At 42.6% G+C, this 274438-nt stretch overlaps 6 protein-coding genes and 3 long non-coding RNA genes across 16 annotated transcripts; 4 read left to right on the forward strand and 5 right to left on the reverse strand.

Annotated features, from left to right (window-relative positions):
* Positions 1-5828: 5828 nt before the first annotated feature.
* On the reverse strand, positions 5829-25790 carry LOC144586494 (uncharacterized). Its single transcript, XR_013541350.1, has 2 exons — positions 17841-25790; positions 5829-17780 (listed from the first exon to the last, which is right to left on the reverse strand). It is a non-coding gene; the product is annotated as an uncharacterized LOC144586494 (long non-coding RNA).
* A 10734-nt stretch (positions 25791-36524) lies between these two features.
* Positions 36525-49771, forward strand: XPA (XPA, DNA damage recognition and repair factor). Of its 4 annotated transcripts, none has more exons than XM_020791372.3 (7): positions 36525-36665; positions 38503-38657; positions 40478-40588; positions 42975-43080; positions 44256-44421; positions 47823-47940; positions 49541-49771. In XM_020791372.3, the coding sequence occupies exons 2-7, from the start codon at positions 38519-38521 to the stop codon at positions 49687-49689; spliced, it is 789 nt and encodes a 262-aa protein (XP_020647031.1). In that variant the 5' UTR covers positions 36525-36665; positions 38503-38518; the 3' UTR covers positions 49690-49771. The 4 variants fall into 4 exon arrangements, with proteins under 4 accessions (XP_020647031.1, XP_020647030.1, XP_020647028.1 ...); XM_020791371.3 differs by lacking the exon at positions 36525-36665 and adding an exon at positions 36736-36756; XM_020791369.3 differs by lacking the exon at positions 36525-36665 and adding an exon at positions 36804-36823.
* A 5021-nt stretch (positions 49772-54792) lies between these two features.
* NCBP1 (nuclear cap binding protein subunit 1) lies at positions 54793-100576 on the reverse strand. The gene is made up of 23 exons (XM_020791326.3): positions 100330-100576; positions 96854-96942; positions 94600-94700; positions 93740-93896; positions 92847-92954; positions 89654-89775; positions 87989-88058; positions 86297-86512; positions 85626-85723; positions 84035-84098; positions 71359-71469; positions 70978-71042; positions 70290-70352; positions 69371-69445; positions 68097-68200; positions 65750-65872; positions 64788-64890; positions 62949-63042; positions 62403-62506; positions 59212-59326; positions 57461-57604; positions 56871-56984; positions 54793-55229 (listed from the first exon to the last, which is right to left on the reverse strand). The coding sequence occupies exons 1-23, from the start codon at positions 100361-100363 to the stop codon at positions 55116-55118; spliced, it is 2388 nt and encodes a 795-aa protein (XP_020646985.3). The 5' UTR covers positions 100364-100576; the 3' UTR covers positions 54793-55115.
* Positions 100577-102039: 1463 nt separating this feature from the next.
* On the forward strand, positions 102040-120942 carry TSTD2 (thiosulfate sulfurtransferase like domain containing 2). Of its 2 annotated transcripts, XM_020791391.3 has the most exons (11): positions 102040-102488; positions 102985-103042; positions 104209-104417; positions 106708-107036; positions 107276-107384; positions 108370-108495; positions 109771-109876; positions 111937-112055; positions 113040-113198; positions 114859-114997; positions 116827-120942. In XM_020791391.3, the coding sequence occupies exons 3-11, from the start codon at positions 104226-104228 to the stop codon at positions 117054-117056; spliced, it is 1509 nt and encodes a 502-aa protein (XP_020647050.3). In that variant the 5' UTR covers positions 102040-102488; positions 102985-103042; positions 104209-104225; the 3' UTR covers positions 117057-120942. The 2 variants fall into 2 exon arrangements, with proteins under 2 accessions (XP_020647050.3, XP_020647054.3); XM_020791395.3 differs by lacking the exon at positions 102985-103042 and having other exon boundaries at positions 102357-102488.
* TMOD1 (tropomodulin 1) lies at positions 119519-174832 on the reverse strand. 3 transcript variants are annotated; one of them, XM_078384809.1, is made up of 11 exons: positions 174695-174832; positions 158057-158239; positions 155234-155390; positions 147444-147563; positions 140386-140475; positions 136087-136214; positions 135041-135148; positions 133813-133956; positions 132022-132166; positions 129606-129664; positions 119519-121565 (listed from the first exon to the last, which is right to left on the reverse strand). In XM_078384809.1, exons 2-10 carry the CDS (start codon positions 158174-158176, stop codon positions 129636-129638), a joined length of 1041 nt encoding a protein of 346 aa, XP_078240935.1. In that variant the 5' UTR covers positions 158177-158239; positions 174695-174832; the 3' UTR covers positions 119519-121565; positions 129606-129635. The 3 variants fall into 3 exon arrangements, with proteins under 3 accessions (XP_078240935.1, XP_020647055.1, XP_072848007.1); XM_020791396.3 differs by lacking the exon at positions 129606-129664; XM_072991906.2 differs by lacking the exons at positions 129606-129664; positions 174695-174832 and adding an exon at positions 159151-159172.
* On the forward strand, positions 146574-151091 carry LOC144586495 (uncharacterized). The gene is made up of 2 exons (XR_013541351.1): positions 146574-146659; positions 151018-151091. It is a non-coding gene; the product is annotated as an uncharacterized LOC144586495 (long non-coding RNA).
* A 6910-nt stretch (positions 174833-181742) lies between the features above and the next one.
* TDRD7 (tudor domain containing 7) lies at positions 181743-217158 on the reverse strand. Of its 2 annotated transcripts, none has more exons than XM_020791332.3 (17): positions 217016-217158; positions 211150-211362; positions 209968-210109; positions 207875-208079; positions 203734-203819; positions 201827-202059; positions 200086-200660; positions 194323-194509; positions 193474-193582; positions 191621-191823; positions 191369-191503; positions 190074-190157; positions 188944-189078; positions 188696-188806; positions 185935-186407; positions 184822-184982; positions 181743-182249 (listed from the first exon to the last, which is right to left on the reverse strand). In XM_020791332.3, the coding sequence occupies exons 2-17, from the start codon at positions 211354-211356 to the stop codon at positions 182029-182031; spliced, it is 3267 nt and encodes a 1088-aa protein (XP_020646991.3). In that variant the 5' UTR covers positions 211357-211362; positions 217016-217158; the 3' UTR covers positions 181743-182028. The 2 variants fall into 2 exon arrangements, with proteins under 2 accessions (XP_020646991.3, XP_020646990.3); XM_020791331.3 differs by having other exon boundaries at positions 216990-217115.
* On the forward strand, positions 217114-234179 carry LOC140704786 (uncharacterized). The gene is made up of 2 exons (XR_012084213.2): positions 217114-217230; positions 234072-234179. It is a non-coding gene; the product is annotated as an uncharacterized LOC140704786 (long non-coding RNA).
* Positions 234180-255491: 21312 nt separating this feature from the next.
* On the reverse strand, positions 255492-265760 carry LOC110077839 (perilipin-3). Its single transcript, XM_072991908.2, has 7 exons — positions 265567-265760; positions 264584-264779; positions 264326-264408; positions 262942-263215; positions 259600-259805; positions 256982-257095; positions 255492-256317 (listed from the first exon to the last, which is right to left on the reverse strand). The coding sequence occupies exons 1-7, from the start codon at positions 265627-265629 to the stop codon at positions 255952-255954; spliced, it is 1302 nt and encodes a 433-aa protein (XP_072848009.2). The 5' UTR covers positions 265630-265760; the 3' UTR covers positions 255492-255951.
* Positions 265761-274438: the final 8678 nt, after the last annotated feature.

Below are 274438 nucleotides of genomic sequence, written 5' to 3' on the forward strand. Positions count from 1 at the left end.
GCTGATGGATGAGTTAATGAGATTTCAGGATTCTGAGGTGGTAGGGCTCTACCATGTGGTAGTCTGCGGGTGACACTACATGTGTGTTTGCAGACATCTGTACATGTGATTGAGCACAGGCTACTGTTTCAAATGCTTTCGTGGAAACAAATGTACATGGAAACAGTTTTTAACTTCAGTCTTAAGTGGTACTTTCTATTCTACCATGTTTGACTCCAACACAGCCTTTGCTCTTATACCAGTGTGCAAAGACTGCTAGGACCCACCATTTGAGAAGCAGTGTGCTAGAAATCCTGGCCAGCAGAGAAGGTTTCTGGAAGTTTTAGTCTAGTAATATCTGGAGACCTATGGTTGGGAACCATCGCCCTAAAAGTTTCCTCCTCCAGCAAGCTCTGTATGTTGCAGAGTTGTGCATTTTGCTTAGGCCTGGTGACGAGCAAAAGATCTACTGCCTCAACATTGTTTACTGTTCTCTGTTCTATGACATTCATGGAAGTTAGAGACAGCTAGAAAATTCTTATTTGCACACCCTCTTTATTTTACATACCATGTCATAACCCTTCCAATGCTTTCCTCCCTGCCTACCCTCATCTGGAAATGGACTTTCTCAGGTTTGAGCTTTCCATCTTTTGACTCTTCCTGTACGGTTGAATTTTGTTTCCCTTTAGGTCTGTCAGTGACTAGTGGTCTCTGCCGCTGTGATAAATCTGAATGTCTGCTTGTCTGCAAGTGCTTGCTGTGACCATCCCCCCCCACACACACACACACACACAGAGCTTGCATTGAAACAGAGATAGCTCAAGAGCTTGTGCTCTTCCCAAGGAAAATCCACTTCTGTGTCATTTACTGAGAGGTATGCAGGGCCTAGAAGAGACTGGTGTGGTGGTGGATTGTAATGCCATAGTCCCTGTTGCTCAGAAAATCATGGCACTCTGACCCTGTGAGCCCCAGCTTTGTTGCACCCTTGTTCGCAATGCTGAAGTGAATACTCTACAACTGGTTCTTTGAAAGATTTCAAACTTGTTTATGAGTCATCATATCCATTGAAACACACTTAGAGCAGCTTCAGGTTGCTCTTTCCCTTCTGCCCAGCCTTGAACAACACGTTTAAAATTTATCCCAGTTACTTCCTCCTCCCAAACCACCCAGTGCGGGGTGGGGGGGGTGGAAGTAGGAGAAAGCATTTTTTAGCTGTTAAGGCTTTTGCAAATATTTTTTTAGTACTCACGCAGAGGCAGCACTTGGTAAATTGTAAACGGATTGAAGGATTAGCCCACGATGGGTCAGAATATCACCAGCACTGCTGGAAGAAGTCTGCTGGCTATGTGTAAAAATGGATCACGCTCTGAGAATTATTTGCTATGAGCGAGTCACATGCCATTTCTTTGACATCAGTGAACAATGGAAGGAAATGCAGAAAAGAGGAGCCACCCACAGAGAAATGGCTTGTCTGGTTTGGTCATGTGTAAGTTCTCAAAGAGGTGTCAAGTAATTCAAATAAACATACTGTTCCATTTTGTCTCAGACATGTTTGAAGGTGAGGGACCACATTCTGGTCTCACCTATGTCCTAGATGTCAATAACATTCCGTGATGACAGCAGGGCTGGGGATGTTCTAGAGCCACTCAAGAATGGCTGGCAGATAGCTTGTGGACAATTTTATCTTAGGAGTTGTAGCGGGTAGCAGTGGTAAAACGTTTGTCTGCAGTTTTAATCATAAGGAAAATACAAATGTTTTAAAGTTGCCATTAGCAGGGCTGTTCTAGACTTCAGTGCTACATCTCCTTTTAAAAGTGTGTGCAATCTGTTTCTAAAATTTAGATATTTTCTTTTTCTTCATTTGAATGTAACAATTCAGAATGGCTAGGTCAGTAGCACCCCATTCTCTGAGATTTGAGGGCTAGATCCTGTAAGTTGTTGTGTCAGGGGGGTCAGAACCATCAGCAACAGTTACAGGACAATGTGTGTGAGACATGGACAATGTAAAGAAGCGGTGATGAATTTAAAGGCCAATGTCTGGATCCTAGCAGCAGCAGCAGCTCAAGAACATGGCAAGATAGTGGGGAAAAAAGGGTATTTCTGAGTGTGTCTAAATGGCATGTCTTGAATTTGTGAAAATAAAGTCCAAAATATAGGATTGCCAAGCTGGAAAAATTCCATTCTATGAGATATTAGGTGTAAATCCTGAAACCTGGAAAGTGAAGCACAAAATCAGAGTCTCGAGCCGAAGACTGAGACTTTGCCTCAATAAGGCTGAATACAGTTTTATATCTCTTCCATGAACATTTTAACCCCCTGGAAAAAATGTCCCCTTAATTTTTTTTGTCAGGTTAGCGACAGCTACAAACAACAGCAAAAATGTTTGGAGCATCACTTATTATTTGTTTATATATTCCCTTTATTTCTTATCTTTTTCCCAACAAAGGGACCCAGAGCAGCTTATAACATTTTTTCCCCAAAGTGTCCCTTCTAATTGAAGGCAATGCTTGTTGCCTCCGAATTGGCTTCGTGGTGCCATTATATTGCTAAATCAAATAGGTTATGTGGTTTCTTGGTGCTCTCATGTTTGAGATATGATCCCTGATTTATTGGAATAATGGCACTAACAAAAAAAAATGGTGTCAGTGGCACCAATGGCAACTGCCAAGAGGAATAGTAGGCTCTTATAAACAAAAGATGGCAAAAGTAACTATTTTAAGAAGTGTTCAAAGAATATTTTCCGGTATCAATGTTCCTCATTCCCTCTCACTCCCACAAGTTTGCTGTTAAACTTTTAGTACTAGATATAAAGCAATGCATCCAGATTTATTATGGGGTCTGATGATTTATGGGGTATATTATCATTTTGCGTGGCAAGATAAATGGAGGGGCCCCAAACTGATGTTAGAGAAGAACATCCCCAACCTCACTATAAGCCCCATTAATGTACAAGAAATATTATTTACAAGAAAAACCAAATTACATACCCACAAATATTACAAATCTGAATGATTCTCCAATTTCACTATTCAATGTTTGAACACAGAATTTAGAATTTAAATCTCTAATGCGAATTTTTACCTCAAGTTTGAATGTTTTAGACTTGTTAACATCTCTTGACTATTTGGTTGGTGTCTAAAGAACTGCATAACTGGTTCTACACATACATCCCCAAGGAATTTTGTTCCTTAAATTTTGGTAAAACAGCATCCATACTTTTGAGCAAAATGGTTTTGAAACACAAAGTGATTTTTAAAAACCAGTTTGTGGGATAGTATGGGGCCTTGCGGTTAAATGAATAACAAATTCTATTGTTAATCTATAGGGATGTCTAAAACAGCTCTTCCTAACATGGCCTTTGCTTTTAGCTTGTGTAGAATATGAAATCCTTTAAGATGCTAGCTACCAAATAATGCCAAATACTAATTTTCTTTGTGTGTGGATGTAATCGGCATATAGGACAGCGCAGTGGTAGGTTACAAGTCCCCTCCTGAATTTGTTGTTGTTTAGTTGTGTCTGACTCTTTGTGACCCCATGGACCAGAGCACGCCAGGCCCTCCTGTCTTCCCCTGCCTCCTAGAGTTTGGTCAGATTCATGTTGGTAGCTTCGGTGACTCTGTCCAACCATCTCATCCTCTGTCGTCCCCTTCTCCTCCTGTCCTCACACTTTCCCAAAATCAGGGTCTTTTCCAGGGAGTCTTCTCTTCTCATGAGGTGGACTGTCTGGTAAATGGTTCTGTGCTGACCTTCAACAAGACTAACCCAACACATTTTGTTGCCCAAGGCAAAGCATAAAGTAGAACCCCAACCATCTGTGTCCTGAAGCATCTTACCCTGGTGAAGGGACTAAATGGCCACTACCTCAGCAACATGTATAGCTGTGTCAGTCAGATCAGGTAGACTCTAAAGCAGGCTTGTCCAACCTGCGGCCCAAGGGCCGCATGCGGCCCAGGTCAGCTCGTAATGCGGCCCAGTGCAATTTTTTATTTTTAAAGAAATTCCAAAGTTTCAAGTTACACTGCCAGCGCACTGTGGCCAGGGCATGTCGCAACAGTAGAGGGGCAGAGAGGGAAGGAAGGAAGGAGTGGGAGGGGAGGGGACAGGGGGGCTGTGTGACTGCATTGTGCCATCCCCATCAATAGGTGGACCTCCCGGCCCCATAAAGCCGCTGGAGTCAAAGCTGGCAGCCTCTGCTGTCTGAGATTGCAGCTGCCGGTAAGCGCACTTGGAGCGGGGCTGCGGATGATGGCTAAGGCTGCCCCCCCATGTGGCCCAAACCAAATGTATGTGTGGCCCAAACCAAATTTTCATCTTCTAATGTGGCCCCGGGAAGGTGAAAGGTTGGACACCCCTGCTCTAAAGCAAAGACATGCAAAAAGTAAACTGAGATCTACTCATACAGTATAACCATTTACTGGTGCCCGCCAAATACTTCCATCAGGCGCTAATATCTTAGGCAATAGTGAAGGATGATGGGGACCATAATTCCAAAACATGAAAGGTACCAGTTTGGGAAAAGCTATATGAGCAAATCTTTATGTGATTTGTTTATCAATATCAATAACAAAATGTTTTTACTACCTAAACTAGGCTTCTGAAATGAAGAATGCATGGGATAAACCAGTGGTTCTTAACCTTTGTTACTCGGATGCTTTTGAACTGCGACTCCCAGAAACCCCAGTCAGGACAGCTGGTGGTGAAGGCTTCTGGGAGTTGCAGTCCAAAACTCCTAAGTAACCCAAGGTTAAGAACCAGTGGGATAAACAATGACCATGTGGGGACTACAACAGGAAAGAACAGTGTGCCAGCTCTAGTAATAAAACAATTCCTCAGCATAGGGACGTGGTGGCAGGGTCAGAAACCTGTGCTGCAGGGTCAGAAGACCAAGAAGTCATAAGATCGAATCCATGCGACGGAGTGAGCGCCCGTCGCTTGTCCCAGCTCCCGCCAACCTAGCGGTTCGAAAGCATGCAAATGCAAGAGATAAATAGGGACCACTTCGGTGGGAAGTGTCTAAGTCGCATAGGACATGTGACCACGGAAGATTGTCTTCGGACAAAACGCTGGCTCTATGGCTTGGAAACGGGGATGAGCACCGCCCCCTAGAGTCAGACACAACTGGACAAAAATCGTCAAGGGGAACCTTTACCTTTACCTTTTATAAGCAAAACTTGGAATGTTATGTTTTACAAGACCTTGTCATGTTACTCACTGCTTTGGAGGTTTCAGGCTGCTGTTATTGTTGCTGTATGCACAAGTATTTTACTCCCTTGTGCATGTGTCATTTATATGGCATTTAGTAAAAAGAAATGCGCTGTTCCTTGCCAGAAGAATACCAGGAGGTGCTCTAGGGTTCCTGCTAGTGTCCAATTCTGATATTACACTTTGATAATAAGTAACAAAAAATGTGCCCCCCCAAAAGGCTAAACAACTCATTGCTTGCCACATAGAAAAATGGCATTTAGATTGAAAAAAATCTTAATGTTCTCAAAATGCTTTAAAATGTTCTTTTAACTTCAAACTACTCTTTGTTATACTTCCAAATAACTTTATAACAATTCATTGCATTACTTTTGAAATCCATCTTATTTAAGTTATATATCATATCTTCATTGCAAGACGTGCCTATTGACAACAAATGGTTACCTATAACTAGTTACATCCAAGCTGTGCTTATAAGGAAGTGTGTGTCTCTTTTATGTGGCTGTACTTGGTGGATCTGAAAGTCCCAGCTAAAAGCAGAGTGGGATCAATGCCATCGTGCTGTCTGATTGCCCCCACTCTACAAAGAACATGGAGAAGTGATGCGAGAGACCATTTCAATTCTCCAGCTCCCTCACTTGTCTCTGTTTTTATTTCTGTGCATTTGTACCTCTCCTTCAGAGTCCTTTCCTGTAACAAAACAGCTATGGTCTGCCACACTCAGGTGCGTTAAGTAAGCCTTGGAAGCACTCGTATGAGTGCAGCTGGCCAGCCACGGTTTCACTTCAGTCATCTCTGCATGGATGGGCCGAGTCAGTGTGTAACCTTTAAAGCATCTATGTGTCTTTTGTGTGCCTCTTTGGGACACTTGAGGGACACTTGAGGATAAAGTGAACGCCATGATTCTGAAGTGGTGATGAAGCCCTTTGAGTTCCAGCTTTGTCAGCTGAGAGTTTAGCATAGTGGATGATGGTGCACTCAAGTCTGGCCTTCCCTTTTACCTGCTTGTTCCTGGTTTATCTTGTCTACCCTCTTTGCTTTGCTGAGGCATGGAGAACAAACCCATTCTATGTGCTGGAGATTTAGAAACAACTGCTTACAGAGGCCTGTTGCCTTGCGGTGTTTTCAAGAGGTATTTTTTAACTTGGAAATGCTTTCATACTTTCATTTTACAATTCCAGGACAATGTACAAAAATGTGATTTTAAAATCCAGCTCATGTCTACCAGCTAAACAAATCAATTTAAAATTCCTGGGCAAACAAATAGGTTTACATTTATGCCAAATAAAACTGCCTAGTCTAACAGCTGCCACCACATTCTTGCTTTTTTAATGCTCCATCTGCTAGGCTGTTTTTCTAGAATTTGCACTCTGGGGAGCTGGTAGCAAAGAGGATCAGGGATCCTATGCTTTTAACTGTCATGTGGAAGATGGAGGCTCGGTAGAAGATGAAATGTAAGAAAGTATTGCTTTTATACTACAGGTAAAAGTGAAGAAGCCCCGGCTTTGTTTTACTCATATATCTCTTGACTATTCAGCTGAAACACAGCTAATGCCACATGGCAGCCACTGAAGAACTGATCCTGCACTCATTGCCAGCTGAGTTGGACAGCCATATCAGGCAAAAGAGAGAAAATATTTATTTTATTAATTTATACCTGTTACCTATGACTGTGCAGGTTGGGTATATTAATGACTAAATTTAGACATAACATCTTTTTGCGTGGCTACTCCTAGAATCCTCACCCAGCATGATTGACAGGGGGATCTGGGAACTGTAGTCCAAAATATAATGTTCCTAAGATTTGTTTAGGGGTTTGGAGTAGAAGCTCTACGTATTTCTGGGATTCCTCTGTGAATTGAGAAGTGGTATTGGAAAATGATGCACCTCTGATTTTTAACTCCAGAAATCTCTGATTTCTGTTTCTCTGTCTCAGCCTGGAGCTGCCAGCCTCAAAACTGAGCATTTGACTGATATTTGATTGTGAGTGCGGGTTTGATTACTACAGCATGGGAAGGAGAAATCTTTCAGTGATGCTAACGTTCATGTCTAAAATTCTTTGGCCCTCCACATACATTAGACTTCAACCCTTATGATCTATCACTACTTTTGTCCATGTTGGGCAAGGCTGATGGGAGTCAAATTCCAAAAGGCCTTGAACATGACAACCCAACTAAAAGCTGTCAGGGGCTCAAGGGATTTTTCTCCTACAATTGGCTTCTGCTACCCCCCTCTCTGTACTTTTCAACAGCTATCTTCGAGATTTTACTGCTAGTAAAGTCCTGTTTCAAGTCTCAACGGCCCTGGATACCTGAAGGACTGCCTCCTTCCATATGAGCCTACCCGGCAGTTAAGATCTACCCAGGGGGCCCTCTTGAAAGAGCCATCCCTCAAGGAGGTAAGAGGGATGGCTTGTAGACAAAGGGCCTTTTCGGCAGCTGCCCCCAGACTATGGAACATCCTCTTGAGGGAGATTTGTCTGGCGCTGACACTGATGACATTTCGGCGCCAGGTCCAAACCTTCCTGTTCCAGAAGGCTTTTAACTGAAATAATATTAGCTGTGGGTCCAATGGCAATTTTATATATATTTTAATTGTATTTTAATTGTTACATATCTTTATTGTATTTTAAATGCTGTAAGCCGCCCAGAGACCTTTGGGTAGTGTGGCCGGCATATAAATTAAATAAATAAATAAATAAATAAATAAATAAATAAATAAATAAATAAATTTCTGAGAGTGGAAATGCCCTTGATTCTATGGCCAGTATTTTGTTTGAGGTCATTCTGTGTGTGATTTCTGTTGAGCAAAGAGGAATCTAGAGACTTCTCAAGCGAGTGTAAAGCAACAGGGGTTTGCAACAGGGCATTCTCTGGTTTATGTAACTGAAATCCAGAGTACAACAGGGCAAACGTGGAGTGCTGCAAGCATGAAGCCCTTATGATCCATGAATATAAATTCTGTGCGTTCCCTTTCCACATATATGTTTTATTTGTAAGAATTAAATAATTTAACAAAAAGCTTGGACCTGTGGATCTATGGGCCTATGGAATGAAGATCAAACCACATATGAAGTTAAATGCATTTTTGTAGGATATTGTTTTAAAATGCAGCTAATATCGCCAGCTGGGAGTCAATTATCAGTATCAAATACATTAAGCATTGAAGGGGAAACTGAATGCTTCCGTTCTGTGCTTTAGTCCAGAAGAAAACTCTTCCCCTCCCATGAGATGAAATCCCCACTTGGTGCCTAACTCACTAGGCAAGGGAACTCTTGAAAGGCAAAACAACTTTCCGATGCTGCCCATACATGTCTCTGTTGGTGACTCTCCCCCCCCCCCTTTCCCTTCATTCTCTTTTAGTTATTTTCACTTGGATTTGTCTAAACAAGTATGGAGGGAAATGCATGTTGCTTATTTCCTGGGGGAAACAATGGCTTTCTCACATACCACCCTTGGGTGATGAGCCATGCTTGTTGCTGCAGGATTCTTCAACAGCCATGTTGATTGTTTGGACCTCAGGAAGTTGCATTTTGCTCAGGTGCTAATTCAAACCATTGACTTGGTTCCTTATTTCTCACAGCTGGGTTCCCATCTGAGCACTTTGAAACATAGAAAGCAATCTATGAGCAGAAGATGGAGAGCATAACGGTAGGGTTACCATTAAAGCTAAGTGTTGTTGTTGTTTAGTCATTTAGTTGTGTCCGACTCTTTGTGACCCCATGGTCTGAGTGTACCTGAAGCCAAATTGTTGAGGTTCAAAACCAGATATGGGCTATATTCCATCATGGCATCTTTTGTTGGTGTAATGTTAAGGCAGCCAAGGGCGAAAAAAGATGGGAGTCCGCAATCTTTAAGGAGTGGGCAACATCTAGACCTCCAGATATCACTGGACCACAGCTTCCATCACCCTGGCCAATATAGTCCATGGTAAGGGATGATAAGAGTTGTAGTCGGACAAGATCTGGATGAGCACAGATCACACACACCTCCTTTAAGAGTTGGGTAGAAAAAGAATTTCAGCAGAGATGGGCATGTTTCTTTTCTACACGACTACTAAAAGTGACAGGAGTCTTGTCTTCTGTGTGACCATCATGTACAAATTATACAAGTTCTTAGTTATATGTCACACTGGATCAGATAAAATAAGGTGGAGTTATTAAAAGCCCTATGTATTCTACATCCTCTGTTGAACATTTCTTGAGCGGGAGTGTGGATTTTCTTATTTTCTGTCTTACTAAATGTTGTGGCAGCAAGATAGCAATAGGTGGGCAGAAACACGAAAACAACACCTGATATCTGGAACAAGCAAGGCCTGTTAAATAAACAACACTTCCTGGGATTTGCAAGCAGTATTTGCCTACTGCATTGGATGGCTGGCCCAGGACATTTTGATCATTGGGGATGGGGGTGGGGGAGCCAAATGGCATCTTTCCACACTATACAATATGCATGTAAGTAATGGACCGCTTACTCTCCTCCATAGGTGTCTAGAATCAACTGCCTACCCTGAAGTGATCTGCTTGGCATTGCCTAATTTTGGCTATGGCCATACTGCAAGAGGAGAAGGGGATGACCGAGGATGAGATGGTTGGACAGTGTCATCGAAGCAACCAACATGAATTTGACACAACTCCGGGAGGCGGTGGAAGATAGGAGGGCCTGGCGTGCTCTGGTCCATGGGGTCACGAAGAGTCGGACACGACTAAACGACTGAACACACACACACATACTGCCTTGTGAGGAAAAATATGTAAGATCTGGACTCTGTACAGTAAGTTCAGAGCCCATAAAGTCAATAGTGCTGTTCTAAATATTCACAATCAATTGGTATATACATGGGAGGTGAACATAATCCTGGTCCCACCCATTTCCTATTCTTCTTTTTCTCTTTATTTTCACAGCTTGATTTACATTTTCTTCAGTGCCTTAATTTTCTTCTTTAAATCAGCTTTGAGTTCCTTGCTATGTGATTCTAACCATGTCATCATATAGGCACTCAGATCTAGCTACAGATACGGCTTCATGACATTGCAAAGCCAATTCAGAATGATGCATGGATCTTTTAGTTTCCAGTTAGGTTTGACGCACCATCCCTTGGTCCGTGAGTTATGCAGAGTATATGAATTTTGATGAACAAAAGGCCCTATGCATGTGTTCTTTCTCTGTTTCATCATTGCAGATAGAAGGGTGCACTTTAGCTCCCCTTTGTTTTCATTGTCATCACTCTCCTACACATGATGCAGTCTGAAAAGGAAGATCTATTGGATCTCCGACATGAGTCAGGACTCTGAAAGACCAGAATCCATTCCTGACTCATGTGGAGAATCCTTGCACATAATGGAGGTTCTTCACTTCTCGTCTAGTCATTTAGTCGTGTCCGACTCTTCGTGACCCCATGGACCAGAGCACGCCAGGCCCTCCTATCTTCCACTGCCACCTGGAGTTGAATCAAATTCATCTTGGTAGCTTCGATGACACTATCCAACCATTTCATCCTCTGTCGTCCCCTTCTCCTCTTGCCTTCACACTTTCCCATCATCAAGATCTTTTCCAAGTAGTCTTCCCTTCTCATGAGATGGACAAAGTACTGGAGTCTCAGCTTCAGGATCTGTCCTTCCAGTGAGCACTCTTCACTTCTAACTCACCAGTTTTCACACACAGGAGGGCGATGACACGAGAAACAGAAGAGACAAGGCTAGGCTGCTCACCTCTATCTATAGTGATTTGGAATTGAGAAAAAATGGTAAGTAGGGTTTAGGTCTCAGAAGTGCACTTAAAATAAGAAGTGAGCCATCAATTGTCCAGCTTCCACTCAGCAGCCAATGATCAGGGCTTATGGGAGTTGTAATCCAACTATAACTGGGCCACCATTGGTTGCTTATGTGTGTCCTTACATGAACTGTTGAATTTCTTACAATGGCTGTCCTAAACTTCATACCATTTGGAAAAAGCTGCATATAAGAAAGTGTTGTTTCTCACCTCTCTCAGTAGTAGGCTTTGAAGGTAAAGTATTCACCTAAAAGATATAGTCAGCACTTTGCTAGAAGCAAGAACTCCTTAACTTCTGAAAGACATTTGATTAACATAGTCTTTCTCACTACTTGTAGCTTGCAAAGTTCTTTGCTTTGTTTGGTAAGACTTTTCTTTGCAAGTCTGAGTGCTTAGACTTGAAAGTTGGAGGAAACTGCCTTAATGGAATGTCAGTGTCGTTTTGTTTTAAAAGATGTGGCATCTATGGTTTCTGGTTTGCCTCTTAAAAGCGAAAGCATTGAAGGCTTCTGGTTCTTTGAACAGCAAGGTACACGGTTATATTATGCTTGCTGCTAGAAATGAGATAGAAGATACTTTAGATATTAGCTTGAAAGTATGTTGCTGACCTGGTGGATTTGTCCACTGGTGTATATCTTGCCCTTCATGGTCGCTCTGCCTGTCTTTCTGCTAATTGTATCACTGCAAAAAACAAAACAAAACACAACAAAAAAACCCTGCACATGATAGAGTGAGAGGCCAAGAGAAATGTCATTCACTGAAGTGGGGTTGCCACATCTAAGTTGATGGAAAGAACTAGAAATATCCACTTAACCACTAAAATGTTCAGGGTGTTTGGGAGCTAAAATGTTCCTACTCCCTGCACAAACATGGTGGCTCTTCAGTGAAGGAAGCTGTAAGTACCACCCAAGAGTCTTGCCAAGGCAATGCTTTCCTCAAAGTGTATTCATGAAAAACCCTCAAGTCAGATCCGAGCTTGCTGGTTCTGAACTTGCCCATGACATGCCTGATGTGTGATGCATGGCAAGGAAAACCACATGTTCCATTCATTCTTAAATCTCCCTTCCATAAGAAGAAAACGAATCTTGTCAGGCACGGAAACTCAGCAGTGAAATCTACCCCATTGTATCCCCCGAGAGTCAGAAAAGTTCATTTATTGTTGAGGAGATAAAAGGTATAGGGAGCATGCAGGAAATGTATTGACAATGCATAGCAAACACCAGCCCAGTTCATCAGAAAAGAAGAGCTGTAATGCCTTCTATTCTCCTCGGACAAAAAGAGCCATGGAGAACGGCTGGAACTCTCAGGTTTCTGCAGCCAAACTCTCTGTAGCCTGGGTGTTCCTTTCCACAAAGGGCTTCAGTGAGTAATCCTCCTATATGAGGCTGATGGTGGAGTCACAGCCAAAGAAGCACCCTCCATCATTCGGAATAAGCTGGATCAGTTTCAAGGCCTTTCCTAATCCCTTTCAAGACTACACAGTCTCTCGTCCCTGCCCGTAGCCAGGGGCATGAGAACAAGGCGGGGTTCTGCTAGCCGCCCACAGGCCCTCCTTGCTTTGGCTCATGGAGAAATCCTGGGGCCACTTGGAGGGCAAGCAAAGTTCAATCCACAGCAGTTAAGACTAGTTTTTTGGTATCAACAGTGACAGTTCCAAGAAGTGAGTCTACTGATAGTGGTGGCTTTAATCTAGCTGTGACGCCCTGCTGCCATCACTTAGGAGAGATCTTACAATGTAGTCTTATGCTGATTCGCATAAGTATTAGAGGCCTCCCATCAAAAATCTAAATGATTCTTTCCATTCAATTAATCACTACAGCCTTCCCCAGTTCCTGGACATGTTAAACTGTCCTTTGCTATATCCCTTTTCAGTTTTCCTTCAGACCCACTTGCAGTATTTTGTTTCTTTTTCCTTTATTCTCTTCTCTGAGGCCAACATTCCAGGCTTCTTGATCTTTTAGCTGCCTTTTTCCTCTCTAGGGTGACAGCAGCCAATGAGAGTTAGTAACATTTTGGGCTGGAACAATTCAATGAATGGCAATCAGTGATCTTTAGGATTAGTGAAATAAACCTGTGGGTGTCAATAAAAGGCCTTTCTGATTTGTGAGACCTTTGGTGACCCAAAGGCAATGGAGATCATTATTCTGTAGTGTGGACTTCCTCAATAACACAAAAACTCTTAGTAAGACGTTGTGTAGTATACTGGATTTTATAAGACGCTGTATCATATAAGAATTCTGTAAGGTGCATCCATCCTGGATGTTGTACCTACATTGCAGTCAGGACCTAGATGACATGATAGATAGAGGTAACTTTGAGCTGTGGAGTTACCATGCACAACTTGTACAGTTGAGACCAAATTATGCATTAGTTCAAATGTGTCTGAATCCCTGTAGCCCTTTTCACCAAAACTCAGAGAGCAAATTATTCCAGGGCAGGGCACTAAACCTTTCCTGAAGAATGAACAAAGTTCACAATGTGTTTGAATATTACAATATGACCAAATTGTACAGAACATCACACTCTGGCTAGTTGCTCCTTGCAAAGTCAAGTGTGCGACACTCAGACAAAATCTTGAGAGTGATATAAGATTTATAACACTCTTTAGTAGATTGAGTCTATGGGGGCTGGTCACAGTTGACATTTATCAGATAATCAGATCACCTTATCAATCATATAAAATTTCAGTTAGATATCAAAGTCTAAATGTTTTCATAGTTTAAATGCTCCATCTATCTTCAGAGGACGAGAATACAGTAATCAATTCATACTGAAGTTAGTAATTCTGAAAACATTTTTGTCTCATCCATTCTACTCTTCCCAGGGAGAAAAATGATTCCAGGAAACTTCACCTTGCCTAACTTTATAAAGTTTGTTTATCTAATTACTTCTATGTTCCATATGTATAAAAAGAAAATCAAAACTACTGAAATTGTATAGCCTAGAATTTATAGCCACTATTACTCCAGTTGCAGGGAAAATCAACCATGAAATATGGAGGTGAAATTTTTTTTAACGAAATTTCATTCTTGCAGCTAAAGAAAACCACAGTTACAGATTGGAATCAAGGCCTGCCACACTCCCCGTCTCTCATCTGTTTTTGTATCCTTAGGTTTATTGTTAAGCTTTACTCTTCTGTTCAGTTTAGGTTTTTGGATTAAGTGGGTTTATTTATAGTTTGTTCAATATTGTATTGCTTGATAAATTATTATCCATTTATCTATCAATAGAATGATTATACTGTCTTGAATTGCTGTACAGTCATGCCCCGCTTAACGATTACCCCGCATTATGATGAATCCGCTTCACAACGATGTTTTTGCGATCGCAATTGCAATCGCAAAACAATAGTCTAAATTGGGTTTTTTCGCTTTGCGAAGATTGGTTCCCTGCTTTGGAAACCGATTCTTCGCATTACGACGATCAAAACAGCTGATTGTCGGGTTTTCAAAATGGCCACCAGGTGCTCAAAATGGCTCCCTGCTGTGCTTACGGACAGATTCCTCACTATACAGGCACCGAAAATGGCCGCCGTATGGAGGATCTTCGCTGGACAGTGAGTTTTTAGCCCATTGGAACGCATTAACCGGGGTTTAATGCGTTTCAATGGGTTTTTTAATTTTGCTTTACAACGTTTTTGCTCTACAGCGATTTTGCTGGAACGAATTAATGTCGTTCCACTGTACTTACTGTTCTTTGATATGCTGTGATCTGTTTCAGGCATTGCTAGTGGAAAAGTGGAATCAGAATAAATAGAAAAATGGCAAAGAATGGCTAACTTTGCATTACAAGTCAGAATGGATTTTTTTAAACAATAGCAACAACAGAAACAGAGAAAAATTACTCCAAACTTTGAAAATGAAAAGCATATTGAAAATAGAAAAGAAGGATGAATACATACATCATGTAAACCGAAACAAAAGAAGAAACAACAATTTGAAGCTAAATTAAACAGCTGGAAAACAAACCATTGCATGGGCAACAGCTGAGAAATATTGATGGAAAGCATGATCATAATTCAACATGGGCATGGCTAAAAATTGAGACCATCAAGAAAGAACCCCAGGACTTGAACTTTGCTGCACAAGAATAAACACTCCAAACTAATGTCACGAAAGCTGAAATTCAAAGAATTAGTGCAAACAGTGAATGCCAAGAAAAATATGAGACTGAGTCACACCTCATCTGTGAATGTCCAAAGATTGTGCAGACAAAATACAAAGCTAGTCTCGACAGAGTAGCAAAATTAATACTCTGGTCATTACGTAAAAAAATATAATTTGGCAGCATCCAAGAATCTGTGGGAACATCAGGTAGAGAAGGTGTCAGAAAATGATCAAGTCAAGATCTTATTGACTTTTAGATTCAAACAGACATAACAGTAAGAGAATGGAGAAAGGTGTCTGGATAATTTACATTGCAACTCCAGGGGATGCCAGAGTTGAAGATAAAGAATTGGAAAAAATTAACAAAATACAGAGACTTGGCAACAGAAATAGCTTGCTTGTAGATGAAACACATTTCAGTGATCCCCATAGTCAACAGGCATTGGGAACAATAGCACAAAATTTTATAAAATATTATATTCAGCTGCAGATCTCTGAAATACCACCATTAGAGCTGCAAAAAACAACAATATTAGGAACAGCAGACAAAGTACACGGATATTTAACTGATACGCAGGTTTTTGGTAAAAATTATTATTATTTATTATTTATTTTGGTAAAAACATGTGACTGTTATATAATAGATACAGGCAATATTTTTGACTGTGTTTCATATTTTTGAATACTTTTATAATAATAATAATGTTCTTTTCCAGACTGGAAGTGTTCAACAAAACTGTGGTAGATGAGCTGCTGCTTTCTTTCTGTATTTATGAAAAAACCTCTGAGCCCTACAGGTCTAGACCTATCAAGACCTACATAACCTCAACAAAACGGATGGCTGTGTAGCTTGGTGAGTTGGATACCCAGCAATAGAGTCTGGGTTAGAAGTTCATTTCCTCACAGTACCTCCTTGGAGAAGAATCAGTCTGTGTGACCTTGGGCAAGCTGCACAGTCCCAGGGCACCCCCAAAAGAAGGGACTGGTAAATTGTTTCTAAGTACTCTCTACCTGGAAAACTGGAAGGGGTCACTATAAGTTGGGACTGACTTGATGGCCCATTATTATTTTTGTTGTTATTTGCTATATCACCTTACCTCTTGTTTGTGGACTAAACGTTCTTTTGTCTGACAGTGGCACGCAACTGTTGTGATTTCTGACTTTCAATACTCAGTAAGTTGTTGTGAACAACTTTAAATAGTCCTTACAAATGCAAGTTAAGAGAAATTACAAATACAATTGGAAGATAAAATAAAAAATTACAAGAAGAACATAAGAAATCAGGATCTAATAAAATATTGAAAGAAATGACAAAAGCTCAAGCAGAATTAGAAGCATTGGACATAAATAAAACTCAAATTGCAATGAACTATTTAAATAGGAATTACTACAAATATGGAAATAAAAACTCCAAATTATTATCTAATGCCATAAAAAGGAAAGCTATTTAAAAATTGTTAAAATAAGAACTAAAGACGATAAATAGTAACATCACAACAGTAAATTCTAACAGCTTTTAGGGAATATTATAGAGAGCTATATGAGACAGAAATAGGACCAGAAACAGATATTCATGAATTTGTGAATTCTCTACCAAGTAATCCAATTAGAGAAGAACATAAGAACCAACTTAACTCACCAATAACACTTAAAGAGATAAAAATCACTATAAAAAAACTTAAGAAGGGTCAGTCACCAGGTTGTGATGCTTTCACAGCAGACTTCTATAAAATATGGAAGGACAAACTGTCTGAACATTTATTAGAAGTATATAACTCAATAATGAATGGGAAAAAGTTCCAGACTCCTGGAAAGAAGTGAGAATAATAGCCATCCCAAAACAAGCTAAAGACACTACATTTCCATCTGAATATAGGCCAGTAACTTTACAGAATCAAGATCAAAAAAATATTTTCATCTGTTATGGCACAAAGAGTAAATAACTTCATTACAAATTATATTCATGGAGACGAATACAGATTTATGCCAGGGAGACAAATGTCAGCTGTGATTCATAAGATATTAAATATTATACACATTGCATCAGGAAAAAAAACACCCAGAAGGTAGCAATACTCTCATTAGATGCCCTCAAAGCTTTTGACCACGTGGAATGGCGGTATATGTTCAAATTATTAGAAAAAATGAATATGGGTGGAACATTTATCAGTGTTCTAAAAAAGCTATATGAAGGGGCAAGGACTTCAATATTAATAAATGGAATTGAATCTGAAAAATTTGAATTATATAGAGGAACAAGACAAGAAGACCCATTGTCTCCATTAATATTTGCACTGGCCATAGAATGACTCGCGGCACTTATTAGGAAAAAAGATTAATATTAGGGGAATAATGGTTGGAAATAAACAGCATAAAATTAATTTATATGCTGATGATATACTTTTATTCATAGGATTTTAATGGAAAGTATAGAAACATTGAAACAAATATTGGAAGAATTCAAATGTTTTACAGGATTAAAAATTCATTATGATAAATCAGAATTGCTATGCATAAATACTCCTATCCCAGAATAAAAAGAAATCAAGAAAAGAACAGGTTTAGACCTATGTTATTCAAGTTTCAAATATTTGGGGATTTGGATAACAAAAAATATAAGGCTACTAGTCTATAGCAGTGGATCTTAACCTTTTCGAAAGAAACGCCCCCTTGAGCCATTGAGTAAGTTATCATCACCCCCCTCCCTGAGGTGATATCTTACCTACCTACCTACCTACCTACCTACCTACCTACCTACCTACCTACCTACCTACCTACCTACCTACCTACCTACCTACCTTGTCTCCCTCCCCACCCGGGTGCGAGGCAGCGCTTCACGGAGTGAGGATGAGGACCCAAGAGACCCTTTCCTTCCACCCGATCCACACTCAGTGCTCCTATAAAGGAGAAAGGCGAGATGTGGCAGGTAGAAAGAGCTGGATCATCTGGCGGCAGCAGCAGCACCAGATCTAATGCCAGCACTGCAGCTGCAGTCGCCTTCACAGGTTTGGCTCGCTCCAGTGCCCCCCTACCGCCCCCTTCTGTTCTTTTGACCCCACACCGCCCCTTTTCGTTCTACCGCCCCCCTGAAAAATGAAATCGCCCCCTGGGGGGCATTATTGCCCACGTTAAGAACCACTGGTCTATAGGAACTATACAAAAAGTAGTTCTATAAAGGAAAAAAATAAAAAATTGGAAAAGATTAAATCTAAAACTATTGGGAAGAAGCAAACAGTAAAAGCTTATATCCTACCAAAACTTCTATTTCTATTTCAGAATATCCTTCTACAATTGGAAACAAAAAGATAAAATAATGGCAAAACATATTGGAAAAAATTATTGCAGGGAGATTTATAAATACAGTTAAGTATATGGGACAAGTAGAAATGGAGGGCTAGTAATACCATATTTACTAAAAGATTATGAAGCTTTACAAATGGCCCAAGTAATCAAACTTATACAAGATTGCGAGACTCCTGAATGGGCAAGAATGGAGAGAGAAGAACAAGGAAGGTTATTGGATGTATATTTATATAAAAAAGAACCTTGAGCAATGAGAAACAAATACGGGATCCTTTTACTAAAGAATTACTCTGGATGTGGAGGAAATATATAATAATCTTTGCTCTCCCATATCTCCATTGTGTCCTATATTAGAACATCCTAAATTTAAATTTCAAGATAAATACACACAATTTAAACGATGGAAAAAGAGGGGAATACAATGGTGCCTTGCAAGACGAATGCCTCACGGGACAAAAAACCCACAAGACAAATGGTTTTGGTGATTGGGTTGATGACTCGCAAGACGAATGTTCTTATGGCTGTTTTTAGCAAGATGAATGTTTTCAGGGTTTTTTTGTTTTGGTTCCGATCTCAACCGTTAATACCCAGGATGCATTGTGCATTGTGCCGGGAGGTTTAATGTGGTCTGTGTTGTGGGCGCATCCTGTGTTTGGAGAAATTGAAGGTTTTCAGAACTTTTGGCCAGCAAAAGGTAGAGTGTGCATTTGTTCTCCTGTGTTGGTGTGTGTGTGTGTGTGTTATGCCAATTTAAATTTTTTTTGTAAGTTGCACAGGAAAGGTAGGGGGCTTAGCTTGTGCTGGGGGGGATGAGAATACCAATCTATATGGGAATCCTAGAAAAGACAAGAGGGAGAAAATACCCTCAGGTTATTTATCTGCCCCCACTTCAGAATAATGGCTTGAAAGAACCTGCAAGTTCTTCTCTTCCAGACAGCTTTAAAACTCACAGTGCAGTCTGAACTGGGATTGGGGTGGACGTCTGAAGCAAGAGAATTCACTGCTTTCAAAACCTCACCAGTTTTATCCATCCAGGCTGACTTCCCTACATTATATTTCTTTTGTTTTGCTTTAAGCATGGCAATAGGATTCTTAAAACATAATGGGAGTTTTCCCATCCATACTCAAGACGGCTGCAGGCAAAGCGCTTGATATGTGGACATCCTTGGGAAGCAAGGGGCTTCAGATGCATGGTGGCAGTGCTCCCGGAAGACCACTGTCCACAGAAATAGCCCTGGCTGCTGGGCTACAGCTGCAGAGCTTTCTGGAGGACTAACAAAAATGTAAAGGGGAAAGGGACTACAATGGTGCCTCGCTTAACGGGCGTCCTGTTTAATGACGAAATTGCATACCGATGAACTTTTGAGATGTTTTAAATGCGGAAAATCGCTGTTTTGCTTACCGATCATCGCAAAGCGATGATTTTTTTAACAGCTGATCAGCGGTTCCAAAATGGCCGCCGGGTAAAAAAAATGGCCACCCGCTGTTTTCTGAGATGGATTTCTCATTTACTGTGCAGCGAAAATGGCTGCCGTATGGAGGATTTTCGCTTAAAGGTGAGTCTGAAGCCCATAGGAATGTATTGAAGGGGTTTCAATGTATTCCTATGAGCTTTTAAATATTGCATAGCGATGAAATCGCTTTGCAGCGATTTTTGCTGCACCGATTATCGTCACTATGCAAGGCACCACTGTATTTTATTAGCAGAATGTCTTCTCTCGAACTCCCCTTGACTTTTCAAGTCAATTTCATTTACATCCCAACCCACATTTCCTCCAGCCCCACTCAACCATTTGAAGTTCGCTGTAATGAAAAAACATAATCCATGGTAATTTTAGAAGTTCAATTCTATTCCCTAAAATTTTCCAAGCAAGCTGGCTGTAGAGCATACAAGGGCTGACTGCTTTTTGGCAGAGTCTTGTTGTTTTTGTAGCATTTCCACGATCCATCGTCTACCAGTACATTGTAAATGTACAAAGTGAGAGTACCTTCACATCTTTCAATTAATCAGCAGACCACAAAGCTTCAAAACTGGTCCAACGGAATCACTTTTAGGCCCTGTTTATTACCCAGTTGGCTGATGTATTCTTCAAACTGAAATCACATTCCAGGGATTAAAAAATAAAACCAGTTTGATCAAATACTTGTAACAAAAGGCAGCGTTCCGAACCACTGCACTTATTCGGAGTCAGTCAGACTTCACTAAGTACACAAAAATGTGTATCCTACATTTCAACAGCTGAAGCTAGCAGGCTGCAGAAAAATGTAGGTGCAGTCATTTCCCTCTAATTAAATCGTTTCGAGCTCTCCCTCAGAAAGTCTCTGAGACAAGCCTATTTCTAATCTCTCTTAAACCAGTCGGTACATGAATTTATCATGAACTATGGATTTGGTAAGTTGCCATTTTCACACTTTTCCCTGTAGGTGTGTAATAATTTAAACCTGCTTATGAATCCAGGAGCTATAGTTCATTATATGATCCCATCATTTAAAGGCCTTCCCTTGAAGATGGGTCTTACTTTAAAACACAAACACACACACGTGCACGTAAACAAACACCCACCCACACAAGACCCTTGCAGTTCAAGGTAACATATGAATTATTTTGTGTTATTCTTTAATCCTTTTCTTATATATATAATAATAATGAGTGTGTGTCTCTGTGTGTGTATATATATAAAATTATAATATTCTGGGCCAAACCTATCTGTTCCAGAGGTCTTTCCTGTCTTTAAATTATTTATAATATCCTTTATTTCTTTCTTGGTAATTAACTGTTCCATTTTATTTTTATCGTCATCTGACAATTTTTTATTAAAATTATTTTTATAGAATCTTCAATTTTCATTATAGAAGGATTTTTACTAATATATTAAGTTTTATAAAATATTTGAAATGCTTCCAATGCTTCCAACTTTTAATTACATCTTTTTCCATTCAGATCTTGAATTACTCCTATATTACCGTTATTCTTTTTTATAGAAGATGCTTTAGCTAGTAACTTGGAGTTCCTATTACTTAATTAAAAAAAATTCTTTTAAAATAAATTAAATTTCTTTGCACCTTTTCCAGATGAATAGCTTCCAATTCCTTTCTTTTTGCTTGTAATTCTATTAGGGCTTTCTTATCCCTAGTTCTTTTTTCTGATTCCCTTATATTATCTTCTAAATCATGTATTCTCTCCCCTTGCTGTTTTTTAAGTATATAAAATGCTTTACATGCATACCCTCTTTCCATAGACTTCATAGTGTCCCAGATTATCTTAGGTTGCCCTCCTCCCTTCTCATTTATTTCCCATGTCTCTTCTAAGTTTTTTTTGAAAAGTTTCAGTCAGGTATGGATACCGAAAAATATTCATATCAATTTTCCACCTTACAGCCTCCTTATAATCACATTTAACCATCAATTCTATATTCACTCTAGCATGATCCAATATTTGAATGATTTCAATAGCTGTGTCATTTTCCCTTGGCAATAAGTCTTTAGAGACAAATATATAATCTATTCTGTGAGTAGTAGGATAACTTTATTTCTTCACTCTTTAATTCTCTCCAAACATCTTTCAAATCTGTTTTATTAATTAATCTATTTAATATTGTACATTTAATTTCTCCCAATTTGCAATTTTGATTTATCCTTCTTCATATCCATTACCATATTAAAATCTCCTGCTACTATCACTTAACCTTTCCTCAGTTTATCCACCCTTCTTAATATATTTTCAAAAAATTCTTCCTGTCTCTCATTGGGTGCATAAACATTCACAAATGTAAAGTCTTCTCTTTTTATTTTATCTTGCAATATCAAATATCTCCCTTCAATATCCTTTTCCATTTTTTTCAATTTTCAATTCACTTTTTTATATTAATATTGCTACTCCCCGAGATTTTGAAGTCCCCAATGATTGTTCATAAATTTGAATCCATATGCCTTTCACTTCATTAAAACCCTACTTTTTTATGAGTTTCTTGCAAAAATACAATATCTGTATTACTTTTATTCAAAACATTTTGTATCTTACCTCTTCTTATATTAGAACCCAGGCCTTTCACGTTCCATGTTAACAACTTCAAGTGTTTAACCATTCTCAAGTTTTTTAAAAAATTAATACTAGTCCTATTTTATGATTACCAATAAAAAAAATACAAAAAACACCCTTGAACTCCTACTGAATTCACCTACCACCCCCTTCCCCACTATTATTTTTCTTTCCTCCATCTTCTTGCAGATTCTAGTCTCTCCACCCAACCATGGGAGGGGGGAATGTGTCTGTTCCTACCGGTTGCGACTCTCTCCCTGTCTCACTCTATTATATTATATGAACCCTTTTTTTACCATAAGCATATTCACGCTACTTTCATTCATATTTCTAATAAACAACACTATTATGCAAAATTTATTCTAAACTTTTAAATAGTTGAATATAATTTTCTTCGTACCAAATATATAGGTATGTATATTATATATTTCTCCCCAGAATTCTCCCTTTTTTAGTGATAATCTTATTTAATCCTCTACTACCGGTGTCCCCTCTTTATAATACTTTTATATCATTTTCTTCCCGAGTTTTCCCCATTTTTATATTTCTCCTATCAATTTATGATCAACCATCCCTGGTTACCCTCTTATATGTCATCTTCCAATATTACTATAGCATTGCCACCTTTTTCTGGATTCACCCCTTATTATTTTATCCCATTATATTTTACAAAGCAATTATCAGATCATCCCCTTTTAAAATCGAATAAAATTTTACAATAAGACTGTTAACTCTTATTCTCTTGCTTTTCCTCTTCCTTTGCATTTCCTCTGTTGTTTTGGTTTCACTCCTTGTTCTTCCTTGTTTTCGTCACCTTCAATCGAATCTCGCTCCATCTCTTCATCCTAATCCGACTCCTGGTTTTGCCCTACGCCAACCACAATCTTCACTTGCTCTTCCCACTTCTTTTGTTATAATTCCAGAGTCCTTTAGGAAATCCAGAGCCATTGGAACTGATGTAACTTTATGGAATTTTCCATTATAATGCACCTTTAAAAACATTGGATAGCCCCAACTATATTTGACACACTTTTTTTGAAGGATGAAAGTAATAGCCTTCATAATCTCATGGCAAAAATAATTAAACACCTGAATCGGAATCCCCTCAAATTTCAAATTCTCTGGGTTCTCTCTCAAATTTTTCATCAGTTCCTCTTTTTTTTTTCTGAGACAAAAATCTAATCAGAATATGATGGGGCTGTAGGAGGCGGAGCTTGACTGCAGTGAAGCCAGCAGCACCTGGTGAACAGCTCCGGGGAAAACTGGAACCGTCCGGCCTGCCCGTCCCTCCAAGAAGGGGGCGACGGAAGGGGATGTCAGGAGAGGCACCTCCAAGCAGATGAGCCCAGAAGGGTAGAAGATTTGGCAGCAACCGGGTCTTTCTTCCCTCTGAAAATTCATCTACGTGCAGACCGGAGATGGGAGGCCATATCTTATGGCAGAAAGCTGTGGGAAAACTCCACCCCCAACTTCCCGAGGAAGGAGAACAGAAACAACAGCAAAGTAAGCCTCTGATTTATGAATAACCTCAACAATATTTTGAAGAAAATAAAGTGAAAAATATTTGACCAAAAGGAGAGAGGGGAAGCGGCAAGTTAGCATACCAGCTTGTCTTTTTTTTTTCTTTCCTAAAATGAACTCTGATAAATAGCAAGCTGGCCAAGGTCACTCAGATACATTGCAAGAAAAACTTTGTGTTTCTGGAAAAAATCCCAGGAGAAATACTATTCAAGAGGGACTGAATTCTTGTCAGAGCTGTGCAATCTGGACTTCCCTTACTAACTGAGTGGACTTTGAAAATAAAACCACATCTTTGGAGCAGGAGGCACAGGCTTTCGGGAATAAAAAATAAGCAAGGAATTATCAGCGTGGCGACACAGATGAAAGAGGGGGAGAAGGCAACCGAACGGGACTTTGAAAACAGAAGTGTTTTTGGTTTTGGAAGAAAGAATAAAGCCATGGGAAACGACAGTAAACTATTAATTTAGCAGCGACAGGAGCTCAGCAGAACAGGCGGAGGACCGAAGAAAATTAGATCTAGAGTTATTACAGGACTACGATGGCTCTTTTTTCTTTTTAGAAGAGACTGATTTCCTGTTTGACGTTTACTGTGGACCCTCTCTTGGCTGGACTGTGTAGATTCTGAGTATATTGTGATAATTTCTGGGCAAGGAGGGGGAGGACATACTTAGTGGGAATGTTGTCAGACAAAGAATGGATGGTTACCATGCGAATGGCAATAATAGGATTTCAGCAGATATTTCAGAAACTTGGACAGATAGAAGATCTGATGAAGGGGAAACCACTAGAGGCTAAACAGCAATTGAATGAAATTGAAACTCCAGAACAGTTTTTATTGAGAGAGATGTCAGGTAACATGGTTGGTAACATAGAGGGGATTAGCAGTTGCCACGTGGGATACTCAGCTACAATAGTCAGAAAAGGCAATGTTAAAAATCAGACTATTGTTTTGGATTTAACTTTATCTCCCCAAGATTGGAAGAAAATAGAGGCACAGAAATGGGAAAAATGTACTGAGAAAATATGGGAAGTGCCAGAAATGGATAGCTTTCCAGATAGGCTGATAGGTCCATGGCAGAAAGAAAATCAAAGAGGGGATGTGTTCTATAATTGGCCTCGATTTTATGATAGAGTTGGAATAACTTAGACTTAAATTAAAACATGAATATAAGTGGATATATGGAGGATAATCAAATAGAATTTTTCTGTACTGGAAAATGAGTGGATCAGAGGCATACATACTTAATATGAATAGAATGGATGATTATATACTCTGTGTTCTCCTATCCTCAAACCTTCTTTTCCATCCCTTGTATTCCCTTTTACCTTCTGTATTCCCTATCCCATTCCTAGTAGTTTGAAAATAAAAATAATCAAAATGGAGAATATGATGGGGCTGTCCTCTACGTCTTGAACCAACATAGTCCAGTCTATTTTTGGTGCTGTCTTTTTCAAACAGGCTAAGGTTAATTCAGGTAGTTCCTTCTCTTTGGAGCCCAAATCTGGAATTCCTTTCAGTCTGATGTTATTGCGATGATTATAATCCTGTGACAAGATCATCTGCTGCTGTAAATCCATAATAGCTACTTCATTGTCCATTAGTCCGGCAGAATTTTGTTTAACTTGAGTTTGCAGACTTTCAAAATGTTTGTTCATCTTTTTGAAATGAGAGCCAATTTTTTGATGTAACTTTTTATAGTTCTCTAGATTAGTCTTAACATCCTTTCCAACATCTTGTAATTCTTTCCCCATTCCTTGTAAATCTTGACCCATGTTATCCACTCTTTGGCATATATTTTGACATTTTTTTTCATTTCCACAATATTATCATTCACCTTTGAGATCGCTTCCAACATTAACCATCTCAGATTTATCGCCCTTTTGAGCCATTTCTGCTTTCTCTTCTACTTCTACTTTTGATAATCTTGCAAGGTGGGAATCTGAGGGTTTAGATCTTGATTGTGCATAATAATCTCTTTTCCATACAAATTTACTCTTTTTCTGTTCAGATCTGCCCTGCCTCATCAATTTAAAATGTAATTTCCTCTGACTTTTTTGAGCAGTTATTTTAACTATTACCAGTAGATCAGGGGTCTCAAACATGCAGCCCGGGGGCCATTTGCAGCCTGCCAGATGATAATTTATGGCTCCCACCTTGCCTGCCCTCCCAAAGCACCCACGGGTCCTCTGCTGTCAAGAGTAAAAAAAGCCTCACCTCGCTCGCCGGCTCTCTCCCAAGACAGCGCCTCTTGCACCCTCCATCCGGAACTGCAGCCTGCCAGCCAGCCCACCTGTCTGCCGGCTGGTAGGCTGCAGTTCTGGATGGAGGGTGCGAGAGCCGCTGTCTTGGGGGAGATTCAGTGAGCAAGGCGTGCTGCCAGCCCTTTTCCCTGAGCGCCCGAGCCAAGCCGCCAACAGCAGCTGCCGCCACCTCTTTCAGGGAAGCGGCTCTCTGGCTCTCTTTCTCTCTTGGCAGCCCCAGCATCAGCTTGCCTAGAAGCTGCCTCAGCACCCAGAGGTGCTTCCTCCTCCTCATCCTCTTCATCCTGCTTCAGCCACCTCAGCTCTGGAGGCTGCCTGGGCTTGCCGCGCAAAGTTTGCTCGTCTGTCATGGTTGGGATAGCTGTTGCTGCTGAGTGTGCTTTTTGAGGGGGGCCCTCAGAGGAAGGTTGCCAGACCTCTCTCTCTCTCTCTCTCTCTCTCTCTCTCTCTGTGTGTGTGTGTGTGTGTGTGTGTGTGTGTGTGTGTGTGCGCGTGCGCGCGCGCGGTCACGTGCATGTGCAAGCACCTGTGGGGGGGCACTCCGTTCTGTTTAATTTCGCGGGTACCGATGGGGGCTTTTCTCCTTTGGCAAGGCAATTCTGTGAGGGTATTTTAAAAAAATTATGTTGTGCCCTCCCCCCGGCTAGGCGGTCGCTGGTGTTCTCTCCCTTCTTCGCTTCTTCGTCCTGCTGCTGCTGCTGGTGGTGGTAGAGAAGAAGGAGCCGGAGGAGCTTGTGGCTGGTGACGAGGGCTTGCGCACCCCTCCTCCTCCTCCTCGGATCCCCAGCCAGGCTAAGGAAACTCCTGGGTGGCTTCCTCAGGCTCTTGTTCTGCTTGGCAGAAAATCTGATGCAGCCCAGCCTCACCCAGACTCTGCCTCCAGCAGCCCCCAGGTAAATTGAGTTTGATACCCCTGCAGTAGATGGAGCCTGCTAACTATCATTTATGTTCAAAGGTTAATGAATGTTCAGTTTCTGTTCCCAGTATTTCACTGAGTAAGTTTGGCTTCTAGTGCTCCGTCTCTAAATCAAAATAAAAAATACCGAATGCTTTAATTGTTTTCAAAGATTGTTGGGCTCTTTCGTTTTTCTTGTTTTCTATCCTTCCAGCAGCTTTCTTTAAACATTAAACAATCTTCATCTCAACTAAGAGATAAGATAAAAGATTACGGCTCCTTGTTTTGCATCTATGCATATCTTCTGTTTAAAAACACAGTCAGTCTGTTAATGAACAGTTTTAAAAATTTATTTCTTGGCTAGCAGTGGTGAGATTTCCCCCCCCCCCTTCAGGGTTCCACTGAGGGTAGTTCTTCCTTTCTCACTCACTAGCTGCCATTCGCTTTTTGTGGTTGTTTAAAACAAAACTGCCTTTGTATTCCACTCCTGTTACCTTGGGGATATTATAAATATTTTAAAGTCACTTACATGTCCATGAGCCCCTTTTATCACTGCTTTGTGTAGATTTCAGAGTGAGAGCTCTAGGATTTTCAAGCCACAGCCATCAAGGTCTAGGACACACCCCCATACCATTTGCTCTGAGGAACACTACCAATGGGGGGGGGGGGAAAGGCAACAATTTTTTTTCTTAACCTCTGGCAAAGATTTGATCTTAAACATTTAGAATTGCTTTCAGTTATCACTGGTCACATGAATGGTTGGCTTTAGTATTCAGCAACTGATTCTATAGGTCTGTTCTGTAGCTGAGACGAGCAATGTGCTACTGAGCACAGAATTGACAGGTGCAACGAGGAGGAGTGAAAAACAATCCAGAAAACATCATGTACTCTAATCTGTTTTAAGTAAATCTCAAAGAATCTGTTGATCTATTTCTGCATTAAACTAAAACTCTAGGTAAGATAAATGGACAGGCAAGCTGTCTCACAAACCTGCTTGACCTTCCCCATTCATTGATTTATTTCTTCCAGTTACTTTAAGAGCAGTTTTCACTTTGGTTTCTAAAATTTCAGTTTATATATCACAGGATTCTTCTTTGAAGGAATTAATCTCTTCTGTATAGTTCTTCAGTGTATTGCTGCCATCCTCTCTTTATTTTATCCTGATGAGATATATTCCCCTGTTAGCCTTTCAGAATCTGTGGTCCCAAACCACAATTCTTCTGGTTCACGATCAATTGAGTTTACTAATGCACACCTGTTCTCTAGAACAGCAGTCCCCAACCTTTTCCCAACCGCAGACCAATTGGGGATATGTGGCGCGCCTGCAGGGGGCGGAGCTCTCTTGCGCACATGCACACGTCACACTCAGGGGGCACTCACGCACATGTCCACAGCACACTCACAGGGGTGGAACACGCTCATGCGCACAGTGGGCGGAATGTGACGGCGCTTGCGGGGGCGCTTGCAGGGGTGTAGGAGATCTGTGTCCGTTGTCCAGTCCTGGATAGGCCGCAGACCATTGCCGGGTCACGGACCAGGTGTTGGGGACCTCTGCTCTAGAATGTCTTTTGAAATTTTTCAGGAATATTTAAACCAAATTTCTGTACTATGATTATTTTAGTGTTCTTCAGGATATTGTAATTTTTCTTATTAAGAATTCTGAGCCTTTACTACACTCAACTCCTGGTTTTGTTTTTGAAGAAAGTATAGAGCTTCTCCGTCTTCTACTTCCAATTACAGAATCTAGTTGAGTGGTATACTGGTTAGCCAACAAACTCCACATTTATAATTGTCTGTTAGGTTATCTGAAGTATATATCTGAAATAAACAAGTTGTTTGCTTTACAGAATTCCGCTCAGAGTGGTATAGATGTATCAGATGGGCGGGATATAAATCAAAAAAAAAAAAAAAGATACTTTCCTGATTCATTTCTAGCTCCTAGGTCAAGTTCTACAACAATTGGCTGAATTCTTGTTGCTCAGCACAATAATTTGCAACTAGAGTAGGCCCATAAAATCAATGGAACTTATGGAGGAGCTGACTCACCAAATCCCAGCAGATTCACTGGGCCTACTCTTGTTATGACTTACAACATGATGTCACCCAATGGACAAAATTCTTTTGCTTACTATGAGGTAAATCATAATGTTTGGTCCATTCCTCTCTGGTAAATAAACTGTCTCTGCCGTGATTACCTACAATGAGGGGAACATGCACTCACTGGCTTAGTATATGTGTGTGCGTACTCTGAGAATTATGCTGGGGGTGCTTTGCTTATCAAGGGGGGAAAAATCAAAAGTTATATTTTGGCTTACGCTAAACAACAGGATTTTAATCAATATCTCTTTGTTTTCTCCTCCCCCCCCCTTCCCATGATTATAAGCACATCCTGTTTTGGTGTGTGGTCAGTTTCCTCATGGACATCTGCACAAAAGTTTTCCATTTATTTTACTTCTCCCTCCCTAGTGAGAGGATAGATTTGGATGATAGTTGCATTAATAGACCCTCCATGATTTCTGATTGAAAATATCCAGCCAGAGTGTTCATTGTAGCCCCTCACTACTTGTGCTTCATGTCTCCTCGCTATTAAAACTACACTATCTCTTACGAATTTGTTATTTCCAAAGTAAAATCTTCTGTTAACATCCTATTGACATTATCTGATTCCAGTCCACTTTAATTTGCTCACCCCAAGTATTACAATGTTTAAATATTCCATTTCTTATTTTATGGTTTTGAGCTTGCCTTGATTCATACTTCTCACATTCACTGTTTCAATTACAAGCATTGTGCAGAACTGCACTTTCCTTTTGCCTCTGTGCATGGCAACTGTTAGATACCCTTTCCATATCTTAATCCAGTCTCTTCATTACTGAAAGTGCTATTTCTAGTTACACTCTTGTTATTCCCCAGTAGAGTACTGTGTGTATCTCCATGTGGGTCCTATTATCCAACACTATCTCTGACTTCATTATGGATTATTTTATCAATGAGCTTTTGAGATGTAAAATATTCAGAAACAGTTTACAGTTGTTTAATAACAATAAAGCGTTATCTTGAACGTCACAGTCATTCTCTATGGAAGATCCTGGTTCAGTTTGGTCACCTTTCATTACTGTTGATCAGCGCCCATCCTTCAAGAATGTCTGTGCCTTGTCACCATTGACATTTTCAATTCTCTTCTGCTGATGCCACCTTTAATTCCTGAAATATGATGGTTAACATCTTCATCTGGTGTCTCTGCTTTGATTGTTCTGCCCTGAGTGGTATGATCCTGCTAGAAGTCTGTATTTCTAACAGAGTCTAGCCTTGTGACAATATTGCTTCCAGCTTCCCAGGCTCATTTAAACTCTCTCATCCAAGAGAGTGGTTATATAATACCATCTATTCAGTGGCATTTTAATGTCAAAAAAAAGAAGGAAAAAAAAGAAAGAAAGAAAAGAAAGAAAGAAAGAAAGAAAGAAAGAAAGAAAAAAGAAAAAAAAAGGAAAAAAAAGGAAAAACAACCCCAAGTCCTTGGCTCATGGAGCTTTCATGCTGCATTTCAGCAGTGGGGAATTTATAGGGGAAAATGAAAAAAAGGGAATTAGAAAGACAGCCCAAAGCAAAAATAGGGGAGGAATAGAAGAGGCATATATAATAAGGGATGAGCAAATGCAGGGATGAGTGGGAGCAAATAAATATAATCTATTTGGTTACTAGGTATTTCACTAATCATAGCTAACTGCTGGGATCATGTGAAATTGTTTTCCCACTGGCTGACTGATATGCTTATTTTTTTTAATAAAAGGAAGCACTCCAATCACATTTATGCAATATCCAAAGCAATCAAGTTGTCGATAACGAGGCCTTTAAAAGTCACGGAATAAATTTCTTCTGCCTTTGCCCACGCAGGCTGCGCCCTCCTTTCTGAGGAACTGGGCTGAAACGAAGGCAGCTTCCAAGGGGACCACCCAGAGTCAAAAGAAGGAATGCTTTCACCTAGCTGACAGTCTCTGCTCTTTCAATCTGTCATTCATAAAACAATAGATTCCCGTACTAGTGGCGAAGTTCAGTTTTCTGCTTATTCATGGTGCTGACAAAAAAACATACATCCAGATTAGAGGAGGAGCATTTTTCCAAGGAGTGCATGAATGGGACTAGATTAGCTAATTACTAATTTATTTTCTGAAGCTTGTCCACAGCTGTACGCGTTGGAACAGCAAACAAAGCCTACCCTTCAGTAAATGCACAAACTATTAGTGAGAGTCTGAAAGGCTGTCTTCTCCCAGACAAGCCTTCCATGGGCTTTGAGATCAGCAGGAGAGGCCCTTCTCTCAGTCCCACCACCTTCCAAGGCTCATTTGGTGAGAGGGCCTTTTCTGTGGCTGCTCCCAGACTTTGGAGCTCCTTGCTGAGGCTGGCGAGGCTGCTTCCCCTTGTTGTCCTTCCATCAGCAAGCAAAGACTTCTCCCCCCCCCCCCGGCAGGGCTTTGACAGCTGGACAGAGGGGCCTTTTTTAACTGACAGTGTTTTGATTTTAAATTCATTTTAACATTACAAATAAGCTAATTATATTTCAATGGAACCACTAGATCCTGGCCGTGAAAGCCTTCGTGAATACATCAATTCTATTTTATTATTTGTATCCCTTGTGTTTTAACTATGTCATAAATTGCTTTCAGTACCATAACTGGAAGAAAAATGGCATGTCAGTCAATCGGTCGGTCGAATTCTGCCTGTGGCACTATTTATTTGTTCAGAAAGTCCAGGCAATGAAAAAAAAAAGGTTATCCCATCACTTTCCTCAGCCTCTTGCGTGTCTATCAGTCACAATTCAAAACCTGCAATGTTACTGGTAAGAGTAATTAGGAACAGCTAATAATTCAAAGCCTTTTAAAAAGTAATTGGTGTTGTTGCTCCAGTTCAGAAAGCGAAGAAGACTTTTACTGCGCCAGCACCCACTCGCCTTGGGATCCATGGCGCTCGTTATTGCAGCGCTTCGTTCCTCCTGCCGGCGGTCTTCCCACTTCCCTGTGCCCAAGGAAGTCTGGGACCTATGAAGACTGGTTACTTTGGATCGGAGTCCGAACTTTACAGGAACTATCCAAGGTGCAGAACCCCACCCTCAAAAGCAGTTTAGCAATTAGGAAAGCTCCTGTAAAGTTCAGACTAAAACTCAGAGCGGTTGTACTGCCTCCACTCAATTATAGAGCCACCAACTTCTACTGTCTGGGACTAACTGTGCTGGAAAATAAAAGCAACCAACTTAGGTTACTTTGAAAACAGTTCCAGTCTGGTACGCCTCTGACTTATCACACATGTGGTGTTTTGTCACTGGGCTTGCAGGTTTTTGGTGGAGGGAAATGAGAGATGATCTTTGGCAGCAGCATGAAGATTTGACTAGTAAATCATAGCTTTTTACTTCCTGGATTACCAGCTGACAACAAAGTATGGTGAATACCTTGGTGGCAAATCTAACAGGAAGAATGATGCCCTTGTGTGACAGCAAGAGTGAGGGAGGGAGCTAAGCTCCAGCTTTTACCTGAATCAACCTTTTGCCACTCTCTTGTCCAGAGATGTTTAGGCACCTCCTGATATTGCAAAGTGATCACAGTGAGATGTAAAACTCGCTGAATAAGAGTAATAACATCAAGCTACACAAGGGCTCTTTTTTAAAAAGACAAATTCACATCCTGCCATATCCACCGGTCGTTTTCTCTGATAATAAGAAAAAATAACAACCTTCCATTAAGATTGCTTGTCCTGGAACAGGGCCAGCTTTTTCATATTTCCACTTCACTTGTACTCGCATACTTCTGCTTTCTGGGGTAGCTGCTTTCAACACCTCATGCGCTTTCTTAATTTTCAGTCTATCAACCAAGTTCATAGACAATAGCTTGGAGCTGATAAGTGAAAGCACTAAAGACAGCATGAACTATACCCTGCAAATGCTCCCAGCCCAGATGGCAAGCAAATCTTGAGAAGTCAAAATAATTTATTTGGGAGATTTTATTCAGCTGAGTTAAAAACAACAACACATAGGGATTTCTTGCTGATGCAAGACTCGCAACAAATCCAACTGCATTTCCTGATGCAGTTAAGGCACGCACCAAAAAGTGAGCCTTGGTCTTCTTATTTCTCCTCTCTTACTAGAGGCTGCATATCATTGTGGCCACTGATTTTGGATGAGGCACCTCTACACTGTGAGTTTGAGCTGCATCTAACCCAGTCTCCCAGGATCTTTAGCCAATTCAGTCTTCCCCTATCTGCACTTCTTTCCCCATTTACTTCACCTTGAGTGATCAGCTGGAACAATCTGCCTTTTCTGTTCTTTCTTGCAAGGCCAGTGCATTCTAGCTCTCTAGCTTTCATGTGTTTTATGATTTCTTGGTCTTTTTTTATTCTTGAGTGCTTCTTTGCTAGCCAGTCTGTTGAGCTGGAAAGTTCTCAGCATCCTACCTTAAATCTACTTTCCAAATATTTGTATCTTTTTGTAGTTGTCTGTGTGGAAAGTCACAGCCCCACGCCCAGCAGAAGAACCAAGGACATATAGTGCCATACAATGTGTACTTTGAAAGCCAGTGTTAAAAGTTTTTTGTCACATGTTACCTTGCTCATCTTGAGGAAGCTGTTTTGGGTCATCTATACTCTGACTTTAATTGCATGGCTTACTATCCCACTGTTCATTTAACCAAATTCCAACGTACATACGTTTGCCAATATACCCCACACTTTTATTTCAGATTTTATGTGCAATTTTTGACTGTACCTTTTATTGACTACCATCAACTTGGTTTTCGATATCCATATTTAGATAGTATGCATTGCTTATTTTACTTGACTTTTCCAGGTAACGTTTGCAGACCATCTAAATTGGCATCTAGCAATATTGTATTGTCTGCATATCAGGTGTTGACGATAATCTCTGTTGACAATAACATCATTTGAATCACCAAGTGCTTTGCTAAAGATGTCATCAGAGTACACTTTGAAAAGTAGTGATGAGACCACACATCTTTCTCATATTCCACTTCACATCTCTATGCCCTTCATCATCTCATCTTCATCTTTCACTACAGACTTTTGTTTCCAATACAGTTTGCCAATTACATGAATATCTCTAGAATCAAGATATTTATTTAACAACAGTTTCAGTAGCTTGCCATACTGGACATTGTCAAAGTCTTTCTCCTGGTAACAAAGCAAATATATGTATCCATGTGCATATAACAGCATATCTCAAGTGTATATGGGCAGAGTAATACATCTCTGCTTCCAGTCTGACTCTGAATCCAAATTGTGTGTCCCCTCCCCTTCTTTGCACTCCTTTTAAATTCTGTGCCATATTATGTATTTCTAAAAAGCATATAGCTTATTATACTTATGGTTCCAAAGCGACTATAAGCATTTTGTTCTTGAGATAATGTTATGCTAATCTCAACAAAATTTCAGGGGTAATTCTGGTTCTCTCGAGTCTAGATTTGATTGGAAAAAATCATTAAAACATCTGAGTTGGTTTTAGATGTTCTTTGTACTTCATCTTTATTTTTCTGTTTTTATTTGTCTTCCATTAGCTTAACATTTCTTCTGTCATACACTTCTTTTTTTAATTAACTTTTTTTTACTTTTGAGGTTGCTGTTTGTCATATTTACTGATATCTCTGTTAGTAAACATCTGCACCATCTGGGTATACAGTCTTATTCATACTTCCAAGAATCACCTTGGAGCAGCAAACTTGCTGAGGAAATGTATGCTGTGTATGCTTCGCAAAGCACAGTTACAAATATTTAATAAATGATTTTTTAAAATAAAAACCAAATGTTTACATATTTTCTCTTTCAAAGAGTGCCCAAATTTGGACAATGCTGTTTGAAATAATTTTTTCTGCACTCAGTGAGACCTACTTCAAGGAAATGTCCATACAGAAAAAGCAGTACTGTACTTCTGCATTTGTGGAGAACTGATCTGATTCTGCAACAAAAAGTAGATACAATTCTACAATGCTTTTAGCGCACTCTGCTGCTAGTTTTGAAATATAACACTCATTTTGGCTTGTTTGCCCTCTATGTCTTTTCACTAAATGGAGATTAACTATGTTTAGGCAAAAATGTTATTAAAATGGATAAATTGAAATAAAAATGTAATATGTGATAAAAGTTGTGTTTGTTTAGCCGTGCTTCTCAGGGTGAGCAGTAGTGGTGGTCTCTGAACTCATAGTCAAACCTGAAAAATCACCTCCAGTCCCATGGGACTTGTTCATCCTTCTTTGGCGCTTATATCATGATATTGTCATTAAAAGAAATAATGCTGTTGAACTGGATATGAAGATGAACCATGCCAATTGTTAAACTTTTGATGGATTTTATTGGACTGCAAGTTTTCCCCCAGCAAACAACAACAGCACCAGTGAAGACAGGTTTTGTAACAACGTTTTACTGTATGCCAAAAACTGAAGTTTAGTTTTTGAGCAATTGAATACAAATCAATAGATTATGAAGCGTCTGTGTACCAGTGAGCGAGTGGTACATAGATCAAAATAGGTCCTAGATCAAAGCAAGCCTGAACTATCTCTGGAGGAAAAGCCTCAGATGAAACTGAGGCTATCCTACTTTGGGCATCTCATGAAAAGGCAGGATTCTCTGGAAAAGGCAACAATGCTAGAAGCGATGGAAGGCAGCAGGAAAAGAGGAAGTCCAAATATGAGATGGACTGACTTCCTAAAAGAGCCCACAGGATTGAGGTTGCAAGAGCTGAGCAGGGTCACTGGGGGCAGGAAATGTTTAGAGATTGTTCATTCAAAGGGTTGCCATAAATTGGAAGCGACTTGGAAGGGCACATCGCAACGACGACGGCAACATACTGGATTTGACCTTTCCTGCAACTTAAGGGGTGTTTTGCATGGGAGATGTTCAGCTAGGAATCCAGAATCCAAAGCAGGCTCAGCTGCACATCTGTAATGTTGAAAGCGAACTACATGGCTGAGCGGTTGCAAGCCACTCTCCCAGCACAACTTTTCAGGCTCTCCGATAAGGGATATGGTAACCATGCGCCAGCTCGCTGGGGTGCTGTATCCCACTCCCTCAGCCCGATCTCCATCTGTAATGTCGGAGGGCGCTGGTTAACACCATGGAGGCGACACAGATTAACCTGGCTGTTCGATTGCTCTTCGATTCTATTGCACGCCTGCCGTCTGTAGCCTCGGTCTGATTCCCAACCTGAACTAGGCATGGTTATTACAGGCGACTTCTAGCCACGGTTCCTTCCAGCTGGAAACCAGGGCTAATAATGGATTGTTCCGAAACGGAAACTTGCATTGCAGGTCCACTTTTGAAACGAACAAAAAAAAAAGGGAAGGAATAAACCACGGAAGATCAACATTAGAAAAATCATGAACTCTTTTATTTCCACCTCGAAGAACATCAGCTCGCTTCTGCCTGGGAGGTCATTACAACATGGATTCTCCCAGAGACATCTTGCAAAAGTATCCTCTCTAGCCTTTTAAAACTCTATGGCCGGAAGCTTACGCAAGGACATCGACAGGGAGGGAGAGGGGGGGTCGCTGTTATCGGCGCGTGCGCACACCGCTGCAAGGAGTCCCGTCTGGGTAAGTTTTCGCTGTTGTCATCCAGAGAGGGTCTCGTTTCCCCCCCTCCTTTTGCGGAGGTGGAACTCGCCGGGTGGGGATGCTGAACAGGGTAAAGCGTAGGGGTGCGGGCGGGCTCACGTGGATAGGGGGGGAGTCCAGCCCATGGGGCGAATGAGGTGAGCCCAGTGAAATAAAAAGCCGTGCCTTTGTTTTCACTGTGCTTTGTCAGCGGTTCCTGCCGCAGCCTATACTTGTCATGCTGGATCAGAGCTAGATGTACCTGTTTGCGAAGCAACAGCCCAGCGTTGGCTGCTTTGAAGCCAGAGCTCCCCCTTGGTTGGGACGGAGGGGCGGGGAGAGGGATTAGCTTGTGGCAGCACCAAAAACCACAAAGAGTCTCATGGTACGTTTGAAGATTAATGGGTTTCTCGTAGCAGGAAACTTCTGTGTGGGAAAGAAGTGGTTGTCAATCAGTTGTAGTCCCAGGAGCCACAGCCAGCATGGCTAGTGGTCAGGGAGGCTAGGAGGCGAAGTTAAAAAAAATCTGCCAGACAAAAGATTAAGAATCATTAGAGTAGAGAAGCTCAGGTTGTTAGATGTGTGCAATGTTAGCTGGAGGAAAAAATGTTGAAACTGAGGCTGTCCTGCTTTGATTGCTTTATAAGAAGGCAGGATTCTCTGGAAAAAGTCAGTAACACTGGGAAAGGTGGAGGGCAGCAGGAAAAGAGGAAGACCAAATACAAGATAGATTAACTCCCTAAACGAAGCTATAGATTTGAGTCTGTAAGAGCTGAGCAGAGTTGTTAAAGACAGGACATTTTGGAGGTGCCTCATGCATAGGATCACCATAAGTCAGAGGTGACTTGATGGCACGTAACAACAACAGTGCTAGCCAACTGCAGCTACAGATTTTACAGAGGAGATCAATGTATGTAAATATCTTCCATCCAAAGTTGGATCTGTACATATAGTTGATGATGAAAAGTACTGTATACAGACCTAAGAAATTTTAGACTAGAGCAAGTGATGTTACCTTGCAAACGTGAAGCATCTACAGAAATTACGAGACAAGATACACAGCATAGTGGGCAAACTAGGAAAGCTGTACTAGTAAAATATGTAGAAAAACATCTTTTTGTATAAGCGTAAGTCCTATATATAAACAGCAATAGGTTACAGTTTCCAGACAGCAGCATATATTCTTAGATGAAAATAAATGTTTAGAGTTACACAATTTAAAAAAAACCCACTGTTTCTTCACTTGTCAGGTCAAACATGTTTAAAACTGTTTCGGGGAAATTATTTTTGGACTTCAACTCCCAGAATCCTCTAGCCAGCATGGGTGGTGGAGTGATTCACATTCTGGCAGCGGATTTACTGCTGTCCTAAAACAGGGGTCCCCAGTCCCCGGTCCGCAGCCTGGTGCCAGTCCATGGGCTTCCTGAAACTGGGCTGCGGAGACAGATCTCTGCCCCTCCCCACACGCACACATGGTGGGCAAGTTGTGCTTGTGGAGGGCTGTGTCGTGCTCACGGGTGGGCGTGTCGTGTGAGTGCGCGAGCGTGCGACACACCCATCTGCGAGCACGGCACACTCCTCCACAAGTGCAACATGCACCGCAAGCGTGACACCCCCACCGGTAAGTGCGGGGGTGCCCCAGCCCCCCCCGCGCACAGAGCGTGCACCCCCTCAACCAGTCCGCGGTCCCACAAAGGTTGGGGGCTGCAGTTCTAAAAGATGCTGCTCCATTCTGGTTCCACTTTCTGCTGCCTGTGGGCTCAATGGAGAGTTAGCTGCCCTTTTGGCTGTAGCTCTGATTGCTCCTCTGCTTCCTGCACCGCCTTTGTTTTTCCAGGTTTCAGGTTCTGGCCATGGAAGTCCCTGCTCCCGAGGGGGAGAAGCCCCCACTGTCTGCGGCGATGAGGGCGAAGATTGAGCGGAATCGACAGCGGGCCCTGATGCTGAGGCAGGCAAGGCTGGCGGCCAGGCCCTACCCGGCTACTGGGGAAGGTTGGCTTCGCTCTGCAGTCTAGCCCGCGGGGCTGCATGACACTCTCAAGGCCCAGGTCCTATGGGTGGGGTGTGTGTGTGTGCCTGCATGAGAGAGGAAGTAGTTGGGATAACTTTTAAGGTGTTCTGCTCTAGGTTTGGTTACAAAGATTCTGTAGTTGGAATCAGTTGTGCATGTGGCTGTTGGATGGAATTTGGGAAAGAAATGGATACATAATTATGGAAGAGTTGCAGCTTCTTTTTCAAATCATGTGACACTGGGTTTAATTGTTTATTTAATTTATTTATTAGATTTATACCCCGCACCATCTGTCAGCCAAGCCACTCTGGGCGGCTAACAACAACAAGACAACTCAATATTAAAACACAATGAGAATAAAATAATAGAAACATTCAACAGATACAGTAACTAGTAGGATAAATTGAAACAGATGGCTATAAAGATGGTAGGATGATGAAGGCATGGTGAAAAGGACGATAAAAGGGAAGCAGAGATATCAGCAACTTAATGCTCAGGGAAAGCCTGACAGAAGAGCCAAGTTTTTAATGTTCATTTAAACCCGTCCAACGTAGGCAGATTGTTCCATAGGCAGCGGCAGCGGGGGGGGGGGGGCGAATGACCGCCGAGAAGACCCAGGTTCTTGTTCTTTCCTTCTGGGCCCCCTTTGGGGTCAAGGTGCTCAACCTCCATGCCTGTGAAGAACGGGTATTACAGGCTGGGAGCAGGTATTCTGATAGGTACTGAGGTCCTAAACCGTTTAAGGCTTTGAATGCTATCATCATAACCGTGAAGTCAATGCAGAAACGAACCGGTAGCCAATGAAAGGTGGCCAGAATGGGGGAGATGTGCTGATGAATTGGGTTGCTCATGCCTTGAAGTCATCTGTGTTCCAAACTGTCATGGAATATTGCCTCCCTTTCACTATTCCCCACCCACTTGGTGGGAAATACAACAGAATCCCTGTCTCTCCGGGGAATCAGTTCCAACCCCACCCCCAATGGATGTTGAAAAATGGAGATTATAGCAAACACCATCCATAACATGGTCTCTGGCTCTCTCTAGAGGCCAATTCTGGTAACTTCATCATTAAAAATATATACTATATTTCCAGGATTTTTTAAATATTTTAAATATTTTCAGACCGTGGATAAGTGAATCAGCAGAAACTGATCCCATGGATATGTGGGTTCTACAGTTCATATCCATTTTAAAAGTACTATTCTTGTGTGATTAAGGGACAGAGGCCTCAGCTATCTTCCCAGGTACTTTTAGAAGCAGAAGGGTGAGGTGGGATGCGAAACTCATGGGATGATCTTAGACCTGTCCTTTCTTGGGCCAGCCTACCTCATAGGGTTGTTGCAAGGCTAAAGTACAAGGAGTCGAGGACAAGGCAAACCATGTGTGCCACGGCCTTCAGCTCATTGGAGGAAAAGCAAGTTAAATGAAGCTGGTTAATCAATATTTCTGAAGGAGACATTTTATTTTTGAAATGGGTCCTTCTTAAACTGTTGAATTCATTGAAATAAAAGGGAGCTGTGTGAGCATTACAAAATACAAATGCAAGAGTAGGCAGTACCTTTGTAGACCACAAAACTGGTCTATAAACATATACTGTAATTGTGTTTTTTTTAGTGGTCTATAAAGGTATCGCCTCCTCCTGCATTTGTATGTTGGATTCATGTTAACATTTTAGCAAGACGAGACATGAAATCTGATGTATTAAATATATTTTATTAAATAATTGCAGGTATTAAGAGCTACAGTATGTGTATCTGTGCACTTATATATGTAAACTCTTATTTGTCTCCCCTCCCCCCAGGCTGTTCTAAAATTAAAGCGCCTCCAAAAATAATAGATACAGGGGGAGGATTCTTTCTTGAAGAAGAGGAGGAAGAAGAACGCACGGCTGAGAAAATTGTGCACCCCCCTGGTAAATGGTGGTCATTTCTTAAGAAAATACGACTAATTACTTTCATTTAGTATACGGGTACAGAGTAAAAATGGTCTTTTAAAATAATACCCCCTCTAGTAGTGTAGAGAAATTATTGTGTAGCACTCTGTAATTTCAGTAGACACGATAGCCCTAACTTCCAAAGCTGGGTGTGTATGTTTAGGGTGTTGGTGGGGGCAGAGATTTAAAGATCCTACCTTAAAGCTGTGTTTGGCTCACCTTTTATGAGGGAGGTGTGCCTGTGAAGTCCAGAAAGCTGTGTGGTGCTCTTTGAGCTGACAGGTCTAGCCATCTGTGGAAATGATGCATGCGTGCGTTTATGTGCATGGACACCCACAGGCACAATTTCTAGGTGCCTCAGAAAAGCCATTTGTCATGCAGATCCCTGCTGGCACACATTGAACCTTTTTTTTGCTAAGTTGAGATGCCTGCCTTCTTCCCTGGAGGATGACCTTCCTCAGCTCTATATCCTTATTCAAGGGCCAATGAAAAACCTTTCGCATTTGAAATGCATGAGATTGATAGGTGCAAGATGGGTGTTAGGGCAGGAATTTTTTTTTAAAATCACCTACTTCATTGTGCAGTTAATAGCCCTCCTTATCACCCAGAGGTTAAAGATGCTGTCTCAAGAGTGATGGATTCAGGCATCTGGAAGTAGCAGAAGCAGTAGGGAGAAGCTAAGTCACCTGAGAGAAGGTAGTCCACCAAGAGGCAGGAAGAAATTAAACAAATTACAGGAGAAAAGCAAGACTTGTGCGTTACTTTCCTATGAAAACATTTCAAAGTGACTAGCGCTGGCTGGGGAAGTGTGGCGGTAAGGGGCTAAGGCTGGTGGCCTTTGTGGGTTTTGCTTCTTTTTCCTTCTCTCATTCTGCAGTTTTCACCATTTTTGAGGAAGGAGCCTTCCTGTATTTTACCACTATTTGTATATTCTTCCTAAATGCTTTTTTGAAGAAAAAAAATCCACTTTTAACAGTGTTTCTTTTGTTTGTCTTCTGATTTGCCCCAGGGTTGATAGAATCCTTCCCTGTCCCTGGTTTTTCTCACACTGCATTTTCACTTTCTGATTCTGTTGCCTGAAACCATCTGGCTAAATCTAACTGTTACTCCAACTGAAGGAGAGTCAGTGGGGTTTGTTAGAAGTCCCATTAAACGAAGTGGGCTGTGCTCTAGCTGGGATTTATCACCCTGGGTGACTGCATTTGAAAGCAGAGGGATGCGAGCAAACTCAGTTTTGACATCACAATCGCTTCCTTAGTAGCTTTGCTGTTATAACCCTGACCAAGTTGTATTAGGTTTCATCAGGAGATGGATAGAGACTTGAGTTGAGTATTTGAGTACGAGGACCCAGGAAAAGCAGAGGCAGGATCCAGAGGTCATTTTTTTCAGGGTATGCTTTGTTGGAATAAATGGAACCTGTTCAGGCATACTTTTTTGTAGTAGCTATTCACAGATGTTGGTAGACTGCAGTTCCCAACAGCTAAGCAAGGATGAGGGATCCTGCGAGCTGCTGGTCACCATCTGGAAGGCTACACATCTTTAACTGGAGCAGGACTGGAGTCAACAGGATAGCATCCTGTCGTTTGAGACCTAGTAGTTCAGTAGGTATTAATTTGAAAGTGAAAGCAGGGCGAATGTCTTTTTGCTGGGTTAAGTTGGGAGTCAAGTAAAGGATGAAATTAGCAGAGCGTACCCACAATTGTCTCCAAAAATTGTGGATGAGAAAATGATGCTGTCACATACAGCACTGATGGTACCTGTCTGTCATGGGTTTGGAGGGAAAGTTCCATCCTATGGGGAGTGGAAGGCGGGACATCAGGGGGAGGAGCTGTACTGTATATATATTTGGAGCTGGTGTGGAGAGTGAGGAGTTGGAGTCTGTGTGTCAGACTGGGTACAACTGTGTGTCAGTTAGTACATACCTGATAGGTTCAGGTGTCTATCTAGGTAGCCAGAACTGATAGGTTCAGGGTCTGTGCGTTACTTTAAAGTGTTCTGGGGGAACCAATCTGATGTATATATGAATTGGACTAAGCCACGTTACAGTATTCTATTTACCTGATCTTTTTATTTACCTTGTTTGTTATTTCAATAAACCTTGTTCTTTTGTTTATTAAAATCCATTCCTGTCTGTGTGACTCCTTATAGGGAATGGTTGGTGGCAGCATATTTATAGTGTGGCATACTCCAGTAGGTCTGGGGTTGTCACAGATGCAAATTGAACATTCTTGAACATTTTATAAAGCCAAGAATGCCATCTGTCTTGTTTGCATCTCTGTCTCAGTTCATTATTGACACTTTGTCATTTTGAATAGACCCAGCAGCTTAAATGGTTTCCTTGTGTTTTCACCTTGTGTCTTCACAGGGCCTGTATTAGAATTTGATTACCTTATTTGTGAAGAATGTGGTAAAGAGTTCATGGACTCCTACCTCATGACCCATTTTGATCTAGCAACCTGTGATAACTGCAGGTACTGTGTATAAATAAGAAAACACGTTCCCTCTTGGGCTGCTTTTAGGAAGCATATAAAGATACAGGTCTTTAATTCAGCCTTTTAAACTGTTTTCCTATTTCTTGGCTGTTTCATGATTCAAATTGTTTTCATGGCGTTTGCTCACCATCCTGAGCACCTTACGTGGAATTCATTGTGCTATTAGCAGCACAGTCTTATGCATGCTTGTTCCGAAAGTTGTCTGATCATGCCTACTGTTGCTTATGCGCTAGCAAGTGTGTTTAGGGTTGGAGTCCAGTTTGCTGGCCTCTGGCTGGATTGTGTCCAGTTATGTTTCTCCTTCAATGTGCTACCTGAAATGCAACAGTATGGAATTTTCTAACATAAATAATTCCAGTGTTCAAATAGTTTAGATTAGGAATCCTTCAGTCTCGAGAGACTATCGTCGCGTGCTCTAAACAGAGGACTTGAAACAGCGTCTAGTGTGGCTGAGAAGGCCAATTCGAGTGTGGCAATCCCTTCTACACTGAGGACAAATACAATCTGTCACCTGTCCAGCTCCCTGATTTTGCTGGTTTTGGGACTTCCTCTTTGCCTTGGCCTGCTGGACAAGGGTCTCTTCAAAATGGGAGAGGCCATGATGCACCGCCTGCCTCCAGGCTGAGCGCTCAGATGTCAAGTTTTCCCATCTGTTGAGGTCCATTCCTAAGGCCTTCTGATCTTGCTTGCAGATATCCTTGTATCGAAGCTGTGGTCTCCCTTGGGGCACTTTCCCTGCACTAATTCTCCATACAGGAGATCTTTTGGAATCCGACCATCAGCCATTCTCACAACATGCCCAAGCCAACGTAGATGTTGCTCTGTCAGTAATGTATACATGCTGAAAATTCCAGCTCGATCTAGGACTACTCTATTTGGAACTTTGTCCTGCCAGGTGATACCAAAAATGTGTCGGAGACAATGCATATGGAACATGTTCAGCCTCCTCTCCTGCTATGCACAAACGGTCCAAATAAGTGTTCAAACAAGATGGGGCTGATTTAGATCACTTAGTTTGCAACCTTATAGACACTTACCTGATAAGCTGCATAAGAGGCGGGATAGGGCTGGTGATGGAAGACATATACCAGAATATTAAATCAAATCACATATGCCAGGTTTATTTTTGTTTGGACTATATGATCTTGTTTTAGAGATGTTGAAGAGAAGCATAAACTCATAACAAGGACTGAAGCCAAGCAAGAGTATCTTCTGAAAGACTGTGATTTAGACAAGAGAGAACCAGTGCTCAGATTCATTTTGAAGAAAAACCCTCATAATCCACGCTGGGGTGACATGAAACTTTATTTAAAGCTACAGGTACAGAGTCTTCTTCAATCATTATCCTTCCTCTCATCTGTTTTTGACCAATCAACATCTTGCCTTTACTCTATTTAATATCCTTCAAAGAGCCAGGGTGTCATAGTGGATAGAGTGTCAGACTGCAATTCAGGAGATCCCAGTTCAAATCCCTATTTGGCCCTGAAAGTCACATGGCAATTTCAGCCAGTGGTACTGTCTCAGCCTGACCTGCCTCATAGGGTTGTTGTGAGGATAAAGTAGGGGAGGAGAGACATGGACTGGAGAAAAATTGGAACTAACAAACCAGCTGACAAAAGGGTGTTTGAATCATCTGAGTCTTCTGAGAATGGAATGCGGAGGAAATGATTATTTATTCTTCCCTTTTGCAGTGTCCAGAAGCCTCTGTATCTGCTCAAAAGAAAAAAAGCAGACCACTCAAAACAGTGTGAGAGATGATGTTAACAGAGGGACACCAGACACAACCACCTGCAATGTCTAATATCAGTCAGTCAAAGTTTATTGTATTAGCTAAAAGCTGTCACAATTGTTTAAAATACAGATATGGTCAAATAAAATCATGATATAATCAAAGACACATAAAATAATAAGAGACCCTTCATATCTGGGAATCTCCCCCACAATTGATTGGAATGGCTTTCAGAAAATTAGCTCGAATATTTCTGGCTGCTTTTGCGAATAGCGCTCGCTGTTCTATATGTAACATAAGGGTCACAGTCCAACAGTAACCTGACCACCTTTTATCTGAGGGCTTTCCTCCTGTAGAGCAGCCAAAATGTTACCCAGGAGCTTTTCTCAGGGGTTCTGATATAGCTGACATTAGAGTAAGTAATGAAGAACATCCTCTATTAGATGTTTAGGGACACTCATATACCTGCCATCTAAGACAATGGTTGGCATGGTTTGGAAGCGGAGTTTTGTGAATGCAATTCTCAAGGAGGCAAAAGTAAGTGTATGTACTAGTAGGTATTGCGCCATTGAGTGGTTTGTTTTCAGCAGATGGTATCACTGAGAGGAATTTGAAGAGTGAATTAAGGCCAGGTTCTGGTCATTATCCAGTTTATAGAGCCAGTCTCAACATTCTTTTAACCCCAGAAAAAATGAAAATATCTGTGGAGAGGGATTTAGATTTTAGTAGGCTTTGAACTAAAGTTGCCCAGCCACCACTCTTCCATTGCTCTATCATACAACGTTTGGGTAGGCAGTGGTCGGGCATGTCCATCACCCTCTTATAGTAAGAGAGTATAGCTAGAGTTGCCCTGGCTTTGATGGATACCATGCCTGTCTCTGTTCTAAGATAAGCTGCTGGAGTCCCCTGGGGTGCCACGAGGATGTGCCTCAGAAATTTATTCTGTCCTACTTCAAGATGGTGTAGGTTGTTCTGATTCATACTCCAGATCTTAATTCCATAAAGCATTTGGGAGACGACCCTCCCTGAAAATACTTTTAAAGCTGGGGTTACTAGTTTGCCACCTTTAGAATGAACAAATTTGACCAGAGCATGGCTAGATTTCTGAACTGATATTTTCATGCTCTGTATCTGGGATTTCCAGCAGTTTTTCTCATCGGAATGCACTCCCAGGTATTTGAAGGTCTGGACTTGATCTATTTTGTTTTCGCCTATAGTCCAGCTAAACTTGGGGGGATGCTTTCCAAAAATCACTTCAGATTTTGTGTAATTTATTTTTAGTTGCTCTAGGTGGCTAAACTCTTGGAGCTTATTTAAGCTTCGTTTCAGTCCCTTTTTGTTCATGGATAATAGAACAATGACATCAGCATATATGATACTTGCAATCTTATAGTTCCCAATTGAGGGGGGGAAATGGTCTGGATGATTTAAAGCGGTTACAATATTATTAATATAAAAGTTAAAAAGTAGGGGTGCGAGTAAGCATCCTTGTTTTACCCCTTTGTTAGTGTAATTTTTCTCTGTCAGCCTTCCATCTCTGCTAATCCTTACCCTCAACGTTGTATTGGAGTATAGTATTAGAGTTAGGAGTCTCTTATCGATGTTGGTCTCTGTGAGCTTATCCCACAGGCGGTTTCTAGTGAGTGTGTCAAATGCAGAGGAGGAGTCAACAAAAGCCATGAAGAGTCATTTGAATGGTCTGGTGGTATATTTGCACACAAGATGATGTAGCACGTAGATTTAATCTACTGTGCTATGTCCCTTCCTAAATCCTGCCTGTTCCTGGTGAAGGATATTATTTTCCCCCATCCATTTAGTCAGCTTCTGGGAAAGAAGGCGGGTATAAAGCTTGGAGCTGATATCCAGTAAGCTGATTGGGTGGTAATTCTGGGGGATGGATTTATCGCCTTTTTTGTAAATTGGGAAAATTATGCTCTGCCTCCACCTATCGGGAAAAATTCCTGTAGCATTAATGTGAGAGAAGAGCTGTGCTAGGACTGGGGCGCACCATTCCTGGTTGTTCTTATAGACCTCTGGAGGGATCATGTCCTCTCCAGGTGCTTTATCTGTTGCTAGGGCATCAATAAGTTTATACACTTCCTGTTCTGAAATGGGGGGCCATTCGGGTGTAGAGTTTAGTGGAGTCTGGGGGGTTCTCACTTTTTGTGGCCCAGTGTCTGCATCACTATTGGAAATAGTTTGAAAGTACAGTGGTGCCTCGCTTAATGATGTTAATTCGTTCCAGCGAAATCGCTGTAGAGTGAAAACATCGTAAAACGAAAATAAAAAACCCATTGAAATGCATTAAAACCCGGTTAATGTGTTCCAGTGGGCTAAAAACTCACCATCCAGCGAAGATCCTCCATACGGCGGCCATTTTCGGTGCTGGTCTAGCAAGGAATCCGTCCTAGAAAACAGCAGGGGGGAATTTTCTTCAGCCAGTGACCATTTTGGAACCCGACGATCAGCTGTTCGCTGATCATCGTAATGCGAAAAATCGGTTTCCGAAGCAGGGAACTGATCATCACACAGCGGATTTTGCCCATAGGAAGCATCGTTTTGCAATCACTTTTGCGATCGCAAAAAAGGCATCGTTAAGCGGATTCGTCATTATACGGGGCAATCGTAAAGCGAGGCACAACTGTAGTGGCACCAGGCATTTGCCATGATGCAGACAATGTTTAACGTGGTGTAATATGCACTCAAGCAGAACAATTTACTCTTGCACATATCTGAAAAAATTCAGTTTGAGATTTCTCCATTGCCTGTTTATCAAAATTGTTTATTTATCCTGAAAAGGAAAAAAAAAGGAACAAGCCAGTGAGCTCAAGTCAGTTCTGACAGGGGTTTCTTGTATACCAACTTCTTTCTGTCTTTGTAGTACAATAATATTGCAAACAGCACATGAATGAGTTTGCATAATGAACTGAGAGACCCTTTTTGTTTATATGTGTTTTGTGGGCAACTGAAATTTGTTTGTCATTTTCTACAGATAATCAAACGTTCTCTTGAAATTTGGGGTAGTGAAGAAGCATTAGAAGAAGCTAAGGAAAGCCGCCAGGACAACAGAGAGAAGCTGAAACAGAAAAAGTTTGATAGAAAAGTTAAAGGTGTGCACTAAGTCATTCTTTTTATAGTCCCCTCTTCACATCTAGCAGTGAAACGTTTGAACATACTGCCATAAAGCTGGTTTAGGTCTCTGGAGCCAGAGATTGCGATTTTGATTCCCCCCCCCCCCCCAATGCCTCCTTGACAGGAGCTGGATTTGATGATCCATAGGGTCCTTCCCTTCCAGTTCTGCAGTTCTAAGATGATGATGATGCACAGTCCCAGGATTCCCCCTAAAGAAGGGAATGGTAAACCACTTCTCTGTATTCTCTACCTAGAAAACCCAGGAAAGGGTCATCATGTCAAAATTGATGATGATGACGACGACAATGACAGTGTCTATAATCTAACACTGTCAGCTGATTAACAGTTTTCAGATCTGCAGGTTGTCCATGTTAATTTTTATTAGTGGGATTTATAGATTAATGTCTGGGTATCTGTACTCACATCTGTCTGTTTTAAGTGTATGTATACACATGAACTTCAGCTGACTTTTAGAACATGTTATATAAAATTTAAATATGAAACATAATGCATTAATTGGATCACTAATAAGCTATGGACAAGATGAGTTTTTGGGTTCCGAGAAAACTTTTAATCATGCAAAGGAATGTTAACTTGGAAATAAGAGAGGAATCAAATAGTTTAATACCTGGTCAAGAAGCTATGCCCATTATTCTCAAATGCATATTGCTAGGGAAGGAAAATGGAGGTTGCATTTTGTGACAGATGTGTTAAGGTGCCCTTCTACAAATGCAAGAGCGGGTTATATTTTTATTAGATGACTAAAAAAAAATCACAGTTTTCAATATTAGTCCATCTCCTTGCAGCTTGTGTTGGAACTCACCTTAAGAAGCAGATTTGGCACACACACACACACACACACACACACACACATATATATATATATATATATATATATATATATATATATATATATATATATATATATATATATATATATATATATATATATATATATATATATATATATATATATATATATATATGACCTGTTCTCAGGTAATGTAAGGATTATTTACGTGCTGAGCAGAATCCTGTTGTAATATAAATTTTCATTGTTGTACACATACTGGGCCATTCTGCCACTGCAACAAAGACTGCATAAGTCAATTGAGCACTCAGTTATGTCGCTCCTGTTTTGACCAAATATGCAATGCACTGGCAGAAATGCTATAGCACTTTTGCCTTGGACACTGTTGAAAGTCTCCTTGGAGATGTTCTTCCTCTTGCATGCTACCTAAGTTTGGTGTTCCCAGTGCAATGGTTTCGTAGTAGAGAACAGCAGGTACTTTGTAACATTGTTTAACAAAGTTATGCTGCTTCATTGCATCAGTTAAGGATTCAGAATTTGGTACCAAGGTATATTCCTGAAACAGTAGACCAGGAGTGGGTGAAGGGTAGCCCTTCAAATTTTGCTGGACTTCAGTTCCCAGTGTTCCTCATCATTGGCTGTATTGGCTAGAGCTGTTAGGAACTGCTTACCCTCCCTACAGTAGACCCACTTTTCATACACTTAAGGCCCTCTCCAGAGCAGTTCTTGGAGTTAATCTATATATTTTTACTTTCTACCTGTACTAGAACTTCGGCGAGCTGTAAGGAGCAGCACATGGAAAAAAGATACAAGCGTCCATCAGCATGAATATGGAGCTGAAGAAATTATAGATGATGACCTTTACAAAAAGACCTGTACCACATGTGGTCATGAACTAACATATGAAAAAATGTAATGTTTTTGCTTTTACATTCTTTGTGTCTTTTTGAATATTAATTTTTGTATTCTCTAAAATAAACTGTACTACTTGTGCTACACTGCTTTGCACTCACAGTATAATCATTGTCCACACATGAAATGCTGTTTCCATTTTACAGCAGAGAGGCTACATTGTAAAGACTATTGAATAATGAAATCCATGTATAGGTGCTTGTAGCCTTAACAGAAGTTACTCAGAACTGCCTAAGATAGTTCATAGGTAGCAGTTGTATTTTTTTTTAAAAAACCATGGAGTCATGGATGAATGTTGTGTGTATTTGGAAGGATGAAGACATCTGTGTTCAACTCTATAAACACTTTACATTGTTACAATTGAATCCAGCTTTCCGTCTTGCTCTACTAGTATAAACCTAGATGCATGTGAAGTTATACCCTGTATTCAAGTTAATAGAGCCTTTGTATTTGCATATATTTATGTATATGTGAGAGAGGCATAACAGCCAACCTGTGGGATTACACGATACTACAGTTATGTGTCATGAGGTTTTAATATGTATGCAGTAAAGGTTAAGTTTTAGATATAATCTGAAATATATTCCATAGCCATGGCTGCATGCATTTCTAGGCAATCCAGAGCCTTTATTTAAGAAGTCACTTACCTTTAGTTAAAGCACATAAGTTAACCAGGTGTACTAATGCTAAAACAAAGCCTTGTGGGGAATATAGTGATAATTGTGTTCTGGATAAGCATCCAGATATAGAGCAATTGCTTTAAACACCAGCAAGCAGAGAAAAATGTTTCTTACATATTGCATAGAGGAAAGTACTTGGACTACAAATTTTGATGCATCATTGCTTACAATAGGTGAAAAAAGTGTTATTGTAATTAGGAAAAAGAAACAAGGTAGCAGGAGCAATGCTTCAATAATTAAATCATCTAGCAGTCACAGCATACAATCAGATCATGTGAGATATATAAGAAATAGGACAGACTAGAGATGAAAGGTTACAGACCAGTTTATCCCTAATGCTAAACCAGGATTTAAGTATGTCTTCGAGTGGAACATCAGTTATGCTCTCTCACCTTTGTAGATTTCCTGGATAGTTTCTGATAAGGTGGAGTTGGTGGGTTGTTCAATACAAACACTAGCTAATTGACAATAAGCCAACAAACCTTGTACTGATTTACAAAGCCTGATTTGTATAAAATGGCAGGCCAGAAATCACCAAAGAGGTAGGCAACACTGGGCACTTAGGTTTCTTCGAGCATGGAATGAAAGAAATCCAACAATAAGTTAATTCCACCTCCCTGGTTTCCAAGGAAAAGGAGAGAGCATACTATATTTATGTGAGATTTTTGTGCCCTTGGTCTCTACCCATGGTCGGGGAGGGTAATGGCTTAGATTGTAATACAGTAAGTCTCAGCAAGCCCAGCAGATAGACTGGAGAGAATAGCTACCCTATATGCATCAATCAAGTTGGGTATGGATAAAGCTTGTTTTAGACAGTAGGTTCAACTTGTGTTCTTATGTGTCAACTGTCTCCGATTAGTGTGCAGTTTGGATGCTTCCATCACATCAAACACCGCAGAAAGACTGAATGGGAAATCCCTGTTGGTGCTTGCAAGTGTAGTGTAAGGAGGGCACTGGTATGATGGTGACCCTAATCTAACCTATATTATGTGATGTGTGTGCCCAAGTCTTTTCCACTCAAGTTATTAGGACTTATGGACATTCTCCCATTGGGAATTACATAATAATAGCAGCAATCAGGAAGGAACACTCAAGATCATAACTATTACACCAGATGTCACCACAATGCCTTGTGGTAAGATATACTCTGATTTTCAGTTGCTCAAATGTAATGCATTTAACCATTCCATTCCTTGAGATCCTTTTTGTTGGAGAGAATCTTCAGTCTTCTCTGTTCTTAAACTGAATTTGTGAAACATCATGGTTTAAGTGCTTTAAAGTAACCTAGCCCTGATCAAGAGAACAAATTAAACTACCAAGTATCTGTTTACAACCATAGCACAGATCTGTTGCCAGAAGAGGATGATTGTTTCTTCTTTAACAGCACCTTCACAAAAGTCTCAAACCATCAAAAGAAAATGTAGATCTATCACATTATATGGAACTGCTAAAGTATTTTTCTGACATGAATGGAAAATGTTTGCTCTCATACCAACTTTGCCTGCTCTTTAAATTTCTTTATGGCAGATCTGATGGAATCCAAGTATGATACTTTCACTGAATTATATGTTTAATACATATCACAAAGAATTACTCTTCAGAATAATTACAAAATCCAAATTCCTCTTTACTCAGTGCACCCTAGTCTGCGGGAAGGAAACTGGTATCTCAAAATGACTATAATTGACAAATAGGCCCTGTAGTGACTTTGGATGCAAAAACAAGATTTTGCCGAGATACTTGTAAAGCCAGTTCCAAATAAATACCTGATCCTGATCTGTGTGAATATTTAGGAAGATGTGCAATAGTTGATTTATCTTCTTTCTTGGACCATTTCTTCCTCTTGTTAAGGTATGCTAAAGATGGAAGAAGCTACTGCCTAGGCTAGTTCTTGATCAGTTTTTCATTTCTTGGTTACATTTTCTAAAGACTGAGCAGGGGACCCCTCACAGTGTGACCCCCTCCCCAACTCTAATGAGTACGTAATCCCCTACCCCATTTAACATTTACCTTGCCCATGAAGTTTTAAGTAACCTTAGAAAGGCTTATGCAAAAAAAACCCTCCCTCAAACCTTACTGAATACAGTGGGGTCTTGACTTGAGAACTTAATCCGTATTGGAAGGCGGTTCTCAAGTCAAAAAGTTCTCAGGTCAAATCTGCATTTCCCATAGGAATGCATTGAAAACCATTTGATCCGTATCTGCTCTTTTCCGTCCATAGAAACTAATGGGAAGCTGCTATTCTGCCTTCAACCACTAGAGGGGGATATTTTGTTTCTTTTTTTCTTAGGTCAAGAAAGGTTCAGGGAAGGCAGGGAAAATACAGTCCAGGCAGTACAGTACCAGGCAGTCTGAAGATTGTCTCCCAATCCACTCTCTAAACGCTGGGAGGAGTGAGGAAGCAGACAGGCACCCTTTTCACTGGCCAACAATTAACTGAAAGTTCAAATTTTGCATTTTCCCTGCCTCCCACGTGGTTTTTTTCCCCAGTTCTTAACTCAAATCTAAGTATGTAAGTCAAGTCAATATTTTCCTATGAGAGTGGTTCTTAAGTCAAAATGTTCTTAACTCAAGCCGTTCTTAAGTCAAGACCCCACTGTACGTATTAAGGACACAGCAGCTGTCAGATATGTATAGTGACTTCTTATCGAGTATTTTTGCATTGGAAATACTTTTACCTACTCTCAGAGAAGCACACAAGAAATTTTTTAAAAAACACCGAGAGTGATCAGATGAGCATATAGTATGTTATTTGGTTTCCTTTTGGTGTCATTCGGTTTGCCTTATTTTCTGATGAACACATATCAAATGAGAGTGATCCATCCTACCCTTTCTGCAATCTGTTCTGTTCCTTTTTGGCACAGCCCTAGGCTACAGGTTATTTGTTGTGATATGGAGCACTGTTGATTATCCTGTTCTGCAGTCTTTGTGGTTGCTTAATCCACTCCCAAATACAGCATCGTCTTTGTGTGCAGTGTGACAGCAAAAAGGGCAGTGGAGAAATCCACTTCTTTATTTTTCTCTTCTCATATTATTCTAAGCAATGCAGTGCTACTTCAGATATAATGGAGCATCCAGGCTATGCTGATGTATAGATTAGGTATCCTTCAGTCTTGAGAGACTATGATAATGTGCTCTGTCTGGAGGACTTGGAACAGCTTCTAGTGAGAAGGCCAATTTAAGAGTGACAATCCCTTCCACACTGAGGACAAATACAATCTGTCCCCTGTCCAGCTTTCTGATTTTGCTGGTTTTGGGACTGCCTCTTTGCCCTGGCCTGCTGGACAAGTATCTCTTCAAAATGGAAGATGCCATGATGCACCGTCTGCCTCCAGGCTAAACGCTCAGATGTCAAGGTTTCCCATCTGTTGAGGTCCATTCCTAAGGCTGTCAGATCCTGCTTGCAGATATCCTTGTATTGCAGCTGTAGTCTCCCTCTGGGGGACTTTCCCTGCACTAATTCTCCATACAGGAGACCTTTTGGAATCCGACCCTCAGCCATTCTCACGACATGCCCGAGCCAACGTAGACGTCACTGTTTCAGTAATGTATACATAGCTATGCCACTTCCTAAATTAAACAACTTTAAAAAGAGGAGAATGTCTGCAGAATGACAGCCATGACAAAAGGTGAGGAAAGGGCAGGGGCATAAATAATCAAAGGAGGGAGAAACTTGAGCAATCTGAAGTGCTAGCTGGATCCTTCTCATAGAAAAAGAAACATCTTCCATGTGAATGACAGGTATGCTGAAATGCGAAAGATCACACTAAAGATCTTTCAAACATGACCCAAATCACTCCAAATTCTCCCATCTAGTCTCACCCACAATTTGATTGTATTTTAAGCCTTATTTAAAATAACCATGAAAATTAATTTTGGTAACAAACATATACAGCGGGGTCTCGACTTACGAACTTAATCCGTATTGGAAGGCAGTTCTCAGGTCGAAAAGTTCTTAAGTCGAATCTGCATTTCCCATAGGAATGCATTGAAAACCATTTAATCCGTATCTGCTCTTTTCGTCCATAGAAACTAATGGGAAGCTGCTATTCCGCCTTCTGCCACTAGAGGGGGATACATTTTTTCTTTTTTTCTTTTAACCTAAGATGACTTAGCTTTTTAAAAAAGGAAAAAAAGAGTTCGTAACTCGAATCTAAGTTCGTAAGTCGAGTCCATATATTCCTATGAGAGCAGTTCGTAAGTCGAAACGTTCGTATGTCGAGCCGTTCGTAAGTCGAGACCCCACTGTACTCTAGGTTATTCCTTAGGCTTGACCTTTTATTTCATGTTTCACGTGTTGTCCTTTACGTGTCTGTTCCCTGAAGAATCTGATGTCACCCTATGGAAAGCTCTTGGTCTTAAGAACAGCTTCACATTGTTTTAATGAGGGAATCCATTCTTACAGAATAGCCAAGAAAGGTTACCAATTCTATTATTTCCTATTTATTTTTATACAAACGGGGTGGGTGGAGGACACAAAACAAATCCTATGACAAAGTCAACATTCAAACCATTTCAAAATTAGGAGTCCACACATTATTCCATCCCAATCACCTAGCAGTCATAACTATAGTAAGGCCTCTACTGCCAAGAAAAATTGCCCCATTTGAATATTGTGTAGCTTATCTAGGAAAGCACAGTAGGTTGATTTTCAAATTAAAAGCTTCTTTTTTCTCCTCCCTTGTCAAATTTCCCAATTTTTTTGTTTAAAAAAAGATGAAGTCATTTAAGTCCTATATAAAAGAGTCGCTCAGGCCTGCAGTGCACAGAACTGCTGAAACACAGCCAGTATGTGATGATCCAATTCTGCTGTGAACAGAAGATTCTCCAAGGTCCCCATGTACTGATGGATGATCTGATGATGCTGTAGAGAGAAGGAAGTGGATCGGTTACTGTTATCAATCATGACAGGAAAGAAAGCCCACATCTTGCTCTATACTGCTATCTCTGCTTTCCTTTGCATTCTGTAGCTTGGAAAGAACCAGAATTGTTTACTTGTACAGATAGATACAAATTTAGGGACTGTATAGCTTTATTTCTGAAGGGCAGTGACATGAAGCAATAAATAGATTTAAGATAAGCAAGTTTTGTTTTTGTACCATATGAATCAGTGGGGGTGCAACTATTTGCCACAGAATTGGACTTTGAAGCAGTTTTAATAGACACATTCCAAACATGGGCACCAGAACCATCTACATTACTCTCTCTGGTCACCTCCCATCTAACTTTAGACATCAAAGGCACCGGGAAGAATTCATCAAATGATAAATCAAATCAATGGTTTGTGCAGGCTCTGGCAGCAGAAAGCAGGCCTTGCAGAAAGCAGGTCCTAAGCTTTATCAGTACTCTGAACTGTGTCCACAAACAGACCAGCAGCAAATGAAACTATTTCAGCACTGACAAAATATATTCTCACAGAGTGGTTTAAATGAGCAATAATCCAGTCTAGAGGATAACTGTGGCCAGGCTATGTTTGCCTAGGAGGGTGCAGCTAGCATACCAGCCTTTAGTTAGTAAAAGGCACCATGGCGCATGGATGCTAAATCAGATAGACACTGAACTATGCTTTAAAGTACACTGAACAAGCTGCAGATGAAAGGGACCATGGTAGTCTGAGTGAGGCACTTGTGGGTTTCTCTCCAGTATCATGTATTAGACACATCAATATACTCTTCTTTTCAGTGAGCATCCACAAATTCTAGAATTCTGCTAGTTAGTCACACTGGTGTAAATGCACTGGTATAAATTAAAATGGCAAACTGCTGCTAGTTAACAAGTTGCTGCTTGAACACTTCATTGTCCACCACTTGTACAAGGTGATGTGTGACGAGGGATACAAGTGGCAACCTGTTAGTGGCAATACACTGCTGAGAGCCACTGCACTTATGTCAATATAACTTATCAATAGCACTCTAGCTCAAATTTCAAAGATCAGTATATTTCTTAAACAGTCTATCACTGCTGCAATTTGAGATTACAGCTCACATTATATGGACTGACAACTACAACATTTAACTCAAATTAATACAGTGGCACCTCGCTTAGCAATCGCTCCGCACAATGAAGAAATCACTTAGCGACGGGGTTTAAGTGATCGCAAAAGCGATCGCTTAGCGATGTTCCCTATGGGGAAAATTCGCTTTTCAATGATCGCGGGGAAGCGATTATCGCAAAGCCCCCATTTTCAGCCAGCTGATTGGCGGTTTCAAAATGGCCACTGGAAAAACAAAATGGCACCGAAAATGGCCGCCCCTACGGAGGATTTTCGCTTAAGGTTAGTTTTTAAGCCCATAGGAACACATTAATGGTGTTTTAATGCGTTTCTATGGGCTTTTAAAATCCGTTTAGCGATGAAATTGCTTAGCAACATTTTTTCTTGCACGGATTAACGTCGCTAAGCAAGGCACCAACTGTACTTTTTAATATTAATTGTGGGCAAGCAAAGAAAATGAGTAATTCTCCACTTTCTAGTGACCACATGAATTTTAATAAGTAGGAGGCACACCTGTAAGAAGATCTGCTGCAGCCTCTCTATACAGTTCTTGTACCAAGGTGTAATTACATCAATCCCTCCAGTTTCACATCGGACTAGATGCTCTGTTAGAATCATAATGAAACGCTGGAAAGATAGCACATGTTGAAATTACTAGTCTAGCAACATTTCTCAAGTATAAGAAAGTCAGGCAATACAACATCTGTATTAAAAAGAAATAAGCATTTAAGCACATCTAAGAAACAGCACTGAGGACAGTGTAATTTATTACAGGACAGGAGGTTGAATGAATATTGATCTTACTGTGATATTTAGACTTCTTGTTCCCACATGCACAGAACTTCTACTTTACATATAGTTATAGCTTATATGCATTAAATATTTATTTATTTATTAAATTTATACCCTGCCCCTCTAGACCATGTCTACTCGGGGCGGCTTACAACATAAAATAAATCAATATAAAATAAATATAAATATAACCTAAAAATTGAAAACCATACTCTAGTGATTTGCTATTAGAGATTTCAGCCTCCCTCACTATGTCACCAATCTTCTATTCCCTCTTTCTGCAACTGCTCACTGCATATTTTTGCTCTTACCTGGAATATTACAAGAAAGAGGTTTTTCTGTTCACTCTGAGCTGATTCAACTTTTTCCTGCAGGCGTTCTATCTGCTCTTCCAGAGGACCATCTTCCCTGTCAATACTACGGTCATCATCGCCGTCGTCATCATCACTGTCTCGCTGGAAAAAGTCATAATTTAGGGAATCCCAAGTGCCCAGAGACCAAAAAAGGCACTGCATATTTAATACCCTCAATATTTTATGCAAAGCCATTTCTAGCTCTTCCAGAATGTCTCTCTGCAGAATTCATCCAAGTTTTTTTGAGAGGATTCGTGAGGTGTTCTTAGTTTTACAAGAGACCTGATCTACCTCAACACTAAATGCTTGCATGTGGCACCCTGAAGCTAATTAGCATAACCCTTTCAGCACATATCCTTCTGTTTACTTTTAAAAGCCCACACAAAACAAAATCAAAACAAAAACAATAAACGGCACTGCTGCACATTTCTCCAAAGAATGCCCAATAGTACATAACACAGTTCTACAGTTGCAGTGACGTCAGCCTGACTAAGCAGCTGACCTGAGAACCATTTGTAAGGTGTCCTCAGCTTTTTCAATGAAAAGCTGGGGATATTTTATTTTATTTTATTTAACTTATATGCTGCCCACTCTACCCAAAGGTCTCTGGGCGGCTTACAACAATGAAAATTCAATTAAAATATAGTAAAATTTAAAATGATTAAAATACAATTAAGATAGATATGTGTAGTTCACCACAGAGTTCATTTAATGAGAGCCATTTTGGCTTCTACGTTTGTCTGATATATGCTCATAATGAGCATCTGAAATTCATGACCACAAAAGGTAATGACGGCGTGAAGGACAGATGGCTAGTGTGCCGTCCTCAGCAGATGACAGAAAGGAGGGGACATCTGAGTGTGTAGAGGGAGAAATCATAAAAACAGAGGGGGATGAAATTAAGGGGGAGAAAGCCATAGAGATATGCTTGACGGAGGAGAAGGAGGGAGCAAAAGGGGAGGAGCAAGATTTGATATTACGGGAGGAGGTTATAAAAGGAGGGGGAGAAGAGTGGGAATTTAGAACACAAGTGGGCAAGAAAGATAAGAGCAGGAGAGATAGCGCGGTACAGACAGACAAGATAGAAGAACAAGCTAATAAGGTCTGTGACTTGCTAAGGGATTTCCCAAATCTCAAGACGGGTGGAGGATTGCTCCCTGGCCCCTCTTCTCCCCAGAGTGGAGAGAGGGTTGACAAGCCCCTAGAATGGACGGTTGTGGTTTTTCCCCGAAACCAAGGCGGAGGGAGGAAAGTGATTTGTCCCGGTCCTATATGCAATATCCCATCCCCAGAGGGGGATTGGGTGAGGCCATCCGTGCTGTGGGATGGTGTGTGCAGTGAGGAGTACCCCGAGGCAGCAGATGACAGACCGAGCGCGCTTTGGTCCAGCCCCGATGTGAGAGGAGTCTTGGCATCAGAGCCGAAGTTGTTGAGTTATGGACTGATACCTGAGTTGAGTAGTTTTGATCCTTTTAGTAATGTTAATCAAGAAACAGAAGAGAATAAAACTAAGTTTGTTGAACAGTTGAAATTGCCTCCGTCTCTCATTCCTGCCAAAATGAAGGAGCCATCACCAATTTCTGAAGAACCCAATCACAGATGGCCACAAGATAATTTTTTTTTAAAAAAAGAAATGAACATTCTTATTGCTGGTGAAATGCAGCTTCAAGGAACATTTCTTTCAACAGTCATGGAAAAAATGTACCTACACGTTTGTGCTGTTTGGCTAATCTTGCTTTGGCCTCTTCTAGCTCCTTCTGGATCATCACCACATGCTTGTTCATCTTACGAATTGTTGAGTGCAAGATTTCCCAAATATAAAATCTGACAAAGAAACAACACATATACTCTTATTCATGCAAAGTCACTTTGCTTGTATAAGCTATGAGGCTAACAAACATTCAATGCACCCACACACTCTTGTGAAGCTGGTTATAAACTGTAAGAAACAGGATGCTCAGGGCAAGGTATAAGCACTTTGCACTATCACTGAATTTGTTTTACAGTTCTGTTTAATAATTGATTTTCTATCCATCCATCCGTCTAGTCTGTCTGTCTGTCTAAAGTTACCAATAAACCTGAATGTTTTTCAGCTGAGTTTCTAGGCACATGTACATTATTAGCTGTTTCTGAAATAAATTATTATTTTTAAGGAAAAGCAACAACAGACCTTTTTCAGTTCACTGAAAATATATTCCCAGTAAGATGCTATTAAAGATGGGAATAGATGACAGAAGACAGACACTCTTTCCAGAGCTTCTCATTGAGGTTGTTGTTAATACAGTGAAGTTCTACCACAGATAGCTACCAATTATAAGTAACTTAATGTCCAGATTTCAGTGGTGATCAGGAGTGTGTTTGCACAGTAAAAACTGGTACGCCAGCTGTGCCTGTTTCTTTGAGAGGTGGGATTTGGCTACTGTAATACATGCCTCAGTTGCATGATACATTGATTACTATAACATGGTCTACATATGGCTGCCTTTGAAGATAGTCTGGAAACTTCAACAGGCTGAAAATGCAGCTGCTAGACTGCTGACTGGGCCAGTTATAGGGAGCATATAATGCCCTTGTTACTACGCTGCACTGGCTACCAGTCTGATTCCGAGACCAATTCAAAGTGCTAGTTATTACAGTGGTGCCTCGCACAACGATTGCTTCATACAACGATGAATTCACACAGCGATGGGTTTCTTTGAGGAATTTCCCCCATCGTTTAACAATGTTCTCTATGGGGGAATTTCACTTAACGATGTCCCTTTTTCGCTCCTGTAAAAGTGTCCTAAACTGTTAGAAACCTGTTTTAAATGCTTGCAATCATTAGCCCACCTCCTGAACCCTATGCAAACTTAATTTGGTGTTGTTCTGAGTCGTTAATTTTTGGTGATTTTTTAAATTCTCCATTGAAAGCCTTTGAATGGTCCGTTCCAAGGCTTTCAATGGAGAATAAAAAAAAATCACCAAAAATTAACGATGACTCAGAACAACAACAAATTAAGGTTGCATAGGGTTCAGGAGGTGGGCTAACGATTGCAAGCTTTTAAAACAGGTTCCAAACATTGTAAGACACTTAAAAATTAGTGAAAATGGACATCGGAAAGGACTTCAAAAGCACTGAAGCCGGCTTCAGTGCTTTTGAAGCTCTTCCGTTTTCGCTCATTTTTAAGTGTCTTACAATGTTTGGAACATGGTTTAAATGCTTGCAATCGTTAGCCCACCTCCTGAACCCTATGCAAACTTAATTTGGTGTTGTTCTGAGTCGTTGTTAATTTTTGGTGATTTTTTGTTTTTCCCTCATTGAACTCTATTGAACTGTCCGTCCAATGCATTTCAATGAGAGAGAAAACAAAAAATCACCAAAAATTAACGAAGACTCAGAACAACACCAAATTAAGTTTGCATAGGTTTCAGGAGGTGGGCTAACGATTGCAAGCATTTAAAACAGGCTTCAAACAGTTTAAGACACTTTTACAGGAGCGAAAAGGGAGATCGGAAAGGGCTCTTTGATCTCCGTTTCCCTTTTAAAGCTCTTTCCGATCTCCCTTTTCGCTCCTGTAAAAGTGTCTTAAACTGTTTGAAGCCTGTTTTAAATGCTTGCAGTCGTTAGCCCACCTCCTGAAACCTATGCAAACTTAATTTGGTGTTGTTCTGAGTCTTCGTTAATTTTTGGTGATTTTTTTTCTCTCTCATTGAAAAATATTGGCCTGATACATGCACAGACAGGACCCTTTTTCCAGTATATGACCCACTTTTATTAATTATGGTAATTAAAAAAGGAATTATACTTTTTGGCCCCTCATTTTGGTGCAACATACTTGATGAATGAGTTGTCCAGAATGATTCATCATACGCATCCTTCAGTCTCGAGAGACTAACATGCTCTGAATCGAGGAGTGTCTTCTCCAGAGCATGAAGCCTGGGTAAAGTAATATGGAGGATAGGCTGTTACCCAAGCAGCGGCTCCCCCCTCTCCACATTGCTGAAATGGTCCAATGGAAAGGCAAGAGCCAATACAACTGGTTCCAGCAATGTCGCAGGAGTTGGCAGAATGACATGAACTGCCTTCGGGACTCCAGCTCCGGATTTTTCCTCGAGGTTAACTCCTGAAGCCTTTTCCATCAGTGGATATAGCCACAAGGCAGTGGAGGTTTGAAATCGGAGTTGTCCTTCTCCTAGATGGGCTGCCTTCCATGGCTGACGAGCCCCAATGATTAACCCTCTTTTTAAATCAGAGTGTTAATAATTGATTAAAAATCTCTTTTATATGTCTGAATTTGTTTACCAAGATCCAATTACTTTGTATGAATTTTATACTTTCCTTGTTGCTCTGTTTGTTGTTAAACATATTTTGCATTGTTTAATAAATTTTTGTTGCCAACAAATCTGTATGTACAACTATGCCTACCATACAGGTACATGTGACTGTTTGGGTTCATTGTCTCTTCATGTATGGCAGAGGAGGGCCACTTCATCCACTTCATGTATGGCAGAGGAGGGCCATGATGCTCAAGGGCCTCCTATGCTCTCCCATAAACATAGCCGCTGAATTAGAAACACATTCCTCACTGTGAAAAAAACCTCTATACAAGTTTCAAAAAGTGGCTTGAAAAATTGCTTCCCAGACATTACCACAACACACGAAGAGTTCTGTGGCACCTTAAAAAAATTAATTGTGCCATCAGTTTATGCAATAATAAATCTGTTAGCCTTCAAGATGACTTGTGACCCTGCCATTCTTTTCTCCAACAGACTAGCAGGGCTACCTCACCGGAAAATCTTAAAGGTAGCTACTTTGAAAAAGTAAAATGGGATATCCTTTCAAACGTCTTTTTAAAATGTTCAAATCATAATCCAAATACTTTAAAAAGTGGAATGCAAAAGGAGATTCTGATTTAATTACCTTGTGAAATCATGAGCCAGCTCTGAAGAGAAAATCCAGTTTGCTACAGCAGCACAATCCACAATCTGTGTGCGAATCATTTTATCCACCAGGACTGCAATCATCTGTGTTATGAAAAAAGTACAGACTACTTTGTCGATTTAATAGAAGGATATGCTTATTTGTTGCTGTAAGCAAGCATGCAATCCCTCTCTCACATCCCCTTCATTTCTCCTCCACTATCAACCTTCTTACAGGGGCTGAAATCCTGTTGCTTGCCATAGTGACCTGCAGCTAGAGTAAGCTAATTAAATCAATGGGACTTCTGGAGGAGCTGACTCAACAAATTCCTACTGATTCAGTGAGACTACTGTAATTGCAACTTACTGAGCTAAGCAATGGAATTTCAGCCAGAAGATGTTATGTTCAGAAAACAGACTCTAATACTGTATTTCCTAAATCCCTAATTATTACTGGCCTAGTTTCATTCTAAGTTTCATTCACTCTATTCTTTGTACACGAAAAGAAGACTGAAGAAAGAGGAGCTCTATAAATACTTATTCTCACCTGTGGATGATTCTTCCATACTTCATACATAACTCTGAGGACATGGAGCTTCCCTTCATCACTTTCTGCCAGCGTTTTGAAAACTTCACGAAATCTTTTTGGAACAGAAAACAGAAAAAAAAGGCTGTGCAAATGGAAAGTACAATGCCATTTCCTTCCTTGGCCCTACTATGAGATTCAACAGCTGATTGTTTAAGCAGTACTGCAAGTCATCTTGGATGCACAGTTCTGAGTGGCAAAAAGAGGTCTGGTTTCCCAAAATGATTCTGTCCTCTCCATTTCCAGTCACAGAGGAGAATCCCACTTGGAACCGGAAGTGGTTGCTTTGCCAATCTTCTACAGAGACTTCATTTGCACTTCCTTAGGGGTGATCTGGGGGCATCCTCCTCCTCCTCTTCTCAAGCATCAATTCTACCAACTCAACAGCTGATCACAGGTAAAATGAGACACTGCAGGAATGCCATCACATCAATGACCAGGAGTGCACCAAAGTTCAGCTGGTAGACAATAAGAAGGGAAAGAAATGTGTATCCCAACTTCCCCACATCAGTACAAAATGTCAGACATTTTTATCCCTAAATGCACTGTATTGTAGATTTTGGTCAGGAGCTGTTTTATCTCCAGAGGAGATGTACCTTTACAATAATGTACGAGCTGAAGGATAAGCAACTTTGGCTCTAGTTACTCCTGCAGAAACACATGAATGGAACTTCCTGGATAATATGAACAGCAACAAGCTTTTAGCTCAGCTCTTCCCTTATACATCTTACTTGTTTATTTGTGTTTGCCTGGTTCTTGGCGCACATACACAGAATAACATGGATCTAGAGAGAACTGTTATATTCTGCATGTTGGTGCATGGAGGGAAAGAAGAACTCTTTTCTGATTTCTTGCCATAGGAAGAAGTTGCTCAGCACAAAGGTTTGCAATAGGCATGGGGTGCCCAGCCTGATTACCTCCCACCCCAAGACCCTACATGACCACTAAGCACACGATACATGACATGCATGGCTGACGTAATTTTCTGCGTCCCAATCGCAGAAATAGATGCAACAGCCCTGCCTTCCTGCTTGTCCTGCCACACTGTGGCTGAACAGGGAGACTCGTCCTCCTGCTCCTTTGCCAGAGGGGCTGGGCAAGTAGGGAGGCGGGGCTGCAGTAGCCGAGCTACTGCCGCATTTGGGGCGCAGAAGATAATGTCAGCCACGCATGTCGCATATCGTGTGGTAAGTGGTCTGGTGGGGTATGGGGGTGGGAGGAAATCAGGCTGGCCACCTGTGTCACATATTTGTATACACCCCCCCATCTCTAGTTTTGCAATATACCAATATACCACTGACCATTCAAGAAGCCCAAACTGCTACCCTGTTTCCCCGAAAATAAGACTTAGCCTGAAAATAAGCCCTAGTATGATTTTTCAGGATGCTCGTAATATAAGCCCTAACCCAGAAATAAGCCCCAGTTAAGTGAAACCCCGCTCTCCAGCATTGTGCAGCATTGTGCAGCAACCGGAAGAAGATATGACTGTAAAATAAAACATCCCCTGAAAATAAGCCCTAATGTGTTTTTGGACCAAAAATTGATATAAGACCCTATCTTATTTTCGGAGAAACACGGTAGCTGCATACCCCTATTACAGATCACATAATGCAGAAAAACAGTAATATAATGAAAAGAAAAAACGAAATTGAAATTTTGTAACTCTGTTGAGTTTTTCCCTGCCAATTGCTTCCTATAGGAGCTGTCTCTTCAGCTCCTATAGGAAAATTAATATGAGCTCTATGAAACAGCAGCAACATATTAGATACAAAGAAAAGGAAACATCATGATAATACTTACTTTCCCAGAGCACTAAAGGAGTGACTGAATGACTTTGAAGCTAAATGCAGCACTGTTTGGACAAATACCTCTATTTTTAATGGATTGAAGGAGAAGCCCTCATCTAAAAAAATAAAAGAAAAAAGAAAGAAAGGTACATTGACATGGAAGTCAGTACTTCCACTACACTACAGACTAATTCAAGTCTATGAAGAATCAATATTTTTCTGCTTCTCCTTAGAAACTGTGTATGTTTACACTTACTTAACTACAGGAAAATATGATCAAATGAATCATCAAATCTCATAACAGATTCTTATTGATTTTAGTTTTAATACATGTTATTAAACAAATTTTTCCAAATATCAACATGTTTATCTTACAATTCATTGTTACTTGAGATTTGCTGATGGATGAACACAGCTTAAGCTGGTGTATTTAAACAGCTAAATATAAATTAATATACTAGAAATATTTACATTACATTGCAATTATATAATTAATATAATATAAATAGTTCATATACTGTAAATATTATTTAATATTAAATATTATTTAACTAATAGAAAATTAGTACCATCATGCAGGCCTAGGCTAATTTTGTTTTTCTTTCTTTTTTAAAAAAAAACTATTTTAGCAATAATGATTCATATGAACATGGGTCAAAGAATTTGAAGCTTCTGATACAATTCCCCAACTGTACCTGAATGTGCATATATTCTTCCCTTGCTTAGCACTATTCTGCTTCCTTTGTTTCCTTTATTGCATCCCCTGTCATCTTCGAAAAGCATTATGTACATTTGAAGTGAATATCTGAGGAACTATGGCCATATACAGGCTAGCTCAAGATGTTTATATAAACCTACGAACCTGAGCCATGTACTCAGGTAAAATGACACCACAATTTCTTATACAGAACAGTAAAGTCACCTTAAAGACAGACAAAATCAAGACTATATTGTGGCAACTATCAAATGCCTTACCATCATCATCATCCTGATTAGGATTAGGAACATCCTTCAGAATGGTGAAGATTTCATCATTGCTTGCTTTATTCTTAATGGCAATGTTTAAGCAAAGTGCAACATTGTATCCTGGGAGTGACTCTACATGTAAAAAAGAAGCAAAGACATCCTCTTGAGAAATCAGTCCATATTCTTTCATAAAGTTTGGCAGTAAAATACAAATAACTCCGTCCTTGGAAATCACACAATTTTGCAGCCTTTAGTGGGCCAGACCTTAGTAGAATTAATATTTTAGTCAAAATTCATCGTCCTTTCCCCCACTAATCTAGACTTTTGTTTTGAAATCAGTCAGATGGGACATGTGGCATCTTTGCACCCCTGAACTAATTAATTACTGTTCTGTACAATAGATCTGAACTCCAGTTTTTTTAAAAAAGAGCAGCAGGGATTCAACACCGAACCTATGAAGCAGGAAACTGACACATCCACAATATTGATGATGCCATCTGCTATAACACTGTTGGACTCAAGTAGATGTGGCCCTGGATAGCAGATCATTAAGAATTACTTGTATGCTGTCCTGCGCTTTTTAAAGATAGGTAAAGGTAAAGGTTCCCCTTGACATTTAATTCAATTGTTTCCGACTCTAGGGGGAGGTGCTCATCCTTGTTTCAAAGCCAGTGTTTGTCCAAACACAGTTCCCATGGTCACTTGGCCAGCGCGACTAGACACAGAACGCCATTACCTTCCGACCGAGGTGGTACCTATTTATCTACTCGCATTTTTACATGCTTTTGAACTGTTAGGTTGCCAGGAGCTTTTTAAAGACAACACAACTATAAATATAATAATAAAACATAACTGTGGTAAAATGCTTCTCTTGCTAAAATGGCCCCATCAAATGTGTCACTATAATTATCAGCACACAGCAAATGAGCTGAGAAAGTGGAGCTGGTTAAAGTCTCCACTTATGAAAATTCCGAGTTACGGAAAGCTCCGGCCACAAAATTTTGCTTCTAGTTGTGTCCGGAGCTTCCACTTATGAAAAGAAAAAGGCAGGGGGAAAGGGTGGGAAATTTAAATGTACAGTACTAACTGTTGGTGGTGAAGAGGCTGCTTCTTTGTAGCTCTTTCACCCCAATAGTTAGGGAAAGGGATGCGATGGGGGTATCCCAGAGCCAGGAGGCTTGAGCTGGGCGGGTTTCTTTGACCGCTTGCCTCCTGGCTCACCTCTCGCTCGCTCCGTACTGCCATCCACCATTTGAATTTCACACCATGGGCCCACGGAAGGTGGTGCAGAGCAAGCGGGAGGCGAGCCGGGGGGCAAGTGGCCAAAGAAACCTGGCCAGCTCAAGCCTCCCGGTGCTGGGTGACCGCGGCTGGGGGTGAGCGGCCCAAGCACCCTGGCCAGGCTCAAGCCTCCGGGTGGTGGCAGTTGTGGTGGAGCCAGGGCTGGGAAGAAGCAGTGCAGGTAAGGTGCTGCTTTTAACTTTTTACTGTTTTGGTGGGTTTTGCAGGGTGGAATTTGGTTGGTGGAGTTATGTTTTAGTTGTTGTTTTTTTTGCAGACTTGCAGTATTTTATTTTTATTTTTTGAGGGGTATTTTTTCCTTCAACCAGAACTGATTAAATGGTTTTCATTGCATTCCTATGGGAAATGGTGCTTCTACTTACGGAAATTTCAACTTATGGACACTGTTCCAATACGGATTAATTCTGTAAGCTGAGGCACCACTGTAATTAGTTTTTGGTAGAGGTGGCATTCAAATGAAATTCACTTCTCAGTTTCTCATCTGCTAGGCTCCACCTTGAACAGATGGAGTCAAAAGTGAGCCGTAGAAAAGATACTTGTTTTTTTGCCCTGGCAGTCAGAAACTGCTAACAACTGTAATACAGTGGTACCTTGCTTAACGATTGCCCTGCATTATGACGAATCTGCTTTATAACGATCGCAGAACGATGGTCTAAATGGGGGAATATCACTTAGCGATGATCGGTTCCCTGCTTTGGGAACCGATTTTCGCTTTATGACGATCAAAAACAGCTGATCGCCGGGTTTTCAAAATGGCCACCAGGTACTTAAAATGGCTCCCCGCTGTGCTTAGGGAAGGATTCCTCGCTATACAGGCAGCAAAAATGGCCGCCGTATGGAGGATCTTTGCTGGACGGTGAGTTTTTACCCCACTGGAACACACTGAATGGGTTTCAATGGGGTTTTAAATTTCACTTGACGATGTTTTCGCTTAACGGCGATTTTCCTGGAACAGATTATCGTCATTAAGTGAGGCACCACTGTATTTTTAACATCTAGACTAATTCTATTTTAAGGAAACAAAATACAGCAGAAGCACAAGCTATATACATACTGTTACTTTCATCTCCATATTTATAAATACATATCGGATTAGCAGGAGTTAAGACTGAAAAAGTAGCAGGGACAATATCTACAATTCGTTGATGGTACGAAAGCCTGGGAGGGAAAAAGAGAAAGATTTTACAGATGATGGAGAAATGAATACTATGGGCACAATCATATCAAGCATTTTATAAATTCAATGTCAAAATTCATGTGGGGACAGATTAGAAATGTAAATGCTGTGCAACTGAACTCTATACATCATGCTCAGCAACAGTTAAAAAATTCTTTAAGTAAACCAAATCCATATATGTTAGAATTCTACAGAAATGACGTGACACTCTGAAAGATGTAGCTTTCAGAGAATTTTATTTTTCAGAAACAGAATCCTATAGTTCCAAGATTTGCAACAATGTATTCAAAAGGTGTGGACATGAGTCCCACTGAATTGTCTGAAGTCAGCACTCTAGTGGTTAAAGAGGTGGACTTTCAGAGTTCAGTATGGCTTCTTGTCCTTTGCCATGACAAAGAGTAGAATAAACCAAATTATATTTGAGAAGGTGTAGCAAAGTAACTGAAAGAATGCACATTTCCATAATTTACATGGGCTACTGGATTTCAGGCTCTTTTCTATGGCTGCAGGACTTTATTAGCAGAGTATGCAAGATGTTGGTACTAATCTGACTTACTGTACTTCAAGCAAGTGCTTGAAATATATTCATTCATCTCAAATTCATGATGTCAGCTGGAAAGCATAATTCCCTTTCCAACGGCCTTAAAAGAAATTAACTCCTTGAGCCAAACTATAAATCTGTAAATGTTTTCAATAATTTTTCTTGCAATTGTAAGGCTCAGAAGTTATTCAGCAGTGACACACAGTAACAAAAAGTAAGAGTATATTGTCAATAATATAATTAAAGAACAAAAGAATGATAAAAACATTCTTTCTATGAAAACTTTCACTGATTTGAATACAGCTTATTCCAAAATCAATTACTTTTTTTTATTTTTCTGTTCAGTTTATTTTTATTGCTTAGACTTATAATCCTTCAAGAGAAAAAGAGAATTAAAACAAAGTTTTATTTTTTTACTCAAATGTATTTTTTATTCCATGAGGACAAACTCCCTGACACACATTTACAAAGATGTAAGAAAATACCACTGGAAACAAATTATTTTACATAGTACATTCCTCTATAATTTTAGCAAATGCTTTACGCTCAAACTGATTAGTTATCTCTTCTTGAATGCTACCCATTCTTTATAATTTTACACTTCACTCACCTCATGCATTTTTCCAATACTTCTCTTACAAATTTAGGTCTGGGTTTGTCAAGATCTTCAGAGAGACAATCTGACCTACCATTAAACAAGGAAAAACAACCCAACTGTTTTTATTCAGAAAAAAAGCATAAACTACTTTTCAAATACAAGAGGCTGATTAGGCACCCTGATTCTCTATTACAATGTGTGTGTTTTTGCTTCCTGCAGAGTGAGAGTAAATAATTTCAGAACCAGGTTTTATATATTGTGACATCAAAATCCCCAAATTCTGCTTGAAAAAAAATTATTTTTAATCACCGAATTGAGCAAGAGTATCATTCTGTAAGGAGACTAAAGATATATCAGCACTGGAAGAATGACATCAAAAAGAAGAGAATTACACTATTAAAAAGGAATAATCATAATTACATTGGTGCCCTGCTAGACGCTTACCCTGGTAGACAACGAAGTCGCTTCACAATGAGTATTTTGCGATGGCTATTGCGATCACAAAATGGTGTTTAGGTGGGGGAAATCTGCTTGATGACGATCGGTTCCCTGCTTCAGGAAATGATTTTTCGCTTTACGACGATCAAAACAGCTGATTGTTGGGTTTCAAAATGGCCACCCGCTATTTTAAAATGGCTCCCCACTGTGTTTCTTCGCTTTACAGGCACTGGAAAATGGCCACCCTATGGAGGATCTTGGCTTTATGATGAGGTATTTCGCCCATTGGAACACACTGAGCGATTTTCAATGCATTTCAAAGGGCTTTTTACTTTCGCTTGATGACAATTTCGTTCTACAGCGATTTTGCTGGAATGGATTATCGTCGTCAAGCGGGGCACCACTGTACAATATTTTTAGAATTAGCCACAAATGGAATTATATAAAAGAATGTAGAGAATTTACTGAGGAAGTACAAGAGAAATAGACTTACCAGTCTTCCCAGCTCCAACGGAACTGAAAATTACTTAGATGATGAGAAAACCAATCAATGAACCTTCAGAGGAAAAAAAAAGAAACAGCTTTTATTAAACACGAAGTCTCAAGAGCATAGTAATTCAAACTGGTATTATTCTTACTATAGCTCAATTATCACAGATAACACCTAAGTCTGTTGAAACAGATGAAAAGAAATACTGGTCGCAAAAGATAAAGGGAAAATAGAACTTGCAATAAGAAAATAATCAACATATCAGATAATTGGATCTTTTAAGGAAGTATCCAGTACCATTCGCTTATCTTATTCTAGATTCTAAACGATATAGATTTTGCTTTTGGTGAGTTACTTAATTCTATCTTTAAAGTTGGTATGAGAATACTAATAATATATTGCAAAAAGTAAGTTTAAGGCAGCAGTTTAAAAAATAACCTGTAACTAAACTACACCTTACATTTTTATCAACTTCTGCTCCTCTTTGAAAACAAGCCATTTCTGGCTTTTGATGCTGTTCCTGCTCACTACTAGTTAAGCAAGAGATGCCTTCTGATATGCAATATGGCTTTAAAACGAGCAGAGTCTGCGAGACCAGCAGGTTTGTGAATTATAGAAGTTTCGTTTTACAGTATTTGAGGTGAAGAAGCCTGCTTCACAGCCCTTCAGAAATCCAAGTATGATTCCTTACCTGTCTATACAAGTAGTATTCATTGTATCCAAGCGCATGTAGAGCATTTCTGTTGCTTGTGCAAGCTGCGGATTACCATTTAAGGTTTAAAACAGACTAAATGTTCATACATTTAATTTCCCATTTAGACAAAGCAATAGCCTGTCTGCACTGCTGCCGCATACAACTGAGTTTTTGACTTGGCTTTTTAATTTTTATCCAATGAAAAGACTAGTTAAAATGCAAAGGCTCTGCGACCACCATATTCACTTCAGAGACTGCTTGGAATACTTGCATTTGTCATCAATTTCCATTTATACAGCTGAAAATGGTAAACAGTTTAATAATTATTTCCCTAAGAAATTACACTGGCTAATACAAGTCTCACAGAACAAAGGATACAACTTGAGGTAAAGAGCCGGGCTGCAGCTTACAAAGTTCAATTAGAAGCGTTGTATACATTACTTCAGTGTGTGGTGGAATTGGAAGCTGAAACAACTCAGCAAATATTACCTAGGGAAAAGATATGAAGGGGATTAAGGAATATGTACAGATTTCCATGACAAATGAGTAATAAAACTTGTTAGTCTTAGAGATGCCTAAAAGTATTGTTTTTACAGCCCAGACTAACATGGCCACTTCTCTGGAAACTACTGATACTGTTACCATACACTGGGCAATTCCTTGAATGGTTACTATTGAAGTTTTACATAACACCCCAAACTGCACATCCTTCTTTGAAATTTATTTATTTATTTATTGATTGATTGATTGATTGATTGATTGATTGATTTATTTGATTTGAAATGATGAGATATTTAATGCTTTACCCACAAACATGCAAAAAAATGTATACATTTCGAAATGATGTTCCATCAGATCCAAACATGTTTGGTGTATCAGACTTGTGTGCCTATTAATATTATAAAATATAATTTTATATTACCAGACTTCAGCCACTTCAGTAGTGGATAAGAAACTTTTAATTATGAAAATACAGCTGCATCTAATAACAGACTTATGAAGTAACACTACTTTATTAGACTTCAGCTAATGTTTTCCACATTTGCACTTAATGTGTGGCAAATTACAAGATAAGGGAGAAGAGTAACCTATATTCATTTTGACCTCAGGATACATAATGTCAAATTAAAACAAAACAAAACAGAAGAGGAAAATCCCATTTCGGCTTTGATGTTATAAAAGATCAAAGAAAACCATACCTTTGCTTTGCTTGGGAGTTAATTCTATCTGGGTGAGAAGCTAAGCAGACAGGTTTCATTAACTTCTCTACATCCCTAACTTAATTAAAGTAAAGGAAGTTTTGCTAATTAGCACAGACAGGCAAACATACTGTATAAAGAAAAAAATCACTGAGATCCTTCCACTGGCAGCAGGAGCAAGGAGAAGCAGCTAACTATTTTTTTGGTAGAATGTTATGGATTCCATACAAAATATGGATTCTATAGAACACCAAGAAAGCACTGCCTTGAAATGTCATTAGGCACCAGCACATCATGAGCCTTCCAAAATGGCTTCAGAACCATTATGGTTAAGAATTAGCTTGTTTTACATAAAATTTCCTAACCAGAATTTTTAAACAGAAGCCTAGCCGTTCATGTTAAACTCATTCACATAGCCTATGTAGGCAGAAGCTTAGCATCACTTTTCTGATCCTAACACAAGGTGGGGAAGTTGTTGTTATGAGTATTATCTATAGTATGCATGTGTGTGATATGTGCCATAAAGTCAAAACCAATTTATATTAATCCTAATAGGGCTTTCAAGATAATGAGTGGTTTCATTAATTTTACCTACTCATGAGTTTCCACCGCTGAACATGGATTTGAACCCAGGTTTTTGGAGCCCTAACCCATCTATCTATCTATCTATCTATCTATCTATCTATCTATCTATCTATCTATCTATCTATCTATCTATCTATCTATCTATCTATCTATCTATCTATCTATCTGTCTGTCTGTCTGTCTGTCTGTCTGTCTGTCTGTTTCATAGCCCGCCCATCTAGTCATATAGACCAGTGGTCCCCAACCTTGGGCCTCCAGATGTTCCTGGACTCCAGCTCCCAGAAATCCTGGCCAGGAGAGGTGGTGGTGAAGGCTTCTGGGAGTTGTAGTGCAGGAACATCTGGAGGCCCAAGGTTGGGGACCACTGATATAGACTACTCTGGGTGGGTGTGAAGGTGTGGAGAATAAGAGTGTGCCGTCCGCAGAAGTAAAAAAGAGGATGGAAAAAAGAGTCAACGAGATAGTGGTGAAAGTAAAGAAGAAAAGGGAAAGGAGACAGAAGAGAAAGAGGGGGAGGTGAAGATAGAGGTGTGTTTGGCAGACGAAGAGTGGGAGGAGTCTGAAGTGACAGTTGGAGGGGGGTATAAGAACGAGGAGGGGGTGGTGTGGTTCAGTTCAGTAGTGGAAGATTATGAGAGGAAGAAGAAGGAGGAAAGACAGAGGGCTTTTGAAAGGGTTCGCTACCAGGGGTTGTTAAGAGATTTTCCCCATTTAAAAGAAGGTGGCCTGCTGCCCGATCCACCTAGTGTGACCGAGACTTTCCTGCGCAAATTGGTAAAGGAGTGGAATGTAATCGTGGCGCCCAGAGAGCTAGAGCTTCAGCGCGAACGCGCCTGGTTGACAGCTGAGGAGCACGAAGGTCCTGACGAGAGAGGATGGTACCGACACAAGTGTTGTGGGACCATTTGTGCCATGAGGAGTCTCCCACCTCCTCAGAGGGAGCCGCGGGGATCATGTGGGATCCGCCGCCTGTAACTCCCTGGGAGTTTGAACAAAGTTTAAATATTGTTGAAAGTGGCCTGTTGCCAAGTTTGAAACCGTTAAACCCATTTAAAGATGTGCAGGAGGATGTGGAGTTGAATAAAAGTTCCAATGTTAACGTTATGCAAACTCAGTCTGGCTTATTTTCCGCCGAGAATAAGGGGCTGCCTGAAGGGAAGGACCAACTTTCTTGCAGTGGCGCCCAACGTGGGGCAGCCCCTAAGGCGGAGAATGAAGAGGTGAGCGAGCTACGTCGGACTATACAGCATCAAGCAAAATTAATAGAAAATTTAGCCGAGCAACAAACTTTATTAACAAGGCAGTTATGGCAGTTGAATTCAGGAGAAGAAAGGGTTAAGAATGAGTGGAAAGAGGCGAGGAACCCCTGGGTAGCCAATCCAACTCCCATACGGATGCAGAAGATGAGTAATACAGACGACCCTGAGGCATATTTACATACTTTTGAAAGAGTAGCCACAGCGGCCGGGTGGCCTAAAGAACAGTGGACATTAATTTTAATTCCATGTTTGACAGGAGTGTTACAAGAAGTAATTGACACATTATCTGTTCAAGAAGCCGCACAGTATGAAATAGTAAAAGGCGCCATTTTACAGACTTTGAACTTAACTGAAGAAGCTTATAGAAAAAAGTTCCGTGAGTTGAGATTCAAATCAGGGATGCATCCGCGCCCAATAAGCCAGCGCATGAAAGCCAACATGATTAGATGGATCAAACCCGAAGATAAGACAAAGGACGAAATTATTGAGACAGTAGTGATGGAACATTTAATTTCAACATTATCTAACAACATGAAGAGCTGGGTTCAAAGAAATAGGCCGAAGAAGTTAGAAGAGGCGATTCACCTCATAGAGAATTATTGCGCGGCGGAAGAAGGGAGTAAAGAGTACACAGGCGGAACCTCCGACAAGGCACGCCCACCTGACAAGATGGCGACCGGAGGCAGCAACACACCGCGTGGTCCGATGTCTTTCTCCGCGATCGGCAGAGGCAGACCCGCTAACTTCGAGCCGATGCGTCTTAAGCCGACCCGCCCCATCACATACGACCAGAGGTTGTTCGAGCCAGGCACAGGATTGAAGGAGGGCAAAGATGGCAAGCCCGTGTGTTTCGACTGTGGCCGCCCGGGCCATGTTCGGCGGCAATGCCCTGGGCTGGATTTTTCGTGGGTAGGCCAAAATAACGAACCAGTTAAATTGATAGGGTCTGAAAGAGAAGGTTGGGAGGTGATGGTTTTGGTTAACGGCCACGAAAAGAGGGCATTAATAGATACTGGATGCAGTAAAACTTTGGTGCGTCATTTAGAAGGAACTGAAGTAGCAGATGAAGTGTCGGTGAGATGCATCCATGGGGATTCGAAAAAATATGCGACGGTCTGGGCTAACGTACAAATTGGGAATGATTGTCGGAGAATGAAAGTTGGGATAGCCCCGGGACTTTCAAGGGAAATGTTGTTAGGACGTGATTGGGAAGGGGCTAGTGAATTGTTAAATAAGAAAGAGGGTTTGGTTGGAGAATGCGAGATAAGCCAAATCGAAACTGATTTTGGAAAAGAAGTTTCTAGGGAACAAACGAGGATGTGGCAACAAGATGACCCTACATTACAAGAGGTATTAAAGGAAGCACAACCTACAGGGACTATTGTTCAGGGACAGGAGGGATTTGAACTGGAAGAGGGATTATTGTACCATGTGAATCGGGAAGGTGAAAAACAACTGGTGGTACCAATGAAATGGAGGAAAGATGTGTTAAAGGTAGCTCATGATGTTCCTACAGCAGGCCATTTGGCTACTGAAAAAATGATAGCTCGAATATCTCAGAGGTTTTGGTGGCCGGGGATGCAAAAAGAAATACAACAATTCTGCAGAACTTGTAAAGAGTGTCAGATGACCCAAACGAAACCTAGACCAGGAGCCCCTTTGGTGCCCATGCCTCTTGTAGATCATCCCTTTGATAGGATAGGAATTGACATAGTAGGACCTCTTACAAAGTCTGCAGGAGGGCACACTCATATTCTAGTGTTAATTGATTATGCAACAAGATATCCAGAAGCTATACCTTTGAGGTCAACTACAGCCAAAGTAATCGCGAGAGAGCTAATGCAGGTGTTTACTCGGTTAGGTTTCCCTAAAGAAATATTAACAGACCAAGGGAGTAATTTTATGAGTTTAACATTGAAAGAAATGTGGAAATTATTGGATGTAGATCCAGTACATACTTCCGTCTATCATCCTCAAACAAATGGATTGGTGGAGCGATTCAATAAGACTCTGAAAGGGATGTTACGGAAGTTAGTAATGGAAAAACCTCGCAGATGGCACCTATTAGTAGCTCCTCTTATGTTTGCAGTTAGAGAAGTACCACAAGCATCTACTGGCTTTTCGCCATTTGAGATGATATATGGTTGGAACCCCCGATGAATTTTAGATTTAATAAAGGAAAAATGGGAGAGTGGGTCAGACAACTCTCAACTCACAGTAAAACATGTCCTTGAAATGAGAGAACATTTAAGAAAGGTGTCTGAAATAGCGAAAGAACATTTAGGACAAGCACAAGCCGGGCAGAAAAGGAGATATGATTTAAGGGTTTCACCTAGATCATTCCAAACTGGTCAAAAAGTGTTGTTGTTATTACCCGCTGAAAATGCCAAGTTGTTTGCACGATGGCAAGGACCATACGAAGTAATTAGACAAGTAGGAAAGGTAGATTATGAAATTAAGACTCCAGATAAGAAAAAGAAAACAGGAATATATCATGTGAACCTTTTAAACGAATGGCATGAAAGAGAAGTGTTATGGGCCGAAGATATAGAAGAAGATTTAGGATCTGAATCATCAGTGTATAGAACAGACCAGTCAGAAATCCCTTTAGGGGATTGTTTGAATTCTCAACAAGTGAGACAAATAAGGCAAATTGAGCAAGAATTTAAAGATGTATTTTCTCCCAAACCAGGCATAACCCAAATAGTCGAGCATCGTATTAATACCAAGGAAGGAGTAGTTATACGTAGCGGAAGTAGGAGCTGGCCATATCACATGAAAGAAGTAATCAACAAAGAGGTAGAAGAAATGTTAAAGTTAGGAATAATTGAACCTTCACACAGCCCGTGGAGAAGCTACCCTGTGGTAGTGCCTAAACCCGATGGAAAAATCCGGTTATGTATTGACTTCAGAAAATTAAATGAAGTGTCGAAATTTGACGCTTACCCCATGCCCCGCATAGAAGATTTATTAGAGAGACTAGTGGGCGCTATTTATCTTACTTCATTAGATCTCACTAAAGGTTACTGGCAGATTCCGTTGAGGGCCGAGGATAAGGAGAAGACAGCTTTTGTGACCCCTAAGGGGTTGTTTCAATTCCAAAAAATGCCATTTGGATTACATGGTGCAGGAGCCACCTTTCAACGATTAATGGATAAAGTATTAGAACCAGTAGAAGGATTTGCAGGAGCATATATTGATGACATTCTTATTTTCAGCCCCACTTGGGATGAAAATGTAAGTCATATAAAGTTAGTATTAAAAGAATTAAGGAAAGCTGGACTAACTGTAAACCCTTCTAAATGTAAAATAGCTCAAGAGAAAGTAAAATTTCTGGGTCACGTAGTGAGTAAAGGAGAGATACAACCCTCTGAAGAGAAGATTGACAAATTATCGGATTGGCGTATACCCAAAACCAAGAAAGAAGTACAACAATTTTTAGGTCTGGCAGGGTATTATAGACAATTCGTGCCTAATTTTTCGGGGATTGCGGCTCCTTTAACTGATCTTACTAAGAAGAAAATAAAGAAATATATTAATTGGGGAAGGAAAGAACAAGAAGCGTTTGACAAGCTGCGGTCTGTTTTAAATGAATTACCTAAAAGGTATGCGCCTGATTTTTCTTTGCCGTTTATTGTACAAACAGATGCATCAGATAGGGGGATAGGAGCAGTTTTGGCACAAGAAAGACAAGGTATCGAATATCCTGTTATGTATTTAAGTAAAAAACTAACACCTAGAGAACAGAAATATGCAACAATTGAAAAAGAGGCCTTAGCAGCCAAATGGGCCATTACAACTTTAAAATATTATTTATTAGGAATGCCTTTTATATTAGTAACCGACCATGCCCCGTTACAATGGTTGAACAGAATGAAAGACGCCAACCCACGTTTGACCCGATGGTATTTGAGCTTACAACCTTTTGCGTTCCAAGTGAAATATAAAAAAGGAAGTAACCATGCTAATGCCGATTATTTTTCACGACAGGGTGAAGGGGATGCGCGCGATGACAACAAGCGGACGGCCCACTCCTCCGGGGGGGCGTGTGAAGGTGTGGAGAATAAGAGTGTGCCGTCCGCAGAAGTAAAAGTGGAAAAAGAGGATGGAAAAAAGAGTCAACGAGATAGTGGCGAAAGTAAAGAAGAAAAGGGAAAGGAGACAGAAGAGAAAGAGGGGGAGGTGAAGATAGAGGTGTGTTTGGCAGACGAAGAGTGGGAGGAGTCTGAAGTGACAGTTGGAGGGGGGTATAAGAACGAGGAGGGGGTGGTGTGGTTCAGTTCAGTAGTGGAAGATTATGAGAGGAAGAAGAAGGAGGAAAGACAGAGGGCTTTTGAAAGGGTTCGCTACCAGGGGTTGTTAAGAGATTTTCCCCATTTAAAAGAAGGTGGCCTGCTGCCCGATCCACCTAGTGTGACCGAGACTTTCCTGCGCAAATTGGTAAAGGAGTGGAATGTAATCGTGGCGCCCAGAGAGCTAGAGCTTCAGCGCGAACGCGCCTGGTTGACAGCTGAGGAGCACGAAGGTCCCGACGAGAGAGGATGGTACCGACACAAGTGTTGTGGGACCATTTGTGCCATGAGGAGTCTCCCACCTCCTCAGAGGGAGCCGCGGGGATCATGTGGGATCCGCCGCCTGTAACTCCCTGGGAGTTTGAACAAAGTTTAAATATTGTTGAAAGTGGCCTGTTGCCAAGTTTGAAACCGTTAAACCCATTTAAAGATGTGCAGGAGGATGTGGAGTTGAATAAAAGTTCCAATGTTAACGTTATGCAAACTCAGTCTGGCTTATTTTCCGCCGAGAATAAGGGGCTGCCTGAAGGGAAGGACCAACTTTCTTGCAGTGGGTAACAACATACAGTGGTGCCTCGCATAATGAGCGCACCGTTTAACGACGAATCCGGATAGCGGTGTGTTTTTTGCGATCGCTTTTGCGATCGCATTGCAATGCTTAAATAGGGTAAACATCGCATTGCGATGATCGGTAAGCGTTTTGCTTACTGATCTTCGCATTGCGATGTTTTGGGAACAGCTGATCAGCGGCTCCAAAATGGCCACCGGATCAAGAAAATGGCCGCCCGCAGCGTTTTCGCGCCGATTCCTTGCTTACCGAGGCGGCGAAAATAGCGGCCCTATGGAGGATTCCCGCTTAGCGGTGAGTTTATCCCCCACAGGAATGCATTAAATGGAGTTTAATGTGTTCCTATGGGTTTTTTGCCCCGTATAGCAACGTTTCCGTAAAGCGACGATTTATCCGGAACGGATTATCGTCGCTATGCGGGGCACCACTGTATCATGTAACAATTTAAAATTTTAACAATACAGTCGTGCCCCGCTGGACAATTACCCCACTCTATGACAAATCCGCTTTACGTTGTTTTTGCGATCGCTTGATGTTTTTGCGATCGCAAAATAATGTTTTAAATGTTTTTTTGTTTTTTTTTGCTGTGCACTGATCAGGTCTCTGCTTCGGGAACCGATTTTCACTTTATAATGATCAGCAAACAGCTGATTGTCGGATTTCAAAATGGCCGCCGGCTGAAGAAAATAGCCCCCTGCTGTTTTCTAGGTTGGATTCCTCACTTTACAGGCACCGAAAATGGCTGCCGTATGGAGGATCTGCGCTGGACGAGCAGGTATTCAGCCCTTTGGAACGCACTGAACGGTTTTCAATGCATTTCAATGGTTTTTTAAATTTTGTTTGACGTTTTCGCTCTACAACGATTTTGCTGGAACAAATTAACGTCATCAAGCGAGGCACCACTGTACAGTGGTGCCTCGCTTAACGAGCGCCGCGTTTAACGAAAAAATCGCATAGCGATGGCTCTTTTGCCATCACTTTTGCGATTGCACAACGATCTTGCCTATGGGGAAAAATCGCTTTGCGATTTTTCCCCATAGGCACCATTTTCCCCCAGCTGAGCGGCGGGAGCTTTGAAGCCCCGCCGCTCAGCTGGGGGAAAATGTCGGCAGTGGGCTGCGGCCTTGGAAGGACCCCGAAGCGACTGTCCCCTGCCGACAATTCCCTTCCGAGCTCTCAAAGGGCCCCCTCCGATATTGGAGAAAGCCCTTTGAGAGCTCGGAAGGCTCTCAGCGGCGGCGGGGGAAGGGTACCGGGGTGTCGAAGGCTTCCAGGCCTTTGCCTGGAAGCCTTGCAGACACCCCCCCACGCTGTCCCCGCCGCCGGCAGCCTCCCCACGCCACCTACCCCGGCCGTTCTCGGAGGCCTGGAAGTCCGAGAACGGCTGGGGAAAGTGGCACGGGGAGGCTTCAAGCATCAGGGACAGGGTGGGGGTGGATCGGGAAGCTTGAAGCCTCCCCGCGCCACTTAGCCAGGCCGTTCTCGGACTTCCAGAAGTCCGAGAACGGCCTGGGTAAGCGGCGCGGGTAGGCTTCAAGCCTTCCCGATCCACCCCCACCCTGTCCCCGATGCCGGTAGCCTCCCCGCGCCGCCTACCCCGGCCGTTCTCGGACCTCTGGAAGTCCGAGAATGGCCTGGGTAAGCAGCGCGGGGAGGCTTCAAGCTTCCCGATCCACCCTCCAGCCTGTCCCCGCCGCTTAAAGCCTCCATGCGCTGCCTAGCCCGGCCGTTCTCGGACACCTAGGTGTCCGAGAACGGCCTGGGTAGGCGGCGCGGGGAGGCTACCGGCATCGGAGACAGGCTGGGGGGTGGACCGGGGAGCTTGAGGCCTCTCCGCGCCGCCTATCCCGGCCGTTCTCGGACTTCCAGAAGTCCAAGAACGGCCTGGGTAAGCAGCGCGGGGAGGCTTCAAGCTTCCCGATCCACCCTCCAGGCTGCCTAGCCCGGCCGTTCTCAGACACCTAGGTGTCCGAGAACGGCCTGGGTAGGCGGCGCGGAGAGGCTTCAAGCTCCCCGGTCCACCCCCCAGCCTGCCTCCGATGCCGGTAACCTCCCCGCGCCGCCTACCCAGGCCGTTCTCGGACTCCTAGGTGTCCGAGAACGGCCGGGCTAGGCAGCGCAAGGAGGCTTTAAGCGGCGGGGACAGGCTGGAGGGTGGATCGGGAAGCTTGAAGCCTCCCCGCGCTGCTTACCCAGGCCGTTCTTGGACTTCTGGAAGTCCAAGAACGGCCGGGGTAGGCGGCGCGGAGAGGCTTCAAGCTCCCCGGTCCACCCCCCAGCCTGTCTCCGCCGCTTAAAGGGTAACCGGCAGTTGGTGGGATCCAAGCCCGGGATGCCTGAAAGGCATCCCAATCCCACCACCCTCCCCCCGCAGCTTGGATTCAAGCTGCAGCGGCTACCCCAGCCATGGCCGGACTCTAGGGAGTCCAGCCATGGCTGAGGTAGCCGCCATGGGTCAGATCCAAGCCGCGGGGGGAGGGAAAAAACCGGATAATCCGTTCCAATTGGAACGGATTAACCGGTTTTCAATGCATTCCTATGGGAAATGGTGCTTCACATAACGATGTTTTCACATAACGTTTTTTTTTCTGGAACCAATTAACATCGTTATGCGAGGCACCACTGTATATTACTAAATAAACAATGATCCAAGATTGGAGAAAACACAAGATAACAAAAATTTAGATTGTGGGTGGAGGGAAGGCTTGCTTAAGCAGCCAGCTTTTCAATTGGCATTTAAAGATGCCCAACGACGGGGCCATACGAATCTCAGGAGGGAGGCTGTTCCAAAGACGAGGAGCCACTGCTGAGAAGGCCCGGTTTCTTGTTTTTCCCTTCCGGGCCTCCCTCGGCATTAGGCTCCTCAACCTCACCTCCTAGCTAGATCGGGTGATACGGCTAGATCTAGGTGGGAGAAGGCATTTTGTCAGGTAATGAGGTCCTAAACCATTTAGGGCTTTATACATAAGCGACCCAACATCTAGATAGGGATGCAGCTAGGCTATCCGCCAGAGATGGAAACAAGCGGTGCAGACCACTGACGCTACCTGGGGTTTCATGACAAGCGCCTAGGCCAGACAGACCCCCAAGCTGAGCACTTCACTCTTCATGGTGAGAGTCAACCCCCCAAAAGAGAGGGAGTTTCCCAAACCGCTGATGCTAGGCCCACCCACCCTCAGGACCTCCGTCTTGTCTGGCTTCAGCCTCGGCCTGTTCTCCTGCATCCATTGCAATACAGACCCCAGGCAGCGCTGCAGGGACAGAACGGCATCCACTGTAGTTGGCAAAAAGGAGATGTAGAGCTGCGTATTATCGGCATATTGATGGCACGATGCTCCACACCCCGATAACCTCATCCAGCGGCCTCATATAGATGTTAAACAGCATTGGGGAGATGGTTGAACCCTGCGGAATCCCACAATTGAGGCTCCATGGGGCTGACTCATGCTCCCCAAGCTGAATTCTCTGAGGACAGTCCCCCAGGAAGGACCGGAGCCAGGCCAACGCCTGACCACCGATTCCCAACTTGGAGACCCTCTGGAGGATACCGTGGTTGACGGTATCAAAGGCAGCTGGGATATCAAGGAGGACCAGCAGAAATGTTTTTCCCATCGGCCTCCCTCAAAAGGTCATCTAACAGGGCAACCAATGCTGTTTCTGTACCATGGCGCAGCCTGAAGCTTGACTGGAACGGATCCAGGGCGTTTGTTTCATCCAAGTGCGCCTGACGCTGATCAGCCACCACCCTCTCAACCACTTTACTCATGAAAGAAACATTGGCAATGGGCCTATAATTGTCAATATCGTCCGCCGCCAAATTAAGTTTCTTTCGAATGGGCCTAATGAGCATCTCCTTGAGGGCAGGGGGAAATTTGTCCTCCTGGAGAGGCCCATTAATTATCGCTGTAGCCCATTCAGTTGTTATAGGCCTGGCTGCTTTTATTAGGTGGTGATCCGTCCATGACAAGGGAACTGACACAAGGTCGGTCACCATCAGATCACTCTCGCTCCAGTTGGTGGAAAAAACTAAGTCTAGCATATGGCCACCCATGTGGGTGGGGCTGTTAACATGTTGGGACATGTTCAAGGAAGCCATGGTTTCCAAGAACTCAAAAGCTGGACCAGATACCTCAGCCTCCGCATGGATGCTGAAATCCCCCAAGACTAAAAGCCTCGGGGATTCCAACAGAGCTGTGGAGATGAAGCTCACCAGCTCTGGTAGGGAGATGGCTGGGTCGCAGGGAGCACGGTAACCCAGCAAAATCCCAATACCATCCCTAGTCCCTATCGACATGTGGAGGGCTTCCAGACCCGGCTTCACCACCTCAGAGTGCCTAGTAACCTCCAGGGTGTTTTTATATATAATGGCTACTCCCTCCCCAGACACTACACCAGGTGTCCTTATTATTTAGGAAGTACAGTGGGGTCTCGACTTACAAACTTAATCCATATTGGAAGGCAGTGTGTAAGTCGAAAAGTTTGTAGGGCGAATCTGCATTTCCCATAGGAATGCACTGAAAACCATTTAATCCGTATCTGCTCTTTTCCGTCCATAGAAACTAATGGGAAGCTGCCATTCCGCCTTCTACCACTAGAGGGGGATATTTTTTCTTTTTTTTTCCCCTTAGGTCAAGAAAACGAAGCCAATTTTAAAGCATGTTTTAAAGCATGTTGTGCTGATTTTTTCAGCACAAAGACACATAAGCAGGAGTCTGGAACTCACACCTCAGCCTTTTGAGGTACTGAGCAAACCTCCGGAAGCCTCTTCAGAGCTAGCCGATCAGCTGTTAGGCGGGGAGAGGAGGGAGCAGGAGCGGAGAAGAGCATAAAATGGCTGCCAGGCTCCCTGCTGGGTGTTGGCTTTTAGCTGTTTGGTGCTCTTTTTCCTGCAGTTTGGGGGCTACCAAGGCCTGGTAAGTGGCTTTGTTTTATTTATTTTTAAGTTTCTGACCCTTTTTTCCCCTCCAGAAGCCTCTAAGGGGAGGGAGGGGGCACTTTTTTTTCCTGTTCGTAACTCGAGGAAAGTTCGTATGTTGAGTCCTTATTTCCCTATCGGGGGGGTTTGTAGGTTGAATTGTTCGCAAGTAGGGTCGTTCGTAAGTCGAGACCCCACTGTAGTTATTTTGTAAACATCAAAAGGAAAAGCCATACCTCAACAATGTGGTAGTTCAGAGGGATCTTGTTATTCCCTGGATAACTCAGTAACTGGGCTGCACTAGAAAAAAAAAGACTGATGCAAGTTAGGCAAATAAATTGAAAATGCATAAAAAGGTCAAATAAGAAGGATGGAATATGATGTAGGTCATACTTCTAGTTATGCATGTGGAAGTCAACTGCTCATATGCAAGAAGCACTGAATTGACATTTTGTGCCAAAATTAAATGGTGAAACACAGCAATAAAAATGAAAAACTATTCACAGTACACACATGTACTGTAGTTCCCAAAAGTTACCATGTGCTCTGAAGAGTAGGGTTGGTCACTTTTTATTATAAAGGGCACATAATCTTAGGAATAGAACATCAGGAGGTGGCAGTGAGTAGGTCAGGCTCCTCCTCTATTCACATCTCACTAGTATCACAGGCATCCATCCTCTGTCCTCATGATATTAACTTTTCCCCTAAGCTTAATAATGGCACAGTGAAGGCAACCATCAGGATTGCAAAAAGATTGACTAGGTTAAAGCTTCTCACTGCTATGATTCTACATATTTATCTATAAAGAAAAGCTGAATAGGACAAAAGAGGGGTGGTACTATAAGCAGTTGATTGGGAGCTCAGTCTCTTCTTTTGCACTTCAGTGGTTTCTTGACAGTCAGCCGAAGGTGAACAGCTTCTGAAAGCATGGGTCTGCAACACTCATATACCTTCTCTACTTGTATATGGTGCCATCCAAATAACACTCCTCCAAAACCCTACTTTCAGCTTAAACAAGTGAACAGGGATTCCCTCTTTTAGGTTATATCTGCCTCCAACCCAGGCAAACAATCAGTGTTTCCTTTTACACTGCCGCTTTAACTGTGCCACAGCTAAGACCTGGCTTTGCACTGCCTTTTTAAAAGTCACAATGTTTTTGGTGAAGCGCACCTTTGTTTACTTGGATGACACTACATAACCCATGTGTCATAGCACTCCCCAGCAGTATATATGGGTACAATATCTTAATACTGCTATCTATAAAATAATAAGCAGGATTTGTAAACAGCTGATCGGCGGTTCTCTATGGGCAATCTTCACTGGACGATGAGGTATTTCCCCATTGGAACACATTGACCGGTTTTCAATGCATTCCAATTATTTTTTTTCCTGCTTGACGACGATTTCGCTTAACACCGATTTTCCTGGAACGGATTATCATCGTCAAGCGGGGCACCACTGTACTATGAAATGTAATTTCCCCATCTGTGCTGAATATGAGGGGAAAAAATCCATTGTGTGCAGTCTAAAAAGTTAGCTGGACATGTCGGTTAAGAGTTCCTTTGATGTTTACACAGTTGCAGGTGACTGAAGGGACCAACTGTTTTCAAAACTGATCAGCAGTTTGGCTTTGGCTACTGAAGGTATTCTCAATATGGTTATATACTGAGAATACCTTCAGTAGCCAAAGCCAAACTGCTGATCAGTTTGCTGAACAGTATAGATTTTGGCCAAACTCCTCAGAAACTCATAAGCTTAGACAAGGTAAAGATAAAAGACTTCCTATAATACTAAGATTCTTCCTGTATGAAAGGAAAGGTTTCCTACCATGTCTTTCTCTCCTTCCAGTGTGATTTAATGATGATGTGAAGATTTTCTTCTATCACAAACCTCTCCACAGAATGACTGCCAGGCATAACAGGACCCTGACACAGGAATTAAGAGGCAGATGTTGTTAGCCTGAAAGTAAGCTTTGATCATCAAAATAACAAATGTCAGCTGCACTACCACCATCATGGTGGTTTAGCATTTATAAGTCTTTCTAGTACATATAAATCATTTGCTCCACAGTGAATTTTACTGTTAAAATAGAAATCAAATTCCAAAGAACCATAAAACTAGTTCACTGAGTCCAAATCTTACTTTGCTTTTCCCAAGAAAAGCTACTACTGCAATAAAATAAGAGTCTCAAAAAGCAATCTGTGAAAATTCATGGAAAGGGGAGGGATTCAAAAGCAAAAGACCACTGAGCATTCACAAGCACCGTTGTATGAGCTTAAGCAGCTATTTGGATCTCTGGCAGTTTTGGAAAAACACACACTAAACGGAAGTGTGTGCAACAGAGTAGTCAAAAATGGAAGTACAACAACTATTAAGACATTTCGAATATAGCTAGGACAGTTCATTGGAAGTGGGGAAGCCCGCAATGAATTAGGGGGTTATTTTTTATCCCTTGGGGTTTAAACTGAAATCACACTTTACTCTGACACATCACTTACCTCGGGATCATCAGTGTAGTCAAACATCCGAAAGATAACTCTTGGCATTGGGTAAACAGAGTCTTCTGTGTGAGGTGGTGGAGTAAAAGGAGGCAAGTTGTGATGAAGTGCTTCACAGAGCACATTATCAAAAGCAAGGTATGGCCTTGGGATATGCCTTTCTTGCCAGCGATCTTTTTTCAGCTTCTGAACCTGAGCCCAAAGGCAATCTAAATACTAAAAATATTAATATTTGTTAATCATTTCCAAACTTTTGTTTTGCTGCCCAAAAAAGATAACACAGTCTATAATAAGTCACCCACACAATTCATTTTCTGGTTCTCCCATGCCCTCGTGCCCCCTCGTGCCATTTCCCTACCCTTACACTCCCCCTAAGGGACAGGGCCCACAGCCTGGGGATGCTCCTGGACCCCAGTCTAACTCTGGAAGCCCAGGTGGACTCGGTGGCCAGGGGCGCCTTCCTTCAGCTGCGGAAATTTTACCAGTTATGGCCCTACCTGGAAGAGCGGACTCTCATGACAGTTACACACGCACTGGTAACATCTCGTATAGATTATTGCAATGCGCTCTACATGGGGCTGCCTTTGAAGACAGTCCGGCGAGCTGTGCGGCTGGTGAGTGGTGGGGCTGCTAGGGAACACATCAAGCCGATTCTGTTTAAGTTACATTGGCTACAAGTTGCTGCCCGGGCCCAATTCAAAGTGCTTATTTTGACATATGAAGCCCTAAATGGCTTGGGCCCTGGATACCTGAAGGACCGCCTCCTTCCATATGAGCCTACCCGGCAGTTAAGATCTAGCCAGGGGGCCCTTTTGAAAGAGCCGTCCCTCAAGGAGGTAAGAGGGACGGCTTGTAGACAAAGGGCCTTTTCGGCAGCTGCCCCCAGACTATGAAATGCCCTCCCGACTGAAATTTGTCTGGCGCCGACGCTGATGACATTTTGGTGACAGGTCAAAACCTTCCTGTTCCAGAAGGCTTTTTATTGAAATAACATCAACTGTGGGTCCTGATGGCAATTTTAATTGTATTTTAATCATTTTATCTTTTATTGTATTTTAATTGAATTTTAATTGTTGTAAGCTGCCCAGAGACTTTTGGGTAGAGTGGGCAGCATATAAGTTAAATAAATAAATAAATAAACACTTGACCAGGATCTAAAGGACTAAACAATTGATCTATATTTTAAGACAGTTGCTGCCAATACCACAAACCTGAAAGTCACTTCTGAAAAAGAGGCACCTTTCATCAGGAAACTGCAAAATTGCACAGTAGCTAGTGCAAAATTGCACTGAATCTGTCAAAGTTCTCAACAGATTCAAGACAACATTATGGATACTAGCCATTAATAATAGCATAATTAAAAATTGTTGAAAATCATTTTTTGGAAGCAACTCTGTCATCTTATCATGAAGACAGATGCCTGGAAACTATTCCAGGAGAGGGAAAGACAGAAAGATGAGAATTATAGTCCCCCGATGACTGAAGAATTTTTGTGAATTCTTATCTTTACATTCAGAAAGTGAGAGAGACCAGCATGACGTTTTCATTTGAAAAGCAATGGCAACTCCATGAAGCATAAAAGAATATTTTTTTCATCAGTATTTCTAATGGTAGCTCTAAGCAGTTTAAACATTAGTGCAAAATGGTCCTTCGGAAGTGAGACTAAGATTCAAAAAACTAAATTATAGTTACCTCTTCTTGTGGATGTGGTTTATCAGCAGACCAAACTTGTAGCATAGGTACATGTATCTTCTGACGCCGTCTAACATAAAAAACAAACAAATCCACAAACATCTTACCTACTACTGATATCTGAGAGGTAGTTGAGCTCTAAAACACCATGAAGGAAAATACCAAATTTATTCAAAGGAAGAAGCAATTTTCAAAAGGGTGGAGTATGCTTTCTTAAAAAGGCCGTTGCTTATTGCATTTTCAAGTTATCTAATTCTCTCCAATTTCCATGCAAGTGCTTTGTTCTGTTTTGGCTACATTGATGGGATTGCTTCCATGTGTTCTTTCTTACTCAGGAGACATTCTTCTTTATAGAAAAGCCCATGGAATCCATAACGTTCAGAACGTCATCTGCTTTTTAATAAGATGACATTCATGATGTCTTCAACAGAACTCAAAATCAAATGTAATGTAATAAAATAATCACTGCTGGGGACGCATCCTGCTGGGAATGCATCCTCCTCTTTAGTTTCCCCCTCTCCCTTAGCCAACATTGAGCATGGTGCACTGATGCAACTGAAAGCTCATGGCAAATCAGGATCCTTCATATCTATCACTAGGATAAAGCTCCTCTGGATCCAAATCTATGTCTCAAACTATGGTTTATGTAGTTTAGCATTTGTGCTGCCTCAGAAACAATGGCTGAAATCCAAGAACAATTTGCATGTAGGGTGACTCTACTCCTTGATAAGTTCCACTGATTCAACGGGCCAGAGTAGACATGTTCTAGATGGGCGGTATATACGTTTAATAAATTAAAATTAAATTAAATTACCGTATATTTCGCTCCATAAGACACACCTCTCCATAAGAAGCAGCTCATTTTTAGGGGAGGAAAACAGGAAAAAATATTCTGGCAATTTCGGCCCGCTGGGCCCGCGGGGAGCCTCCGAAGGGTACAAGAGTGCCTTCCAGGACCCTTTGGAGGCTCCCCCCGCGGGATCACCAGCTTCCAGGACCCTTCTGAGGCTTGGAAAGTAAAGATAAAATCAAAGAAGAGAAGAGGATGAAATACATGTTGCCAAGTTTGCCCCAAGTTGGGAAATCAGTGTTTCTGCTAGTAACAACAAGTGATACTAGACTCAACCTATACAGTGGTGCCTCGCTTAACGAGCACACCGTTTAACAACGAATCCGCACAGCAATGCGGATTTTGCGATTATTTTTACGATCGCACTGCAATGTTTTAATAGGCTAAACATCGCATTGCGATGTTAGGGAAACAGCTGATCGGCGGTTCCAAAATGGCCGCCGGATTAAGAAAATGGCCACCTGCAGCGTTTTCATGCCCTGTCCTCGCTTACTGAGGTGGCGAAAATGGCAGCCGGATGGGGAATCTTCGCTTACCGGTGAGTTTTTCCCCCCATAGGAACACATTAAACAGAGTTTAATGGGAACTATGGGGTTTTACGTTCTGTTTAGCGATGTTTCCGCATAGCGATGTTTTTCCTGGAACGGATTAACGTCGCTATGTGGGGCACCACTGTAGTTAAAACCTGAGTTATTTACATATTTCCTTTCTCCCTTTAACAATTGAAAAACAGCTTTAGAGTAACTGAAAGCAATCAATATATTTCTGTTCTATGGACATCTAATAAAGAAAAGAGGATTTTCTCTCATTCTTACTTCAGATAATTTTCAACACTGGTTAAAATGCGGTCCATCTCAGCATCCTTCTTTTCATATAATTCCTTTCCTACCCAAGGTAAGGATGACAGAAATGCATACACATACCAGTCACACCGCACCTGTGGTAAACAAAAGTGATAACACACAGTTGTGTGAAAGTACACATTTCTTGGTAGAAAAAAATACAGAGAAAGTTGGGTTAAAAGGTTTGAATGCAATGTGAAGATCTATATGCAATTTTAAGCTGTACTTGCAATTTTTGGACTGCTTAAGTGTACTTTAATGTAACACTTGAAATGTAAACCTCTGATACAACACTTCAAATGCAAATCTTCAAAAAGCACATATAACAAGATGCAATTCATAAAATGGCGGAACTTTTTATTGCTATAAAATGCTATTCAAATACAAATATAGTAAGATACAGTATATTCAGATTTCTACACAAAGAAATCAAGGGAAGACAGTGTGCCCAAGCCAGATAATTTTCTCCAGTTATATATATATCATATTATTTACAGAAACATGTATTTAAGTACTACTTACATTGATCACATTTTACTTCCAATTTTTCTCCAAGGTATAATCGTATTTTCTGGATCCTTGAAATCATCTATGACTTGATAAATACCCAATACTGCCAGGTATTAGCCCCAATCATCATATTCAGAGCATTTCCCACAAATCTGTTTTCCCAAATACTGTCTATGTAACTATACTCTGATGTGAATCTTTCAAGGAATTCAGCGTCATTTCATGAAAAGGACAAAAAGCTAAGTGCTTTTTGACAATTCCCTTTTCCTGCAGTGTGCCATTCCACCTCCTACAGGGTGAGGACTTCCTAGTACTCTCATGCAGTTTGTAAGGGGATAGAGAAAGAGCAAGAGCAAGTGTGCAGGCCAAATTGAAAACTGCCTCTATCTCTCATCTCTAGTGAGTGTTCCATGAGTTTAGAATCAATTGTTCAAACTCTGGATCTAAGCCAATAAAGGTAAAAAAGTTCAACTGTCCAGAAAAGGGAAAGGTGTAACTCTGTGGTACTAGTTATTTGAATTCAAGTGACAGATCTAACATTTCCAGATAGAACTGGAAAAGCTTTCTGTGTGAAACCACGGAGAACTGCTATCAGTTAATAGAGAGAATATGAACTAGATGGACTATTGGTCAATGTGTCATAAGACAGGTTCTCATGGTTTTTTATCAAGCTATTGAACAATTCCTTGTACATTACAATATACCATATGTATTTTTCTGTGAGACTAATGGCTCTCACAGTATTAAATCCTTCAGAACTTCTTAGTATCAAATTAATGTTCTCCACCTGTATGTGGTATAGAAGCACTGGTTCCTATTTATTCACAGAGAGGCTTCTGTAATTGATTGCCTTATTTCTAAGACAAGTAAAAAAAGAATGTGGGAAGGACTCCACTATAGATCCTGCTCTCATACAACAGAACAGGTTGACCAACTGTTCAATTTTCTTTAAAACACTACATGTGCAATGTGATCATTAATCAAATTCCTGTTTTGCTACACTCTGTAAATTCACTATAACAGAAAAAGAAAAACTCATTCTAGTCAGTTTCAACATAATTTTTCAAGTGCTTTTACACCTGACATTAATCACATACTCTTGTCACCATGGTACAGAGATGTCAGCGAGCATGAGCAAGACCATCTAGAGGTCAGTAATTGGCAGCCTGCAAGTAAAATCCAACACCCTAGTGTCATTTGGCCTTTTAATTACAATACAGTGATGCCTCGCTTAACAATGTTAATTGGTTCCAAAAAACCCATCGCTATGAGAAACATCGTTAAGTGAAACACCATTTCCCATAGGAATGCATTGAAAACCGGTTAATCCATTCCAATTGGAACGGATTAACATCCTTAAGTGAAAATCCCCATAGGAAACATCGCTAAGTGAAGCAATGTTTTCCCAACGGAAATCCATTGAAAAAGTTTGGCTTTCTTCTGAGTCTTCGTTAATTTTTGGTGATTTTTTGTTTTTTCCCTCATTGAGAAGCATTGGACTGTAACAAAGCCAAACTAACTGTGCATAGGTTTCACAAGGTGCACTACCGAGTCCAAGCATTTAAAACAGGTTTCAAACATTTTAAGACACTTAAAAATGAGTGAAAACGGACGTCGGAAAGGGCTTCAAAAGAACTGAAGCCGGCTTCAGTGCTTTTCAATGGCTTTTTGCGATGTCTGTTTTCGCTCATTTTTAAGTGTCTTACAATGTTTGAAACCTGTTTTAAATGCTTGGATTCGGTAGTCCACCTTGTGAAACCTATGCACACTTAGTTTGACTTTCCTCTGGGTCTTCCTTAATTTTTGGTGATTTTTTGTTTTTTCCCTCATTGAGAAGCATTGGACTGTCCGTCCAATGCTTCTCAATGACGGAAAAAACAAAAAAATCACCAAAAATTAACGAAGACCAAGAGGAAAGCCAAACTAAGTGTGCATAGGGTTCACAAGGTGGACTAACTATTCCAAGCATTTAAAACATGTTCCAAACATTGTAAGACACTTAAAAATGAGCAAACACGGACATCGTTAAGTGAAATTCCCCCATAGAGAAAATCGTTAAACGATGCTGAAAATTCCTCAAAGAAACCCATCGCAAAGCGAATACATCGTTAAACAAAGCAATCGCTAAGCGAGGCACCACTGTATTTAGAGGTAAAGATGGATATGTGAAACTTCTCTGCGAATGATATTAGCCTACAATTCTGACAAAAGGATATCTATTCTCGCTCTACTACCAAAGCCCATGTGTGCCCTCTTATTTTAGATCAAGGGTAGGGAATGTGTGACCTTCTCTATGTTGAACTGCAACTCCCATTAGACATCACAACTGGCTATGCAGGCTAGGAATGATGGGAATAGTAGTTTAGCAACAATGTAAGGACAGCATGTTCCCTTTCCTTGTCCCAAAGGATAAAATAAGAATATTCTGTGTCTGACATGACAGTCAAGCTCACATTTCAGACTCTTATTTTGTTCCAGTAGCTTCAGATCATATCCTAAGCAGCTCACTCCTAGACATGCATGAAATCTAGGTAATTCTTCTGTCTTGATACAGAAATAGTGATTAAGTTGGAACACTCCAGATATGTGCATGTGGGAAGGGAGAAGGGTAGGTTTCTTCATAGCAAATCATCCATGAAGCAAAAAGTTTGTTTACCTGAGGTACATCCTCTTCCTGAGTCACAGCCACAAAATTCTCAAACATGGCTACCATAGACGGTGCAGCTATTACATGACAATTCACAAGATCAGACAGAAAACGGACCTGAGGAAAAAAACAAAATAACAAAAATCTTGAGTTTGTTGACTTTGATTCTCCCTGTTGGGAGACTGGGGCATAGTTTGACTCATGTGCTCTCTTGTCCACAGCATGGCTAAACAGCAGCTCTCACATGTTCAGACATCTGCCACATTGAAGCAGAGGATCCCTCAATTCAGAAATCTGAAACTTTGGAGGTGAAGTAGGATAGAATATACACATGCAAGCACACTTCCCATCCAGAATATGGTGAGAATGCTAGAGTCTAAACCATAACTGAACAACTACGACAGAACAATAGTACTGGTTCAAACAGAACATGTACTGTCCAAGATGAAATCCATTTAAAAAGCTTGTTTAATTCACAGTACCTAAAATCCTGTTGCCAAAACTTGTACTTCCATCAGCAAGTGGCAATTTTGGGGCGGGGGGAATTAAGCACTTCCAACTTTTGTTCTGAGGCTCCCACATACTCCCTTTCATCAATGTGAAGCCAAACACTGATTCTGCTGGGATTCCAGCAAGTATCTTTCTATTACATTTCTATTACATTTGTCATCAAATTGCTTAGGATATTGTCTGTGGCAAACTGTCATACATATGACACACGACTGACAATGAAGGGTTACTGGTGTAAAATTACAGGAAACAGGCTTTGAGTTGGGTGTAAAAAGGATTGTAGAGATTCAGTTTTCCAAATTACACCTCACAAGATGAAGAGTGAACTCTTCATATGTGGTGGAAAGCAAAAACACATTTTAAAAAAGTGATAAGATGTGAAAACAACTTACTAAATACAGAGCTTCATTATACATGTTGACTTTCAGACATTCTTTGAGTTGACGTATCATGGCTTCCACAAACTCTCCACCAAAATTGTAGTTCCTTGCATTCAGCAAGCCAACCAGAGTTGTGTAAACAGTGAGCTTTAATGGTAGCAAACGTGCACTGATTTTTTTCATTAAACAAACACAAAGCAGAATAAGATGTTAACACATGATTGTAACCTGAATTATCACCTTTATGTATGCCACATTTAAGCCATTAAATGGGATGTGTGTACATTTTGAACTCAAGTGCTGCACCTAAAGCAAAGTGTGAATCAGTCCACCTGGAGTCAACTGCTACCTCCCAGTAAACATGGATTTGCAAATTATGTCTCAGTTCATCACTATAGCTAATAGTCCAAATATAGCATTCGTACTGTAATGTACGTAGCTCAATAATCATGCTAAAGAGCATGCACACAAAATGCAGTGACACAGACCAAGAAGTAATACTGTACTATCATACAACTGTTCTTTGCAACAATATTGCTAAGAAAGTATCTTAAAAGATTACATAAGGATGCACATGGTGGAATTTTAATAAACTACTGAAGTTCTCTTTCCCCATTTGGACAATAAGTCTGGCAAATCTACTATAAAAAACTGACAATAATTGCATCTCATTTCTGAAGAAAGGTGCTGCTTAAATGAAGTATTCATTTAACTTTCTTAATTTCCTCTCTGTAATTCTCATCCCCACAAATATTTAAGACAGAATACACAAAGATGCAATGTAGCCTTGTGAACAACTTACAAAACTTTAAAGGCATTTAGCATATGTAATACAATATCATCTGTATCCGTAAATCTTTAGCAATACATACACTGTACAAAGAATTCTCAATATCTTGCTTTTGTAGTTTGGCAGATCTGCCTCCAAGACCCCAGCCAAGCTTTCCAAGTTACACTCCAAAGATAAAGTACTCTAAGGGGGGCAACAAAAGTTGAAAAAATATAATCTTGTCATGAATCACTATCAACATGCTCCATATTTTTACAAAATCTTAAATATGGTCGTTGACTCATTAGCAAATGAGAAGAAAAATGCACTACAGATTCAAGGATAATGCCACATAGAGCCCTCCCTGCTTTACCAATCAAAAGATAGACATTCTATCTTCTTCTCCTTATAGTAGGAAAAGGGCAGAAGCAGCAGTAGGGGAAAATGTGAGTGTTACAAATGGAAAAAGAGGTTATCTGCCCGCAAGCACCAAGACAGCATGATCATATAATATAAACCATACAAGGAAGTACCCCTAAAACAGGCCTAAAATCTGTTTAAATTTTGTTTTAAAAAGATGCTTCAAGTAGAGATGGGTATCAATTAAATCATCTGCATCCTGGGCAAGTCACACTAGCACCTATACAGGTGTTGTGCAGGCACCGCACCCTCCTCCCCTGCATGCTCATCCATTCCTTGAGTAATGCATGCTTCCCTCCCCGCCCCCCAACAGACCACTCACCTTTTGCAGTCGGCTCTTCCATCTTCTCTGTCAGCCAGCCACTTAAAGGTAGTGGGGCAGAAATCTCTGCCCTGCCTCCTCATCTGAGTGGTTGGCTGGGAGAGAAGATGATGATGGAAGAGCAGGCTGCAAAGGCTGCACCGGGGGGGGGGGGGGGCAGGGAGAGAAGCACCTAAGAAATGGGCAAGTGTGCAGCGGAGGTGGGCAACATGCCGACACAACACCTGTGCAGGTATGATGACGATTCACCTACCATGGGGACAACTTAATTCATGCCCATCTCTAGCTTGACATTTCATGATTACTAAGAGCTGAGATAGTAGGTGAGTAATAAAGTCCAACTGAAAGCATTTAATAAGTTTCAAATTCAGGCCCATCAGAAGACACCTTATCTGCATTTTCTTCTTAGATCCACGGTAGATAGGACCATAGTTAAGAGATCACCATCAGACCACAAGCTTAGATACTCTGTCCCCCTTCTTGCACAAAGCCCCATCGCCCTTAAACATGTTTAAAAAGAACTGTACTACAGCAATATTAACCATCACTGATGGAAAACAAGATTTCTTCTTTAAAATGAAATAAAAATGTGAAGCTAGTTAGCAAATCCTGGTAAATCAAATTGACAGACAGGTAGTAGAAGAGCCAACTGAAGTAAAATACAGTTGTCAACTTGCTGAACAGGGGCATATCTATTAGAAGGAACTACTTAAGACAGTGGGACTGGAGGTGGTACCAAGTTTATTGAATTTATTTACTGAACTCAGTACAGTGAAACTAAGGAGGTGCCATCTAATTTAGTTACATTGTAAAGATAGTGTACATGTGATATTATATTGCTACCTTATGCTACCTTTCATTGTATTTTTGTGTTACAGTTACATCTAGATAAATCTCCCGGTCAGAGACCGTAATAAAGCTCATACATATATTAGGAGTTGAACAGAGTTAAACCGATACAGACATGTTCTTACATTACCATTAAGGCAGTGGTCCCCAACCTTTTTGACCCTGCGGATCCAGTTGGGGAAGGCAGGGCACCCCCCGCGCTCATGCGCATAGGAACAGGTGCAATCTCTCTCCCTCATGCGCACTTGTGCGCATGTGCGAACACTTGCTTGCATGGGCACTTGTGCACATGGACGAAGGAGCAGGAGGGCTCTCGTGCACACACACAAAGGGTGGCATGGCACTCGGGACACTTGTGTGCTTGCATGAAAGGGTGGGGGAGCACTCGCGCAGGCATGTGTGTGCATGTGCAAAGGGGCTGTGCAAGGAGGAGTGCGAGCGGGGGTGGGGTTGGGAGGTCTGTCTCCACGGCCTAGTCTGACTAAGGCCACAAACTGGCACCAAGTTGCGGATCGGGGGTTCAGGACCACTGCATTAAAGAATAGTGTTAAGACCATAGTACCATCAAAATGGAGAATATAAGGGAAAAACTGATCTTCTCACTCAATTTCAAAACAGTGGGGTTCTGTCAACATTATATTGATACCTGTACTGTGATTTTATCCCATGTAACAGACTCTGATTAAATGCACTTCAGTTAGCTTTAACACATGTGCACTCATAGTCACACAAGAACATTCAGTGCAAAGCTGTGAATCCTCTGTACCTTTTCTCCCACTTTGCATATTAAAGATTCCAGACGCTCTTCAATTTTAGACGACTCAGATGTTCTTCTCCTCTTATGTGGCTGCCCTCCTGTTTCAAAGAGACAAAGATTTTCTAATCTAGCACAAGCTGTTTTTGTACTCCGAAATAAAACTCCCAAAGTGCTGCATCTGTATTTATTTACATATCATCCCAGCACCTCATCCCAGCATAATTCTGTGGTTTACCACCCTGAACTGTGCCCTCAATTCTCATGACTATGTAATGAGAAGTACATTGTTCACAGTGTACAGTGGTGCCCCGCTTAACGAGCACACCGTTTAACGACAAATCCGCATAGCGATCTATTTTTTTAGGCGATGTTCTGAATGGGCAAAACATCACATTGTGATGATTGGTAAGCGTTTCACTTACCAATCTTCGCATTGCAATGTTTTTTTAAACAGCTGATCAGCGGTTCCAAAATGTCCGCCGGGTGCCCAAAATGGCCGCCGCAAGTGTTTTCGCGTCCTGCCCTCGCTTGCCGAGAGCGCGAAAATGGCAGCGCTATGGAGGAACTTCGCTGAACGGCGAGTTTGGGAGCCACAGATTTGGCTTTTTCTGTTCCGTTTAGTGATGTTTCTGCATAGGGACGATTAATCCGGAACGGATTAACATCGCTATGCGGGTCACCACTGTACTTCATTTTTGTACCACTTTAACACCATCATCCTCCCCACAAAAAAACTTTTGCAAGGGCACCGGAACACATCCCTTTAGTTATGGTGACCACAACCTCTTACAAAATTTCACTAAACGTTAATAAACACATTTTGCAACTACAGTAGATATTAACAAAAGTCCATGCTGTTTTTTATACTGAAGATACAGATAATAGAGGAATACTATCCTTATATCAGCCACTGTTTACAAGTTCTGAATTGAAAAAAAGAAACATTAATCATCACAAGGACTATCTACAGTCCTCTAGACCATTTGTCCTGTAAGTTTTTTGTCCTGCGAGGCGTTTGTCTTGCGAGGCACCACTGTATAGCAGTTAGCCTTAAGATGCCACAATGTTTTTCTTTATTTTTCCTTCGTTTTTGTATGAGATGGTTAAATCCTGTGTCTCTCACACTGGACAAGCATACGTAAGATAAACAGCATAAATATATTTTATTTTAATACAGTAACGTCAGACCTAGAATCTGAAACAAGGAATGAGTTTTTTTGGCTTTACCCTCCTTAGACTGCAACCCTTGTGACAGATAAAACTCTCCATCCTCCAGAGTCAACTAATAATGTAAAGCTATAGCTATTGGGAGATGGAGATTTAGAAGAAAGAGACTGAGAGGGAAAATAAAGAACTGTGTTAAGAAAGCAACTAGGTAAGGCTTGGTTGGGGAAGAGACCGTTTAGATCAGTGGTTCTTAACCTTTGTTACTCGGATGCTTTTGAACTGCAACTCCCAGAAACCCCAGTCAGGACAGCTGGTGGTGAAGGCTTCTGGGAGTTGCAGTCCAAAACTCCTGAGTAACCCAAGGTTAAGAACCAGTGGTTTAGATCAGTGGTTCTTTACCTTGGGTTACTCAGGTGTTTTTGGACTGCAACTCCCAGAAGCCTTCACCACCAGCTGTGCTGGCTGGGGTTTCTGGGAGTTGCAGTTCAAAAACACCTGAATAACCCAAGGTTAAGAACCACTGATTTAGATTTTAGCTGAGTCAGGTTTGAGCAGCCTTTGCAGTTTTGTCAAGCTAAGGAAAGCCCCCCAACGCCCCCCCAAAGCAGCTTTTGAAGGTGTTAATAAAAGCAAATAGTCCTTCCAGATAGATTAGCTTTTTAGTAAGCAGTTCAGTTCTACAGAGCATGGACAGAGTTCCTACTCCAGGCCTCTGAAGATGCCGGCCACAGAGACTGGCGAAATGTCAGGAAGAACAACCTTCAGAACCCGGTCAAAGAGCCCGAAAAACCCACAACAACCATTAGATCCCGGCTGTGAAAGCCTTCGCGAATACATATTTTAAAGTATCTACTTGCATAGGATTATTCTCCAGTTAGTGACACTGCACACCATACAGAGATAGTTACACCTATTAACACGTGCAAAGTTTAAGGTTTGATACCAGAAAAATCAGTCATCATCAAAGCAGAGCTGTTCTTACTCTCCAAATAAACTGTCACTAAATACTATCACCCCCATATCTGTTGCTGTTTTTCTACACTCATCCCTTAAAAAGAAAACAAGAAAAGCTAATACTCTTAAAGGACACTGACTTGACCCTGAGTTTCCCAGTCTTTGACACTTAGAGGATGAACAGAAAGGCTTGTAGCTTGGTCCACTCTATTTCCCATTGACAACATGTTTGTAGTAACAGGAATTTATATTTCCCTTAGCTATCCCACTCCTTTCTGGAACAGCACTGAGGCTACAGTTTATTTTGTGCGACTGGGAACGCTCCTAATTATTCTGCAGTCCATGTTGTTGGCTAATCCATTCCCCAATACCCGGTGGCGTTCTCTGTGATGTATGGGGTAAGCTGTAATGGGATAACAGAGTAAGCCCTTTCTCTATTTTCATCTTCTCTAACCTTTTTAAAACAAGTATTTCATCAACTGATGGAGTGCTGTTCTAGATACACTGGAGGTGCTCTTTGATACATCTATTGTATCTGATAGAGAGTTGACTCCTTGGGAGGGAAAGTAACAAAAAAAAAAAAGAGGAAGTCATCCTGGCCCAAGGTAGACAAAAGGTGCGGAATAGGGTGTTAATAATTGAAAGGGGGAGAAATTGGAGTGATTTAAAGTGCTCTCTGGATCCTTATGATAGGCTTCCCTGTGAATGGAAGAATCCTTCAAATGCCAGATAAAATAGATCATACGGAGGTCAAGAGCCTTTTAAATGTGAACCAGATCGCCCCAACTCCCCCTGTCTAGTCCTGCTCTTAGAAAATACGATACTGATTCAGATGGGCTGATAAGAGTCAAGGAGTATCAATCACTTGATCTGGCTGTTACTTAGGTGAGCACTAGTACAAATCTCTCTGTCCCCCCCCCCCCCGCCTGTGAGGGATTCACATGAGAAATAGTGTACAGAGAAAAGGTACAGCTAACTGGTTTACATACAGAAGGTTCTAGATTCAAAGAACAGTCGTATCTCATGTGAAAGACCAAAGAAAAACCTTTTCCCCAGACTTTACCAAACTGTTGCCAATCCGAGCTGGGAATACTGGTCTCGGCGGACCCAAAGCCTGACTTCGTCTAAGGCAGCTTCCTCTACACAGTACTGCATTTCCTTACTTAGCAAAACAGGCGGCGTGGCTGCCATTTAGGGTTCCTATGCCTCTGGACCCATATGCGTGTGGCGGTTATGAAGCAAAACGGGGGCGAGAACAGGTCTTTCCACGGTGTCTCACAAGCGACGACAACCCGCCTCTCCCGGACCCCGCCGGACCAGCACCACTACCACGCCGCCCACCCGTTGGCCGGTCTCCGGCTCACCGTCGTTCTCGTCGCTGTGCCGCCTGCGCGACATGATTCCCCGTCTCTGTTGGCGGACGCTCTCGGGAAGCAGCACCGGCGGGAGAGAAGCCGGGAAAAGCCCGTCGAGTCGAGTGGCGGCGCCGGCGGGACCTCCGGCGCCTCCGGCCCTCACTAAAGTCGCCTCCTGAGGCGAGCAACTGACGCTCTCGCGCGCTCGCCGGAGGAGGAGGCCTCCGAGGCTCCAACCGCCCACTGAGAGAGAGAGAGAGAGAGACAGCAAGGAACGCGCGCCCGCGCCCGCGCCCGCTTTCCTTCCGGTTCGCCCACACGCTCCTTCCGGCGGACGCCCGGCCACCCGCTATACAGGCAACCATGTGACCTCGGCGGGGGGGACACGGAAAGCGCTTCCGGAGCAAAAGAAGGTCGAGGGAGGATGTGCAAATTCACAACTCTCGTGAACAACGATCCGAGGGTGTTGTTGCGGGGATTTCATTTTTGCCACCGGAAGCTCAGCGGGGAAAGGGGAAACGTTTGGCTGGTGGTTTCTTTTTTTTTTCCAACGCGCAGGACTGTAGGCCACGGGAACGTAACGCCACGAGGTCTTAGTTTTCAAAATGGCACAAAACTCCCACCCCGAAATACACCAACATAGTTGATCCTCGGAAAATCACTATTTTCGCGTTTCTTTTCGTGCAATCTCCTTTGCAGTCTTCTCTTTTTAACTTTTTGTTGTTGCAGTAAATCACTCTCATATAGGTTGGCTTTTTTGTTGGAAAAAACAAAACTGAGGCAAAAAAAAAACTATAGAAGAGAATAGAATTCTAGCCAAGTTCCTACACATTACCCGTTGATTCCTCTTTTCTTCCTTTTTTTTTAGCTGGAGGGTGCCCATAGGCATCTGGTTGGCCATTGTCAGGACCTCATGAGAAAGCTAGCCAGGCCCTTGGCCTGATTCAGACTGGCTCTTACTCATTGTTTCTGCCTGCTGTTGCTTCTGTTCTGAGTTCGCCTTCATTCAGTAGGCCTCTGCAAAGGGGAAGTCTTTGTCTTTCCGTTGAAGAATTTGGGAACTGGCTGCTACTACATCTCTACAAACATCCAAGCCTGGAGGTTGGTGGCTGCCTGTTTCTCATTAGGCATCACTGCCAGAACAGTAATGCATACAGAGGTAGAGGAAATCGTCTCTTCCGGAAAGTCTTAACCCGTCATGAAAATTAATATCTTTGGTTGTTAGAGTAATAGTGTCACACAGAGAGGGTTTTGAGTCTCAAACCCCCAGGACCTTCTGTTTAGCAAAGTCTACATCGTTTATTTATTATTTATTATATCATATATACAATATATCATCCCCTTCACCATCCTTAAACTTAGCCTGCAATTTTCCTATTAGCTAGGAGTGAACTAGATTTCTTCAGAAACAGTCTATTTTTGCAAACTCTTGCTTTTGTAAAGTATTTGACGGTGATTGAAGCTTGGGTAGACAAGAACACTACATACTCCTGGATAGCTCAGTGGTTTAGGACAGAGGTTGGGAGTTCGATTCCCTCCTGTGCCTCTCTGGCAAGGGCTAGACTTGATGACCCTGAAGGACCCCTCCAGCTCTGCAGTTCTAATATAATTACTTTTTAAAAGACCGGCTCCAGGTGAAAATAAGTGCTAGAACTGATTTGTTTGATATGGACCTGTCAAGCTGCTTCTATGTTTTGGACTGTGAGGACCCTGGAGTTCACCACTTGCACTTCCAAACGTGCACCACTGATAAGAGAGGAGGACACCTCTGCTTTTAAATTCAGAAATAAAGGGCTGCTTCTGCTACCAGGCGTTTAAGCAATAATAACGCCTTCGTCAAATACAAACAGTTAAAAGAGAGGATCGGAGAAATCAGACTTTCCAAACCGTCCGACTGACTGCCCAGCAGCTTCTGGTTGCTGCAGCCATCCTCTTCATAAAAGAAACGAACAAAACAAAAACGGGAAAGTGGCTAATTGCAAGTAGTCCCTCGAGGGAACGGCTGCCGGGGAGGAGCCCGGGTGGAGGGTTACAGGGGGAGGGATCGAGAGAGAGAGAGAGACAGGCAAGACATGCTTTCGCTGAGCAGAGCGAGTCAGCAAATTCAGCTCCCTGCTGCGGAAGCCGGGAAAGTGCCGGGCGCCCCGGCGGAGAGAGAGTTGGCCCAGGTAAAAAGGGTGGCTTGGGCCGCCGCAGGAAGGGGGGGGGGGTCAGAGAAAAAGAGGGACGGTCGCCATCCCACTTTGCACATGACCAGGAGGCAGCCAAGCAACCGGCGTGAGGCTTCCCCCCTGAATTCTGTGGGGGCAAAGCCGACAGGGCTGGAGTCGGCCGAAGGGGCCAAAGCCTGGCTTGCCGCTCCCTCCAAAAGTGGGTTCAGTCGGCCCAGATTTCACCCAGGCTGGGCCCTCGGAAAAAGGCGCCTCCGCTGCTTCTCTTTCACACCGAGGGGTGGGGGAGTGAAGTGCTGCCGTGGGGAGCAGCACCACGTGCGGTGGGGCGAGAGCAACTAGGGATGTGTGGGCTCTGTGTGTGTGTGTGTGTGTGTGCGCGCGCGCCCCCCGAGCCCGCCTTGTAGAGTGTGTAAAAAATGTGCCCCCCTGGAGAGAGGTTTTCTTCGCAGTATTTGTATTTGTTGCATTGATAGCCCACTTTTCCTTCAAGGAGCTCAAGACGGTGTTCGTGGCCCTCCTGATTTTTCTCTTCACAACAACCCTGTGAGGTAAGGTTAGGCTGAGGAAGGAGGACTGGTCCAAGTGGGGCTTGGGGCACGGGTCTTCCCATTACTCAACCAACGCTCTAACCACTACACCATGCTGTCTGCTTTCCTGTCATATACCTATTGAGTATGGAAAGGATTAATGCACCCTGTTCTCAATAATCCCGACAACAACCCAGTAGCAGAGGGCCTTTGGAAGTTGCAGTCCAATACATGTCAAGGTGTGCCAGGCCTTTATAAGGCTGCTTTATAAGTACCTCGTGCAGAAATGTCCAGTGAGTATCCAAACCAGAGTTTCGGCTCTTGTGCTTTAACCAGTTCTCTAACTTGGGTCTCATTGCCTTCATATACAGTCTTGAGGTCAGAATAGCAGGTGACAACATGGCTCGGGAAAAACAGCAAATGCGTTCTTCCAATTTGCCACACCTGTCCAGATGTTCATGGACAGTGACTTCTTGTTTCTCTCAGCGTTAATAACATAACTATAGGATGCTTCTCATCGGTCCCCAAATTCCATCTGATCCAGTACAGTACTGTATATAGCATCACTGTTGTCTTAGCAATCCTCACGAAAACCTGTCAGGCTGGCTAGTTTTATTACTCTTTATTATAGAAAAGTGGCTGATTCTGAGAGGTTGTGGCTTGCCAGAGGCAAGGGACTCTAGTCCTCAAAGAAGTGCTTAAAAAAAGCAGTCCTGAAAATGTATTGGATTGCCAGAAATTCACAGACACACCTTCTATAGATGAATTCAGATATCAATATAAAAAAGAATTTAGAGGACATTGCTTAGAAAACACAAGGAGAGCCTTGTTTCCTGCACCACCTTCCATCTTTCAAATAGAGTTTCTGCTTTTTTTTTTTTTTTTTGCTTCTTTCCTCTTGTACTTTTTACTTTCAGTGACATCCTTCCCCTATACAGTACTGCTTATCTCCTCTACCAGTTGCTACTTCTGCTAGATCATATCATGGACTGGGGGCTGCTGTCCAAGGACCAGTGTTACTCAACATCAGAGCCACCTGATGATGTTGTCCACAGCAGCTATAGACTCAACAGTGGCAGGAAATAGCTGCAATCTGAATTAGTTGGGGAACTCCTTCCATTAACGAAATTGTGGATCTCCAAGGTTTGCATGTTGCTAAATTCCTGTTTTGGAAACATCTTTTTTAGGTCCCAGAGAAAAACTTATGCCCAGCTGCTGTGACATAGCAATGACCTCCATTTCACCACTGCCTGATGGAGATGATGGGGCAGAACTTTGCATTCTAACATTTGCGGACCTGGAGCTGAAAGACCATGTTCCGTTACCAGCCAGAAGCCACCTCAAAGCTGAATTAGATGCTCATGCCAGAAAGAAGTATGCATATGCAAAGAAGAAGGTATTTGATTCTTTATTAACATGGTAACTGTCTAGTAATATTACAAGAAGGTGATGCAGACAGGATGTTCTTATTCCAGTTCTATGCATGTGTTGTGTACACTATGTGATGTATTTGTGTTTTGTATAGTAATATGTTTTATTTTATCATACTGTGCTTTGAAATGCTCAAATCTAAGTAGTTACATAGGGACGTGGTGGCGCTGTGGGCTAAACTGCAGAAGCCTGTGCTGCAGGGTCAGAAGATCCGGCAGTCGTAAGATCGAATCCACGCAACGGAATGAGCACCCGTCGCTTGTCCCAGCTCCCGCCAACCTAGCGGTTCGAAAGCATGCAAATGCGAGTAGATAAATAGGGACCACCTCGGTGGGAAGGTAAACAGCGTTCCGTGTCTAAATCACACTGGCCATGTGACCACGGAAACATTGTCTTCGGACAAACGCTGGCTCTATGGCTTGAAGAGCGGGATGAGCGCCACCCCCTAGAGTCGGACACGACTGGACAAAAATTGTCAAGGGGAACCTTTACCTTTACCTAAGTAGTTACAAATATTTGTAATTAAATACAATTGCTTTGTATTGGGTGAGAAGTACAGTGGTACCTCACATAGCGATCACTCCGTTTTACGACGAAATCGCTTTGTGATGGACTTTTGGGCATTGCAAGAGCGATCGCTTTGTGATGGCCCCTATGGGGAAAATTCGCTTTGCGATGATCGCGGGGAAGCGATCATCGCAAAGCCCCCATTTTTGGGATGATCGCGGGGAAGCGCTTCCCCACGATCATCCCAAAGCCCCCGCCAATCAGCTGTGCGAAAATGCGGACTTTCGGATGATCGCAGGGAAACGATCATCGCAAAGCCCCGCCGATCAGCTGTGCGAAAATGGGGGCTTTGTGATGATCGCTTCCGCGCGATCATTGCAAAGCCCCCATTTTCGCACAACTGATCGGCAGTTCCAAAATGGCAGCTGATGTTTTGCCTCACTTTAGAGCAACCCAAAATGGCCGCCGCTATGGAGGAATTTCGCTTAAGGTTAGTTTCTAAGCCCATAGGAACGTATTAAACGCGTTTTAATATGTTCCTATGGGTTTTTTAAAATCACTTAGCGATTAAATCACTTAGCGACGTTTTTCCTGGAACGGATTAACGTCGCTACATGGGGCACCACTGTAGTTAACTGATGAAAAAAAGGAGTCATTATCTGGGATTTCCCCTTGCTTGGTGTCACTTTGTGAATGGTAGTGAACACAAGAGTGTGCCCTGTAGACCAACCATTTTTGGGGGGTGGCATGTCTCCCCCTGGGGGTGGCTGGCACATTTGAAAGGGGCCAGAAACTGGAAACAATTGTTCACGCACCACTTTATAAGATTTGTTATGTGACCTATACAGTCCTGATTCAGTCTACAGTATTTCTTTTATGTTGTGTTTATGGCCTTGGCAAAACCGAGCATGAGAATCACTGCTGTAGATCATCTTGACTGCTGTCATTGGTGTTCTCAATTTTCAGGCTGCCCTTTGCTATGTAAAGTTTGCCATCCTTTTTCCTGCTGGCAACACAGGAATGATATTATGCAGCAATATTGGGCCATTTCCTGGGTTTTTGAGTCATGGATACAGGCGCACAATATCCCACATTCATAAACCAGACTTTAAAAAAGAATTTAATTTTTGGGGGGTTAGGATTCTGATCTGAGCCTATTTCAAGGAAGATCAGATTTCTTCCTAGCAACTCATTGTGCCCACTTAGAAAGACCTGCCTCACAGGCATCAAACAAAGCTCCAGAATTATTACTGGGTGTTGCTGCAAATAAATCTTCAAAAATTTAAAAAGAAAAGGGTAGCAGTTTAACACCACTGTCCCACTTCTCTGCAAAGGGATATTTTCCCCACCTCTTCTACGGGAAAAACAAACAAACAGGTGGAAGTTTTCTGTATGGTTCAGTTTGAATGGAAACAAAGTATGTGCTGTTTTGAGATTGTGGACCAGGATCAGACAAATTTTGCTTCCAAATAAACGTTTAGGTTTTATTTAAATATACGGTGTCACAGAGTTGTATGTTGCATATTGTCTTCTATGTAGGCCACACTCGTGGGTCATGCTTGCATCTATTACCTGGTTTAAACCCCTTCAAAGTATATCTAATGACTCATATTGTCACAGCTTCAGAAGGTACTTATTGTTTAGAGAGCATGAAAACCCCAGTTCACCTTTTTTTTTTGTTACTCCTGTTCTTCTATCCTCCTTTTTCCAAGCTTCTTGCCACCTAGCCTTCTTTGTTATTTTTGCAGGCATTTGCGCTCTTTGTTAAAGCCAAGGAAGTTGCAGCTGACACATGCTGTCCAATGTCTGCTTTCCAAGGAGGCATTTCCTGGAAATGCTGCCAACAGACCTTCAGAGACCTGACTAGCATTCACCGGCACGTAGCTATCCAGCATTCAGGAGATATGGGGCAGCAGACATGTATGATCTTAAAGCAGATGGCAGGACATGACAGCATTACAACTTGTCCTGTTTCTGGCGATGAAACGCTGAGACCCAGCAAGCCCCTGCAGCACGATCAGGAGATGTTTCACAAACTCCCAGACACAAGCCACGTTGATGCTGGTGAAATGACCAGGTAAGAATGGGGGTTAAAAAAAAACCCTAAACATGAGCCAAGAGGTTAGTGCCAAGGAACTTGGGAAGATCAGTGTTTTGTTTTTTTTAAACTTCATCTCCCAATGTCTAAATCCCTTGCCGGCTGGGGGATTCAGGCTCTGCACTGCATGGAATGCTATGAACTGGTCAAGTCTTGTACGGCCAGTAACTTCCATTTCTTTTCTTATGAAAGCTTCTTTTCTGTGTTGTCGACAACAGTGAGGCTGGGCAAGTTCTGCTTTATTATTGTTACTGTGAGGTGGCAGATCCTGAGGGACTCTGTGCATGGCAGAAGGCCTTATGTCGACACCTGCATCTCACCGGCAAGGTAAGCCTCTTAACATTCTGCCCAAGGAACAGTTGTAGCCGCTGAGCTGTCTCAGAGGGACTGTGATACGGCTGGCCGGGAGTCCACCCACTTGTAACAGAGGTGGCAGGTTGGAATCATGGACAGTCCCATATCTATTCAAGCATCATGTGTAACTGGGGCTTGGAAAGCTTAGGACTGCAGCTCCCACAATCCACTAGCCAACAGGGCCATCATCCAAGCTTGGGAATTCGGGGAGTTGTAGCCCAAGGAAGTAACCTTCCTAGTTTCTTTGTGGAACACCAAAGGGAAGTGGGTTTCTCTCTAAGGAAGGCCAGAGGCAGAGTGCCTATCAGCCAGTGTGTGTAGTGGGCAGTGTTGGACAAGGAACTGGATTCAAATCCCATTCCCCCCCCCCAGAAGCTAATGGGGGATGGTGGCCATGGTAAACCAGTCCTTGAACATCTCACATATTATAGAAACCTTATTAGGATCAGCATATCCAGGAAATTGCCCCATGATAGGCAGTTGGAAGTGATTTGACAGTACATGACAACAGACAACCTAGAGAACTAAGATGCAGGAGTGCCAAAACTTTTCATAAGGTTCCTGGGAGGTTTAATTTTTTTTTTTTTTTAAAAAAGGTCATGAAAAGATTGTAATGTGGATTGTGAGTGGGCTTCTCTGGAGCTTTCCACAGCTGGAATACTACCACTGGAAAAGACCTAAATGATCAACTACCGTAGAAGTTGTATTAGTTTTTCCCAGGACCTGTCCTGGGGAAGAGTTAAGGAATATCTCCTTGTTTGCCTTTCCTGCTCCCAATTACAACCTCTTTAACAAGGGGACAGAAGTTATTCACAGTTGTGTGTGATTTTAGTTTAGCCATAATGCTGAGGAATACTTTCATAGGGGTGAGCCTCTATGAAATCACTAGTGGTTACTTCTTAGTAGATCCATTAGGTCTGGACTGCACACCTTATAGTGAACTTTTCTGCTTTTCCAGATTCGAATAGCTTCTGAAGGAATTAATGGAACTGTTGGTGGGAGCAAGATAGCAACTAGCCTTTATATGGATGCAATGCTGTCTCACCCCCTCTTTAAAGGGACTTTGATGAGGGATGATTTTAAGGTGAGAGACACCAGCGGCAAGCTGGATGCATTATGAATTCACTCCCATTCTTGATTCTGTAGTGAGAATTTTCTTAAGTACTTTCTCCCTTCCCCCAGTAGCAAGATTTGTCAATGGCACATGATTGTCTGATCACCATAACACTTGCTGCAGAGCCTTTCTCAACCCAGGAGCTGGATTCCAATTTAGAAAAGTTGTGGAGAGCTGTATTCTAGCAGTGAGTAAAGCCAAAACAAAGTGGATGGGGTGTTTTCCAATTCCTACCAATTTGTTCATTTTCCCAACAAACATAAAACACAGCTCACTTCTGTGCATGTATACTCATGCATATGCCCAGTGCCACAACTTCCTGAGTTGGAGAACACTGCTTAATTCCATGTAATAGTTTCCCAGTGAGACCAGTTGAGCTTGATTTCATGTAATTGTTTTCTAATCAGATCCATGCAACAAAACAAAACATAATTCCATGCAACAGCTTCCTGCCTTTAAGCACTCTCTTGTCTCTGATCAGTGATCAGACATAAAGCTGAAGAGGTCTGTGAATGGGATGGGAAATCCTTTTGGGCTTGGGAATGGGCCCTGGGACTGGAGCTTTCCTGACCTATTTGATATTGCAAGGACTTCATCGATGACATAGTGCCAAGGACAAAATGCCCTACTTGAATAATGTAAACACAATCTCTAAATTTTTCTATCTGTTCAAATTGAGTGGTTGGTGATCAGAAAGAGGGCCTTACTTGTTTTGTCTTATGTGTAGAATCTGCTCCCATGACAACTTCAAGTATGATGATCTCTCAATATTGGAAGGTGACTTACTCTTTGCTTGCCTAACTTTCCATTATCCTGTTTTTAAGCTTATGTGTTTAGTTTGATTTGGTGACTAGTGAACTTATGAGCCTTTAATTATTGCATTTTATTGTATTTGATATTTTCCACTTTAATTATGTGAGCCTTCTGTTTTTAAGGCAGAATCACACCAGATAAGTATCATAAGTAAACAGATACTGTGTGCCTCCTTATTACTAGTAGTCAAACAGGTTTCAGAAAACACAAAAATCTGCCAAATATTATTAGGGTGAGTTCCTTCCAAACTTATTTGATAGATGAGGCAAATGTAGGCTCGATATACACACCACAGTGAGTAACCCTTCTTTTAAACCACCATTAACAGTGCAGGGGGAAACTCATTCAGCCTGTCGTCTGTTCTCTAGCCTAATGTGTCAAGTACATATCTTTTGGTAGCTTTTTCTTGTTTGTTTCTTCCCCCTTCCTCAGACAAGTAAAGGAGGAGCTCATTGTTTCCCAGACCTTCGAACTGGCGTCTTTGAAGAAATAGTACCCATGGGAATTAACCCAAATGAAGTCTCTTACAAAGAAAGTGGTATGGAAACACCCTAGCTGCTGGCTTTACAAAATAGGTGCATAGAATGTCTCTCCCCTGTCCCCACCTTAACTCCCTTAGGGGTCATATGTTTGAGGAGAGCACACAGTGTTAGTGAATGATGTTCAGCTTGGCAGGGGCACTCCTTTTTTTCCTCTCTCCCCCACCCCATCCAGAGGGTTATGGGATTAGAAAGGACAGATCCCTTTCACTTGAAGTCTGAAATTAGACCAAGGAATAGGAACTAAATGGGAAGGCTCCCCTCACTAGGAGAAATGTGGCCTGTAAATGAATGAATGAATGAATGAATGAATGAATGAATGAATGAATGAATGAATGAATGAATGAATGAGGTAGTCGGAACTATTTTAAAAAGTGGCTGCTGCAAAGAAAATTCAAGATAATTCTCAGAGTCTTATATGGAAGTAACTCCTTTAAATAAAGTGGGACTTAGGAATGAGTGGTCAAGATTCAGCTGCAAGTCTGCTTGAATTGAAGACTGGCATGTAGGTTTCATTTGCTCTGGTGGTGCTGCCCGAAAAACCCTTTTCATTGAGGGTGATCTCTCTCCTGGCTCTAATAGCCTTTCTCCTGACAAATTCACAGTGTGTTGGACTGCAGTACCTGCAGTACCCATTATCCACAACCACTTACAGTAGGACTTTGCCATCATGTTCTGGATTTTTAAAATTCTCTCTGTACTCCTACCAACAGCTGCCAATAAACTTGGAACATAGGGCTTAAGCTGCAATCTTGTATGTACTAATTCTAAGAATAAGTGGTAATTACTTTTGAGTAGACAAGTAATAGGATTAGACTGGTAGAATGGAATCACAGTGGCTCAGTATGGACAACAATTCAAATGAGGACTGAGACCAAATGCTACTCCCTCGCCGTTCCCCCTTGTTTTGGTCCTCTGCTGGCTTTTGTATAAAGGTTTTAATTTGTTTAAAACTAGAGTTCCTTGTTGCTTATGAACTGAGAAACTATGGCTTAATGCCAGCCGATGAATAAGATGCTTAAGGATGTTTTCTTGGGTTCTTTTCCTAGCTTGTCAACCAGCATTAATCTAGAGTTCCCCAAACTCGGTGTAATAAGGTGCTTTTACGGAATATAAGCCAATATCTTTGTGCTCAAGCTGGCTGTAGGTGTGAGGGGAAGAGGAAGAGAGGCATGCTTGGTTTCAGTGCTCAATCATGGCTTTGTAAACTACCATAAAATTGGAATGATAGCCCAGACTGGGCCAGTGAAATAACAAAACCTCCAGCACCTCCATTCTAATGAATGTTTTAGCTTGCAATTGGTCCACAAGGAGTTTGATTTCAGTGGCCTCCTGTTAGTGAACACAGATTTTGTGCTTACTTGAAGATGGTCTTTAAGAGACTGGAATTGCCTAGCTTCAGAGGTGTGTAGGGGCACAGTGATCTTTGTGGGAACATCTGAGTTCTCATGTAGAATGCCCCGGGAGATAATAGAGATTTCAGTTCAGATCTAGTATCTTCCATGCATAGGAGAGTGACAGAAGTGGCAAGCCTTCTGTGCTCCAGCCCCTTGCGTTTTTATCTATATGTAGCAAGGAATAACTGACTACCCTTATTCACGTACTCCGTCCTTAGAACACTCTAGCTGTCAAAGCTGCTGCCTTCTTGTATCTCCCTAAGGGAGGCTGGAGGTCCTCATGACATTTCTGCAGAATTGCTACTCTTTGTGTGTGATATAACAGAAATTTGCAGCCATTCCCAGCTCATGTGCTCATGTTTTGACACAATACATTTGTCGCATGTACGTGATACATTTTTATCAACAGATGTGAATGAGTTTAATGTGCACGCATAAACATGTCCTACCTGGGCCAGTTTCCTGGTGTCATCCTCAGCTCCATAAACTTGTGAGGGGAAAAAGGGTGGTTGAAATCAGAATTCGAGCATTTGTATCCTTTTGAGCAAAGCTTGGAAAAGTTTCTGGCCATGGTGGCAAGGTCATTTGGGGAGTGGTAATCAGAAATGTAGTGGTTCTAAGCTCTGCTTTTAGGAAACTAAGCGATTTTTATTTCGTTGCAGGAATTCATTTGACTCCTAAGGAGTTTCATATAGAAGTTGAGAAATATCTCTCCCAGGGTAGCAAAGGACAAGCAGAGACCCTTCTGTTGGACTGCAGGAACTTCTATGAAAGTAAAATAGTAGGTGGCCCTTGATTTGGCATTTTGGAAGCCCGGAAAGTCTGAAGCAAAATGATTTCCTTCTAATAGGCATATATATGAGGCCAGTACATGTATATGCAGTTTTTGGGTGTCCGTTTGTTGGTGTTTCTGCATATAGGACCAGGGATTTTAAAATAATATGTCTGTTTACCACTCTAGTATTGCAAGATAAAGAATGGAAGATTTTTTTTTCATGCTATATTTTCCCCCCCCCCAAGTCTTCCATGGGCAAAAAAGAATCTTAAATGGTCTACTGTAGTAAATCCCCAGACGTAACACCCACAACAAGAACTTTTTTTTCTTAGTTATGGCCAGATAGCTTTCTCTGATGCCTGATATCCCACAGTCTGCTTTCTTTGATCTCTGCCTTGGTGAGTGGTTAGCTTCCCTCTCCCCGGCTCTACCCTGGTGGTTGGCCAGATTCCCAAATGTGCTGCCCAGGATTCTGCTGCCATGCAGCCTGAACGTCAGCCTCTAGTTGGCGGAGATGCAAAAACCGAGTATTGGTGCCTTCACTTCCTCCGCTGCACAGAGGTTAGAGGCTCTGAATGGATGTTCATCCGAGGTTGACTTTGGTGATGCCGAGCCCATGACATCTTGCAGCTGGTGGAAAACGGTGGCCTGCAGGGCTTCTTTGGTTGTCTCCTCCTGAGGTTACTATGGCACTTCAGTCCAGCCCTCGAGCCCTTCTTCCTCCCCCTAATCTGTAATGTCCTCCCACACTCCTTTAACTTCTCTTGCTGTATCGCCCCCCCCCCCCACCAGATACCTCTCCTTTTACATCTTCCTGAGCCTCCCTCCTCTTGCCAGAGTGGCATGCCTCTCATTATTTTGCTTTTTCCTGGTGGGCTAATTTCACGTGAAACAAATTAAGTTCTCTAACTGCATAACCAGCTATCTGCCAGTTTGAATCTATGGCAGTAAATGGGGGTTTAACCTGTTGTCTTCTTTCCTGTGCCCCAGGGACATTTCCAAGGCTGTTTGGCTCCAGACATCAGGAAATTCAGCTACTTCCCCACCTATGTAGATGAGAACTTGCACCTTTTCAGAGGCAAACGAGTGCTGATGTACTGCACAGGTGGGATCCGTTGCGAGCGGGCCTCAGCCTACCTCATGTCCAAGGTGAGCTTCCTGAGGGGAATTGACTTGGGAGAGTCTTTGTGCTGTGGAATAGGCAACATCCTTGTAAGACATTGGTAGCTTTGCTGGTTTGCTTTACAGCTTCAAAAGTCTTTTAAAAAAGAGAACAAGGACAAGCATAGATAGAAAATAGCTTACACTGCGTACTTTAAATAATAATGGCTTAGAAAGAATGGAAAAGGCATAATTGAAATACTATGGCTAGTATCCTGTGGAAGATTTACACTAGTGTACCTTTTAACATGCAAAAAGCAATGTTTTTGGGGGGGGATCTTAAAACGGTCGTATCTAAGACCCAGTTGCACAAACAATATTGCGTGCATGGAACGATGCACAACTGGCAATGATTTCTTCTGATCCCAAATTGTACATTAAAAAAAAGCTGGGTTCTTCCATCAGCATGATTGAAGAAATGTTGCTTTCGCTGCTTCAGTCGTTCAGCCGGTGGTATTTCTGTGGAGGGCCAAGCAGCTATAAAGGGCACCAGTACTTTTCACCCTCCTGAATTCCCTTGAGATGCTGGAAATTCTTCTAAACTGTCTCATATATGAGTATTATTAAATGGATACTTAAAACAAAATGATCATTAGCAAGAGGTGAAGCCTGCAGCAAAATAGACCAGGCTGTTATTTCCTGTGTTTGCCTGCAATTTGGCAAACCTCCCTCAGAGCTAAGGTTCTTTAAGGTTTAGGGATTAATTCTGTCCTCCCAAGATAGTTCATTAGGCTTAGAGGAAATGGCCTAGCATCTTCAGGGATATTCCTCCTTTGGATCTTCTGTTATAACCGCTGTCTGGTGATCTGCTCACGATCTGGCATAAAAACCAAACTCTCTCACATCAGCCTCCATTTGAAAAATACAACAGCCTGAATTATTTCTTTTCTACTTTTGAAAATAAGCAAAATGTCAATGTGATGCTCTGAACCAAGAAGATTCTAACTTTTTCATTAATTTTTGTACGCTAGCTGTGTTACACACTCCTCAGGCTGTCATAGGCACTGTTCAAGCACCCTTTGCACCTTTTTAGTACCTAAAATCCTGCTGGTGGTAAAATGTAACTTTGTGTGGCATGAGTTTATTTTCCTGCAGTAATAGTGTGGGTTCCCTATTTTTCCTGCCATATAAATCAAATAATGAGAAGAGATTGGTTCAAGGAAAAATTTGCTTGAAATTTTTATTTAAGGGCCAGAGGTAAAGAATATGAAGGGAAAGGTAGGTTCCTGGCTATGTGGTAAGAGTAAAAACTAAAATCTAAATGTATTTCTTCATAAACTCTACTGCAGACTACTAACTTCCTTCAACTCTGCTCTGTTTGACATTGCTCTCTAGACAGTCATATATTAACTTTTCGGCTGTCTCTAAACAATTCAAGGTTTTTCTGCTGTCTCTCCCTAGATGGTCAAGTCTCAACTTTTCTTTTCCTGCTGGCTGTCTCCAGCCAGTCTGATCTGCACTGTTTTGTGTTTCTCTTCACTCAGTCATATGTGTAGCCTACATAACTTTAAATGTACAGTCTCCAAATGGGCAGAATCTGCACAGTCAGTCAGTAATCATAGCCAAGGAGGCTGTAGGCTGTAGAACTCCTTACCAGGACGTCAGATATCCCTAGATGTATGGGTGATTTGTGGTTGTTTTAACACAGGGGGTGTGCAAAGGAGTGTACCATCTGAAGGGTGGCATCCACAAATACCTGGAAGAATTTCCAGATGGGTTCTACCGAGGGAAGCTCTTTGTCTTTGATGAACGTTATACCATCTCCTCCAATGGTGATGTGATTTCAGGTAGGTCATCCTCCCTTCCTGAGGGGCTGTGCAGAACATTTGCTATTGGGACTCTCCGGGCTAGTGGCTCATGAACTGTACTCTTGGTGACCACCAGTATTTCACCGTAATTTCCGGGTTGTCTTGACAATGCAGCCCATGGTTGTGGGCACATATATCAGGGATCTGAGCCATTCTGTTTTTAGATGTATACGTTCACTGCTTCATTGATGTTGTTAGGTTGCTGATGGCATATAGTCACCCTAATAAGGTTTGCAAGGCACATGAGATGTTCAGGGATGTTCACTCCCTGCAAACCCAGCCAGAGGTATGAGATCATTCACGGGGATATCACCAGGATTTTCTTTGATTAATATGCATTCTGCACCTGAATCTACAAGTGTCAATAGCAGTTTGTTCTCTGGTCTCCTGTTTTCTAAATATGCACCGTCTACCCAATATATGTACTGTAATGTGCTTGTAGCGGCATGAGCAAGGTCCATTTCCAGTCACAGGGGCTGCACTGGCCAGGGCACCCCTATTGTTCACGCTCTGGCTTTCCAGCACCTGTGTGTGAAAAGCACTTCAGTTCAGCCCTAAGGTCAGAATATGACCCCATTGCTGATTCCTGGGCAGCTGCTACCTGCCTTGGTGCTGAAGCGGTCTGTTCTGGGGGAGAAGAGAATGACACTGATTTTAGCTTTGGTTTGGGAGTCACTACAGGTGTAGTGGGACGTGCCTTCTGTGCTGTGCTTTCCACTGCTTTCACAGGGAGGGGTTTGCTGTTGCCACCCCCAACGAGTTTCCATGGTCGAGCAACGATTTTTATGTATGTCTCCTGAATCCCAGTCTGACACTTTATCCGCAACATCACACTTGCTCTTTGTGGTACACACCGGAGTCACTGCTACATTCTAACACAACAACTGTGTGATTGTGTGGTGTTCCTTCACTGTCTTGTGCATGTATAATGGAAGTGAAATCTTAACACATGTGGAATGTACTCCATTGGGAAGGCTGCTTAGAAGCAGTGAGAGATCTTTCCTCTGTGGAGCCCCTATAGTTCAATGTAACGTGAAAGATGGGCAGCCAGCTTATCATCTACGTCTGTGGGTCTATGTGCCACTAGGGCAAGAGCGATAGGAACCACAAATAAGACAGCTAGCGGGGTGTCAAGAGTCAGATCATTAGACCAGGACTCAGAAACTTACTGAGTGACCTCGGGCCAGTTCTCCCTCTCAATATGTCCTACTTTCCTACTGCTACAGGAGGATAAAATGGGGAAAAAGAAAACCACAAAAACTACAGTGGTGCCTCGCATTATGAGCGCTCCATTTTACGACGAAATCACTTTACGTTGAAGGTTTTGTGATCGCGAAAGTGATCGCAAAACGATGTTTCCTATGGGGGAATTTCACTTTGCGATGATCCGTACCCTGCTTCGGGAACCGATTCTCCAAAGCGATGATTTTCGGCCAGCTGATCGGCGGTTTCAAAATGGCTGCCGGGTAAAAAAACATGTCTCCCCACTCTTTTCTGGGACGGATTCCTCACTGCACAGGCAGCGAAAATGGCCGCGCTATGGAGGATCTTCGCTGGACGGTGATTTTCAAGCCCCTAGGAACGCATTAATTGGGTTTTAATGCGTTTCTATGGGCTTTTAAATTTCGCATTATGACGTTTTCATTCTACAGTGATTTCGCTGGAACGAATTAACGTCGTAATGCGAGGCACCACTGTACTTGGAGCTCACTGGAAGAAAGGTGATAAATGTATAAATGTAACGAATAAATTATAAATAAACAAACTGGTTGCCTGCAGGAGGTTTAGCCTTTTTCTTGTCTTCCCAGCTTGCCGTTACTGTGGGACGCTCTGGGACCAGTACCGACTGTGCTCCACTGAGCCTTGCCGCCAGCTCGTCTTGACATGCTCAAAGTGCCAGCTGAAAGGATTCACAGCCTGCTGCCCACTGTGCCAGGAGAAAGGCCTTGCCTTGGCTACAACTCCTTCCAGGCGAGCCTTCAAGGAAGAGTGTGAGTGCACAAGCACACGGCGGCGAGTACCAGTGGAACGTGTTTAACGGAGAGCCAGGGAGCAAGAGTCTCCGTTTGTGGACATTTGCTTGCGGGACGGAGGGCAGTTGCTAGATACACTGCAGTGGCATTTGGGGCAACTAGTTCCAGTAGACAGCTTAGCAGACCTCCAGTTCAGGCTGTAGTCAGGGCTTCACTGCAATGCTGACTTCCTCTTAAAAGTCAATGACTGCTGTGTGCAAAGCATATAGGACTTCCATGGTGCTACAGAAGAGTTCCTTGAGTGAGATGATCACTTCTCCACTTACACTGTGACCCAGAGTCCAAAGAGCAAGTATCACTACTCTACACATCAAAGCGGGGGCAAAAGTGCAGTGCAACAAAGCAATGCGTTACCATAAATGAGTTTCCAGAATGGAAAAAGTGCAAGAAGTGCAGGTAGACATATATGCAAACTGAGAAACCACAGGCCACTATAAAGGCAGACTGAATCTGTACAGTGTGCTTTCTGTAGTCAAAGGTACCATGTTAAGTGCTCAATGACCATAGTTTTATAAGGCAGCCAGGAAACAAGCTTAAAATACCTTAAATGAACATTTTCCAGATTTTAAAATGTTTTCAAAAGCAGAAATCTGGAATATACTCTGTATGCCTAGTCAACAGCTACATTTCCTGGAGAGCCATTTTAAGAAAGGTATCAAATGGTTGAAAGTGCCCTTGCATCTGGTAGGAGCTTTTAATAGCAGAGATGGCACTGCATTTCCTTCCCATCTTTTGCTCTGGGTTATCAGGCAAGGGAGAGGTAGCATCCTCAGGGGCCCCTTGTTACTCATCTTAACTGCAAATATATGCATACAAATAGCAATACTCTTGAGCAGTGAAAGGAATTTTGTGATCTATGGCAGGTAAGCTAAGTCACAGTTTCTTGTCTTGCAAAAAACAGTTATAAGGGTGAGGATCTGTGCCTTAAAATCAATGATAATTTCTTCCTCAGAGAGCAGAAGGGCTTTGCAAGAAGACCCCATTGTTTGTGGTATATAGTTTGGTTTGGCAGTTTTTTTATTCCGCTTCAAAACTCTGCTACTGTTGTTTGAGCAGCGGTGAAAGTGAAATAGAAGACACAATGGGGATGCAAATCCTCTCTCAAGCCCCTTTCTCTTTTTTTTTCCAGACTGGACAATGTGTTTTCTTGTTGAGATGAAAATAGTTTCAACTATTTATTAGCTAGCTCCCCTCTGCCCCTTCTGCTTTTTATTTTGTTTCCAACTGGCTGATAATGTGTAGAACTCGGTTTTTCCAGAGTTCATGATGTGAGAAGTTAACAAATCTCCTTCGCTCATCAAGAGCAAGTACATTTCTATATGCTGGGAGGACTCACCACCCTGCTACAGGCTCAGGACAACATGAGGTCACTCGCTACAGCAGGGCTGACCCTTCTCACCCACCCTCCTGCAATACACATGCACACAGCTAAAAATAAGAGTTTGTCCTCAGAGATGCTGGCCCTTAAAATGCATCCCATGTTTGGCATTGCATCACACACTAGGTTCACCCTTGCCCTTTGGAGAAGGGCAAAAGCCTAAAGTGGCTTCTGTTGCCAACCAAAAATGTGTAGATCCTTGGGGGTGTGGCATCAGTGCATTCAGACTGTTACCACTGCACATCTTTGAGCTACAAAATACCCATGCAGCCACTGTTAAGTCACCTCTCTCAATTTTTGTTTAATGACTAAATAATGGGTAAGCATGGCAATTAAATCTGACAGGCTATGCTCATGATGTATTTTTTCCTCTACAGTCCTGTACACTGTGTGCGTGTATATGTGTGTTGAAATTCAGAAGGTAATAATTCAAAGGCATGCCACCTCTTGCAAAGCAACACAGCTGTCCCTTGCTAACTGCAGTTGCATATGAGACTAAAGGCTGTACTTTCCCATTTCCAGTGGCAGACACAGATTGCTAAATAGGATCCCCAGTGGCTGCTGCTAGGGCTTCACAATCCTGCTTCATTCTTTGCCCCTTTGCTACACCTCTGTCTTAAGGCAGAAACAGAATGATCTAAGATAGTAAGAACTACGCAATAAATGACACAAAAGAAATAAGGCTTATTGTTGCCTGATTTATATATGTTGCAGAGTCCAACTGTCCTTGGTCCAGAATTTTTATTTGTGGTGGAACAAAGTTTGCACAACCCTGGATTAGATGAGAGGCTGTTCAGAAATTTAACAAAATTTCCCTGTTTTTTGATGGCCAGTGAATTTAGCCACAATATACCTCTGAGAACTCTTCAAAATGTAGGCAAAATAGGGGGAAATAATGCAGATATATAATCTACGCACATCAGTTTATATGTATAGATATAAAACTGACTGGTGACTCTGCAATTGCATGCAAAACTTTAGATTTCTAAATGTAAAAATGGGAAGAATGTTTTATCAGCAGCTACTTCAGCGGCACATTAGCTAGAGTGCCATGACTGAATGCAGAGGTCAGAAAACCACACGCTTCAGTCAAGTTCTTAAAAGTGGTACTTTATTAAGGCATCGTTTACAAACAACACAGTAGTAGGAGGCAGGGGTCAACCCACCAGGCATCAGTGCAGTCTCTATTCACTGAAACAAATTGCACAGGTTTTATACCATGTATAGATCTGTTGCCTAGCAATAAGCACTTAATGGCTGAAATCCTGTTGCTTAGCACTAGAAGTGGTCCATTGAATCATTGGGCATTTGGAGAGTCAATGCCTCTGTAATTTCCATGGATTCAAGTAGCCCTACTCTTGTTGCAACTTATGTAAGTCATAACTAAGGTAGGCCTGCTGAATCAGTAGAGCTTATGGAGAAGTTGACTCACCAAATCCCTACTGATTCAATGGGTTTTCTCTAGTGTGACTTACCACATGAAGCAATAAGATTTCAGCCAGTGGACTGCATCTACTGGCTATAAGCCAAGCTCTACGGGTCTAATAGTGCCATTAATGTGTATGCAGATTTCTTAACCTTGCCACATAATCCATATTCCACATTTATTGGCACTCTGTCCCCCACTATTTATGGGAAGGGCAGGCTATGGACGCTCTCAATGTGGGGAAAGGGATTTTTGCCTTCAGGCAGATGCTTCCTTCAAGCATGACTGTCAGGGTAGCAAATAATTCATATTGGCATCTAGGAAGAATGGAGCCTATAGTTTGCAATGCTGCCTCCAAATTTCCCAGCCAAGATCATGCCTCTGCACAACCCCCTGCAATGTGCAGAGGTCTTTGCAGAAAAGTATATGGGGGAAGGGTTGTGCACCTTGAGAGCATCTAGTCTCCAAACCATTAGTGGTGGTGGTGGGGTCCAGTGGTTGCTCCCAGCCAGACATTAATGCTGTGCCCCATTCACTTGGTGCAGGTAAAAAAATCATGTGTAGCATTCTGTAGTTGATCAAGGGGACTGTCCCAAGCAGCTTGCCCATTCAGAAATCTGAAACAGTGGTGAGGACAAGTCTTGAAACTTGGCTAAGTGTAACAAAGAAATAAAGCAGCCAGTCATCCAGAAGAATGGCTAGAAACTGCTGCATACTATCAGAAGGCTTAAGAGAACAGCATGTGCAAATTCACTTTTTATGGGTCTTAAACTCTGAGGGGGGGAGGGCGGTGGAACTGTTAACATCCCATTCAGCAGCTGTTTTTGTTTTCCTTCTTGTAACTATTGCTTAGGAAACAAGTGGCCTTAAAAATTCTTTCTGCTGGGTGAGTGTGCAGATGCTTTAAAAATAACAGATACTCTGCTCTTACAACTAGTTTACAAGGTGGAGCTGTGGATGTTGCTAGCTGATTGAAATTCACAAGTCCTTAAATTAATGATGTACATTAGGACAATGGAAGTGCTGTCAGACTAGGAGTTTCTAATTCTTGTGATCAAGACAAACAATAAATTATTTTTTTAACATTTCTGCTACATGTACAGAGTAGTACTTGCATCTTGTTGTTATTGTTAACTACTCATGCGTATCACACCACACACCATGCACACAAAAAATCCAGACTGAAATTAGGCTGCAGACTAATTATAAATTTAAGCCATTTTTTTGCTACAGTGTATCTTGCCAAAATCCAGCATATGTACCTTATTGTTAACAGGCTCAAATTCCAGATTATTCTAAAATAGGGATGGGAAACGTGAGCTCTTCTAAATGCTTGGGGACTGCAGCTACCGACATTCCTCACCATAAGCCAGGCTGGCTCAGACTGGTGGGAGTTGCAATCCAGCCACATCAGGGTGGGTGGGGGGGGGTGGAGGCTATGCGTTCCTCTCTCTTGCTCTTTTAAAAAAAGGGGATCATCCACACACTGATAATAAAGATCTCTGCCTACATCACTATTTAGTTTCGACATTTCAGTGCATAAGGATGTCATATGAAAAAACAGGCACCACAAATTCACTGCACAGTTGCTCTGCCACTTCACAGTCCAGTGCAAGCTCGCCGACACTATTTCCGCAACCAAGAACTACACCCCAGTCCGGCACTTGGGAAAGATGGGCCCATTCATGTCTGCAAGCCTCCTCTTCCTCACTGAAAAAGCAGGAAAAAAATCAGTTCAGGTAAAAGTACGTTACTATCTGTTCACTGAGAGTTACAAACATTTAACACCAAAGACAGAGTAGCCTGAAGTATTAAATCTGGGATAATAAACTTGCTAATTTCTTACGAAAACAAACTACTTATCTAAATCAGGTTGAAGTTTTTGAAAATAGGATTTCAAGCAAGACTCCATATTAGAGAGGGGGGTATTAGTATATGAATACCCCCGCACAGCTACATAACGACGGTCCAGCCCCATGGGGCCAGACGGCCCACTCACTGATCCGCTGCTGCTGCGGGCGCCAATGGCTCCGAAGATTGCGTTCGACTCGCCACTCCTGGCAGAAGGCGGGATGACAAGACTGATAGATCGAAGAGTGGCTTGCTGAAAATGATCTTCGGAGCCATTGGAAGGCTCCGTGGCGGCAGCGATGAAATGGTGAGTGGATCATCCAGCCCTATGCAGCTGGACCCTCGTTATGTCCACCTGTGTAGGGATATTCGTATATGAATACGAATACCCACGTATCTACTCCATATAAACAGATGGTTTATAGAAGTTCTATACACAGCATAAATTACCAGTGTGTTTCCTGCATCGTACCATCCAATGCTAAGAATTTTACTTGCTAAGCTTCCCTACTTAGCACCAAATTTCCATTCCCAGGAGTTCAGGGAAGATGGCAAATTTGTTTTCACACTATGGTCATGCTCATGTCTGCTCAGAAATAACCCCCCTTAAATTTAGGAATGGCTTTCTCCTGTGTAAGTATGTTCAGACATTCAGCCTACATCTGTAGTGGGACATGCCCAGTATGTCCACTGGAACCAGATGAACAAATAATAATAATAATAATAATAATACCTGGACTCCAACCTGCTTTAAGTGCTCTGTGTCCCCAGTCATCCCTCCCCTACAAAATAATTCATATCCTGATAACAATCTCACATTGTGGAACAACAGCCTTGGTTATATGGGAGAAAGCTGTTCTGGTTGAATGAAGCCTATTAAATGCAAACATTCAATCTTAAATTGTAAATAGATAGCTAGGATACTTCACTGAGCCCTAAACTATATTCATAAAATTATGACATGTATCGGGTGTAAAACTGCCAAAGACACAATTCACTACTTGGCTGGAAATTTCAGATACAGTAGTGCCTCGCATAACAAGCGCACAGTTTAACGACGAATTCGCATAGAGATCCGTTTTTTGGGATCGCTAATGCGATCGCATACCGATGGTTCCAATGGGCAAAATTCGCTTTGCGATGATCGGTAAGCGTTTCGCTTACTGATCTTCACATTGCGATGTCGAGGGAACAGCTGATCAGCGGTTCCAAAATGGCCACCGGAAGACCCAAAATGGCTTCTGTGAATCACACCCTGGGTGACTAAAAAGCTGTCTTACCCGGAGGCAGGGTGTCACGCCGAGGCAGAGGCTAGAACAGCATGTCCAAAGGCCGCATTAGACTTTTGCCGGAGATCAAGTCTATAATGCTGGATGAAGGTGGACAGCTGTGCCCAGGTGGCAGAGGAGCAGACGTCTGGAAGAGGTATGCCGCATAGGGATGCCATAGAGATCGCCACTGCTGTGGTGGAGTGAGGGCAAATCACCTTCAGGACTGGTTTGTGTGTCAGCTGATACGTGAGGTGAATGGTTGGAGTGGCCCATATAGATATAGTTTGAGACGTCACCTGGAGACCTTTAGTAGGTGGTTGGTGACTTATGAAAAGTCGAGGTGAACGCCTGAAAGGTTGGGTGCACTGGACGTAAAAGGCAAGGGCTCGCCTAACATCTAAAGTATGGAGGATTCTTTCTTGAGTTGTGGATGTTGACTGGAAGAAGGAAGGAAGGATAAACGGCTGAGAGAGATGGAATTGAGATACGACTTTGGGGAGGAAAGAAATATCCATGGATAGTTTGACTTTGTCTGGAAAATACTACTGTAAATAAGGATAGTTGTGACGTAAGGCCCCTAAATCACTAGCTCGTCGAGCTGAGGTGATGGCGACGAGGAAAACAGTTTTAAAGGTAAGTAGCCGTAAATCAGTTGAAGCTAAAGGCTCGAATTGAGCTTTAGTAAGTTGTTGCAGTACTAGTGTTAGTGACCACTGCAGGGAAGGCGGGTGGGTATCTGGGTAGATATGAGATAGACCTTTAAGAAAACGTTTCAGTGTTGGATGCTTGAAGAAATCAGCTGCCAGAGAGTCAGTGGGCTAATAAGAAACTATGGCGGAGAGATAAACTCTCAAGGAAGAGAGGGAAAGGCTGCTAGACTTGAGATGAAGCAAAAAACGTAGAACAGTAGCAAGTGATGGGTTGATAGAAGGCAATGAAGAAGCTTCAGTGAAAGATTTGAATCTGTTCCATTTATACAGGCAGGTCTTTCTAGTGGAGGGCTTCTTTGATTGATGGAGGACGTTCATTAACAAGGCGGAATCCAGGTAGGGCCGGGTGGAGGTAGGGTAGGCGAGGGAGGTGGTGAATGTCTGATGAGAGATTGTGAAGGTTTGGAAACTAGGGTTGTCTTGGCCACCAAGGGACAATAATGATGGCATCAGGTTTGTCTTGTTGTAGGTGAACCATGACCTTGTGGAGAAGCAGGAACGGCGGAAAAAGGTAAGTGAGGGTCTTGGGCCATCAGCTGACAAATGCATCTCGTTGGGAGTGTTTTCCAATGTCGGCTCGGGAGCAGTATTGTTTGCACTTGCAATTCATACGGGAGGTGAACAGGTCGAGAGTTGGTTTGCCCCATTGTTCGCATAGGCAAAGAAAAACTGGTCTAACTCCCTTCGTGAGCTTGAGAGTTAGTGTGGCTGAGTAGATTGGCCAAGTCATTGTTGTCGCCGGCAATGTGTAAAGCCGTGAGGCAGATATGATTTGCTAGGCACCACTCCCAGAGGTTGACTGCTAAATAGAGGAGATTCCTTGTTTCTGAATATAGTACATCGCCGTGGTGTTGTTGGTGCCAATTTGTACCATCTTGCCAGCGAGATTTCTGAAAGCTTTGCAAGATTTTGTAACCACCAACAGCTCTAATTCATTGGTGTGAAGCAATTTCTCTCTGCAAGACCACTCAGCATGGATTTTGAGAGATTTACAGTGAGCTCCCCAGCCTGTGAGGCTGGTGTTGGTGGTGACCTGTATTTGTGTTGTGGTTGTCGAAACGGCCGCCTGACTGATAGGTTGGGAGGAAAAATGCCACCACTGAAGTTGGGAGGCAAGTTCTGGGGTGACCCTTAAAAGACTGTGAGGAGGGTCTGTGAGGGGGTTGAAGAAGGCGAGAAACCACAACTGAAGAGATCTCATCTTGAGACGTACGTGCTGCGCTACTGAAACCATAGAGGCCATGGTGCCTAGTACACATTGCACAGTCAAGGCAGGCACCATAGCATGAGGGGTGAACACTTGGAAGTAATGTGATGAGATTTTCTCTCCTGTCTGGGGGAAGAAAGGAACGAGCTTGTGTGGAATCTATGCATGCGACTATATAATGAATAATCTTTGTGGGTTTCAAATTTGATTTTTGTTTGTTGACGGTGAGACCGAGATCACGAAGGAGGGTAAGGGTGAAGTGAGTGTCCCGTTGGGCCTTGCAACAGGAATGAGTTACAACGAGCCAATCATCGATATATGGAAATATGAGAATTTTTTGCAACCTGAGGTAAGTAGCTACTGGTGCCATGTACTTGGTGAATACCTTTGGAGCTGTAGCAAGGCTGAAAGGAAGCCTTTTGAATTGGTAGGCTTGTGATCCTAGCTGAAATTGAAGGAATTTTCTGTGTGAAAGATGTATGGAAATATGTAAGTACGTGTCTTTGAGATCTATGCCAGTGAACCAGTCATTTTCGCGGAGTAAAGGGAGACCTGATTCAAGGGTAACCATACGAAATTTTGTGGTAATGATGTATTTGTTTATCTCTCATAGGTACAAGATAGGCTGAAGACCTCCGTCCTTTTTGGTTACGGTGAAATAATGAGAAAAATCCCCTTTGTTATGTTGTGAGATGGGTTGTATGGAGTCTTTGAGGAGTAAATTTCTTATTTCCTCTTGTAGGGTTGGAGATGGTAGAGTGATGACGTGTGTTGCCAGAGGATGTTGGAAGAAATGGATGCGGTAGTTGTTGCAGATGATGGGCAGTACCTAGGCATCTGCAGTGATGGATTCCCAGACAGGTAGGTGTGTCCAGAGGACAGGATGGGTGGAGTGGCGTGGGAGTGTCAAACATGATGTTTGGGCTTGCGTGCATTGCACCTAGTAATGGGTTGTTGGTGGGGTTTATTTTTTTGGTTTCTGAAATAGGGTGTATAAGCTGTTTTGGAGGATCACGTTGGAATTTTTGATATGAGATGTATGGTCGTCTTCATTGATTTTGTTGGAGGCATTGTTGGTAAGATGGATAAACTCCCCAATGTCTAGCTGCTGATCTTTTCTTTATCATGTTTTCCAAAATATCATCTGTTTCAGCATTAAAGAAGCCTGACCTGTTGAATGGAAGGTCTTCGATATGTGCGCAGGCATCCTCAGCCAGGCCAGCTGTCCTTAGTCAAGAGAAAGGCCGTAAGGCTACAGAAGTGGCCATTGACTTTGCTGTGGCATCTACCATGTGCCTAGCAGAAAGCATCTGTTGTTTGGCAACGGAAAGACCTCCTTGTTGAAAGGTTTGGGCGAGTACTTTTTTATCTTCTGGTAAAGAATCAACAAAGGTTGACATATTGTCTCAAAGGAAACGCTGATATGCACCCATGGCTTCCTGGTAGTTATTGACACGCATGGTGAATGCTGCTGATGAATAAAGCCATCTTCCCATTGAGTCAATCCTTCTACTGTCTTTATTTATTGGTATGAGGGTTTGTCGATGTCAAGATCTGGATTGTGAGGCTTCGAGAAAAATAGAGTTTGGAGCTGGTTGTTTTCGAAGAAATAGAGCTCCAGGATCATGGACTCTGTAGAGGTTATCAATTCGTTTAGACATGGTATGGGAAGAGGCTGGTTTTGTCCAGGATCGTTGAGTGGTGGGTGCTGAGTAAAGATGGAAGCATTTAGATGTGTACTGGAGTAGTTGTATCTTTAGAGATTGGGTCGTATAGATGATCGGCCGGTTCTGTCAAAAGATGGTGGATTTGGAGGTTGAGAGACTTCGCCATATGGATCATAAGTTGGGCGTAAGTTTGGAAGTCTTCTGCTGGTTATGGTGGGTCAGCATCAACAAGGTTGGATTCCGGTGAGGTAAGTAATACTGACGGCGTCTGAGATCTGGATCCATGATCGGAATAATCGGGATTGCGTCGGGAGTCAATGGATTGTTGATTGACTTCAGTGTCAATAGGTTGAATGTCATAGTATTGACGTTTGTGGCTTGATGTCGATGGAGGTGGCATGTCCATGGGCATTTGTTGGAGTCGAGGATTTTTGATACAGAGAGATGTTATCCGAGTGTCCATGGACACTGTTTGATATGGTTGAACGTCAGTGTCGAACTCATGGTCATAGTGATGGCAAGTTCGATGACTTGGTTCTATTGGGCAATGGAAATAGTGAGTTGATAGAGGGACAGAACGAGTGTCCATGGACCAGGATGGATACCAGAGATCACCGATATCAGAGGCTGTGTCTCAGTGATGTCAAAACAGAGGTTGTTGACGAGCTGGTAAAGCAGTGGAGTATAGACACTGGAGATGCTGAGTGAGAGGGATGATTTTCCTCGTCTAGATTAGCGGGAAAATATCGGGAGGCTAGAGCTGAAAAAGCCTCATATGTAGAAGAAAATTGCTGGACCGTCCTGGGTCTTTTAGGTGCCAGGTAGGGAGCAGGTTGGAGTTGATGTGGGTCACAATGATATGGCCATTTCGACACTGATGGCTGTCGAGATCGAGGCCTGCCATGAGAAGGTATGGCCAAGCTGGATAGAGCAACTGGTTGATTGGTGGTTGCAGTTTATCCGGTCGAGCACTGGTCGGGGCAAATGGCAACCCGGTGAGAGTGCTGAATGCGGGTCTGAGCCATGTGTGATGAAACAGACAGCTCCAGGGACTGTTGGGGACGATGTCTCTGAGGAGGTCATGGTGGACGATCAGATGTTACTGAATAAGGTATGGTCTCTAGTTGTTGTTCGGAGTCGACCTTGTCAACTATGGAAAGGTTGCTTGAAAGAACAGAGTGTTGAGGACTGAGAGGAGATGATGTTAATCGATCAACTCTGTCATCCTATTCCAGTGATTGGGAGCAGGGTTGATGATAGGGGATTCCGTCACTGTCAGAAGCCGAACCAATAGAGATTGATTTGGCAGTTTGTTGAGGCTGCTGAGAAATAACTGCAGCTTTAGATTTATGCTGTTTAGGTCTTTTAGTCGGAGAAGGCTCCGGAACCGAAGAGGCTTCGGTGGACATTTGATGTTTAGTGGAGGGCTTCGATATTGAGGATTTCAGTATCGAGCACTTTGATTTATGGGTTTTTGAAGTTTTAGATGAAGTGGACAGAGTGGGATGGTGTGGTCGATGGGCATTGTTTCGAGGCTTCAGAAAGAGCCTTCTCCGTTGCTTTGGTTTGTGAGGTGGCCTTACAAGGAGGTTGGGCCATTTTGATTGGTTGAAGGGATTGTTACGAAAGATGGAGTTTTTATCTGGATAAGTGAGAATGAAGGACTCCGCGCTTGAAGTTCTTACAATGCTGGCAGGACGACGTTTGGTGTGCCTCTCCCAAGCAAAACAGACACTTGGCGTGGCCATCAGAGAGTGGTATTTTGTTATCACGGACCACGAAGTGTTTAAATGGGCCCGGGGGGGGGGCATTAACAGGAGAAAATAATTAGAGGTGGGGAAAAAACAATGATTGGGAGGGGGTGCTGCGGCCGGAGGCTGAGCAAAGTAGAAAAGAAAAAAATCTCTGATGATAATGAATTTGATCTAAAAGTTTAAAGGAAAAAAGATTGATAAAAGGAAGGAATTGAGAATAAACTTTCTCTTTTCTCACAGAAGCAGAACTATGAGGCTGTCAACGCGGCGGTTGAAAGAAACTGAAAGGGGAGCCTTGGCACCAAGGTACTTATATGAGGGGGGAGGGGCCTTATTCTAATGTGTTTTTTGCTACCACAGAAGCTCTAGAACTTTCTGATGAGGCTCCGCGCAGGCGCAGATCACCCAGGATGTGATTCATAGGGTGTGATTCACAGAGGCCATGAAGAAGAAGTGCTGTCCCCAAAATACAGACACCAGTTTTGGTGCTGAATTCTTTGATCAAAATGAGCAGCTGCATGTGTGTAGCAGAACAAGCTACTGGCATGTGGGTGAAAGGCAAAACGAAGACATCGGTAACAGCAGTTGCATGAGAAGAACATGGCAGAGTCTTCTTGTTGTTCAGCCTGGTGAGCAAGCTTGATGTTGAAGTTTCTGGGGGAAGGGCTTAGGGATTATCACATGACCAGCTCTGCCCTATCAGAATGTCACAGAGCTTCTTGACCAGGACAGGTCCACAATTCCAGAACTGAATATTATTTACATTTCAACATTTGTTTCTTCTTTACAAAAAAGGACACGAGTATCACTTACTTACTCGATTTGTATACCGCCCCCTTAGTCCAAGCACTACACTGGGGCAGTTCTTACATCTCTTGCGTCCCTCGAGTGAATCCCTCTACAATTACACCTTCTCCTTATCTGAAACCATGGACTATCTTTACCTGATATGCTTTTCCGTTCATCTTGCAAAAGAATTAGTTTTCAGTCAGTCAAATAAATAAGCGGACAGGAGGAAAAGAGCAAGAAAAAGATAAATGTGTAGTTGACAGTCAAGCTAAAATAAAGCCAAGAGATTTTTTTTCTTCCAACGTGGGAACCGAAATTATTTTTCTAAAGAATAGAAAACATCTGTGGTGAAGCCACGGACAGAAGCCGAGAGAGAGAGAGAGACAGTCAAAACCAAGTGGAACAGGAGAAAGGCAATAGCCTGTGGAAGCCCAGAAAGGTGGGGGGGGGAGGCGGGAGGGAGGATTGCCAAGTGGAAGAGGGGAAGCTATACTTATACACCTTCCAGTTCCAGGGCTGATGTGTTATATGTCAGAGGCCATCACATCGACGTAAACGAGCTGCAAATAAGAACCGAGTCAGATATCTTCCACACAGCTCTTGCAATCAAGGAGATAAAACTAGGCTTTCTCCTCCTCTAAGCTGGACTGTACACTTTTATACTTGCTGGCAGTTTCCTTTCTGTATAGGCAGAACGTCCCTGGCTAGCACCATGCCAGCTCAACTAAACAATGACAGAGACTTCAATTGCCTCAAGTGGAAAAAGATGCCGCTCTTGTAAGAGACACACCGCAGAGCATGGTTTTTTGTTTTTTTTTGCGTCCTAGATCATCCACAAACAACTGCTGAGGTTCCTTAAACTACAAGACTGCTCACCGTCCACACATGGGGGACAGCAAAGTCATGATATGCCTTGCATATGTAGTGCTTATGCTTTGGGGGCAGATGACCTCAAGCTCAATCCTCAGCTTCTTCCTCTAAAGCAGAGGTGAGCAACTTCAGCAGGTGGGGAGACAAAATTTCTCCCACTACAATCTTCCGAGTGACTCACAGACTGCAGAAATATCCTCCCCACCCCACAAGAACAACAACCCCGAAGTGGCTAGAAAGCAAGGTTTAGTTTTTTTGAAAAAATTGATAATGTGTTAACCAGGCAAGATGAGGCCAGAGTCCTATTTAAATGCTGAATTGCTGCTCCTGGAGGCTTTCAGGATCAGGAATTCGCTTTTTTTTTTTTTTTTTTTTTTTTGCTAGGAAAAGAGATGGGCAGAGAGGACTTGATGCTGCAAACACAGCATTGGAGTACACAAGAGATTTCATCTGGCAGAGAAAGATGCCTGCTTCAGAGCTCTGACTATGGAAAAGGTGGTATCCAAAGCATTTAATGTTTCCTTCTGTATATTTTGCCAACATGAAAAAACAGCCTTAACCCCCAGGCACTTATGCAGTCGCACATAGGGGAAAAGATGCCCAACAGGATGGTAAATGTTCAATATCTTTACACGTATAGTACATTTCAGGAACAATTTTTTCCAGAATTTCCTCTTGCAGAATAGAGTCCCTGAACATCTGCTGAGCTGGTTGAAGGCAACAAACTGAAACTTAATCCAGATAAGACAGGGGTGCTCCTAGTCAAACGGAAGGCAAATCGGAGAATAGGGATGCAATCAGTGCTTGACAGGGTTACACTCCCCCTGAAGACTCAGGTCCACAGCTTGGGTATATTTCTGCAACTCTGTTCTGAGCCTGGATGCTCAGGTTTTCATGAGGGCCAGGAATGCTTTTGCACAGTTAAAGCCGGCTACATCCATTTCTTGGGATGTCTGATATCTACAGTGACACATGCCTTAGTTGTATTCCACTTGGATTACTGCAACATTCTCTACATGGGACTGCTCTTCTGCCACAACAGATTGGTTACCAGTCCATTTCTGGGCCAATTCAAGATGGTGGTTAGGACCTCTACTGCACTATAGGGTTTGGGTTCAGGTTGTCTGAAGGACCATACCCCCGCCTATGAGCATTCCCAGCTCTTAAGATCTTCACAGGAGTCATCTCTTCGTCCCATTGCCATCACAGTTTGACAGGGACATGAGAGAGAGCCTTCTCTGTGGCTGCTCCCAGGTTGTGGAATGTTCTCCTATGAGAGATTAGGTTCGCCCTCTCCTTTTTATCCTTTTGGCAACAATTAAGGACCTGCTCTTTAGGCAGGCTTTTAATAACTAAACCGGGCCAGACTGAGTCCCTTGTGGATGGTGGGCATGTATTATTTTTAAATGTCTTTGGAAATGCTTAGACCACTTTTAAAATTATTTTTATATGTTTAATTGATTTTTAACTTGTAATTTATTGTGTTTTCACCCTAAGTTGATTTAATCATCGTGACCTGCCTTTGTTTCCCCTCACCAAGAGAAATGTAGTGTAGAAACAAAACAAGGAAACAGATATTTCCACAGTTGCCAGAACAGTTGATTTCTGCCATAAAAATCACATCAAGTGTATTTTTGGTATTTGCCTAGGAAGGGAAAATATGTCCTTTTTACAGTATTTCTCTCTTGTTCCCTCATGCCTCTTATTTATCTGCTCTGCTGCCTTTTTTCACATGTCTGTATCCCTTCTTTAACTTTTTGATCCTTTTGATAAACTCAGAGAATTCATATTCCCAAACAAACAAAAACAGAAAACCTCATTAAAAAACTTTGCAAAATAAAACCAAAAGAAAACTTAAAAAAAAAACAAAGGGGGGGGGGAGAAGTAACCAAACTAAGCAACAACTTCTGTCTGCCAGAAAGATAATATACAAAGAATCTCATTTGCTCTAGCAGGTTATGAATGCCCTCTTTGGGAATCCCTGCTTCTGTATACAAAAGAAAATAAAACATAAGAGTGGCACAATGAAATGGAAGAGATAACTCACCAAGGTCATTGTTGTTCATCATGGCATTTGATGCACGAAGCCTGGGGCCTTGCTGAGTGAAGTGATACCCAAATTTCAAGAGAGATGTATTTTTTTCTAACATATTTGCAATCTCCATTTCCACCTTGTTGCCAAGGGGTTGGCTCTTTTTTTTTCAGCGTGGGGGGGGGGAAGAGAAAAAGCACAGAGAGCCTTTCAGTCATTTCAGGTTTAGTTTCTCCATTCACTTGCTCCTGACTTTAAACACATCTGAGTTTTCCCACATATTTAACAACAAAAACTCAATTTACTGCTGAGTCACACTTGGCAAAGAGCCATGGCTAATCCCACTTCTTCATTCATATATAGTAGGACAAGTCCTGTAGGTCTTGTCATCCTCCAGTATCATAGAGACATAGATGTAGACATAGACATATACATAGATATATAATGTTCGGATTTTTAAATGGCAACCTAAAGAAGGTAACAGTGGCTCTGACAACTCAAGGATGTTGCTTCACACAATTACACTGCGATCATATGATGTGTTAACCAGGTGGGGGTAAATAACATTAGGAGTTACTGCAACCTCACGTACTGCCTCTAGTAGGTGTGGTTGGGAAAGATCATTCTAGGCTGGGGTGACTGCCTAGCAGTAAGCAATTGTTCCTTCCTGCCTCTGAGTTCAAAAGGAGCCACACCTCTCTGTTCTGTATCTCTTTTTCCTTCTCAGTCAGTCTTTGGAAGCAGGGAGTCTGTTGAGGTCTGTTGCTCAAAACAGTCAGCCATATTGTTAGCTTGTGTTATCTGTTCATTGTAAGCAAATGAAATGTTTTTATTCTCCTAACAATGACTCAGAGTTGAGACTGTAAGTGCCAGTTAATGTAAAAAAGGGGTGGACTACTCTGGGGAACTTGAAGCTAATTCTGCTCTGTGAGTTCATGCACTTTTACTTCACAGACAGAGGGATTTAATAAACATTCAAAAGCCTGCAACAAATAAAGAGGTAAGCAATTCAACCCTCAAAACCAGGGATGAGTAAGGTGAAGGCACACATTTATTTTTGCAGCAGTGAAAGTGGCATACACTGTTCAGTCTGGCCACATCTATTCCTTCCAAATGGGGGAAAATTCAAAGAATGTACAAGTTTGAAGCAGAAATCAGGCGTGCAAGACACTGACTTCTCCTTGTAATGTCATCAAGAAACTTCCCTATCCCAACTTTGCCAAGAATCCAAGAAATGAATGAATCAATGGTTAAGTGAATGAACAGTCATGCTTGCACTTCATAAGAATAATACTTTAAAAATAGCTTTCATGAAGCACTGAACTCAGAGGGAAAAAAGAAGTTGGGTTAGCCTTTGATTGGCTGACCCATGCCTGTAACATCATTTCAGTTGTCAAACTGGTAGAAAGCTGGGCTGCTTCTCTGTTATGTCAGAAGCAATCCAATGATGTTTCCAAAGTACTGTAGAAGGCTCAGCTGACAGGGTGCTACCATTGCCCACAGGATGCCTGAGTCTGTACACCATCCTCCTGTTCCTCAGGCAAGCTCCTTCCATGCCCCCTGTAGGGGGATTTATCCTGTGTCTCAGTTGCACGCTGCGAGTTCCCCTTTTCAATTGCCTCCACCTGAACAATCTGCGTCACCCTTAATGTAAGGAGCAGCATGCAACACACCACCTTTCAAGCATTATTCCTGTGCAAGATTTCTTGCTAAGCTCTTCTGAATATGAAGCAGGAACCAACATTTTATTTCATTTTCATTTTATGTATTTTGCATTGAGAGAAGTGAAACAGATTTTTCAGTTACCTGGTTGTCAATTCTCAACTCAATCAGCGATGTGTTATACTGTAGCGCATCCACCAGAGCTAGGATTCCTGATCCGGAAATGAAATTTGATTCTATATTTAAACTCTTCAGTACACCGTTGACTTTTAACATTTCTGCCAGTGCCTTCCATTATAAGAGAAAGATGAATGTAGAGAATAGTATTACGGATGTAGATTGTAACTACAGTACTGCTAATTATTATTAACAAAAGCAGTAATCATTGTATCATCAATAAGTGGATGTTTTCACGAAGGCCGTTTGCAAAATAAACAACTGGATGTTTATTTTGCTGCCATGACTATATAAGAATTGTGTCGCTCTCTGTATCATACCAATCTAATCCTGCATTTTCTTTCTACTTACAGATAGCTGGGAAACTCATGAGCTATGCTCTCCCAAGTGTTTGGTAAAAGGGATATACTGCCCATGACAGTTCAATTTAGCTTTAACAGGTAGTAGTCCTACACTACACTTTCAAACAGTGATCAGAAATCAGTTTAAAAGATGGCTACATCACATCCTCAGCCTTGGATAATGATTCAGACACCTACCTTAGGGGCCTGAAGCCAGTCTAACAGGTGTGACTACAGAAGAAGCCACACTGACCCTACAAGTATAAACTGCCCCAAATGGGACTTTTTCTAGGCAGCTCTTTGACTAATCTATATACAGAAGAACACCCAAATCTTCCAGCCTGATCAGTTCAAAGTATTTTGTGGATTGTTTTTTTAAAAAAAACAATTTGTGTGCAAGAGAGAGAGGGAGGGGACTGTCATCACAGTAAACCCACCAGTAGACCCATATCTAGCACACTAAGTATAGGAACACCAATTCTTCCAATATGGGCCATCAATATATTTTCATTTCAACCACAATCATTTTGTCCAGTAAACACTGCTGTGCTTCGTCCACCATCACCATCCATTCTCTTTCTCTCTTTTGATCGCCAACATGCCAAAGTTTATATAAAAAGCCCAGAAATGGTTACTAAGAAACAAGTCACACCTATTTCAAAAGGATTTAATGTCCAGGATTAAATATACTTAGAATAGGTGTCCAAACCATCTTCCCAGCCATGAAAGAAAATCCTTCATGTACGACTTGTGGCTGGACACTTCTTCATTATAGCAGGTCATCTTTAAAGAAAACACATCCATTAAAAGCTTCCCTGAGCAGATTACCCCGGGCAAGCCGTGTCAACACTTACATAAGCAACGGGGTCATTACTCCTTGTTCCTACTATGCTGAACTTTTTAACGTAGCTGTTGTTCTTCAGAGCTTCAGCATAGGCTTTTAACGTTGGTATGGGAATGTCCTTCAAAACAGAAACACGAAGACAACGGCTACACTTGCTGCTTTTGTTGGGACACAACTTTTACAGTCCAAAGCAAACAAGAGTTTTCACCTTGGTTATTTCTCCTGAAATTCTCTAACCCTTCCTCCAATTATTAATTCTTTGCTATTGAGGCTGTCCCACCCCACCACTCACCCCACAGTTAGCCTTTGAAAATAAAAGTTTAAATTCAGCTGGGCTGCACCAAAATAGAATGGGTGAAGCAGGGGAGGTAATACTTGTCCCACATTTCATTTTTGGAAGTGAAACAATCATGCATTTTTACACTAGATTCTCCCATTCCACATACCTTTTCTCTGAAATGTCTTGTTGATTTTGATGGAATTAGCTTTCAAGAAAATTTGCTTAGTAATCAATGTGTTCTCAAAGGCTTTAGTAATCCTTCACTAATTATTTTAAACACAACTTATTAGTGATAATCATAATTGACATACACAGCATCTGATAATAGAAGCAAGTCCCTGTCCCTTAAATATTCAAGTTTCGAAGGTGGGATATTTAATCAAATACATTTTTGGAAATTAAAGCAAAAAAGTAAGTCATTGGCATTCTTCTAAAAAATACATACTGTGATATCTCCAGGGAAAGTAAGAAAGCAGGGTGTTTGAGCCACATGCAATAGTGCTGGTGGGAGAATGGTCTTCACTGCTACAGTTTGGAGGTGATGGAAGACAGATAGAAATGCAGTTCCCTTTTATCTACAGGGAATTGCATTCACATCTGTGCTCCACCACCAGCAAGCTGTAGCAGAGAAGACCATTCACCCACCAGTACTATTGTATGTGTCGACTAGGCTCAAATCCCCAGTTGGGCTACATTAAAGGATAACCTGGAAGAATTTACCCCAAGTCTTTCCCTCTTGTTACTGAGTGAAAGGTTAGCTAGAAAGGAATCCATACCTTAATATTATTGAGATTGACTTCCTCAAGGTCCGGATCATTGTTTTTCACTCGTTCCAAGGTTTCTTCCACATCAGTCAAGTTTGGGTCATCAGGAACTGGTTTATACTGAGTGGGCTTAATTATACCTGTGCGAAGAAGGTAGTAGGGTTGTTTCACAGGGTCTCAAAAACATTAATTATGACAGTTCCTCTTCCTCTAACCAGTTGCCCTGGTAGTGCAATCAGTAAGTAGTCAGACCCTTTGGTTGCTTCTTGTGATCAGCTTACATGATGTTTTGCGAGAGTGACACATCCACCCGCGAGCGCAACATGCCCCTCCATAACTGCAACATGCCCATCGTGGGGGGGGGGGAGGTCCGTCTCCGTGGCCCAGTTCCAGCAAGCCCACGGACTGGTTGGGGACCCCTGTTATACGATTTCATGCTCTCTTCAAAACTTCATGAGGCTAAAGCCTTATAAAATGATACCTTTATTTTCTCCACTTATTGTTTAACAAACTGCTTAAAATGACCCTCATCCTTTTCTCCTTTTGCACTATTTTGTAAACACTTTTATTTTACAATATACTGTTATTCAAATTTGTTTAGCACTATACAAATACCTTTGCACAGGTGGCGACAACGAGGGTCCAGCCCCGTGGGGCTAGATGGTCCACTCACAATTCTGCCGCTGTTGCGACCTCCGGGATCTTTCCTGTCACTCCGGAGATCTCGATCGGCTCACCATTGCTGGGAGGAGGTGGGACGATGAGCCTTCCTGCCAGGTCAAAGAGTGCCTCACAGATTGCAGGATCCGGAGTGATAGGAACGATCCCAGAACTGGCGGCAGCGGTGGAATTGTGAGTGGAGGATGGACCCTCATCGCCACCTGTGCAGGGTATTCATATACAAATACCCCCATCTCTATTTAGCACAGGTTTCCATATCTATATTGTCGTATTTCTTTGTTAATTGAAATTATAGGTCAACACAACTCAAGCGGTCATTCAAACTGCATCTCCATTTTTCACATAATGTAAATCGTTCTATTGTTTACTTTTTTCATCATGAAAACTGGCACGAAACTGAATGAGCTACTATTGTTGTTATCTTATCAGTTACTTTGTGTACCAAAACGTTTTGTTGTGTTTTGGTTTTACAATATAAGCTATCTTCACAGAGCACTTTCCAATGGTGCTTTCACTTTTAATGGACCTCTCTGAGGCACCTTTTAAAAGAACTTTTCGGTTTCAGGGCAACACCTCTGCACCTCATAAAATCAATTTTTGAATATTAACACTTGTGAGGGCAGTGGATCCTAAAATGTCATTTTAAAAAATGAAGCGAATAAATAATGAAAAATAAAAATAAAACCAAAACTTTGTTGAAAGACATTATTTAAATATTTACTTGTTAAATCTGCTGTCTAGAATCCATCTCTGTCAGCAGGTCCAATGTTTCTCTGGTCACCTAGAGAGGAACTTACCGTACTTTACCATAACCATATCTAAATATGGAGCATTAACTACTGAGCTCTCTTGGCATTTCATGCCAAATATACCAGATTTTCAGCACCTCCTGCAAAGCAGGTGTGAACTCACTTCATGAGGGTACACCCAACTCAACAACCACCAGTGCTACTGCAACTATTGGTGTATGTTTTTCTTTTCGATTTTTCATTTTAAACTTTAATAACTACAACAACTAATAAAGATTAAAACACATAGTAAACAAAACTAAAAGGAAATAAAACCAAACTACGTTACACAGCATGCCTCACCACTGGAAATATTAGGGAGTAACTGCTTAAAACCACTTATTCTTCTGGGAGAGGCCTTGTCCTTCCAAAATCCTACAGACTCGTGTGTTAAGCTTTGTCACTTCCCCTCTATCAATACAAAATCAAAAAATTCTCCCCATATATCTTCAAACACTTCTTTAGTAGTTATCCCATTCTTAACTTCTATTTTACATGTAAGCTTGTCATTAAGTGCTATGTCCCAGACTTCTCTATACCAATCACTTAACAATATATTGTGAGTTGATTTCGAGTTCCTAACAATAATACTGTCACTGTTAACAGATTAGAAACCAGTTCTCTCATCATCCACCTATCTTTCTCCTTTTTGAGTACTAATAAAAGCACTATTTTAGGACATACAGTTACATTTAAATTGCTTACTTCATTTATTTCTTCAAAAGCCAATAGCCAAAATTTATACATATGCTGTACAGTAGTGCCTCGACTTATGACAATAATCTGTGCCACAAGATGGACGTAACTCGAAATGGTCGTAAGTCAAAGCATCATTTCCCATAAGAATGCACTGAAATGCAATTAATCCGTTCCGGGGGAAGGGGAAAAAATCACACACACCAAAAAAAAAAAAAAAAAAAAAATCACTGCAAGACTCTTTGGAAACGCGATTAATCCCTTCCGGCTGAAGGGGGGGAAGAAAAGCAATCAAGCGTGCAGGACCCATTGGAAATGCACAGAAAAAAAGGGGGGCAGGTCGGAAATGCACAGAGAACAAAAGGGGCAAGTTGAAAATGCAAAGAAAACAAAGGAAAAAACAAGGGAAGCATGCAGGACCCATCGGAAATGGGGGAAAAACCCCCAAAGCAACCAAACCCCCCAAGACCCATCGGAAATGGGTGGGGAAAAAGCCAAAAAACAAAAAACTCCCCAAGACCCATCGGAAATGGGGGAAAAACCCAAAAGCAACCAAAACCCCCAAGACCCATCAAAAATGGGGAAAAAACTCCAAAAAGCAACCAAACCCCCAAGACTCATTGGAAATGGGGGGGAGCCATAAAACAAACAAAAATTATTTTTATCCTCATTGGCATAGAACTCAATATTCTAATATTCCACATTTTTTCCAAGCACTACAGTTTATTTCTTCTCCCAGATTCCATTCCCATAACATTTTAAGTGAATCCTCCTGTTCTTCTGCTTCCACTAATAAGTTATAAATTTTGCTTACTGTCCACTTCCATACCTTCTCCTCTCCTAGACTTTCCTTCTTTAGAATAATTCCTTCATAATTCATAACTTCCTTTCATTTATCATTTCTTTTTATCTAGCTCTCTGTCCACTATTCTAGCTGAATAACATTATACCAAGATATTTTCTCTTTGCCTAACACTTATTTGTTCTGTATTCTCCATTTTTTCCAGCCAGTCCTTTAACCTAATAACTTGTCTCTTTATCAAAAGAACTTCTGCTGATATTTTTAAATTCTCTGGGGATTTTTTCCAGCTGTCACTGGACATAATGGAGATACTGGGGGAACAAACAGTGTTCTAAATTTATTCCATATTATTGACATATTATTAAGAAAAGGGTTTTCTATTTTTTTAAACTATATTTTTATTATCTTGTAAGAAGAGGATATTCGCCAAGCTCAAATCTCGTTCTTGCCTTTCTATATTTAACCAGATTAATTTATTGGGCTGAGATATAACATCTGATATACTGTATATCTTAACTGATTGCTAATACAATATAACCTTAAGTTCGGCAGTCCTAAACATCCATGGTTCCTTTTTGATTGATTGATACCCCACCTTTCTCCTTAAAAAGGAAACAAGGCAACCTTTGAGATATAATGGATTATGGGTGGCGGGAGAACTGATATCTGATATAATTTTTATTTTCCCACCTTATTTGTACTTTAGTACTGCTTCACTTCAGTGATGTATCCCCCTGAAATCTGCACTGCCAGTCGTTTTCTGTACTGGTGCTGTCAAACCCTCCGTGATTTGCCACTTAAAATCTATTTTTTTTAAAAGTAATAAAAAAAAGATGCAGTATGTAAAAAGAAATGCAAACAGTCCAAATGAAGACTAAAAACTGCTACACAGTTATCTTAATACAAGACAAAGACAACACAGTTGCAAGAATGGACAAGGCACCAGGATCTGTCTGCAACTCTAGGAACTGCATGATCTGGCGCCTCTGTGATGCCAAATTGAAATGCTTTAAAATTAGATGTGTAGTTTGCAAAAGCGATTTTAAGGCCCTATTTAAAACTGGAGTAAGAATTTTCAAAGTGAACATGCACAGCAATACAAAAAAAAACCACGTGACTCTAAATCCATTACAAAAACGCTGGAGCTGAAATTGATACAACTCACCAGAGTAACCGCACCCTAAAGCAAAGAGTCCAGGGGTGCAGAGGACACCCGTGCCTAGTCGCTCAGCCGAGAGAGGTCCGTTCTGTCCCATCGTTAACTAACACTGCTACAGTATTCTCTGAGTACAGTTATTATTGGTACAGTTTTGCAGAATCTGTGCAGCTATAAATCTTACTTACTGTCCAGTCCTTCTTTGTTGACTATAGTTGTGCTTCCAAGAGCTTCATAATATTGCTGGTTACTCATCAGGGTGTGCATGCCAAGAATAGCTACATGAGAGAGAAGAAAATAAAACAAGTAAAACAATTTAACTAATTCTCCTTTCTTGGGAAAGCAAGAATCTGGCCAAGACACACAGCAGCCTAGAAAAAAGCTCAAAGTAGCACTGATAAATTATTTTATTTTGTTCCTATTTCAAAAGGATAGAGGCTGAGGCAGAGAAGTGTGTCAGAAGGCCTAGTGCACTGACCAAAGCTGAACATAGTTGACATGACTGAAAGGATGTAACTCTGTGTTTCTTTATAGTTTCTTTTTGGGCTAGAACTCCAAAGTATAGTATATAAGGTACTGCCCAAAAGTGACATTTCCCACCTCTGCTTCATAATTACTTGGGTTGTGTAGCCATTTAAGAAGCAGCAACCGATCACAGTGATATCTGTATTGTTTTGGGGGCCATGTGGCCTTGTCCTGATTTTTTCTATTACGCATAGTTTATCCTTCTGGATTGTTTCTTTCCTTGGTCAGCCAAATGTCTGTGTATCAGCCAAAGCTTCACCAGAAGTTTACTGCAGTTGATCAGAAATTTGGAGGAAGCAACAGTGGAAACATTCAACTTCTCCTCACCATTTGGTAACATACTGCAAAGTATTGGCTCACCAAATGGTTTGTGTGCGTATCATATTGAATTATTGTTAAGCAAAAGTGGTACATTCATTTACTCTTAGGGATGTGAACCATCCACAGAATTTGCAAGGTACTGACTAGACATGGGCTATTCATATTCTTATTTCTGGGGATATGAATATGGCCCGCAGCACTACAGGTGCTGTGGGGACCCAATTTTCTCCTCCAGAACTGGCCGGCCCACTCCCTGGGCTCCGTGTGGCAATGGGGTCCTTTGTTGTCATGCCAATCACAGCAACAGCCCGGCCGGCTTTCCCCCGCTGTCTCACACAGCCAACCACTGATCAGCTGAGCAGGGAGATTTCCGGTCCTGCCTCTTCACCAAAGTGGTTGGCTGTGGGGACAAGCAGGGAAAGCAGGCCAGGCTCCCGCCGTGATTGGCATGACAACGGAGGACCCCAGTGCCGTACAGAACCTGGTGATTGGGCCAGCTAGTTTTGGGGGAGGTTGTATTCGTATCCCCAGAAGTATGAATAGCCCATGTCTAGTCCTGACAAAATTGGTTAAACAGTTGGACTTTCTTATTTGACCTCCGAGTTAATCCACACATTAGCACAATCATTCTGTGAAGTGCATACAGCAGCAGCACACAAGAATATTAAAGCCTAACAAAGCTACATCCATCCTTAGAAGCAAATGCTCTGACAAAATGCAACTTCCTGTGCAATTGTAAACCTGACAGCAGCTCAGAATGCATCTTTCCTAAGGCTGTAATCTGGTCTTTACCGAAATAACTGGTCATTTTAGAGCAATCACACAAATGTTGCAGTAGGCACTATCATAGAAGAGGCATTCCCTTACATGGACTAAGACTACAATCCAGTACATGCACACTAGTGGGTAAGCTTGTTGAGATTCAGTTTGAAGCAAGCATGCACAAGATTGTTCTGCAAACACTGTGAGCCTATAGTCTTCCCATATTAATAGCTATCTGTGAAAGCTCCTTACAGGCCATCCAGATCAGTGAAGTTCAAGTAAACTAATAATAGCAATCATTATTCATAGAAAATACAGGCGATCTACACAAATTAAAGACCAGCTTTGCCTGCGACCTTACTGTTTAATCCAAAATGTGTACTACTTAAGGGCAGAGATAAAAATATTTTGCCACCAACAATATTTGCCACCAATATGAACTCCTCCAAAATGGACCTGTTTGCAGGAATGTAAACTACAAAGAGTAGATAATCTATTAGGAGATAAGAGATTAGAAGACGGTCATTTAGGTTTGTTTTTTTTAATATTGTGTTGTTTGTTTCCAATGCCTGATTTGGGGCTGACTAAGACACGCTGCCCCTTCAGACTCACTTATCACCATCTCAAGAACTCAGAGGTATGAGAGGCCTATGACAAATCCCAAAACTAGAATCACAAGATCAGACTCACAGCCTCGGGCTCCCTGTCGCCTCAGTCCTCTTACGCAGGAAGAAATTGGCAACAACACCTACTTTACAGCAACATCTTGGTAAGACTCCAAGAAGGGTAAATCAGTGCCTGTTGACGCTGGTACAATAGTCCCACGAGGACAAGTCCTGCAACAGAGCCCTTGCTGCTGTTCATCTGCTCACTGTCCCTCTGGTATGCTTCAGCGACTATATACGTAGCCGACTGAGCTGGGCGAAGGATGGTAGAGCAGAGAACGGCAGAGGAGACTGTACTGTTCCTATATTAGGTGTTTCTGAATACTTCTCCCTGGAAAAATCCATTGGAAACAGTTAAAACCTCTCTTTATCATAGAATCATAAAACTGTAGAGCTGGCAGGTATCGCTAAACTCCCAGCAGCTGTTTTTAAGTGAACTGAGTTTCTGAGAGGGGTTGGAATCCTAATGGGTTTGCACAACATAAACCCCAAATCGCATAACTGGTGGGCGTTATTGTTCCGGCTGGTTGTCACATACACGGGCATAAGCAGGTCACAGAGACAGTTGTGCCCTAAGCTGCACCTGCCAGATACAGTAGCTAGAAGACTTGTACAACTTTCCTTATGCATGTGGTATTTCACAACAGAATGTTGCCCAGTGATTTCAACTATACTTTATGAAGCTGTTTTGTTTTGTTGCAAGAGAAAAATTAAGAGACAGACATGCACCCAGACACAACACAGACCTGTGTGTGTGTGTGTGTGTGTGCATGAGCGTGTGCTGTCTCATTTTATGAAAACAACTTCCAAGAACTTAAAGAGTACCATTTTGATCTCTAAAACTCATCAGAAGGAATATGACCTCTGTGTAAGGCATTCTGCTCAGAATACAAGTATGAATACTAGCTTCAATCGTGCTTCAGCAGTTTTTAGAAGTCATGAAAAGCTCACAATCAAATGTTCAGCCACAGAAGAACTAAGATTCCTTTTCTTTTAAAAAAAAAACTTTTTACCAGTAAATTGTTCTCACAATTAGTGTGATTTTATTGTGTAAGTCAGCAGCCATCGAACATAACTGCCTCCAACATGATTTCTTGTATGAATTTGATTCTTCAGACCTTAACATGTTCACCAGGAGAACTCTGTGCTGTGCAGAACATATTATAAGTCTGTATGGTAGGCCAGCCAGTCCTGTCAGAACTTGCCACTGGTCCTTATGAAGAACACATGGACCCTAGCATGCACCCAATGCTCTCCTGTGGCTAACAATTTCAAGGGAGGTTCAGTGATGGGAAACGTGTCTCTCAGGACCTGTCTACATTTCTCAAAAAACAAAAAAAACAAAACAAAACCCACGATACATAGTGTTTTCATTTGAGTCAACTCAAGTCATATGGTTTTGAGTCATTTCAACTTAGGAACTGAAATGTGTATCTTCTGTTGATGTATTGATTCCAGAGGTTCAGCTTGTGTTCTTAAATTGGGTATTCATGGAATCCCTTTTAAAACTGGCTGCAAGGTTCACAATGGGCTAAATTCGATTAAGAGAACAGAATGCTAAAAGAAATGGCCCTCTGGTGGCCATTTATTTTAACTCATTTCCTAAGAAAATAAAGCAAGTCAGAGGAAAATAAATACACTTTGGAATTCATTGTGTAAATGTGAAACTCAGCATGGTTTTTAACACAGGTCAAATCCCAGGTTTTTTGGCTGTGTTACCAGGCTCACAGATAATGGTATTTTTAATAAGGAGATCTGACAGAGCTATAAGCATTCTAGAAGATATATTTTGAAAATGAAGGCTGTGGGAAATGTGTATCATTAGACTGGAACACAGACATTGTATGAATAAGCAATTCACTAATTCAAAGTAGCCTGAACCCTTGGCTCCAATTTCAAAGAATGCCAAAAACCCTCTTCCAAACAACTTCCCTTAACCAACAGTTCTCACATTACACTATTGTTCCAACACAGAAAACAGAGCAGAACAGCCTACTCATCTGAAAGGATATGTACATTGTTCTTGTTATGGGCTCTAACACACACATACTTGTGACTGCTCACATCCTAAATGGTTTGTTTTCAGATTGCGTTAAATATGAACATTGTACAGGTGAAGGGGTGCACAGAAAATAGGTATCTGCAGATATCATTGTTCTTGGTGTCTTTGTATTGGAAGAAAGGAAGTTTAGAGTCCAGGCTCATAGATGGAAGCAAGTGGCCCCTTTTTGAGGACAGTTAATTTTTCTGTCTCTAAATTTAAGTCATTCACACCTAGAGTAGACCCAGTGAATCAATGGGACTTCATCTTTACTAACAAATCCAATTTATTTCAGTACATCTGCTTTAAGTACTATTTGGCCCCCTTTAACTTTGAACTTAACTCTCCGCACTGGGAATAAATGAAGGATCAAATCACATGCATCCCCAATAAACAGCAAAATTTCCCATCCCTGGTGGATTACTGTAGAAAGATAACAACAGAACAGTATATAAGGCAGACATAAAGCACAAGGCTCCATGGGGCTCTCTTAAAGCTATTAAACACTTCTGTTTTTGATTTCAACAAATAAAAGAATATCTAGAATAATCATCAACTAGCACTAGCACATATTTCCGAACAACTAGCACTAGCACACTTTCAGAACAACTGGGGTATAGTATATGCTTGGAGGTAAGGAATCTACCCATTTCCCTGCCCAAATGGTCTACTGCTATTTTTTACAGGTATGCAGATTTACTGATGAACAGGCATCCCAAGCTGATTATGTGAACCTTAGGTCTCTGTTCACATGTTCACTGGACACTGAAACCTTGCTTCCTTCGAGAGCAATGGGGGTTCCAAATTACCAGTCTGCAGCTGATGAAGAAAGTATATAAGCAAACAAACAAGCAATATCCTGGCTTATGATGGAAGCCACAACTCACAAGTTCCAGGGAGCTTTTGCAAACAGAGAATGAAAACACGCAGCAAAATTATTTGGGTCAGCAAGACCCAGCAGCAAGCCTAAAGCATTTCTGCATTCTTAAAAACAGGGCCACGAGGTCACCATCAGAATAGTTCTCTTACAGTCCCACTGTGACTTCTAATGAGATGGATGATGTCATGAGAGTATGGAAGGAAGAGACAGCAGGCTGGAAAAAACAGACATAGTAAAAGCAGCAGCAGGTTGGTTCAATAAATATGAGATGAACAGAGGAAAGATGGTTTTAGTCAAATGAGTGAAATGAGTATTAATGGAAATTATAGGGAAACAAGACAAATGATTTGCACAAGACCCTCCTTGCTTAGACTCCAACAAGGCACAAGAGTGAAAATGGAAGTCACACATCTTCTGTCTTTTTTTTTAACACTATGTAATGCCCACTGGCCAAAATCATGTTGCTTACATGGAGCAAGATTTAATGAGTCACCATTTAAATCAAAGTTCCATTGATTTAAATGGGCCTATTCTAATTGTGTAGAGATACCCAGCATGGTGCGCTTGACACTCAGCCACTCCTTAAGTATTTCCATACCTTGAAAGCCCTATTAGGGTCACCGTAAGTTTGTTTTGACTTGGCAGCCAAAAAAAAACAAAACAAAACAAAAAAACAAAAAAAAAACACCACTCTGTGACTTACTGTACTAAAGTATGTCACAGAGTAGCCCCATTTGAATCAATAGGACATACAGAGGAGGCCACTCACCAAATCTCCGTTGATTTAACGTGCTTACTCTAGTGCAATTTACTATGCTAAGCAACAGGATCTTGGCCACACTGTGCTAAGGCAACAGAGTGGTCCTGACTTACCTGTACTATATAATCTGTTGCTGACAGGGCAGCAGGAAATATATAATACTGTGATGTCATAATCTATACCAGTGGCATGCAGCATTACAGAGGGAGTAAGGGAAACCTAGAGGCTATAACACCTTGCCATATTCAACATGGGCTTTCTATACAGTACCACAAAGGAATCATACAGTGTGATAAACCTAATTAAAATGCACCAGTCAGTACCACACATATATAACATATTCTCCCTTGAGCAAACATTCACAAGGAGCAGTTCACATGTTATACCCTTAAACAGCTGCTTCTATGGGCTGGCCTCTTTTCCACCACCTGCTCCCAACTTCTCTATAGCTCCTTCTGGAAGGAAGAGTCAGGAGACCAAACTTTGACTGCAGCTGATTATAGATCAGGTATCTACTTCTAAATCCTGCAACATTCATATTGCATGAATGGTTTTGATATCGCTGTTCTAGGTGGAGGGTTTTAAAACAAAGAGATAACCTTTGTGGCATACGTCACTTTATGATTCAAAATGTTTTTATGAGTGTCTTTGTTTCTTTAAATGAAAGAGAGAGACTGTGCTATAAACCCTATACTATTCATTTAAGGAAGAAAAACACTTTTCTATTCACTGCCAAGAGTTTAAAAGCCATTTTCTTTACAAATAGCATTATTGTATTGCTATGTAGTTGTAGAAGAGGTAGATGTGCTTGTGCAAGTATTATATTTTTAAATATAGATATAAAAAACAAAAGAACAAATAAAGTCAAAAACATGGTGGCACCTTAAAGACTAACTGCTATAGTATAATGTGAGCTTTCAAGGACAAGTCCACTTCCTCAGACAGAATAAGAGAGAGAGCTAACATGGCAAATATTTATACATGGCCTCAAAATACAGAGATCATGGTTGGTTGGTTGGCTGGTTGGTAGGAAAGTCGATCAGTATTTAACAGTAGGGTGACAGCCTCTTTGATATACAAGTATATTCCTGTGCTGTAAAGGAGGTAAAAACATCTGTCATGAATAACAACTGTAAAAGGCCAGTCTCCTCCATAAAATTAACATTCATGTTACTCTACCAATGTTGTTTTGATTAGAATACTGTAGTATGCTTTGTAGAATAATGACTACTATCAAAAGAAAAAGCACATGTATAAACAAAACAAATCAAACTAAGAGTTTGGTATCTTACCAGCGATGTCACAGAGCTCTGCATCTGAGGCATTTGCCAGTGCCTCCTCCAGTTCTGGTTCCAGAGTTACGCTTTCCAAAACAGGATCAATGGCCTTCTGCTTGGGAACCCAGATTTTTCCTATAAACACAGCAACTTGTATCAATGGCAATTGTTTTAATGATGGATACTGGAAGTTCCTTGCTGCTGACAAACCTCCTCTTTCAGTGAATGAAATACATGGGTTCAGAAATTAAAAAACAGTATCTTCCAGTACTGCTTGTGTGGGATTGCCTGCATATTTTCAGCACAAGTCCAGGAAAAACATGGAACATAATCTGGGGTGTAAAAGTTAACATCTCATGGGTCAAACTAGATAATAAAAATAATGAACTGGGAGAGGGGAAGTTTTCATTGGGACTACTGCAATCCAGGAGACAGGGCTTAGCTTTTCCCTCCACAAATAATTAAAATCGCCCCCTTCCAAGCAACAGCGTCAAGAAAAAAAGGCCCCAGCAGTGGTTAGTGCAGAATTTTTAATGTGGATGAATTTTCCCAGCTAAAGGCTTGAAAACCTGGGAACTAGGTGACCCTTGAACTCATAAGGTCAATGGACAATTCTTATTTGCCTATTAAAACTGCAGTCCTCTAGAGCAGTGGTTCTTAACCTTTGTTACTCAGGTGTTTTTGAACTGCAACTCCCAGAAACCCCAGCCAGCAGAGCTGATGGTGAAGGCTTCTGGGAGTTGCAGTCCAAAACTCCTGAGTAACCCAAGGTTAAGAACCAATGCTCTAGAGCAGCTATTCTCAGTGGGAGGGGGGTGTATGGCCTCCTGGGGGACCCTGGCACATGTAAAGGTTGCCACAGACTGGAAACAATTCTTCACACACCACCTTATATAAGGTTCGCTACGTGACCTATACAATCCTTATTCAGCCTATCTTCCTTTCATGTTGTGTTTATGGCTGTGGCTGAAAAACAGTTGAGAATGGCTGCTCTCAGCAGTGGTTCCCGATCCTGAGTCTCCAGATGTTCTTGGACTGCAAATCCCAGAAGCCTTCATCACTAGCTGTGCTGGCCAGGATTTCTGGGAGACCCAAGGTTGGAACCACTACTATAGAGTGGTGGTTGCCACCACATGTACAGTGGTGCCTCGCTTGATGACGTTAATTCATTCCAGCGAAATTGCTGTAGAGCGAAAATGTCGTAAAGCAAAATAAAAAAGCCCATTGAAATGCACTGAAAACCGTGCAATGCGTTCCAATGGGCTGAATAAATCACCGTCCAGCGAAGATCCTCCATGGGGTGGCCATTTTCGGTGCCTGTAAAGTGAGGAATCCATCCAAAAACACAGCGTGGAGCCATTTTGAGCAGCTGGCGGCCATGTTGAAAACCCGACGATCAGCTGTTTTGATCGTCGTAATGCTAAGAATCGGTTCCCGAAGCAGGGAACCGATCGTCGCAAAGCGAAAAAACCCCATTAAAACATAATTTTGAGATCGCAAAAACATCGTCGTGAAGCGGATTTGTCGTTATACGGGGTAATCATTAAGCAGGGCACGACTGTAGTTAACCACAGCCCTAAAGGAGCCAGTTAAAGCTTTTTCTGCTGCCCTTGGAAACTCTCCATTGGCTTCTTAGGACTCAGGGAAGGCATTTTCTTAAACAGAAGAGCTCATCCAGGTCTGTTGGTTTCAAAGGAAAACAAAGAAAGCAAGAAAAATCCTTGGCTGTGGAGGAGCTCAATTTTCTAGGTTCTGAAAACTCATGGTCCTACTGCCTTGTGTCTGAGAGGGAAGATGAATAACTCCATAGAAAAAAATGTTCCTGCAAGTCTTTTGTTTTCACACCCTTTCTGGTTTCTGATGGCAGAGGTGGCGGCAGGAGATGGAATAGAATGTACCATTTCCAAGAAGCTAGTAGCCATGTTAGTCTTGTGAAACTTGAAAGACTAATACAGATTTTTTAAATCATAAACTTAAATAGAAGACACTGCAACTCATCAAACTCCTCACCAGACAATCTGCCTGTTTCTGAGGGTGGGAAATACATTTTGCACAGATAATAATATATGGAGGAACAACCACCTACAGTTGCACCAGAATGGGTTACCTTAGATTTCTATTTAATTTGCAAATTTAGGGGGACACTGATGGTGGAGAATGGGGAGACCTTCCACCTTTATTTTTCATTAAGCTTGAATCAGGGGAGGAATGGGCCTTCCCCTCTTTTCTTGCACCTCTCTTCAGAGAGATAAGCTTAGTATATTTGAGAATAAAAATTCCAAGTGCTGGGCCTTGTAATTGATGACGATGGATGGGATTCCAGTTCCCAACCCTCCAAACTCTCTGCTGGGTCAGCCTCTGCCGCAATATCATCCTTAGGCATGGTAGCTTCATGCCTGCCACAATGATCACCATGCTACACTAGGGCACTGTGCCATGTTGACATGCCCCCTGGGAATCATCCAGGTCTCCTGGTAATGTGGAGGCAGCTGCTCCACTATGGGTGGATTTTGTTTCTTGGGCACTGGGCCCCTGAGGAACGTGCCTCTGGCTGGTGAGAAGAGATTAACATCACAACACAGGATCCTTCCTTGGGACCCCCGGAGAGCCTAAGGAGAGGATTCTGTTAAGTTCTCTTAAGAAGCATGGCGAAATCTTTTGGGAGTAAGCCTAGCAGTTAGAAAAGCCTGAGTATCAGGGCTGTCTCCCCAATGATCCCCATTCTTGTTTGGGAAAAGAAATCCTGACTCCCAGCTCATTCCCAGCTTGGAACAGGAGACTGCCCGGCTCTCCTCCTTGAGGAGAATCTCTCTCTTCCTCTCATGCATACAAACACCCTTTATATCCTACTCCCTAAAACTATCTCCCCTAGTTCAGAGTAAAGGCACAAAAATGATTAACAATAAAACTGGACTCTTATTTTAATTGTTACAAAGCCCAATGTTGCCAAAATGATTCAATACATCTATTACCTTCAACCTTTTACATATCTATTATTTCAAACAGGAAGCATTTAAATTTCAATTAAGTCTCATTTCTTAAAAAAATGAAGCACATTTAATAATAATTTGGTTTTAGGATGAATGACTTTACTGTCTATGAGTCTACTGCTATCTATGGATGATACCTGCAATCTAAAACCATACTCAGTTTTAATTCCTGTAGGGTCTTATTTAACCATAGTAAGTACTTTGTTTTCAATTTAAAACCTCTCACTGCTATGAAGTACAGAATTCCTGAATGGTCACAAAGCAACAATTGTGTTGTTCATGTTTGATACATTAGGTGAGTTAACAAACGGTACTTAAGAGCATTTTGATATCGACATATGAAATTTTGTCCTTCCAAAGACTTTTTAGCACAATCTTCAATTTAAATACATACAGACACACGACACACACACGCACGCACACACAGACACACACACACACGTGTGTGCAAATGGAAGGGATATAAGGGGCTGAAGTATCATAGGAAATAAAATCACCCACTTTAGTGTGGGAGGAATGAATAGAATATGAAGTGATCATGATTGAGGAGTAAAAGCTTTACACATTTTTAACTGTAACTTCGACTATTTTATTTCCAGAGGAAAGCAAAAAATGGCTTTCAAGTTTAACAGAAGTTTGATTCTGAAGGACCAAAACTCAAAAGAGTGGAAAATATAAGCTGAACTACAAAGAAAAAGAAAAGAGGCACCTCTTTAGAAAACAATCCAGGAGACCTCTGCAAAAAAGATAGCACACTCTTTGCTCTGGGCATGGAATGTGACACTGGGACTATTTTTGTCTTTGCTGCCCATGCAATGCAAAATGGAAAAGGAGGACAAAGACCATGTCGTCCCGAAAGCACTGAAGGTTGAGCAGGGGCTAAATTTAGGCTTCAAAAAGCAGCAACTGCTCCCCAGGCTGTCTCTTGAGATGAAACAGAAAACTAAAAGCAGTCCTTCCTGGAACTGCCCCCTCCATTCCCTGTATATTTTAAATTATATTTGGAGAAGAAGAAGAAGAAGAAGAAAAAGGGGGGATTTTTAAGAGGTTCAGCTGTAAGAGATTACACAAGTGCTTGGTTTTTATGGGTATCAAGAATCTGTATTATAATCACTGCTCAATGACTTGGACTTGGTTTTATTTTAAAGAAACAAACAATAAACAGCAAAAAAAGAGGCACAAGTTTGAAATGAAGGTCAAAAATGGAGACCCATTCATTGCAACGGGACTTGACTAGATCTTTGTGTACAGAGGCAGCCCACTATTCTATCCCAAACAACAACGATTGCGTAAATTTTTGCTGGCAACAGCCTACTTTCAAAAACTACAACCAAACTAAATTAAACCATCCTAGACATTTTCATGCAAAAAAAGATCAAGACATCATTTATAATTTAAAATGTAAAATGCATTGCATTTTAAAATTAAGAGAAATGCCTGATTTAAGTTATAAGCTTAAATGATATTTTCTTCAAAATTCATAAAATTTTTGAAAAAGTAAGCCCGTTTCAGTACAACACATCATCTATATAATTTATGTAATTTATTTTCTTAGAGAATACCTTAGATCATATTTGACATACAGTACTTTCATTTTTTTTTCTTCTCGAGAAAGGAACTTTTTCAAAAGATTCCCTGACAAGATCCCTCTTACGCTCGAAAGAAGTTATGACATTCTATATCCTGGGGCAAAATGTGAGGGCTTTTCCTCTTAACTTTCCCGTACTGTCCCTGTGGCTTTAATGAACTACTGTGCCCTACTTGGCCCAACTCCACCCACCTGAGCATAGTCTTAGTCAGCTTGTGTCTCTGAATGCCAGGCAACTTTAGTTTGCTGAGAACAAGAAATGTACACATTAGGACCTGAAGTAAGAATGGATAATTAACTGTTCAGTGTGATAGGGCAGTGGTCCCCAACCTTGGGCCTCCAGATGTTCTTGGACTTCAACTCCCAGAAATCCTGGCCAGCAGAGGTGGTGGTGAAGGCTTCTGGGAGCTGTAGTCCAAGAACATCTGGAGGCCCAAGGTTGGGGACCACTGTGATAGGGGAAGATAATGATACTGTATTTTAACAGAGTTATTACTAGCAACTGTATCAATAAACTTGAGAATCTCTCTTATGTACTAACATCTCGTTCACAATGTAGCTGTAACAATATTGTATCTCCACTGTATCTATACCACAAATGCTACAGTACCAGTTATGGTTTCTACAGTACTAGTTATGGTTTTATACACTTTATCTCAATTGTATTTTAGAATCATTTTGTATTGTATCTTATATTTCCTTAATGCTGAATACATTTTATACATTCTCCAAATGGTATTCTGATCCTGCCCCTCAGACCTGGGAACAACAAAGACCATTCAGGCCTACAGAGATAGCTATCGTCATTTAGTCATTCAGTCGTGTCCGACTCTTTGTGACCCCATGGACCAGAGCATGCCAGGCCCTCCTATCTTCCACTGTCTCCTGGAGTTGTGTCAAATTCATATTGGTTGCTTCGATGACACTGTCCAACCATCTCATCCTCTGTCGTCCCCTTCTCCTCTTGCCTTCACACTTTCCTAACATCAAGGTCTTTTCCAAGGATTCTTCTCTTCTCATGAGATGGCCAAAGTATTGGAGCCTCAGCTTCAGGATCTGTCCTTCCAGTGAGTACTCAGGGTGGATTTCCTTTAGAATTGATAGGTTTGTTCTTATGGTCCAGCTCTCACTTCCATACATCACTACAGGAAAAACCATAGCTTTGACTATGCGGACTTTTGTTGGCAAGGTGATGTCTCTGCTTTTTAAGATGCTGTCAAGGTTTGTCATCGCTTTCCTCCCAAGAAGCAGGCGTCTTTTAATTTCGGGGCTGCTGTCTCCATTTGCAGTGATCATGGAGCCCAAGAAAGTAAAATCTGTCACTGCCTCCATATCTTCCCCTTCTATTTCCCAGGAGGTGATGGGACCAGTGGCCATGATCTTAGTTTTTTGGATGTTGAGTTTCAGACCTTTTTTTTTTTTTTTGCACTCTCTTCTTTCACCTTCATTACAAGGTTCCTTAATTCCTCCTCACTTTCTGCTATCAGAGTGGTATCATCTCCATATTGGAGGCTGTTGATATTTCTTCCGGGAATCTTAATTCCGGCTTGGGTTTCTTCCAGTCCAGCCTTCCGCATGATGTATTCTGCATATAAGTTAAATAAGCAGGGAGACAATATACAGCCTTGTCGTACTCCTTTCCCAATTTTGAACCAAACAGTTGTTCCATATCCAGTTCTAACTGTTGCTTCCTGTCCCATGTATAGGTTTCTCAGGAGACAGATAAGGTGGTGAGGCACTCCCATTTCTTTAAGGACTTGCCATAGTTTGCTGTGGTCCACACAGTCAAAGGCTTTTGCATAGTCAATGAAGCAGATGTAGATGTTTTTCTGGAACTCTCTGGCTTTCTCCATAATCCAGCACATGTTAGCAATTTGGTCTCTGGTTCCTCTGCCCCTTCGGAATCCCGCTTGTACTTCTGGGAGTTCTCGGTCCAGATACTGCTGAAGCCTATCTTGGAGGATTTTGAGCACAACCTTGCTAGCATGTGAAATGAGTGCAATTTCACAGTAGTTGGAGCATTTCCTGATAGCTATACTTGATAGCAATTTATGGTCCATCCATGGGCCATCTAAATAAACAAAGAAACCCCCATCCTACACCAGGAGCTGACATTGTGGTAAAGTATGGCCAGATGGCTACACTTAGAATAACAAAAGGGCCCTCTATATCCTGCCCAAAGTGGCACTGGAATGTCAGGGGAGGAAGGCAGCAGTAATGGATACTCTTGTTCCTAGACTTTCAGGCACATCTTGGGCACAGCTCAAAGAAACATCAGAGCATAAAATTGATATTTTATTCTGACCAATAGATTGGCTAAGTTATCATCTCAGATCCAATGAGCAAGATCCAAGGTTGGGGTACAGATGACCAATAGGTTAACTGCAGAAACACCTGAGGTCCAATTACGGCCGAGATCCAAAAGTTTGGATACAGATGATCAATAGCAATGTACTGTAGTACTTTTATGGCTCTTTGTCTGTAACCATTATAAAACATAGGCTCACTCTTTGTTCTGGGTCTCCCTCTGCATTTAAGATGGGAGGCCCAGCTGAACTTTTATACTTTAATAAAATTGGTTTGTTCAGCTGTCTTATGTCTTAGCCTGTCTGTCCTTGCCGGAGATTCGAACTTAAAAATATAAGGTAACAAGTGGACCAAGTGGAAACATCATCATATGATGGAAAACGGAAATGAATGCCCACATTTGAAATTAGATATATGTATGTGTATTTAAATAAAAATTCCAGAGCCTTGTGGTACCTTGACTTGATGGCATGCAATTATATTATCATTATTCCTGCACTGCAGCCCACTTTTTCAGACAGATTGAATGCTAGTGGGGAGAATCAAAGATGAAATGTAGTGGGGTCACTGATAAAGAACTAATTTATGGTTGTTAAGAAATTGTATGGATCATAAATTAAATGCATATCCAAGAGTTCACAACCACCATTTCAATCTTTGTCTGTCTTTCAGCCGATCATGAAAACAAGTTTTCCTTTTCCCAGAATTTTCTTCTCTTCCCCAAGAATTGATGACAGGGATATTTAACTTTCCAGCCTAAGGGCCACCATCCAGTGTTAGCCACTGTGGAACTTTGACTGAAAGTGACAGAAACCATCTGGTCTGGATGTATCTCTAAATTCCAGAACACACATTTCCCCCCCCCTCCCACCAATCACAAGAAAATGCCCAAGTACAGATACTTGTTGTCTGTATCTTACCTCTTTTCTCTCCTGTGAAAGGAACCAGATCTTCTCGATCTTTAATCTCTTTTGCCTGCTGCTCCAAGTGTGCCAGAAGGTCATCCCGTTTAAAGGGGCCAGTAGGTGTCTTTTTTGTTTGATCTTTCTGTCTCATCCCTGCAGGCAATAATGCATTCTAGATGTTGGAGAAGAAAGAAAATACAAACGTCATGATTGCTGCCCGTCGTCTTCACTTCCTGGGAGGGAACACAGCATACAGCAGGTCCCGGTTTTCAATCCCAGACATTTCCAGATATATTTATGATAGCAAGTTCACCCCAGTATCATTGCGAAATCACTGAATTCCAGAGGGTTGAGAGTTATTACTTTCTCGTTCTTGGTCAACTCTGAACTTGTGGCAATGCTTTACAATTCCTCTCACTAAGACAGAATTATAGCACCAGTCTTCAAGTGCAGGCAGGTAAAATTCACCTGGTGGAAGAAGTGGTCTTCGAGTCAACTGCTGACACATGACATTTCTTTCAGGATTAAAAATGGTTTAGTCAATTCATCCACACACGTTTGTTTGTATTACTATCCAGCTGTTGTATATTTTATAACAATTGTATGGACAATCTTCTCTATTTCTAAATTTTGCATTTCTGTTTTCTCTCTCTCCTTCCCCCTTGCTCTTCCCCTCTATTTGCATCAGAAGCAAAGACCATAATTTTCTGTTACACTAGATTTAAATGATGACTTTCCCCTATCCTGCATGTGTTAATCTGATAATCTATGCTTCAAATGCACTTCTGCAGAATGTGACCTCTGAATGACTCTTAACAACTGCCATGAAGATCTTTTTCTCTCTCTCATCCCGTGACCCTTACCAACCACTGATCAAGCATTCACACACTGGTCTTTCTGCCTTTCCATGACATTTCATACAGCCACCCTCCGAATTCCACATACAGTAATGGTTTGTCTGCTGAGGCTACATTCTGCGCATCTGAAGAAGGCGGCTATAGTCCACAAGCGCTTAGGCTGAAGAAAACCTGCTCATGCTTAAAGTGCCACCAAATCCCTTCTGGTTTAAGAAAGGTCAGATGGTGACACCAGTGCTTAATAAAATAAAATACGAAGAAACTACAGGCAGATTTACTGCTTAGCAGGCAAAGAAGAGAATGTAAGATATACATTTTTGTTGCCTCTCCATATGAAAATTAAGCATTGGCCGAATATCCATGAAAAAGCCTAGACCTCAGAGAACAGGATTTCTGGGTATCCTGAAAAATAATGTTTTACAAACAATTCATTTCAAGCATCATTTATAATTTTGCTTTCTACTTCCAGGGGTGCTAAGTAAATACCTCCTCATACCTCCACAAAGTTCCATCTTAAACTACCTGCTTGACAAATGGCCATTTTTGGCCAAATAAAAACCTCCCTCCATTTCCTTTGTCACATGACATCAGCTTCTGAACAAGAACGGTAGAGGTTGGAAAAGTTACTTTTTGAGATTATAAGCACATTGAATCCTCAAGGGTGCTTTCTGAAGCTTCCTAGATGGCCTTCCCAAGAGAATACCACAGTGGAGATGGGGGAAATTTTTTTTGTGTTCTCTTTCTACTGAAATATATTGACACTAAATCTATGGGAGCAGGTCAAGAAATAAATAGAGCTGATTCTGAAAGCAGCATTAGTCCCTGCACTCCATGTCTGCATAAACATTATAACCTTGGACGCTTTGCTGGCACACCTCCCACACGATGTTTGGGGCGACAACTCCCACCGACCTCACCTGCCAAGGCCAATGGTGGAGGAATGTTTGACTCACAGTCCAACACATTTGAAGGCCAGAGGTTCCCCACGGTTTTTATGGGCTAGCATCTACTAAATCAGCATGTAATTAGGACTCTTTTTCTCCTTGAGCTCTCAAGACATATAAAGCAACAGCGAGCTGCGGTGAACCCAGCTCTCTGGCACACATTCCTAATGTCTTTGGGGGTACTGAGGCCTCACCTTTCCCTTTTACACATTTATTGCAATAAGCACTGCTCAAACACAGTTGTTGGAGTGTCCCCATAGCAGATCAAGTGATTTTCAAGCTGCTTCTAGGATGACCATTCCTTGGATGCCAACTACAATGACATAATATTCCTGACACCTGAAAACCACAAAGAACCTTGATAATCTCTGCATGAATTGTTGCTAGTCTAAAATGGCATACTGAGGGGCTAGTAACATGCTATTTGGCATCACCCTCTTAAGAAACAAGAGGAAGAAATCCAACAGCACTTCCAGGAAACAGAGGCAACCCATCTCTGAACATGTGATACAGAGGAACGACAGGGGAACATGGTTGCCTTCATGCCCTGCCTGTCTAGGAACAGCTGCCTGGCTACCATACAACCAGTGTGTGGTGTGATTAGCCTGGTCTTGATGTGACACATGAAGCAGACAGGCAGGCGGATTAGACAGATAGCAGCACATTCTGCTCCTACTGAGATTCAGATTAGTAACCACGGCCAACGTGGTTACTTCCATATCGTTCAAGACATACCACATGACTTGATTTGACCTGTTGCTGTTGTTGAGTTAGCTGGCTTCGTTCAGCTAAAATGTGGGACGGGTGCACAAGGTGAATCCCTACTTCCACCCCTCAGGTCCCAGTGTCAGATTTTTATGGTGGCCTTGAACCCTGACATCCAGCCAGATTCCTGTGGGAGATCTCAAGCACAGCATGAACATAGTAGTGAAAGGCACACTCCCCCTGAACAGGCAGGCTCAATTAACTTATTACGACTACAAGTCACTAGATAGATCTAGTCTACCGTTCAAACGTTGTCCTTTAACTCTACTTACGTCTGGATCTAGTTCCACCAGTTCATCCTCCAGTATCTTTATCTCGTCTTCTGTCAGAGCTCCAAGAATCTGATCCTCATCCAAATCTCGATATTTCTCTAGTCCTTGTCTGTATGACATCCTGAAGAATTTTTAAATTTTCTTTCCCTCTCCAAAATTATATGACCTGGGTTTATTCTTTTTCTGTAAAAAGGGGGAAAAGGAAGAAGAAAAGAAGAAGAAAACTATTTATTGAATTTTACAGTTGGCTTGGTTGCTATAGTGCAAATCTGCTGAAAAAAGGCACCCATAAATAACAAGTGTGATTTAACACAGATGCATTTATCAGCTTTTTGTTGGTTTAATGATAATTCAGTACAATGCAAAATTCTATGCTACAAATAGGAAATGTGGGAGGGAAAGCTCTGCATCACTTAAAAACTTTTAAAATATAAATATTATTACATATTTCACATTTCTGGGTGTTAAGACATGGCAGAAACAATGTTCCAGGTGGATTTTTCCTTTCCCTGAGAAATTCTTGAGTGTTCTGAGCTATGTGATTGCCCTTCATCGCAGCCATATTCAACAGGATCCACCTGCATCCTGCCCTTGTATACTGCTTTATGTCTTACATCTTCACCTCCCACTAGTTCCTGCCAGGCAGAGATAAGTATGTTTTGTACCTTGGGTGCTCCAGATGGCACTAGTAAAATGTACCTTCTGTGCCCTGGCCAACAGCTGCTGTACCAGTTATGAGACTCCCCAATACAACTCTGGAACCACCTTGTGGCTGAGTTAATTCAGGATGGCAACTGGTAATGGGGTGCCAGTTCTGCCACAAACCAATGGGAGCCAGTGTTCTCCACCAGAAAGAATGGCTACTCATCCATTGATCTCTCCTAGGTAATGAGTAATCGTGGCATTTTGATGTTTGCAAAAGGCCATTTCCTGCATCCCTCCAACCTCCTTCAGGGTAGCCTGGAACTTATTCTTGGCCTCTTGCTCTCTGCCCACCTCCCTCTCTACATGCCTGGACTGATGGCTCCACCTCTGCTCCCTGATGACTTTTAACCCTTCACAATAAGGATGTCACTTGTCCCCACGGTACCCACTTCATTGGCCAGCAGTAGCACCCTGTGCTGAGTCTTCAGGTGGCTGAGCACGCTACTCTTGGAGAGGTGGATCCTTCCCATGCTTGAGCATCTTCTTGTGCTCAGCCAGAAAGGTAACAACAAAGAGTTAGGCTTTCTCAGTACTGTGTTTCCCCGAAAATAAGACAGGGTCTTATATTAATTTTTGCTCCCAAAAACACATTATTTTCAGGGGATGTTTTGTTTTTTTCATGTACAACAATCTACATTTATTCAAATTCAGTCGTGTCATCTTCTTCTGGTTGCTGCACAATGGGAGAGGGCGGGGTTTCACTTAACTAGGGCTTATTTTGGGGGTAGGGCTTATATTATGAGCATCCTGAAAAAACATACTAGGGCTTATTTTCATGTTAGGTCTTATTTTTGGGGGAACAGGGTGGTAGCCCCTACTTTGCGGAATCAACTACCTGGTGAGGCAAGCCAGGCTTTGTCCCTCCTCCTATTCAACAAACTACTCAGGACAGAGCTATATAAGGCCGCCTTTCAGGACGTTCTACCCTCAAATGATGCTGAACCTCGGATTTCTGTAATGACTCCACATTACTGACTTCTTTGGAGCTCCAGTTTCTGACTTAATTTTCCCATCAGGGATTCATAACTTGTCATCACTACTAATTCCGGCAACTGATGGGGCAAGTGCAGCTGGAAGGGCAGGGGCGATTTCAGTTCCACATGCCTGAATCCCCTCAGCCTCTTCCTCCCCCCCCCCCCATGTCAAATATGCATGTACTTGAAGCGGAGTTCCCACCAACCACACAACAGCTTTGCCCAGGAGAGATTTGCTGGGAATGGAGGTAAACCCTTTCTTGAATACGACGGAGCTGCATGGTATGGAGATGAGCGACCATGTCTGGGGCTCTTCATAAACCTCTTTCCCAACCACAAAAGCAGCAGCACTGGCACATCCAGTGGCACATCCTTCTCTGGCACATCCGCTCTGAGAAAGGTACCTTCTTCACCGTCTTTTCTTTGACCCGTTGCCCTGGCTGGAATGCACAAAGACATCCCTGGAACATGCCTGCATTTCACTCCTCTCCATCCCACCTTGATCCAGAGGCTTCGCTGCCACCTCCTTGACAGAGACACCCACCCTGTACGGCTGCCTGCTGCTCCTTCAGCATCAGTGCTGAACATGGCAGGTGGGTGGCAGATTTTGTTTGGGGAGCTCATAACAGCTGTTGTAAGATGCTTCTCCAGCCTTCCCTGAATTTCTACCATGCAAAATAGTAGCAGCACAATTACCAGAACCTTACTAAGTTTGTTTTCCTCTCTTTCAAGCACAAAAACAATATGAAAACTTCTTGAATGGTAATGAACACTTAAGAACAGCTTGACTCCAATCTTTCCGAATGTCCATTTAATTTAATATTCCATTTCTGACAGTGGTTAACCAGATGCCTACCAGGAAAAAAGGTCTGTCTTGTCCTTCCTTCCCAGCAATTGCTACTCAGGAAATATATTGCATCTTTTACTTTACTTTTTTACTTTTATTAGACTTTTACCCCACCTCACCCCACCCTAGACAAAGTCTACTCGGGGCGGCTTACATACATAATAAAACACAACAGTATAGGAAGCATAATAAAATATGGAGGCTTCATTTATTTATCATGGTGAATGGCTATAGACAAGCCAATCTTCTACACATTTGTCTATGTCAGACCTGGGCAAAGTGCGGCCCGAAGGCCACATACGGCCTGCGAGCAGCTCCTGTCCAGCCTACGGACAGTTTTGAACATCAAAACCATTTATAGCTTTTTGTCTAAAGTTGATCAGTTGCTTATCTTTAAAATACCACAAAAACCTCTTTAGTATTTGTGAAGATTAACAAGTTTAAAATAAAAACAATCATAACATCACTGTTCATTTTATTTTTAAGTTAAGTTGGTTCGGCCCCCGAGCACAGTTCAGATTTTTCATGTGTCCCCCCCCATAGAAATTAATTGCCCACCCCTGGTCTACGTCCTTGCACAGACAAACATCTACGCATGGTCGTCACTGTTTTAACCTAACATTCATTCCTTACTGAACAATGGCCTTTTCTAAAAGAAGAGATGCTTATTTGTCTTGCTTGCATCCCTTAATATTTTTAAAGCATTCCCTGGTTCTGAACCATGAGAAAAACGGCCTTGTTCTCTTGAGTGACTGATATGTCCTCTACTTCTGTTGAGTAACAGCTTTGAGACCTGAAATGGGATATTTCTGGGGGAACCTGCCAGGATTAGCCAGGAGGTGCTGGACTCTGTGATGTCATAATCCCCTACCTCCTTGCCTATCTCTCTGGATCAAGTGCCTAGGATACAGTTGCCATACCAGAGAGGAAGGACAGAGGGACTGGCCAGTGGTACAGTCCTGGCAAAATTCTGGGGCAGAAATCTAAGACTCACTTGACTGGATGTGCAGGGAAGACCCCAAACACAGCTGTGCTGGCTTGACAGATTTTGAAATGAGCGAAGTAATACACATCATCATGTGTACCACGTTTACTCCTGCAGTCTCCTTTGGCTTAGAGACCAACTATACCTGATTGCACAGGTGGTCCTGTGGGTCTTCTGGAAAACAGCACTTACTGACCAAATGCCAGGCAAGGACAGAGACTTTTCCAGAGTTCCTTAGTAAAGGATTGCTGTTTCTCATTGTTGCAGAGTTCTGAATTTCTGGCAATATTCATTTTTCTACACAGTAAAAGTACAGAGAGCCACAAAGGAGAATGGCTATAAATCCCCCAGATTCCACCCCATTCTCATTAACTGGCCCTTAGTGCCTCAGTAACTCACTCTGAGACATTTGTCCAAGAACCAAAACAAAAAAACCTCTTTACTTATAGATGCTTGTAGTTATAGACCTGTTTATGCTGCTTTCTTTATCCACACATATTTACCAACCAACTGAAGAGATAGATCAACAGCAGACAAAACAACTATTACCAGCTGAGGAAAGCTAGGGGAAAGGAAAGCTGAGAGGCAAGTTGCAGCCATTATCTTATACTGCATTTCCCTAAGGGTTGCAAAGAGGGTTTCTCTTGGCTTGGCACTATCCTTCTGGCTGACATTGATGCAGCCTGTCTACCTTTTGGTAAACTAGCCCTCTCTTATAGCTCCATTTGTTATGCCTTCCATTTCATTTTCTGCACCTTTGGGGTTACAAGCAGGGGTCTCAAACATGCAGCCCGGGGGACATTTGCGGCCCCCCAGATGATAGTTTGTGGCCCTCGCCTTGCCTGCCCCCCCAAAGTGCCCACACATCCCCTGCTGTCAAGACATTAAAAAAAAACCCTTGCCTCGCTCGCCGGCTCTCTCCCAAGACAGCACCTCTTGCACCCTCCATCCAGAACTGCAGCCTGCCAGCCAGCCCGCCTGTCTGTCGGCTAAGGAAACTCCTGGGCGGCTTCCTCGGGCTCTTGCTCCACTTGGCGGAAAATCTGATGCAGCCCAGCCTCACCCAGACTCTGCCTCTAGCGGCCCCCAGGTAAATTGAGTTTAAAACCTCTGGGTTACAGTGTTGCTCTCTGGAGCCTGAAGCTGTAGGTCTTCTCTTTGCTGGTCTGCTGATATCATGAAAGAGCGGGAGCCCTTTTTGTGTTACCTCTCTGATCTCCGAAACAAACTTCACCTCCCACGTTCTTCCTAAGCTTTGGAGCAGGCTGGCCACAGTGGATAGAGCTGGCTCATGTTGAGGGCTGCTAACTTTCAAGGATTGAGCATATTTTTCCTTAGCATAAAGCATGGGACTGTCTAGTGAGGTCTATCTGCTGCCTGTGACTGAGCTTTCTAAAATGCCTTGTGGCGATTTTCTCTTTCTGTCTTTTGCTGCAAATTTGATTTGAGGGAGTTACTTTTGTAAGTCTCCTCCTATGAACTGTTAATTGTATAGAGTTGATATTTATTTATACAGACACCATGAACTGATCTTTGGGTACATGGTGGTCTTATTTAAACTTCTGAATGTGTAAATGAATTGTGAGTTAATATTATAATATTACAAGTGTAATTAATGTTATTGTCACTTGTGAATTTACATGAACCCAATATACTGTGGAAAATATAATATACAAATAGACTGAGTATGATAATAAGTGAGCTACTAGAGTTAGTTACATGGTTCAGTCCACCACATCACACATTTCCATTACTGACAAATGGAAGAGATATTAAGTATACAGTGATGCCTCGACTTACGAACGTCCCTACTTACAACCATTTCAAGTTACGACCAGCTCCGGCTGCAAAATTGTGCTTTTTTTGGGGGGGGGGACTTATATACCGCCCCATACTGCTACAAGCACTCTCCGGGCGGTTTACAATTTAATTATACAGGCTACACATTGCCCCCCCCCCCCCAGCAAGCTGGGTACTCAGTTTACCGACCTCGGAAGGATGGAAGGCTGAGTCAACCTTGAGCCGGCTACCTGGGATTTGAACCCCAGGTCGTGAGCACAGTTTTAGCTGCAGTACAGCGTTTTAACCACTGCGCCACGAGTGCTTCTACTTGCGGCTGGAGCTTCCGCTTACAAACAGAAAAAGGCAGGGGAAAAAGGCAAGAAATTCAAATTTCTAACTGTAGGTGGCGAGGAGGCTGCTTCTTTGTAGCTGTTTCGCCCTAGCAGTTAGAGAGTGTGCATTGGAGGAGGCTTGGGACTGCCTCCTTCTGCTTCTGAGTGAGTGTGTGTGTGTGTGTTTGCAGGGAGGCTTCGGGCTGCCTGGTAAGGTAAGGTGCTGTTTTCTGCTTTTTAAAAACTGTTCTGGGTGTTTTTGAAGCTTGGTTTTGAGCTGGGGGGTTATGTTTCTGATGGGTCTTGGGGGGGTTGTTAGTCTTTTGGTTTTTTCCCTCCCATTTCAGATGGGTCTTGGGGGTGTTGTTGCTTTTAGAAGTGTTTTCTTTTCCCATTTCCAATGGGTCTTGGGGGGATTGTTTCTCTTTTTGGTTTTTCTCCCATTTCCGATGGGTCTTGAGGGGTTTGTTTGTTTGTTGGGGTTTTATCCCAATTCAAATGGGTCTTGGGGGGTTGGTTGCTTTTAGGTGTTTTTCCCCCATTTCCGATGGGTCCTATATGCTTCCCTTGATTTTTCCTTTGTTTTCTTTGCATTTCCGACCTGCCCCCCTTGTTCTCTGTGCATTTCCGATCTGCTCCTTTTGTTTTCTGTGCATTTCCAATGTGTCTTGCACGCTTGATTGGTTTTCTTCCCCCCTCCCCTTCGGTCGGAAGTGATTAATCGCATTTCCAATTCGTCTTGCAGTGATTTTTTGGGGGTGATTTTTTTTTCCTTCGGCCGGAACGGATTAATTGCATTTCAATGCAATGGGAAATGGTGCTTCGACTTATGACCATTTCGAGTTACGTCCATCTTCTGGAACTTATTATGGTCGTACGTTGAGGCACCATTGTATGCTTTTCAGTTCAATATGACAACAGAACCCTGACTTTGTCACTTTGTTGTAACTTCACACTATGTTGTGACTTTCGGAATAACCGCTTCCTCATTTGGTGATTTTTCTGCACTTGCAATTCTGTTCAACATTTCAATAAAACCAAGGTTGTTTTCAAACAACGTTGCCCAACATAAAGTATAGAAAGTAAATAAGCCCTTTCCAGTTTATTTATGAGTGGGTACTTCTTTTTCTTTTCCCTAATAAAGAATCTTCGACAAAGTACTTCTGTACTCAAGGGGCTGGGTCTTGACATGTCGGAGTCTTGCCCATATTCCAATTAATAGAAGGGGTGAGCAATGGAAGGGAAACGGGTTCTCCTCAGGCCTCAAGGGGGGGGCGAGTGAGTGGGGAAAATAACCCATGCATCTCAGAACCTGGCTGTGCTTTTAACACATTTTGAATTTGTTTATCCAGTCATAATTTTTAAAATCAAGAGTGAGTCATTGTGGCCTTCCAGACTGGGGAGTGATTTTTTTTGGCCTACAACTATATACAGCACAGCCAATAACAAAATATTATGGGAGTTACCCATCCCTGCACATGGGTGTGTGTCCCTGCTCCTAAATAGGTGGTATTCGATACCTGCAGAGGAGCAAGGAAAATCTCATTAATCATCATCATCATAGATTAAGAAATAAATAATCAAGTCCACTGTGGTATTTCTGGATCTGTGGAAGATCTCTAACTGCTAATGGATGAAAGCCCAGGCTATTCTTGGATCATTCTGCCTGTTGATTCCAGAAAGATGCTGGACCAGCTAGATCTCTGAGATGAAATCATCAGGCTACTCTTATTTGAAAAAACATAAGCAACCAAATTGGTTAAAAGCTTGGAGCTATATTTTGAGACTAGTTCAAGAGACCAGCCTAATGTTCTATTCTGGATTCTTAAAGAACTCGTGTTGCTCCCTATTGGATAATATTTCTGGATTTCTGCTCCTTTGTTTTAGCCAGTTTATTTTACTGTATTTTATCAGAGACATTTGAAATCCTTTGAGTGTGGTGTTTTTGAAGCAGCAAATGCACAATAATTCCCAGACAACTGAGAGCACAGAAACCATGCTCACAGACAAGCAAGAATGTTGTGTTTCCTCAGTAGGGATACACACATAAAAATAAACACCTCATGAATGCCAACAAATCAACAATCTGATACTGCCTGGAATTTGGGGAAGAAAAAAACACGGTGTTCTTTGAGTTGCTGCATTTAGATGATCAGACAGCTAAAATGCCTTATATATAAAATTATAATACTTTACAGATTGAGGAGAAGAAAAGCAAAGTATCCTACATTTCAAACTGAAATGTGAAGTTGTTTTCAAAGTAGGACAGTGCACCAAACCTAAAAGAGCCTCTTCGCTGGATTGCCAGAAGTACACTTTGAGATTGTAGCACTATGATTTACAGGGCAATGGGCTTGTGTGTAAGTTAGACAAAAACATGCAATAAGTCAGAGAACAATTATTTCTAAATGAAGTAAGTATCACATAAATAATTGTTAGCCACAGCTGCTTCAAATGCTTTTCTCCTCCTTTTGGCCAGAACAAAACTGTCAGGCATAAGGTGGGCTGGAAACAGGAGACAGGTGATAGTTTTAAGATGGCTTAAATGGTTATTAGCAGAAGCACTAATGCTTGTGGTGTACAAGTCTCTTTCTTTCTTTTTTCACATTGTTCTTTCTAAACAAAAGAGGTCTTGTGGGATTTTACAGCTCTCTAAACATTCCTGACTGCCAGAAGCAATAGTAGGACAATTATCTGCACCATTGGTATCAGTGCCTCCATGATTTCATCTTCAGCAGTGAATGGTATGTGTTTGTGTTTGTGTACGTGTGTGTGTGTGTACATGTGCACGCATGCTACATACGTGGGTATCATGCTTTCTCTTAAAATTTCCTGGATGGATGGGAAAAGAGAAGGACTATGCAAAATTAAGCAATTTTAATCCACGGTGGCCTGGATTGTCACTCTACAGCAGTAAGAAGGTTCAGCTCCAACCTGATGTTACCAATAAAAAAGAAACTCTCCAACTTTCTTTCAAGTTAGTGAACAGCTACAGTTCATTCCCAATGGAAAAAGTATAGCCTAATTTCTCCAGAAACATTGGAGTCTCCCCCACAACCCTTATGCCTTAGAAAATGTTTCAAGTGTAGGAGTGGGCAACTCATGACCTTCCAGATGTCCTTGAGTTGTAACTCCAAGGAATCCTAGCCAGTGCAGCCAATTGAGAGGGGCACTGAGAGCTGTGATTCATCATCTGGTGAGGTGTATTTTGCCAACCCTATCCTACTGAAAATGAGCAAAAAGCTTATGTGCTCTCAGAATCCTACTGCAAATTTCCCCCATCCCATCTTGTTACCCCAGGCTGCTTTAAGGCAAAAGAATTATCTCCAATATCTTCTTCCATTTTATTAAGGCAACAATAATATCTTACTACATTGCAATATTCTTATTTTTAGGCTTACTGTTGATTGTATGGTACTACCCAAGAACTATGGAAGAATACATTTTAGAATCCAGAATTGTATACTTTGTTCAATTTTCTTCTGATTTATGACACTTTCCAAGAATATACACAATCTCGGTCAATGACAAGTACACTGAGAGCACATTTCAGTCCCATTAGAGTTGAAGCTAAGGAAGAGTCGCATCTGAACCTTTCAGTTCAAGCAAAGTCAAGCTTACTAAGGGGTGAAATTAACCATTCATCTCAGGAAGCCAATCACAAATTTTAGCACCTATTTTATAAAACATGGAAATATATCAGTACCTAACCTGTGCCCACGTTGAAGGAGATGAGATAAAATGATGCCAGGTGGCTTCACAGACAAATTCTCTCTTGACAATAACCAAGAGACCAGTTCTAAGATGGCACCACTCTGGAAGAATTAAATACAGTACTCATGATCAGCTTTGTAGTGCTTTTCCTTGATAACCTGTTTAGTGACAATGAAAGGCCACAGATATGCACTCTTTCTAAGAGATAAAATGTTTAACTAGAAACTTAGCATTCATCACCTACTGCTAATAATAGTAGTAGTCAATTAATTCCATCTTGATATTAGTAGAAGCTTGGTAATAGTAGGAGACCCCCCTCCCTTCTAGAAGATATCTGGATTATTTCTGAAGTGGCACAAAATGGTTATTGTTATCAGTTAGCACCATCAGAACAATCCAGGATAATGGTTCCCAACCTCGGGTCCCCACGTGATCTTGGACTAAAACTCCCAGAGGTCTTCACCACTAGCTGTGTTGGCTAGGATTGCTGGGAGTTGTAGTCCAAGACTATCTGGGGACCCAAGGTTGGGAACCACTGCTCTAAGAAGTCTGCCTGCTAGTATCCTAAAATAGGTACAGAGAACCTGATCTACTCCAGATGTTGAACAGATTTTCCAAGACATCTGGCTATGATCTGAAGTTTAAAAAAACATATGGAGAGCCACAGGTTCTCCAGCTGTGTCCCAAAGAGGGGCTTTTGGTTTGGTTTTGGTCTCTTGCCCTGAATAACTGCAAGATGTTTGCTATAAATTAATCTGAACAGGAGACCAGAGGCTGATTTAGTCTTTGGTTTCAAGCATTTAAAATCTTACATTACCCATCCACCAGAACGTTTCCCTTCAATCAATTTTGCACTCCATATGCACACCAGCACTTCAGAAAGACGCTGGCAGAGCAGTCCGTTCCAAACACTTTGCCCAATTAATACAGCTCTCCCATCACTAGATTAGGGATGAGGAAACTTTGACCCTCCAGATATTCTGAATGCCAGCTCTCAGAAGTATTGACAATAGTGAGATGTTATAGAAGTTCTAGCCTAACACATCTGGTGAGCCAAAAGTCTTTCACTCTGCAGGAGACAACCATAAACGAACTAGAGTCTTTCAGTCTCATCCCCTTAATTTGCAGCACAGAATAAGTAATATCACTCTGCCTTAAGAGATTGTTGTGAGGATCACTGAAATAACATTGTCTAAAGTGCTTTAATAGCAAACAACAATTGAATGGTATTATGGGGAGAGAAAAAAAACATACTGCTTGCCTGCTTTGGCCAGATGCTTACCATTTATGCAAATCATATTCATTATGTTAAAAAAAGAGGAAAATCTGCAAGACAATTGCACATTGCCACTTCTTTCAGTTTTACAGATTTCTTGATCCAAAATCAAATTGTTTACCTTTCCACAGAGATCATAAATAAGGTTATTAACTTCAACTATTGAACCATAACAATGTCTGACAGATTTAACACGTAATGTATTCATTATTTATTCAATCTGTATCCCTCTCCTATTAGTGTCGAGGCACTACTCTGGGTGTCTTCCAGCACATGTAATAGCAAACAAAAATTTAAAAATAGAAATATTAAAAGCAACAATAACCCTAAAAAAAAAAACTGCACCAACTAATCATATAAACATATTGTAACAACAATCAAGCTTTAATTGCACTAAAATGACTTATCTTCCAAATTCACCAACTTGGACCCCTTTCTCATTGTTACCTTCCTTATATTTTCCATTGGGGTCAGTAAACAAAAAGCCCCGAGCCTGGGATCCATAGTACTTTCATGGCCAAAGTAGAGTCACAAGAAAATGCATGGAAAAGATGGTGCCTCTGGCAACAGAGATTGTCACAAATCTTTGTGTTATGGGCTGTCAAGTCAGAACCAACTTAAGAGTGATCCTAATAGGGCTTTTAAGGTGAGATATTTAAGGAGTGGTTTTACCTATTCCAACCCCGCCCCATGAGTTTCCATGGCCAAGCAGAAATCTGAACCCAGGTCTCCTGAGTTTTAGCCACTTACCCTATCCACAATGCAACAGTAGATATCCTGTCACAGATATGGATAGTCAAGTATAGAAAGGGGAAATAAGGCTGCATTTTGAAGCTGGCCCTCCAGAGATTCTAGCTACTGCTCAAGTTTTTTAAAACAAAAGCCAATATATTTAAGCATTATTTTATACACTACTCATAAACCCGAGAAGGGGAAAATACTGCAGACCAAAGTAATGTAATATATGCCAAATGAACGAACCACTACAAATATTTTTGCCAAACCTGCAGAGGATCCAAACAATAATGCTTAATGGTAAAACACATATAAACTCCTTAATTCAAGTTAGTAATATTTTAAAAGAAGTTACAGCACTTATGGTTACCTAATGCTGCAGATTAAGTGCCATCAAGTTAATCCCAATTTATGGTGACTCCTGTAGGGTTTTTCCAAGCTTTGTGAGATATTTAGGGACTAGTTTAACACTGGCAGATTGTCACACACACACCCAGTAAGTTTACATAGCCCAGTGGGGATTTGTCTGCTGACTCCTAGTCCAATATTCTATCCACTGTGTTACACTATTAAAAAGCAACCAAGGCAAGGCAATATACCATATATTTCGCTCCATAAGACGCACCAAATTTTTAAGAGAAGAAAACAGGAAAAAATAATCTGTTTTCTTCTCCTAAAAATTGGTGAGCCTTATGGAGAGGTCAGTCTTATGGAACACACCCTAGGACCCTTTGGAGGCTCACCCAGCCCCCCCCCCGGAGGCCAGAGGGGGCAAAATCGCCACCTTCTGGGACTCTTCTGAAGCTTCCCAAGCCTCAAAAGAGTCCCAGAGGTGGCGATTTCACCCCCTCTGACCCCGGGGGGGCAAAGTGAGTCTCTAAAGGGTCTTAGAGTGTGTTCCAGGACCCTTTAGAGACTCGTCCTGCCCCCCCCAGGGGTCAGAGGGGGTGAAATCACCACCTTCTGAGACTCTTTTGAGGCCTGGGAAGCTTCAGAAGGTGGCGATTTCGCCCCCTCTTACCCCCAGGTGTGTGTTCCAATCATGCAAATAGCTCAGTTAGTGCTATGAACCCCATGAAAAAGGCACAAGGCTTGAAATAGTGGCTCACTAAAAGACATCTAAACAAGATCTGAACCAGGTCTTTCTGACTCACACATTACACCCGTTGCACTTTCCACTGTAGTAGTCTTGTTCCTACCAGAAACTCCACGTTAGAGAATTAATGGTGAGAATCTTGTTGGTGGGTTATACCAGCATAAGTGTAATTGCAAATTGCGCTAATTGACATGTTGCTCCTTGCATTCCTGATTTTGCCCCAAGCTTTGTGACTGGCTCATGAGTAGGAATGCAAACCCCAACTCATTAATTAACGGTGATTTACCATTATGATTTACACCAGTGGTTCTTAACATGGGAAATAACACCCCCCAGGGGGTGCTTTCATTTTTCAGGGGGGCAGTAGAACAAAAAGGGGTGGTGTGGGGGCAAAGGAACAGAACGGGGGCAGTACAGGACGCTGGAGCGAGCCAAACGTGTGAAGGTGGCTGTAGTGTGGGTCGGGTGGAAGGAAAGGGTGTCTCGGGTCCACGTCCTCGCCCAGTGAAGCACTGCCTCACACCCGGGTTTCTTGAAAGTTTTAGTTCCTGCATTGCAGTTTGTTTTTATGCCCTTTTAATATTTCTTTTTGCATCTTAAAATTTACTTGTAATTAAATCATTAAATGTTATTGGTTTTGGGGGCATTTCATTTTCCTGCAATTGAATTTTATTTTCAGGGGTCATTGGATTTAAGCATATTGAATAAATAAATAAATATCACTGTGGGGAGGGGGGCAATGATAACTTCAATGGCTCAAGGGGACATTTCTTTCAAAGAGGTTAAGAACCACTGATTTACACAATTATGCTTACACCAGTGTAAATCTCTGACAGGGTTTGGTCTTCTTTTCTTTGCCGAGACAATATCCCCTTTTGAAAGTGGTAACTAAAGAGAAGAGTTGAGCAATAATAATATTGTTACATTTCATTGGAGAAATTGTGATATAAACTCTGTAAGAAACTGCAGTGTTGTATCACAGCTGGAGAAGGAATGACTTACCTAAGGTCCCTTCTAAAGCAGGGATTTATTCATATACTGTATTTCGTTCACAAATTTCATTCTAATATAGACTTGGCTGCCTCTTTTGGCAATGAGCATAGTGATTTCTCCCTGCTTTCACTATTACTACAACACAAAGTGTTCAGGAACAAAGGAGGGACACAATCCTGTCCCACTGTGTACAATGCTGTGGTTGCACTTTAAGTTGCTGAAAATCCCTCTTATGTCCCAGAAAGTAAACATTACCAAACAGTATTCAAGCCCACCACAAAAATACAACAAATGTTACTGTCAGCAAAGGACAGAAGGGACCCCCTCACCACTGCAGGAGTATACCAAATACCTTGCAGTTGTGGCCAGGTATATATTGGAACCACAAAACGAAGCATCCACACCAGAATCAAATAACATGAGAGACACTGCAAACTAAACCAACCAGAAAAATCTGCAGTAGCTGAACATGCTCTGAAACAAAGGTAAAGGTAAAGGTAAAGGTTCCCCTTGACAATTTTTGTCCAGTCGTGTTTGACTCTTGGGGGCGGTACTCATCCCCGTTTCCAAGCCATAGAGCCAGCGTTTTGTCCGAAGACAATCTTCCGTGGTCACATGACCAGTGCGACTTAGACACGGAACGCTGTTAGCCCGCAGCGCCACCACGTCCCCTGCTCTGAAACAAACTGGATATGAAATTCTATTTCAAAATACTGAAATACTGGACAACACCAGCAATCATTACGTCAGACTGCACAGGGAAGCCATTGAAATCCACAAGCATCAGCACAGTTTCAACAAAAAAAGAGGAAAGTATGAATCTCAACAAAACTTGGCTCCCAGCTCTTAAAAATACAATGTGCAAAAGGTCAACGAACTCTACCCATCCACAAGGACAGGGGATCACTACACACAAAAGACCAGCTAATGACACCCATCAAGCACAGGAACAGATAATCTCTTCTCCTTAGCACAACAATACACCCACAACAATACACACTAATCACCCATCTACAGAAAAAGACAAAAGCCTATCCCACAGCCATAAATACTGCACTCCCAAAGCCAACTACATCAGAGCACAGAGTGCTGTCCTCTGAAGATGCCGGCCAACAGAGACTGGTGAAACATTAGGAAGAACAACCTTCAGAACATGGCCAGAGAGCCCGAAAAACCCACAACAACCATTACCAGAACCATCTAAAGTTATCTGTCTGCCTGGACACTTGAGGTTTCCTGGATTCAAAGCACTGCAATAGTCCATTCTAACTCACAAAGACAGGATCCTTCTCATAACATGCCAAGAGAGGCATAATCTTAAGGCCACTCACAAGAACTTTTGAAATGTCTGTCTTGTTTTAATAGTAGAGTACCTCCTACAGCATTTGAGTTCCCACCTTTTTACTGATTTTCTGATGCATCCTCACGAATATTCTAGGAAAAAGCATCACTTGTTTAATTCCTATATAGGAATTGCTGTTTAGGCTGCCCCCTTTTCAAAATTTTAAATCTGGCTCTTGTGCCTTTAAGAGCAACTTGATCTTTAGCTCTTAGTGGGTGATAATGGTTATTATCTCCAAGCTGGGTTTTTGTTTTTGTTCTTTAAGCTGCCCTTCTTGTTTCTAGACATAAAAATGCTGTTGAAGGAATAGAAGCTAAACAGCCTGCTTTCATCTGGTCATTTGGCAAGGCTAACTATTTTTATATAGCGTCTTCCAGATGTTGGTTGATTCCAAACACCATCACATGGGGGAAGGTGTAGTCCAACAATATCTGCAGGGCCACATGTTCCCTGGCCTGCTTCAAATGAACAAGAATAGGGCTGCTCAAGTTGGCAGCCTTCGTTTTGTCTTTGTATAGCATCCCTTCTTGCAGCATGGCAACCCACCTACAGCAAATCATACTTTATGACTCACTCTCCCACATCCCCAGGGATTATGTAAAATAGAAAAGACAAAAACGAGAAACTAATTTTGATCCTGGCAGCTCTCTCTTTTATCTAGATAAACCGAGAATAAAAAGCAACAATCAACTCTTAACCCCTCCCCAATATGTGCCTGCACTATAATTTCTTTGTGCTGTGCTATAACTGGTGCAATACTTACCAGGACCATTTTAACAGCCCTGAGATCTAAGAGATGGGGCCTCAGATGCCTTGCCTATAACTCACAATTTCCTGCAGCTACCCAAGCAAACTTTGGGCCTGGAAAATTATCTAAGAGTAGCTCACACAGGGGTGGAAAATCCAGACTGCTGGAAATGTACCAATCAGACTTTTGGGTGGCACTCAAACTTCTCAAGATCCCCAATAGTTTCTCACTAAATTTATTTCCAAAACATGTGCATGTGTTCTTGCCCTAGGTGAAAAAAACATTCATAGACAGACTGCGTGGATGTGGATTAATTTGGAGGCACCCTTCTTGCGCATGGAGTGCAAAACAGATTCAACAAAGGGCCACAACGGATCGGCTCTTTTGCCAGCGGCCTGACGGTTTCTGTGCTTTTTAAACAGCACACCCGGCAGCCCGAGTTGTGAAGCGGGGAAATCTTTCCTTCGCTGCTTATCTCCCCAGGGGGAGAAGGCTGCCGGGCCGCTGGCTGTGGAGGAGGCCCTGCAGGCGCTAGGATGATGAAGTCCCACAGGCTTCATCATCATTGGAGCGGTGGGGGTAGTCTGTCTGGATCACCCACCTCCATCAGCCACAGTCGCCCGCTTTTCTCTCCCCGACCCCGCTCCCCGAGGCAAGGCAACGGGCACCACGAAGCGGGGTGCGGGTATGTGTGGGTGCAACAAGTTTCCCGCCGGTGTGTCTCCATAACAGGGGAAGCCAACAGACTCCCGCACCATGCAGGGGGGGGGGGACACGCCGCTCTCCCTCCATGGTGCCTTCCCTCTCAGTCTCCCCTCGCCTCCAATTCCGCCCCCCCCCCGCTGCCGCCGCCGCCGCCTCAGGAGGCGAAGAAGGAGCGGCTATTAATAGGCGCGCTCAGGCGGCGGCGCCCTCTCCGTCCCCTGCTGGTGGCCGCGAAGTGTTTTGGCCAGATATGGCTTGGGCGGCTGCCGGGTCTCTCGGGGACAGAGGGGGGCCGAGGGGCAAACACACACACACATACACAATAAAGAGGGGGTGTTCAAAGTTAGTTCAGGAGGTCGTCTCCCTCAGCCCCCCACCCACGCACCCAACCCACCGCTCCGTACCTGCTGGGACTGCCCTTGCCGGTGGAGCGCGAAGGCAGCGGCGCGCTGCTCGTTCTCACGCCGCCGAGACGCACGCCTGGAAGAGGAGACCGAAAGTTAGGCGGGGAGGAGAGGAGCGCAGGGGGTTCCCGCCCCCCAGCCACCGCCACTGTCAGTCATCATGAGGCCTGAGAGGGCGAGGGACCGGAAAGCACGCACAACACACCACACCACACACACACACACACGGGAGCCACGAGCGGCGAGGCGCGCCCTGACCCACACGCCCTTCTCTCTCCCCCTCCAAAGACGAGGAAAAGGACTCTGCTCCCCGGCGGCGCTGGAGGAAAGAGGCGCCTGGGTCTCGACTCAAAAAGCGAACCGCCTCGGGGCTTCCCTCGCAGGAACTCCGTCGTGGGGATAGTATAACCCTGTCGCGATTCTCTTGCCCCTCTGGCCGAGCTAAGCCTTCACTTCTTCGGGGTAGCGCGTCGCTAGGGCAGGCTTGAAGCTTGGAAATGGGGAAAAGGACAGCCGCCCTCAGGAAAGCCTCCCCCTCCACCCCTGATCCCGCCATAACTCCAGATATATTTTAACTTCTTTGTAAAAAAACATATAGGGCCGTTTACTCTTATTGGTAGAATTCAAGGGCGACCCCCCCCCCCCGCTCCCGCCTGGATACTGTGTTTTATAGGAAGATAAAGGCAAATTATGCTAAATTAATATATATTAGGTGCCAACATCAAAACTCTCTGCGTCTGTGATCCAAAGCTATCGATGCATCTCGTAAAAATAACATGATCCACAAAACGAATTTGAATACTGTAGTTGCTTACATTCCAGGTATTGACTGGAACAAGATTATCTCCACATACTGTATTTGCTAAATACCTTAACCAAGTAGGTAACAGACCTCTTGAAGCAGAGGTCCACAGCACCAGTGGTACCACCCCATATACTGTACATAGGACGTTCTCAAGGGTCTAAACTTAGATAAGACTGTCATTAAGGGTGGACTAACCATGTTCAAGCTTGGTGCAAGGATAAAGTTATCCTTCGCTCTGACCTTTCCTTCCTACCTAAAGATGCCTCTGTCTTCCACCTTTCCTAATATGTTTTCTCACCGGTCTTCTTCCCACATCTCTTGTGTCTGTTCTTTGGTCATCTGTGCATCTGGATGTACAGATCTGCACCTGCTGCAGAGCCATGGTGCAAAAACATCTGAACAGTGTTTTGGCCCAAATCCTCCTCCTTTCAGTGCATATGGAAGAGGGTGGTCCTTCCATCCCAAAATATGGATGGCACAGCCCTAGAACAACAGCCACAGGTGCTGAAGGGAGTAGGTGAGGGAAGCAGGTTGTATGAATGAGCAGATGACCACTTTAAGAAGAAGCTTTACAAGTCAGTAGCCTGTCTGTTTTCTGTCTCCTATAGAAATGTTTACAGTGGAACCCAACACCAAACATAGTCCATGAATGTTGGCACAGGAGATGTACCACACACCCAAGACTCTTGCAGCCAAGGAATATTTAGAAAGTTCTACCTGTGAAACTGATATTTCATCCATTATTTCATTTTGTTTCCATACCTCTGACGAAGTAGGCGTGTCTACAAAAGCTCACATTAAAATATAGTCTTTAAGGTGCCACATGTTTTCGTCTTGTTTTATTTCTTTGGATTTTGCCTGAGAAGGTCAATAGCCCATTTTTCTTTGTCATGGCCTCTGTGCATTGCATGCATGGGTAAAAATCAGTGAGCTTACCTTCAAAGATTAGATGAAGGCTGGCATGTAGGCACCTGTAATCGCTCTAGTACAGCAGAGAGGACTGCCCTACTGAAAGAAGTATCCTTCTAAAATCTCATGTCAAGAGGATAATGTCAGATAAAGGTTGATGGGTGTGGCTAAGTCGCTGCTTTGCAGAATCCAGGTAAAGATAAACCCCTTCAGAAAAGCAGTGGACCTAAACCTGACTCTTATGGAATGATTCTCTGGTGCAGCTGGCCATGGTGCCTCTGCAAGTTGATATGCCATTCTGATAAGTCTTCACCATCCACTTTTGCAAGGTGTTGGGAAGATCCCTTTCTAGGGCTGGAATGAGTCAGGAACAGCCAAGGAGACTTTCAAAGGGGGCTGTTCTATTGCACATTGTATGTAAGGTAATTGTCCAGTAAGGACTGGACAATTGTCCAGTCATGTCCGACTCTCGGGGGCGGTGCTCATCCCCGTTTCCAAGGCGTAGAGCCAGCGTTTGTCTGTAGACAGTTTCTGTGGTCACGTGGCCAGTGCGACTAGACACAGAATGCCATTACCTTCCCACCGTGGTGGTATGTAGTGATCAGCCTGGTAGGCTCAGGTAGATGATTATTGGCATGTACCAATGAGAGCTGTTGGGAGGCAGAGCCAGAGAAACTAGAAGGGAGAGGTGAGTCAGAGTCTTCAGTCAGAGAGACAGAGAAGGAAGAAGATAGTTTGGGTTTGAGGCAGAGAGAAAGTGCTTAAGGAGTGATTAGTCAGAGTGTGACCTGTATCAATTAAGATATAAGAGATTAAAGTAAAATGGTGAAGCTTTGTGTAACTTTAAGAATGTGATGACTTATAATCCATGAACCTGTTTCTGTTTAAAAGTTCAGTACTGACTGGACCTCAGTCTTTCATAGGAAATATAAATTGATAAAGAGATCAACTGGTAGTAGCATGTTAAATGGCCTGTTGGGATTATCTTTGTGAGCTCTGTGTTTGGTGAAACAAGCAGGGGCCATGGGATAAATGTCACAGGTACCTATTTATCTACTCGCATTTTTACATGCTTTCGAGCTGCTAGGTTAGCAGGAGCTGGGACGAGCAATGGAAGCTCACTCCGTAGCATGGGTTCGAACTGCTGATCTTTTGACCTTGCAGCACAGAGGCTCTGCGGTTTAACCCGCAGTGCCACCATGTCCCTTGTATGTAAGGTAAAGGTTCCCCTTGACATTTAGTCCAGTCGTGTCCGACTCTAGGGCGTGGTGCTCATCCCCGTTTCCAATCCAGAGCCAGCGTTTGTCCGAAGACAGTTTCTGTGGTCACGTGGCCAGTGTGACTAGACACAGAACGCCGTTACCTTCCCACCAAGGCGGTACCTATTTATCTACTCGCATTTACATGCTTTCGAACTGCTAGGTTGGCAGGAGCTGGGACAAGTGACAGGTGGATTTGATCACGTGGATTTGATCTTGCGACTCCTGGTCTTCTGACCTTGCAGCACAGAGGCTTCAGTGTATGTAAGAGCCCTATTTAAATCCAGCTTGAGAACAGCCCTTTTGAAAGCCAACATAGATGGTGAGAAGAAGACTGGCAGGACAATATCTTAGGAAAGGTGGGAGGCTAGGATATCTTTCGGTAGGAAGAAAAAGTCAGGGGGGAAGGATAATTTTGTCTTGGTGCCAGATTAAACATGATTGATCCACCTTTAAGGAACACAGTTCTCCTGTTTTGCATGTGATAGCTGTGAGGAAAAGCTACTTTGGCTGACAATTAAATCCAAAGAGGCTTAGCCAGTGGCTCAAAAGGAGGCTTCGTGAGTCGAGCAAGTACTCGCAGATACAGCCAGTGGGACTAGTGGTGGAATGTGTTGTGCTATTTTGTGAAGCAATTTCTTAAGCAGAGTTTTTAAAAAGTGCAAAATATGGAACAAAGTGAACTGATTACATGGCTAAATAAATATTAATTGATAAAGAAAATTTAACTTTTGTCCAAAAGGACAGAGCAAAAACTGTGAAACCGGATAAATTCAAACAGTTGTCAGGATCACAGGTATGGCTCTGGGGGGAAAAATACCAGAACACTTGCCATTAGTAGCCCTGGGAGTGATGTGCAGAGGGTTTTAAATTATTTGTTATCTTTCTGTTTAGTGCTGAATCCTGCACACTGTGAGATAACTGGAAGGAGGACTGATGCTCATTCTCTTGTACCAACTCGGGGCCAAAATGGAGCGAGATACTACTGATCCCTGCTCAACTGCAGTACTGGATGTTTCAGTTGGATGTTGACATGAGTGTCTTGATTCATGCCCCCCCCCCCCCATTTTTAGAACTGATTGAAAAGGCAAGGGTGAAGTTTGCACTAGCGTTCTTCTTGGTGGGATCTGTTTAGTAGCTTTGCTAAATCGTTCATCATGGCTGTCTTATGCACTGCTACAAGGCCTATGTTGTAGCAGAGGCACCAATGACGAAAGTTGAGGGTGAGATCCTGCAGTGTATTGGACCAGGTTCCTTGATGCACCAAACACTAATGGAGTTGTCAGCAGCGACCTGATTTATTTCCCAGCAAGTGCTTTTTAGATTTTGAAAAATGGCAACAGCTGTTGATGTAATTTCCATCCATCTCCTCTGAATAAGAGAACTGAGACACGCGTCTCCTCAACTCACACTTGATGTGTCTGCTGGGACTGTGAGAAGTTGTGGGGGAGCAAAAGGCATGCCCAGGAACAAGTGTTTGATATGGATCCACCACTGAAGGGAAAGGACAAGTGAGGACAAGTGTCAGCAGAAGTAATCTGGTATGTTTCTGCGGGTTGTATAGTGGCAACAAACTCAGGATTGTAGTGGGTGCGTGTGGAACCTGGTGAACCACAGGGCTGCAAGAATGGATGTTAGAATGCCTCAGACAGAGAGTACCAAGGGAAGGTCATTGAGCAGTTAGGTTGGGGAAAAATTAGAGTTAGAGTAGACACTGGTACATCTGGAGTGTCTTGACTCTCTTCTTTTGTTAAGAAAGATCTTAAGATTCCATCGTTTTCGACTTCTATGCTTGTCAACATTGATCTGCTGAGTCAGCATGAGGACCTTCAGAATCCTGGGAGATTTACAGATGGAAGGCATGTTAGGAGGAGAATCAACAGTAGAAATGGCCTTCTCCAAAGGATTTTAACCATGCAAGAGGGATTTCCTCCCCCAAGCCTTCAACATGTTTTAACACACCTTGTTTCATAATTATGTGGCTTTAAAAATGTTTGTAAGCAACCCTCGGATATGATTGGATAATGGTAAGGAAAAACCCCTTGCAGTAAATAGGGAATGCTCACTAGGGTATCATAGCTGTTACAAAGGGTAAAATTAACTGTCTGACCATGGGCCAAACACACTTTCTGTCTAACCTACATCAAAGTGTTATTTTGAAAGTAAAGTGGGCAGGAGTGTAATTTATCCTGCTATGAGCTCACTAATATATGCAACTAATAGTTAAGTAAACCATAGATGGCCTGTGTACAAGGTCTTACTCTCAAGTGGGTAGGCACAGAATTAAGCAGCCCTTTGTATGCTTTGTGGGGAAAATGTCCAAACTAGTAACAATGAAATTTGGCACTACTGTACTAACTTTTCTTTGGCCCCCTCCCATGCTCTCAAGTCCCAAGTGGAGCTGAAATGTGTCTCCCAAAGTTTCCCCATACTTGATATAAACAGTGATAATGATAAGACCATGTTTAATTTCTGCCACTGCTGTGCAACACCCCCTCCCCAATTTCTGTAGAAATACAGCTTACATTATTCTAGCTGTTAGCAGCAGCCAAGGCAAAGATTGAGCACTGAATGTGTAATCATATTGGATGTCTACATTACATTTATTCCTTCCCTATACACTAAATGTTATAGACCAGTTGTTATTAAACTTTGTATTAAAGAACACTCTTCTATATGACAAAAGTAAAAGTTTTTGTATAGAAAGAACCAGCCAGCAACCATATACTAAGAGCTGAAAAGTGTGTTACAGCAGTCTGGTCTGAAGCATTTGGTATTGAAAACACACACAGGTACACAATGGTTAAATGCCCATCTCTAAATCCCTGTTTTGACCAGACTTTGTATTACTTCTTGTATATGCAGAAACACAACTGAGATAAGGCACAGAGAACTAGAAACTTGAATACAGCCTACTGTGTGGGAAGTAGGTTCCTAGCTGTAGAGGAATGCAATAAAGAGGATGAGCATTTGTGAAGTTCGGCAGGTGTGAAAATCTCATACTTACAAACTGATATCAATCACGAGTCTTTGGAAATATAAAATATGCATACCGTTATACCTAAACACATTTATGGTGCCTGTTGTAAAATGTACAGCACAATATGTGAAACACATGCGTCACAAATACAACTCAGAACCTTGACTAGCTGTGGAGTCGATATGTTACAGGAAATCTGGATTTACTGCCACACAAACAGAGAGATGACAGCAGCCAGGTAATATATAGCTGGGTTTGTTTAGAAGGCATTTGGGAAAGATGCTATTGTTGTGTAGTTTTGGTATCTGGAAATAACTTCAGACTCAATTACTGCAGTTTGCTTTTCTTTTGTAATTATTAAGTGAACCATTTTCACTAATGGGAAGGAGGGAATGGGAGAGAGAGAGGGAGAGAGAGAACTAAAAAGCAGCAGCAGAGAGTAAATGGCTTACAATCACAGGCCTGAATCCACTGTGGCTCTCCAACAAGGGACATGATTTTGTTTTCTTTCTTCCCTGTAGCTTTCAGAGCTGCCTGTAATCAGACCCAGGGAGTTTTCCAATTCCTTGGAATTCTTTCCAGTTCCTTGAATCTGCTTTTTGGGAATGCACAGGGAGCTGCAGTGGGAAGATTATCCCTGTCTTACTTCTGTTGCATTCTACTCATTCATTAATTAAAAAAAATCAGAGTTGGGTCCTGCCTGCTGCAGATAAAAGTTGTTCATCCCAGTTAAAAGTTCTCAGTGCTGTTATTGTACACAAAAGGGCCAGAGTGATGCCATGTGGGTATGCGGTCTCCATGGTCTTGATCTCAGGTTTTGAGGCACAGTATTGATCTTGTGAACATACCTCATTTAATAAGAATTAAACCTGGGTTCATTTAATTTACTGTTGTATTTTCTGACAGACAGCAACTCTTTCGATCTTTCTTTCCATGTTGTTCTGTGATTATCTAAAGGCAGAGGTCTTAACATGGTAGGGCCAGGAGGATCAAAATAATGTTGTCTTGAGAGTTCCATCTAACCAGCAGGCCAACTGTTAAGTTTACCTTTAACTAATACTTAATCTGAAGTACAAGGCAAGGGTTTCAACAGAGTAAGTTAACAGAAATATTTATTCATATAGATAACATTCTAGCATTAAACCAGGGGTTTCCAGCCTTGAGTCCCCAGGTGCGCTTGGATTAAAATGCTCAGAAGCCTTCCTCACTGGCTGTGCTGACCAGGATTTCTGGGAGTTTTAGTCCAAAAACATCTGGGGACTAAAGGCTGGGAACCACTGCATTAAACAGTGCAAAAATCAGAAGTAAACCAGAAGTTTTAGTCACAGTTATATTACCATTCACATTCTTATTGCTCAAGTAACTGAAATGTAAAAACAGATTAATCTGATTTTGAAATCTGCATACAATATTGGGTCATAATATCATGGATCCATATATCCGTATCGGGTAGTGATGTGTCAACTAAGTAGACAACTGCTTTTTTGTCCCACGGATTAGCTCCATCCACAATTGCTTGCACCTGTGCAACCAAGGGCTTCTTCTCAACATGATTTCGGAAGACCACCGACGCCTCCTCTGACCACTGCTGACATTCTATTCCTAGAGGAAAGAGGCACAGAACCAAATTAAACACAGATGCATTATGGTGCAGGAAGGTTTGGGGACCTTTGGGATAGACCTCCCCTACACAGCACGCAATCTCTGACCCTGCAGATTTGGGCATATGTGATATCAATGATGGCTGTGCAGTCAGACACACCCACCCGAAGAGCTGTCCTTTTACATACAACCGCAGCCCATCACACATCACTTCACTTACCCTATGCTCCAGTGATAGAAATTTAAACCTTAATGTTCAAGGAAAACTGACGACTGTGATGTAGGAATGAATGCAACAGAGAAACCCAAGTTTGCAGAACCTAGTCCTTGAAAGATGGGCAGCAAACATGTTGAAAAGAACTTGTACAAGATCCATCTCTGAACAACTAAAAACATCATTTGCTGTGGAAACCAGGAGCACATTTAAAATGGACTAGTCTGTATTTTTCAAATGAAGAAGTGGGCTTGGATGCATGAAACTTTGAAAAAAAAAAAAACGAGTAAATCTTAAATATGCTAAAAGGCTTCTCCCCCCTCCCCCCGTTACAACAGACTAACATGGCTACTAGCCAGTATGGATTTGATTTAAATCATTGTAAAAAAAATTTTAACATCAGATATTTAAAATTTGAATTGTGATTAAATCAAGTTGATTAAAAAAAACTTAGATGTTTATCCACCCTGTTACCAAACTAGGTCATTTACTGTGCTATAAAACAGAATTTGAAAAAGTTACTTCTAAAGGTAACTCCCAGACTCCTCTACCATGGTCAACACAGCTGCAGGTCATGGCTGGGGGGATTCTGCAAATTGTACTCCAAATCCAGTAACACTTCCAAGCTCGGTTATTAAAAGTATTTGGGTGACTACGCTGCACTAGTAAAGAAACCCTGATCACTCCAGCAACCCATACAGTACCTAATTTTATCTTTAGCTTAAGCCTAACAGCAAATCATAGGGCAAAACTTACTGGATCATAACAATCCAAATGCCGAAGTGGGGTGCATCATGAGTTGAATGGCCCTTGAAAGAAATCTTTTCACACGTAAAAGTGCTCGATAGCTCGATGGTGTAGGTGTCTGGTGATTGAGCCAGATGTCGGGAGTTTGATCCCCCACTGCACCTCCTTGAGAGAGGCTGGACTTGATGATCCAAAGGTTCTGTTCTGCATTTCTAAGATTATGGTTATTAAAGCTGAATGCTAAAGCAAGAGGCCTGTTCTTTGACACAATGGGTAATGATGCCAAGCAAGGCTTCCATAGGCAAGTGTTTACCCGTATGCCTCCTATCCCCAGATATACACTAATAGCCCAAAGTGGTTCAGCGCAGGAAGACCTTCAGTATCTGGCATTTGGAGGCTACTCACTCCACCTGGAAAGCAACAGAGTAGTCACATGCAACATCCAGACGGGCTGAAGTAATTTAATCAGTGGAATGGCCAAATACGACAAAATAATGACATGTTAAAAGGATTTTAGAACACTTTCCTAATTTTGGAACAGGCCCCACTGGCACAGATGACAAGAACACTGAACAGAGTAAAATAATATTATCAGCAGTAGGTGCCCAAGGAGGCTCTGCTGGTGCAAAACTCAGTGAACAGAATCCTGTTTATCTGTACGTGCACAATTTAAATGGCGCAAAATGCACTGTGGCAAATTGCTACTAACAAGCTGCCAATCGCATTATGAGGCGTGTTCCCAACTGCACCTAGCACCCTGAATGGTGTCTTCTTTGTTAGCAACAACTTGCGAATGTGAGTTGCTTAATTTATGAAGGTGTAAATCACTAACAAGCAATGGGTAAAGATACTTTCAATTTACACTGAGTTGTAAAACACTGCTGATGTGCTTTCCCTGTTTCAGCTGCCAATATAATCTTTTGCTTAAAATGTACTTCAATTATATCAGTCCCTTTTCCCACCTTGGAAGTTTTGAAAAGGTTTAAAATGGATGAAGACAAGGGCTATAGCATATCACTCCATTCCATATGTAAAAATGGCCATTTAGCATTTTAAAATGTTTGTATGGACTCACATTGCAGGAAGGCAACACTGGCTCCTTGAAACACATACTAATCATTTTTCCCTCCAAACTTGTCATGCAAACCACTCCAGTGACAAATTCTTTGCGAATGATTTACTGGTGCAGCTCCAGAATAATGGAGTTTCACGCATATATCATACCAGCAGATTTTAGATACTGTACATAAAGATTTTGAAAATATATTCATGTGTGCATTTACAATGGTTTGCTAACCCAGCAACAAACACCATTCTTTTAATAAAAAAAGATTTGGTTGAACCAGCTACATGGCTCCGAAGATGATGAAATAACTATAAATTCTCATAAAGTTATACTCAGTGGCACATAACAGATGGACTTCCTAAATCTTCACAGCAGAGGAAAATGTGCTTTTAAGGGTTAAAACATTATTGATATTCTGCAACATTCCAGGTTGAACATAAAAGAGAGATGGTGAACTGAGTTGGCTCAAACGAACCTACACTAAATTTCTTTTTAAAATAACCTCCATTTTTGATCATTTCAATCATTTAGAATCCGGCACCCACCTGCAAGCTGGGCAGTTATGGCCTGAAATGGCAGTTTTCTGAACAAGTCCAGCAGGGGTCTTACATTCTGGATGCTAATAAGCTCATGTGTTCCATAGTCCAGTTCATACACTGACACCAGCCCCTTTGATAACATTCCTTTTATTAATACTCTATACCACCTAAGAAACAGATAAAACATAACAATAACTGTACAGCCGCAAGGCATAAATTAAGTACGTAGTAATGTAGATCACATTTTACTATTGCTGTTAGTTAAATACCTTTTAACAATAAATGAATTAACACCTGTTATTTGGTTGCCACTTTTCCAACCTCTTAAGAGTTGCTTATCCTCCTCAAAATATGCTCATCAAGTTCTCATTCATTCAAGAAATCCTATCTAGTTTTGGTCTTTTAACAGCTGCGTTAGATCAGTCAAATCCCCTTCTCTGTTCTTGTCCAGAAAGAAAGTCTTGGGGACATGTACAGTAACAGACCTGGCTCTTTTCCTCTTTCCCTGTCAGGGATGCCAGTTGAGCCCCTTTGCTTACCCCAAAGTAAATGGTGAAGGATATACAGCTATCTGTGCAAAACATACCCCTAAACAGTTAACATTTGAGATTCCCCAAAAGGAATGGCCTACAGAGTCACGAAACCAATGAGCAGCAGAAGGGCACGAAAGGAAGACCAGCGAGAATGAAAGAAAGCCCAAAGGCTTTCAAGGAAAGGGCACGGAAGGAAAGACAATAGAGATCTTTAGATCTGACAGTTCAATGGTACTTTCATGTTCCAGGCCATATCGCTCTGGACAGCAGGTGCATTGTGTGTTGGAGCTGCACCCTCTCTGTGCCCCACATAGGTTCAAAGGGGAAATCCAGTGACAGCTCACACACTTTTCCTTGGAATCTCATTTCCCCAAGATGAGCGGCACCCATAAACAAAGTTCCAGCTAGCCAGTGCTGGGACAGACAGAGGGGCACTTGGCCTGATCCAGCAGAAATGCCCTTAAGATTCTTGAACACACAGAGCTGCAGCCAGGCTAGGTTCGGCATGCCTCAGTCTCAGTGACTCCCAGGATGACTAAAGTGCCACTAACGGCGACGGAAGACCTCCTTTGGGAAGCTTACTTACTTGTTGTCCACTTTAGCAGCATAGATTCTGTTCTTTTCCACTGTAACTGCTTGCTCATCTGCTGTGCTATAGTAGAGAAGCATCTCTTCCACCAGGACTTCTAAATTGTGCATCTCTTGCCAAGACTGGAGGACAAAGTAACCAGGGTGGCAAGCCAGTGAAACAAAAACATCCATTTGCTCCTGGGGCTGGACGAGCTTCAGAGGAGGAGGCATATTCAAGGACGTTGCAGCACCGCTTAGCTCTGGAACATGGGCAGCGGAATCCTTCCTGACTCCCGCACTGGCCACCTCCCGCAAGTCTGCTTCCTTCCTTCCAGGGAAGTTACTCGGAGCCGCGCTCAGGAAGACATCTTTCTGATGTTTCCACAAGTCTACATTCGTGATCTGCCTATTTATACTTCGATCTGGATCTGGGGAGTTCTTTGGTGTAAATAAATAGATATGTGCAATCCTGTCATCCAGCTTAACCACCTTAAAGTGGGCAGGAAAAGAACACAGCAAGTATCAGATATAGAATAACTTAAAAGAAAACAATGGCAGGAAGAATTTCGATTCAGGGACTTTTACATCAGTGTGAAACTTATGAAGAGCAGGTCATGAACAGGCAAGAAAGTACAAAGCATGCATAATAACTGAGTTATACAAAAAGAGCAAAACCTAACAGTTCGTTCTCTGACAGGTACAAGCCATTACACAAGGGCAAATAAAAATAAAAGACCCACAGTACAGTACTGCTTTTCTATTTTGCCAGTACAACTTAGGGGGAAAACATATTTTGTTGTTGCTATTGTCAAACAACTGAGAACTTCTTACTGATAGACTACAAATTCTTCAGAGGACTACCGTTGGATCCACTGATCTAATTGCTGTCCAAAAGGTGGGCAAACTTGAAGGGAGTGTGATAGTGCAAAAACCAGCATCAAGACAGAACCTCTCAAGGACAGCTTATTACAGTGCTAATTAGGAACTGGTTTCAGCTAACAGGGACTGGAGTAGGGATGGGGGAGACTTCTGCCCTCCCTGGGATGAGACCTGACTGGTTGAAGGCATGTTAGGGTCTATAGAAACAGACTTTAACATTTGAAAAAGGGTTATTAGGAGTTCCACTTGTGGGGTTAGCTTAATTCTTAGGAGGATGTTATGCTTGGTTACTATTGTGCCTTGCTGTTATTCTGAGATACATTCTGTGTATGCTCTGAGGCCACAGAGTGCTCTGTGCTAGAATAACTACAACACAAGTATTAGACAGAAAGTTTGTTTTCTTGTTGTGGTCTCCTGCTTTTCCCTAAACTTGTCTCGCTTATGAGTTTTGCCTTTTATTTATTTATTTTTTATTTATTTATTTTATTTATATCCCGCCTATCTAGTCAATAGACCACTCTAGGCGGCTCACAACAGGGGTACAACAATGACTAAAAACGAATTTACAAAGAAGAAAACTTTCAACCATAAAATTATAAACTAAGAAAAAGAAAAAAGGAAAATCAGGATTAGCTAAGGGGTGGGTGGGGGGGAAGGCCTGCCAGTTTTTCAGTATTGAAATCTATTTTTGTCTTTTAATGCTCTTCTTTAATAAACTTAAAAATGTCTCTATATTGAGGCCTGGGTACCTAGATACTCAATTCACGTTTGGCTTTTCTACTACCTACCGAGAAGAGGTTTGGTGTGTGTGTCGTAGCAGTACTACCTTCAAGGCTAGTGTGCTTTGTGAAGTGGACTTTTGCTTCCTGGTTGGCACAGCTGTGTCACAGTTGAGACTGGTGCTCTGGAAGCTCAGTTTTGGTTGGCTTCTCCAGCCAATATCATTCATCACCCCTTCTGGGTCTCACACGTGCCCAAGGAGCAAGTGGGTGATACTGTAGTGAAGTTGCAGCCACACCTCTTTGGGTGAGGACAGCCAATTTAAAACAAAAATGTCAAATGCTACATTGCTACTCCAACTCAACTTTAACTAGGACTCTGCTTTCAAACAAGAAAAAGATATACAGTGGTGCCTTGCTTAACGAGCGCACCGTATAACGATGAAATCGCATAGCGATCCGTTTTTTCGGATCGCTAATGCGATCGCACAACGTTTTTCTTATGGTGCACAATTCGCTTTGCGAAGACCGGTAAGCGTTTCGCTTACCGATCTTCGCAAAACGACCCCCGCCGATCAGCTGTTCGGCGGCCAAAATGGCCGCCAGAAGCCGGGAAATGGCCTAAAATGGCCGCGCGCAGCGTTTTCGCGCCCTCGTTAAGCGAGGCAAGGGTGCGAAAATGGCTGCCGGCCATCCTGAAGCTTCGCTGAACGGTGAGTATTTGGCCTATTTGGAACGCATTAAACGATGTTTAATGCGTTCCAATGGAAATCGCTCCCCCGTTCAGCGATGCTTCAGCATAGCGAAGGTTAATCCGGAACGGATTAACCTCGCTATGCGAGGCACCACTGTACACAGGCAATGCACTAAGACACATACGTAGTTGGTAACTTGTTTTTAAAGCAGATGGAGCAGAGACAGGCTGAGCAAATCATTATGTGGTTGATTACAGAGGCTTATGCAAAGGAAAGACTTTACTGCACAGAGAGAAATCAGTTATGAAAAGCTGTCATATATCAGTGGAAATTCTTGGATATATGGCCATAACATTCACTCTTTCAGCAAAGCAAAGGTGAAAAAAATGAACTCAACTGATATATGCATGAGACATTTCAATGCCATTTTGCAACCTTGGATTTTAAGTAATTGACAGATACGGGTTTTGGGTTTTTTCCTTACCTTTATGCTGCAATCAGGACAGTTTAATACTGTGTCTCTCAGCCAAAGTACAGCATCAGGGGTCCACATGCCAATATTAAGAGGAAGGTCAGCCAAGCAGCATTTTATTGCCTAAAAATCAGCAATCATAAAGTTACTAGGGTATTATAAGAGTATACTGTGATGCAAACAGGAGTAGTAATTATGTCTACATGCCAAATGCCTCAGAGCAATCAGGAGAATTAATGAATGAGAATAAATCTTCCTACCTGAGGTGGTATGGCAATGATTTCACGCAGAAATGTTGGGGGAATTTCTCTCAGCTCCACTACTTTTACAGATGTTACTGTCCCAGTATCCATGAACTGTACATCAAGGGCCCGGCTACTATGAACACTTGTTATCTGCTCAGAAGGAATGATGCAAAGTATGAAGAAAATGCAGCAGCTTTCAAAAGTATATTCTAATCTTGAATCAGCATGAGACTGTCTTTCAAAATATGAGACGGTGAAATAAATCAATTCATTGTCTAAGATTTGTGCAAGATCAAAATTAGTTCATTTCCTGCAAATCATTTAAGATCAAAGACCACATTCAGGCCAGAACTTGAAAAAGTTACTTTTTTGATCTACAAATCCTAACATGAAAATAGTCATTTTCCCAGATTCTTTTTTCAGACTGACCTGGAACCTATTAAGGTGGAATAACCACCTCCCAGTGGGTCTCAGGGATACCACAGATGGATAAGGTTTTGAAGACTCAGACCAATGCTTGGGTTCCCAAACATGGGTCCCCAGATGTTCTTGGACTAAAACTCCCAGAAGCCTTCACCACTAGCTGTGCCAGCAAGATTTCCGGGAGTTGTATTCCAAAAACATCTAAGGATCCAATGTTTGAAACCATGCTCTATATTAAGCAAATTTGGTTCTATAAAAGCTTCTGATCAGTTAGACTTCAGAGAAGAAATAGCCTTGACATATGTGTTTGGCATAAAGTTTCTAAACCAAAATGGTGGAATAAGCTTTCCAGGGATTAAAAGTATGAAATCAACTGCTACATTCAAAATGAAGAATTGAAAAAGGCAACATATTTATTAAAGCTGAACACACATCATGATAATTAAACATTGAACAGGTATCGATCTATGCTTAGTCAAAATGATTTTACAGCAATACTAGATTGGTGGGGGGGCTTGTAATGTCAAGATTTTAATAGAAACTGGCTTGAGGAAAAATCCCAATTGATAGAACTGTAGGTTTAAAATTAGTTAGTGGCAGCTGAACAGATGTAACTTATAAAATAGCACAAACTAGAAGAAAACAGATTTCACTTTCTAGACTCTAATATGAACAAGGAAAAGACATGTGGCTCTTTGAATCTAATGTTATGTGTTGCCTACCTCTACACGTGCCCATTTTCCTTTACAGTTAAGCAAACAGATCATGCCGCAATAAGGTAGTGATACTGAATACTCTGTTGCTGGCTGCAATAAAGAAATGATGGCCAATTAACAGTCATACTCACCACCACTATCAGACACAGAACAAGGAGAGCAGGATGGCCTAAGGCAGCTCTTAGAAGATGGAACACACCTAGTCCTACATACAAAGAAATTCACTTTCTATATATCATACCAAAAATACTACCAAGCAAATGCACATATTAGTAAGTCCTTCTCATGCTTCCACTCCAGCTAAGAACTGGTGACAAAACTAGAAACGTGGATCAACACATTTTCAAAATATATATGACATGTACAGTGCTATATAAATGCTTGAGGTCATTTTATATGACAATTTGAACGTAAAAGCACCACTGGCAGTGGCCACAGTCTAACTTAATAATATCTTACCCAGAGCTTGGAAATAGCAAGTTAGAATCAATGCATTATCAGAGAAGGGCACTCAAAATATAATATTAAAAAAAAACACTTCAAAGGTAAGCAACAGTTTTGCTAGTTAAAAGCATTTGTTTTGGTATGTCCTCTGCATATCACATGTGTTACTCCAGATGTCTCTCCTCAAAGGTAAAGGCGTCTATATCTCTTCATTTCAAAACTAGATTTATACTAGGTAACTATATCTCTTAGACCTCTAAATATATTAAGACTTATAACACCCAGAAGCATTTGTTAGCACAGCTGAAAGTCTATCGTATTTCTCAAATCTTTTGTGAGCAACAGTCCAAGGCCACCAGGAGTCTCAAAGCTGGGACCCACTGTTCTATAAAAAGTCAGCTGATTACTTCCACATCCACTCCTTTTTAGCATTAACACTGTAAGAAGCTCTAACTATAAAAGTGCATTATTTGGTGGAACCCAATGTGGAACCTTTATATCTCATCCCTGACTGTAGTGATCAGTTCCTTGTGCCACCCAAATCAATTTAACAGGACCATCCTCCAGTCAAGAAAAAAAAAAAGACTGGCTTCAGTCTTCCATAGATAATGTTTGAGAAATAATATTATCTGGAGCAAAACTAAAAATCAGCAACCCCTGTGCAGGTTTACCGGGAAGGAGTCAAGGCTCAGAATTACCGTCCTTTACAGACCCAAATACTGTATCATAACCTGATGAGCAAGAATGATTGAGTAATTCTCTTGGATTTCTTTATTTGCACGCAAGCTGTCGTTCGGTTAACTGTGTGTAAATCTTGGGAATATACAGTGACCAATTAATATTAAAGGTATACTAACCTTGTGCTGGAAATAGTTTTCCAGTTTCTGCAAAACTTCAGAGAGTTTGGTCAGGCCCTTTGATGGCACCTGGCAGTATAAAGTTCCATCTGAACAAACATTGGTCACTCTGACGTTCGTATAAAGTGCATCTACCTATAAAGGAAATGAAGCATGCATTTTAGGCACTGGGGTCCTCTGCAAGTTACATGTCCTTATCCTGTCTTTCTAAGTGTATTGTATCAAGGAGGTACAGGAAGAGGAAGGCACTACCTGAACATGAAGCTCAAGCGATTTGTCACGAAGTGCCTTTAAGCAAGCAGCATTGATGTTGATATCATCGTCCCCTGAAGTATCATATAGGATGACAAGGGGAATGGCACTTTTGTCCAGTATTTCCACAGCAAATATCTTGCCGCAGGTTTGAGATTCTACCATCTTCACCAAGACAGGGTCCTCACAGAATGCTTCTAACCCTATATCAAAGAAATCAAGAAACAAGAGAACTTTAACATACATCATTAAAATAGAGCTTCTTGCGTCAAGTGTGTCTGCATGGTTTGCCTGCTTAACCTCACTTCGTGGCAAAGACTTGGAAGTTTTCCATGGGCTTGTTAGTCCCAGTATCTTATTTTGGCCTTCCAACATAAACTACTGCTATGTCATGTCTAACTCTCCCTAAAGCACTGCAAACAACAAGTCAGTCTGTGGCCTTTACTATAAAGATATACTTATGTGGGAATGAGCTAGAGCAGTGGTCTCCAACCTTGGGCCTCCAGATGTTCTTGGACTTCAACTCCCAGAAATCTTGGCCAGCAGAGGTGGTGGTGAAGGCTTCTGGGAGTTGCAGTCCAAGAACATCTGGAGGCCCAAGGTTGGGGACCACTGAGCTAGAGAACATCAGAAGCTGTTTTATATTGAGTCAAACACTGGTCCTCCCAGTTCAGTATTTGTGAACACAAGGTGTCAAGAATTATTCTCTTCTACCCCTCCCTCAAAATGTCAAGACACAACCTTCAACCTTCCCAGCTTAAAGCATGTAATTTACCACAGAGTTATGAGACCACCTGGTAAATCTCAGAAGCTACAGCTGATAAAGCTTTCCAATCATTTGAAGGCCAAACTAGATAAGATATGAGGAGATACAACAGGTGCTTGCAGAGTTCAACTTTTTGCCACAGAAAATCTTAGCACCAAGTATTCAACATCTTCTACACATATACTGAACAGTATTGATGGAGTTAAAAAGATGGTGAATTGAACTGAGAAAAGGAAAATCAAAAGTAATACAGTAGTATCAGCTGCTGGTGCCAAAGTCAAATACAGAGGACAGTCAACCCTCCCACTGACAGAACCCAAGCTTAGTTCACTAAATGTTACTGAAATATTATTACACTATTTCGACTTACAAGTGTATACTACTATAGAAGGCTGAATACTGTATGAACTCTGAACAGACAAGTCACACAATTAGGGTGTGTCACAGCCATTTGTGTTCCTCCCAATTTGTAGGGCTTAAAAAATACAATAGAAATTCAAAATGGACAGTTAATTGTCTTTAACTCAGGGACACAGCGGGTTAGAATGACTCCTAAAGAGCACAGGGCAGGTTGGCCGCAGCCTGTACCTCCTTTATTCCAGTACAGACCAGGTCAACAGTTTTCCACACACTCTTAACAAACAATCTCTTTGTTTTAGTAGCATAGATCAGTCTCTTCCCTCACCATATACACACCATTATCTCCCTCAAGCCATTAAGAAGAGATCCAAACTCAGTCAGCCTGCTAGTGGGCTGGGTTCCATTAATCTTCTGTGTCACGTGTGGAAAACGGATGCACTCATGTTGCCTCAAGTCACATCTACGTACAAAATGCCTTACATTTCCAAGTACAACCTCAAATTTGTCTTCTACTGGGAAAGTAGGTGGTGAAGGTGAATGAACCCAATTAATAGGCAAACTATCATTTATTGTGCTGCCACCCTCTTTTCTCTTTATTGTGGCATCGCCAGGCTGGGTCCATCACAATCTTCCCAATCTTGCAGGCTTCAGAACGAGACACAGCCCTTCTTTCTCCTCCTACTTCAATGCTATTTGCACCTATTGCAGAGAAAGGCGCATCTCTTACCTGCCAGTCTACATTTTGAAGCTTGGAATGGCAGGGAATAGAAATGCTTGGCCAGTTTGTACACTCTATTTTCAATGGTTTCACTAAACCCATAATCAACGTAGCATACCTAAGAGCGCAACAAAAACAAAATGAAAGGTAGACAGACATGTTACAATGAGCTCTCATTCCTTGCTCACATCCCTGCTGATATAAATTATGCTTCCATTTCACTTTATCTCATTTGACACCTTCCAGTTGTGTTGAACTATTAACTACCATCAGGCTTACCCAACAAAAAATTCTAGCTGGGGTTTTTGGGAGCAGCAGTCAAAATGTAAGAGCACAAGCTGTGGGACTGCTTCTTACAGCTGTAAGTTTGATGTAACCATAAGCCCCTGAGTTTTAGGTTGGAGGTCTGCTTCCTTCTCACAGCCTTTTAGCCATCTTTCATGGAGAGAAAAGCTCCCTAAACAGTTATCTATCTGCATAAGCATGGGTGGGGAGATCAAATTCAATCAAGGAAAACTGATGTAGTTCCTTGGGCTCTGGTAAAAGGTCTAACAAGATCTCTTCCATATAAAAATAAACACAGTTATGTTTCTACAATGGGTCAGTTTCCATTTTGATGTGATCCTGACAGACCATTTGCTAAAGCTCAAAAGCTACATTTCTATTTTCCTTGAACGAATTTGATTTCCTCACCTCACATGGACAGATCACCAGGCTTTGTTTTTGCTTATGCAATTTCAATTCCACTTTTTCACTTTCCGAAGGACCCAAGGAAATATACATGATCAAAAGAATAATCAGAATAAAAATCAGTGCCAAGAGGTGACGTTTTCTTCTACCAAAACCCATTTTACTTGCCTTTATGCTATTGCCTTCTGTTGAAACAACCTGAGCCCTCAGCCAAGCATTTTCTTCCGCAGGCACCGCAACAAACTGCCCAACTCTTGGTGACTGTATTTGAACAATGGAAGGGTTTTGACGGTACCATTCCTTCATCTCTTCCTCCATTAACTCCTGGGCAGTAGAATAGTCTTTGCCCACATACCTATGGGATTTCAAATGGAAAGAAAAGTCAGCATACATATACAACAAGAATAAAAAGGTGAGCAGTGTAAAATCATCAACGTTCTCAAATCATGTAATCCGCTGTTGTTGGTTTTTAGAAAAGCAATAAAGAGGGATTAATATCAATCTCAAATAAGTAAGTGTAGGTGCACAGGACAGAGCATAATAAGACCATGAAACATATTTATGGCTTGAACTGTGCTCTTAAAGGGTTTTTTTTGGTTGACTCTAGGATATTGAAAATTTTTCTGAATTACAGCAGCCTCCTAAATTTAGCATTTTCAAGACATTGACAGAACCTCACATAGATTTTTAGTGATTTTTATGCCAAACCTAACAGGCAAACCAATTTTTCTATTATCGTTGTCTTAATGCTATAGTTATCCCAATGTTCAAGAAGTGTACTGGGCATGCAAGGCATTTGTTACTGCTCTTTCTATATTGTCTTTTGACAACCATAGAATACAATCTGTTATTGCAGACTGCAAAACAAGGGACCATTAACAGAGTTTTCAAAACAAGTGCAAAGCTGAACACTGTAGAGGAAATAAGCCAAATCAAAATCAAGCTAATTCATTCATGGCAATCCTTCCCTCTCCCTGTCCCGCTTTTCGTTACACCCAGAGGATTTCCTATGCAAATATGCACGAATAGAGATCCAAGAGCTCTCTTTCTCCCATCCACCGTCTTGCACTGTTGTCACCTGCTTCTTCTGAGAGTCACCACTTCTCTTGGAGAAGCAGGCTCTGCCTGGGAAGCACTACACTGACAATCAGCATGTGGTACACAACCTTGCTTTGATTAAATGGCTAATTAAAATGGTACCTTTTGGAATGAATTCATAAGACATTGCACCACTCTTCCTGCCAATCGCTCTGGAACACCTGGTCACCTAGCCACTCATCAGCCTTGCAGGGAGACCAGTCTTCCCTCCTTCTCCCAGGAATGGTTAGCTGACCGGATGCTCCGGAGTGATTGGAAGGAAGAGCAGGGCCAGCACCCCCCTCCCCGATGCTGGACCCTTGTTAACTCCAGCTGTGCGAGGGTATTCGTATTCATATATGAATACCCCCATCTCTACTTTTCACTATCCTTGAATTTTTGACACAAGATAATACAGTCCCACCACCACCACTGAAATGTATGGCATATATTGGATGGAAAAAGGAACAGAGAATGCCAATACGTACTTTAAAACAACATTTTGATGAGTCTTCGGAATTTCCTGAAAATTTGGCTACAAGATACTTTCCTACAAATATTCTCTATATAACATCTCTCATTTCCAGGACAAATCACCTTGCTTTTATGAAAAGACTTTCCAGGGTGTATGGCTGAAGGCCAGTGAACGATGTTGCCTCCTTGCTTTAACCATGCAAACTGCAGTAGGTACACAAGCAACCATCTGAAGAATGGCATGCAGATAGCTAACAATGTTAATATGTGCAGCAATGGAGATGTGTTCAACCGTTGCACCAGCTGGGGGCATCTCTCATTGCTTTTGCCCACATAAGCACAATGTATTGAGTATGCATTTCCACAGACAGGACAACCAAAACAGGACATCACAATGTGTCACATGGGGGCAATGCACCCGAGTACCTCCTTCCCTGATGTGTTAACCCCGCTGTCCCGGTTTAAAAATCTTTCCTCTTCTAATTGTAAAATATGAACAAGAATTCTACTCAGAACCACTTCAATATGAGCAGAATGTTTTGTGCGACTGTGGGTTCCTTATGCACACATGGTGCCCTGTTAGTTTCAGAAGCGCAATGCATCCTAGTGATGTAGGATGTAAATAAACAGTGAGTTTTACTGATGGTTCCAGCAATCACAGGTAGAAAACCTGTTCAGAGTTGATTGCTCATTGTAGCAGGACTGAGAACTTGGGTGGGGCAGGGCTGTAGTGTAGCACACTGGGCCATAGCGAAGGCCCAGCACACGCAGCCTCTTGACTCACTCACAAACAGGCAAATGCAATTCAGGCTTAATGCTTTAACAAAGCTAGGAAGTAATGAACGTCTCGGATGCCAGTGGCTGATGTAATAGCTAACAGCCATGAATCTAGGGGTTCTTTATTCAACTCAACAATGAACTCACAGGAAAATAAAACACACTATCTATTCAGCCTCCCTCCATATAAACCGCAGTATGGGAAAAAAAAACATGGGACCTATAATCAAGGGCTGAAGCAAGGATTTATAAGCACTCTAACACTTTTGGACATTGGAAACAAGCACTGAACGGCTTCAATTCAAACCAGAAGCAAAGATTTAGGCCCTCTATGTAGAAAGGATGGAGGGAGTGAACACATGGCAAAGTGCTTGCTCAAGTCCTCTAAATCAGAGGTCCCCAACCCCCGGTCCGTGGCCCAGTGCCAGTCCGTGGGCCAAGCTGGACCGGGCCGCGGAGACAGACCCCCCACACACGATGAAAAGCCACTGGACCCAGACATCACCACCGCCTGACGGCTTCGCGCTCTGCCGGTGTTTTGTCTGCTCTGTCTCCCCGTCTCTTCCTGTGCTCCCCTGGCGGAGGCACAGAAGAGGTGAGCCCAACAGGGAGTGCGTGAAGGTCTTCCCGCCTTCCTTTGCCACTGAGGGGAAAAGGAGAAGCGTTTCAACAGTGCGCTGCTGGCAAAGGCAGAAAGTGCCCGCCGCTGGAGGGGAAAGAGACGTTAGCTCTTATCGCTCCCATACACCCTTTTGGCTTGCCTTGAGCTTGGATTTGGAGACTTTGCCACTTCCCATGGAAGGAAAAGCCGAAGGAAAGCCACGTGGCCATGGGAAGCCTGAAGGAAGAGCTGCTGAAACCTATCTGGCACGCCTTCACCGCCCTCGACCTGGACCGGAGCGGCAAAGTCTCCAAGTCAGCAGCTCTTCCTTCAGGCTTCCCATTTGGCTTTTCCTTCTGTGGGAAGTGGCAGTCTCCAAGTCCCAGCTCATGGCAAGCCAAAAGGGGCGCGTGTGTGTATGGGAGCAAGGAGAGTGAGTGTGGTGGGGTAACGTCTCTTCCCCCTTCAGCGGCGGGCACTTTCTGCCTTTGCCAACGACGCACCGTTGAAGCACTTCTCCTTTTCCCCTCAGTGGGAGGCCCTCAAGGGAAGGCAGGAGGACGGAGTTGTTGCCTAGCATGGTGGAGAGACTGTGCTCTGGTTGTATGCAGCAGGATTGTGCAGTCCCTCAAAGCTCGATTTCTGGCGCCTTCGAGAGCCAGCCAGAACCAGAGCCAGTAAGGACACGAGCTGCCGCTTTCTACATTCAAAGCAGGCATCAGGGCAGAAGAGGTTCCCCCTGGAAAAGGGCCCCCTTCCGTGCAGCTCTTCTTACATGGGGAGGTCCCTTGGATGGGTAGCTGGCAGCCCTTGCTGTTGGAAATCTTCTGAGCTGAGCTTCCACCGGAGCCCATGCTGGTGCTAGAGCAAGAGCGCCGCTGAAGGAAAGCTCTCCTCCACCCCGTCAGCCCCACTGAGGTCAGTGCTGTGAGCCCTCAGAAGCCCCTGGTGCCCACGCCCTGGGGAGCCCTTGGGCGCCCCGGCGTTTCCCCGGGCTGGCCTTCCCTCTTTCTTGCTTCGTCGGATGGCTCCATCCTGAGCTTCACCCGCCTTCCACGGCGTGCGGTAGAGCCGGCCCCACCCAGAGCCTTCGCCTCCCCACCTGGAGGAATCAGGACTGGTCCCCTTGTTGCCCTGAGTTGCAGCAGCAGCAAAGTCAGAGCTGCTGACTTGGAGCCTTTCCTTCCTTTCCATGGAAGGAAAAGCCGAATGAAAGCCACGTGGCCATGGGAAGCCTGAAGGAAGAGCTGCTGACTTGGAGACTTTGCCGCTCCAGTCGAGGGCGGTGAAGGCGTGCCAGATCGGTTTCTGCAGCTCTTCCTTCAGGCTTTTCCTTCCATGGGAGTGTTGTCATGGCGACTTGAGGTGCTTCTGGGAAACGTGGCGGGGGCCGGAGCCAGAGCTTCCCGATGGCCCAATCCCCAAGAGGAGCCTCCGCCTCTGCTCGAGGCAGATGATGATGATGGCGGCAGAGGGGGGGCCAGCCCAGCCCAGCCACCCCTCCCGCCTGCTCCTGGCAGGCCAGGGACGAGCCAGCCAGCTGGTCACCTGGGGAGCTGGAATCTGCCCCTCTGCCGCCACATCTCCTCCAGGAAAAGGCAGTGGCCTGCACGGCAGGCAAAGGCGCCCCCCACCTAGCCCTTCCCACCGTGGGCGCACAAAGGTCACCCGAGCATCCCGGGCAAGCAGTAACAGCAGGAGCAGGCGAGCAAGCAAGCAGGGGCTGGGGCAGGGGCCATGAGCGCCCTGGGGCATCCTGATGGGGCTGGATGGCCGCCCGGCTGCCTGTGTACATGGAGGAACGGTGGGCAGTTGCTCTCGAACGTCGCTGCCTCCCCCCTCCCGGCTGTGGAGGCTGACCGGAGCACAGACAAACCTCCCCCCGCATGCACTCCCCTCCCCACAGCTGCTTTGTGCACATGCCAGCCCGGCGTGAGCGCTCCCCCACTGATTTGCGCGCGCGCCCAAGAGCGCGCACACGTGCAGGGGGCCTCCCCGCCTTCCTCTGAGGCTTAGCCGGTCTGCGGTCCTCAAAACGATCTTCTGAATAGAGCCACTACCTTTCAAATATAACATCTCTTTCAGTGATTGCTCAAAGGAGCAATTCAGCCAAGTCTAATTCAAGATCAACTCTGCATCTTCCTGTATACTTGGCCTCAAGACTGCAATATCCGAACTTTTGGCAGCAGTTATTTTGAAGTGTGTGGGGGATGGGGGTGAGGAATGATACTGTGGCATATTTGTTGCATGTAAGAGACTTCATGAGTTTCTCACATGCAACTCTCTAGAACCTCCACGTCAGTTTATAAACACATTAAGTGTTGACCAATGCAGTTCAGGCAATGGAACTCCTCTTGTGGGAACTAACATCTGGATTTAGCCCACTCAACTTATTGACTTGTTACCTCCCATGTTGTAATCAGTGCATACAAAGAGGAGCACCTAGCCTCTCCCCCCCCCGACTGTCCCTCTCATCACATGGACAGTGAGGTCTCTGTGCAAGAGAAACTCCTGCTTTCATGCAGGCTCCTCACACAACCAAGAGCCCTGATTTTCCAAGAGCCTCGCTCATGTATTGAGCTTGACACACAAGCCTTTCCTCTCCAGACAGGTCACTCCTCCCTATGGAAACTGTGATGAGAGGGGAGGGGCTACACCTTCCTTTGAGCAGAGGGTTGGGCTCAATGGCCTTATAGGCTTCATTCCAACTTCATTTTTCTATGGTTGGTGATTACAACCATGGAGGCAACGACTCCATTTGTAGACCCTGATCAGGTTCACCCTCCAAGGCAGTTAAGTACTTGGAACAGTTGGGACTGTTGAAGTAATCAATGGCTTTGGGGTATGGACCGGATTAAGGTCAACCAAGCCAGCTCTCTTTGAAATAATCAGAGCAGGAACAAATTTAAATTTCCTCAGTAAACCAGAGTAGATCTTTCCAACTATGGTAAGAGCACACTATGCTTTACATAACCTTCAGAAGTTCACAACTTTAATTTCACCTGACAACAACTTCATTGGTGGAGCTCAGTTCCACCACCAACACAGATGGCGATGTTTCAGTTGGGATGATTAAAGGAGGTGCCGTTATATCTTCTGAACATGCCTCTTCTGACTCCTGTATCATCGCAGTAGACTGTTGCTGCTCAACGGGTTGCCGAAGATCTTCCTTTACACTGATTTTACTGGTAACATTCAGGTTCTCATCTATACACTGCTTTGATTTTGCATAGAGGATAGCTTTTCTCGGGTTGCCAGAAATGTAATCCACGGTGCATATATCTGAGAGTGAGTCAAGATTGTTCAGAAGACCCTGAGGCAAAGCTGTTCCGTGGGTCTCTTCGTATACCTTTGGGAGCGCATCAGCCCAAAGGCCACTGGAATATTTTAACAAAATGCCTGCAATTTTTTGCTTTATGTCTCGATGGAGCACAGCTGCTTTGGTCTCTGCAGTCTGCCTTACTAATGGGGGCGGAGGCTTTTCTTCTTGACTGGAAACGCTCTTTACGGATTGATCCGTTTTCCCAGCAGGGTATAGAAGTATATCCTTGTAGCCACCAGTACTTACTTTCTCTGCCTTTGAGAGAAGAGAAATTACAAAACCAGACAGCCCAATGAATGCATCAAAGAGATTCCCAGAAGCAACTGTAAACCCATCATTTAGTTTAAAATACAGCTACCATCATCCAAGTCTCCCACAACCATGTTTTTTTTTTACTTAGCACCTTGAGATCACAGACATTCACACACCCTTCATTAGTGAGCTGTGGGTTGCTGAGGTAGTTTTGAATTGCTCGGGTAGTGAGTCTCACAACTCTGATTGAAATCTTGTTGCTTAGCATAATAAATTGGACCAGAATAGGCCCACTGAATCAGTAAGGCTATAGTGAGTAAACTCCTCTGTAAGCTCAATTGATTCAAATGGGCCTACTCTAGTGGCAACACTTTAGCATAGTAAATTGCAATTAGAGTTGACTATTTGAATTAACAAAACCTATGGAGAAACTGACTCATCAAATCCCCACTGATTCAATGGGTCTACTCTAGTGCAGTTTACGGTGCTTAAAAACAGGATTCCAGCCACTGTCTTACACATTCTAGTCTGAAGTAGATGTTGCTGCATCATTCATGCAGCAGAAACTCAGGTTAGGGCAATAGATGACTCTAAATGCAGGAGACATGTGGGTAATTTGCAGCAGATCAGCAAGCATTTCTGCCTCCCAGTTGTCTAACAGCAGGAGCTACTAAAAATGCCCCCCAAATATGACTGCTCAGAAAGAATGCTTGGAGGAAACCCAGGAATTGGTTTTTGTGTGAAAGGACTGGTAAGGTTATTTTCAGTACTTCCCACAATTTCCTGGACTGAATACACATGAAAAGTCATCCGGTGACTTAATTCTTAGTATATTTCTGCCTGCCTGTGTCACTATGTGCACTGATCCAAAACACGAGATTCTGCATGCCTAGAGCCTACCCAACCCTGGTGTAGGATTCCGTGTAAGTCACAGCTAGTGTAGGCTGTAGGCACTGAGTGAATAGAGCTTACTCAGGAACTGACTCACAAAATCTCTGCTGATTCAATGGACCTAGTTGTGATTTACTACTGGATTTCAGCCACTGCATTTAAATTAAATCTCAAACTTCATGCAAACTATTTTTATACGAAACTTCCCGAAATTCTAAAAACAGATACAATTCTAGTCAGGCAGCTGGATTTTTAGAAAACATTTTAAGCACTCTTACCGAGTTGCTACCTACTGTACAAACATGAGGCCAGTGTTCCAGTTGTGGGAGCAATGCTGTGTTCAAGTCTTCATGATACTCTGCTCTGTACAACGCTGGTATTCTGGATAACCATATTCCATCGTGGAATCGTTTCACAATCTCTTTAATCCTTTTCTGAATCTCATTTATATCACTAGTTGAAGGATAAGAAGGTTTTGGTTGCACTGGCTGCCGGGTTTCTTTCACGTTTTCTGCAAAATTAAGCACACAATCTTGGAGAGAGCATTTGCACCTTTAAAAACTTTTTTTTTCAGCTTCAGGTTGCCATGATAGCAAACTGTTCATTCCTGTTTAAAAGGTTATCTGATAAAATGGATGCTACAAACCAGATCTGGGAGATGTGTTGCAATTAACCTGTCCTAGGAGGTTAGGAAAAGGCAGACCTTTCTGGAACGCTCAGAATCTTTAAAAAATTTTCTTAAAATTATTTTTTCCCTTTAAACTCAATAAGCAAACCCCTCACCTCCTAAATAAATTGGATTAGATGGTCACTTGTCAAGGTACTCAGTTTCCTTCTATGAATGTAGTGAGGATGCTGATGAAGGAGGTTGGGCAAACTTCCCCTTTACTACTTCTTTGAATATAAACTCATTTTCTCAAAAGTGGGGTGACACAGAAAGCTGAGCAAGCCCTTTAGTTAAGTAGAAAAGTGATCCATTAATTCATATGTTTGCTAATCAGAGCAAGCTGGGATTCCACAGATTAAACAAGGGGCGGGCGGTGGGAGAGTATGAAAAGGACTGGATGCATGACTGAACATTTTCAACTACAAATCCTTCCAGCCATAGTTCAGACTAAGCAAGTGCCTTTAGCCTAGATGTTTCCCGACTAAACTGGAAAAAAAAAAACCTAAATAAAAATAAAAATAACTAAGTTAATAAGCAAAGAAATCTTGCACTGTTGTGGTGGATTCTTCTCTCCATGTCTTTGACAGGGCTTAGAACTTCAGAGTAAGCCATCTGGAGCGCAAACACTTTTGTACAATCATGAGCTTGCTATTGGAAAAACTCAACGTATTTTATAGGCTGATCTTATTCATTTTACTCAAAAGTAAACCTTACTATTTGGAACTGGAGTTAGGAAGCTTATGAATTAAAATATACAATAGTTTTTCCTTCTTGTTGGACAAGGAGCCTGGCTCAGTACTTTTTTTTAATGAAACTGCTGGGAATGACAGAAGTATTCAATTGAGCTGACAATCCACATCAATAAAGCTTAAGTTATAAACTTTCCCATTAGATAGAGCAAAATTATAGCCAGTGGCATTATTTGTAGCAAAAAATGTAACCCACTGATACTGGCCAGTGGCTGCTTGAGCTTTTTCAGAAAGTTGAGCTTTTCAGAAAGTTATGCATTTTCATGGGGCGGGGGGGGGGGGGGAGAATCACAGAACTGGCAAAAAGCCATGGGTTAGGAACATAAGCAGCTGTGTCATGGCTGAACAGCTCATCTAGCCCAGAATTGTCTACTCTGTTATTGCCTCTGCAGGGTCTCAAGCACATTCTTTCATATCAGCTGATATGACTCATCTTTTCACCATAGATCCCCAGATGTTCTTGGATTAAAACTCCCAGAAGCCTTCACCACTCGCTGTGCTGGGAATTGCAATCCAAGAACATCTGGGGACCCAAGGTTTGGAGCCTTAGTTCTAAAGAAATGACAGATGAAAAGTAAAATACTGTTGAAGCTGTTAATTAATCTTGATAAAACTCAAGATAACAGAACTAAAACTTTAATATCCATATTGTGCAAGGTACATATTTTTGCTACACTCATGTGATGTGAATAGCTTCACAACAGATTTTCTAAAAAGGCTTGCCCTTAGCAATCAGCAAATTTAATATTAGACCAGATAACGTACATACCATTCAAGTTCAAAGGCAAGTTCTTTGAGAAATGAATTTGAATTTCTCTCTGAAAACGTGGCGGAAGCACCATTCTCCTCTCAGGCCTAAAAAAATAAAAACAAAAAGAGAGAAAGTACATACCAAAGCACACTCCCTTGATTCAATTTTTATGTCAAAGTACCACCAGCTAATATTCTGCTGAGTGAGCTTGTCTCTCGTTATCTACACAGTAAAGATTACAGGTTGTTGGCCTGTTACAGAAGAAAGAAGTATTTTACCCTCTGCAAAGCTGTTATGATGGACAAGCTGATTCCTCAGCCAGATTTGAGAGTAGGCTCCTTGCTTGGGGGGGTAGGAATCCAAAGACCTGGCAAAAATGTTTCACACGTACAGAACAAATCGCTTCATGCACAAACTAAAATTTAAAAAGGTACTGGAGATTCAAGTTGGCAATCTTGGACTCCAGTGGCTTTAAAAAGTTTTTAACTGCTTTCTGTTTTTAATGTTGAAAATCAGTTTATTTATGCTTTAACATTAGAATGTATTGTGTTTTAACTGTACATAGCAAGTAAGGGAGAATGTAAAACAAAGCTAGCAAGCAAGCAAGCAAGCAGTCCCACAACGTGAAACACTGTGTAACTGTGACACAGCTTCTCCCTCAATCAAAATATAACTCACCAATGGACCAGTTTCAGATAAACTCTACAATCTAGCTATTCTTCTACTAACGCCAACCAGAGTAAGTTACAAAACTGTGCCTGCTTGGAATTGACCAGTTACAAGCTTCTAATACTTTTTTCCAACAGAAATTTATTTATAATTCATTCCTTCTTCCAATAACAAAGGTACAATTAATTTACACTGGCTGAAATCTTCCTGTGTAAATTTATGCCACATAAGCTGGACGACATCATCATCCAGTGACGAGAATCTTTAACTGAAAGCTTCCTATCCCACGTCCTTCAGGCTCCAAAGCTCGCTACTGCCCTGGGGAAGACTTAGGGAGCATTGGGACCAGGCTCGGGGGGGGGGGCTTTAAGGGTGAAAATCACAACCATTAGGATCAGGATTGTTGGGTCACAATTTGGGGGAAGGTTTTGGTTATTAAAGGCCTCCCTCTCCATCCAGAGCTTCTCAAAGGCTTCCCCCAGGATAAAAAGGGAGCCTTGAAACGTGAAGTGTAAGGAAGAGACAGAAACTTTTAAAGTAAGTTAAAGATTCTCATCAACAAATGATGACATCATCTGGCTTATGGGGTGTAAATTTATGCAAAAGGATTTCAGCCATTATGTTTACAACTAAGGGAGAATATTTTGCAGCAGAACGGTAACTTTTACAGATTTGTGGTGTATTTAGCCATTTGGTTTTGTCCCCCACTTTTATATACAACGTTTAACAGTGGAATGTGCTGCTGAATGAGTATTTTACATTGTTCTCTCATTTCTGCACTCATGACCTTTGCCATTTGATGCACTTCTTTCCTGCGAATGTAGAGCCAGGAACTTGCGCAACCTCCATCATTTCTGCCACTAAAAGCAAAGGCATAGATTCTTCACAATCTCAAAATCTGTTTCCTCCTAAACCACTGAATCATTTTTCCTTTTGAGTAGATAATCTGGAGCTTTTCATTTTTGAACACCTAAACCATATTCCTTCTCCTGTGACAGTGTTTCCCAAACTGTGTGCCATGGTACCATGGGGCACCACCAAACCCACCCAGGAGTGCCATGGAATCCTCTCATGCTTCCCCCTCACTTCTCTCCTCACATCCAAAGTAACACACAGAACTTAGGGAAGAAGAAACAAATAGTCATGGTTGCAATTACTAGTTATTTTAAAAAAATACCAGTCCTTATGCTGCTGTAAACTGGAAAATGCAGTAGATTAAGGGGATGTTAGTTGTGTAAAATCAGTTAGCTTGGGTGATAGCTTAGGATACTATCTTTGAAAAGAATAACTGCAAACAGAAGGGAAGATTGCCAACCCTTTATCCTCAATGCACCAGCTTTCCATCTGCTTGAAACTTTCAAAAGAGTGAACTCGAAAATATATTCCACAGTTGCAGTTTAAAATGGCAAATTATCACTCATTTTTCGCATGAAGAGGAGCCAACAGTTAAGCTTACTCCTGGACAAACTGTAAAACGAGAACCTAAAAAACCACACTTTTATGTTTCAGATCACAAGAGAAGGCACTCCTTTCTCTTTTGGTGACTAATGCTCTTATCTACATTCATAATGAATCTGGAAGAGGCACTTCCCATTGAACAGATCTTTCCTCTTAATGATGGCATGTCACTCATAGAAAGCTTCTTGTAATTGAAAGGTCTACTCCAGGATAATCCTGAATATACGGTACTAACATTTATAAATGCTGCTTTCCCTTGTGGCTTCTTCAGGAAATAAGTTTTACGAACTACAACGGCACAATAGGGGATTATCAAGGCCATCTGAACTAGTCTGATAAGTTCAATCACAATGATAGACCAACAAAGATGATGTTGTCTGCATCATGATTTGATGAGCTAGAGCTGCAACAAACAATACATGCAGAATTGATGGCACAGCAGCTGAGTTTGCCAAGTTGGATTTTAGTCAAGGGATAACTGGAGACAGGATCAGCAAAATTTCAACATTAAACTCATCTGCTTTCATTTATGCTCACACATGCAGGAGCCAGAAAAAAATGATATGGCGATATAGTTTGGACAACATTTAAAAATAGAATATTGCATATATTTGAAGTCTTTTTATATCCACCTTCGTAAAGAGCTTTTACAAGCTCTTTCACCAATATATATTCTGAAGTCTTAAACATAGACCAGTGTGAGGTCTGCTACGGCTAGCTATTTTACAGATATGACTAAGAAGACAGAAGAAAAATAATAGTGAGCCAAAGGTTAGGTTTTTGGGGGCAGAAATAAGCATGATTTGTGATTTTTAATACAATATTTTTGAAATTTTCTGAAAAATTGCTAGTTTTGGGGCCATTCATGCTCTTTATCTAACCCTATAAAGCTTTAAAAAGAAAACTAAGAACCTGACTTAGACTATAATATACAGTAACATATGCATTAACTACTGGGTGAAATCCAACTGCCATAAATTACGCCACGTGAGGCTGATGCCATTAGCCATAATTTTCTGATTTTTCCACTGAACGTCTGGAGATTCCCCTGGAATTTCTTTCACAGTCATCACTGTCATCATCTTTGAACTGCACAGTTGGAAGAGATCCTCTAGATTACTGAGTCCAGCCCCTGTCAAGGAGGCACAGTGGGGAATCGAACTCTCAACCTCCGGCTTGGCAGTCAGATGCCTAAACCACTGCGCTGTCCAACACTCTGGAAGCTGTTGTGGGCCGCGGTAGAATTCTTTAATTACTCAAAATCACTGCCACAAGTGACTTTATCAGTATCATGATTTTCAAAAACTTCCTATCATCCCTGTTGCTCCCAGTGGCTTCCCAATGATTCCACGAGAGCTCCTGAATACCAAGAGTCTGGATCCAGTTCAATCAGGGTTCAGGCGAAACGATTTTGGTCATCCTGCCTGAAGACCTGCTAGTTGTACTGTACAGCCCAGTAGAATGTAGCAGTAGACATTTGCCTGTTAAATTTTGCTTAAGCAAACAGAGACACTGGTAGCACAGCATGATATTGTGATCCTTGCATGACTCTAGGAATTCTCCCACAAATAGTCAAAATAATTTTACAATACCGGTAAATATTACTCTAGAAAGTATTCTACCCATAACTGTCAGAGAAAACACTGTACAGATAGTCCATGCCGCCTCCTCCCTGACAAATTTCAGAAACGTTTGGAAGTTCTAGGACATATTCTTTCCTTCTTCAGATAGTATTTTTACTCCTACTCCAAGCTTTCATATCTCTAGTTAGGCTGTTAAAAACAAAACCACAGAGCCAAATTAAAAAAAACAATGACAAATCTAGGAGTAAGAAGAAAAGTATGAGAAAAAAATGCTCACATCTCTCAAACAATACTGTAGCATTTTTACTTGTTGCTCAAGTTTGTATTTCATAGAACTGCTTGTAAGACCAGAAAACTATCCCCCCCCCCCCCGGACATGCAGAATTCAAAAGCTTCAATACATTGGCCAAAATACGTCCAAGAAGTTTTATAATAAGACACAGCCTAACCTGCTCATCATGGCAGTGTGCCCTTGTATTAAGACTTCTTTCGGTGCAGCCACACCAAATTCTTGGGACAGAGGATACTGTGCAGGATTCATGCTAGGTCTAGCGGTGTAGCCTCCTTTATTTCTCACCAGTGGGAGGGAAGGCTTCCTGCTGTCTTCGGCAAAATTAACAAATCCTGGTTTCCTCAGGGTGCCCTTTGGCTTGCCTATGACACAGTAAAATGAGACACAAAACATTAAGTCTCATTTTCACTTTACCTACAGCATGGAAATATTTCAACAGAAGTTTTCATCTACCCCAGAGCTATATCTACAACTAGCTGGAACCCTGCAGATCACCATTTACTGTTTTTAATATATAGAATATATTTTTACAGAATATGCAGAATCTATGTTGTGTGTTTAGTCGTTTAGTCGTGTCCGACTCTTCGTGACCCCATGGACCAGAGCACGCCAGGCCCTCCTGTCTTCTACTGCCTCCCGGAGTTGTGTCAGGTTCATGTTGGTTGCTTCGCAGACACTGTCCAGCCATCTCATCCTCGGTCGTCCCCTTCTCCTCTTGCCATCACACCTTCCTAACATCAAGGTTTTTTCCAAGGACTCTTTTCTTCTCATGAGATGGCCAAAGTACTGGAGCCTCAGCTTCAGGATCTGTCCTTCAAGTGAGCATTCAGGGTTGATTTCCTTTAGAACTGATAGGTTTGTTCTCCTTGCAGTCCAGGGGATTCTCAAGAGCCTCCTCCAGCACCACAATTCAAAGGCATCAATTCTTCGGCGGTCTGCTTTCTTTATGGTCCAGCTCTCACTTCCATACATCACGACAGGAAAAACCATAGCTTTGACTATTCGGACTTTTGTTGGCAAGGTGATGTCTCTGCTTTTCGAGATGCTGTCAAGATTTGTCATCGCTTTCCTCCCAAGAAGAAGGTGCCTTTTAATTTCAGGGCTGCTGTCTCCATCTGCAGTGATCATGGAGCCCAGGAGGATAAAATTTGACACTGCCTCCATATCTTCCCCTTCTATTTCCCAGGAGGTGATGGGACCAGTGGCCATGATCTTAGTTTTTTTGATGTTGAGTTTCAGACCGTTTTTTGCACTCTCCTCTTTCACTCTCATTACAAGGTTCTTTAATTCCTCCTCACTTTCTGCCATCAGAGTGGTATCATCTGCATATCGGAGGTTGTTGATATTTCTTCCGGCAATCTTAATTCCGGCTTGGGTTTCTTCCAGTCCAGCCTTTCGCATGATGTATTCTGCATATAAGTTAAATAAGCTGGGGGACAATATACAGCCTTGCCGTACTCCTTTCCCAATTTTGAACCACTCAGTTGTTCCATGACCAGTTCTAACTGTTGCTTCCTGTCCCACATATAGGTTTCTCAGGAGACAGATAAAGTGGTCAGGCACTCCCATTTCTTTAAGAACTTGCCATAGTTTGCTGTGGTCCACACAGTCAAAGGCTTTCGCATAGTCAATGAAGCAGAAGTAGATATTTTTCTGGAACTCTCTGGCTTTCTCCATAATCCAGCGCAAGTTAGCAATTTGGTCTCGAGTTCCTCTGCCTCTTCGGAATCCAGCTTGTACTTCTGGGAGTTCTCGGTCCACATACTGCTGAAGCCTACCTTGGAGGATTTTGAGCATAACCTTGCTAGCGTGCGAAATGAGTGCAATTGTACGGTAGTTGGAGCATTCTTTGGCACTGCCTTTCTTTGGGATTGGGATGTAGACTGATCTTTTCCAATCCTCTGGCCACTGTTGAGTTTTCCAACTCAATCTATGTTATATTCTCTAAAACAAAACAGCTTTTTATACAATACCACCGCAAAGTAGTATGTATGTGGTTGTACATACTACTATCTTAGAATTCTTTCTTTAAAACTATGCTCCCTGACCTTGTTTTTCTTTCCAACACTACTGTCCTTAAGGGACTGACATGAATAGACATTCAGAAGGACTGTAATAGGAACAACTCCAAGAAGGTGCCCAGTTCATCACCATCAGCAGAATCAAGTATAATAGAGAAGCTCTTGTAGTGCTTAGTGTGAACTTAATTCAGCATGTACCCATGGTGTATTTTGCAGCTGACATGCTTACCTACTGAGGCAGGTGGAGAAGTTCTTTTCAGCCTCATCCTACAGTTCACTTGCTTGCCCAATTTCCGCTTGGAATTTCTCTGACAGGCTACAAGCTGAGCAATCATTGCCGTCTCTTGGCAAACAACAGCATGGCATATCACCTGCTCACGGACAAAAAAACCAAACCAAACCAAACAAAAAACAAATATAGGAAGTGAAATAGTCATTTACTAACCACTTTATAACACGTTTACTGACAGGGGAGACCAGTCTTCAACTTCTGATTCAAGCATTGTTACACATGGTGCTAAATGTGTAGCATGGAACTGAAAGTAACTTTCTGTACTTGCAAGTTTTACTGTTTGTATTCACTGGAAGCCGCCTAGAGTGGCCTTTTAGGCCAGATGGACGGGGCATGTATGTATGTATGTATGTATGTATGTATGTATGTATGTATGTATGTATGTATGTATGTATGTATGTATGTATGTATGTACGTACGTATAAATAAATAAATAAATAAATAAATAAATAGATAGATAGATAGATAGATAGATAGATAGATAGATAGATAGATAGATAGATAGATAGATAGGAAGTAGCAGTCCAGTAGAGATAAAACCCATTGCAGGCAGATAAAGAAAGCAAAAAAGTCCATCACACCTACTAACCTTTTTCAGGGCTCATGTGGGTGGTGGGTGGGTAAAGAATATAGGCAAAAGTGATTTATATCAGCTATAGCATGGGTGTTGTGGGCCTGTCATAATCAGACCCCTGGATGTTTAATTGTAAGTCAAAAAGAAAATAATCTTCAGCTACATGCACTTTAACCTCACACTCAGCCTAAACTAAGTTGCACCACTACCTTTAAAATACAGACTATAAAGAGGCAAGAAAAAGACCAGAGAGTTGAATGCATGCATTGTTTCTTTTTTAAAGGTACAATGCTATAGGTTTAAGACACCCATGGTCTAAAAAGACCGAAGATTATAAAACATCATACCCAGTCCATGAACAATTCATGCCAACAATAACAGGATGGCCTTCTGCAAATAACTAGCCACAACAGCCTTTGCACAAATATATCCTCAACATTTAAGGACCATAACCCTGTATTCAAGGCAATAGCAAAGCCTTGTGGGAGGTTTACAGTCACTTAATCACTCGGACACTGTAATTATTGAAGTCTTAATTTCCTTACCTCACCAGTTTTTCCAATTTCAATCCTCACAACTCCAGGGACGCTTTTTAGATATTCTTCTAGTGAAGAATATCCTAGCTGCTTAAAAGGAATCCAGACACCAGTCAAAGATTTATATTCTTCTTGCAGTCGCGAAAAAGGTACTCCGTGTTTATGAGACTGGAGAACAGATCGGAGCGTTTTCCCTATTAGATCCGCTTCCTGCATTTTCGTCTGAAACAGAAAAGTAATTTTTATGTGAATTTAAAAGATCATCATCAGCTCTCCTTTCCGGATCTATAAGCAAGACTCCTCATACTAGCATGTCTGGCATTTGAGACAAAATAATCTGCACAAAACTAGGAGGACACATTAGCAATGTCACAATGCCAAAGAGCCTAACTAAAGACAAAAAGCTGTTTTGGTAGCTAACTGAACAAATACTTTTCATTATATAAGCAAATGCCTTGCCAGCAATTCAAACAAGGGGCAACAGCACGAGCATGGAGCACTGGGCACTGCTGACTTAGCCATAGAAGCCAGGATCAAAACCTATTACACTCACAATTCCCAGACCTCCCCAAAAGTTGTAGAATCATTTTTGTACTTTTAAAAAGTAATCTTTTTTTCCTATTTAGGTACTTTTCAAATATGTCAAAATGCTAGAAACTGCTACCATATAACAACACAAGTGGGGGAGAGCTACATATCCCCTTTAATTATAAAAATAACTAAAACCAGTTAGTGTTACACCAGAAAATAAGAGATGGATTCCCTTGTTATGTTACATGTCAAAAGAGGTGACTCTATCTCTTGTTACTTTATAATAATAACAGTTTTAATGCTATTGGTGCTCACACAAGGTTTGAGTAACTTGTTGTTGCTAATTGATAGTGTCAGGGTGCATCAGACCTACACAATTTAACACATGACCAGGTATGTACAGTGGACCCTTGACTTACAGACGGCTTGACTTACAGACTTTTTGAGTTACAGACTTCTCTGGCTGCAAAATTTAGATTTGACTTGCAGACTGAGATTTGACTTACAAATTTAGATTTGACTTGCAGACTGAGATTTGACTTACAGACCAGAAAAAAACCAAAATGGAACAAAAACGGCCTGTTACGGGATTAATCGGTTTTCAATGCACTGTAGGTCAATGGAGACTTGACCTACAGACTTTTTGACCTGCAGCCACCGTTCCAATACGGATTAATTCTGTAAGTCAAGGGTCCACTGTACTGCCTGGACTGTATTTTCCCTGCCTTCCCTGAACCTTTCTTGACCCAAGGAAAAAAGAAACAAAATATTCCCCTCTAGTGGTTGAAGGAGGAATAGCAGCTTCCCATTAATTTCTATGGACGGAAAAGAGCAGATACAGATCAAATGGTTTTCAATGCATTCCTATGGGAAATGCAGATTTGACCTGAGAACTTTTTGACTTGAGAACTGCCTTCCAATACGGATTAAGTTCTCAAGTCAAGACCCCACTGTATCCAAAATGCACCTCAGTGCCTTCTCAATTAGACACAATCAGCTAATTTAAGCTGCTCCAACTCTAAAAGGATTCTGGCCAATGCAATGTAGTTATACTTCAGTTATTACAAAAAGGAATTAATTCTAAGTCACTTACTATTTGCAATTCAAAGCCCAGCTTGAAGAACAAATAGAATACAAATAAATAAAGGGATAAGAGTAGCTTTCTATGAGAAACCATTGTTTTCTACCTTAATTAACATAACCAAAAGCCCAATAGATTTTATTTATTTATTTATTAGATTTCTATCCCGCCCTTTTAGACAAAGTCTACTCCGGGCGGGTTCCATTAAACACTGTAAACTAAAACAATTCAAAACAATTCAAAAGAATAATGATTAGTAATGCTTAATAATGCTCAAGATGGGAAAAGAGAAAATTATAATAAAAATAAAGTAAAGTATTGACAGGAGGGAAGGCCTGCCTAAAGAGCCAAGTTTTTAATTGGCTCTTAAAAACACCCAGCGAGGGAGCCAGGCAGATCACCAATGGGAAATTATTCCAGAGCTGAGGGGCCACTGCGGAGAAGGGCCGGTTTCTTGTTATTTCTTTCCGGGCCTCTCTTGGCATTAGGCCCCTCAACCGTTCCTCCTGGCTATGGCGAGTGATATATTTTAAGATGATTTTTTGTATCCACAACTGAGGAGGACTGTGATCTATGAGACTCGTGCTAAAATGTCTAGTTTTAAAGATGCCATAACATTCTTTCTTATTGCTTCCTTGTTATGCTGAGACTGAATCTTTGAACTACAGTGGTGCCTCACACAACGATGTTAATTGGTTCCAAAAAAATCAACGTTGTGTGAAACATCGTTCTGTGAAACACCATTTCTCATAGGAATGCACTGAAAACCGGTTAATCCGTTCCAATTGGAACGGATTGCCATCGTTCAGTGAAAATCCCCATAGGAAACATCGTTGAGTGAAACAATGTTTCCTATATTGGAATGTACTGAAGCCGACTCAATACATTTCAATGCCTTTGCGAAGTCCTTTTTCGCTCCTGTAAAAGTGTCTTACAATGTTTGGACGCTGTTTTAAATGATTGCAATGGTTAGTCCACCTCCTGAAACCTATGCAAACTGATTTTGGTGTTGTTCTGACACTTCGTTAATTTATGATGATTTTTTGAATTTTCTCCATTGGAAACCATTAGACCATCCAATGGTTTCCAATGGAGAAAATTCAAAAAATCATCATAAATTAACGAAGTGTCAGAACAACACCAAAATCAGTTCGCATAGGTTTCAGGAGGTGGACTAACCATTGCAATCATTTAAAACAGCGTCCAAACATTGTAAGACACTTTTACAGGAGCGAAAAGGGAGATCGTTGTGTGAAAATCCCCCATAGGAAACATCGCTGTGTGAGGCAGCAAATTTAACAGAAAAAGGCATCGTTGTGTGAATTCATCGTTGTGTGAGGCACTCGTTGTGCGAGGCACCACTGTATATGTAACAACAGCAGCTGTGTAAAAACATACGGGCATTTGGGTGGCATTTGGCCTTGACAAACACATATTGTGAGACTCCTCTCCAGAACTCATTTTAATTATACACACTCAAAGAAATAAAACTATAAACCTTTTGAAGGATGGAACAATGAAGAGTACCTGAGCTATTTAGAAATTTAGAAAGGACTACTTCTGTTAAAGGAAAAATCCTAACAATCCAAGTGTGTGTGTGTGGGGGGGGGGAATCAGCCGCAAAGTGTTCATCACGCCCACACAGCCTGCCAGTTCGCCTCAGCTGCAGGGAGGTGAGAGTCTTTTTCCCTTCTGACCAATTCTAAGGGAAGGAAAAAAATATTTCAAAGAGCTGGCATAACATCCAGGACCATTTCATTGCCAGGTCACAAGAATAAAAGATCTGTGGATCCTGTGGCCACCTACCCTGATTCCCCCTCCCAGTGCCAGTGGGATAATCATGCCAATATAGCTTTGTACCATGAGGCACCTAAGGCTCTCTGGCAATAACTTGTCCTGCCTGTAGACATCCCTCTGTGCCAGCTAAGCAGTACTTCCAAATTCTCCACCATGCATGTATGGTATCAGATGAGATTACAAATACTCCCTTTTCCAAATGCTTCATACTTTTTAATTGTACTTTTGGGTGTTTTTAGATAGACAGCTCATAGCACTATCAACGAAAAGACATTGTGCAGCTTTCCTACATTTGTCTCTTTAACACATTTTTGTGTGGAAAGAAAAGAACATGGGAAAACATGGAACGGTTAAAAGTAGAAGGTAACATTGTCTAGATGTCCTGTAAATGGGAGAGCAACCACATTCAGAGTCAGAACAATGCAGCAAAAAGAACGATATATCTGGTTGGATTTCAAAGAATCAGCTCAATAAAGCCACTAACAGGATGTTGGAAGGCTTTTGTTTAAACACTATTCCAAGGGCAGAACATTTGTTGGAATTATAGCAACAGTTGTATGATGTCTTTAAGACAGAAGCTCCCAACCTTGGATCCCCAGATGTTCTTGGACTACAACTCCCAGAAATCCTGGCCAGCTCAGCTAGTGGTGAAGGTTTCTGGGAGTTTTAGTCCAAGAACATCTGGGGGGACACAAGGTTGGGAAACACTATTTTAAGAGATTTTGGCTGGGAGGGACCTTTCTAGGCTGGAGTTACTGCCAACTGATTTAGCAGTAAACCAATTGTTCTCTGTGTGCCTCAGGTTTTGAAGACAGCCATGTCTCTCTACTAAAATATCTTTTCTGCCTTTTCCCAATCAGACAGTTAGAATCATCATGTAGTCAGTTTCAGTCAGTCTTCTGTTACTTATGTAGTAGGTATGAAACCAGACAATCAGTTCAGTTCTGTTCAGGTAAGAAGTTGTATTTCTACAAAACATTGTTTGCCTTGATCTATTCAGAATTGTGAGTAAACAGATATTTTTATTCTTTCTCTTACCAATCTCTCTCTCTCTCTGTGTGTGTGCATGTGCACGCACACACGCACGCGCGCGCGCGCACACACACACACACACACTCCAGACTTTTTGGTAAAAAACACGCACATTCTCCAGATTTTTCTTTTTTTTGTTTACATCTCTTGTCAACACTAGCTGGGATAAGCAATAATAAGGAATTATGGGAGCTGTTATCCAAACCATTTGAAAGGCCACAGTTGTCCACACCTACTTTAAACAACAGTTAAAACAAAGCAAAGTTCAACCAAATTATGACACAGCCACAGACTGTTTAAAATAGCAGCAAAACCTTTTGGTCACCTCAAGACCACACTGAAAATAAAAAGGAGGAGTTCATCTGCCTTAGATCCTTCACATTATGCTAAATCACAGCTCAGCATCAAGCCAGAACAATACCCTGCTGCATCTTATAAAACAGTGAACATGCATGGTATGATGAAAGGTAACATGTTGGGTCATTCTATGCCATGAATACTGTACTGGGGATCCAAATGGTTACGTACAAAAAAAAAACTGATAAGAATTTTGGGACATATGTTGGATTTGGACAGAATCTATCCATGATTTTGATAGTATTCAATGTAGGGTCCAGGCAGTGCAGTCATTCATCTGATTTAAGATTGGGTCCTGCTTTTTAGAGGCCAACGCTGTAAAAAGAAAAAAGTTCTAAAATGTTATGATATAAACAAGCAGGATCTGGCATTGCTCATATTTACTATGCTGCAGGCATTCCTGCAGCCAACACGGATTTAGGATTTTTCAGTGGTGGTGATTTTGCACCCTCTGAGGCTTCAGCGATACCAAAGATTGCTGATCAAGAAACGAAACCTCGCCTGACTTCCTCTGGCTCCGGAATATTAAATCACAAAAATAATCTCAAAAGACATTTTTCACAGGATCAACACACACAGAAGTCAGGAAAATGGTGAACCAGAAGATAACTAGAGCTCCCCCCAAAAATGGGGGGTGGTGGAAAGAGACCAGGGCAAAGTTAGGAGCTACCCGGGCCAGTAATAAAGATTATCCTCCCTTCCCAACGTAAGCGGACATGACTGCCTACGGAATGAAAACATACCAGAGACCGCAAAGTGAGAGACCGTGAGGTAACAAGCATTTTACCCGAGGTTAATATATCTCAGAACAGATACAAGGGAGCACAAGTGACATTACATATTTGACACCCCACGGATTTCAAGTGGGGAAGGGGATCCCGTTTAAATAACGAATGGGGCGTGGTTTTTATTTTTAATTTTAAAAGAAAAATCAGCCTTCGAGCAGGAGTGTGCTCCATATAACGCACTCGCCACCCTGGAGCCACTGCAACGCCTCAGCCCCGAAAAGCGGCAGCAAGGGCAAGGAGGAGCAGACCGCCCCCCAACTCACCCACGCGAGCGGCGATCCCCACCCACCCTTGGGGTCCCAAGCCGGCGAGGGCGCGTCCTCTCTTCGCTGCTGCAGCCGCAGCCCCGGCCTCGTCCCACACCGCCTCGCTCTGTCTGGCCTGACCGCCGGCGCGCGCACTCTCGCGCGCGACCCCCGGCTTGGCAAACAGCTGCGCAGCGCACTCGCGCGACGACCCCGCCTTCCGCCGACACGCAGCCAATGACGCTCACGCCTCTCCCAGGTACGGAGGAACCTCTTGCCGAGCTACCTGGGGTTGGGGGGGTGGGTGCGAGGGGGCGGCATCGCATCGAACACAATGGCTGCGCATGCGCCGCCTCAGCAGCCCCGCCCCAGGCAACTGCAGCCCCGCCTTCTCCCTCTCCCTCCCTCTCTCTCAACACGTGCAGGCGTCCAATAGGATTGGCGTTTAAGGGTGGAGGGTGGTTTCGCTTTTAAAATGGGGCTAAGAGGATTTGGGCTCGTTATCCGAGACGGAAGTAGAGTGCTTGCTCTCTCTCTCTCTCTCTCTCTCTCTCTCTCTCTCTCTCTCTCTCTCTCTCTCTCTCTCTCTCTCTGTGTGTGTGTGTGTGTGTGTGTGTGTGTGTGTGTGTGTGTGTGTGTGTGTGTGTGTGTGTGTGTGTGTGTGTGTGTGTGTGTGTGTGTGTAAAAAAGCCCGAAAAACTGTAACTTTCCATCCCAATTTCCTGCCCAGCTCTGCCATTAGCTGGGCAGGAAAAATGAATGAATGAATGAAAGTACTCTGATATGCGTAGTTCGCTTGCTCATGCCAGGCTTTAGGACGTTTCCAGCTGGTTATGGATCCTAATTACTGCAAACATTCACCACTTTCTTCCCATAGTTTGAAAGCAACATATTGCAAATAATGTTGCCCATAATTAGTGCTTTTCTGAAGTTTTAATCTCCTTGAGCTAAACTAAATTATCTTGCGGGATAATCGTAATTGTCAGGGCAAATTAGTAGACCCTTTATATTAATTGTGCTTGCTAAATCATAATTTACACAAGCCCTATTGATTGTGACAGGCTACTTTAGTTAGTAACCAAAATTAGTTCTGTGATTACAATTTAATGAGAAATAATGTTACTTCTTTTAAAATTTAACTAACGGTGTAAGTTACTTTTACAGTTGTGGGAGACAGGTGCATGGTCTCACTGCTTAGGTGCATTTTTTTTAGCACAGGGTGGTGTCCTGCATAATTCTGATTTTTAAAAAAAGTACCTAAAAGTGATTATTTTGGCTGCTCTTGAATAATTAATAAACAGAGTTCATTTTCAAATTTGTAACTACAATTATAACTAACTAGGCCCTTAGATCATAACACTTTGGTCCAGAGGCAAGAAAGTTACTCCTCATCCAGATAGCAGATTTGTTCCCCTATGTCTACTCCAATGTGTGCTGATAAGATTGGTATTTTCTCCACCATCCAGACAACACAAGGCTTAAATTAGTCTCAATAGTGTCAAGAGAATGTGTACAGATATTAAAGAAAAATGGAAAGTCTCAAAAACCAGGATTTCCTAAAGGATATTCTAACTGCCTCCAGTTGGCATTTTTGTATGTTTTTTTCTACTTTGTTCTGGAAATGGATTTCAGGCAGCAAGTTTTTCAAGAACAGAGGCTTTCAGTTTCATGTGACTATGCTAAAACAAGAAGGGCAATAAAAAATTCCAATAGAGAATATAGTTCTGGGATACCTGAAGATAAGTTATTTTTAAAGACAGCAGGCTATTGAAATGTATTAGCAGGGGATGTCCTCTGCCAAGGGCTCCCATTTGAAACATAGTAAAGAGCTACTAAAATAACAAGAAATAAAAACCCAGCAGAGAATATTATTTTTTAAAGGATTCCTTAAGGTTTTTGAAATATTTTTGAAACATTTCTTGAAGAAGGACTGATTTCTTAAGGAGAAGAAGAGGTTTAAGAATACATGTGGAAGGAAACCACAGTCAATCTTGGCAGAGTGTGTGGAAATTTTTGTGACTAGAAACCCTCTAACTACACAGAGGATTAAAGTTCAGGGACGTATAGAGCAGAATTAGCTTCAAGTCTTTTCTTAATAGACCACCCCTTATTGCTTCATTTTCCTCAGCTGGCAATAACTGTTTTCAATACTTCACTCAATGACACTGGTATGAGAAAGAATAAAAGGTTTCCTTTTACTCACAGTTCTTCATAGATCAAAAACATCGTATTGTAGAAAATATTGTCTGGTTACATGAGCAGAGCTTAACAGAGTGGTAATTGCATGGCTTATTATATGCCAGACTATTACAACAGACTACATAGCTGACAGAACACTCCATTGCTAACTGTCCAGAGACTTATAGGTAAAAACAATTTTTTTAAAAAAAGCCCTAATAAAAAAAGACAAAAACATAGTAGCCCCTTAGAGACTGTTAGATTTTAATGTGAGCATTTGTGGATAATGCCTGACTTGAAAAAAGTGGCCTTTCTTCAAAATTCCCAGGCAGAGAGGGAACAATAAACTGCTGCTGGATAGACTGACATTAACCCCAATCCATGACGATCCCTCCCATCTAAAATCTCTTAAAGGCAGCATACGAAGGTTGCTGTAGTCCAACAGTAAGATCCATGCTTATTAGGCACTAAGTGATGCCAACCAGCACAAAGCAGAAAGAATAAATTCTCCACCTGCATGAGCCCTTAATTGTAAAAGGTTAATAGTATGGATGACTGTTAGTAAGTCTGTCTGCAACTATTGCTTCTCAAATTCTATTGCCTTCTACAAAGTCGACTGAGACCTCAACAGGGGGGACCTTATCACCATTAATACTGCTTCCTGAATCTTTCTGCAGTGTGATTAGATAACAAAAGTGAGGATAAATTTGAGTCCCAAATTAAACTTTTTAAGAAATAAGTTAAAATTCTGATGTTCTAGGAATTGATGCATAATTTATATTTAAAGAAAATTTAAATGGAGCCACTCTTCCATTATACCCCCAAAGCCCCAAACTCAGTTAATGAAACAACTTTCCTCCCTCCACCTTGGCTGCGGGGGTAAACCACAACTGTCCATTCTAATGGTTTCACCACCTTCCCCTCACTTCTGGGCAAGGCGGGCCTGGGGAGAAATCCCCCTCCTGTCTTAAGATTCGGGAATTCTCTTAACAAATCACAGACCTTACTAGCCGCTTTATCACTCCCATCTGTCTGCACTGCGCTGTCATTCGTGTTTGCCTCTTTGTCAGTTTCCACTCTAAATTCCCGCGCATCACTCCACTCTTTTATAACCTCCTCCGACACTATCAGATCTTGCTCCTCCCCTTTGTTTCCTTCCTTGTCTTCCGCTAAACATACAGGTACCTCTACCATCTTTCCCTCCTTTACCTCCTCCTCTTCTATTTTTATGAGTTCCCCCTCTACGCATCCGCACGTCTCTTCTTGTCTATCCTTTGCTGAGGATGGCACACTAGCCTCCTGTCCTTCACACGCCCCCCTGACGAGTGGGTCGTCCTCTCTTCTGCTTCTGCGCCCCTGTCTCCCTGTTGGGAAAAATAATCTGTGTTAGCGTGGGTACTGCCCTTCTTGTACTGCACCTTGAACGTGAATGCTTGGAGACTTAAGTACGAATGTGTCAGCCTAGGGTTAGTGTCCTTCATCCAATTTATCCATTGCAATGGGGCGTGGTCTGTGACCAACGTGAAAGCAGCCCCTAGTAGGTAGTATCTAAGTGCCTGTATTGCCCACTTAGCTGCTAGAGCCTCCTTTTCAATTGTAGCATACTTCTGTTCTCATGTACTCAACTTCTTACTAAGATATATTACTGGATACGCCACTTCCCCCTATATCTGTGACAACACTGCCCCTATTTCTCTGTCAGAAGCGTCTGTTTGTACTACAAAAGGTAAAATCGGGAGCATATCTACTTGGAAGTTCTGCCAATATTTCCTTCACGAAAGCTTGGTGCTCCTGTCTTCCCCAGATTACCTTATTCGATTTCCTCTTTACAGTTAGATCCGTAAGGGGAGCTGCTATTTCTGCAAAGTTAGGGACAAACTGGCAATAATATCCTGCCAATCCCAGAAACTGTTGTATCTCCTTCTTAGTTCAAGGTACTGCTCAGGCAACTTTATCAACTTTATCAGACACCAGTTGGATTTTTCCTTGCTCTACCTGCAACTCCAAAAACTTTACTCCCTTCTGAGCTATCTTACATTTTATGGGGTTCACTCTTAACCCTGCTCTTCCTAGTTTGGTCAGTACCCTGCGGAGGTGAGTTAGATGCCCCTCCCAACTGTTGCTGTAAATCTAGATGTCATCTAGGTAGGCCCCTGAGAATTCCCTCACTGGTTCCAACACCTTGTCCATCAATCTCTGGAAGGTGGCCACAACGCCATGCAACCCAAATGGCATTCGGGAGAAATGAAACAGCCCTTTGGGGGTGACAAAGCTGTCTTCTTGTCCTCCTTCCTCAGGGGCATCTGCCAATAGCCCTTTGTGAGATCCAGTAACTTGAAATACTCGGCCTTTCCTAGCCTCTCTAGCAAGTCCTCTATCTTAGGCATAGGATATGCGTCAAACTTAGATATCTCATTCAACTTTCTAAAGTCTATACACAATTGTACATTACCATCTGCCTTTGGCACTACTATGGGATAACTTAGCCAAGGGCTATGTGACGGTTCTATCACTCCTAACTCTAACATTTCATCAATTTCTTTGTTTATCATCTCCTTTAAATGATGAGGCCAATTCCTTCCCCCTGATCGCACCATTACATGGTGTAACGTGTTAATTGTATGCTCTATCAGGGTTGTGTACGCTGGTACTCCTGAAAACATATGTTGGAACTCCTGTTCAATCTCTTTCAACTGTTGTTGTTTCTCATCTAAGTCCTCATTAATAGTAATTCTTAGGTCCTTTTGCAGGCAACTGTTGGCTTCAGGGCCGAAACTTTCCTCTCCCACTTCTCCCTGTAAGGCTTCCCGTTCCTTCCATTCCTTTAAGAGGTTCACATGGAAAAACCCCTTTTTCTTTTTCTTGTCTGGCATCAATATTTCATAATCTACTGGACCTATTCTCTGAAGAACTTCATATGGGCCCTGCCATTTGGCAAACAACTTGGCATTTTCAGCTGGCATCAACAGTAACACCTTCTGCCCAGGTTCAAATTGTCTAGGTTTGACCTTTGTGTCATATCTTCTCTTCTATCCTTGTTGCACCTTCAGTAAATTTTCCGTCACTATTTCTGTTGCCTTTCGTAGGTGTTCACACATCTCTATTAACTGTTGCACCACTATCTGGGCTTCGTCCTTCCCACTTTCCCACTTGACTTTTACTAGGTCCAAGATTCCTCTGTGATTCCACCCATACATCATTTCAAACGGAGAGAAACCAGTGGAAGCTTGTGGTATCTCCCAAATTGCAAACACCAGAGGGGCTATCAATAGATGCCACCTTCGAGGTTTCTCCATCACTAACTTCCTTAGCATACCCTTTTAATGTCTTATTAAACCTTTATACTAGCTCATTTGTCTGAGGGTGATAAACAGCTGTATGAACCGGCTTCACTTCTAGCAAACACCACATCTTTTTAAAGGTCTGACTCACAAAATTTGTGCCTTGATTGGTTAGAACTTCTTTGGGAAAACCCAGCCAGGAAAACACCTGCATCAATTCCCTCGCTAACACTTTGGCCATGGTAGACCTCAATGGTATAGCTTCTGGATACCGGGTGGCATAATCTACTATAACTAAGATGTGAGTATGCCCCCCAGCTGACCGTAACAATGGTCCCATGATATCTATACCTACTCTCTGAAAAGGCTGATCCACCAGGGGCATGGGAATAAGATCCGCCCCAGACCTGGGTTTGGCTTGAGTTTTTTGACACTTGGGGCATGTCAGACAGTAATCTGTGATATCTTTATCCATCCCTGGCCACCAGAACCTTTGCTTTATTTGTGGTCCCATTTCCCCATCTGACAAGTGTCCAGGCATTGGTATATCATGTGTCAGCCTTAAAACCTTCTTCCTCCATTTCTGTGGCACTGCCAGCTGTCATCCCCCTTCTTCATTTACCCAGTACAGCAACCCCTCACATATTTCCAACCCCTTCTTCCCTCTTACTATAGTTCCCACCTCCTGAGTCCATTGAAGATATTCTTGCAGGGTGGGGTTGTCCTGCTGCCACATTTGTGTCTGTTTGCATGACGTCTCCTGTAAAAATCGCTCTCATCCTCAGTCTCTGTACAGTCCCCTTGCAAACCATCTTTAGAGGCGAGTACTGAGCGGGTCCCCACCCAGTCCCGACCTAATAACATCTCCCAAGACAACCCTGGAACCACCCCCACCTTCATCCATTGTGATTCTTCTACTTTCACTTCTGCCCACGTTGTTTGGTAAGTCTTAACGTCTCCATTTATGCATTTTACCACTAGTCCTTCCCCCATCTTTTCCTCTTTCAAGTCTCGTACCAAAGTCTTGCCACGCCCCGTGTCTATCAATGCCCTCTTCCTTTCTCCATTCACCCATGCTTCTACCAACCTCCCAACCTGCTTGCTCTGGCCCAGATTTCTCTACTGTCTTTTGTTGCTATCCTACCCAGGAACAATCAGCCCCTGGGCAGTCTTGTCTCACATGTCCAGGTAGGCTGCAATCAAAACACACAGGGCATCCATCCTTGCCCATTTTCAGACCAGTGCCCAGCTCGAACAAGCGGTGATCAAAGGTGATGGGTCGCACTGGCTTTGAGCCCATTGGTTTGAAGGAGCACCCACGATTCTTCGCTGCGCCATTCATCTCGGGTGTGCATCACAAACCAACTCCTGGGCTTGGCACTGCCGTCTTCTCGCGTGCTCTCCCACACTCACCCCATGGGGTGGAGTTTTCCTTACCGACGTCGTCTGCCATACAATAATCTTCCACTAGGCGGAGCACCTCTTCCAACGTCTTTGGGTTATTCTTCTGTACCCAACTTTCACATTCGTACTTAAAGTATTGACTAGCTGTTCCATAATGATTACCTCCAGTAATTGTTCTTTGGTCCTTTCTTCTGGTTTCAGCCACTGCACCAGGTTGGCTCTCATTCTCTGGGCGATCGTCCATGGATGTACTCCTGCCTTCATCTGCAGTTCTCTAAACCTTTTCCTATACGCCTCTTCCATCAAATTCAAAGTCCGCAAGTTCATAGATTCACGGGCTTATATTAGGAGCATCCTGAAAAATCATACTAGGGCTTATTTTCAGGTTATGTCTTATTTTTGGGGAAACGGTATAATTTCCACTAGTTCCAGTGCTCAAGCAGTAAGTGTTGCTGCTTATGTAGCTGAAACTGCGTAACAGGAAAATACTGGGTAGCTCAGTGGTTTAGGCATCTGCCTGCAGAGCCAGAGGTTGGGAGTTCAACTCCCCACCGTGCCTCCTTGACAAGGGCTGGACTTGATGATCCATAGGGTTCCTTCCAGCTCTGCAGTTCTAAGATTGTGATTATGATGATTAATACCAGCAGGTTTAAGGGAAACAACACAGTGCTGTTGTTATTTTTCATCAAGTCATGTTTGACTTATGTTTCTTTATGAATTAATGATGATCAAATAGATGCATCATTTAACAATCCTGCTCTGATTGTGCAAATTAAAGGCTATACTTTAACATTAAAATTAATCAGTCCATGTGTCCAATGTCTAGTAGTCTCAATTCAATCACTGGAGCATCCACAAAGGGTTTAGGCCTCATTTGATCTGTTGTTGTGAGCTATGGCAACCCATAGAATCATAAAATAATTGAGTTGGAAGGGGCCTATAAAGCCATGAAGTCCACATTAGGCATCCTTCAGTCTTGAGAGACTATGGTAACGTGCTCTGTATGGAGGACTTGGAACAGTGTCTAGTGTGGCTGAGAAGGCCAATTCGAGAGTGACAAGCCCTTCCACACTGAAGACAAATACAGTGTGTCCCCTGTCCAGCTTCCTGATTTTGCTGGTTTCAGGACTGCCTCTTTGCCTCGGCCTGCTGGACAGGGGTCTCTTCAAATTGGGAGAGGCCATGCTGCACCGCCTGCCTCCAGGATGAACACTCAGATGTCAAGTTTTCCCATCTGTTGAGGTCCATTCCTAAGGTCTTCAGATCCCGCTTGCAGATATCCTTGTATCACAGCTGTGGTCTCCCTCTGGGGTGATTTCCCTGCACTAATTCTCCATATAGGAGACTTTTTGGAATCCAACCGTCAGCCATTCTCACGACATACCCAAGCCAACGTAGACATCACTGTTTCAGTAATGTGTATATTGTAAAATCTCCAGCTCATTCTAGGACTACTGTATTTGGAACTTTGTCCTGTCAGGTGATACCAAAAATGTGTCGGAAACAACACATATGGAAGCTGTTCAGCTTCCTCTCCTGCCGTGCACAAAGGGTCCAGGACTCACTGCAGTACAGGAGTGTGCTCAGGACAAAAGCTCTATAGACCTGAATCTTGGTATATTCCGTCAGCTTCTTATTAAGCCATACTCGCTTTGTGAGTCTGGAGAACATGGTAGTTGCTTTGCTGATGCGTTTATCCAGCTTGACATCTAGGGAGAGCCAAGGTACACAATTCATGTGTGGAGATGGTAATAGAGGGACGTGAGCCACGCCTTAACCCATGATTTGTGTTTTCTTCATGCTGATTATTAATCCAAAGTCTTAGCAGGCCTTGCTAAAACGATTCATGAGTTGTTGGAGGTCTTCAGCAGAGTGGGCAACAATGGCTGCATCATTTGCGAAGAGGAGGTCCCGTATGCATTTCAGTTGGACTTTGGTCTTTGCTCTCAATCTAGAGAGATTAAAGAGCTTTCAGTCTGATCTAGTCCGGAGATAGACACCTTCTGTTGCAGTTCCAAAGGCATGGTTCAGCATGACAGCAAAAAAGATCCCAAAAAGTGTTGGTGCGAGGACACAGCCCTGTTTCACTCTGCTTTGGATGTCAAAGGGGTCTGATGTTGAGCCATCAAAAACTACAGTGCCCTTTATTTCCTCATGAAAGGACCTGATGATGTTAAAGAGTCAAGGTGGACATCCAATCTTAAAAAGGCTGTCTCTGCTAACCAAACCAAAAGCGTTTGTGAGATCTATGAAGGTCACAAAGAGTGGCTGTCGTTGTTCCCTACATTTCTCCTGCAACTGTCTGAGGGAGAATACCATGTCAGTGGTGGATCTATTAGCTCGAAATCCACACTGTGATTCTAGATAGACTCTGTCTGCAAGAACCTGGAGTCTCTTCAGCACAACACGGGCAAGCAGCTTCCCTACAACACTGAGAAGAGAGATGCCACGGTAGTTATTGTCGTCGCTTCTGTCTCCTTTCTTCTTATACAATGTGACGATGTTTGCATCCTTCATGTCCTGTGGTACTCCACCTTTCCTCCAGCAAAGAAAAAAGATTTCATACAGTTCGGTGGTGATGATCTCTTTACAGCACTTCAGCACTTGAACAGTGAGGGAATCCAAGGCTGCCTTTATTTCTGCTAAAGTTGGTTCGCTGTCCAACTCTTCCAAGACAGGCAGGCACTTGATGTTATTTAGTGCCTCTTTGGTTACTACATTCTCTCTGGAATATAATTCAGAGTAGTGCTTCATCCAGTGTTCCATCTGCTGTGCTCAGTCCTGGATGATCATGCTTGTAGCAGACTTCAGGGGAGCAATTTTCTTCTGTATTGGACCTAAAACCTGCTTGATATCGTCATACATTCCTTCAGTGTTACCTGTGTCCTCTGCTATCTGTATCTGAGAGCAGAGCTGAAGCCAATAATTTTTGGAATATCTCCTGGCAGCCTGCAAGAGCCTGCAAGTTGTACTCACTAGGACAGGCTTTGTATGCTGCCAGAGCTCTCTTCTTATCCTCAATGGCTGGCATCAACTCCTCTGAATTGGCTTCAGACCAGTCGGCCGTCTTTTTGGTCTTCTTGCCAAATGTGGACAAAGTAGTGTTATACACAGCATTCTTGAAATGTTCCCATTGTTCAGGTGCATTTGTAGCAGCCAAGCCTGGAAGGGTTTCCTCAAGTGCCTGGGCAAATTCCCCCACTTTTCTTTTATCATGATTCTTGCTGGTGTCAATATGTGGTCTTCCTCCTTTTTTGTGTGATACAATCTATTTGTTCGCAGTTTTACTCTGCTACACAACAGGGAGTGATCAGCATCTCAATCAGCACTCTGATAACTGTCTGTGATCGTAATACTGTACTAGGAAGGCTAGAATGTCTAGTGAGAATCAAATTGAGCTGATGCCAATGCTTCGATCTTCGATGTCTCCAGGAAACTGTGTTGAAGCTTCGTATTAAACAACGTGTTGCTGACACAAAGACCATAATAACAGCAAAACCCCAGCAAGTGTAGGCCATTTTCATTCATCTTCCTAGTGCCAAAATGGCCTAGACAAGTGGGCCAAGAATTGTGATCAGCACCAACTCTAGCATTAAAGTCTCTGAGAATGAACAGCGGCTCTATCTCAGGGACTTTTTTGATAGTAGCCGCCAAATCGTCATATAGAATTTGTCTTTGACTTCTGTTGTGGATGACAGTGTTGGTGCATATGCACTAATAAGGGTGACCGGTCCCCCTGATGAGTAGAGCTGCAGAGACAGGATTCTTTCACTCCCCACAGTAGGTGAAACAATGGATCTCAACAGAGTATTTCTGACCACAGAGACAACACTATGTTCCCTGATCTCATTCAGTGGTTTTCCCTGCCAGAAGAATAAGAATTTTTTTTTTTTGACAGATCCCATGTCGGCAATCTCGTCTCTTGCAGGGCAACAATGTCCATCTGCAGCCTACTCAGTTCCATGTCAATGATAGCTGTCTTGCACATGTCATCTATTTCCTGCAGGTCGTCAGAAAAGCCAGGGGTCATTGTCCAAACATTCCAGGTGCCCAACTTTAGGGCAGAAGATTTCTTATGATTGTTGCATGGTGCAGGGTTATCGATCTGCTTGTTGGCTTTCACCCTAAACCCCACGCACCCTTTAAGGTTAACAGACCAGGGCGAGGTAGCGCCTTATTGGCTGGGGACTGCCCAGCTTAAGACGGGCTGCTGTTACCTAGTGAGGTGCAATGACCTCTCCCACCATTGGAGGTAGCCCCTGGTGTCATGATCTACGCCAATTGAGCAAAGACTTATAACCGGTAACTGCTACTTCCGTGTTATTTCAACTCTATATGTGAAGCTGGAGTCTCCTCTCCAGAGCACAAAGCCTGGGTAAAATAATATGAAGGATAGGTTGTTACCCAAGCAGCAAATCCCCCCTCTACACATTGCTGAAATAGTCCAGTGGAAGGGCAAGAGCCAATACAACTGGTTCCAATCATGTCACAGGAGTTGCCAGAACGACACGCACTGCCTCTGGGATTCCGGCTCTGAATTTTGTCTCAAGGTTAACTCCTGAAACCTTTTCCATCAGCATTGGGTCCTAAGTTCTGCTAATGCAGGAATCCAAATCAATATATATATGACAGATGGTTGTCCAGTTTTCTTTTGAATGTTTCCACCATAGGAGGAAGGAGAGGAAACGGCACTACAACTTTAGCTTAATGCTCTCCTGGTAAATGTAAAAATGGCGAGAAAGACAGTAAGTACTAAACAACCCAAATAAAGAATATATACTTTATTAAATACATACACAAAATACTTTGGGCTGTAATAAGTAAATATTTTAGACTATTCAGTAATTCCTTTAAAGTCATATAGAAGCACTCATACACATAAACAAGCTCACATACAGAAACCCACAAATACTACCTAGAAATAGCCTAAAAGTAAGTTTTCTAATCACCTGAGACTCTCATTTTTTAAAAAAATAATATAACAAACTTTAGTAAATCTGTACAAAAAGCTACCAAGGGTTTACTCATCTATTTAATATAATTCATTAATACCTATCCTATATCCTATTTGAAAATACTTATTTCCATAACTCGAGTGATCAGCACAGCTGTATATGGTATTGTGTGTGTGTGTGTATGTGTGTGTGTGAGAGAGATTTTAAACACACACACACACACACACACACAGAGATATCTATGTCTAGATCTGTATCTACCAAGGATGTTGGTAAGTCTTGGGACATGAGTTCCATGTCCAAGTGTGAGTCTTGGGGTTCAAGTCCCAAGTCCCAAATCTAAGTGTGAGTCTTTGGTACCAAGTCCTGGTCCCCAAGCCTTGAGTCCGAGTCTTGAGTCACTTGAGTCACTCCAAGGCTTGGACATTTGGGATTGGGAACCAAAGACGTGAGCTGTCCAGCACCACCACAAGCCACGGTCACCCGCTGACACCACTAGCCTTACCAGCCACTGCTGCCACTGCCAGCTCCATCACCTTCAGAGACAGCGGGCCAACTTCTGTTCCCAGAGCCAGCCTGCTGCCTCTGCCCACACATGTGCTGGCCAGCTTATAGGCCGGTGCATGCCCAGGGACCGTGGACTGATTCCAGGAACAGAAGTATTCTGTAGCCAAAGCAGATCAAAATAAGTCCTCATATATGGTCTGCCAGGTGAAGACTTCGCTCAAACTGAGATTAGTTTGAAGGTTTAGTGCAGACACAAGCAGTGTCAAACAAATATGGGTCAGGTCTCCCCTTAGAACCTTCAGAGGCTTCTTAATCCCATTCCCTCTGCCGGAATGAAGTACAAGGACCTGCACAGAGCATCTAGACATTCCTGTAGGCAGGCCTGCCCTGAGATCTGTGCCTCTCTTTCTTGAACCCCTTTTCAGAGTTGTTGCTTTGTTTGGGAAAATTTCAGGTCCAGGCCTCTTGAGTGAAACCTCTGTCCCATGGAGGATCATGGAACAGGCCTTAGGCTTGGCGATCCTCAACACCATTGGCTTCCATAGGAAGTATGGTTCTAACCAAAGTTGCTGGATTGTTCCTTGTGGCTGTGGAGCTGTAAAATTCTTCCCCCCTCCTGACAATTTATCCCCTTTTATTCCCACATCCACTTCCATGTGTTTTACCTGATCTAACCTATCCAAAGACTTGATAGAGTTCTCAGCTATGCATCTGTAGCTTCACAGTTGGCTTCTCTGTAACCCTTGTAGAAAAATAAATAAGAGAGCTATTTGAACACCCAAATAGCACAGTGTCCTACCTGCCTTCGCGAATAAATTGATTGGGGAAGTATTTTTCCCAGAAAAGAGCACCTCCACCTTCCCAAACCGACGAAGCGTCTGTTAAGGAGTAGGCAATGGAATGGTGATGATGCAACAGTGTTAATGACTGTCCCTATGGCAACTTATAGGTTGGTGGGGCAAGGAACATAAATGCCATAGAATGTGATGATGTAAGATGATGTAATACACTGATGACACCCAGCTCTACATCTCCTTTTCACCAACTGCAGGTGATGCCGTCCTGTCCCTTCAGCGCTGCCTGGGGACCGTACTGCAATGGTGTGAGTGGGTTCTCTATTACCTTGAGGAGTAATTCTTCCCGGGGAGACAAAAGAGGAGTCAGAATTGAAAATTAAAGTATTTTTATTAACAATTGGGTTCACTATTGGGTTCACTTCTTCTTCTTGGTTACAAACAACAGAACTTTGAACTGATAACTGGGGAGGAGAACTCTCCCAAAACCATAACATGGATTTTTCTTCATTCAAATCTTTTAATAGTAAATTCTTGCTTTTTCCTCCTCCTCCGTTGGTTGCCTCATGAAGTTGTTTCGTACTGCACACAGGGTCCCGCAACAAGGGTGGCGGGCCCAATCTCCCTCTCTCTGGACTCTTTCCTCTAATTCTGGTGGGATATGATGTACCAGACGTGCTGGACCTTGTTTCATCGGGTACACCAGCACCTTCCATTCCTCCGGACTCAAACCAGGGATGATGGGTCTTATCTTACTGCTAGCTCGGTTTTCTTCCTCTTCACTCGTTAGATTCACTGAGGGTCTTTTAACTGGAACTGAAAAGACTTGGACATCTCTCTCTGTTTTCCCGGATTCGCTCTCTCTAAAGACAGACACTTTCTCCGTCTCTTTAGAAACGCTTCCTTCTTCAGTTGTTAAGAATACATCTATCTTCTCTCTCTCTTTTAACACCTCAGGTCTTTCTACTGGTTTCTTCTCCCTTTCACCATGAACCGGTCTCCTGTCTCCTCCCTCTGGTCTATCTAACGGTCTCAACTGCTTTTCTTTCGCGCGCGCTCCTTCCTCTCGAGCTCTTTCTACTTTCGTCTCGCGACTTTCCTCTACCTCTTCTGCTTGTCTTTTTGCCTCGGGTTTCTTTGGTTTTTCTGATTCTACCTCAATTACCTGAGGGGACGGCTCACTCTTAGTGGTCTCTCTATTCTCCTCCTCACAAATGGATTGCAGGAAAATGGGCTGAGGTTGAACCCGGACAAGATGGAGGTTCTGAGGGTGGGTGCCCCCGTGGGTGGCAGCTTGGGTGACTCTCGTTTGGGGGGGTGACCTTGGCCACTAAGAGTGGGGTTTGCAGCTTGGGGATCCATCTGGACCCGGCGCTCACCATGGAAACGCAGGTGGCATCGGTAGTCTGCACTGCCTTCTTCCACCTTTGGCGGATTGCCCAGCTGCAGCCCTACCTCGATACGGGGGTGCTCACTACCTTGGTGCATGCTCTCGTAATCTCAAGATTAGACCACTGTAACGCGCTCTACGTGGGGCTGTCTTTGAGGTTGATGCGGAAACTTCAGGTGGTGCAGAATGCGGCAGCCAGACTCCTTAATGGAGTGAGAAAATACCAGCATATTTCTCCTACTCTAGCCGCACTGCATTGGCTGCCCATTCGCTTCAACTTCAAAGTTTTAATGCTTACTTATAAGGCCCTAAACGGTTTAGGACCTCGATATTTGGCTGAACGCCTACTCCCACCAAGTTCTACCCGGATCACCTGTGCGGGTCAGGAGGTGAGGCTGAGGAGCCTGACGTCGAGAGAGGCCTGGAAGGAAAAAACACGAAATCAGGCCTTCTCAGTGGTGGCTCCTTGCCTCTGGAACAACCTCCCTCCGGAGATTCACGTGGCCTCTATGCTGGGTATCTTTAAAAGCCAATTAAAAACATGGATGTTTATTCAGGCCTTCCCTCCAGTCAATACAGTGGTGCCTCGCTTAACGATGTTAATTGGTTAAAAAAAAACATCGCTATGGGAAAACATCGTTAAGCGAAACACCATTTCCCATAGGAATGCATTGAAAACCGGTTAATCCGTTCCAATGGGAACGGATTATCGTCCTTAAGCAAAAATCCCCTGTAGCAACCCCCAGACCTACTGGAGTATCCCACCCTGTAGTTATGCTGCCACCAACCATTCGCTCTCCCAAGTCACCCAGACCAGGAATGGATTTTAATACACAAGAGAACAAGGTTTATTGAAAAAACAAACAGGGTAAATAAAAGGATCAGGTAAATAGGATACTGGAACTTGGGATAGTCCCAATCATACACATACAACAGATTGGTTCCCACGGAACACTTTAAGGTAACGCACAGACCCTGAACTTATCCGTTCTGGCTACCTAGATAGAAACCTGAACCTATCAGGTATGTACTATCTGACGAACAGTTGTACCCAGTCTGACCCACAGACTCCAACTCCACTTCTCCACGTCAGCTCTCTTACGAAGGACTTCCCCCAAATATATACAGTACAGCTCCTCCCCCCTGATGTCCCGCCTTCCACTCCCCATAGGATGGAACTTTCCCTCCAAACCCATGACAGACAGGTACCATCAGTGCGGTATGTGACATCCCCATAGGAAACATCGCTAAGTGAAACAATGTTTCCCCCATCGGAAAGCTATTGAAATACATTGAAGCCGACTCAATGCATTTCAGTGGCTTTCAGATGTCCGTTTTTGCTCATTTTTAAGTTTCTTAAAATGTTTGAAACCTGTTTTAAATGCTTGGAATCGGTAGTGCACCTTGTGAAACCTATGCACACTTAGTTTGGCTTTGTTCTGAGTCTTCGTTAATTTTTGGTGATTTTTTGTTTTCCCCATTTAAATCCATTGAATGGACAGTCCAATGCTTTTCAATTATTCCAAGCATTTAAAACAGGTTTCAAACATTTTAAGACACTTTTAAATGAGCAAAAACGGACATCGTTAAGTGAAATTCCCCCATAGAGAACATCGTTAAACGATGCAGAAAATTCCTCAAAGAAACCCATCGCAAAACGAAGCAATCGCTAAGCGAGGCACCACTGTACTTGATTCCTTCTTCTCACTTTTTCTTTATTTATTTTTACTCTATTTTCTTGGTTTTTTTTTATTCTTATTTGAAGATTTATGTAACTATGTGTTATTTTATTAATTGTTTTTGTTATATTGGAAGCCGCTCAGAGTGGTCGCATAGACCAGATGGGTGGGATACAAATCAATCAAACAAACAAACAAACAAATAAATAAATAGCCCAAGATAACCCAGAGCAACCATGAAGAGCTAAGGAAGGGAGGAAAGACATGGATCTGTTAATCTTTCTGACGGACAAGCCATCTTCAAAAGAACTCTATACCTTTTAGTCTATTTATTGAGCTGTCCTTCCATTCATCTACCCATTACCTTTGCCTTGACTTTTGGCATGAAAGACCTAGTCTGTTTTTCAAATATAGCTGGTTTGAATTCCTGATTGGCATTTCTTTTCAATGCGAGACCAACACAACATGCTTTCTACTTTCCTAAGGAATGTGAAAGTGAAAGTGAGAGAAAGCACCAATTTCTGCAACATCAAGTTTCTCTTAGTCTGATTTCCCCAAGTCTTTATATCTTTTGATCACTGGAATTGCTCTGCAGCCAGATAAGTTAACCAGTGGGCTTTTCAACCACTATCATCAGGAAAGGAACCTGGGTATGGTGAAAGAGAGACAAAGTTGTGTGGTGATGTGGATTTTAAGAAAGTTTAGAGAATGTACAACTTTCTCACCTGCCAGGATGAGAGGAAAAATCTTAAGTGGGGCCAGTGTTTGATCCCTTGCCTGACCTCCAGTACAGCCACCTGTATCTCGCTGTCCCTAAGCAAGAAACCTGCAGCCTCTGAAAAGGAGAGCTGCAGGGGCTAGAGAGTGACTGCTAATGAAAAAACATTTAATTGTCTTGTCTGTTTTTCTCAGTTTTCTGCAAAGTTGCAGAAAGAGCAATGGGAGAGTGGTGGAGAATGAAGGCAGAAATGAAGACAGAAAGTACAGGGGTTAAGGACAAAGGACCGCTGGCATTTTCCACACAAGACTTCCAGGACACCACAAAAACTCTTGTTAACTTCTCAGCAGTAAACCTCTGAGAGGTGGAGGGCAGGAGCATACCCACGGACCTGTTCCCTCTATGTCAACATCCCTGCTGGCCCTAGAGATGGCATATTCAACCTTAGTGAGAAAGGCAGTCTACATAAGTGTTGTCATCTGATGACAAGCCCCTTTCCTTCTCCTGAATGTAGCCTGCACAACCAGCCAAGAAGGATGTGGAATTACCATTTGAGGTACATCAGCTCCATCTCTCCCAATGTTCAAGAAATTACTCAAAGACGGAGTTATGTAAGGCAGCCTTTAAGGACATCTGACTCTCAGATTATGTAAATGTTAATGTTTGAACCTCAGGCTTTTGTAAACCACAACACTTGAGTTGGCTATATCTTCATTCTGATTGTCATTACTGTACGTTTTATGGGAACAAAGTGGGTGGGGTTTTGCTTGTTTGTACCCCAACCAGAGTGGTGTGAACTCACTAACTGGGCAGTTGAATGAATGAATGAATGAATGAATGAATGAATGAATGAATGAATGAATGAATGAATGAATGAATGAATGAATGAATGAATGAATGAATGAATGGAGATACAAACTGATATTTTATTTTTATGCACTAGCAGTGTACCTGCGTGGACTTTTTATATCTGTTGTAACCTAAGCAATTGCAGTAAATAAAGCAACTGTTTCTTCCTTGTTTTAAGAGGTCTCTGTGGCAACCCCAGACCTACTGGAGTATCCCACCCTGTAGTTATGCTGCCACCAACCATTCCCTATAAGGAGTCACACAGACCAGGAATGGATTTTAATAAACAAAAGAACAAGGTTTATTGAAACAACCAACAGGGTAAATAAAAGGATCAGGTAAATAGGATTCTGGGACTTGGTATAGTCCCAATCATACACATTCAACAGATTGGTTCCCACGGAACACTTTAAGGTAACGCACAGACCCTGAACCTATCAGTTCTGGCTACCTAGATAGAAACCTGAACCTATCAGGTATGTACTATCTGACGAACAGTTGTACCCAGTCTGACCCACAGTCTGACCCACAGACTCCAATTCCACTTCTCCACACCAGCTCTCCTACGACGGACTTCCCCCAAATATATATACAGTACAGCTCCTCCCCCCTGATGTCCCGCCTTCCACTCCCCATAGGATGGAACTTTCCCTCCAAACCCATGACAGACAGGTACCATCAGTGCTGTATGTGACACCTCCCCTCTTTATAAGTTGTTTTGCGGGGGAAAAGCTAAAGTGCTTTTCTCCAAAAAACAACCAGGATCAAAACACTTAAACAGTTATACATTATAATACAATTCCATAACCCATACTTACTCACTCTAGGTCAAACATATCACTTATGCATTTAAACATTAATATTTGCAATACATTAAGTTACCATTATTAATACAAACCAAGCCTGTTCACTAAACAGGTACATTTAACTTTTGGTCACCAAAATATACACAGTTCATGGTTTCTTCGCCGTCTTCACTCGTCGGGTCTTCTTGACAAGGCGTCAGCAACACAGTTCATTGACCCTCTGACCACCTTCACTTCAAAGTCAAAATCTTGCAGGTTTAAAGCCCACCTCATAAGTTTACTATTATGGGTTTTCATCGTCTTTAACCACTGCAGTGGTGAGTGGTCAGTGCACAGAACAAAATGTCTTCCCCAGATGTAAGGTTTGGCCTTCTGAATCGCGTATACTATGGCCAGGCACTCCTTTTCCACGGTTGCCAAATGTCTCTCACCTTTCTGGAGTTTCCTACTCAGGTAGGACACTGGATGCTGGTCACCATTTTCATCCTCCTGGCAAAGAACTGCTCCTACCCCGCTGTTAGACGCATCGGTGTAGATGATGAACTCCCGGTCGAAGTCGGGAGCACGCAGCACTGGATAATGGATGAGCGCCTCCTTCAACCTCTGGAACGCCTCCTCACAGTCGCTGGTCCACGGGATGCGGTCATCAGTCTTCTTCCGTGTCAGATCGGTTAGCGGAGTCGCCATCTTGTTAAACCTCGGGATGAACTTTCTGTAGTAGCCCACCAACCCAAGAAATGATTTGACTTTTTTCTTGGTATTGGGTCTGGGCCAATCACGAACGGCTTCTATCTTGGCCTCTAGGGGTTTGATCACTCCTCCCCCTACTATGTGACCCAAGTATTTTATTTCTGGGCTACCCAGCTGACACTTGCTTGCCTTTACTGTTAGCCCTGCTGCACTTAACCTCTGCAGCACTATCTCCAGGTGTTTCAGGTGATCTTCCCAGGTATTGCTGAAGATCCCTATATCGTCAATGTAGGCCACAGTAAAGTCATTGAGCCCTGCTAAGGTCTGGTCCATCAGCCTTTGGAATGTGGCTGGTGCATTTCTGAGACCAAAACTAAGGACTCTAAACTCATATAGACCGAAAGGGCTGCAAAATGCGGTCTTTTCCTGATCCCTGGGATCAATCCTTAATTGCCAGTAACCCTTTACTAGGTCCAACGATGAAATGAACCGACAACCCCCTATGGTTTCAATCAGATTGTCTAGCCTGGGCATTGGGTAGGCATCAGGAGTGGTTACGCGGTTTAATTTCCGGTAATCTACACAAAATCTAATGCTCCCATCAGGCTTGTCCACCAGGACTATCGGAGAGGACCAAGGACTAGAAGAGGGGACGATTATGTTCTCCCTAAGCATCTCGTCCAGCTCCTTCCGCACCTTGTCCCTATAGGGTCCCGTCACTCGGTATGGGGATACTGCTTGCGGGGGTGCATCCCCTGTGTGGATCTGATGCATCACTCCCTTCACTATCCCCGGCTTATTTGAAAAAACCTTATGGTATTTAGTGAGCAGCACTTTTAGTTCTTGCTGCTGGTCTTGGGTGAGAGCAGGACTGATCTTCACTTCATCTGGGTTGTATTTTACTTCCCCTCTACCCTCCCAGAAGGGCAATTCAGCTTCCTCACTCTCAGCTGCTTTTATGGCAAATAAAACCCTCTGTTCCCCTCTGTAGTACGGTTTCAGGGCATTCACATGTACCACCTTCCGTGCTTGGTGTTCCTCCTGTTCTATAAGGTAGTTCAGGTCCGACATCTTGGAAATGACCCTGTATGGTCCTGCCCATTTGAGCTGCAGTTTGTTCTCTTTGCAGGGCCTAAGCCAAAGCACTTCCTCCCCTGGGTTAAAGTGCCTCTCCCTGGCTTTCTGGTCATACCAGGTTTTCTGTCTGACCTTCTGAGCTTGCAGGTTTTCTGCTGCTAGCTCTAGGTTTCTCTTCAGGTCATTCATTAAAGTGTCTATATACGTCACAACATCTTGTGGGTCATCCTGGGTGATCTGCTCCCAATTCTGTTTGATTAAATCAAGTGGACCTTTTCTCCCAAACAAAAGTTCAAACGGACTGAACCCGGTACTGGCTTGGGGCACTGATCGGTAAGCAAACAAAAGGGATTGCAGCTTCTGGTCCCAATTGTTTGGATTCTCTGCCAAGTAAGCCCTAATCATGCGCATCAGAGTCCCATTGAACTTCTCTGTTAACCCATTACTTTCGGGGTGATAGGCAGTGGTTTCCTTGTGTTTAATTCCACAGATTTGCCATAACCGTTTCATGAGCTTTGATGTAAACGATGTGCCCAAATCTGTGATTATTTCTGAGGCAAATCCCATCCTGGACATATACCCCACCAAGGCATCTGCCACTGTGTTAGTTTCGATGTTAGTCAAGGGAATGGCTTCGGGGTACCTCGTGGCATGGTCCACAATGGTGAGAATGAACCTGTTCCCCCTCTTTGTGGCCTTGGGCAAAGGTCCCAAAATATACACTCCTATACATTTGAACGGGGTGTCAATCACAGGCAAAGGGCACAACTTCGCTTTGGTCCTGTCACGGTTATTCCCCTGCCTTTGACACACATCACATTGTTTACAGAACTCCTTGATCTGCTTCCCTATTTCAGGCCAGTAAAAATTTTGTGTGATTCTCTGCTGTGTTTTGTTCACCCCTAAGTGCGCAGCAAACATGTCAGAGTGCCCCCTTTGTAAGATCATGGGGCGATACTTTTCAGGTACCACTAGCTGACTTCTGATCCCATCTCCCCCTTTTGAGATATTCATCAGGGTCTCTCTATATAAAATTCCCTTTTTCTCTCGAAATCTCGCTGGGGTTTCAGGTGTTAGCTGGGTGTCCGTCACCTTTTCAAAACACTTTCGGAGAGTGCCGTCTGCCTTTTGCTCTTGGCCAAATTTGCTGTCCGTGGTTAAGGGTTCTGCCACAGCTTCGGGACTACCCTCATCTGCTTCAGCCTCGGGCTCTTCAGTACCCCCCTGAACTGTCCCCGTGGTAGCTTGTGAGCGTGTAATCACTAGCACCCGTTTCACATGTTCAGCCAGGTCATTTCCCACGAGCACGGCTGCTGGCAGAGTCGATGAAATCGCTAGCCGCCAAACTCCCCTCCAGCCTTGAAAGCTCACAGGTACCTCAGCTACTGGCAGTGAGATCACCTGCCCCTCAATCCCTGCCACCTTCAGGCTCTCATTTGGGATTATATGCTTCTTAGGAATAATGTCTGGATGGCACAGGGTCACCTGGGAACAAGTATCCCTTAGCCCCCTATACTGATGGTCAAGTATTCCTACGTCCACCCCAGCGGTCTCAAACAATTGCGAATCTGTCCTAACTAGTAAGCAGCGCCTGACCTCCACAAGAGGACCATTTTCCCCAGCCTGATCAGCAGATGTAACTGGTCCAGAGTGAGTCGCCATGGCCACAGGCTCCCTCAGTGGCAAGGAGCTTTGCTCTGTCTGGACACAGAACACAGCTTTTGGCTTGGTTCCACTCAAATCATGAGGCAAATTTCCCTTTAGCTGCTTTAATTTCTCACACTCTGAGATTAGATGGCCCTTGCCTTGACAGAAATAACATTTTCTGCTGTACTTGGAGTCTTTCTCATCTGTTTTTGGTTTTCCCTCCAAAATCTGAGGTCTTGGTGGTTTCATGTCCGAGGGCTTCCCTTCAACATGGGCCCCTCCCCCTTGCTGGTTTTTCCCTGGTCCCTGAGAGTACCTGCTGTAGGTTTCTTTGGGCTTACCCACAGATTTCCCCTCAGCACCTAAGGGCTTCCTTATTTGGGAAATAAAATCTGCGATCTCCGCCGCTTCTTTTAGACAGGCTGCCTTCCCCATTCCCTGGGTTCCCCTCATTATTATTGTTATTCCTATTTCTACTCATTATTTCCAGCTTCTTCAGCTCAAACGCCATTCTTTCTAACTCCAACTGTCTCTGTTTCTCTTCCCTTTCCCTTTCAAATTGTCTTTGTTTCTCCCTTTCCCTTTCCTCCATTTCCCTCACCCTCAGTTCATGCTGTTGGGCTAGGAGCATTTTTCTGAGTTCTGAGGTCAGTTCTCCCGTGCTCTCATCCTGCACTGAGCCAAATTCCTCCTCAGAACCTTGGTCTCCCTGTGGTTCTCTCACTTCCCCCATTTCTGCCATTTGGCTTCGAGTCAAGGGCATAATCCCCCCAGAATAGGCTGCCTTCAAAAGTCACGCCTCAAAATAAAACGACGACTTTTTTCCTTTTGCCTCAGAAACAGCCTTCTATAGACTGCTGCTGTTCCTCCAGCACCAACTTGCAACTGTTGCCAGGTAGAATCCACCCCCTCTGCTAGGCCTCAAAGCAGACAGGCTAGATCACTGTTACTTCACGCAGCTTTGCCTCAGCCCTTTCCCGCCACACGGGTTGCCTCAGAGCTCCCTAATCTAGTCCCCCAATCTGAGTTTGCACGTTCTTCCACTAGCCTACCTCCCCGTGAGGTAAGCCTAGAAGATTACCTACGCGCCCTCAGATTTTCCCTGACTAGACCCCCCTTGCTCTGGGCACACTTGCCAAGGCTTTGCTGGACCACTGGACAACTGGACCAGTCGTATCCCACCGCTGGACACCAAATCAATGTGGCAACCCCAGACCTACTGGAGTATCCCACCCTGTAGTTATGCTGCCACCAACCATTCCCTATAAGGAGTCACACAGACCAGGAATGGATTTTAATAAACAAAAGAACAAGGTTTATTGAAACAACCAACAGGGTAAATAAAAGGATCAGGTAAATAGGATTCTGGGACTTGGTATAGTCCCAATCGTACACATACAACAGATTGGTTCCCACGGAACACTTTAAGGTAACGCACAGACCCTGAACCTATCAGTTCTGGCTACCTAGATAGAAACCTGAACCTATCAGGTATGTACTATCTGACGAACAGTTGTACCCAGTCTGACCCACAGTCTGACCCACAGACTCCAACTCCACTTCTCCACACCAGCTCTCCTACAACGGACTTCCCCCAAATATATATACAGTACAGCTCCTCCCCCCTGATGTCCCGCCTTCCACTCCCCATAGGATGGAACTTTCCCTCCAAACCCATGACAGACAGGTACCATCAGTGCTGTATGTGACAGTCTCCATATCCTCCACATCTGTCTGTGAATCACCTTGCATGTTTGGGAGTTTGGAAGCAACCTTCCCAATGTGGATGATACAGATAGACTAAATGTATCCCTCATGAATGAACAGACAGACAGACAGACAGACAGACAGACAGACAGACAGACAGACAGACAGAAATATAAAAAAGAGAAGAGCTGGCAGAATTTTATTTCAAAACAAATCCAGAAGAGTGTTGAAGTATGTCAACCTTTTCTATCTTCCAAAACATTCAGAAATGGAGGCAGTTTCATCCTTGAGCAACAAAAACAAAAAAGAGGAAAATCTAGCATGAAACTCCCGAATTAGAATCCTTGCACATATTTTATACTGTCAGATGCGGGCTGAATAAATATCAGGAATGGCTACCCCACTAAAGCAAATACTTCTGCTCTTAAATATTCTATTCATCATACTTTGTCAATAAAATCATAGTTGACAGTCAGCTACACCCAATCTGATTTAATTCTGCCACCTAAGCTGCCTTCTCTTTGCTTTGTGCTGGGGCACACCTCTCCTCCTGCATTGCAGGGGCTCCTCCTGACCTCACTTCGTTGTAATGCTTAGTTTTCAACTATGCCATTCCCTCTTCCTTGTTTCTGTCCATTTCTATAGACATGAACCTTCCCTCTGCAGTCTGAATTGAAACCAGTGTGAAAAGTTTGTCACTGCTGATTCTGTTGATAGTATAAACAGTAGCCACCACATTCCACTTGTCGTCCACGCTTTTAACAGCTCTCAATATTGCCTTTCAGACAAGCAGTGCCACAAATTTCTATTGTTCTTTCACCTCTTTTATAGTCCCACTTGGCCTAAGTAGGTGGTGCTCTAGAGCTGTTCTCTGTTCTGCATAGCCGCCATCCCAACTGTTGCCATCCCCAGGGTCATCCATATGGTCTTCACAAGGGGGCTTCCACTGACCTGCAAAGGAGCAGCTAGGGCATCTTGGCACTTGGCCATTTTGGTTTTCCTTCTAAGGCACATGCATGTTTGGCCTCAGGATTGCCCCACCCTGGGCGGGAACATCTGGTCTGCATCTTCCCCTCATTCTCCTTGATGCCCTTCCTTTGCAACTGCCTTTGGAAAGTTACTTTTAGAAAGTAACTCGTTGCATTACTCACTGCTTTGGTGTTGCCAGAAAGCCATTATTGTTACAGTCCTACTGTAACAATTAAAATAGTTAAAATAGAACAAACGTTAAAATAGAACAAAACAGTTAAAATAGAACAAAAGGCATAGGGAGAAGAGAGAGAGGGTGTGATCGTGTAAGGAAATAGATTACGATTTTGACCATTTGTGGAGACTTCTGGCATGATCCATTTCCTGGTGATCGCATGACGAAGAGGGAAACATGCTCCAGCCCACTCCCAATTCATCCCCAAGTTGGACCTTTTTGGTCCCACTGTAGGGCTTCTACTTTTTGGGGCTGGGCTGGAGTGATTCCTCAGCAGACAGAAGGGTAACTTTAAAGGATATTGCTTCTATTAAAGCAACCCTTTTCTGGTGTGACCTGGCATGTGCCTTTTAACCCCTCTGATTGCACCCAGAGAGACTGATAGCAGCTTAAATAATTAAAAGTAAGCTATAACAACTGACAAAGGTCCACATAATCAAAGCGATGGTTTTTCCAATAGTGATGTATGGAAGTGACAGCTGGACCATAAAGAAGACTGACCGCCGAAGAATTGATGCTTTTGAATTGTGGTGCTGGAGGAGACTCTTGAGAGTCCCCTGGACTGCAAAGGAGAACGAACCTATCAATTCTAAAGGAAATCAACCCAGAGTGCTCACTGGAAGGACAGATCCTGAAGCTGAGGCTCCAATACTTTGGCCATCTCATGAGAAGAGAAGACTCCTTGGAAAAGACATTGATGTTGGGAAAGTGTGAAGGCAAGAGGAGAAGGGGACGATAGAGGACGAGATGGTTGGACAGTGTCAGCGAAGCAACCAACATGAATTTGACCATACTCTGGGAGGCAGTGGAAGACAGGAGGGCCTGGCATGCTCTGGTCCATGGGGTCACAAAGAGTCGGACATGACTAAATGACTAAACAACAACAACTGCTGTCTGGATAGCTCAGGGAATTAGGTATTTGGCTGCAGAGCTAGAGGCTGGGAGTTCAATTCTCCACTGTGCATCTCAGAAGAGCCAGGCTGTGTAGCTTTGGTCAAGCTGCACAGACTCAGGAGGCCCCCAGGAGAAGGAATGGTAAATCAGTTCTGAAAACTTTCTACCCAGAAAACCTTGAAAAGGGTCAGTATAAATGAACATTGGCTGGACACCACACAGTTCTTAATTAGTGAGTTATGCCGGTAGCACTGGCTGAACAGCTCAGTGGTTTAGGTATCTGGCTGCAGAACCAGAAATCGGGAGCTCAGTTTCCTATTGTGCCTCCCAGAAGAGCCATGCTGTGTGGCTTTGGGCAAGTTGTGCAGTCCCAGCATGCCCCCAGAAGAAGAGAACAGGGAGCCACTTTTGAGCATTCTCTCCCTGGAAAACCCTGGAAAGGGTTGCCGTAAGTCAGAACAAGATGATCAAAGGTGGATGCCCGTAGTGTGAGTGCATGTTCAGTCTATCAAACACCCTGGTAATCAGTTAGGATTCTGTGGACACTAAGCATGGTTAGTGGGGACGTGGTGGCACTGCAGGTTAAACTGCAGAAGCCTCTGTGCTGCAAGGTCGGAAGACCAGCAGTCGTGAGATCGAATCCATGCAACGGAGTGAACTCCCGTCGCTTTGTCCCAGCTCCTCACCAACCTAGCAGTTCGAAAGCATGTAAAAATGTGAGTAGATAAATAGGTACCACCTCGATGGGAAGGTAACGGCGTTCCGTGTCTAGTTGCGCTGGCCACGTGACCACGGAAACTGTCTTCAGACAAATGCTGGCTCTACGGCTTAGAAACGGGGATGAGCACCGCCCCCTAGAGTCAGACATGACTGACTAAAATATCAAGGGGAACCTTTACCTTTACCTAGTATGTCATTTGGGATGATTTTGCATCTATGTACAAAGCTTGGATAGTTTCAGAACAGGAAACCACACCACACCTCAAACAGTCCTATTTAGTTCATTTTTCCCTTTAAGGGGAAAGGGGAAAATATATATATATAATCTGTAAGTGGGAAAGCTTTAAATTGGCTATGTGATCAACCAATTCAATGCTGGACTATAAAGGATTTTAAAAAAACAAAGCAAAAAACCCTCCACGTCCTCTTCTGTCTCCCCGGAAGCTTTAAATTTACTAATAAATGGATAGATCCTGCATCTCAAGTGAAGTGATAGGGAAGGAAGCCACTTTGGTTCCATTCCAGTGACTGCACATTCTGGAACTGAACCAAAACAGAGTGATCCCACCCACACAGAAGAGAGAGAAAAAAAAATACCAGTAGGCCCTGTCAGGCTGGTTTGTGATTGTCCTACATGATATGGTCACTGCGAAAAGAAGCAAACCAGCCCTTTCCCAATGCAGACCCAACTGTTGGACAAAGTGTCATCTGGTTACATCCTCAGGTGCAACCTGATGACACATAACAGACAGATAGAGGGAGACCATCCATGTCTGTTCATCTGTGCATTGCATGGTGGATATGGGCCTTATGAATGACTTGTCTTAAATCTGCTGAGGGGGTAATCAGGAACGGACCGTTGAATGAAGAGTTTGGAAGAAGAGTACATGGGAAAAAACATTTCCACAAGGGTATAGATGGTTCATGACTCAGAGGAGGGGGGAGTCACAACCATCCCTTTCCATAGATAACTTGGTGGAAAGTATTTGTAAACCTACCCAGAAAACTGAAGGGGGATTCCAGAAAACAACATTTGGTATCTGCTGAAGTTTCCAGACACTTAAAGAGTTTTAGATTCACATCATTATTGTTCACTAAATGCATTTACACCCCACTCTTTAGACAAAAAGACTCTGAGAGTGGCTTAGAAAATACATTACAAGAGTGCAAAGGCCTGTGGCGATGTCTGGATTACATCACACTTTTTGAAAGTACATATTCCTTGTTGGTACAATGTTCTCTCTTTAGGTACATAATTCCTTCAAGAGGTTATGCTAGAGCAGACTTCCTAACGAAGCCCATCTTCATCTCTTGATGATGACCAATTGCAAAGGAGCAAGGCAACCTCTGGGAACATAAAGTAGAGCTCTGCTTCTAATGATATGCAAACTGTTCTGGTTTCATACAGAAAAAGCATGGAGGACAAGATGGCATCCTGGGGCATTCCATTAACTAATGGGCAGAGTAGTAAACCTTTAGCTGCATTGTCTGTGCCCTGGCCTCCAGGAACAGCCAGAGCTATGCTAGTGTACAGTCCCTTCCAGTTATGTCCTTTCAAGGTAGCCCAGACCAGAAGGGCTGTGAAACCTGCTCTCAGAAGAGTCTTGCAGTCTCCTCTGTGGGCTAAGCAGTAAAAGACCCCTCACTGCCACATGGGAAAATTTGGATGGATGGTACTGAGCAGAGCAATGCTGGTGGGAAGGAAGATCCAGATCTAAACACACGTGTGTGTGTGTGTGTGTCTGTGTATACATACAGTTGCACCAAAGCACGTTTGGTTCTGCTTCTAGTGGAACAGATAAAGGTTGAATCTTGGTTGTTTGTTTTTGGTCCTGATTTTTATTCAGGCTGTGAGACTCCTCCCGACTGGTTGATTTGTTTTTGCAAAGGGAGAACTGAAATGGCTGCATGGAGCTAAGCAAAAGCCTGACCGAATTCCACCTAAATCCCACTGGTTTAAGGGCTCCTTTGTGAAAGACAAAAACTTGCCTAGGCAGCCCTGAATGTCAGGGTTTGGCTGAAGTTTCCAGTCCTTGCAACAGAGTCACGCAGAGCATTTTCAGCTTTGTGCTGGCACGGGGCCTATCCACACAGCTGGCAAGGGTGCAGAGCTAGCTGTCAGGCTTGTCTTTCTGCATGGAGGAAGATGGGGCTGTTACAAAATGGGCTCTAGACAGATGGGGGTCGGCTGTCTTATGTACATGCAAAATAAGCGCACATGCTGGATCTTTTACTGCCAAAGTCTGTGTGCAGAGGAAAATCTAACACCCCGGAGCAAAGGAGGTAAAAGACCGCAGACAAGGTTCCTTCCAAGCAATTACTTGGTTGTGAGAGAAGAATTAAGATGAGTTTCTGGTACACATCAATGGTCAAAATCCCGTTTCCTGCCATAGTAAATTGGATTAGATTATTGAATCAGTTGAGATTTATTGAGTCAATGCCTCCATAACTTCCATTTATTCATATGGGCCTACTCTAACTGCAGGTAAGTCTGTGGCCAGCCCAGTTCATGGTTGTTGTTTTCTGTTTCATGGTTTGGTTCGTGCCCATCTCTAAACTGCATCACTACAGCCAGGACTGCTCACAATTTGAGTTCAGACCCAACAGGCTCAGGTAGCCGGCTCAATGCTGACTCCGCCTTCTATCCTTCTGAGGGTAGTAAATTATGGACTATGGGGGGGCATGTGTAGCCTGCATAATTCAGTTGAAAACCACCCAGAGAGAGCTTTAACTGCTATGGGGCGGTATATAAGCAGCACACTTTGGTTCTACAGCTAAGGCCAGGCTGGCCATCAACCAGGGCAAGGTGGCCACCTCACACAACAGAGTGCTTTGCCACCACACCTCATCCCCCCCCCCTTCCCATGCTCTCCACTGCTGCTGCAACAAAGGGATTCTTATGGAGAGAGTATAGATGAAATTAGCCAACTGGGCTAATTTTTTTGTTGTTGTTGTTAACAAAATGGCGACTCAGTTTAAATTATATCTCACCTTAAGCTATGCACTCAATCCCACTTCATCTGTCTGCTGGAGACAGCAAAATCTGAGAAGCAAGGGTTGGAGGAAAACTTCCTTCCCTTCCTCTTCTAAGCCATTTGTTTCCCAGAGGAAGGAACAAGGGGGAGAGATTACATGGATTGCAGTCCTGAGTTGGGCTTTGGACCACAGAGCACATCTTCCTGCAGATGGGAACATGTGACTCAGAATTTGTCACAAGATATGGGCTCAGAGGTTGAAAGCTTTGCTTATGGGTGTAGCACACGATGAGCTCCCCAAGAAACCTGTCTGAAGAACCTGTGGATTCCCTCAGTATGTTCTAATGAGTCCACTTTTTGCCAGGGGGAAAGCAGCTTTTTGCAAAGAAAGTGGAGGGGGAAAGCAGGGATCAAAGTGCTTTGATCCTTCCCCTCTCCTTACTACCGTGTATAAAATGACACTCAAATTTTTCCTCTAATTATTTTTCAGGAAATTTTATACACGGAATTTTTATACACGGAATATACATTCTGTGTATAAAATGAAAATATGGAAAATATAAAATGAAAGCACATGGAAAAATATGATATTTTATAAATGTACTGCTTTAGGACTGTCCCTGGATGAGACAATCCCTATAACAGAAATAGTGTCTCCTATCCGCACCTCTTATAGAGCAGCGGTGATTCTGGAGAGAGGGAAGAGATGCAAAGTGATGCAAAGAAAATAAATTGGACATTAATGAGACATTTAATTATACTTCAAGGAAGGAAGTTTGGTATTACTTTGGCGTTAGAAACTTAAATCTTTCTCTTAAAATCATCATTAGCTAAAGTTGTTATATTATGACTGCAGCTGTCTACAGTTATCTACAGTATTGGCAAAAAGCCTAGAACAATGACCTTGAACACTCTATGGTAGTTTTAACTTCCTTTTTTCTTTGGAGGACTGAACTGAAGTATAGAGAAATTAACCACAGAAACCCTAAAATTCCTGCCAAAGTGGATTTTTAAACTGTATTCTGAGTTCTGAACTTGACTGGAGCACAGGCCAGGACAGAATTAATACTGGAATGGGTTGCCTCTGAGGCTGGAATACAAAAGATACCAGGCCATGAATACAAACATAGAGTGGACTATGTGGTGAGCAAGTGTCCTTGAGCCTTCAAGCAGGGGAAACCCTTTATGTCTGAGACTGGATTCAAGTTTAACCCTAAAGATGATTAATCTATTAAAGTGAACCTATGGAACCAAGTATTGATGGAATTGGACTGATTACATTAAGCAACTGGGCAACTTTCACTAGGAATACAATTATTTGATATCTGGGTCATAATGCTACAACAAGGAAAAATTTGGGATGAAACAAAATCTACTCTTCAAGCAATTTTAGAAATAGTGAAATCCCACAATGAAGAGGCAAAATTATTCAATGAGCAGTTAAGGAAGGACTATAGTCAACAGGGGACAGGGAATAACAAACAAGGAAATGGGAGGGTGGTGGATGATATATGCCAATCAAAGAAGGGGCTGGAGGAAATCAGAAGACAAAATATAGGAGATCTAATTCTTACTCTGGAACCGAGGAGAGTCTTAGATGTGTTACGGGAAGATAAGGAGAGAGAACCAGCAGATTTAATTAAAAGTAGCCTGGAAGACCTATTGGAGATAGATCAAGTGCATAAAATGATCTCAGATGGTACAAGGGACAGAAGAATTTTTAGAGAGATAGAAATAAGAATTGGGAAAAGACAAACAAGAGAAGGAGTTACCGGTAATTAAAAAGATGAAAAGGAAAAAAATATTAAGGTGTCCTTCAACGCTGAAAGCATGTATACACCTAACTTCTGGAATTGTAAGGGGACATATATATTATAAAAGGAAATTAAACTGAAATAAGGGATCATTAATTAGAGTAAAGGCATAACACGGTGGTTCTTAAGGTAAATCGAAGCTACACATAAGGATGAGGTAAAACAAATAGCACTTGATTAACATATATTAGATATGATATTGATATAGACATGACAGAAAATGTGGAGATAGAAATGGCTAAATAATCATATAAAGAAAATCTGTATAAAATGCTTTAGATAACATCTATTATGTGTTAGGAATCTATTTAGTTATTATTGGTAAAAATACAAAGTTGGTTGGTTAAATCACCTCAAAATTATGTATATAGTTTTGAAACCAGAATTGCTTTTATTAGGTATTTTATTAGAGGATTTTGAGAACATTGTATACAATGAGAGCAATATTATGATAGTAGCCAGTACTGTACACTAAAATACACATGATTGGTTCAAATCCTTTAAAAATATACAGAATTTGAAAGAGACAACTAAGAAGACACCAAGACGCAATAATAATAATAATTATAAGCAACCCATGTAACATGATGTTTAACAAGCACAAACTGAATGTAGAACTGAACCAATTCACTAAACGTCATTGTAAGACACCCATCACAGGGAAAGCCAAGTCAGAGAGAGAGAGAGAGAGAGAGAGAGAGAGAATCCAGCCTGTCTATAGCTGCAGCCTTTGCTAGCCAACAGAAAAGGGATTTGTGTATCCCAGATCTTATAAGTTATCATGTAGCTGGGATGCTCACAATGCTGTCGTACTCCTGTCCTGTTTAGAAGCACCCCATGGAGACATCTAATTGACCAGCCATTATGTGAACAAAATTATGATGGCAGTAGACTTTCACTTTGATCCAGCAGAGTTCATGATCTTAAAAGCCACTGTATTCCTGGGAAAGGCTCCTGGGAAGATTACAAGGCATTAGGAAGAAACCAACATGATGATGTCCAAGGAAGAGGCCCCAAAGTGCCCTTCAATTAGCAATGTACAATTAGCAATGTAATGAGTAGTTACTGTACAAAGTTACAGTAAAGAGCAATGCAATAAGTAGTAACAAAGTTAATTTTCAAATGTAACAAGTTATATTCTTTGGTTCTTGAACATGTTAAAGCATCTTGTGTGTGTGTGTGAGAGAGAGAATGAGAGAGAGAGAGGGAGAGAGAGAGAGAGCATGTCTTTTGTATTTTGCAGATATTTGCAAGGTGCTGGTCAGCCTATAGAGAAACCAAAAGTGTATTTTATTCATCCACCAGAAATAACACACTAACAATGCCAAATGGAACAGAATACTTGTGTGATCAAAGCAGCAGTAAGGGTAACCTGGCTCCTGAGAATTAATGAGTAATGTGGGACTAAATGAGGGCTAATGTTCTGTAGCCTCTTATCCAGAGTATTGGCTAAATGTACATCAGTACAATCAAATATTGTGATGCCCCCATTTCTTTCAGAGTGATTAATTGCTTTTCATGATCTACAACAGGGGTTGTCAACCCCAAGTCTGTGGCCCGGTGCCGGTCTGTGGGCTTGCTGTAATTGGACCGCAGATATGGATCTCTGCCCCCCGCTCGCACACATGGTGGGTGTGTTATGCTCGTGGTGGGTGTGTCACACCCACTGCACATGCATGTGTGCGGGGGGGACGGAGATCTGTATCTGTGGCCCAGTTACAGCAAGTCCTTGCCCCCCACCCCGCATATGGAGCTCACTCCCCCCAGCCAAAGGGCCCCAAAAAGTTTGGGGACTGCTGATCTACACTTTCAAAGACTTTGTTATACAGTAATCTACAAACTATAAACTGATTTTCTTCTGTAGTTTTTTGATATACTCCAGTAGCCAATATATATTTGCAATGTGATCTCTAATACAATTTGCTTTTCTCCATCTGGCTTGAACATATGGCTTTTTTGATTCCCCCCCCCCCAATCCTGGTAAACAGAAAGTAGAAAAACAAGCAAAAAAACTTTAACAAAAAAACCCTAAGAGATGGTTTTCCAAAATCTTGGAAGTATTAACCATGCTTAAAGGTAAAAGTTAAGGTGTGGGTTCCCCTTGACATTTAGTCCAGTCATGTCCGATGAGCCAGCGTTTGTCTGAAGACAGTTTCCGTGGTCACGTGGCCAACACGGCTATACATGGAACGTTGTTTACCTTCCCACCGAGGTGGTACCTATTTATCTATTCGCATTTACATGCTTTCGAACTGCTAGGTTGGTGAGGAGCTGGGACAAAGTGACGGGAGCTCACCCCGTCGCGTGGATTCAATCTTACGACTGCTGGTCTTCTGACCCTGCAGCACACAAAGGCTTCTGTGGTTTAGCCCACAGCACCTCCACGTCCCCCAAATGACATACTACGTACACCTTAAAGTGACCCTACTTAACCTGATCCAGCCTGGGGACAATTTGGCTGTCTAGTCGCATCCTGATTTAAAGCACTTACCCGGAAAACACAAGTGGTGTTTTCCAGGTAAGTGAAATATTTGAGTGGGTCTAGCTGTGTGTCCTGCCCCCACCCCTCAGTTTCATGGGCAAGTGGGAACTCAGACCCAAGTCCTAGTTTGTCCTTTTGTTCATTAAACCACACAAGGTACTTATCGCCCAACATAAATTGCCAACCAAAGCTTTTCTGTCTCAAAGCGAGACCTGAAACCAGATAGTAAAGGATTCCAACAAGCCCATTCAATCTAAGTCAGACAAGCCTGGAATGAGGTTGCCATTTTCTCCTCTCGGTCCTTAATGAAAAAGAAAGAAGCTGGGAGACCAGCTGATAAATCTTCATTGGATCCTGCCATCCAAGACAACATTTTCAACAGTTTCACAGCTACTTTTACAGGCCCTGGACAGAGCAATTCCAGTCTCCACCACCCAATTGGCCAGTCTCCCTTTGGCAGTTTTTACTATTTCAGAGTCTAGCAAACAAGGGGTGAGTCAGCCTCACCTTTCCGGGTATATTAATTTGTTCACACCCTGAACTCTGACCTTTATTGCTGTGGGGTTGATCGTGGCTCATCCTTCTGTTTCCATTGTCTTTTGACTGTGCTTGATCTAGATTTGTTAGCGGTAAAATAAGATTTTTCTCTTGTAAACTTGGAGCTACTTTCTTTCAAAGAAGAGGGTATTTAATTTAACTAAAACTTGGGTCTTTATCAGTATTGAATTCCTGTACAACCTCTCCCTCACCTTCACCAACCTCCGCTATTTGGGGGGAAAAAATCAGGAGAGGTCTGAATTAGGGGAAAAACACAATCCTTTCTTACCATATGAACCAAGTTGGGTTTAGAAAAAGAGGAAGGAAGTTATACAGATTTACAAAATAAGTTATTCTTTTATGTGAGGTCATCCAATACAGCAATTTCAAGGCCGGCAAAAGAAAAGTATTTTTTCTGTTGGAAAATACAGCCAAGGAAAAACCAGGGCCAGCAGTTAGAAGTGGACACAAATTGGGGTTTCATCAGGACACTGAAGCCGTTGAATGCCTTTGTCCTTGGGAAAGCAGGCATGGGTTCGTTAACGACCCATAAAGTAGGATGGACTAAATGACTACATGACTGACCATGCAGTTCTAATAATGTCTCCACATGCCCGCATGTCCACCCTTTTCCACCCATCCAATCCTTTTTTTTTTTTCAATTTCTTTTCTGGGACTCCCCATTTAAAAAAAAATGTCTGTCTGTCTGGCATTTGAAGGAGTATATGGAAAACCTGTGCCCGTGTGCTTCAAATGCTCAGCTCCAGCTTTTACCAACGTACACTAGTTAAAACAGGAAGCTATCCATGAGTGTGCATATGCCATCAAATTGATTCTGAATTACAGCAACCCTTTCCAGGGTTTCCTAGGGATAAAGAACTCAGAAGGGATTTGCCATTTTCTTCTTCCAGGGACGCCCTGAGACTATGTGGGTTGCCCAAGCCCACACAGGCTGCTCTTTTCTTGAGAGGCACAGTGGGGAACTGAATGCCTAACCTCTGGCTCTGCAGCCATCAGCGAGCTATCTGAGATATCAGCTTCCTGATATCTTGAACATCAGCGATGTGCTTTTAAAGGGCTCTTCCTATAGCTGAAAAGTTAATTCTCACTTTGCCCTTTTTTATTCCATCCTCTACATCTCCACTTTCCTGTAGCCTCCTCCTCTTATACCTCTGATAGTGTTCAAGAGTTCCAAGCACACCATGGGTGCAGAGGCCCCATCCATTGTTATGTCTGGCTCTAAAATTGTTGCTGTGTTGCCAGTTTCTGCACAGCACTATTTGGGGGCACTGTGAATCCTTAGTTCATAGATAAATATGAGTATTTCAGTTTTTTATTTTTACTTCCCTCCCCCTAAAAGATTTCACTTTGTTGTTCAACTGAGTTGTACAGTTCATAGGTTTCATTAAAGGTGGAAAAAGTTCTGAAATGATTTATCTTTGTCTCATTTTTTTTAAACATCAAGACACTTGACATTTTAACAGGAGTGTGTAAACATTTTATATCCACTGTAGTAATCAGGAAGCAGTTAGTATGATAGTTAGGATATAGGAAAGGGGTGGACATCTTTGGTAGATTCTAGGGCCAATTTTCTACTTCTTGGACCTACCCCTTGTCCTCAAGGAGACACTCATTAGGCCCATTAGGAAGAAACAAAATTTGGTGGCAGATGATACTGGCAATTATAGGCCCATCGCCAATGTTTCCTTCCTCAGCAACGTGGTGGAGAGGGTGGTGGCTGACCAGCTTCAGGCCCTTCTGGATGAAACCAATGCCCAGGATCCATTTCAATCTGGCTTCAGGCTGCACCACAGTACAGAAACGGCATTGGTCACCCTGTTTGATGACCTCCTGAGGGAGGCCGACAGGGGCAAAATGTCTGTGTTGGTCCTTCTCAATATCTCAGCCGCCTTCGATACCGTCGACCACAATATCCTCCTGGGGAGGCTCTCCGAGCTGAGAATCGGTGGTCTGGTGTTAGCCTGGCTCTGATCCTTCTTGGAGGACTGTCCCCAGAGAGTACAGCTTGGGGACAGTGTATCGGCTCTGTGGAATCTCAATTATGGGGTTCTGCAGGGCTTGATTATTTCCCCAATGCTGTTTAATATCTACATAAGGCCGCTGGGTCAGGTCATCAGGGGGTGTGGGGCTTCGTGTCATCAGTATGCTGATGACACCCAGCTCTACATCTCCTTTTTTCCTACAACAGTGGATGCCATTGCATCCCTTCAGCGCTGTCTGGATGCTGTACTGGGATGGATGCAGGCAAATGGTCCGAGGCTGAACCCGGACAAGACGGAGGTCCTGAGGGTTGGTGGCACAGACATTGGTGGTTTGAGAAACTCCCTCATGTTTGGGGGGGTGTGTGACTATCACCACCAAGACTGAGGTTCGCAGCTTGGGGGTACATCTTGATCTGGCGCTTACCATGGAAACTCAGGTGCCGTCAGTGGTCCACTCCACCTACTTCCATCTTTGGTGGATCGCCCAGCTGCATCACTATCTTGATGTCGGGGCCTTCACCACTCTGGTCCATGAGCTTGTAATCTCAAGATTAGACCACTGTAATATGCTCCCGCCAACCTAGCGGTTCGAAAGCAGGCAAATGTGAGTAGATTAATAGGGACCACCTCGGTGGGAAGGTAACAGCGTTCCATGTCTAAGTCGCACTGGCCATGTGACCACGGAAGATTGTCTTCAGACAAAACGCTGGCTCTATGGCTTGAAGAGCGGGATGAACGCCGCCCCCTAAAGTTGGACACGACTGGACAAAAATTGTCAAGGGGAACCTTTACCTTTACCTAATATGCTCTACATGGGGCTACCTTTGAGACTGATGCGGAAGCTTCAAATGGTGCAGAATGCGGCGGCCAGACTTCTTACTGGGGTGAGAAAACATCAACATATCTCCCCCACTCTGGCAGCCTTGCATTGGCTGTTTGTTTCCGCATTGATTTCAAATTATGAATAATGACATATAAAGCCCTAAACAATTTAGAACTTCAATATCTGGCGGGACTCCTTCTCCCACCTAGATCTACCCGTATCACTCGCTCTAGCCAGGAGAGGCAGCTGAGGGAGGCCCGAAGAGAAAGCGGGCCTTCTTGGCAGTGGCCCCTCGGCTCTGGAACAATCTCCCCACCAAAATTTGTCTGGCTCCCTCGCTTGACGTTTTTAAGAGCCAACTTAAGACCTGGCTCTTCAGACAGGTCTTCCCTCCTGTCGATAGCTAACTTATTTCGCCATCCTCTAGTGTATTAATATTGTTGTTTGATTTTATTTTAGTATTATTGTTAGCTGCCCAGAGTAGACTTCGGTTTAAATGGGCAGGATATAAAATAAATAAATACCAAGGGCTATAACGACCACCAAAAATGGCAAATGAAGTGACTGGAAGTCCACTTAGCATTTTGAAAAATAGAACATTCTGATGTCTGGTGGTAGAAGTGGAACACAGTCTATTTAAAAGAAACCGTAGTTCCTGGATGCTCCTAAGATAGCACATCAATATTTTTCCCCAGTAAAAATAATGGGGGTGAGGGGGCCTCTAAGGAGGGCTAAGGCAGTGAAACCCCACCTTCAGGAGAACATGTTGTCCACCCTTGAATTAGACGAAGATGTGAAAATAGGGACAAAAAGCAAGGACCCCCTTGTGTACCCCAAGAAACACAAATTGCCTATTCAGCTCTTTTGCAGTTTATGATAGTAATGATGGACCATCAAGAGACTCTCTCTAGGCTTTTGTATACCTCCTCAATGATTAGGAAAGCTAGTGTGAGCTACCAACGTTCGCCTGTTACACTTGCGTGCCAAGCAGGCCAAGATCAGTGTTCTACCTCATATACAAAACTAGTATTGCATATAACCATTTGCACATTTTCCCAGTTTGGCTTTAATGGGCCTGCCTGCTGCTGCACTTCAAGAACAAAATGAGGAAGGTTATAGGGGAAGCCCATACTGTAACACATTTGTTATGTCTTCAAGGTGCCAGAGAACGCTTGGTTTTCAGTTGTGCAAGGAAGATGCTCCTGTAACTTCCTCACACTTTTTAAAGGGGGGCACACAAGATATACCTGTGTCATGGATGCTGGACTATCAAGCCAAAGGGACTGACCCATACAGAAAGACACTAAGTAAACCCTCAGACTGCTAAGAATGGTGCCCCAGTCTTCATATAGGTGTGCGGGAAAGCATAAGGAGCACAACACAGCCTTTTCACTGCACTCACATTTTATTTGCAAAAATGCAATGTATAAAAGACACACAGCACATCCCATCTGCACTCGCCTCCCTTATACCAGGCCTAGATCTGTGTACGCCACAACAAATCAGACACACCCTGCACAGTCAATTGATGGACAGTGAAATAACCTGATTGTGCAATGGTGCAAAGGAAGAACCCCATTATACATGTTCCTTAATAAACCTACACAGACTTCTAAAAGGACCGTAGGAAACATCTCTTGCTCTTCGGGAAGCACGCTGCCACCTCATCTGTCTAAAGAATGTGCAAGGACTACTTCATTTACCACCAGCAGTGAAGCGTTTACTCCTTATACGTGCCTTTGTTTACACTGTGATCTTTACAAGCTACAAATTGAGTCTATGAGAGGTAGACAATGAGAACCTGGAGTTCCACAGGAGAACTCTTAGGTCTGGTGAAGGGGTTCCTTTAGGCAGCTGCTTTTGTGTTCTCTTCTCTTTCTGCTGACTCTCCCGAAGAGGCTCCTGCAGGAGAAAAGGGCCCAACCACCCACGTGAGGGGAGCATTCTTGGTCACATACTCCATGACCTCTTGCACAGCCGCCTGGGCCTTGTCAATCTTCTCTTGGCTCTCCTTCAGGAAGCCACTGGGAACGTCCTCGAAGGAGTTGGCCTTGGAGAGGGCAGCCTGCAACTCCTCCATGTTGTTGTGAGCCTGCTGGACCTTCTCTTTGAGAGCATCGGGGAGGCCTTGCATGTCAGCCAGGAGCTTCAAGCAGTTAGCCTGCATCTTCTGGGCAATGTTGTGGGAGATCTTCAGAGCCCGGGATTCCATCTGTCATTCAGAAGAGACTCGTTTAAGCGTGACATGTCACAGATGACCCACTCTGAGAAGTCAGCTGATGGGTGGCAAAGGCAGAATATGAAGTTGCAAGGCAAAAATACCCAACATGTGCAGAAGGCACATTGGTTTCGGAATTTGGTCCGTGTTGCCAATTTCTTCCACCCATTAACCCATCCCTCCATCTTTGGACCTTAATGCTTCACAGGGCCACATTATGATACCACCACCCACAGGGCTAAGGTTCTTTGAGCAGCTACAGGCTGGGGGATACCAGCCCTACTCACCCTACTAACACTTCCCACGTATGGGAAAGGGAAAAACACTCTATGGTCAGGAGGATGACCTTTGCCCTAGTCTGTTCCTATTTACCGCCAAAGATAGTTGTTTTTTTATTATTATTTTGAGATATTTAACTTGTGGGGAGACAAAGGGAGCTCCCATCCAGCTTTAGCCATGGGAAGAGTTGGAGAGTTCTGTTTTTTGTTTGTTTTTTGCAGAACACCCCCCCCCCGGCCCTGCTAGCATTCCTTGCTCGCTGGGCAATTCTGAGGGGCTGTCGTCTAAAAAGGCAAGTTTTCCAAAGTCTGCCAAAGAGCGACAGCTGTTCCTCGCTCTCTTGGCAATGTTTCATTTCTTGTGATGTCCCCCCACGTACCTCCACCTGATTGGCTTCACTGGTCTGGCTCGGCTGGCCTTTAATCCACTCCTGCCACATCCGCTGCAGCTTGTCCTGAACTTTCTGATCCACGGACCTCTTGGTATACTTTATCTGGAAGAGAGTTTTCAAAGCTGTGACACGGAACATAAAAGCAAGGCATTGTTGCTTTCTCCACTGAAGTTATGGCCTCTTCTCATTAGGCCTCAGAAATTCTACCCCTGCCGACAGTCCCTCTTTAAACAGATTTCTGGAGAACCAGGTTTTCAACGCCCTTCCACAATCCAGCCCAGCACAAGCAACAAGATCCAGACAGGGTCCTTTATGACCTCCATCAAGTTCTAGAGAATAAATGTCCATCTCCTTATGGTGTGGAGTACTTTAATGAATGAGTCTGAGTGGTCTGCCCATCCTTTCTTCCAGGCACAAAGTACTTTCCCCCACCCCGCCCACTGAACTGCAGCAAAGCATCCATATAGGTCATGCCTCTTAGAACCAAAGACTTCCCAGGATTACCAACATAATGTTTACAGTGTTTGGCATGTCTTTTGAAAGATGCTGCTAGCAGGATTCTCCCATATGGCCACTGTGGGTCCTTTTAAGGAGAAAGGTGAGGTAAATCTATTTTAAATAAATAAATACTCAGCCAAATGAAACATGAAGAACGTAGGCCAGGTATTCACAAAGTTAAATTGATAGCTCAAAGCAGTCACCTGTATTGAGGCAACAAGAAGAAAGGAGTTGAATTCTGTCCCAACAGCATCTTCCTAATCCAATAGTTACCTATTATTTTGTAGGGAAAGCATAAGAAGAGCCCTGCTGGATTAAGCCAAGGGCCCATCTAGTCCAGCTCCCTGTATCTCACAGTGGCCCCACGAGATGCCTCTGGGAGCACAAGAGGCAACTAGATACCCGTCTCCCGATATCCCTCCCCTACATCTGGCATTTTGAGGTACCTTCTTTTTAAGCCTGGAGATTACACATTCCCATCATGGCTTGTAACCTGTGATGGACTTTTCCTCCAGAAATCTGTCCAATTCCCTTTTAAAGGCATCTAGGCTAGATGCCATCACCAGATCCTGTGGCAAGGAGTTCCACAGACTAACAGGCTGGGTTAAGAGATAGTTTCCTTTGTCCCTTCTCACTCTCCCAACACTCAATTTGAGTAGATGTCCCCTGCTTCTGGTACTGTGTGAAAGGGAAAAGAGCTTCCCTCTATCCATCACCTGCATAATTTTATACCTCTCAGTCATGTCCCACCTTAGGTGTCTTTCCTCTAGACTAAAGAGCCCCAAACACTGTATTCTTTCCTCATAAGGGAGGTGCCCCAACCCAGTCATCATTTTAGTCGCTCTCTTCTGCACCTTTTCCAGTTCCACTATGCCTTTTTTGAGGTTCGGTGACCAGAACTGTACGCAGTACTCCAGGTGCGGCCTTCCAAACGTTTTGAACAATGGCATTATAATGTTGGGCTGTTTTATTTTCCATCCCCTTTTTAATGATACCTAGCATGGAATTGACCTTCACTGCTGCGGCACACTGGGCTGACACTTTCATCGAGCTGTCCACCAGCACACCAAGATCTCTTTCCTGATCTGTCACAGCCAGTTCAGAACCCATCAGCTGATAAATAAAGCTTTGTTTTTTTGCCCAGTGTGCATTACTTTACATTTTCTTATATTGAAACGCAGTTGTCAATCCTTTCTGGTCTCCACCACCTGGAAAAGTTAAGTGTCATCTGCAAACCTACCCCAGAAAAGTTTTGTGTCATCTGCAAACCTCACTGCTTACCCCCGTCTCCAGGCCATTTATGAACAGGTTGAAAAGCACCGGTGCCAAGACAGTTAAGTACTCTGCTTGTTCAGTTTTAAGAACTCTTCATAGCTCATGCCAACTGCACTGAACTCAACTGCACTTTGCCACCTTGTTCTGAATTTTAAAAAAAGATTCTACACCCTCTAAAATACACAATTTCGGCATCCCAAGGCTTAATACACATGGCATCGGATATATCAGAAAAAGGGACTATGAAGCCACTCTAGATCTTGTAGAAATTCCCACCACCCATGACCACTGGCCATTGTGGTTGAGAGCTGTCATCCTGTAACACCTGGAAGGCTACCCATTGCCTACTCTTGATACACGCCCAAGGCAAATGTGTTCAAGGTCCAGAACCCTGCTAGCCTTGCTTTCACCATTAAAGGGAGCACTACTTTTAAACACGAGACAAGCATATTGTCTACTTTGACCCTAAAATAACCAAAACAATTTGGGACACTTGTTAAAAGTGTTAGCAAGTATAACAACAAAAAGAGAGAAGCAAATACATTGAAAAACATAGTCACCAGTTGCTGGTCATGAGCCAACCCCACTCTTCCAACACCATTCTGTAAATTTCAAATTCAATCTATGGAAAAAATGGCTTTCTGGCTTTGGATCTCCTTCAAGCCTGAACCTTCAAAAGCTTAGATCATTTACTTGTGTGAAACATAAAATACTCTGACCCTTGGTACTTGACCCTGACTCAAGAGAAGGATGCTAGTACCTTTCCAACAGGGCACCTATATAAGCCCCACCCCGGCTCTTAAAAGAGTCACAGGAGAGCCTGTAATGCTTACCAACTCAATGACTTGGCCAAGCTGGAACAGAGCCTCCTGGGCAGCTTGCTTGACAATCCGCACCTTCATCAGGGAATGGTGATATGCTCTGGTACGGAGCTTGGCTGAGAGGGAGCCCAGGCGCACGTAGTAGCTCTGCTCTTCTTTCTGCTTTTCAAGGGGAGCTACGTCAGGATCTTCAAGTGCCACAGAGGCTGCAAGGGCAGCTAAAGAGGAGAGAGCTAGATTAGAGGAACCTTCCTTCTCTTTATATTTTAACACAAGGCAAGGACCACCAACTGCTTGCTATCGAAAACATTTCTATGAGGCTTAGCCTGGATACAGATGATTTCAAGTTTACAGTAAGACTTTATGTTTCCAGCACTGGTGACAAAATCTCTTTCCAAACTTCTCGCTTCCAGTCTGCCCAGGTGAAACTTAATGCATCACATCAATGAATCAAGCCTCAAAGAAGGTCTGCAGGCCATTCTTCTACTGCATTTGAAGAGACCACGTACAGTAGTCAACCCAACCTGAAGCACTATCTTCCTCATCCCCATTTCTTGTAAAATCTTTTGGTGAGGAACACATTTCATTCCAGAGCTGTTATTTGCCACAGAGCACTGAAACATCTCCAGTTTAAAAGAAAACTTACCCACATACCTGGCCCGAGACTTTTTTTTTTTTTTTTTTTTTTGGCCTGGCAGGGGATTACGACAACAGACCCCAGCATCTGCTACCTGAGATCGCTGCCTTATTCTACCTAATGGCACAGTCGGCCCTGATAATCCCACGGTTTATGTTGCAAGGTTCTAAGGTTACGCTGCCTCTCCAGAAAGCCACTGGAGATTGGCAAGTTCTAGAACTGATCAGCTCAGGCTGAAGCACCACATGAGACAGACCCAACTCCTGTTAGGTTTGGGGGAAAAAAGCAAGGTTGGGCAGCTGGAGATTTTAACCTCTCCCCGCAAACACTGCTGATGGCCTGGTGGTCTGTCCCAACAGTAGTTTCCCTCAGCTGGGCTCTTATTATTCCAGAGATAATTGATGATGAAAATAATACTTTGAGCCTTTAGCAAGCCCTTTTACCTCTCATATGGAAAGAGAGACTCTTTATTTTTTAGGCCAACTGAGATCTGAACACACAGCTCTGCTGCCATTCAATATAAGAAATGCACATCTCTCGGCTGCTGAGAGAATGAATTCACAGCCAGCACTCAGGGAACAGGCACTGTAATACATCTAAGAGACTCCTTAGTGAGCTTTATTAGGAAAGAAGAGTGCTTTGCTATACCCTTCCAGCTAATCTAGCTATGCAGCAACAGAACTGTGTGGATTATCTGTAGTCCAGTAGGCTTTTACCAGCTTCCATATGACACTGGCTGGGAGAACTTAGAGCTAATAGAACACTGCCACCTCTTGCTTCCTAAAGTCGGTGTCAGGGCAAATGGGAAAACAGTCTGATCTATCTGTTGACCAAGGCAACGGAGCTACACAAGGCTCCATGTTCTCCCTCCAACAAACCAAAGGGCATTCAGTTGCACTTGCTTGTCTCCCCCCCCCCGACATAAAGAGAACACTGTCGCCACCTGTTGGCCAAGAGCTGTCAATTGGTACAGGAACACTAGCAAGGAAAGGTCAGCTTCCAGCAGATAAAGACACTTACAGCTGATCAGTTTGCTCCACCTGTGACAAGCTCATCTCTGTCCCTGCCCTTTTCCCTCAAGCCCTGTACTCTTGAGTGCCTTCATGGTACAGTTTATAAGCCTCTTTTCCCCCCAGACGGGAACAGTTGTGGGAGACAAAAATTGTCTGTAAAGCTGGACATGTAAACAAAGAAAGAGATCTTGTGTGTTCTTAGCTCCAGAGCAGGGTGGGCTAGAAATTAGTTACAGATGTGCTTTTCAATTTTCCCTGACCTTTTTCCCTAGCTGTATCCTTAGTCTGGAAAAAAAATTTCATGTTGCTGATCAACTTTAAGTTAACCCAGAGCACAGAATGCTGTCCTCTGAAGATGCCGGCCACAGAGACTGGCGAAACGTTAGGAAGAACAACCTTCAGAACACGGCCAAAGAGCCCGAAAAACCCACAACAACCTTTAAGTTAACCCCACTCCCATGCCTCTGGCTAGACGGCAGTGAGGGCTGAACACTGTTGGCTCTTCCCCTCATCCCTTTTGCACCCCCAGTCCACCCTTGGTTCTATACCTGTTGTCAGATTTTAGGCCGGATGCTCCTTGGGGCACTGCCTTGTATTGTAAAGTGCATCTGTATTAGGAGGACTCGTAACCAATGATAAAAAGTGATGGTAAATATTTAAGTGGAACAGCCTTATCTCAAGTCTTGCTACTCTTTCAGTTAGCTCCCGGTTGTCTAATACTCTGAGTAGTGGCAGCATTCCAAAACCTTGGACAAGCACCACGGCCGGGCTGCTGGGAGATGCCAGAGGTTAAACCTGGGACTTCCAAAACAGAGATCCAAGTTGGTCTTTGCAACGTTCCTGCCAGTTAACAAGTACTGCTTGGGATGCTGAGGCCACCTCTACAATTAAACTGAGGCAGCTGTCCTTTTTGGCAGTGCTGACTAGTGGGTTGCAACTACAGCCAAATATCCATTCTGTCCCCCTTCTCAGTACACAGGGATGTCAGGATTTAAGCCTCCCCACCTTGCTTGCTGGAACTGGAAGATTGAAGCCTCTTCTATCCACTTTATTTTAACTGAAATCACAGTGATGGAGAAGCTGGGATCCCATTACGACTGAGATCTCAAAAGGGATGAAAGCCTCTCTTGCTCCCATCACACCAATCTCCTCACGGATGACTGTTTCCTCAGAACTTCCATGTCAAGATTGCTAAGGATGGGGGAAGAATCAAGCCCCTCCCACCTACTCTTTCCAGCAGCCCCAGCTAAGAGCAGCTCCCCAACAAGGAGCACTAGCCCTTTCCCTGCTCTGCAGAGGGGAAAAGTGTTTGTGTGGGGGAAGCTGCAATGAGAAGTGACCAAGAGTTGTGTGTCTACCGTGGGCTGGCCACCCTTGATTCACTTCTTTGGAGTTACAAATTTTATAATGCCTTTGCACCAATGCAATGCATGCAACTCACTTCAGTCGTATTATGCCAAGCATTTACAAAAAGTTTGGAAAGTCTGTTCGGAATACAGCTTCCAGAATCCCCAGCTAGTATGCCCAGTGGCCATGCTGGTGGGGGATTCTTGGAACAGGAGTCCAAAATGTCACTTCCCCAATGGCTGCTTTATGGCTCTAGTAGACTAGATGTAACTACTATGACGATACATTTTCTCACTCTGCATCCCCATGCGTGACTTCATCCCAGAGAATCCATGGAAGCAGTTACAACATTCTTACCCAGCTCATCATCTGTCATTGGCAGGTAGTCATCTATTAACTCATCTGATTTATCTATCATTCTGTCCACTCCTTCAGCCATCATCTGCCCCACGCTGGTCTCCATCATGGTGTTCACGCCACTCCTCACAGCAGACTTGGCCATCTCCATGTGTTCATGGGCAGTCTCTCTGGCAAGGTCTACTACGCTTGACATGGCATCCTTTGCTTCCGTGACTCTGGTATAAACAGGTGCTAAGGACTCTGTGAGAAGGCCCTTTGCACCTGATACCACCTGGAAAGAAATTCAAGGGGAAGAAGGTGAAGCTATTATATTAAGACCAAAAAACTGGAGGTGGTCACAAAATCACAGTCCAGCGCATAATCCCTCCATAATAAGATCTCCAGTTCCCAAGTACCCACCTGGCTTACATACATTGATTTATGGCAGGAAAGATACTCTTTACTGAGGTATACGCTTAGTGATGAATAGGAGGATTTCTATGACACGTCATTTTTTTTTGCAGCCTACACAGAGGAAGTGTGAAATGTCATAGAAATCCTCCCCCTACTGATGAGGCATCCGTTGTGGATGACCAGACAATAATGCCATAGGACAATCACAAATGTTGTCAAGTTTCAATTAGTTCTTGTCAGACTTCTTATGCCATTTAATTATGTGCCATCAAGTCCATTCTGACTCATGGTAATCCTCCCAGGTTTTTTAAGGTACAAACTGTTCAGAAGTGGTTTGCCAGTTCCTCCTTGCAGTGGCAATGTGGGACTTGCCCAAGACTGCATAAGTGGCAGGGCTTGTAAGCCTATCAACCACACAAACTCTGGGTGATCTAAGCTGGCTACTCACTGGGGAAGTACACAGAGGAGTCACATTCCTAGTTTCACAAGCAAGTGCTTTAAGCTAGTGAGCTATAGCAACTCCATCTTATCAATGTAATTTTCTTAGAAGATAGCAGCAACTCTAATTGGCATCCAAACATAAAAAGTACCCAGTGAGATTACATTGATAATTCTCAGTGAGGTCAATGATCTGACTGGGAATGATGTCTTTTGTGTTACCTGTGCCACAAACTAGAAATCATTGGCTCTCCAGATGTTGCTAGACTACAATTCCTATACACTCTGTTCCAGTGCTTCCCAGCCTTGGATCCCCAGGTGTTCTTGGACTACAACTAGTGCTAAACTAGTGCTTAAGGCTTCTGGGAGTTTTAGTCCAAGAACATCTGGGAACCCAAGTTTAGGAGCCATTGTTCTAGTCAATACTATCAACAGTTAAGGATGCTGAGAGCTGTAGTCCAACAAGATCAGGGGGGCACAGATTCTCCACTGATGGTTTACTACACAGATAGGCAGCACAATATAAATAGAGTCCAGGTTGAACCATTACCTTTTCCACAGCCTGCTGCACAACAGGCAATGTCTCTTGCAACTTGTCCAGAGATTTGCAGGCAATATTGTCCACCACAGCAACTGTGAAAGGGAAGAAAAAGGAACCCTTTAACTTTTATCAAAAGAGCTGGGGATGATGGTAATTGCAGTCTACCACCATACAGAGACACACAGGCTGGGAATGAACTCTAAAAGGCAGACCTAGCAGGAGCGAGGCACCCAGGAGTGGGTCTACCACTCAACAGGAGATACTTACTTTGTGGTTCAAGTTTATCCAGGAGAGGTTGTGCCCCGCTGGCTGCTGTTGTAGCAATAGCCTTCACTCCTACTTCTGCCATATCACAAACTGCCTGGATGGCTGGGTGGGACTCCTTGGCAGATGTGTAGGAAGCAGAAACCATCTCATAGGTGGAGCTGACCAGGGGCAGATCAGACACCTTTTTCAGGACACACTAAAAAGAGACAACCACATTGAGTCACCACCATCTTGTCAGAATTCAGTCACACAGTGTCACTGGCAAAGCCAGAGTTCCTTGGTGAGCAGGGGGCTCCCACTGGGGCACAGCGCTGCTTCTAACTGGAGGTGAGGGTAGAACTCTAGTTGGGGTTTGGGATGGTGGCTAGATTACTGAATTAGGACTTGGGAAATGCAGTTCAAGCCATGAAACACAAGTGAACTTTGGCTGGTCATTCTTTGTGACTGTAGAGTAATCTACCACCCACGATTATTGGGAGGATAACATTGAGGAGAAAGGAGGAAAGCCACATATTCCAACTTAAACACTTTGGAGGAAAATCAGTGTATTGATGTGCAAACAGTATCTTCCCACTGGTAGTATTTTGATTACTAATATAGAGTGAAAAACCTTCTGGTGTGCCAGACATGGGGGAGAACTGCTGTGAAAAGACTACCCCTCAGGGGTTTTGGGATCAGCTCTTCCAAGAATCCCCTGCTAATCAGAATACGCAGATGATCGCTCCCATGTAATAGTACTTCCACCTGGCTGACAGAGGCAGCTGGCTCACAACCAGAGCAATGTAGGCTTCCAATGTGGAGGCAAGGTAGCTTCCTCCCCCTCCCAGTCCATGAGCTGCCTCTACTGCCTTTTATTACTGTGAAGAATGCAAAGCGATCCATTAATAGGCCTGACATCTATTGTTTGCACTTTAGCCCTCGGATACAGCAAGCACTTCCAGTTCCACATTTATAGCTAGCCGCGTGGCACTTTGATCACCTACCCAATGCTCCTCTTCAGTGCTCTGAGGGCTCGCTGTCTTTGTCTCCTCTTCAGCAGAAGACATGACGACAATGATGGCGAGGAGGAGGAGGACACACTGCAGATGGCCAAGATAAATGCCACTCAACAAGAGAGCCACCAGCTGTATTGCACAAAGTAAAAAACTGCAGCAGCAAGAAGAAAAAGTATTCAGTGTTGAGAACTAGGATCAGGTTTAGAGACCCACTTGGCCAAGAAGATTCCAGGATGGCTTTGGGTCTTTCTTAGCCAAAATAAGCTACCTAGGTTTGTTGTGAACATAAAAACAGAGAAGGAAGGAAAGACCATGTAGGCCACCTTGAGCATCTCGGAGGAAAGGCAGCCTATAATTTATTTATTTATTTATTTTATTTATATCCCACCTATCTAGTCAATAGACCACTCTAGGCGGCTCACAACAGGGGTACAACAATAACTAAAAACGAATTTACAAAGAAGAAAACTTTCAACCATGAAATTATAAACTAAAAAAGAAAAAAGGAAAATCAGGATTAGCTAAGGGGGGGTGGGGGGGAAGGCCTGCCGAAACATCATTGTCTTTAATTGCTTTTTAAAAATATCCAGCCAGGGGGCCGCGCGAATGTCCGGGGAAGGTTGTAACAAGCTTTGGGAGATCTATTAACAAAACAATTAGGAGTCACAATGTGCTCTTATATAATACGCAAAACACAGGCCAAGTAGTTTTGATAAGCTGATTCTATTCATCATTGGGCATCTTCAAAAGGCCTCCAAAACTGAACCTTTCAATGCACCTTAGACAGCATTAAGGAAAAAAATTATTTTTCTTTTTTTTCCCCAAATCCCCCAGCTAGTGTGGCTGTGTTGGCTTGAGAATTTGAGGACTGCCATTTCAAAAGTGACCTTTTAAAGCTCTCCACAGGACATAAGGCTTAGGCATGGTATGAAAGATTATAATTGCAAGTATACAAGACAAGTATCCAAAGAACAAGAAAAAGGAAGAAAGGAGGAAAGGAAACTGGGTCCCACCATTCAAACTTTAAATTAAGAGTGAGCAATTGGCAGTCTTTGGCCTTCTTGCAAAAGCAAAGCAAAGCGTGCTGCTTATATATTGCCCCATAGCGCTTCAAGCACTTTCTGGGTGGTTTATAAGTTAATTATGCAGGCTACACATTGCCCCCCCCCAGCGAGCTGGGTACTCATTTTACCGACCTCAGAAGGATAGAAGGCTGAGTCAACCTTATGCGCTACCTGGAATTGAACCCCAGGTTGTGAGCACAGTTTTGGCTGCAGTACAGCAATTTAACCACTGTGCCACAAGGCTAAAAACCATCTGTCCCTCCACTGGACAGCCTGCCAGATGGGAAGGAAGTGGGGGAAGGAAGTGGGGGAAGGAACCTTGCCTATTTTTGGCTCCTGTCCCACCCACTGCTGGTATGCAACCCCCGCCATTAAGGATTACACCATCCCCTTCAGGCAATGTAGTCCACTCTCCACCCCCCCCAGGAAATCAGCTTTTCCCCACCTCCACCTAGCATATTCAGGAGGGAAGGTGTGGTATATGAGGTGGGATGGGAAAAGCTAATGATTCCCTCTGGGGACAGGAATGCTGCAATGCCTGGAGAGGGTTATTGCAATCCACAACAAGGGCCTGCATACGGGCAGGGGGCGAGGCAAGAGTCCAGAGTACTCCCATGAGTCACACTTTCAAGAGTCCTAGCCAGATAATATTCCTTGAGCACACACATTTAAGAACTTCCCTGGACTTCATGCTCTTGTGACCTCAAGAGTACATTTCCATAGGATTGGCCAGTCTTATCCCTCTGCTACAGCTCAGAAGAACTGAAGAAGGTAGTAAACTATTTACCGAAAGGACTGCTAAGTGAGTTTCTGTTACAGAGACCCCACAGTTCTACAAAACAACCCCAGGGTCACAGAATTAGGCTCTACCCTGAGAGCCCACCTTTTTCCCTTCTTCTTTGGCATGCTTCCAAACCATTTTGGAACACCAGTTCCTTGAAAAAGAACTCCTTTAAGTCTCTGGAAGAACAGGGAGCCTTGTAATACTTGGATACTGTATGTTGTGTGGATACAATGAGCTTTAGGCGGGATCTTGGGATTGTTATGAAGGTGTGTGTGTTTTTGGTCTGGTCTCTGAGTGTTCTTTGTTAATTTCATTGTATGTGTATACACTATATATATGTTCAATGACAATAAATGGAAATTGAAAATAAATTGAAATTATTTAAATTTTAATGTTAACTAGCCCCCCACCCCGTTTTCACATGTTCCAACACACTTCTTCCAAAGAATGGACACACAAAAGCTTATGAAAAATAAAAACAGTAGTTGGTTTTAAAGGTGCTACAAAACTCATGGTTTCTCTTGAACTACAACAAACGCTGCTACAGCCTAGATTACCTGGCCTCCGTATTGAAAACTCTTTGGAGTGTTGCAGGATTAGGCAGTCTAGAGGTGTCATAAGCAAAGAAGCCTAAACCTTTTAGACACCATCACAACAGAGCTAACACATATGACTTGCTAGGCCAGAAGTAGAGGCCACCTTTCTTAGCAGCTTTTATTTCCCAACAGTTTCAGGCAAGCCCACAAGCTTTAGATAAAAAGGCACACACACACCCCGACAGCACAGGGTAAACAGATGGGTAGTGCTTTTTGAATTGGATGGCTCCATTGAGTTCTCTTGTGATTGGTATCCTTTTTTCTATAGAGTTGGCAAAAGACACTTGATACCATATCGCATCCTCTCAGGTGAAATCCAACAGAGCCACACCTCAAACTGACTCTTTACAGCTGCAGTCACCCATCTTGTAAATCACTTTAAAACTTGAGATCCCGCCCATTCACCATCAAACCAGGATGTTTAGATTTTTCAGTTTCTCTCCCCACTTTAAGCTCTGTAACACCCAGCCAGATGAAAAGCCCTGCAGAACTCAAAAGCTTACCTTTTTCCAATATTTTGTTGGGCTTATTAAAAAAAAAATCTGCCCTAAATTTGAACCTTTGAGCACAAAATAAAATTCATTTAAAATGATACTACAGAAGACCACATACAGCACTAAAGCACATCCCAGACACAAATAAATATTAAGGGTTACTATCTCAAGTTACCTAAAAGCACAGTTCTCAAACTTACCTAGCAGCAACGCCTAACTCTCAAAGACCCTTATGGCACACAAGCTGATTTACCCAGGGGGATCTAATATATTAGTGATGATGTCATGAAGAGGCGGGCCAATCTTGATGGACTGCTGAGAAAAGCAATCAGAAATGCCCCGCAGGGTTCAATAAGAAAGCGGGAGTATGTGCCTCAGGCATTGTTCTGTGAATGGGGGAATCCGTGGTTGCAAAGCTCTGTTCTGTTTCTTAGGAGTAAGGACTATAGAATTTAGGAACTTACTTCAGAGTAAACATGTATAGCGCCATGTGGTCAACTGAGGGGGTGTATGATTGTTAATTCTAGTTCTGCCTTTCTCCCTGTCTTCCCAGTTTACTCCTAAGAACTTATGTGGAGTTACCGACTGTATTGCAACATGGATCTTGCCTGGGTGTATGATGACAGACTTTCTCCGGAAGACGAATCTCTTGCTGAGGGCATCCTCATCAACACTGATTACTTTTGTGGTTGTTTTTATTATTATTATTTGCGCTCTGACATCCGTGCACATGGTGCTTTACGGAGTTCCTTATGAGGAAGGGTGGACTTAGCCCTTACCTATTTACGAGCCTCAATTTTGACAGTTGTGAGATCTTAGAGAAATAATTTTTTCAAGCCAGAAGACAATCGATGTTTAATTTTATACAGTATAGCCATTCAGCCATCCCAGAACAAATAAAAACCAAAACAAACACACTATCCAAAATTCTTAAGTCAGGGTCACATGGATACCAATACAGCATTATCTTTCAAATGCTTTTGTCTAGCAACAAAAGATATAAAAAAAGAAATTTGTAAACCGCTTCTGAATGCTCTCCACCTGGAAAACTCTTAGAAAGATCGCCAGATGTCAGAACTGAGTTGATGGCACTTGATGATTATTATTGTAATCAGAGCCTTTACTAGCCTTTTTTTGGCAGATTGATCAATACAGTACTTTATCTTGGGGGAGGGGTTACCCAAATATTCTCACACTTACATTAATTGGTTAGTTTGATAGATTATGCTGCAGATTCTCAGTTTCAGGTAAGCCAGAGTGACTTGCACAGGAGAGATAACAGAAGGCAAAGAAGGTGTATGATGATTCTCAAGACAGAAATATCAAAGACTTTCCTGCTCTGCAGTAAAATAAATATAATATAAATCAAATAGCAGCCCTGCCCTGTAATGTTACATTCCTGTAATTGTGGGAGTCTTCTATGTATACAGCCTGGATGTTTGACAAATAAGTCCAGATATACTCTATTATATTACTGTCTGACTCATTCATCCTGCCTGCCATTGGTTTTCAGACTGAGATTCTGCAGTTCATCTATAAGAGTTTTGGCCATAATAAGGTTGCTGTTTCCCCCATCAGTGAGTCCCTGGGCTTTTTACCAGCCAACGGAAAAGCAATAATTTAATAGATGAATCTTTTCCCATTCTTGCACTAGAAAGTTGCCAAGTGTTGAGTTTGGCTGTTTAAGGGCACTGAGGTTTTATCCAGTGAGACCCCCTGGGCTTCTAATATCTATAGACCAATGCCTTTATTTTGTAGCTCTTTGCATGCTCTACAATTTGCCAGCTAGGGTCCAGATGCAAAAGGCTCCTATACGTTTAAGGAGCTTTATGGGACAGAACAATTTGGTAGGTGCAACTGGCTATGCAGTGCAACAGCTGCTGAAATTCCTTCTTTCCACAGAGCTCTTAAAGGTGCAGGATCAGTGCTTTGTTCTGAATCTGAACATCCTAAGACAATTCCATGTAGGAATATATGTCTCCTGCTTTCTTTAGGAAGGTGATTTATGGCTTGCTGAGCAGGAAATAAAAAAAACCAGTACAACGTGACAGTAGAGTCCCCCTTTCCCCCATCTGTGGCAGCTTTTTCATTTGCTTAGTGGTCCACTATGCTTTCTAATTCAGGTTTATTTTCAGATGCACGACTAGGTTTCCTAATGGATGCTTTGTGCCCTAATTCAGAACTCTGTGTTTGTGGTTCTATCAGCAGGTGCATCCTTTTGTTTCTGGCATGTTTGCACACGTTTGCACATCATGGATCTCCATTCTTTATTTCCCCTCTTCTTGTGGGTTGTTTTACACATTGGTACTTCCTTGTGTGCATGCAAATCTGGAATTTCTTTTTGTGCTTATTGTTTTTCACCACAACCATTTTATTTAAGTGGTGTAAAGAAATACAGAATGGGGTGTACAGTCAGTTATGTATTTAACAAAATGTTAAATTATATTCCTCCCAGAGAAACCAGTGAGCAGAAATGCACTCTGCCATCCCCAAAGTTGCCCTGTTCTTCCCTCCCCTCCACCAGCATCCTCATTTGGGGGCCTATCACCAGTGGTGGATAGAAGCCTGCAGAATTCTCTGTGGACTGAGGGACTTCTATCACATGGTTAGAAGGCTGGATCTATGTCAGCTTCACTGGTTCCCCCAATTTTAAGTGATTTGGGGCCAGGATATCCCAAAGACATCCTTTTTTAACCTAAGCTGTGAGAGATAAGCAGCCAGAGGGGGAAAAAAAAGAAGAAAATTCTTCCTGTACCTTTAAAAAATGCTGTAGAAGAAATCCCAGATGTTGCTTATCATGCAAACTGCGCCTGCCAACATGCCTTTTTTTCTTTGGAGCAGCTATTAAACCTGAAACAAAGGCCCTGCTTTCTTTTCTATCTGATTATCCCCTGTGGAACCTAAGAAATGGTTGGATAATTAATCATACTTTTAATATATCCAGCCTTATGTTGTTGTTTAGTGGTGTCCAACTCTTTGTGACCCCATGGACCAGAGCACGCCAGGCCCTCCTTTCTTCCACTTCCTCCCAGAGTTGGGTCAAATTCATCTTGATAGCTTTGGTGACACTGTCCATCCATCTCATCCTCTCTCATATCCTGCCCGATAAAAGTTTTCACAAAGGATTTTCTCGTTGCTTCTGGAGGTGACTGGGATACAACCTTGAGCCACACTCCAGAACAAATTCCTTACAGACTCACCTCTCCGTCTCACTGCTTGCATTTCAACAAGCAACCAAACCAAGTCTCTTTAATAACTTCTTGAAGTTCCTGAGTGAGTGATTGATTGATTTATTATTCTTGCTGACTTCAGTTTTGGTAGTGTTTGTTGTTTTACTGACCTGTTTGACTGGTTGATCTAGTGTTGTTTTTCTAGTAAGGGAAATGTAAAGATATCCTCTGGTATATAAGGTGGCTTTCCTACTGGTGATATCTCTAAGACAGGCAGAAAGTATTTCTTCACCTAAGAAGCCCCTTTTAAAAGGGGACTACACACATAGGCAAAAGGCAGATCTATCAACACATAATAGCCACCTGCGTTAACTTTAACTTGCTTCCAGGTGCAGTTCAAAGATCCCTAAACTACAGACTAGGATAGCTGGATTGCCATATTACTGAAGCAATCAGCCTATGGAATTGCTGTTCCTTTCATATTTTATTGTGAGCTAATCAGGGTCCAGACCTTTTTTTGTGGTGGCACTCATCTATGGGATGCTCCATCAAAATATCTTCACCTGGCACTCATTTTGTTCTGTTGCAGGTGAGTGAGTCAAACTTTTGCTCACTTTACCCAAGCTTTTGGTGAAATATAATAATTTTTTTTCAAAGTGCACTAGTTTACACTGAGTAGAGTTGTTGCAGGTCAGTTCTCCATCAGAGGCACTCTCTTGTCCATTTCTTTCCAGCATTTTTCCTCCTGTATAAACCAGTGTTTTTCAATGTACAGCTGAGAAAAGTGCAACTCACAAGTTACCCTTATCAGAACAATTTCTATATGCATAAGGTGGACATCCTCTCAACACCCAGTGCTTTCTATTATACTGTTGCTTGGCTTTTTAAGCCATGCATGCCTTTAACTGGAATGAATTAAAGAGCAGAAATCTGGCCCGTAGCCACTAAAGGCTGCATCAAGAAGAAAACCACAAGCCCCACCCCTGGTCTCAAATTCAACCTGCTCCCTGTTCTTATTTGCATTTCTCCATGAGGTGAACAGAAGGTGTGCTCAGATTGGGACTCTCGGCAGAAGCATGAGGTGGACATTCCCAAGACTTAACACACTGTAAGAGCAGTGCTATATGTTACAATGGCAACAGAAAGCACTGGGGCAAGGGCTACATTTTCCACAGCAAACACAGCCTGCTGGTATCTTTAAGCACCTGAATTCTAGATCAAATCAAGCCTGAACTATCTCTGGAGGCAAAGCACTGAGCTGTCCTCCTTTGGGGTACCTCATGGGAAGGTAGGATTCTGTGGCAAAAACAATAATCCTGGGAAAAGTGGAAGGCAACAGGAAAAGAAGATGACCAAATAAGAGATGGTCTGACTCCCTTAAAGAAGCCACTGGCTTGAGTTTACAAGAGTTGAGCAGGACAGTAGAGGATGAGACATTTTGGAGATCACTCATTCATAGGATCACCATGAGTTGGAGGTGACTTGACAGCACATAACGGCAATATATGTATCTGGGGAGAGTTTTATTCTTTATTCAGTGTTTATTCTCATCACTCACAGGAAAAAAGCCTGTCACATTCTTGTTGAAGTATCAGAAAAACATTTTAAACAAATTTAAAATAATAAATCATAATACATCTCAAACAAGGTTGTTCTCCAAAACAGGCAGAACTTTATTTAAAATGTGATCACAAATGGCACATTGCCCTTAAAATCCAATCTGGGCAAAGACATACGGAAAGAAACACATTATATACCTTACCTTTGTTCTAAAATAACACTGAACTTCCGTCAAGAAGGTTCATCTTCTGGTTTCTCCCATTACAGTCATGAGAAACTTTTAAAATTCCTCTTTCAAACATCTGTTGTAATGATTAATTTCTGTGGTTAATTTCCAATACACTGTAACAGTTTCTTAATACTCTGTTTCCCCGAAAATAAGACAGGGTCTTACATTAAGTTTTGCTCCCAAAAATACATTAGGGCCTATTTTCGGAGAATGTTTTATTTTTTTCCATGTACAACCATCTACATTTATGCAAGTGCAGTTGTGTCATCTTCTTTTGGTTGCTGCACAATGGTGGAGGGCAGGGTTTCACTTAACTGGGGCTTATTTTTGGGGTAGGGCTTATATTACGAGCATTCTGAAAAAAATCCTACTAGGGTTTATTTTCAGCTTAGGTCTGATTTTCAGGGAAACAGGGTAGCTTCCTGCTCAGAAGTAATGAGGGATCAAACTACAAATCCTATGTGTCTGTTCTTAATACGTTTATTGATTAATAAACTTAATAAAAATTATTTTCTGACAATTGCTGGCTTCCAGGTAATTGTGGCCTGATCAAGGTTTCTGAGAGATGTCTTGATTCATCATGGCACCTGATCTGGTGATGTTTGGTGTCGTTTTCTGAGTGTTGTCTCTCTACATGCCTTTGCTGTAGGAAACACTGTTGAAAACTCTACATCGAACTGTAAAATGTAGCACTGAAGTTCCCCCCCCCCCCAAAGAAAACAAGGAAGAGTCCTTTTAATTGTATTTTAATTGTTCTGTTATTGTATTTTAAATGTTGTAAGCCGCCCAGAGACCTTTGGCTAGTGTGGGCGGCATCTAAATTAAATAAATTAAATAAATAAATAAACAATGACAAGTGGAGTTTATTTGGCATAAACTTTTGTGGACAGCAACCCACTTTATTATGCCAAATAATGTTGGTCTTTAAGGTGCCCCTTCTTATGGGGGCCATTTTTATAGGGT

Source organism: Pogona vitticeps, chromosome 2, assembly GCF_051106095.1.
Source record: "Pogona vitticeps strain Pit_001003342236 chromosome 2, PviZW2.1, whole genome shotgun sequence".
Taxonomy (NCBI): Eukaryota; Metazoa; Chordata; class Lepidosauria; order Squamata; family Agamidae; genus Pogona; species Pogona vitticeps.

What these genes read in the sequence shown, in the direction of transcription:
- TMOD1 (XM_020791396.3), bottom strand. Translation starts at nt 158,176, where the DNA reads ATGTCATACAGACAAGGACTAGAGAAATATCGAGATTTGGATGAGGAT. An exon ending in CAACAAAGAAGGACTGGACA is followed by an intron (nt 136,215 to 140,385) that starts GTAAGTAAGATT and finishes TTCTTCGCACAG; the next exon opens with GTATAATTAAGCCCACTCAG. An exon ending in GATGAACAACAATGACCTTG is followed by an intron (nt 121,566 to 132,021) that starts GTGAGTTATCTC and finishes CTGCTTTTTCAG; the next exon opens with TGAGGAAGAGGAGGCTTGCA.
- TSTD2 (XM_020791391.3), top strand. Translation starts at nt 104,226, where the DNA reads ATGCCCAGCTGCTGTGACATAGCAATGACCTCCATTTCACCACTGCCT. An exon ending in TGATGAGGGATGATTTTAAG is followed by an intron (nt 108,496 to 109,770) that starts GTGAGAGACACC and finishes CCCCTTCCTCAG; the next exon opens with ACAAGTAAAGGAGGAGCTCA. An exon ending in AGTCTCTTACAAAGAAAGTG is followed by an intron (nt 109,877 to 111,936) that starts GTATGGAAACAC and finishes ATTTCGTTGCAG; the next exon opens with GAATTCATTTGACTCCTAAG.
- NCBP1 (XM_020791326.3), bottom strand. Translation starts at nt 100,363, where the DNA reads ATGTCGCGCAGGCGGCACAGCGACGAGAACGACG. An exon ending in TTGAGAATTCTTTGTACAGT is followed by an intron (nt 93,897 to 94,599) that starts GTATGTATTGCT and finishes GAAAAAAATCAG; the next exon opens with TGCACGTTTGCTACCATTAA. An exon ending in ATATGGAGATGAAAGTAACA is followed by an intron (nt 65,873 to 68,096) that starts GTATGTATATAG and finishes TTTTACATGTAG; the next exon opens with AGTCACTCCCAGGATACAAT.
- LOC110077839 (XM_072991908.2), bottom strand. Translation starts at nt 265,629, where the DNA reads ATGTCTTCTGCTGAAGAGGAGACAAAGACAGCGAGCCCTCAGAGCACT. An exon ending in GGATAAACTTGAACCACAAA is followed by an intron (nt 264,409 to 264,583) that starts GTAAGTATCTCC and finishes TCCCTTTCACAG; the next exon opens with TTGCTGTGGTGGACAATATT. An exon ending in AATGACAGATGATGAGCTGG is followed by an intron (nt 259,806 to 262,941) that starts GTAAGAATGTTG and finishes TCTCCTCTTTAG; the next exon opens with CTGCCCTTGCAGCCTCTGTG.
- XPA (XM_020791369.3), top strand. An exon ending in GAAAATTGTGCACCCCCCTG is followed by an intron (nt 40,589 to 42,974) that starts GTAAATGGTGGT and finishes GTGTCTTCACAG; the next exon opens with GGCCTGTATTAGAATTTGAT. An exon ending in GTTTGATAGAAAAGTTAAAG is followed by an intron (nt 47,941 to 49,540) that starts GTGTGCACTAAG and finishes TACCTGTACTAG; the next exon opens with AACTTCGGCGAGCTGTAAGG.
- TDRD7 (XM_020791332.3), bottom strand. Translation starts at nt 211,356, where the DNA reads ATGCAGGAAGCGGATCTAATAGGGAAAACGCTCCGATCTGTTCTCCAG. An exon ending in AAAACTATTTCCAGCACAAG is followed by an intron (nt 190,158 to 191,368) that starts GTTAGTATACCT and finishes TCTTTATTGCAG; the next exon opens with CCAGCAACAGAGTATTCAGT. An exon ending in GCTGCTAAAGTGGACAACAA is followed by an intron (nt 184,983 to 185,934) that starts GTAAGTAAGCTT and finishes TCTGTTTCTTAG; the next exon opens with GTGGTATAGAGTATTAATAA.